The 288358-nt window shown below is 42.0% G+C and overlaps 2 protein-coding genes and 1 long non-coding RNA gene across 3 annotated transcripts; 2 read left to right on the forward strand and 1 right to left on the reverse strand.

The window, feature by feature from the left end:
* Positions 1 to 2147: 2147 nt before the first annotated feature.
* LOC143694523 (uncharacterized) lies at positions 2148 to 144574 on the reverse strand. Its single transcript, XR_013183080.1, has 9 exons — positions 144080 to 144574; positions 70294 to 70412; positions 38818 to 38899; positions 23239 to 23335; positions 21189 to 21344; positions 20471 to 20665; positions 14870 to 14952; positions 10924 to 11065; positions 2148 to 3814 (listed from the first exon to the last, which is right to left on the reverse strand). It is a non-coding gene; the product is annotated as an uncharacterized LOC143694523 (long non-coding RNA).
* Positions 144575 to 183999: 39425 nt separating this feature from the next.
* Positions 184000 to 186176, forward strand: FOXQ1 (forkhead box Q1). Its single transcript, XM_054648872.2, has one exon. It carries the CDS (start codon positions 184747 to 184749, stop codon positions 185974 to 185976), a length of 1230 nt encoding a protein of 409 aa, XP_054504847.2. The 5' UTR covers positions 184000 to 184746; the 3' UTR covers positions 185977 to 186176.
* Positions 186177 to 220472: 34296 nt separating this feature from the next.
* On the forward strand, positions 220473 to 226563 carry FOXF2 (forkhead box F2). The gene is given in 3 exon segments (XM_054644308.2): positions 220473 to 220496; positions 220498 to 221677; positions 225609 to 226563. Coding segments are annotated over 3 exon segments (1371 nt in total). The 3' UTR covers positions 225776 to 226563.
* The last annotated feature ends 61795 nt before the right edge of the window (positions 226564 to 288358 follow it).

Consider the following 288358-nt stretch of genomic DNA (forward strand, 5'->3'; position numbering starts at 1 on the left):
TCTGTTGGCTTAACAACCAAAAGTTAGTCAGAAGAGTAGGAGGAAATTTATAGGATATACATGAAAAATGAATATAGAACATCTGCTAAGAGAGGGATATATAGGGGGGCAGGGCCAAAAAACATTACTCAACACAAGGAAAATTCATGGGGCTTCATAACAAAAAGGACAGAGAGCAGCCAGAAACAGACTGGACTGGCAGGGGCATGCTCATGCCTGTAGCACATCTAAAAAGAAAGGTTCTCCTGTGATGTAGGCTTAGATGAACTATGACTGGACTCTAGTAATTCAAAAATGCTTGCTGGTACATTTGTTTCTAAATGAGAGGAAGAGTAAAAGGGCTTTGATAGGGAAGTGGCTGTAATTGTGGTTCTTATGACATTACTGACCACTGCTGTGAACTCCTTCCTCTATGTTAATTCATAGCCAGGAGTAACTGCAGGTACCAACACCTCAAGTCACTAAGAACTGCAGCTCTTTTCTTTGTCCAGCCCTTAATATGTAGCTCTTGCCTGTGCTATTCCCATCTGGACTATCATACGCAGGAGCAGGTGTGAAAAAGCCCATCTTTGCTCCCTTCCTCAGAAGAAATGGCAAGGCCTATGAGTGAGTAAACCAAACAACTATATCACTCATGAGCCACACTGCTGGACAGCCATAGCCCCTCCCAGTGCACCAGCTAACTTGCATAGAAATTGTCACTGGTTAATTTTCCAATGAGGAATTTTCCAAGCAAAAATGCAATCTGAGCATCCTTGAAGCATCCTTCTTGTATAACTTGTATTATGCAGTATAGGAAGAATGAGGATATTCATTTAAAGTCCCTTTGGAAAAGCAGCTTCAGTTCTTCTGAAGGTAATGGAAGGGACAAACTCTCACTGCCTCATGGAAAAAGTTCCCAGGCTGTGCTTCTTTATGAACTGGGCACTGCTGCCCAGGGGTGTCCTAAGTTTGTGAATTTTACCTCAGCATCTTTCTAACTTCACCATAGTATGGCAGTATGATTACATAAAACATCCTGGAGTTCCCCAAGGCAACACAAATGACAAATTTATTCTAGTCTTCCCATTTGGAAGAGTGTGATTGCATCAGATGAAGCAATTTGATATTCTAACTAATTTCTAAAATTATGCCTAGAGACTGGATTTTTGTGACTACTCCCTCATTTACATGAAAATTCAGGATAACCAAAAGAAAATGAGGTTGTAATACATGTTAACAGTTTAGTTCATCCCTAAGAGAGAAACTTGTCAGTATGATTAACCTGCAAAAGAATAACCTGCTGTAATTTGTCTTTCAAGGATCTACACCCTTGTAATGGTCTGAAAACTAAGGCAACCAAGACAATACTAAGGCACTTGTTAGTTTGAAAGGGTCCCCCCTCAATACAATCAAGAAAAAGCCTCTCTCTGATGGTACTTTTCAGATTCCTGCCCATGTTTTTCACATGCTAACCTGGGATGATTGCTTGTACACTTATATATTGAGGGACCAAGTAAATGCATCTACTATCTTATTTTTACTGGGACTGACCTCCAAACAGAACAGGAAATCTCTTTGTAAGCAAATTCCCATAACCAGTCCCCTTGCTGTTTAGTCTGCATTGGATTAAGCAGTGACTTGCTTGCCTCTTTGATTGGCAACTATAGTACTATAAAAACAAATGTACAGAGCAAATCTCACCAGAAAAGCCTCCCAATCTGCAGACTCTTTCAGCTTTATTTGGACTGAAACTTGATGATAGCTCCACTAGACAGGAAACACTCACCCCTCCTTTCTAATATGGCACTACCAGGAGGACACAGTTTCTCACAGACCGAGTAGCAAAGTTGAGAGCAGGAGAGAGAGCAGGAAGACCAAACACCTCCTATAATACATGTCTCAAATTCAAACTGTTTTAAGACAGCAGAAGCTGACAACACTATTTATTTAACCTGCATTTAATTCTTTAATTGAGAAAAAACATGGTTTACACCATGCTTGAAACTGGGTGAGATATGGAGAAAGCAGAGCAAAAGCATCCCAGGCATTTTAAGCCCACCACAAGGTAGAAGCTGGAAGGAGCAGACACTTGAACAGCAAACCTTTTTTGGTTGTTGTTGTTTTTTTTTGTTTGGTTTGGTTTTTTTTTGGGGGGGGTGGGTTTGGTTTTTTTTTGATTTCTTACTGGATATAACACACTGCTAGTTAATAATGCTCTGCAATTCTATATCACCAGGAAGCTCCTGGTGATATACAACCAGGTGGTTGGGACTCTGCCTTTGGTGCTGTAAGAATTCACAGATATGCAGAAGGGCTCAATATGTACAGCTCAGTATGTACAGTACTCAACATTGACAGAAAAGATAAACATACACGTGACAGAAAAGGAGTTGGGAGCATTATCCTGCTGTTCTCTAGTGTATCTACCAAGTCATCATATTTATATGAAGTGACCACATATTGAAAAGCCAAAGAAATAAAATATTTATTTTTGAGACCAAATAAGAGATGCCACATAGTTGAACTAGCACTAAACAAAGGAGCCACCAGCAGATGTGAAGTGCAAGTCTTCTCCTTCTCAAACTTGCATCATGTGCATTTAACACTGCTCTCAAAGTCAAACCTCACCAGCCATCCCAGCCAACTGCCCCAGTTCCTTAGAATCCTACAATAACCTGAGTTGGATCATGATCCTGAGTTGGATCATCATTGATCCTCACTTCCGTGAGGATCATGGAAGTCCAGCTCCTGACCCTGCACAGGACACCACAAGAGTCACACTGTGTGCCTGACAGCATTGTCCAAATGGACTCTCTCAGGCTGGTGCTGTGACCACTGCCCTGGGAAGCCTGTTCCAGTGCTCACCCACCCTCTGGTCCAAACATAACCTCTGCTATGTATTGGGCTGTCTGTTGGAAAGTTGTGGATTCACCTCCTACTGCTACCAGTACAACCATGGTCAAAGAACACATCCAAGAACTGGAAACTGTACAAGCAAGTATGTATGTGTGTGTGTGTGTGTGTGTGTGTGTGTGTGTGTATGTGTGCACACACACAATTCATCCAAGTCTGGATGGACACAGAAAAATTTCTTCTGCTGCTTCTTCACCAAAATAAAAGATGGATCAGTGACATAATTGAAATTATGTAGCCACCTACCTGTGCACAAGAACTTGAATCCAAAAGAGTCCTAGCACGTTGAGAAAGGCAAATCACAGCTCCATACCTGAGTCATTTGCACTCCATCTGGGCCTGTTAAATGCTGGTGCCCAGCTACACCCAGGCTGAGGTCTCCTTCCTAAAAGCCCAAGAGGAAGGACATAAATAAAATTTCTTTGAGATTCTCTAGCTTTTTTTAACTGAGGAAGTGGAGGTGGCCACTTACTATGAAGCAGTGAGATGCTAAATCCAGCAAACACCAGGAAAGCCATGAGCTCGTCCTTCTCCCTCCTAACCCCAGCTATATTCTGACTTTTTATCTCACCTTCCTTCTGCTGACTCTCCTACCTGCTCCATGGGGCATTTGCTTTATTGCTGAACTCCAAGGTCTCATTTGATAGGGTGAGAAGCATAAGGGGTAAACGCCTCCATCCCATTCACCTGACTCATATTACTCTGGAGCACATTTCCACACCTGCTTTCATATGATTTATCTGAAAACAGTTAAAAAGACACTAGAAGAAGTATCTTGCTGGCAAAAAAGTAGCTGTCTGACGTTGGTTTCCACCTTCTTTTGGTGTAGGGTACCCACGTTAGCCACTTTTTGAGAACATGAGCTCCTGTGCAAGATGGTCACAGGCTGATTTTGCAGTTCAGACAATGAACTTCTTCTCTGAAAAAGAAAGAAAAAAGGTTAGGCTTCTTAGTTTTCTGGAATGCCTGAAGAAAGCCTTTCCTGGAACTGGCACCAGCTCATCCTCGCCAGCAGGGCTGCTCACAAGGCTTTCTCCCAGCCAGCTCTGGGGGTGGCTGGATCCCTTCACGGGATGACATAACTCACTAAACCTGCAGAAGGATACACCTGCCAAGGGTGTTGGGGGGAACCTTTTGGGCATTTTAGGAAGTTGGATTGCCTCAGCAGAGGCCAGTGATGCCAGAACTGCCACAAGAGAGGGCAGGGCTCGTGACCGTGGGGTGAGGGAGTAGGGCCCCCCCTTCTTGGCTGGTTTGGCCATCGGAAGCACAGCCTGAGATTCCTGCCAAATTCCTGGATCACCAGGCTAGAGGCAGAAAGCTGCAGGGCTCCCAGGCCCTCCCTGCTGAAGCTGGCACTGTGCCTGGCACCCCAGGGTGTTAACTGGGACAGGGAAACAGAACTGCTGGCTGGACAGCAGGGCACAGGGACACTTGCCAGCTGGGGCAGAGCTCCAGGGACATCCCTTGCACAGCCAAGAGAGGCAGGTCTGCACCCTGCAAAAGAGCATCAGCCTCATCTGGGAAAACCCTCATGATGCCCTAGAGAGATAAAAATCCTTGCCTTTAGCTTGGAGCACAGCAGTAAGGGGAATTGTCCCCTCTCTGTCAGAGAAAGGACCTGATGTCAGGTGTCCTGTCACTGTGGAGAGCTTAGACTGAGGTTGAACTTCTATTTCCAGCAGCTCTACTACTTTTGGGGTTGTGGTTTTTTTTTTGTAGGGGGCTTTTTTGTGGCCAAGGGACTACTGGGGCTTCTCAAAGGATAGTTGTCAGAACTCCCATTGGTGGATGTCATCAGGGGTTAAACAAGCTGAGTATCTACTTACTGAGCTCAGGAAGGGAAGAGAAGAAAAAAAAAGAAAAAAAGAAGAAAGAAAAACCAGAGGCAGTCCCAGGCATGCCCAGGAGCAGACCTTTGGGCACCTCGGGAATTTTACTGGCAGGAGCATAGGCACTTGCAGACTTCAGACGCCTCTAGGGTTAGGCAGTAGCTGAACAAGGGTTTTGAGGATCTAAATATTGGCCACAAATGCCTATGAGGCAGTTAGGCAGAGCTTACATGCCTAAACCTTTTTTGTGGCTCTAGCCCTAAACTAATATTATGGAAAATACCAGCAATTATTAGGGACTTCTTATCAGATTGGATACATATTTCCTTTGCATAACTTTACCATGGCCTCATTTATGTGGTGCTTGGAGAGGATGAATACCTGTTCTGCATGAGTAATTATGCCAAAGGCTCGTGTGAGGGAGGTAGTTTGTGACTGCTGAGCAAGGCCAGCTACATTTACCCACACAGCTCCAGCACTCACAATTGGTCTTACCACTAAATCCCCCTTGTTGCTTCGTTTGCCTGATTGCAAACAGATCCCAGAATTTGCAGTTGCCCTGAGATGATTGATGCCAAGATGCTGCAGTGAAAAGGAAGTATTCTTTCAAGTGTTATCACATCCAAGAACATAAGCAAAGCCACGTCACGTGACAAAATGTAAACAGAGCATTTCTTAGAAAAGCCATTTATTTGCCTCCATGATTTATTATTCAATGACATGTAGGCTATTTTTTCTTTGTTACTGGCACTCATGTTCATAATAACAAGGTACTTGACTTGAAGGTATTTGGCCAACCTTTCCAAAGTGCTATGTAAGCAGTAATCAGAGAGAGCTAGGTTCATGAGTCAACAAATTGCTCTCCCATGCTGATCAAACAGTCTTGGCATCTCTATAAAAAAATACAAAAGCAGATTTTGGGCTGGCTTACCCGGTTTTCTCTCTAAAATTATTTATTGTATTTGCATTTGGCAGAGTTCAGGCTTAAAATAACCAAAAGTGACAGTTGTTTTATTAATAAAATTTTACATGTGATTTTCATTTACGTTTAGAAGGATAAATGAGACAGCAAGTTAGCCTCCAAAGTTTTTGTTGCCATAAATTGGGTTTCATTTGCTCAACCTAAAGGCAAATGATTCTCTCATTTTGCACCATATCCCCACAGCCTGCAGGAGAAAGCAGTCTAATACTTGGGTCAAAGCTAGCCAGATTAGTAGAGCTGAGGTTTATTGTGAAAAGCTTATATTCCAGCCTGCACCAGGTTATTACTACTAAAGCAAGTAACAATCAGATAGACTGCACAAGCTGCAGGCTTTACCAGGAAGAGGAACTCAAATCTAAGCAGGATTTTGACTCGATTTCCATCATATATGCTCACAAACCCAGGTCTTGAATCCAAAACACATATTCCCATGCTCAATATTGCTACTTCACTGTGTAAATGAATGTTAAAAAAAAAAAAATCTTTAGTTGTGAATCATCTCACTGCTTCTGTATGCAAAGTGAGTAGAGCTGTGTGAATAATTGCATTTATTTTCACTGTGACTGCTGAATTCAAAATATTTTGGAAGCTTGCATTAAACAGATGCAACTTCCCTTTCTCCCCCTGCTCTTAATTTTTTCCATGAAATGAAAAGAGGAGAGCCTCATGTGCACTGAAAAACTCCTTCTGACCCCCAAAATGAAACACTTCGTTTTTTGGACACACATAGTAAAAGCAAAGGAAATTAAAAGGCTAAATTTCATAAAGGAAGAAACAGTGTTCTCCCCATTCCGATTCAGTAACCAGTATGCAAGAGACAAATTCTTTGGTTTCCAAGGTCTTTGAAGCTGCCATGTCCATTCCCTGGAGATGCCGCTTATCATTCCTCAGCTTAAGGGGGACCACCAGGCTGTGGCTTTCCCTGCAGCCAGTCTGCTGTGCACCTTTTCTCTGTGCTGCCTGTTTTGTGGTGCCCCAGACATGGAAGCAGCTCCCAGGGAAATGAGGTGAGGTGTCACTGCCTGAACTAGCTGCCTCAAAAGCAGCAGGTTGTCCTGCTGCAGACAAGATGCTCCCCCAAGGTACAGCTCTGCAGGTGGAAGCTCTTCCAAGCACCCTCCTTTTGGCTCTGTTTTGGTCTGTCTGTGTAGTAAGCTGTTCCCCAAACCCAGAGGCTTCCTTATTCTCAGTGAAGGAGCCTTTCCTGCCAGGCTACACAGTTATGCTGCTTTTTAACCAAAGGGTTACTTCAGCATTTGGTTTCTACCAAAGGGCTGTTAAAATATTTTCACTTATTGCAGGACCACAAACATCTGTTAATTATGGGTTCGGGGTTTATTTATTTATTTATTTTAATAGCTAGGTCTTATTGACCTTCACTTAAGCACTTTTGAATATTTTACTCCATATAAAGACTGCTGTGTTGAAAAGTGCTAACAATTACCATCATGGGAGTCTTGGATTCAAAGACACTTTGCAGACCTCATTAAGCCAAGGAACTTGCCAAGTCCAGTCTTTTCAGCTCAGTGGAAGCAACACTTAAGTCCCTTCATGTAGCAAAGCAGCTGCTAGCAATGGAGCCTGCCTGGCATGGGCAGAGAGAGCTAAGCTCACCCAGGGAGACTCATCAGTCCTGGTGCCAGAAGACAGGGAGTCACACTGGAAGCAAAGGGAGCTGTGAGGAGAACCTTAAAAAGCAGCAGGATGGCTTTTTTGACATAGAGCTGATCAGTGAAGCAGAGTCAAGATCTCTGGGCTAGACAAAAGCCTCCTGGTTGTTTCATGTCACAGGAAACATGACTTCTGTCTAGTCTCTGTGTAGCTACAGTGATAAATCTTGACCAGTGCAGAACAAGACTGGCAAGGTTTTCCAAGCCCAGCTAGTGATGGGCTAGCACACTAGGAGGTCTGCATCATGCCCTTGAGAATTCTTGTCTCATATGCTGGAGAAAAGCAGATATTTGAGAAGTTTCAAAAAAGTAAGATAAGCCAAATCCACTCTTCAAAGAGAGGTAAGATGCTTTAGGCACTCAACAGATCGAAAAGCCAGACTCCATATTTGCATACTAAACATGGAGGTAGGAGAATGCCTCAGGTTAGGCAACAGTGTTTCTGTGCTTTTCAGCTCTGTGAAGGATTGACTCCAGGCACTCAACTGCATCAGTCTGAGTAAGGCAGATCAATCTTACACTCTCACAGGAATATGCACAGGACAAGAGCAGTTTAGAAGCCTTCAGTCTAAAGGAAGTGAGAAGCTTATTGGCATTGGTATTCTATCAGGGAACTCAAAAACAAGAAGGAAATTAACAGACCCACAAAAGAACTGAGGCTTCTGAATCCAGCACTATTTAGGCACTTTCCATCTGTGAGGGAAAGAAGAAGATGTGCAAACACATGACAGGTATCCTGATTCCCAGGCCAGTGCTGTCCACAAAGTCCATCCTTCATTCTTTGTGTCCTTCTCAGCTCAGAATGTTTTCAAATAAGTATTTTCCATGGACAAATCCTCTTTCCTCTCTACTTCCAGTGAAGTTACAGAGATGAACCCTCATATTTGCTCAGCACAGCCCCTCAAAATTTGTTTGGCCCAAGCAACTTTAATATAAAGACTAACTCTTATATTAAGGATTCTCCCTATATTTGTATTCAACCATATACCTTGCAAGTACTCATCCAGTATAACACCCAGAAGCTGCCCAAACACAATTCCCGAGTGTGATGTAAGTGAATACCTCTCTGTGGCATGGCTGTTAACAAGTTTTATAGAAATAAGAAAATAATACAAGATTTGCCCTGGAACAAACCTGAATGATAAAGTCCCTTGTGAACATTTTTGAGACATTGTTTTTGCATTTAATTTACAGCTTCCTAGTGTTTATCTCTTCAGGTGGGATTTTACAAATTAACCATGGGTAAGACACACCCCACTTCATAATTCCCTTATCTAACTTAAATAGGAGACAGATAGCAACTTCTATATATGCTCACACCTTGCTAATAGAAAACAGTGATATATTGAAAATTTCCTTATCACCTCCAGTTCCCACACAGGTGTTCTTGGTGATAAACTACTGAATGATATAAACAGTGATTTCAGGTAAAAAGTAACAATTAGTCAAAAGGAAAAGGAAAAGAAAAAGAAAAAACAAACCACAAATTAAACCACCTTTCCTGAGTAGGATTTGGAACTGAAAATACTCAAATACAAGACTATAAGTGTGAATTTTTTCGGTGAGGCACATAATCCCTTGGACTTGCCTTTAGTAATGCTTGCTGTCATCTCTCACAACCCATAGGCAATTTCTCTTTCCTTTTGAGATGATCTTGATGGGCAATTCACAGATATGATAAGGAAATGTATGATATTCCTTTTGGTGTCAGGCAGTGCAGGTTTGTCTCCAGTGGGTGCTATCACTGATAGGGTGTACAGCTATTCCTGAACAACAGTGGTAGGAGAGTTATTCTGGATGAGGAATTACTAAAAACTCCATTTTAGTTCTTCTGGCATTGTTCTTTCAGATGTAATAGAGAGCATTTAAGTGTATTTAAACCAGCTAAACTGTGTTGCTGCAACTGTGCAATGAACATATCAAATACCTCAGGTCCACAGAAAATTGTGGAAATTTGTGTTCTACATTGCCTTTGATTATTTTTTTTTGTATTCCAAAGAAAATCTTTATTTTATAGCCCTTACTAATTCCTTCCAAACAGACCACTAGAAGCCCAAAAATTAAAAGAAAATTCAAACTTGTTTTCGTAGAAGTGCATGGCCAAGCCTTCACTCCTGTCAAGGCCACAGCTTTCTGGACAGTGTCACCAGGGACAAAACTGGAAACTTGAGCATGTGATGATGTTTTCAAAAATCCACCCTCTCACAATTTTCCACCATCTGCATTAATTATCCAATAATGGTATAAACTAAGATTAGTAATTCATAAACCCCTTGATAGATTAAATTTTCCAGAAAATATTCCAAGGTTGTGTCTCAGGCTTTTTCCACAGCAACACTGACTGTGTTCTCTGCCAGGACAGGACTCTGGCTTTGCATTTATTATTCATGTGGTACCCACAGGGTTCACTGGCTGCACTCAGCCAGGCAGACATCACCATGACTTGACAAGAGTACCTCAGCCTAAAGGACAGCACTGCCATTCTCTTATCAATTCTTCTTAAAGTTTCTGCCAACTTATATGGAATAAAAGTACTTTCAAAAAGTGGAACTTTTGTTTTAGGGGAAAAAGTAATGCTTTTTTTCAGTGGCTTTTAGATTAATTCTATAGAACCAACAGAGTCCTGTTGAGTAGGGAAATTCATCTTAGATTTTATATCAGACCTATCAAATTTCGCTGTTATTTCTGCCTCACATGCTTTCTGTAGTGGTTTTATGCCTCAGTTATATTATTCTCCACATGTTGGTGTCTATTGAACTTCTGAAACTTGGAGTTAGATATCTGGTTAATAAGTCTGGGTTGTTTTGGGTTTTGGGTTTTTTGTTTGGTTGTGTTATTTTTTTTGGTTTTTTTTTTTTTGGGGGGGGTTTTTTTTTTCCATTCCCTTTCCCAGAGGCCACCCAACAGTTAAAAAAAAATCTTCAATGTTTTCCATAGGTCAGGTGTTGTCTGAATAGGTTTTTTCTGGCCTCTACAAGAGGTACCAAGTTAATGACAGAGGTTTCTAGGGCCAGAATGCATGAATTACAAATGGAAAGTTCCAGTTTCTCAAGAAGAGATGCAGAGTGACACTACATAGGCACAGCATGCCAGTGCACAGCTGAACAGCATCCTTAGCATATCTACTTAGCAAATATTGCTTTCTTAAACCCTCAAGACAGATGGGAGTAGGAATTTAGACCAAAAGTGCCACTGGCAGAAAATCTATTCCAAGGGCAATTATACACAGTATCAAATATATTTGATTATTCCTGAGCATTCTTGATAAGCATCAGATATGCTTAACACTTCCCAAGAAATCTTTTTGCAGGAACAGGACCCCATAGGTATAATTTACCATGCATTAAGAAAATTGCAATAAATCTCTTGAAGCATCTTTGCATTCTTGAGATCTGTTGCAACGTTTTCATTTGGAGTGGCCACAAGCAATCACATAGGTATTTCTTATTCTTGTTGCAGTTCTTGTAACAGGAGTGTTGGCTGTGGATTATGCCTCACACTCCAGCAGCACCAGTATTGTCTCATGTCACTGACTCTCCCTTACTCTGCTCAGTCAGGGTCCACTTGGATGCCACCATCTGTCAGAGTCCACGAGGAGGCATGGGGTCTGAGAGTGGATTCTCATGAGAAAGACAGCAATGTGAACAGGAAATGTCCCATCAGGAATCCTTTCTTGGGACAGGCTCCTGTGGAAAAGAACAAACCCTTATTGTCACTATTGCAGCTTTAACTTTATATTCTTGTGCTCATCCTTTGATTCATTCTCTCACCCCCCACTCTATTCCCATCCGATGGGTGGGAAACAGGATATTTTGTGAAATTCTTTCCTTCCTGTGTGGGTCTACATGACATCTTTAATTAGCAACTCTCTGCAATGGAAGTGAACAATTAGAAAGCACAACTATCCTGCTGATGAGATCATAATACAGTTGCTTTTTGAACAGGTATTTAAGGCATCACTTTCTGTCATTTACTAAGATCATTGATGTTATTATTTAGAAATATCACACACCAAAAAAAAAGTCTTAAAACACTTCCCTACAGAACTAGTGATCAGGAAGAGCTTTACAAACATTCTCTGTCTTTGTAACCCCTGAAGGTTTTTTTTGGTTTTTTTTTTTTGTTTTTTTTTTTTGTTTTTTTTTTTTTTTTTTTTGTGATGCAAAGAGTGGTGGAAATGAGACTCTGCCTTCTTCCATGGACAGAACTCCAGCCAGCTGGCACCTGCCATTTTACCTGGAATGAATTGGAATACTTGTTTATTTAATAACCTAAATGCAGGAGTTGATCAGGGTGATGTGTCCCTCTACAGAAAACCCCAGTGGCTGAAAAGATTTTTGTCAGGGTGGGATTTGACACTATGGAGGCACAGAGATCAGCAATGCCTTGGAAGAAGACTAAATATAGACAAACCTGGCATGCTCAGAGGACCTGGAACTAATCCTTCCTTGTCTTGTCCTGTAGGCTGGTAGGTGTAAATGCTATTAAGCCTCATCTGGCAGGTCTGCCCTTAAATGCCAGCAGTCCAAGTGATAGCCCTCAACTTCTGGATGTCCCATAGTGTTGGACTATCCCTCTCTTCCAGATCCACCAGGATGAAATTTTCTTTTCCCACTGCTGCTCCAAGGGACATTAAGATGATCCTGCTTTCTGATTTTCCTTCCCATTTTTCCTTTGCTTCTTTTTATTAGTTTGAACCTCTGCTGTTCTACCTGGCACCTGGGAGAACTCATGTACACCACTACAGAGCAGCATACACTCATTTTGTGAAAACAAACAGTAACAACACAAAAAGCTAGATCAGAGAAAACCAGGATCTCTGAGCCAGCATGACATTCCAAAATTTGGGGCTGTGAACTAAGAAAACTGCAGAACAAAGTACAGGGTTGTGCTTTTGCTAAAGTATCTGTCATTTCCCAAAGGTGTTGGAAGGTTGGTGTGAAAATCCGTGTGGGATCTCACCCGGCTGCACGTCACATCTGAGAAGACACAGACAGGAATGAGAAGATTTTCAGGCTGAGCTTACGTGCCAAATCTCCCAACTGCTATCTCACATTGTCACAGCAACAGGTTTGTCTACAGCTGCTTCACAGCACAAAGCAACTGCAGGCAGTGCCTCCTCATTTTCATACAGATCTAATCATGAAACAAGAATGTGCTTGGTCATATTTGTGCTGGGACTGCATGTCCTCAGCAAAGTTTGCACACCCCGATAAATTGGCTTGCAGTTGAAAATAGAAACTACTACTGTAATAACAGAACATTAATGCACATTTCTCTGAGCAAAGATTGCCAGGGTGTGAATATTGCTAATGGTATTTAGGGTCTTTATCTCATCTTGTAAAGTGTTATCAATCAAACTACAGGTGTTAAGCAGGTAAAAGCTGTAGTTTGAGGCGATAGATAAGAACTTTTACCTTGGATCTTAAGCATTGTTTCCTACTAGACCTTTCCTGAGAGAAAGTGTCAGGATATCAAAGGGGAAAAGAAATACATATTTTTAGGCCTTGGGGCATGAGAGGGAGGGGATTTTGTAGATAGTTTCAGGAGAAGAATTATCAACCTCTCAGAATGACTTCAAATAACAATCTCTTCCCCAATCACAACCAGATGTTTATTAAATTTACCAAAGAATTTGCCTTTTTTTTTTCTTAAATAACAATATGCTAATAATATTAAAGCTATGTCTTGTGAACTTGTGAAGTATATGTGGAAAGAGAGGCAAGCATATTTGAACTGCATAGCTTACCATATACCATAGGCAGCCAAAATAAATGGGTGGCTACATTACTCTGGGGCTTGTTTGATGTACTGGGATCTAATGCACATCACTTGGTTTGCTCCCAGCAAGTGTTATGCATAGTTAATACACAGAAGGTAAAGAAATCAATTTCAAGGCTATAACTGAAAGCCACTATAAAATTCCACTATTACTGCCATGCTGTAAAGTACATATGTTATTGATTCCTCTGGCCTCCTTTACATGGGAGGTGACTTGGTGGCTCGGGGCCTCAGCCTTTCATCTGAATTCAGACCCTGCCCAAGGAATCTGCTGGCCTTACTTTGAGTCTCACTTTGGGTACAGAAATAGCTGCATTTATAGCAAGGAAAGGAAGATACCTATGCCTGGTCCTAGTTTGAATCACAAGTTTATAGTTTTGGGAGCTAAAAATCTGTAATTCAGAGCAACAGGTCTTTTTATGAAACAAACAAATATTTTTAACAACTTTATGCTTTCTTCCTACTCCAAAAAAGAAAGGGAATGACCAAAATGAAAGATATAACTAAGAGTTACAAGTCCTAAACAGCTTAAAACCAGGGAGACAAGTAAAAGCCCTTTCGCCCTTTTCCCTGTGCAGTTGATCAGAGGCTTCAACTCATTTTTGAGGCAGGCAAACCCTTTTACAGTCATTTTACAGTCTGGGAAGAGAGGCTGGGATGTACCCAGGGACCTTACTTGGGGCAGGCACTGGAAAGCAGAAGCCAGAAACTTGGCCCCACATTTCCAGTTTTGAGTTCCAGCTGCCCAACCTGAACTCTAAACCATGGGAACTGCAAGCCAAAACCAATCATGAAAGGAGAAAAAAAAAAAAAAAAAAGCCCTGCTAGGAAAAAGATCTGCAAAATTCTGTGCATATAAGCTGAGATCTGATATCTGAGCTATCTACCTTCTAACATAAACCACTGCAGGTGAAACAGCCAATCTCCTCACACACAGGTACATTTAAAATGAGCAGATTTTGTCTGGATTTCAGCCAGAACTTCAGTGTACTATAGGTTCAGTTAAAACATTTTAAATAATTATCTCATATTGCAGTGATCATCTCCTATGGCCAGTCCATTTTCACAGAGTGATACAGTATTGCTTTTTCTAATGGTCTAAGTGTACTAAGAAAGGCAGTGCCCCTGCAAAGGTGAGAAATTTTTTGTGCCTAAACTGACAGTAGGTCAAAACCCAAACTCTGACTCTGAGCCCTTTGTATGCTGGAGACAATAGTCCCAGACTTGTGAACCCAAGCTGTGCCTGTGCCATGGTGTGGTCCAAATGTGGAGGAGCTCTTTCCAGAAGCCCCACTACAGCACCAAGGGATACATGCCAGTTAATTTACCCCATTTATTACCTGAATCTAACAGTAGTTGATCAGCCTCTGAACTGAAGAACTCAATCTCAGTTACCAAGATTGACTGATTGGAGTAACTGAAGCAATCTTATTTAATGTTTGCCTTAAATGATCTGGCAATCTGATTCAGATAAGATTTCAAACAGTCTCTGTGCTTTTGATCTCAAATTAGCTTCAGGATTAACTCAAGCTTGGTTCAGACACAGTAAAAAATTCTTTTAATTGTATCTTACACCACAGCCATGCTCAAGCCCTCTTCCTGATTCCACCAGATTAATTAAAATCTCACCTCAACCTGATTGTGATAGTGACAATCTGAACTGTAGGACAGTGCTGGGAAGCTGAGGGGAGAAGTGAAACAGAACTTACAGAAACTCCTTTGGCTGAAGAATTGTTGCAAGAGGAAGAATCCTTGCTGCCTCTTTCTTTTAATGGTGTGATTTCTTGTCTCTCTGGTACACAAAGAAAAGTGTCTGTGAGCAATAATATCAAGAGACAACATGTCCTTCCAAAACAAATGACATTAAATTAGTTTATACAAGACAGCAGTGAAACCCCAATTCTACCAGTGAAAGCTCAAAGAGGGCCTGAGCCTTTAAGGAGCTCTCCTTCTACCTTCTGTTCACTTCACAGGATGCTTCAGACAGAAACGCTTCTAACATTTTGAAGGCGTACTACACAAGGGGTATGATTTCTTTCAGCATAAAAAGACCTATTTTGTTGTAAGAATTTGCTTTTAACAGCTCTGTTCCTTTGTGCATTCCTTTCCCAGGTACAGTACAGGTGCTTCAGGGCAACTCTAAAGACAATTTTCAACAGTGGCTTGGGAGCCTAACTATGGGTTTGCTAAACAACAGAGCTAAGCAGACAGAGAGATACCTGTTAGAGTCCAGTTAATGCTGTAACTAACCTCATATAATAAACTCTCCTAGGCAGCCTATTTACAATTTGAGGGGAAAATATACCTTTGAAAATTGTTTTCTAAAGGTATTCTGGCTCACATTTCTCTGTTCATGGTTAGACTTTGTGGTATTAATTCCCTTTTTTTTTTTTTTAAGTTAGGGAGGTATCCAGGCTCGGGTTTCTAGAAGTACATAGGTGTGAATAGCTGCAGACGTGTGCACTGGTACCTCAGGCTTGCTGAAATCCCTACCCATGACTTGCAGCTCTCTATTTATCATTTACCCTTTGCTACTGTTGAAAGGGACAATAAACACTTTGAAAAAGCTGCTCCTAAGTAGCAAGATTACTTCAGAAGGTGAGTTTGAGGTTTTTAATTCCCTTAGAAATGCTCCAAATTTTTTACCTCAGGTCTACAGAAGTGTTTGTGTATCACCTAAAACCACAAAGCCTGATTTTGATTAGGCTGTGGGTACCACTGCTAGGTTATTGTTTTAAGATAGCATCATGGAAAAACTTCAGTTATAACTTAATTAATTCAAACACTATCGTTACTTTTGAATGGAAGCATTTTATCCAAGCAAAGGATCACCCCTGAATGACTGTATTTGTACTGCAGAACCACCAGGGCTCTAGGGTTCAGCTAAGGTCTGCATTCAAAGTTATTGCATTAACACTTATGTTATACTGCTGCCTACAGGTCCATATTTAAAATTAGCGTGTTATGCTAACTTATGTTTAAACAAGGCTCCTGTTCCAAAGCTTAGGAAACAAGCAAGATAAGAAAGGTATGGGAGAAGCTGAGCCCATTTTACTTTCCATGGTTATGATTGTGTATGTAATTGAGTGCATTTCTTCCACTGCCCTGAAGCCACCACAGAGGGGCTAGTTTTGTAGAGAGCTACATTTGGGAATGCAGTTCAAGAGGAAGACAGGGATTATGGTAGTGCCTATATTAGAGGTGCTGTGGAGGAAAGCACAGGGATACCTGGAATGGCAGCCCTCCACATGACAGACAGGTAGGTATCTGATGATCTCTCCTGTGGTGTTTGTTGCAATCTGTGATTTCCCCTTGTGGAAACTGCACATTTTTTAAAGCAAATGTATATGTATTTTGAGGTTGGACACAGAATATAAGGACTGTCTTTTCCTAATTTGTGGTTTAAAGATCCCTTACAAGTAGCCTATAAATCTCAAGAACTTGTCATATTGCATCTCACTAATATACTGAAAAAAGGAATGACATATGCCACAGGTTTCACCAGAAGAGAAACATCATCCTTGCAGAGGCTGGAGTGGGGAAGGGTGGTCTTCCTTTCCAGTTCATGTGCATAGTTCTTCTTTGGGTAACCAATTTAAATTGCTACACACATATTTTGAATTTAAAAATATTTTCTGAATACAGGAAGAAGAAATTTCAACTTAGTGCCTGTAGGAGAGCCAGACACTTCTGCAAGCACTTCCTCTCCTCCCTACAGAACTGATTGATCTTGGCAACTCAGGATGCTGGTGGTTTCAGCTACAGCTAATAGCCACTGAAATTATTTTCCTCCATGTTCTGTAAACTACACCATTTCTGCAAAAGAGACTCCTTTATTTGACCAATTAGCAAACTGACATTTCCTAAGATCATATAAATTAATAGAAATGTTAGCATTTAGCACTCAAAATCCGCTGCACTCTGGAGGCAGGATAAGGTATAAGTCAGCTCTAATTAAAGTTATTTCATGCCAGGCAGTCCCTGCTGACTGCCACAATACTGTTTTCTATGTAATTGTTGGTCAATTTGTTGCAATATATCATCAAGATTACTGAATTATTAGCTATAATTACAACTTCAGAGTCAATAGCAGTGTCACAGCAAGGGTAAGTAAACACTAGAAAATGATGAGAGATGGAAATACCTTTCTAACAGCTACATCATATTAGTAGTACAGAGACCACCCACTGTAACAGCTAGGCACAATGATAAATTCCTACTTGGAGAAAGTGGACTTGGATGTTTTTGTCTTAATGTTCTGCATTCATCTCAGTGACATCCCCCATAAGCTCCTCTTTGATTCCTGCCCACCAGCTGTGGAGCACGCATGTGAGGTAGTTTAAACTTGCTAAAACCCATACAATCTGCCAGACTAAATTTTACAGCTACCAGTGTCAAACCATCTGCACAGACCATCCCCAAGGATGCCTCTCCCAAAGGTCTGCAGGTCATTCTTCTATGGCTCTTTGGTCACCCCAAGTCCCATTTTCACACATGGCCTGGAGGATCAGGAGCCCACAGTCTGTTAGACAGGTACCAGTTCTCCATTCTCCAAAGGCCACCTCTCCTAGCACTATTTACTTTTGATTCCTGATATGGTTGGCTGGTTATGACCTCCTGGAAAATTTGCCCCTTGTGTATTTCTGAGAATGGCAACACAATGTCCTCTATGGAAGAAGTGTGATAGAAGTTTCTACTCTTTTCACAGAAGAACATAGTATTTGCTGTTACTACTTCGACTCACATGAGAGATACTTTTCAAAACTATTCACCATTTCAAAGGATGCATTAATTTTGGGAAAAGAAAAGGAAAAAAGAAAAAAAGTATTTTTCTGCAAGTCAAGTCCAGAACTTCCAGGAAATCCAAAGAAAAAATACTTCTGATAAGAAATTTCAAGTTTTACTCTAAGTTCAAGGTGTGTTGGGAAATGGACTGAGAGTTCAGTGTGTGGAAACATGACCTGTAAAGTTCAGCATATACTGCAAGAACCAAAACCTAATTAGGGGAGTTGGTCAGGCTTTTAACTTATCTACCTAATCTCCAACCACAGCCTCAAAGGTTGAAAATGCGACTCCATCTTCTAAACCAAGAAACAAGTCATTAAAAATTCAGGCTGTACAACTAACATTGCACTCATTTAACAAAACAAGAGTTCAAAACATAAGAAGTTTAACTCCACATCAGAGACATTTCTGGAAACCGCAGACTTAACGAACTATCTTCCCCTCCATTGGTTTCAAATGAAACAAGCACAGAGGCTTTCTTTGGCACAGCCTAACCCTGTTCAACCAGGTGTGGGTTTCAAATAAGTTGCCCTTGTGCAGGAATTTGAAGACAAACATTTGTAAACTTTTTTTTTGTTTGTTTGTGTTTTAAAAATGTACCCACAGTGGTGGCCCTGCTGAAAGCAGCCCGGACAGCTGGAACAGCAACGCGGAGCCAACCAGCCAAGTCACAGCCCTGGCTGCAAGTGAGCTTGTGCTCTGCTCTCACGGCCTGACTCAGTGGAAAAAAAGAAGTCTGTGGAAACTCAAGCTACAGTGAGATGACAGGTGACTTCTGGGAAAAAAAAAACGTATAGCTGTAGCCCCACATCCATTTCTGGAAACCTGGCACAAGTAATTTGTGGGAGAGAAGGTATCGAGCAGAGCTGGCTGGGTGATAGTGGAATAAGTCCATTCCAAAACTGAGCAGGTTTTCCAATTTTTTTGTATGGTCTTGAAATGAAAACAAGAAATTTTAAAATGGAAGGGTGTGGAATTTTGTTGAAACATCTATTTCTGAGTTAGAGAGATTGAATTTTCAGATCAGACATAACCAGAGACCTCAGCCTGGGATACATAAAACTCCCCATTCATCAACACCAGCACCTCTGCAAAATCTTTTGGCATCCAAGAAGCAGCATATTTTACTTAAATATATTTCATCAAATGTGTTCTGACGAATTCCAATCTTGAAATGTCATTGTGTCACCAGTTTGTGGAAAGATCAGTGTTTTAAAAAACTCATAAAAATAAAGGACTGGAGAAGAAGCTGAGGAACAGTCAGTCACTCAAAAGACATTTGTCAGCAAAATTAAATATAAGTTCAGGCATATTCTGTTTCATCACATACTGTTCCTTTTAGGGGTGAGGCACTTAAGTAATTTCTCTATTTTGGAATGAGACTGCAAGACAAACAGTTTATCTTCAGTTTGGCAAAAGAAAGTTTCATTAACGTCTATCAAGATGAAAGTGGCGCAAACCAGAATATTTTACAGCTTAAATAGTGACTCTGTTCTTCAGCTATGTGTAAACTATTCATCTCACAGGATGCAATCAAATGTCACTGTCTCAATATGAGTTCCCGGTAACGTGGAAAACACAAATCCCTGTAATTTATATACACGCGTGTACACACACACACACACACACACACACACACACATATAGTACCTATATACACATACACACACATATAAATATAGTATTTTCATGTATACACATGGATGCAAACCACATCTGGACTACCATTAAAATATTTCTCCTACCTCCTCAATAACCACAGTTACAGTAATACAGTAATCCCTAGAAGGAACAGAGTAGGGCTAAGGTCAGCTGTCTCTGATCACCAGTGTTTGTACAAAGTGATTTTATGTTTCATTTGCACTAGAGATTGATATCAAGTTATAATTCTGGCTCAAAAGAATTTTTATGGAAGAAAAAAATGTTTGGAAGGTTGAAAGATTTTCCCAAAGGAAGGTTCAGGGAATAAATGAGAGCTTATTTATATTTTTCAACACTTTTTCAAACTGGAAAACAGGGAGAAAATTCCGAATCTTGCTCCTCAAAACACTGCATTATCACAAGAGAGTCTGTATTGTATTTTTTCTGCTGAAATTAAAATATTTTTTAAAAAAAAGAGGGAAAACATAATGTGTAAAATTCAGTCTACTCTTCAGTGAAAATATTACAGTTTTTCCATTTTAAGACTGTTACCATCTTTTCACCAAGATGATTCCAAACATGATGTACATTTTCCATCAAGTTTGAAAGAGTATTTAAGAAACTCTTCATTTCCATAAAAGTTCAGAGTTTGGGTTTTTATTTATTTTTTTCCCCAAATGTTTTTATTGAAACAAATTTCAGCCTATTGTAGCTTGCATTTTGGACTCTCTCAAAATTCAAATTCAAAACTTCAAAGCAAGCCATCTCCACAACTATTACTTTTGTAGGATTTTGATCAAAGCCATGGAAATTCCTGGTTCCACCCTGCAATAATGAACGGGCCCAGATTTCATTTGAAATCCAGCTCTGAGGAGCTGACTTACCCATCTGGTTTGCAAGAATCCTGCTGTCTTCACCTGACCCAAGAGCATCTCCGCAGAGCAAATCTCTCCTCCAACTGGAACGCATCCATGCAACACAGTCCCCATTCCCTCGATGTGGGGGGGCACCAACATTTGGCTGTCAACCTCCTGTTTACCAACCTTCTCCAAGTTCAGAAAGCTCCTTCTTTCTGCACCCTGAAGATCAAGGGTTTTTTGTTGGGTTTTTTTTTTAGCAATTCACTAGATAGCTGTTTGCCTAAAGAGACCCTCCCACTGCTCTTTTATCCTCTGAAGGCAGGCCAATTTTCAACTCCAGCCTGGTGGTTGCCTTGGTTAACCTCTGCCTTGTTTCATGAGGCTTAGAAACCCCAATACACCTTTCAAATGGCGCGTCTGATCACACTGCTCTGGCAGATAAGCAGAAAATTAGAATGAGCTTCTCCAGGTAAGCGCCAGCATGAAGGTACCGTCATCTTCCGGGGGGAATGCCTGGCAGGCAGGCATGCAGGCAGGCAAGCAGGTTTGGAGATCAATTATGATGGGGACACAGAAAAGGCAGCTGTGTAACAGCACAGCAACAACACTCTTTTCAGTGCTTCTGCCAGGCAAGGCTGTGGTGCTTTCTTCTATGGGGAATTTGGGACGAATATCTTGAGAGCACTTTTAAATATTGTACATAAGAAATTTAGGTGGCTGTTGAAGATGAAATTGTCCCTACCTTGCTCTATACAGCTTATATTCAAGTATTTTAGATTTGAAACTTCATGTTTCAATTCAAGGCCTTTATTCTGTAAGTTTTCCTACTGTTTGTAGGATTTTTCCATCATGCTGGTAGCCTCTTCCTCCTCTCTCACCGAGACCGCGTGCCACAGTCCTGTGCAATAACACAGGCAAAAAACATGGGTTACTACAACTTGGTTTCTAGTTTCCATTCTTTATGTTTCTTCAGGTTCAAATGCAAACTCCACAGCACAGAAAAATTTAGGTCTTGCAGTTGGTTCAGACTGTTTTCAGGAACTAAATTGTCCTTTGAGGGGTGACATCCAGAGGAGCCTCTGAATTTTCCAAACTGACTCTGGGGATCTAACTACTCCTCTGGATACCTGGCTTTCCTGAAGCAAAAGCTCTCTTTTCCAAATCAGGACGTGTTCAAAATAAGTACAATTGAAAGAAAAAACAAAAAACCCAAACCCAAAAAATACAAAACAAAACAAAAAATCCCCCAACAACTTTCACCTTGGCATTTCAAGTGATTTTTTTCAAATTCAAAAACACAGGAGTTCAGAATTCTCCACCAAATCCCCACTATTTAGGTCTCTATTCTCTTGTGTGCCTTTCACAACTTTCCCCAAAACCCTAACCAGACATGTAACCATCTCCTGCCAAGGCCAGTGGGATTTAGGCAGATTCATGCCCCTGCAGCATGCAGCAACTCAGCTGCTCAGATTCCTTCCACAGCGTGGCCTGTAAAAGAAATTGTTTCAAGGTGTACAAAGCATTTGCTGCCTGCTGCTGTTGGCGGGGGAAAACTGCCATGGAGCTGTTGCCAGGGGAAGGAAGAAATAAAATCCCCTCAGGAAAGAAAAGAACACACAGGTAGAGAAGGGGGAGTGGGGTGGGAGGCGTGGGGTACTCCGTGGGACCCAGCCCTCACTTGGAAATAAGATGAGCTTGCTGTTGCAAGTACAGGGTTTGGCCAAGATCCCCCTGTGTGCACCTGAGCATCCCTGTATGTGGATGTCTGCCACACAATGAGGGTTCTTCCTTGCCCCTCTGAGCCTTGGGTGTGAGGCCTCCTTGTGAAAGTCTTTCAAAAGCAGTGACTCTTTCCCTGCTTCCTGGCTAATTGTTGCCTAATGGCACATCAAGGTGGGCACCCACAACGCTTCACTGTCTGGAAACACAAGTGGCTGCATAGGAGCACAGCCCTTCTGCAAACACTTGGGTGGCTTGAGAAGCCTTGCCTGGGTCTGCCCCTTGTTCCCAACCCAGAACATGCTGAAGTGCTTTCTCACCCACACTGATTTGCTGATACCCATTTATGGGTACAAGAAACTGGACTACAGACCATGAGGCAACAATTTAAAAATCTTTAAACACCCTTCCTATCCCCATGCAGCCAAATCTGCTTGGAGTATGATGAAACAACTTTGAAAGGGAAGGAAGCCACACAGGGGCAGTGAGCCGAGAGATGGAGAGCAAAAGCCATGGGAAAGGTCTGGGGCCTGATAGTCCTTCCCTTGATCTCAAGTCTTAAATTTTCTGTTGTATCTATGGTTTCCCCAGAATGTTTTTCTCCAGCTAATGCAGCAGGTTCATTACCCATGCTCATATTATAGTAGCAGGAATCATATGAGAATCCCTATTTCAGAGCTTTAAATGTTAATGCAAAAAAAAAAAAAAAGGCTCAAAAAAAAAAAAAGAGATACACAATCTTATTTATCTTCATTCATTTTGGGGTCATGCATATATGAAACTTCCTCTTCTGTAACTTCTTTCACAGTCTCCCACAGAGCCCTCCTGCAGATAATCCCAGCAGTAACAAAACAATGCTGTCCTTGCTGAATGACAGCACCATTCTTGTCACTCTGCTGAGTGGGTGCCTAAAACAGGCACTTTGCCTCTCAATTCATTATTTTCTCATCACTCTCTGAAAACATTGCACCTTCCAAAGAATGAGACCGAGTATCAAAAAGGGATATTCCCGAGTAGAAGATTTTACAGTTCACTTCAGTGTACCATAAATTAAAAAATATAGTTTTTCTTACCTATCTTATTGAATGGAGTTTTTCAAACTCTTTCAATGGATTCTTTGCCCCAGAGTAAGTGTCAGTTCCAAACCACATTTTTATGCAACAAAGCTCACTAAAAGACAGAAAAAATTACATTAATTTTATAGCTGGTTTACACACTAGGCACATTTTCCAACTAAATTCTCTTTGATCTGATAATGCAATGCTTCATTTTGAAGCAAATTCTACTACTACTACTACTACTCAAAAATTGTTGCCGAATGTCATACAGAGACTGTATTTTTCAAATATTAATTCACAGCTTTCATTTTAAGGACATGTTTATAGAGGTTGAAAGGAAGTTCAGATAAAGTTGTTGCATTGTGGCAATATATGAAATGAATTGTTTTAATAGGAAAGAAGTTTAAGATAATCTCTCGGCCTTATTTCCTTTACTGGTTAAACCCCTTTGGTCACGTCTGTGAGAGCAATGCTGGCCACTTTTGTTTATTTTTCTTTAACTGAAAATTTTTAACCCTATAAGTAAAGTTAAGGAGAAAAAATTTGTCCAAGGGGATTCATGCTATGCCAGCATGAGTCCTTTTCCAGTTGCAGATGCCTCACTAAGCCAGTGAAGTGATGATTTTTGCCTTTCTCCCTGAATTTCTGTGTTCCATTTGTTGTACCCACCATCTGCAAAGGGAAGATTTGCATTGCCATGTGCCAACTCCAGAGATACATAAAAGGAGGATCTAACTGTAGCCAACCAGAAAAATTGTAAAGCTGATGGAAACAGGACAGGCCTGACAAGAAGAGAGGAACTCTTCAGAGGAGCTGTCAGGCAGAAAACTAGAAGTGAGGAGATTGTACAGCACCAGCAAAAGTATAACACTACTTTCTTAAACCATAAGATAAAGTTAGGATTTTGGTGGTGAAGTCAGAGCAGAGGTCTGAAATCCAGAGGCTGCTGTCAACCAAGATTTCTGTGGTCTATGTCTTATGCAGATAAGAAGAGAGCTCCCATTCCTGGATGACTGCCAAGGTTGTCCTTCTGCATTGGTTTCTTTTTTTCCCAGCAGAGAGGGCTAGACAGTTAGATACATAGCTACTTATGATTTTTTTTTTTCAAATACCAGAATGTTAAAAATGTGAGGCAGACTAGCCAGACAATAAGTTTCTACTGATCTGTTACCTAACAGACCAGAAACCAGGGACTGTTTCCAGTAATATCATCTATGTTTTCTGGATTTTACCTTTCTCAGGTCCAGAACAGAGGCCTGGACCAAAACTCCCTGTTTCCCACACAAGTGCTCCTCATGGCTGAGGAGTCTGAGAGTGCAGTGCTGCATCTGAGGTCTGAGGTTGCTAAATCAGCAGTCTTGGAGCTTACCCAGGTGCCTGTATTGTGCAGACATGTCACCAACATGCCCTACATCCACCTCTACAGAAAGGCTCTGGCAATGTGCACATCTGTCCTCCTGCTTGTCAGGCACAATGGGTCACCTTCAGGTTTGGGAGAGATCCCTGCAGAGACTAAGGACTTTCACGAGGCACTTGGACCATGTAGGGACAAAACATTTCCTCAGAAACTGTTCCTTATCTCAGACACAGCAAAACATTATTAGCTCAGCTACAGGTAGCCAAACCTGACTGGAAGGCTTTCTGCCAGTTTGCTTGTGGCTGGCAGCCTCTGCCAGACCACTCACAATGACACCGTTCAACCACAAAATGTACAAGTCATAATGCACAGCACACTTTAACAGAGGTGTTACAACATGGATTTACTTGTGCCCATCACACTCTCAAGGAACCCTTGCAGACATCACTGGGCTCTGAAAGATTTCCAGTAACACCAAGGAACAAACAAAAAAACCCACAGCTTCATTTCCCAATATCAAAGGGAGAATTTGCCAATAGCACAGCAGCAAGCCATGCTGACTGTGAGCAAACAAGCTCAGTTCTGCATTGCCTACGTCTGACTTTTGTTGAGGTACCTAACTTTGACCTTTGATAAGTGAAAATGTTGGCAGGTAGCTTCTTTTTATGCTGTTTCTGGAAATTCTGCACATTTGAAGGTTTGGTGAGCTGGCCTGACTAACACGTTCATGAATGCTGACATTTAGTTCACAGTTACCACTGAGGTATGACCTGAATTATTTTTCTCAAGACCACAATCACACCCAGTTCTGCAACTGAATTGATTTTAACATAAGTGAAAATATTTTTGTGTTTAGATATGACAGAGAATAGTATGCATACCTTTGTCCAACAAAAGGACAGTTTATGTATCCAAAGCTGAGAGCGAATACTCTGTGGTGTCTGTCTTCAAAGCACCTGAGTGTGAAAGCAGACACTTCAGTTGCTTTAGCCTACACCAAAAGGCAGCTGCCAGGGATGTACAGTGTCACTGCTGCACTGGTTCATTCATTACAACCTTTTCAGCTCACTTTCTGTAGAAACAAAGAGAAGTAGACGTGCCAGGGGACACTTTTGCAATGATACAACTTATACAACAACTTCCTCGTTTTAATTATCTAAGTGGTAAGTGGGTGGAGCACCTTCATAATTTGCTTTTCTCTTTTATTACTGAAATAAAATATCTGAAATATCTAAGGGTGCTGGGAGAGAGGTCACTCTTATTACATTCCTTTGCAGGCAGCATGGTTTTTCAGGGACACCTGTCCACAGGAAACTCCGTAAACGCTTTCTAACAGGTCCCCAGGTAGTGGAGAGAGCACAGCTGCTAGAGAGTGTTAATGGCAGGACAGCTGCTTGGCTGACAGGATTGGAACCAGCTCGGTGCATGTGCTGGGACTGTAAACAGGAATGAATTTTCCTAAAAGCTTTATAAGTAAAAATGTTTATTTTTGGAATATTAGCAAAATAAAAGGAGTTACGATGTTCCTTTAATTTTAAGTCAAAACATAATGACATGCAGCTTTTAAGGAGGTTTATTTTATAGCAAAATCTCAAATTGAAACAAGGTGGCTTTGAAACAACTTCAGAAATACCATAGATTTCTTCCTAGATGTATATATAAAACATGCTTGGGCATTAATTTTTTGTCCTTAATGTGTAGTGAAATTGGTCATGAAATTCTGCTTTCCACAAACCATACCTGAGGTATTGGGGAACACCCTTCTGTCTCCCAGGCCTGCCACTGATAGCAAAAGCTCGGTGTGTGGTGTGAGAGGTACAACAAGGTATCTGGAACAGGTTATTCCCATGCTAAAAACATGAAATAGAGGTCTTGTTTCAAGGACTGGCACCAAGAGGAAGACTCCTGACTCCCAGACTTCCCCCAGCCATAGCCTTCCTCTCTGAGCCAGAGCCATCCAGTGCCAAGAAAGTGCCCTCTTGTGACAACCCCAGCACAGGCTCAGAGATGGGATTTTGAACCCAGACAAACACCAGCTTCAATCTAGTTGCAAACAACTTAAATTCTTTTTGGAGCGTTAGTAAACAACACATTCTCTTTGGGAAGTTCACCTGAGGACAGCAGAACACAAACTGCTTGCTACTCACCCCACAGCACTTGCAGTGCAGCACTCCAGCCTGGATGATGAACAGTACTTGTCTAATCATCTTGAAATGCCATCCCTATCTTTTTAGGAACGACAGAGACATTCTAAAATCCATCTAGACTTTACCATGTTTCTCAAAGTCTCTCAAAGGCATTTTCTGCTGTAAATGCTTCACCAGCATCTCATCAAGGGATGAAAACAGTGGCTCTACCACTTGTACATAGCTCTTCACAGTTTCTCCTCTTGAGTTTGAAGCTATGCTTGGTTTAAAGTTATTAATTGCCTTTTTCACAGCTGGCACCAGCAGCCTTGCATGTTGACTCAAAGTGTGATGTGATAATTAGGCAGGGTGAGGAATCTTTGTTAAATTTCATTCTTTGGCGCTATTTTGCCTTTGATCTCACTGCTCTCCTTTCCAGAAGCGTTACAGCATTCCAGCAGAAGCCAAGGGTGGGCCTTTCATCAACCTGGGGGAAAAGCTTTGTCCTGTGCCCCACAGCACTCTGCTCTCAGTCTCAAACACCCCATTTGGATGACAGCTATGTGCTTGCTGGAGCGCCTGTGAGGTGCCTACAGCCAGAAAAGCACGTACGGTGCGCCCTCCACCAAAACACAGATCACATCAACATATCAAAAGAGAAGTAGTAACAAAGTTCAGTATTGAAATAAACAAGTAAGCAGGCTTTTAACAATGCTGGTTCTCCAGTAACTTGATCAAAACTTTGTATTTTACTCTGCAAGTTAGAATGGCCCATGGCATTTTAAAGAATTTAAATTTTAATTTAAAATTAAACTTTAAATTTTAAAGAATTTAAAATCCTTTAAAACCAATGCCTACTCCTCTCTTGGACTTCAAAGCTGTCCATATTCCAGAGCCTTGCAGGCAGTTAACTTCAGCATTCTCTTGATTTTAACTGACCAATTACAAACCATTTAAGAGATGGTGTAAAAATAGTTATATAAACTCAGGAATAAGTCCTAGAGCTTTTCTATAGTTATGAGTGAATCACTTTCCCAAATGTTCATTCTTGGGCTTTTGTCACTTTTCATTTCTTTGAGATCTGGCCTTTCTACTTGTTCTAGCCTATTTCTCTCCAGACCTGGATGGCAAGAAATGCAGGGAGACAGCGGGCCCACCTGAATCTCATGAATCCTGTCCCTGCCATATTGTTAACAACACTGGGCTTTTAGCAACATATCAATGCAAGCCAAAGAAAAGCATCTGCCCCAGGAGACATAACTGGTAGGATTTTTGCAATATGCATAGAGCAAATAAATGAGAGAATTCATTTTTTCCACCCCAGGAAGGATATGATTGCCTGTTACGCTGTGATGTGTGTTGAACTATGTCCCAGAGATGTTTTGGTAGTAGAAAATAGGCAGGGGTAGGACACCTGCAAGACAGGTACGTAACTATGCACTTGACAATGAAGGTAATGTCAAAGTGAATGTATGTGAAGAAATGAGCTGCGTGGTGTGTCATGCATAATGAGTTACTCTTGGAAGATGCTTTCCCCAGGCTGCTATCCTCATAGTCCCTTGGTCTCCCAAACCGGGGAGACTGAGTATGAACTGCCTGTTAGCAGGTTTTGCTGCCACAGCTCTTTTAGTGGTGACAATCAACAGAGCTTGTGCTCATCATCTTCAGTTTCTTCTGGGCAAATGTGTGAAAATTCCAGTAGGAGATTTCACATGACTGCTGGGAGACTGATGCTGGTGCAGGAGCAGATATCTGCCTGCTCCATCTTTTATCTGATGGCTAGCATGTTGCTGCTCTTACCCCAGAGAGAGTTCAAAAGAGTAATTCCCTTTAGGGGTACGAGACCTCCCTTTCACACACAATGTGCTAAGCCACAGAGCTTTTTTGCCCTCTTATGCCAGTCTGCCTTCCCTCTCTTCCACATTGCAGTCCTGGCTGCAGCTGCCCCTATCCGAAATTCAGGAGGTGGGATGCAAAGCTGCAACTCACAGGTTATTGTTAAACAGCCATGGCAACAGAAGTACAGAGGTGGAAAGAGGCAAAGAAAGCCCCTTTCTTCTCCTCAGAGCCTAAGGATTATGCAGGGCAGGTCTTTTTGTGGATTGGGTCAAAGGTGTAACCTGATTCCAAGATGCAGCAAAGAGAACCCAGTGCTGGGTCACATTGACACTGGGCTGTCCATGGGCTGTAACGAGTCAGTCCTGTCTGTTCTTCTGTGGCTTAAGCTTTTGCAGTAAATTTTAAAGATTCTTCTTACAGAACATCTCTGTGGGAGTGAGACAGGCAATGCACTGGACTAGGTAAGACCCAGCAGCACTCTAGGATGATCACTCTTTCCCAATGAAGTTAATTTAAATACATTTCCCTGAAGTGTGGCTCCATTTTAACTGAGACACCATACACTCCAGCTAACTGCACATGTTCCTGGCTCACCACTGCAGAGGTTTTTATGACATCTCCAAACTACTTCTTCTCCACAGGTGCCACCAATGGTTGGACTGATTTTCATGCCTTTAATGAATGGCACTTAAACCATTCCTTTTCCTACTGGGGCTTTTATCTTTGTGCTTTTAGTTTTCCAGGAGGGTCTCTTCAAGCTTCTGTCAAACTCCTGTTACAGCCTGCAGATAGAAGCAGACATAGAATAAAGGACTCATATGTTCCATGTTCTAATTTAAGCACCTAAAGTTCACTGGACTTTGAGTCCTATCCACAGGAAAGAGAGAAGACCATTTGCTGGTAGGAAAATGACCACCAGAGGCTCCACTGGGGCTGAGCCTCTCTGAGATTTTTCTGAACTGGAAAAGGTACAAAAATGTATTTGAATCTGAGAGGAAAATGAAGTAATCAGAATATCTTCTTAATTCTGACAACAGTAGATTCTGAAGCAGCTGGTAGATTTTTAGATTTCAATTAATCCAGGCAGCAAGAAGTGAGATCACATGGCAAAAATATGAAGCTGGCTCTCCTCCAGCAGAAAAATTAGATTTAAGAGATGGCAATTCTTGAACAGAGAATACAAATAGAAGCAGAAAAAAACCCCCCTGTCTGCAACTGAACGAAGTTTGTGGGCATCCTGTGACAGAACACTAGAGGACACATAAACAAACCTTGAAAACTTGCTCAGATTTACCCAAATATGAGAATGCAGTGGGCCTATCTGAGAAAACTGAGAGATGACAAAAGAGTGGGAGCAAAAGGCAGCAAGGCCGTTTAAGTTGGAATCCAACAAGAGATGGTCCCTGTAATGTGAAACACTTTGCCAGCCAGTGCTTACCATGACCCTGCCCAACAACTCGAGGCATATGCAGCACTTCCTATGACAGGATTTCCTCAAGCTGCACTTGGGTTAATTTCAGGACACAAGAATTATATCTGAGCATGCAAGGACTTAGATTGCCTGGATCTACAGCAGGCACCAAGTTCAACATAAACAGCATTTTCTGACTATTGGAAAACCAGTGGAAGATCATGATTTGAAAAGAAAAGGTGTGCTAGATTGACAATAACAAGAGAGAGTCTGTGTAAGGATAGGGAGGATACTTCCATTGAGTTCTACCTCTCACAGACAAAGAAGACATAAAAATATTGCTCAGAATAATGAAATATGTATTGGGAAGCTTATTGCTCATTGGTTGCTCATTTGTTGCTCATGGCCTGATGGAACAGTGAGAGTGTAAAAAGTTGAAGCACTGGAAGAATGAAAGAATTCCCAGAACTGCTTATATATCAGAAAGTATAACATTTAAATTGTTTGAGGAAGTTTTTAGTTCAAGTTCTGGCAGCAAAATACAGTCACAACTGACAACTGATGGCTTGAGACATCAGGAGCTCTAGGATGGAAAGAAGGCTGCTGCAATTTTAAGACACAAATTGAAAATATTTAATATTTTTACTGATAGGAGCCTTATGAACTTCAAATTGACTGTAAGCTCTTTACTATCTTTGCCAGACACACATTTTGAAAAAAGCACAACTATATTTACTTTTTCCCAGCTACCAAACATATGATCTGCAAGGCAAATTCAAGTGAGGCCGATAGTGCAGGCATATGAATTTCAGCCTTCAAGGAAAGTCTGGGGTAACAAACTAAATTTGGTGGGAGCCAATCTAAGTTTAAAGCCTTGTCTAGATGAAATACGGACCATGAAATGTGTTCTTGCTTGAACAACTGCTCAGGATGTGACCCCACGGAGAGAGTGTAACAGCCTGTGGGTTGTGTTACAGCTATAGGGTTGCTGAGGTTTTAAGTGCTATTACTCCATTGAAAAGAAATCATGGGACTGAGAACTGTGTTTTAAAGGCTTAAGCTACTCAGTCAAAGACTCCAGGTCTGGGTTGGGACTCTGAGACTGTTGTCAACATTAGGCAGAGCAAGTTGAAAATGCATATGGGAGAAAGTTCTTTTATATTTGCCTTCAGAGCCTACAGCCTGAAAGCCAAAGTCTAGTGTAGAGATGCTGCTGCTGTTCAGGATCTCACCACTGACATGCAGCATGTCCTTGGGCAAGTGCCCCGGCCTTCAGCAGGCTTCATGTTCAACAGCTGGAAAACAGAAAATTCTTTGAGTTCCACAGAGATGCCACATGAAGCTACTGATAGCTGCCAATGGTTCTGAGTTTTCTGAGTGTGAAGTCCACTTAATGCAGAGAATGGCTGACTACAATAAGTTTTGGATCATGCTTTAAATAAAACCTGTATTACTTCTGACTGAGTAGTAAATTAAATTTCGTTAAGCAGCTAATGTGTCTGTATTCTAAACTGATAAACTTGTAAAGAAGCCACATGAGAATTTCTTCACACAACTTCTCCGGTCAGAAAACACCAATTCAAAAAAAAAACAAAAACCGGTTATTGATTTGGTTTTTTGCTGGTGTTTTTTTATTTTTTTCAGGAAACAGTCACTTTGGATAAATTTCACAATGTAGAGAATATTAACAAAAATGCTTCCAGAGCAACAAAATATTTTGTTTAAAAAAAAAAGCTCATATGGTAATTTCAGTTTAAACTTATTATTGTTTGAAAAATCTTCATATCTACCTGGTAGTTATAGTAGCAAAGTAAGTCCACAGCCCAAGGGGCAAATTTTGAACTGATTACAATTGGGATGAAAGCCATGGTTACAAAACCAATTTGGGGGACAGGAAAGCAGTTCCCGGTCCAGTACTAGCCATAGTAACATCAAGAAAGCTGCTGCACAAGCACAGAACCACTCCTTTTAAACACTTAATGTGCTGTGGTCAGAAAGAGCAGGAGTATTCATGCTGGGAAAATGAAGATGTTGAATATCTATGGCATGGCACAGATAAGTAATTGCTTATTCTCATAAAGTGAAAGAATCTACTAGTGAGGTAAGGAAAAAGGAGGAAAAGAGAAAATTTAGAAAATGTGAACCCATAACTGCTTTCTGAAATTATTCCTTTTTTTTAGGCGTTTGAATGGGACAAAGGAAGGAAAGTTACATACTGCTGTGGGTAACAAAGCCAGCAGGAAATATGGTTAGCCGTCAAAGGAACGTACACGATAACACCCAAGTTCACACGCAAGAACAAAATTTATCTCCTCTTCCCACCACTGTCAAAAACATATAGGGTCCAATAAAGAGTGTCTGCACTACCAAACTGCTCATATAGGAAGGGTTTAGGAAAAGTATCAAGCACATCAAAATCTGAAGGAGCAGAGGCAGACATGTACCATGATTCAAGAGAAGAAAGTTAACTGGAGATGAAAAAGAGAGATGTCAGTCAAACACAGAGGGGTACAAGCCTCAGCATTCAAATCCATGTTTCAGACACCTACATTGATCTACAGACTCCACTCAGCAGTTATAAAGGCAGGGGCTGAGCTGATGCATGGTGTCTGAGGGCAGCACATCTGTATCTAAGGCCAGGCAGGCCCAAGACCTGGTTTCACCAGGAGTATGGTCTCCAGAGTTGCCTTTCTCAGGTACTTCTGTGCTTCAAAATTGTGGTGTGCATTTAGCGAGTATTGACTTTAGATGAGCTGCAAACTCTCAATATATGGAAAATACAGTGTAGATGCAGATTCCAAAGAGCCTTAAAGTTTAAAAATACTTAGGGGCAGGAATTTGTTTTGGAGCCATGTATATTAAATTGAGATGAACCATAGCTTGCAAATGAGTGGCCTGCTTGAGTCTTCATTCAGGTCATAGATTTTATGAAAATCCCATTACTCTTAAAAAAAAAATAAATCTAATCATATTTCTATTGTGTCAGTTACTGTAGTTTTGGAATTAGGCTTCAGTCCCTTTCTCTTTTAAAATTATCTCTGCACTCCCTGGCTTTAACTGGATGAAGAAATGCTGGAATAGAATGAAAAATTACTTCTTTTGAAATGTTTCCAACCCAGCTAAAAGCTGTCTGTATGAGAAATCTTTCAAGAAAATCTGTCCTCATCTTATTTCCAGCTGGGTTGCATCCAGTTCCAAAAGTACTGCTGATGGTGGGAGAAAAGTATCTAGATACGGACAGTTATGTTATTTGAGACTCTGAATTTTGGATCGTGAATACAAACAACTCTAGAAATACCAGAGAGATGTGTTAAGGACACTAACAGAAGGGAGAGGTGAATTGAGTCAGCTTCCTCTCCTGAGGAAAGGCCACCCAGCCTCTCTAGTCCTGCTGTTACTGCCCTTACCACATCACAGATGCTTTTCCTTCACTTCCCAGCCTTTTTTTTTCCCTCACTTCTGTTCTTAAAGGCAGCAGCTCATAATCTCCTACCAGCATTTCTTCACATTTCATACACCTTTCTCTTTTCTTCATGTTTTGAAAGTGAAATCTGTAATTCTCAGCACAGAGCTACTCTATGTCCTTCAAAACACCTCCTAAAGCTCTCCTCTGCCATCGCACAGAGAAAAACCTGTGAAGAGGCTCCCAGGGCGCTGCTCCACAGCCCAACATACAACAACCATCAGTGTAGATGTACTTTTTCCCCATGTTCCCTCACCTCTTGGTAAGCACTTATTTGGCAAGCCTGAAGGAGGCTCTGTTTTCTTTCTCTGTTTATACAACACTGAGGTTCTTATCTGTGGCTAAGTCTCCTTGATCCTATCAACACACAAATAACAACAGGGAATGGTTTAAAACAAAAAAGCCAAGCAAAAATATAAAGCTTAGTTGTTTTAATTGCTTTCGCACACAGTGCTGAAAAGTCATTATTTGATACTACCAGAAGTGGCACAATCTTGTTATTATTATTTTTTTACATTGCTGTGTTGTTCCAGGGTTTTTTTCAGCAATCACTGTCAGTTCTAATTCTCCAAACAGGCAAAAATTTGGGTGGAAATCCTGTCTCCACTGAAGTCAAGTGACGGATTTCCATTGGCCTCAATGGGCCTGGAATTCACCCGGTCACAACCTAGAGAAAGAATATTTGTAGTAGCAAACCAAATAAATATATCCGTGTTTTTCTGTGAAAAATCAATTTGAGACCCCTTTTTCCTGGCAAGAGTTATGCATAGCGATATAATATGAGATACAGCAGTACTTGGAACAGGAAATGACTGTGGACACATTGTCAGGGCAGTGCTGTGCTATGCCAATGGCTGAAGCAGAGAAAACTCCTAAGAATTTGTTAAAATACTCCAGGAAATAAAATAAAACAAAATAAAAAACAAACCCAGAAATAAAATAGAGTGCACAATGAAAATACCCGAGTTGAAATTTCTGTGAGTTTGAGAGGAAACAAAGAGATGGGAAACTATATTGCAAGAAAAATAGCACTGCATGGGGGTTGTCAATGAGGTGCCAGGTGTTGCCCTTGCAAGGGAAGGAAAGCATCTCGACAAAGGTTGTCAAGGACTAAGAGTAGCAACACCACAGAGTACCTGAGGGAACAACAACCCCACAAAACATCTTAATAAAGAAATTGGGTTCAGGATGTAACAGCTTTAATAGACATCCAAAGAGTGATTTTCCTATTCTACAGAATTAATAACAACTGAAGCATATGTGTGTGTACTCAACAGATCACATGAAACAGAAAAGGAATCTTTCATGGATTATTAATTACGTGTTTGTTGTCTAAACATGAGAAACTAACCCTTAAAGGTAGGAGGCCTATGCCAGAAGCATGAAAAGCAGAACATCACTGTGAATCAAAGGACATAAAATATGCTCTCTACATCAGATATCAATGACATTTTCAGGTATTTAAAAACCTTGCTTGAAGAAACAACTATTCATTACTTTAAGTCAGACCATTATACAGCAGTGGGTAGTTAGTCAGTGAAGTGAGGAATGGCCCAGAAACATGAAATGTCTGTGTACAAAACCAGTGATTTTGTGCGTGCATGTGACTAGAGGCACTCTGCTTGTATGCATGTGACAGACACATCAGTTCAGGATTTTGGGGGAAGGTACCGACCACTTCCTTTCCCACTCACTTGTAATTAAATCAAAACATTTCTCTCACTCTTTTCCTCTTTGTTTATTTGCTTGCTGTTCTTAATCAGAAGATTAATATACTTTTCCCACTGAAAATGATTACTTTTTGCAGTAGTTCTAACACTACACAGACAAAAATATTTCAGGTGAAAAATTTTATAATTGCATGTGAGAGAATAGCTACTGTAACACCAGCTTCCAATGGAAATGTTGAATTCCTATGACAATTTAAAGTAATTATTGGAGCATGAGACACATTCTTGTAACATGAGCTATACCAATGCATAGTTTATATCATATAATAGGGTATATATTTGTACAGCATAAGCACATCATCAGAATCAAGTGTTTAATCAAAAGTGTAACTGGCAAGGTTCCAAATTGCATTCAAACTGATGATAATTTGTGTCATATCAGTCACATTCAGTTTGTAATATTCTCATTCACTGAAGTGCATGTTGCACAATTCTAAATGTTCCTCATTCCAATGTATTGTATAACGAGTTTTCATTTTTTAATACTTCCTAACTTCTTCCAGATGAGGCACTACTAAATAGTTTCTGCATATATGCTTCTAACTTTGAAGGCAATTTTCTGTGCATTTGAGGTGTATTTTATATGAACACCCTAGAAGAGGGATTTTGCTGGCAAAAATTCAATTTCTGTGGACAGAGTCTGTGGACAGATGTGTGTTATCAGCGCATATAGACTAGGTCTGTTGGGGAAGCAAGGAGTACTTATGTGCACTCCACTCTTACACAACAGCCCACATCATCAGCCCAAAATGGACATGAAGGGCAAATGGATATGCCACATTTAAGGGCCAGAGGAATGTATCTTTTAGCCCAACTGCAATCTTTTTACCAAAGTCATGCTGCCTTTTCTAAGCTGCGGCTCATATATCTGGGTCTTTGCAGTTGTTCAAACTCCAGAAGATTCAAACTTCCTTGCTATCCAAAGAGTGACTTCTATTTTTTTTTTTAGCTTTTAAAATATTTTTTTACATAAGAATATTTTTCTTCAAAATATTACATAACATTTCATAAAAATACAGAATTGTTCATGAAAGTGAGTGACTTCTGACTCCCAGATCCAGGACAGCAGCTGGAATGCATATCATGGCATGAGACCTTAGCTTTGTTTCCTTTCTTATGTGAACTCTCCCCTGCAGCTCTCTCTCAGAGTGCCTAGTTCTACGAATTGTACAACATGGCTAGCCCCTCTAACATTCAACATATGTAACTTCCACCCAACAGATGAATGTGCATTGACTGCTGTATCCCAATTCTTTATATTTTAAATACTTCTAATGTTATTTTTGCAACTATTTTCTTATTTTTTCTCTCCTTAACCAGACCAAATGGAGGAAAAAACCCAATGTTGAATTTTTCTTAATCTTAGGAAAAATTATTTTAAAATTAAATAGAGGAATTGAATAAGAGCCTGTCCTTTTCCTTCTTCCTTTCAGTCCTTTTAATCATCACATTGCAATTTTCCTTGATTTAGACTGTTGTATCACAAGCTTAGCTGATGTCCTGGTAGCAGCAAGGGTTGTGAAGAGGTACAACCATTGGCAAAGAGAACTGTGCTATCGTGTTTGTGACACAGAGGCAGCTTTATTTGCAAATTGGAAGAGTTGCTTTCTTTTAATTTATGAAAGGAAGCAGGAGAAAGAATAAGTGATACAAATAAAAATGCTCTGTTGCTACTATGTATGTAGTCATATCATAAGGAAAAGCTCCTCTAGCAATGAACTTCCCAGGGTTACTTCACACCAGTAAAAGCAGGAAGATAACCTCAGACATCAAATTACTTTATTTTTATTAAATGTAGCCATTCCTCATTTCCTATGTAAAAAAATTAAAGGTAAATATTAGCTGTAGTGCTTCCAGTAGGACTGCTCCCAGTAAGAATTAGTACCAGAAATTTTCTAAGCACATGCTCCCATCTTCTAGGTTTTTATACCTCAGCACATGGGACAGGTGGTTGCTTTATTTGGTGAAGAGCAAAACCAAGCTCTCGCAGCAATGACCTGGGTGATACCCACCAAACAGGCAGCACCAGCACAGCACTTGTTAAAATGAGCGCAGACAGAAAACACCCATGAGGTGCAAGACCAAAGCAATACAAGCAGAAGTGAGCTTAATTCCACAACAATAAACCTCAGGATGTTGATACACTCCAGGACTTTCTACACTTGGTGTAAAGCTGGCAGAGGGCATGAGGAAGCTGTTTGAGGAATAATGACAGATCTGTGCTAGTAACAGGACATATGAGAAAGTAGCTTTGTGGGAGCAAACAATGCACATTGTGCAAGCATGTAAAGGCAGATGAGACTTTGCAGGTCTATAAAACACAACAAAGGAGTCCACACTAGTGGGTACAGAGATTATAACTTCGATGTCTCACTGATGAGAGCCTTTGTTTCGATTGAAAGAAAGAGAAGTATGAAAATATTTTCTTTTTGAAGGACCTGAGTACACAATATCATAGATACTCAGATACCAAAGTTATTTATTTCAGTGAGCAGAACAGATGAGGGAAACATAAAAGAAATGTGAGCTAATGGGGAATAGCTGAATTAAAGAAACTCACAATCTAAAAAACTTTGTAATAGCCTAATGTAAGAAGAGACACTGTTCAAATCTGGTTCTATGTCTTATTCACTTAGATATTTTACACTTAGTTCAGTTATTTTATTTTCTTTCATTATTCCTTGGAGAGCAATAAAAGCATATTCCTGGCAATTGAGTTTTTTTTGCAGGATAAACAGACAAGCAAAGCCATTTCCTAACCACCCTTTGTTTGGTCTTTTTCAGACACTGTTCAAGAGAAACTGTATTTACAACAGAGAAAAAGTCTCAACTGATGAGCAAATAAAGACACTCTTAGTGTCACCAGTCCTTAAATTGGGATTTCTCAGCCCTGCACCACCAAAGCTTCTATAATCATTACACTATTTTAATTAACATACTGGCAATTTAAATTAACATATCAGTGAAAGAGAAGAGAGTTGTGATATACAACAAAGTAGAACTCCTTCCACATGGCATCAGAGTAGGTCTAGCAAAATCAGACCATTTATGAAATCTTCGTAACAAATGTAAAAGAAGTCATCCTAAACTGAGACATCGTTCTTGAACTTAGCTCAAGGTGTGTGTTAAGAACATACCAAACAGTTTTCACTGAGCCTTTGCAAACTCAAAAATGGTGAGTCATTTTCAACAGTGACCATGCTCTGATTGTGTACAAAGAACACAATGACATAATAGATGACTACATTGATCTGTAACATAGAAGACAATGGGGAAAAAACAGAGGACTGCTGACTAAACAGTGTTTTGAGAACATTTTTTGATATCAGACACAATAATGATAGGCAGATTAACAACATATGACGAAAAGATAGCTAATGTCCTAGAAGCACCAATATTTTATTACGCTATAGATTAGATAACAACTGGTTTGTTTGTCCCAGTATCACCACCTACAAGCCATGGCAGAGGGAGCATGAGGACCTTGTGAAGACCTTGGTTACCCAAAGATTTTACTGCTCCCCTCCAAGCAGTAGTTGCCTGGGTTGTCTTTTTTTTTTTTTTTAATGATTACCACACAGCAACATGGCTATGAGAGTGCTTAGTGCTTTTGAAGGAAATTGAAGTTCTTTGCAAGCTTTTATTTTTTTTTTTTTCAGAATACCTACCTTTGAGTCCAGCAGAGAGGATTACTTGGCAACACATTCCAATTTCTATTCAGACTCAGGGCAATTTCTTACCTGTAGAATGCTGAGAAGATAGAGAAGATAAACAAGAGTAAAAGTGGAAGGAGAAACAAAATAAGATCTCTTATTGAATATGTTGAATGGGAACCCCCTAGCTAGCACAAATCACTGCCTAAGACATAACTCCAGCTGTTATTATCTTTCATAGGCACAAATAGCTATTGCTTCACAATAGCACACCTCATCCACAGATATTAAGACAGAACAAATTCTCATTTTCTAAATGAGAGGGTGGGAAAGCAGCCCAAACCCCTCATTTTCCTCCTCATCTTACAGACTACAAAGCTACAAACGTCCTTGTGTCATCCTGTCAGTACTGATGTCAGTGTGTACATAAACACATCTGTCTATTTATTCAGTCATCAAAATTCCAAGTCTGCAAGCTAGTCATAATTATGCCTTCCAAAGAGGCAGGCACCTGCCATTTACTCTACCTTTTTCAATTACATCTAATTGAAGACTTGAGCTCAAATAGAGGAAGGGAGACAAGAGTTCTTCAAACTGTCTAAACACTCTCTGTTGAATAGAAAAAGAGAGGTTTCCTACCATAGCTCAAAAGAAGTCCTCCAACATGACTGGCATAATAAAGAACTGGAATATGAGATGCATTTCTTTCCTGTAAACACCATGAGGATGTTTTTTACACAGGTGGTGGCTCACAGCCAGAAGAAAAGCCCCTTCACCCCTATTCTCCTCCCCCATCCCTCATTACTGCCAAAGTTAAGCCATTAGGGAATTTTTTTGAGTATAAGAACTTGGCAAGTTTGAGTAAGTTTCTCCTTTCAAGAGCACCCAGATGATGGAGAACAGCACATTAGAAATGAAAAAAAAAATTAAAAAAAGAAACCAAGTTTGTATGAGGTGATACAGATGAGATGACTGATAGTACATTATCCTCTCTGAGTACAGCTGTAAACTCCTTGGCAACAGTAACCTGAGAGTCCCTGTGCTAGAGTAACCTTCTAGGAATTGAAGAAGCTGGGGGGAAAAAAAACCCAGCTGGCTCCACTTATATAAGGGATGTAATTAAGCCTAAAAGAGAGGATGATTTCAGTCTGTGTGCTCTGCATTAAGAATAGGTGCCTGAGAGCATTGTTGAGAAGGCACTTCTGGTACTTGTGTGTGTGTGCACATCTTGGGATTTTCCTTTTACTCAGATAGTGATGCAGAACTTTCCATCAAGAGCAAGTAGGAGGGTATCATTTGGAGAGAAGATGGAAAGAGTCAAAGAAAGAAATCCTTCTATCGTGTGATGAAAAAGGTTGACCACATTGGTTTGTCCCTCAAATTCATAGACAAGAAACCACAGCTAACATACTATTAGTAAATGAGATTGCTCATGCTAGGACCAAAATGGCCAAGTGGAAAATGTCTCACATTTGTTAAGAAGCCACTGGCAAGTTGTGTAACAGGAGAAGCAGAGTAGTTAAAAATATAACAACCCCTCATCAAATTAGTGATGCATCCACAAAGATGCCCCAGTATAATCCTTTACTTCATTTATAAGCAAAGGTAAAATACTATTTGTAATCTGAACAGAGGCTATTACTCCATCAGAACTTCCAAGCCCCATTACTACCTTCCTAAGTGCAGAGTGAACCTGTAGTGATCATACATTTAACTTTAAGAAAATGGATGCTGAGACATTTAAAGAGACATTTAAACATTGAGGGCTCTGTACATAAAAATCTATGCTAGATAAATGAAATATAAACTTTATAATGGAGTTAGCTGTTAGAAAGTAGTCAATGGTATTGAGTAACAGCAAGGAAGAATTCAGCTATTTTTCATTATTTGTATCATCTGCTGGAATGTCAAGGGAAGAAGAATGGAAGATTCCCTTTTTCTGTCTTTCCACCCATTTTTTTGCTTTCTACAGAGAAATGTAGGCTGATGTAGTCATCATTAAACAGTCTCACAAAGTCAAGGTGATTCTTTCAGACTTTTCTGGACATTCCAGAATACCATTAATTGAAGGGTGGAGAGTGCAATATGACAGGCAGGAATCTCAGGGACAAACACACTGCACTAACACCTCCAGCAGCTAGCTAAGCTGTGTGCATCTGCTCCTTTTATCTCCTGCTTTGAGGGGCAAGAAACAGAAAAGAACAGTTAATTTGCTTTCCTAGCTAGATGCTTCAGTAGAAAAGATATCTGCCAGGCCACAAAAGCACAATAAGAAAAGAAGACATGCTCTGAGGCTTCTAAGTGTATACTTTGAATTTTACTGTATAGCCTCCTTTTGTAATATATAAAGAGGATGACAAGAACTGATGATTTGTCAGTATCACTTGAATATCTCTCCTTAAGTTCATCTCTAGTATTTCTTTTTGTAGCACTGCATATTTCTTCATGTTCTTTATTTCTCCTAATATCACCATCTTTCAATAGTATTTCCAACCAGTTCCTGAGCAGATGACACTGCCTCTCAGACAAAGGGATGGATATTCAATGAATTATTTTCATATGTAGATACATATTGGCAGCAATGGGGGTTGCCAGAATTGCTGGTACAAAATATGCAAAGAATCATGCTCAATTCTTTAGGATTACTTAAATGTTCTAAAGCAGGTGAAAGACCTGGTCTTTGTTTTTATAAATAAAATAGAAGCACCAATTCATTTGAGAGATCACTCTACTGGCCAAAAACTGGTGACCTTAATGGAGTGACTTGAAAGATTCACTTGGCTTATTGGCTTTCCTGCCTATTCATTCATTCATGCCCCTGGGAAACAGAAGCATGATTTCACTAAATACATATAATGGTTTTTGTGCAGGTGTAAGGGGATATATGCATGCAGAAAGCCTGCACTCTTTCCTTCACCTTGGCAGCATCACTCTCCCTTTCTGTTACATTTTATCAGCCTGCCATGAAGAATAAAGGCACTTACTTCACTCTTCTTCCCCGACATGAGCAAAAAGCCTTGTTTTTTGACAGCACAGGTTAACGATGTCCACAATGATGACAAAATCCAGGGAAAAACTGAGAAACTATACTCAAGTCTTTCTCTCTCCGCCAAAGGTCTGAGCACAAATACAGTTTAGGATGATGGGGGCAGGGGCACAGGGAAGCAAAACCAAACCATGCCAAAGTGTGCTTAAGGAGATAGCAAGTGATGCAGATGAGTAAACCAAGATGACCTGGCACATCACTGCTGCACTGACTGAGAATATCAGATTGTTCTGACAGGCTCAGGACTCTGCAGGTGTATTTCTCTCACAACACTGCAAACAGATTTCAGACCTGTTATGCACAAATGTTCAGAGCTAATTCCTACCTTTGCAATGGAAATGCTGCAAGTAAATTATCTATTATGTTCATGTCCATTATTAGACTCTCTTTCATCCATGCACCACAATTGTAGTGCCCAACAACACACTGAACAATAAGGAAAGCCAGGACTCTTTATAGCTCTTGTATTAATACATTTAACACATGGCTATTTACTGCACCTTACTGTAAACTGGCATTCACGGCTTCACTATTCCTTTTATTTCATAGTCACTGCTACTTGTTCAATGTTAAAGCAGTTTCTTGTTCACATGCTTCAAATAATCAGGATAATCAACAACATTTGTGGTTTGCCTCCTATATGACTTGGCTTTTTCATTGCTTACATGAAAGAGGGGAGCACTGTTCATTCTTTTTATGCATATATGATCTATAGATCACTTTTTTTTATTCAACATAGCACAATTAACAGAGCTTTTGCAGAAGCCTCAACAGCCTCACAGACCCACATTCTGTGGGTGAGGCTGCATTTAATAAAGAGCAAACAGAATAAATAAAAGGGTAAAAAAAGGTAGGCAGGGTAAACTGAACTTTAGCCTCCAAAGCATGTTTTTACTCCTAGAACGGGACAATCCCCATTCGTGCATGTGAAAGGGAGAAAGGAAAGCATGGAATGTTCCTTGGTGCAGAATGAGGTCAGAGTGCTCCAGAGCTCAGTGGGGACTTCTGCTGAGGGCTGCCCTCAGAGGAAGCCAGGAGCCAGGAGCACTTGCATCTCCTGGACAAGAGAGCCTGGCTTCACAGGCAGCCTGAAGATGTTACTTCCCATCAAAAACAACTCCGAGCTATTGAAACATCTGAAAGAAAGATGTGGCAGGACAAACACAGTGCAAGCTACACGTAAGGCAAAGAACTGCTGTGATGATGCCAAGCTGCATTGCCACCAGGCTCTGACAAGAAAACACCTGTCATATGGAGGTAGTTTAAGAAGTTACCTCATGTTGTTACATCCAAATGTACAGTACTTCTTAGGAATACTAATGTCTTGGCTCTGTGCAGCACTGTACTGTGTTGACATGACCTTAATTTTTCCTTAGCTAGATGTGCTCTATCTTCCCTCTTTATCCTGTTTCATGTTGCTTCAGATTTAATTTGTTTCTCCAACATTTGTTTAAGGAGCTGAATGAAATGGGGTGGCACACGCTTTCCCAAGGGAGTATTGACGTTCCAGTGTGGTGAAATGGTGTAATATGCAAGAGAACACACTGCAGATATTCAATACAGCAAAAGGCAGGTTTATTTTTTCTAGAAATGTTTCATTTGTTCTAGCAGGTGTGTCTAATACCTTTTGCATAATGATAAACCCACACACATTCTTCATGCAAATAGTGACCCAAGAGCTGCTCTGAGTTGCTTCAAGTAGTAAGTGCATGTAACAACCTGCACTTACATACACACTGTATGTTTACAGAGCGTTCATACAGTGCAAGGTACACAGAGCCCACTGTGCCAGGGCAGGGACACATAGGGCTGCTGGAACAGAGGTGCCACACCAACACAGTCAGAATCTGCCAAAATTGTCAGAAAATCAGAAAATCTCTTCAGAGCTATTAGGACAGCCATACATCTTATATTTCTTCTCCTTTCTGCAGCCAGAAAATATTTTTCTCTCATGTGTGTTATTTGAAATGCCTCCTATATCAACTGTTCCTGTTCCACAAGGGTTTGGGGAGGAAGGTATGGGAGCAAACGTGGAGGCTCACCAATCTGGACTTTACATGATGTGACCACTGCACACTTGGGTACCTCCACATGCTCCATTGACCTGCCGTGGAAACAGCCTTGGTCAGTAGAGAGTTTCTTTCACCCTATCTCACATCTGCTAGCTTCATCTTTCCTTAAATATCCCATGTGCTGTGCCTCAAAGGTCAGCAGAGCACTTCCTATACCAGCTCTCACCACTACTTTGGTCAGATTATTATTAAGATCTTTATCTTTTCTTATTAGTGATTTCACTTTGCAACTGAACTCAGTCCTGATAGCTTGATGGACATTTTCTTAATAGGAAAAATAAATAATAATGTTTGTCCAAATGGTTATTCTGGCAAATACGTCTGTGAGCTAGCTGGCTGACAATTCTTTAATCCACTGTATTTGAAGGAAAGTGAAAGGAAAGAAATAAAAAAGAGGCAATTCTGTTTGTGGCAATGCCCTAATGCATGTAAGTCTGCTTTTTCAACACAGAATTACCACTCTAGATCTAACTCTGGAACACTGAAGTATTAAAGTATATGAACTTTCTACCTCAAGCCAGGGGGTCAAATCAGCACCCATATTTGATGCAGAACTTTCACAACATCATGGCATCTGTCTGAGCTTAGAGATTGTGAATTACAACAGATGAGAGGCAGACATTTGCTTGCATCTCTGTTTTGCCTGCTCTTTGGTGTCTACAAATTCTGTTTGACAGTAAATAGTTTAGCTTCACCCATTTGATCTTGCACTGAAATGAGCTGAAGTGCTGATCTCACTCACCTCTGAATGTTAACGGGAGCTGTAACCACACAAGGACCAAGATCCTGATATGCTTTCTTGGCCCACCTCAGTGTTTTTTATGCTTTCAGGACAGTCAAACATGCAGCTTTAAACAAGGTAAGTCACCCACAGTGCAGTTCAAGTTTCCAGGTTTGACTTTGCACGGGGACACGCAGGGAGTGCCTGGTCAGCAGAAATGTGTTTGCAGAGGCTGGCAGCCCTGCACGGAGACACGGTGTCTGCGGGAGCACCCAGCCTGGCAGCAACAGCCCCAGCCCTCTCTGCTCTGCTCCTGGGCTGCCAGGAGCCAGGGAGGGTATGGGAAATGGGCTGCAACTGCAAGACTTTAGGAGGCTGTAAATGGAAGGCTCTCCACCAGGTCCGAGGTATGGTCCCTTTGTTTTCAACTGGGTCAGGATTTTATCTGATAATGTACTTACCGCTCTAAAACCTGCTAAATTGCACAGACATTTGATAACTAGATAATTGATGGTGTTTCATGCAGAGAGTTCCTGTGAAACACTGGAGACTCCTACTACAAGTCAGTAAATATTTTATGCCCATTTGGGTACAGTTACAACATGCCACAGTAAGTAGGATGAGTAAAACAAGAAAATTCACATGGGATGCCCGGGACAGATTCTGACCTCTGCATCTTCTAATCCCTCAAATGTGTGATGAGTTTTATCTTTCCCTGGGAGCAGTTTCATTCATTTCATAGTGTTTAGTTTTAGTAAAAGCACTAGAATTTGTCTCAGTGTGACTAAGAAAAGTAGCTAATAATTGTCATCATGCTTATCTCTTTGGCATTTTAGCTTGAGTTCCTACTAATAAAGAACTATTTGAGATTTTAACAGAAATGTAAATGTTGAAGTTTCACAGGTCATTGAGTTTTATAATATTGAGTCATTGGGCTATTATACATTGATCGAGCAAATAGCAAATGGTGTGACTTGCCAAAGAGCATTACTCAAATATTGACCAGGAATTGATGACAGTGGGCTACTCTCCAAGGACTACAAAAGTTAACAGGAAATTTCTACCTGAAGCAACTGCAAGCTTCTGCCTTAAGACAGACAGGTTTTTTTGGTTCCTTTTTGTTACCATCTTTTATAGTTTCTGCTATATCCAAAGACTCTTATCATAAACAGAAATGTGCTTGGAGTAAATGCCTTCATTTATGCAATTTTTTTTAGTTTATCTCTCAGTTCTCTCTTATTTCCAACAGTCTATTGATTTCTTTAATTAATCATACCTATTATTCTTCTTATATTTCAATATAATTTTATTATGACAATATAATTTTTTATTTAATTATATAAATATATGCTTCCACCTATAAAGGGTGGATGCAAGGACGGGTAGCCTGGGAGCAATACAGAGATATTGTACAGGATCATGTAAGGAAAGTTAAAGCTCTGATAAAATTAAATTCAGCCAGGGACATTAAGGTCAACAAGAAAAGCTTCTATAGGTACATAAAAGGAAGATTTGGGAAAATGTAGTCCCTTTCCAGAAGGAAACAGAAGACCTGGCTACCCAGGATACAGAGATAACCTCAGTCTTGACAAGCAAGTGATTTGGGCCACGCTGCCCAAACTGTAGAACCCAAAGGCAGGGATTAGGAGAGGGAAAAACTGTCCACCTTGGAAAATCAAATTGGAGGGCATCTAATAAACCTTAAGGTGCACAAGTCCATGGGACTTGTGACGAGATACATCTGCAGTTCTTGAAGGAACTGGCCAAGGAAGTGGGTAAGCCACTACTCATCATATTTGAGATGTCATGGCAATCCAGTGAAGTTCCCACTGACAGGAAAAGAGGAAACATTGTCATTATTTTTCAAAAGAGAAAAATGAAAGAACCAGGGAACCACAGGCTGGTCAGTCTCACCTCTGGACCTGGCAAGATTATGGAGCAGATCTGCCTGGAATCCATGCTGAGGCAGAAGGAAAATAAGAAGATGGTTGGTGACAGCCAGCTTTGCTAAGAGCAGATCAAGCCTGACAAACTTGGTGGCCTTCTAAGATGGGTTTACAGTGTTGGTGGATAAGGGAAGTGGATAAGTGACAGACATCATCTACCTGGACTTGAACAAAACATTTGACACTGTGCCACCTGATAGCCTTGGAGAGACACGGATTTGTGAGGTGGACCACTCAGGGGATAAGGAACTGGCTCAAGGAGTTGTTTTCAAGGGCTCCCTGGTCCAAGCAGAGACCTGTGACAACTGGAGTTCCTTGGGGTTGGTCCAGGCACTGGTACTGTTCAACGCCTTTGTCAGTGACACGGACAGTGAGATCAAACTCACCCTCAGTGAGTTTGCCAATCATGCCAAGCTGTGTGGTGCAGTACCTAAAGAAGACCTACAGCAGAGATGGGAGTTTTTTCAAGAGCTTGTGATGATGGGACAAGAGGCAGTGGGGTTGAACAGGAAGAGGGTGAGTTTAGATTAGATAATAGGGTGGTGAGACACCGGAACAGGTTGCCCACAGAAACTGTGAATGCCCTTCCCTGGAAGTGTTCAAGGTCAGGCTGGATGGGACTTTGAGAGGCCTGTTCTAGTGGAAGGTGCTCCTGTATGTTGCAGGGAGGTTGAAACTAGGCAATTTTTAATGTCCCTCCCAACCCAACCCATTCTATTATATTAAAAAAACAGGAATGCCAATATATGCAGTACACTGCTCCACTGTAAAGTGTGATTTGCATACAGTACAATGCATCTTATCTTGACCAAAGAACACTAAAGTACAAGTTTCTAGTATGATCTTATTTGATTTTACTTCTCCAGAGTCATAAACCTGATCCCAAAAACAACACTTCAGCTCAGATAGGAGAAACTGCTATGAGAAGACCTTGTCTTAAACCCTACTTTTTTCCTAGGACACAGGACACCCTGCAGGAATTTCAAAACCTGGTTGTAAAGTAGGACCCTGATGCAGTTTGGGGTAGGAGCACAGTCTGTTTTTCAAAATATACAGCCAGAGGCTCAGAACCAGTGATCTCATCCATATCCACAGAAGAATGGGCTTCATTGGCTTCATTCTCCTTCTCACCATAAAAGAATTTGAATTAATTCCCCGAAGAGCCCATAAGGCAGTTTGGGAACAATGTTCTTTCCTATGAAAGCTATTCCACACTACTTGGAACAACCAGATATTATCTTGGCCAGAGAAAGTGCTCTTGGACATTCAGCTGGATCGAGGAAATCAGCGTGTCAGTCCCTGTTCTACTGCCTATTTCACACTTTTGTGCTGTGTGTTTAATAAAACAGGAACTGACATCAAAGTATCTTCTCTCCCATGTGTGCTGTTAACATGAGATCATAGAATCACATTCAATCTCCTTCTTTATTTTAATTTCCTTCATTTTTAATCTAATGGATTTTGAACAAGTCCATAAAATTCAGCCCAATTTCAGCAGAGCAGCTGTGAGGATGAGGAGGCACACTGCAAGAGGTCACCCAGAGAAGAGCTGTGGATGCCCCATCCCTGGAAGTGTTCCAGAGTGGGTCAGATGGGGAGCAACCATCCAGTATCACATATATTGAGATATTGCTTTGAGCAACCTCCAATATCACATATAACGAGACACAGCCTTGAAGTTCCGCATGGCAGAGGAGGACCATGGGTCCCTGCACTGAACACAAACCTGCTAAGCAACCTTTCCACACAGACTTGGATAGCAAGCCACTGGATCAGGCCCTGCCCACCATGAGCTGAAGAGAGCAGCTCTCATTCATGAGCACACAAGTGGCTTAAGCACAAGCCAAGAACCAATTTGCTGGTTAGTCTGACTGTGCTGGAGGCCCTTGGCCAAAGCCAGGTCTTCAGCAGGGACCAGCAATCAAAGTAAGCCTCTGGATTTCTCACCACACTAAAAGAGGGAGTCTGCCCTGCTGTTCTTCCCAGCTGCTGCCACACAATCAGAAAAACAAAAGGAGCACCTCCAGAGCCACCTACACCAACATACCTTGAGAAGCGTTCATTCACCACCAAGTACAGAGAGTCACAGAACAAGTGCAAATAAATACCTGTCAACACCTGAGCTGTGAATATGGCACTGCTTTGTGTAAAATGCCAGAGGCTTTTGTTTGTATTTTTAGAGATTTGCACTCACATAATTCTTTTCCAGCCTTCCTTAGAGTTCTAAGCCACTGTCTAAAGGGGTTGTATCTGCTCCTGATTTGGGAGTAGAAATGTCTCTGGAATAGCTTTGGTATTTTTCTGCCAGCAGAGGATACCCAGGACCAAAGCTTCCCAGAGTTTTGAATGTAGATCCTGCTTTGAGGCTCCACATATTCACTTCTGCTGCCTTTGAACAAAGAGCACACAAGATCTGATGCCTCACTTCATTCATCTCCATAATTTGGGGAAAATACACAAAGCTACTTTTGAAACCGTACCATTTTCATTTAGGCTTGCAATGTTTTCCAGCAGCAAGAATTTTGCACTGCCAGTCCTTGAGGTTTTAAGAACTACTGCACCTTGCCAAGAACATTTCTCATGACACAGGCTCATGATGGATAGATCAATAGATTCTTGAATCCTCATATCCTTTTCAAATTACTACCCGAGATATCTACCTGAGAAGGCCATCTTATCTGATAACTTAAACAAGCAACCTGTCTACACTTTAATTGTTATTGAGGATTAATGTTGTTTATAAAATGAAATCAATACAATCTCTATTGCTTATTAACTGAAACATTCTAGGCTCTGCTTTGTTTGCTTTGCTTTTCAATTAGTTTCTATTATTTTCCCTATTGGCTTTTAACAAATAGCTGTAGAAATAAACTTAATGGTTGTGAAACTGTTATCAGAGTCAACAAAGTCCCTTAATGGAAAGTCTTGTATATTTAAATGTAAAAAAGAATCCACTGTTTAATCATTTGACATTATGAGATAAGTTTATTACTATACATCTGTTCTGTGCTGGGCCTTGGCTTGTTTTTAAGCTAAGCAATTAAGAGTTCTTAAGGGTTCTCTAAAGTTCAGATGTCAGAACAGTTAAGTTGGTCTCTACATTTAAGATGAAAAAACTCCACATTCTAATAACATTTGTTGAAAAATTGCAAAACTGAGAATGGGCCAAAACTCATGGGATTCCTAGGAACATGACAAATACCATTCGTTTACACTGCAAAAGCGTTCTCAACACTGTGCAACAATTAAGTATGTGAAACATCTTACTGACTCTGTGATCCCAACATGCAAATGGACTGCTGCAGTTGCCAGGTTTGTTCCTCCCCCTCAGAATGGAAGAAGAGCAAGAAGGGCTGAAGGATGGTTTCTCAACTCTAGATGTACTCCTGAGTCTGAGTAGGATCCAGACGATAAGCAGGTGAATGTGAAGGAGGGATGGACAGGTAAAGTAGTTTTGAGGGTCCTGAAGGGCAATGATGTAGAAGACAAGTCCCAATATATAATGTGACAGTAGCATATCCCATTCCAGCTAGCATCAAGATGGAAAAAAATCTGTTTTTTCAGTCATCACTTTTTGGTCTTTGAATGAAGAAAACTTTTCTTCCACATTACTCACCATGTAGGTGACAGAAGTGTGTTTGCTGATGGGCTTCACAAGCAGAAACTCTCAGTCTGTGGGAATAGAATTCCACCACACTTGCTGAGTTGTACCTTTATGGATCTTCCCAGCACTGCAGTTTTACACATCACTACTCATGGCCAGAGACACCTGCAACCCACATGCTTTTGGCACACAGTTTGTGGGCTCTCAGCAGTTTAGCTGGACGTGGTCACAACAAGCAAAGTTACAGGAGAGTGTTACATAACAAAGTGACGAGTTCACACAGGCCAGCAGCTTTGCCTGCTGCTGCTGCTCAAACCACAGGCACCAAAAACAAGTGGCACCATTCCTGCACTCTTCTCTACCAAACTATTTGGATTTGACAGCATCACTTCTACTTTGTGTTCAGTGACATGAGCGGAGAGCTGGCAAAAATACAAGACAGGGTTGAACCAAGCTCAGGAAACACAGAAACTTTAGGATGCAAGTGTATAATCCCCAGCACAGACTACCATTTTGTCCCTGGGAGCACACTCAGACCTACACACAAGGAAAGAGTTCTAAAATCCACTACAAGCAGTGTGTAAACTATCCAGTGCAACCTATCTCAGGAAATGTTCTGTGCTCCCCTGGCTTCTAATAATTGTGCTTGCAATCACAAGAACTGTTTCTAGCCTTCACACAGCACAGATGCATTCCAAGGGAGGGTGAGGCGAATGGTTATGAAGCTTACTCAGGTGTCATTTATTTCATGAAAGTTTTCTGGTTATTATCATCAAATGTCAATTGTCTGTAATTGTGGCATGCAATGGAAAATCCCTGCTTAGGACATGTTCTGCCACTTGCTGGTGAAGTACACTAACCCTCAATAATGAAGCAACACTGAAAAAAATGGTTTTGACATGTAAGCAGGTCTAGGAGTATAATTAGCGCTTTTTTTTATAATTTTTTTGTATGGTTTTGCTGTAAGGAAACTACCCTGTATTTGAAAAGATAGGTTCCATGCAGAATTAAATAATTCTTCTTACTCAGTTCATTTACTAATCTAATTACTAATTAATAAAACTTTCTGCTTTAATAGCCTCTGTTTTGACTTATCTTCATGAACACAGATGAATCTTGCAGTGATCTTGCAAGACACAAATGTGACTTATAAGTAAGGATCAGAGCACAGAGCACAACTTGACCACACCCCAGATGCTGTTACAAGACATTCTCTGAGCTTGCATTCAGAGCTTCAAAATAAAGCAATAACTACTTTTAAGGGTATGCTACTTGAGAAGAGAGGAGTAAAATTTGAGGTCAGAACTGTACATGGCTGCATGGGACAGGGCAGATGACCCAGTATTTTAATTCTTTTTTTCCTTCCTTTTAAATGAAGCAAACTAATGGATTTACACATATTTACTAGCCATATTATTCTGATGAGTTACAAAAGTGTGGAAACATCTTGACATTGCTAAAATTGATAAAGCAATCTCTTAAAGAAAACTTTAAAAAATTTCCACTAGCAAACATTTTTTTAACATTAAAGACTGTAGAAAATAAAAGCACAATGGTAGTTTGCATTTTGAAACTGAGAATGAAGAAATTAATATCAGAATCTAAATTCTGGGTCAGCTTGAATGTAGGTGCAGTAGACTTGCCATCACTTGCAGATTAAAGTTGAGGCTGATTTACTTTCTGAAAAGATGGTACAGTTCAAACAGTCATGCTGGGCTTGATGCAGAAATCATATCACATGGTTTTATGGTTTGTTCTATACATATAGAAAAATATTATCTTTATCTACCCTTAATATCTTGGAATCTTGTGGAAAGAAAAGAAATTAATAGTATCTCAGCAGTCAAGTAATCAGGGTAGATTATGAGAAGATGCACTTGAAAAATTAAGAGGGGAGAGGAAAGGGAGGAATTTCCGCAAGAATTACATTAGCATGCCAAATTGGTCTAATATTCCTCATTAGTGTTTGTATTCTCTGTGCACTGTATTTTTTTAACAGCTGGCCTACTGTAGATGAAAATACACACAAAGAAAATGTGCAAAACTTCCTTGGGCTTGTGCCTGAAGAATTCTTATGATTCCAAAATTATCTGTACTGATTTTAACTGTCACACATAGGAAAAATACCCAGACTTTATTCATGTTTCTTAGAAAAGATGAATTAGGCTGCTTTGTAGCAGTCATTCCAGTGATCACATCAGCACTTTTAAACACATTCACTGTCACTTCCTGTAATGAGAAGTGACATGAATATAAGACCGCGTGGGATTTCTAATTTTTTTCCAACCACTGATTGTATACATCACACATATATACAAAGAAGAACAGAAATTATGGAACAAACCTAATTAAAGATTTACTGGGAAAAAAGGTCCATAATTCTTAAAGAAAGTATATATGTGTATGCACCTCTATAAAAATATAATTATACATGCTGGTCATTTTGTGAAACCACTTAATTTGCAAAATTATTTAATTCTGGGTATTCAGGTCATTAGCAAAAGAAGAATTATTATTGTGTTTATTGGCATAATAATACATAATAATTTCTTATACTTGCTTGTAGAACTGTACAACAATAGCACAAACGTTATTCCAGGGATTAATTATTCTCAGGATTAATGTTTTCACAGCTTGAACTAACATGATTTTAGCTATTGTATTACAGCTCTCCTCTTTACCCTCTGCATCTATTCACTTCTTTGGACTCCTGTGACTACATTTTAAGCAACCCTGACCTTTGTTAAATTACTTGGTTAAGGCTGATTTAGGGGCACAACTTTATTAATATGCACGCCTGCAGGAAAATTGGAGAAATGCTCTTCAAAACCAGCATTTTATTTAGTAGACAGAAGAACAAAGTATTATGGTTTTGGCACAAATATGCAACTCTTCACGCATAGGTTGGAGAATAATTGGTTAGCAGCTCTTCAAAAAAAGGATTGCAGAGTTATAAACTGCAAGCTGAACTTGAAATTACAGTGCTGGATGTGTGAGCAAGATTAAACATGGTCTGAAATTTCAGAGAAGACATTTTAAGAAAGCCTCTTATAATGATATACTTCATACATAGAGCACAAAAGTGGTTGAAGTTCAGCACCTAACTGGCAAACCTGCAAATTATTTTCAGAAAGTGTTAGTGGTTAAGAGTTGCTGCAAATATATAGGAATAAAATAACATGAGAACTCAACAGAATGTACCCCAAAGTAAAGTGAGAGACACTAAGTGACCATAAATGCAAAGTATACTACCAAACTTACAGGCAAAATATAATTTGCTAGAAAATGGCCAGAGTTACATATTGGCTTGCACAGAACTGTCAGGATCAGATCCCTGCTGGTGTCCTGGCAGGGCAGACCCCTCCCTCTCTAATCAGCTTTTTCAGTCTTGGCAAACAAAAAGAGCTCACTAAAATCACACAGCCTGCACAGGAGAGGCATGGAGCACAGCAGCTTGAGAGATTACACAGAGCAGAAAGTATCATTCAGACATCTAGAGCAGATGCAAATATGAATTTTATGGGCTTATTCTCTTGAATGGTATGTGTCTCTATGCTTAAAATAAGTAATGTGTTCCAATTATTTTTTTATATTACATGAAAAGTTATATTTGATGTGTTTTTTATGTAAAAAGAACTCAACAAAACTTAGAAAAAGATCAGTTTGCCCACATTTAGAATGACAACCCAAGCACCACATTCTCTCTCTGGATCCAAGCTTGCTCAAAATGTTCTCAGTATTCTTTTATTTGGTTTGATTTCTGTGCCACTCTCCTAAAGAAAAGCAAGTAAAGTGGGATGTCATAATACACACTCACAGACACCAAGGCAAGTTGCAGTAAGTCAGCACCCACCCCTCTAAAAAGATCAGAAATTACTGGTAATAATTAACCAAAAAGTTACATAAAATGCTAGTATGCACAAATAAAAACTCTACTGAATGCTTGGCAATACAGTGGCCATTTATCATAAAAAGCTATAAATAGACGGGATATTGAAGGAAAAAAAAACTAAACCTACTGAGAGGGTCTCTTTAAATGCCTAGTTTTCATCTGAAGTTTTATTTATTGGAAACAGTAGGATACAGAAGCTACCTTACAAAGCTGATTAAGCTTCATTATGGGTCACACACCCAGATGAAAAGAGTATTTTTTTTTTTTTACCTCCCAGATCAGTTCTCGTGAATATTAGTTTGCAATAACAACTCTGGAAATGACCTAGGAGCCAAAGAACCCTGCAGCAAGAAAGGGTAATATCCTCTCCAAGCAGACCCAAGGATCCTTTGGTGAGATGCCAGTTCTCAGGTGGAAAGTACCCACATTTTTCTGGATTAGCCTGCATCTCCAACCCCTTCTCTCTTCCTACCCTCTGGCTCAGCAAACCACTTTCTCCCCAGTGCTCCCTCCACAACACTGCCTGTGCCAACACAACTTCAGAGCCTCCTGGGGCAGCGTTTTGGCCCTCCTCTCAAAGGCTCAGTGCTGAGCCATGGAGAAAGCAGCTCAGGAGTGACTTTTTGGGGAGTGACTGCATTACAATGCCATGCTCAGCACTACCAGGGCTCCTTGAGTTCTGCACTGAAGGGGAAAATTGTTTTCTGGCTGGGAACAGTGAGGAGCTGGTACCTTGCTCCCATCCCTCAAGCTCTGTGATGGCCGACCATTCAAGGCCATTCCTGATGGACCAGATGGCAAGGGACCCATGCAGGTGTTTGGTTTCACCATTTAAAAAAGCCCTGTACAAACCAATGTGACTTTTTCCTCACAGCATGCTCTTGCATGCCTGAACACTGTTGAGGACACTGCAGGACTGGATCCTAAGACAGAGAATGCAATTTATGACCTAGCAGAGGAAATAATCAGTGTATTACATGTATTGTTGGCACTAGCCTGGAAAGAGCATGAAATAGAGGAGACTTGGTGAACAGGACAGTGAGAGCACTGGAAGCACAAAAGTCAAAAGAAAAATGGCAAGCACCAGCAGTAGTAGCAAGCTTGAAGTGAGAGAAAACAACAAACTACATGTGCATTTTTGATGTGCTGTGGCTCAGAGCAAATAATCCAGAACAGTTTTATGGTGTGCATACTAAAATACTACTGCTCAGAATGGACACAAAATAGTTTGGGCAAAAGGAACTTGATTATAGCATTTATCTGGGAATTGCTACCTTGTGGGCAAACAGGGAGAAGTTAAAAGAAGACAAACTTTTATGGGTTTGCACAATTTAAATACACAATTTAAAATGACTGAATGAAAAGTTTAACACTTGGATCTGCCTGGCTCCAAATACAATCAAAACTGATGTGATGTATGCATGCTCCTCTGATCTCACTAAGATGTACCATATCCTTGGGGTCAAATGCACCTTGCTGTGCTGTACTAGAACAGGGCCCAAGACACCAAAAAAGACATGGAAGTTTCCTGAAGAATACATATGAATCCTTTACTGTGACTTAAGAAATTTTTTCCACCATCTGGATTTCTTTTCCAATGCCTCCAGCTAAATTAAAAGCAGAAAGGAGACAATTTTTCAGGAGCTCTTTCAGCACATTATAATTAGAGATCATTTCATCATCTTAAACATCATTCAGTCAAATAAATGCTGATTTGAGCTGCAGCATCAACAACTGCAATGAACTGAAGTTATACAGAAATAGTCATGCACTTTGCTTCAAGACAAAGTTGTGTGTATTCCCATGACCAGAGCCAGGACTGTGACCACAGGGTCCAGACTGTCACCTCAGCTCTTGCCATGTCTGCTGGCTGGGGCACCACAGTGCCCACAAATTTTTGTTATTAGCATTCTCACACACGCTTCTGTTGTGAATAAGTCCCATATAAGTCTCTTGAGTGATGATAATTTATTATGGTAACTCCTGCTTAACATTTTTTTAACTTTTTTTTGATACTCTCTAATAAAGTTGGCAGAGTAAGCTGTTAAAGGTATGTTATTTCCAATTTGTTGATACAGAATGCAACCTAGAGATACCAAGATCAGAACTAAAAACACTCCCCAACTTTTAAGTCCCTCCACATTGTATGCTTTTGGAATAAACTTGGACAGACAAACTCTTGTTGCCATTGCATAGTGAATTATTATTGCACTGAGGAACACATTGGTGCAATTGCTAGTTTGGCAGACTTGATGTCAAACTTGATAAATCTCATAAAGGATTTCTATAACAAACTCCTCCTGAATAGTTTGGAAATTCACATAAAGAACTCCTGCAGGATTTGAGCTCTTACTGATTTTCCCTATTTTAAATACGTCTACCATACTCTGGGTCTATGTTGGAAACAAAACAAAACCATATGAGAAGAGAACAGCAAGAAAAAAAGTGAAAGGTGGAATATGATGGTCTCTACAGACCTGTAAGCCTGACTGCTGTTGTATGCAAAGCAGATAGAGAATAGCATAAAATACAGCTTGGGTTGGTTAAAATGGGGACATGACTTTTAATCTTTCTCTCTGATTTTCTTGTAAATGTGGTAGATTTATGTCAAGTCCTGTAAGACATCTGATGTAGTGGCATAGAGGAACTTGTTGTTTTAAACTAGAGAAGATGTGGATTAGCAGAATTATAATGCAGATAAGGTGATATAGGGGATATGGGAGTATCCAGTGCTGAAAGGGAATATTGAGAGAAATCAATAACCTAAAGGAAATTGGAGAGAGCCTTGATAACTGGAATAAAATTAGTGAGAATAATATTTAGTGATTCAAAACAGAAGAATCTCTACTTGGCAGGTGACAAGCATTTCTGCTGTAAGGAGATTTAGTTGGGTCTGCACCTACACTGGGATGCAGGGGATTTTTCTTGGAGCATCCCATCATCTGCTACTTCTTCTGGCCTATGCACCGAGATTTTTCCAAGGAGTAATGTCTATAAACTGGAAGAGGGTAGGAAGATTTTAGGTAGATTTTAGGAAGAAATGATTTACAGTGAGGGTGCTGAGGCACCGGACAAGTTGCCCAGAGGAGCTGTGGATGCCCCATCCCTGGCAATGCTGGAGGCCAGGTTAGATGGGGACTTTAGCAACCTGGTCCAGTGAAAAGTGTCCCTGCTCATGGTAGGGAGGTTGGAACTAGATGATTTTTAAGGTCCTTTCCAAACCTAACCATTCTATGGCTCTATGATTTCCACCCCAAAGAAACAAGTTGAAGGCACTGGAAATGTGAAAGGATGGCTATAAAGGAGAAACATGAACTGAAATTTTATATATATATATAAATATATATATATACCATATATATAAAACCATTCATTGCCTTCACAGTAATTTGGATCTGCAAGTCCAGCTTGAAATAACATATGTGAAAGTGTACTGTTCCAGACATCAAAGTTAATGCCTCCTGGATTTTCATCTGTATGGTGTAAGGTTAGTATAGGTTCCAAAGAGCTGCTCCAGCAATCCAACAGGGCACCACACCCCAGGGAGACTCTGCAGGGTTTCAGTCTGGCTCTCTGCCAGCTGCTTTTTGGGGTTCACATGCATTTCTATGGACTTTCATGGACCAGCTCTGACACTGAACTTCAATGCTCAGGGTTCTCTATGTGAGTAAGTGGCTGTGGCACGAGCAGATCACTAGAGCTGCCAGGCAGGTCACCTGTGCATACAGCTGGGAGGTGTTGGGCAAGTACCACTGGCATGGGCATTTGCCTATGCAAATGTAGACACTCTATGGGCTTCATCTAAACACAGTCAGCTCTAACAGTCTGTCAAGCCCTAGAAAAGCTGTACAGGTGCCTGGAACAGGGCTATTCCTTTCCAACCACTGACGGAGCACCTATATTCTTCTTCACTCAATATAACTAAATGCAACAAGAAAAAAAGCCCATATAAACTAATAAAAAATGTGAGTCTGCATAAAATTTCCTAATCTGTTTCTTCCCAAGCTCATCTCTGATAGGTATCTACACATCAACCACAAGCCAGAATGGGCTACATTGTGAAAGACATGCATGCTTTACATACATTGCATTGCTACATACAGAAAACAAGTTTTGTGCTCTGACTGCTAGAGTCCAGAAAGCAACATTTTCTTTTTCCTAAAAGATCATAAAACTCTATGAAAGGTATCCTCTTTCATAATGTGGGGAACAAAACACCTCAGCAAGTTTCTGAATTAGGAAGCCAAAGGGAAGATGGGGAAAAAAGTGCATGATCATTGCCCCAAGTTCAAAATATTTATATTTCCTCAGTCAGTTTCATTTTTTTTGTTTTGTTTTTGGTTTAGGTAGAAGGGGAAATCAATTTAAATTCACAATTATATTTTTTCCTGAAAATATTCTAATGAGTCATTTTAACCAGATGAAATTTCCCAAAACATTATTTGAGTAAGAAGTGTTACAGTTAATTTAGGCAAACAAGAGCTGGTCTGTCCCCCAGAGAAGAGGCTGTCCCAGTTTGTAATCCCAAGGAAAACACAGTTTCTTGAAGAAATTCCAGTCCAAATTACAAATTATGCAAGTCCTGTGTTTTTGCAATGTCCATCTCAGTAGACTGCATCTAGGTGGAGCTTAACTACTGACCTAAAGAGCTTGTCTATATAGGAAACTATACCTAAAACTACACATGTAAACATCACTTTAGCCTATTAATACAATCTGAGATATTTCATTGGATAAATTGAATAAATTGCTGTCATTATCATTTTGCCTGAAACCTTCTTCTAAAAACAAAATGAAATTACAGAATAAAACACATCCAATTACATTTTTTTTCACTCCTAATCTGTCTCTCCATGACTAAGCTAACACATGCCTACAAAGGTTAGCCTTAGGCTCTGTTGTACAGTCACCTCTTCTGTGTTTCAACTTGCTGAGAACTTTTTTTAACTGGAAAAAAATATTGAGCTAGAAGAAGTAGTTACTAGGGTTACTGTTTCTTGACTACTGTTGATATGAAAAGAAGATTTAGATATTTGTTAGGGTAAAACTATTCAGAGAAACAGACAGAAGAAGCTGTGGATCTATCTAATCTAATCCTTTGGCTATATAAGAGCATGTTAGACTTTATTACTGATGTACTGAAGTTACTCTCAGTGGCACAAGGGTAGCAGCAAATAATTCCAACCAAAGTGCAAAGGAAAGTTGAGCCAGGCATGTCAGAAACAATTGCTAGTAGGACTGCAATTAGAATAAAACACTTCCCTCAGAAAATAGATGTGTCAAAAAATCTAACTGATGGTCAGCACCTGAAATGATTTTTCAAAAGTCAGAACTACAAAAGTACTTCTGGGTATCCGTGGCTTTCTCATTATTTTTCCATTTCAGCCTTTTTTTTCTGCACTCCTTTCTCTTATATCCTTTAATTCCTTTCAGTTTTCTGCTCCTTCCTTGACTTTGGCCTAATATATACTGTTCCCTGACCTGAATTCCTAGATAGACCTTATCTTTTTATTTGCTCTTTCCTTTCCATGCTCTTTACCATTATTTTTTTTCTTTAAGAAAATTAACAATTCTGGTCATTTACGAACCCTAGAGAATAAAATTATGTTGAAATTGTGGTTGGGCAGTACCTGAAGCTTCATTAGCAGGATACTGCTCTGAAGACCAAGAACTCTATATCCTTCTCATATTAATTAATTATATTTTTGTGGCTATTTAGCATCATTTTCTGATAAAAAGCAGAAAGGGCTAGATTGCATGGTCAAAATTATTAAATTACATGAACCAGGTGCTTCACCTCATGACAGGTGGCTATAAAGTGATGTCCTCAGCAAAAATTCCAGGTCAAGGGTTCACTAAAATTATACACTGACCATTGCTTTTGAATGCTTTCCAATTATCTGTGATAGGCTGGGGCTGCCTCTCCTCATAAATTTACTGGCCTAGAGGACTGAAGTTAGAAATGCAAATGCTTTCCCGTAGAGACACCAAGTCAGCCTTCAGCATCACTGAGTACAACAAAACAGCAGCTTGCCAAAGTGTCTTTAGGTTAAACTTTAGTGGAGGGATTTATATCATGTTAAGGAACACACAGCAGAAGAAGACCAAAGCCAGTCTGGATTGGAATATTTTATCTTTACCAGAATCAAGTGACGGAATTTTAATCCTCTTCAGGAGCCAAAAACACAGCCCTGAACAACTTCTGCCACTCATAGTTGGCAACTTTAATATGTTTTTATCTTCAGTTCCTAGAGAGCAGCATCTCACATCCATTCCCATCAATACATACACTGAAACTTTTGAATTATGGGTCCTTAAATAAAAAGTGAACCCTTAAAAATTGTGAGCCAGACTGATACACTTGATTGAATCAGGAGTTATTAATCTGCAATTCTTGAGACTTTTATTTCTTCCTACTAACTATTTGCAGCCTTTTCTGACCAATGCTGGGTATTTTTTTATCCATTTGAAGAAGCTCCTTTAGCAATGCTACCACAAGCTTCTCCCAGTTTTCACATCTTCCTGAATTTCTAGCTAATCCTGTGCTGGCTGCAGCTTCTTGTGCTGTTTTACTAGACCCAAATATTTGGAGTTTTGGGCATCATGCTTATGGTGCCTTTTGTTAGTACAGAACAGAGAATCACACAGCAATGGAAATCAGACAAAAGCAAAGGTGCTTTTCTAGAGTGCTTCATGCTGACTTTACCATAGATGCTGATACCCATGAGCTTTCATCCCTTTAACAGCAGGAGTAGGAAACCACTCTGCACCTGTATTTTGTACAAACTATTGCAAATATCACACTGTAGAAAAGACTATAAATAGCCTGAGCCAATGCTGGTTTTGTAGTCACCTTGTGCATGCCATATCCACTGTGGGTGTGATGTGTGGTTGGTTAACTCTACTGTGCCCTGCAAAAGCTGAGAGTTAAGAAACCCTGCCCTTGAGAACAGGTTTTAAGCTAAAAGGACAGCATAAATGTACAAGCCAGATCTGTTAGAAAGAAAAAATTGTTACAGCTTGCTCTTTAGCAGCCCAGAAGAACACAAATGTTCCAAAGGACACGATGCAAGTCCAGCTCACAGTTGTGCATCCCTCCCCCCTGCAGCACGGATGCTGGCTGCTGTGGGCAAGCAAGGGGGCCTCTGCTACTCATGGAAGCTGTTGCATTTTGACAGTAGGACACAACCTGTTTACGTATATCCTGCAGGAAAAGAAGGGTTTGCAGGCCAGAGAAACCACCAAACAACTAACAACATGCAACATGCAACAACTAACAGCTGATCAACAAGAAACAACTAACCATGCTTTGCCTGGAAGAATACCCATCTCCAGTCCATGCATCCATGTGTAGAAAGCCAACAATTGCCAACACATCAAGAAAAGAGTGAAGTGGTGTTTTTACAGAGGATTAGGAATGATGACCAAGCAGTCCATAGGACTTCCTTTGGAAATATTTGCACATGCTCAGAACCACTCCACAGAGGAAATCACATATTCATCTTTTATCGTGCACGGCTTCAGTGTAAATTCTCCTGGTTTTGTCAATCACAGCTCCATAATGAATAAGGGAGAGGATGGATGTGCCAAATATTCTGGCCACATTCATAGCTGCCTTGGTAGCTCTGGCCAGTACAGAATGACATTAAGATGTCCTGTATTTAAGTATATATGGACTGAACAAGCATGCAATGTGGTGGTAACAAGGGCTGACAAAATATCTTTACTCCAATCTATCAGCCCTCCCTCTGTATCTGGCTCTCTGTGTGGCTACTTCTTAGTAAAACTGTTTCAGAGAGCAAGATCTTCCTTTATTTTTGGAAAATAGTTTTACAATAATATTTCAGTAATTAAGGACAGCATTCAGTTAATAACTGGAGAAGGCATTTTAATTTATTCAATCTTTTTCAATGAATAGATGTCTTTCAGATGAAAAGATGGCTTTTAAAAGTCACTGCACATTGAAGTGACTGCACATTTGAAGTTCTGCTGGGCAACTGATTCCATAACCCTCAGTCATAATTACCCTGCAATCAGGGTAAGACAATTCAACTAACCTACCAAGGTGGATCTTAGAAATGATCAGAAACATAGAGCAAAAAAATAACGGTGGCTAGTAATGGCCAATTAGCACTAAAAAATTAAAAAAAAAAATTAATAGGAAACAACTACAGCTTTGTTCTTTGACATTTAGCTATTTAGTTTTTACTAAGCAGAGTATATTGGAAAGGACACTTGGGCTCACCATGAGCTTAGAAGTAGGAGTCAGACCTCGGAATTTTGCCAGTGGGATTCAAAAACCAAAAGCAGCAACAGACAGAAACCAAGAATTTCAACTCCTTTGCCCTCAATGTTCCTTCCTTGTTTAATTTTTCTATCCAGAAAAGCAAATAAACAAATAATAATTTAAAAGCCCAAACAAACAAACAAACCCAAACCCAGCCACAATGTTCTGCAGGTGACCTTTGTGTGCTATTTGCAATGTAGGAGGAGGCTGGAGGGAGGGGGAAGAGAAGCAGTAACTTTCATGTGCCTTTTTGTGGTAATCATCTATGTTAACCCCACTGTTAGTGCTGCAATGCCTATTTCTCCTTCACACCGTGCAAGATGTCTGGAGTCCTTTGAAACAGAGATTAGTCACTTTCACCTCAAGGGCACTATGATGTTAATTGTATCTAGCTGCATTTAAACATCGAAACTTCTTTTTCATCCAAAGGACGAACAACAAAATGACTTTTTGCATCCTGACTCACAAGGGAGAGCCACTTTCTGAATCAGTACTACCACCTTTGGGCAATACCTGACTCTTCTTGGCAAGTGCTGCTTCTCTATAATTAATTGAGTGCCCCAACACCAAACGTTACTGAGAAGGGAGGATCAGATCACTGAGGAACAATGAATTTAAAAAAGCAAGAAAGAGCAAAAATAAAAATTAAAAAATCATAGTTTATAATAAACACACATTAAAATAACTTTTCTGTTCACATGAGAATAGAGGCTCTGAACAATTTCAAATTCTGAAAGCAGAGAATGGGAACAAGAAATGTTCCAAGATTACATAAGAATCTGGCCAGTTTACCTGTGCTCTGCTTCTTCTAGAGATGAACACGTGGAAATTTCCATCAAAGAGGGGGCAGAAATTTCCTTTATTGTTTCTCTTTTGGTTGTCTCCCTTATATCCTGATGTTTTAAGAAAACATCACCCTTTCAAGTTTTATGAAATACCTGGTATTATTCCTCCAGTTGGGAATGGATAGGATTTTCATAGAATTTCAGCTGTCAAAATACTTGATTACTACAACACATAACTGTTGAAAGAAGCCAGATGGAAAGTGTAGAAGTTTCCAGCTTAAATACTGAGCAAATAAACTTCACCAAAACTGGCTCAAATTGATTTCCATTTTTGTTATAACAACCCATGTTTCTTCCATTTTACATATCAATTTCAACTTCCCAATTGGAAAACTTCAAAAGAAAAAATATTTTATGGAAATATTTATTTATCAGTAATTCCCAATTTCACTTATAAAATAAGGGATAAAAACTTAGCATATGATTACAACATTAATAGCCACAAAGTGATGAACCTTGTGATAAAGGTAAATAGAATCCTAAATTCTGTTTACACACCATACTACCAATGAAATCTACAGGTATGAAGCCCTTTCTTGGCCAAATAGTGTAGGGCAGTGATTTTTAATTTAAAACTAGATTTTAATTTTTTTTTTTAAGTTGGAATAATTACCTGTCTTGCAAGGTTCTAGTTTTGATAATTGGCTTGTGATCATCACTGGCACAAGTTTCTCAGGGGATTGAAATTTCAGCAGTATTGCACTTAGAATTTATACAAATATTTGATAGGCTAGCAAGACATGGTGAGAAGAAGCCAAATGATGCAAGACAGCCTAGAAAGGCAACATGATTTGTAAATGGAGGAGCAGCAAGAAAGAGAATGAAAAACTCCCTTTAACTAATGAGAGGCAGCACTACACCCACTAATTTTCGCCCTTCTTTCTTCCAGCCTTTCACTCTGCTCCTATAAAAAAGCAAACACCACCCCATCATCTTCTGTTACAGACTTTGTCATAGTCCTAAATATTTTAATAAATATAAATATAAATATAAATATAAATATAAATATAAATATAAATATAAATATAAATATATATATATATATATTTGGTTTTCCATTTTGCTAGCAGAACCCATATGCTCCGTTTCCATATCTGTTTCTTTGCACCTTTTTCTGTGTGATCTACTTTTCTCCAATATGCAGGTTTCTTGCACAAGCATGTATTCCTTCCTTTAGAAGTTCTCCTATTTGCAGACACACTTTTTCATCCTTTTTCTGCAACTATCCCTCATAGTCAAGTTCTGGAATGTTTCTTTCCCTCTGGGCTTGGTATTCATCTATCTCTTCTCAGAGGCAGAAAATACTTCATCGTCCCCAAATGCAGGACACTAGGCACACATAGATATGAGAACTATGCTGTTTCTTACAGGAAAGTATTCCCAGGCTGCTAACTAAGCCTCATGGTTCTCTGGAACAGAGACTAATGTAGCCAATATACTAAAATCATAGTGATTCTCCAGTAGTTCCCCTCTGATTGGAATGATCCTGAAAGACACACTCCCCAAGCCTAAGCAACAGAAGATGATCCCAAAGATGAGAGACAGGGGAATTTCCATCATTCTGAAGGAACCTTCTTGATACTGCAAATGTTTCATGCTTTAATATAACACTTTTTTAAATAAAGAACCTTCTCTTCAAACTTTATCTTCCATGAACCCTGAGCAAGAAATATTTTATAAGAATCAGCTAAGCTTTGCAAGTCCCACTGTAAGAAAAGCACTGCAAGTTCACTCAGATTTGCAGGGCCAGCCAGCTCATGGCCCACAAGCAAAACCAACCTTTGCTTTTCCCTGTCTGTCAATTTCCCAAGCTCATTCATCAAGGTTGTTTTCATTTTCTTAACAAGACAGAACTGTTAGAGCAGTGAAAAAGATGTATATATGTATTTTACTTTATTTTAATAACAAACCAAGAAAGAAAGGGAATGAGAAAATGAGAAATCCTTTTTACAAAGGATTTCTGAAGACACCTGAATGTGAAACCAAAAAATTCTGTAGAAACCAGCCATCTCTATTTTAAGGTGATAAAATATTCAGAACTGCAGATTATATGCTTCTCATTTCCCTGTGGCTGTTCTTAAACTCTGAAACAAGATTAGATAACATTTCTTTAAAAAAAAAGAAAAAACAAAAAAAAAAAGCAAAACCAAACCACCCCACTTCATATTCACAGTTTAATCACACATCAACATTAAAACACTCATGCATTCTAGCCTTTACCTATCACATAGGTTAATAACTAATCTCCAGAGGATTGGAAAAATGGCTCCTTTTATTTTTAACATGTTTTAGTACCAGTTTAATCTGGGGAGGAATTGTGGGGGAATTAATTTTTCAAAGACTCATCCAGAGCAGGGCAGGGGCGGGGAAGGAATGCAGGCTGAAGAAGAAGCTGATTTTGCTTCACTGTCTAGTTCATGGCTTCCACACACTGCTGGAGGATTATGTGAGTATGGAGGATAAACCACACTCTCCTAGAGTTAAATTCACTGCTAGAATGCTAGAAATCTCAGCCATAAGTTCTATGTAAAAAGTAATGCTAAACACAACTGGGCTGCAATATGCCTGTCTACTCAATCACAGCAAAAATCAGAGGACACTCCACCCACATGTTGCAGGAGATATTAACTCTATATAACATGCTGAACTGCAAGTTTAAATGCAGATATCTGGGGAGAAGTCTGGACAGCTCTTCCAAATTGGCTAACTAGTTTGTTTCAAGAGCAGAGAGTTAGGTTGGTTTTCCCCTGGGAAAAAATGTTTTGTGACCCTCCTACACAGAAGCTCTGTGGTAGCCTGACCCACTGCTGGTGACAGAAACTCAGCCCCTATGGAGCAGAATTTCAGGAGAGCTCACCAGATGCTTCTGGCAACTATCTGCCAACTGTGCTGCATATGGACAACCTCATTAAATTCAATTAAGTAACCTTGCAGTTGCAGCAGGGCAGACACCCAGGCTGGGATTTGAACAATTGGGATTTGTTCTGCATCTACCTCCAGTCAAGGCCAGGATTTGGAGTCAGTCATAAGCATCATATGCACACACCACAGGATGCAAGAGTCCAAGTTATAAGTTGTATTCCTTTTTTTAAATTCATCTCATGGCTGATGGGTGCTAGTTTTCCCAATGAAGTTACACCTTGCAGGTGTCCTGACTTTGGTGGAAAGCAAAATTGGATGGAAAACCAAATGTAGCAACAAACCATGGGACCGTTATTCACTGTCTGATGGCAAGGAATAGGCATAGCTGCCTTGGAAAGTGCACACCTAGCCACATAATCATTCCACAATTGCTTCTTAATGTAAAGGATAAAGCCTTTCACCTCCTTTCAGCCTTTTCCCATGGCCAACACTACTGCTCCATAATAACCCATCTCTGAGTAACAAAGTAAACAGCATTACAAAATAATTTCTGAAGCCAAATATCTGATAAAGATGATTAATGCCTCACGAAATGCCCAAGTCATATTTGCAATTATTGCAATATTTGAGATGGATAAGAAGAGAGAATTATAGGATTTGCTGTAAGGCTGAATTATCTACAGGAAGTTCATGTGAAAGTCACGCTACCATCTAACTCACTGGTACCTGCCAGGCACACTCCTTAAGAGCTGGCTTATTTGCTTTCTGGATTTTAGAACTAGAACAGTTAGAGTTTTGAGATAGACTTTTTTTTTAAAGCTACCTTCATAAATACCCTCATTCTTGAGAGAGACTGCATTGATCTAGAAACTGCTGCACGAACACAGGAATCTTTCCCAGTGAACAGATTTTGGGGTATTCTTGAATGGCTGCCCAAACCAAAGTTTCACAATGTTTGTTCAAGACAAAGTTTGCCAGCAAATACAAATGTTCTTTCAAAGAAAAGTGATGTACTTCTTCTTCTGAGCGACTCACATGGGTATGTTCTGTAGTTTCCCAGCACGACAAAAATCTAAATGTTTGGCACATGCTTTTGGGGGAAAGAAGACTGAAAGGTGCTATCTTAGAGGGCTTCAACCACATCACATTATATAGTCCATAAATTGTGAAGACAATTATGAATAACTTCCTTTTTTTCCTATGATGGGATCAAGAAACTCTTCTGTTTATAATCATAGATTACCTTGGTAACCAGCTAATACACAATATGATAACATTTGATGAAAGAACAATAGGAAAGAGACTATATTACTGTTGGCAGCCACCTACTCCAGAGTTCTCATATTTATTCAAGCAAAATTATTATTATTATTATTACATCATTTTGTTAATAATGACTGAACACTTTGTAAGGATTGTTAAAATCTAAATTCACAACTGGAGTTGTTCTGACTGGACATAACTGTTTTGTTTTTGCTTTCATGATGCCTTAAGGTTCTCTCTTATAGTCAGTCACTTCTCTGGTGCTAATGAAAAGCCTTGCTGCAAATACTCAAATTTAATTATTATTCTATGACCACTCCTATACCCCCCAGTCCCAAATTGCACCAACATGAACACCAGTGGCAAACAAGCACAAACAGGGCATTAAAAAGGTCAAAGAAAATTTGTTTTCAACTTTAAAAAGGTATTTCTGTAAAACTCTTCTCAGCACCTGCTGAGTCCTTATAGCCCATATAATTTTCTGTACTCCTGCAAACTGCTCATTTCACATGTAGAGGCAAGGAGGAAATATCTGGAAGAGGAAAGCTGGCAATGAGGAGGATCCTTCTCCAGCCATTTGTGTCTATCATGTGAAACTCCAGGCTGCCTTGAATAGTCAAAGTGTATGGGAGAAGGAATGTGGACAGACTTTCCCCCCCATTTCCAGAGCAAACAAGTAGAAACAGGGAAATGCCTTGCAGGCCCAGCCAAGCACAAATGGGTGCACAGGGGATAGGGCTGAGCCACCACACTCTGTTTTGCACATTCAGTTTTTATGGCAAGCCACACAGTCATCTTTTTCTTAAGGTGTGCTGCAATATCCAGTCACTTGCAGCTACCACCAAAGAGCTGGGTAGTTCAGCACATTCAGACTTACATACAGACTTTTTTGCCCATCAGAAGACTCTATGATTAACAGAAACACCATTACTTGAGCCCTTCCTGTGACTGCAAAATCCTGGTGCAGGAGATGGAGCACACATTGCTCCATAGGCTAAACACTGAGGGCAAAGCACAGTTGCCTGTGCTTCTGTGCCCAGTCACCACAAGGGCTGTGGCAGGAGACGCTGATAGAATTGGCATGGCCTTCTTCTGCTCCTCTGGTGTTCCTCCCCTTGATTCTCCTTGAATAAATCCCGCTTCCTCCTTTGTTAGGAAAGAGGGAAGCTGGTCTGAAATCAGCTTAGTCACCATCACTGATGCAGTTGCACAGCACTAGCTGAAACAAAGAAACCTTTTCTACCCACACCCAATCTGATATTGCGCTACCGTGGCCTATAACAATACATTTTTGGAAATACTTGTCAAGAGTGACGATTTTGCTAACAAACACTATGACAGAGGAACATTAGAAAACAAGCAAGCACAAAAACCTGCAGTAAATGAGACTTTGGAAACTACACTATTTCTTTTATTTACAAGGAACAAAGAACCTCATGTGTGTCAGGAATAAATGGAAATCGGCCTCCAGCTTTCACAAATGAATAATCGTGTGTAGAAAACGTAACATTTTTGTTAAAATAAAGATGTAATTTGCGATTAACTAAGGAACAAGAACTAGTTCTTCTAGAGCCAATCTAGTGAGGTTTTTAAAACTGGCATATTCTGATCTCATCTGTTTCCCTATGGGCAAAGAAGCCGATCTTGAGCTTTCCTGCTGCAGATCAAAGTGATGGCTACAAATATTACTAAAACAAAGTCTCCCCTACTGTCAGGCAAAACATGACAAAAAGAAAACAAGAAAAAAACTTCTGCACAAGGATATAAGACAAAATGGGAGAGTACTTCTGCCATGCTAAGAAAGCTGAACATCTAGTAAATCTTGGATTTCAACAAATACAACATTATTATGATAGGAGACCGGTTACCATATATGCGTCAACTCTCTGGGGAATCTGATTTTTATTTTCCTTCCTGTTCAAGGGACAGTTGTTCATATATTTATTTGCATTGCCAAAACGTGGAGATGCAGGCTGTGATCAGAGGTCCATTGTGTAAGGTGCTGTACACACAGTTTAGCAAAACAGCCTCCGCTTCAGAGACCCTCCAGTCTAAACAGGGAAATTCTAGAAGTCCCGAGGGGAAACAAAAGCTTGTAAGGTTTCCAAGAGAGAACCAGAAAGTCTTTGGAAAAGCATCTTTGGGTGGCATTTTAGACTAAACGGAAATTTTGGTGTTCTCATTTCAGTGATATATTTCCTTGGGTTTGTGTCATTAGAAATCTTACCTGTATTTTCTCAGCAATTTGATCAAAACTGTTGCAGATAATAAAACTGAGGCTTGAAGTTTGTGCCCATTGCAAAACCTAACTAGAGTACCTTTCTATCAGAGAATTCATTGCTTTATGAATTCTCACAATTCCTTCTCAAACATCAGGTACCAGAAATTCCTCATTTACTCCTGATCTGCAAATATCACAAACTAACTCCTTGTTACTCCACTACTTGTTCCATCTTTCTTGAAGATCAAGGGAACTTGGAAAAATACAGAAAGCTTGTCTGCATGAGTGACTGTCACATGAGGGAGAGAGCAATAAAAATTCTGAAGGCAAGTCCACCAGGGCATTTTCAAAATTACGGCCTGAAATATCTTGAGAAGGACACTTTGAAAATAATCTTTTCAAAGAAAATGATTCCCAGATTTTTTTATGTACAAGAAAAATATGCAAACCAACAGAAACAGGTGTGTTCCTCTACAAATTATCTTGCATCCATTTAGAGACAAAATTATTAAACATAAGACACAATGAAATGTCACCCTCTAAACATAAATGCACTAGGAAGAGAAGTGTGGGCATTTTAAGCAGGAAAGAAATAAATGGTGGGAGGAGACAAGGAGTTTAGGAATATATGCTTTACACTGTTTGAGGGCATATTCCTCCTTCTCTGTTCTAGAAAACAAACAGATGAAGCAGGGAACACAAAAAACTCACGGGTAGTGCCAAGATGCTTACCTTTGTGTTCATACAGAATCACAGCAACATGAAGCCCCTTGTCTTTGAATCTCCTCTCTTTTTCCAGCAACAGCACACTCCCTTTGGTCTCTGAATGGACTTCAGGATTCTCTACAAGTCTGCAAAGAAAGAGATGGATAGACTGGAGAGATCCTTGCTCCTTGGCTGTGTGGTTGGTAGAGCTTTATAACTTAAAATTTATTTGTCCTAAAGGGACTCTAGATATGCATTAGACTTCTGTCCTACATCTTGCCAAGAAGTGGAGAACTTAAAAGGAGTGCTACTTCTGCTGGGATGGGCTGGAGGACAAGGTGAGAGAGAGGAGAGAATGAAAAAGCAGCACATTTCTCACTGGTTATTCAGACCAAGCTGCACTCTCTTAGCCTTCCTTTGTGAACATCAGTAAAACAGATTTATATTCCTATAGAAATACTGCTGCTAGATCAGTGGACAAACCTCTGACACAGAAATGCACTGAATTATTGGAATTTAAGGGAGAAAAAATTGTTACAAAATTCACAAGCAGTAATTAACTGGTAGAAGATATAAATGCTATCCATTTTACCACTTATATAGCTGTGTTCTGATCTTATGTTTCAACAGTTGAACACAGTACAAATACTTCACTAAGGTCAGATTTCAAGTGTTGTTTTTCTTTTAAGCAAATAATGGCATAATCTACTTTGGCACTGCTAGCTGTTAACAGCACCATAAAAAAAATTCTTTTTTTGTACACCATCTTCTGAGTTACAAAAATGTTAATCCCTGATAGAACTGGAGGACCTAATTTTGTTAAAAGCAGAACATGCCTGATTTAGTAAAGGGATTTCTGTTCTGAAGCTTTCAAATCTGTTGCTCACCTTCCTGTCAATCACTGAAGTGAATCAACCTTTTTAGTGGAAGCAACATCATCTAATCTGGAGAGAGAAAAAAGGGTATCAAAAAAGCTAGTTCAGCAGTATGGCAGCCCCTTGTGCTGAGTTCCAGACATGAGATTCTGAATTCTTCAGTTTACAAATGACCTTAAAAAGTACATAGATGTGAAGAGCAAAGGGAGATGACGGCCCAAAGTATTTGAAAGATGCTTCAAGTCAGGGACTCTGTAGTAGGCATGCTGACCTGGCCAACTTCACCACTGAGTGCCTCTGGTAGCCTTCCATATCAAAGTCAGGAGGAGACTGCAGAGTTGCTGGACAAAATCTGCTAAAGCATTGTCATGAGGGTGTTTTTATAAATTTTGCTGATAATGAATTCTGCTGTCTCGGTCCTTCTGCGAGCCTCTCAGGAGCCCTGGGCCAGTCCCGAGTCGGCAGACACCGGGGGGCAGCCCCGACATGGCCGACAGCGGGGAGACACTGTCTGTGTGTGCCCCGAGGGTGCTGAGGGCACCTGGGCTGGCAGGGAGACACTGTCTGTGTGTGCCCCGAGGGTACTGAGGGATCCTGGGCTGGCAGGGAGACACTCTCTGTGTGTGCCCCGAGGGTACTGAGGGCACCTGGGCTGGCAGGGAGACACTGTCTGTGTGTGCCCCGAGGGTACTGAGGGCACCTGGGCTGGCAGGGAGACACTGTCTGTGTGTGCCCCGAGGGTGCTGAGGGCACCTGGGCTGGCAGGGAGACACTCTCTGTGCCCCGAGGGTGCTGAGGGCACCTGGGCTGGCAGGGAGACACTGTCTGTGTGCGCCCTGAGGGTGCTGAGGGCACCTGGGCTGACAGCAGGGAGACACTGTCTGTGTGCGTCCCGAGGGTGCTGAGGGCACCTGGGCTGACAGCAGGGAGACACTGTCTGTGTGTGCCCCGAGGGTACTGAGGGCACCTGGGCTGACGGGGAGACACTCTCTGTGCCCCGAGGGTACTGAGGGCACCTGGGCTGGCAGCAGGGAGACACTGTCTGTGTGTGCCCCGAGGGTGCTGAGGGCACCTGGGCTGGCAGGGAGACACCCTCTGTGTGTGCCCCGAGGGTACTGAGGGCACCTGGGCTGGCAGGGAGACACTGTCTGTGTGTGCCCCGAGGGTACTGAGGGCACCTGGGCTGGCAGGGAGACACTCTCTGTGTGTGCCCCGAGGGTGCTGAGGGCACCTGGGCTGGCAGGGAGACACTGTCTGTGTGTGCCCCGAGGGTGCTGAGGGCACCTGGGCTGGCAGGGAGACACTCTCTGTGTGTGCCCTGAGGGTGCTGAGGGCACCTGGGCTGACAGCAGGGAGACACTGTCTGTGTGTGCCCCGAGGGTACTGAGGGCACCTGGGCTGGCAGGGAGACACTCTCTGTGTGTGCCCCGAGGGTGCTGAGGGCACCTGGGCTGGTGCCTTTGCAGCACAAGAGACAGCAGAGACATCGGTAGAAGAGAAAGGGCCGACTCTCAGCAGGGGTTAATCCAAGGTTTTATTAGGAGTCCCAAAGGAGCTCCTGCACCTCAGGGGCCTCCTGCTGAGAGCCCCGGGAGATGTGCCAAGGTTACATTTAAAGGGAGGTGGAAACCAAAAGTGGATAACATTTCACCAACCAATGAGTGACCCTAAGGGATGGATGCTGGGGGATAGACATGTAGGACAGCGTATGGGGCAAGGCTTGGGGGGCTGACCCCTGGCCTCTGGCTGATCACTCGATGACCTGGACTGAAACTTCTGGATGATGGGGATGGAATGCTGAGTGATTGACAGAGAGCCAGGGTGGGGTTTGGAGATGATCTCATCCCGTGAGAGGGATAACACAGGTAAAGGGAGGGGGGTACAGTCTGGGATAAACTATTTGGGAAAAATATGGGGATACAAAACAAAACTACTTCAAAGTATTACAAAATATAAAAACACACTACAACAGTAGACAGCAAGTGTTTTACCAAACATGGATGACTCCTTCAAAACTGCAGCTGCGCCCTTGTGTGATTTAAGTCATTCTTAAGATAAAGGCTTCTACAAGTGTTTTTTATTTTGGGGTTTTGGGTTTGTTTTTTTTTTTCTTGTTTTTGGTTTTATTTTTTTTTTCTTTTTTTTTTGGGTGTTTTTTTTTTTAGTTTTTCTTTTGGTGGGTTGGTTTGGGGTTTTTTTTACTTATACTCTGGTTAGCAGAGAAGTCTAAAATATGATGAATTCTTAAGCCACTGCCATTCAAGTGGAGCTAGAGATTTGATATGGAGCAATAAATTACTGAAATTTTAAAAATCACTGGAAAAACCACTGACACTTTAACCAATCATTGAAGAAATGAAAACCTGGAATGTCATCATTTTAGTCTTTATTACTTCATCACTCTTCATCTGACTACGTTATCTGACCCTGGAGCATTAACTGGATCTACTATAAAATCTATACAATAGACAAAAAGGTTCCTATGCTTTGGATCAGCTATTCTAATCTAGGAAATTCTTTTTTTTGTAGTGAAGTTTTAAGCTTTGAGAAACATGCAGCCTTTGTTCTAACTTATACAGAAATAAACTTAAACTCTAAATTAACTAAATTAAACCTGTTATTTCCAAGGACCACAATGAAGAGAGATATTTATTCAACGTGCTTTCCAGTGTCAAGGACTAAGGTCATGGTTTATGGTTGTTTCTTATGTAATGAACATGAAAGATGCAAAGGATTCCACTTTAGGACGGAATTAAAATGAGCTATTTAATATACTAAAAGCTAGTGCATACTGTGTTGCAAGTCCACAGTGTCCTGCAGTGTCAATTTCTGCCTAAGCCATTAAAGATATTAAATGGATTAAGTTTCAAAAATAACCTGTGAGCTACTGAGAAACAATTTCTGCTGCCCCTCAAGACAACCTGTGTATTACCAAGTACCTGAAGATCAGGGTAGCTTGAAACCCTCCCTTGGTTGCACACTGAGTGGGAACATGCACCTCAAGCCTTCCAGCCTAAATATGAGGTTCTTATGCACTTAAACCACCAAGTGAAGTTCTTCACTTTCCTCAGCTTCACACAAGGACCACATAAAGCCACAATTTTACATTCTCTGAGTACCCACAAATCAGGCTGACTGTAAAACTGGCCTAAGCTTATGCAAAAGATGCAAGATACTACTGCTCAAAACTTGTAATCTGCATGGAAATAAATTATCTACCCTGCTACAGACAGTGGCAAAAATCTCCCACCTGCACATTTCCTGCATGTTTTTTTTTTCCTTGTTCTCATATGTCTTAGCCTATTATGTGGTAATTGATTACCACCACCAGGGAGATAAAACAGCTCTTCCCTGGCAAGTACAGGAGAATTGCAGTGATAATTAATTAATGTTTTATTATGCTAATAGATACTCCTTTACAACTGGAATTTTTCATATCATTGTATAATTGTACAAAGACTTAATCTCTGGTTCAGAAATCTCACAACCACAAATCACAGGAAGCTGGAAGCCTATCACTGCTTGCCCTCTCCATACACTATTTCCTTGGACATCCACATTTAAAACCTTTGGAGACAGGGTTCAGGGATAGAAGAAAACTTAGTCTGGCATGGCACAGCCATTTCTTTGTGTAAGAGAGCACAATTTCAGGAGGACATTTTTACACTATTTACTTTCTTTTCTTCAAAGGTCAGTCCTGTTATGTTGCTCTTCCACGAGGTGTGAAAGATGCAAGTGGATTCAGGGCTAGAGGAAAGGTTGATCCCACCAGATCACCAGCCAAATTCTTGATATCAGTAATGGGTTGAATTCAGCTCCAGAAAAAATGGCAGCATAGATATTATGATAAAAAGCAGCCCTAGGATCCCACTATGAGGTAAAAAATGAAGGAACCTGAAATAGCGTATGTGGAAAGGAGAACTGGGCACTGTTCTAATCTTGAGATTTTTTTTTTTTTTTAATATTTAATTATTCATGCCACATAAAATTTGCATGCATTTTATAATAACAATCCACCAAGAAATAAGAATTCTTTTTTATTCAGTATTTCCACTTTCTGGGAAAACCATAGTCTGGAGTTTAAAGACATTTTAAATTCCTCCAGTGGGTCATCTTTTCTTCTCTATCAGCTGCCACAGTCACTTCACCTACTGGCTTTGATTCTGCATGTTTCTGCAAGCACCAGTCCCTGCAATCTCTAACACTTCACATTGGTAAGTGTTTGCCTAAAACCTAGTCTGAACAAGAAAAGTTGGAGGACTAGGAAAATAGTCCTCCAATTAAAAAAAAAAAATGTTTCTTAGCTTTGATAAAAAATTGCCATCCCATTTCTATTAAATAAAAAAAGGAAAAAAAAGCCTGCAAAACAAAACTAACAAAACTAAGGCTTGTGTGTCTCAAGCAATTACCACTGGTGTTTATCCAGGCTTTGAAGGATGGTTTTTCCATGTCTCAGAAAGTCTTTCTTGCATGCTCATTACAGATACCTAATAAAAAAAGAGTTTGCGATGGTACTTTTCCCTGTGACTAATTTACTTTTTCCTCTGCACATTTATTTTAGAAAAGCCATAGGAAATTTGAAAATTCTATTGCTCCATCAAATTTAGCTAAATCAATGAGTTCAACAATTTCCAGGAGGGCTGTTCAAATGGGTACAGCACATATAAGTCTACGGGCCCACAGGCAGTAGTTTTGGGTCAGTTCTCTAAGAAATACAGAAAGAGAAGAAATCCGTGCTCAAAGGTAGGCTGAGTGTCCCCTGATAAACTGGGCTGAGAGCATTAAATGGTCAGGCCAGCAGAGAAGAGGTGACACAGGGTTTAAGTAATCCAGCTCTACTGCCAGCAGGAGCAACAACCAGGAAACAAGAAGGTGGGAGGAGACGAGGAACAAAAGGAAAGAAAAGGTAAAAAAAAGCTTTGCTAGCTGATCTGGTTGATTGATGTGATTAATTGCCACCTACACAGGTAGGTGTTGCTATTGTGTATTTAGCATTCTGCCAGCAACAAATGTTTGGGACTCCTGGTTGCTTCATGGACTTTGTCTGCCTGGAAGTCAAAACCATTTGTATCTTACGCATCATCACTGACTAAACAAAACACCAGGAGCACAAGATAAACAATCCTAAACAGCTGGATGCAGGGACAGTGCATGCTCTCCCCCCCTGCCAGGGAGCCAGCAGCAATGGGATCCATCCAGCTCCTTACACAGCTCCTTCTCATCTATGCTATGCCTCCTTCCTCAGAAAGATGCTGGTATACCACCAAGAGACTCATGGCTATGAATACTCCTACAACCTTGTGACTTTGAAGATTTTAAGTATCTGCCTTGTGTGCTGTTACCACTGGGGAAGACCAAGCAAAAGGAAAGGCAAAGGGGAAAAAAATGACCTATCAGGACTGTTGTACTGAGAAAGAAACTGAACTCCAAGAACATACAGGTATTGCAAAAGATGCTTTGAACCAGGAACCACTTTGATTTTGTTTTTTGTTTCTGTACTTAAACATCCTGCCTCGACTGAGTTTAATAGAAATTGCCACATTTACAAAGAATAGGTAAAATGGAAGACTGTATTCTACCTTAGAAAAAACATACACATTTTTATTCCACAAATAGAGATTTTGAAAAGTCTTTTCCAACTTTAGTCATGTCTGAGAAGTATATTTTGGAAACATCTCTGCAAATGTTCAAAGGCTGAGTGACTGTTCTCTTATAGCCACGGGCATATGTAAAGATATGTTACCATTCCTCTGTCAGTTAGACCAGCTAACATTTCAAGTATCAGTAATCTGTCTAGCAATCTGATTTATTCTCACCAGTTTCCACATATTAAACACAGCAATAGTATGCACCAAGGAAACAATAACTAGAGCCATGTCAAACATTTTCTAAGGTTTCATTTTCAGTCTAGCTAACATATTTTCATCATTCCAGGACTCTCCAACCTCTCACCAAGTCTGTGAGCACACCTCCTTTAGTAACACACACAGCTACAAGAAGCAACATGCACTTAGATACTTGTTCTTGTGCAAAAGAAAAACCTAACTGTAGGAAAACATACTTTCAATCAATAGTCAATGCCCTAGAACAGCAGAGACCTGGGAGAAAAAAAGGCAAATTAATCAGCAGATCTGTTAAAAAAAGAAAAGCCTTGGAGGGAGCTTGGAGCACTTTGTGTCACGCTGCTTCAGTGCTTTATCTTGGCCAGGGAACATACTGAGTGTGGCTTTCCCAGCTGAAAATAGGTGTCTATTGTTTTCACTTTTGGTAAGAAGCCAATTAGTTGTCAAACATAGTCATCACAAAATTGTTGGTGTGCATGGCAAAGCAAAAAATACTTTTGTTACATGTTCACTTTGTCAGAAACAAGTTATAATGCAAGAATTTCCATCAAGGATGGGGCGAGGGTTATATCCTTGTTCACAGGGTAATCAACATGCAAACCTTCCTGTTCAGCTAGGCTTGAGCTGATGAGGAAAATGGGTGAGGATTTATAGAAGACTTGTGTGTAACACCCGGAATAGGCGTTACACAGAATGTTTTAAATACAACAGGACAACACCTCTTACATAATTACACCACCTCCTGATATGGATTCCAATATATACAGTCAGATGCTGAGATTTTTTTTTTTGTTGTCAGTGACATTTGCAGAGGACATGAAGAGAGCTGCATTGTCACAGGTGAGTGAAGCCAAAGCTGCACAGTACCAGAAGGATCAATCTGCACTAGCACTGTGCAGCAACAACAGATTTGAGATATAACACATGCCTGCTTCCGCCTATTAGGATTGCAGCATTCTTTCACCATGTAATTAGCACTGCTCACCTGTCTTAGCCAATATTCCTCTGCCTAATATGTGGCATTAAAACTAATCACCCAAGTATTGCAAATGCCACATTTCCAGTTCAGGGATATGCAGTGCCTAACCACCCAGCCCTTCATACCAGCCAACACGACTGTCAGCAGAACAGCTTTCAGTCAGAACACCCAGCACCTCCAAGCCTAATGAGCAGCTGTTTGGGCAGGGGTTTCAAGGCTGCCCTTGAAGCCCAGCTGAGCAAGCTCAGGTGTGGCTATGTCCAGCCTGCCAAGACCTATCATGCCTGGGGCTTCTGAGACTGGTCATTGCATGTGTACAGTACAGCGAAGGATGACGAACAGCTGATGCATGGCTGACCTCTCTTATTGCTTAAATCCTTAATCACTTGCTTTGCCTGCCCACAGCAAAGCTAACCATTAGCACCAGAGACAATGGCTACTGAAGGCACAAGAGCTCTGGGCTACCTGTGTAAATAGATCTCCAGAAGGTTAGCAAAGGCCAGTGACCATTGTGGTCTACCAGCTCCTTGTGGTTTAAACCCAGCTCAGCCCCACACAGCCACTGTGGAATGGGGAAGTGTACTGGAAGAGTAAAAGGGCAAAACCTCATGGGTTGAGATAAAAACAGTTTACTAGGGAAAGCAAAAGCTGCGTCCACAAGCAAAGCAAAATATGAAATTAATTCACTACTTCCCATCAACCATCTCCAGAAGAGCAGGGCTCTGCCACATATAACAACTGCACGGGAAAGCAAATGACCTAGCTCAAAATGTTCCCCCCACCTTCTTCCTTTCTTGCAAGACCTTCTTGTTGGGCATGGTGCTGTGTGGTACTGGGATCTCCCTTTGGGCAGGTGGGGTCAGCAGTCCTGGCTGTGTCTTCCCAGCTTCCTCATTGTTGGGGCAGATGGCAGGGCAGAAAAAGCCCTGATGCTGGGCAAGCATGGTTCAGCAATAACTAAAACATTCCTCTGTTTTCAACCCCTTTCACCTCAAATCCAAAACAGAACACTGCACAAGCTACTATGAACAAAATGAACTCTTTGCCAGACAAAACTAGTAAATAGCTGAAGAAGAGTGTAAAGGAAGACCATATATTTTGCCCACCATAAAGAGATAAACCCATGCCTACATCAAACCTAGATGTGACTCTTCCATACTGGTGTTGTTTATATCCCCCCAAGGATAAAGATCTTGTACATCTACAGCATCAACATTTATTCCCAGGCAGTCCTTCATTTCCTCAGAACACTGAGTCTGCACAAGGCTGCATTTGAGCAGCTACCAAGAGGCAGTAGGGCAAGGGCACAAATTCTTCCCTGTTCACTGAGCTGGTATGCCTGCTGAGCAGGCAGTGTGTCCTGGGTGAGACAAATCTGCTTTGGAATTTGTATTTAGCCATAACCCCTTAGCCCTGGTGAACCCAGACTTTCCACCAAGGGAACATCAAATTCCTGTGAATGCTGTTAGGAGGAAGAATTAGCACAGTAAGCACTTGTTTTTACTTCATGTACTGTACATAAAATTAAAATTATGGATACTTGGCCTCTTGGGCAGGTTTAGCTGGAGATACACAAACCAAATGCCCTTTTCCTCTTACATCTCTTTTATGCTTACCACAAGCATATGTTACACATACTTTTGTGTTCTTTTTACAGTGGCAGGTACCATGTCTAATGCTCTGTTCCCACAATGTGCACAGCTGAATTTGTACATTACACAAAGCATGCCATCCAAGTTTATTTTCAGTTACTTAAGAGGATGTTTCTCCCTGAGGCATAGTTTCTGTTTAGCTTGTTTAGATGCCACAAATCCAAACCATTGGAAAGAAAAAACTATACATATAGTTGAAGAACATAAAACCAGCACTGTGAAAGAGTGCCCCTGGGAGGGAGCAGATGCAACGCAATTTTGAAAATTAAAACTCCTGCAAACAGTTTGCCAGTGCCTTTGATGATGAAAGCAAATTTCATTAAAGTGACAGCAGTTGATTTCCTGCAACTGCACCAATGTCATCCTGCAAAACAAGACCAATAAATAAGTATATATTTTAAGGCAAACAGAATTGACACATTGATACAACATTAAGAAAGGCATTAGGATCTTTTCCCTCCCCTTCCACAAACATTCTTGTGTCAAGGCTTCCTTCCTGCAGCAGGCTCACCTTCACTAATATCCTCTTGCCTTTGCTTTTCTCCCAACAGCAGGCCAGAGGAAGGGACAGTCTCCTCTAGTGCAGTAGGTTAGTTGCTCTCATGTCCCAAAATAGCAAGTTGTTCAACTGACACAAAGGAAAGAAAACATCCTTGCATCCTGTCTTGCTGCCAGCTTTCAAAAGGTAATTAAACATCCCCCTCTTTCAAAGAGCAGAGCTCTCCAGAATCACAGCGTTTGAGCTCTGATGTTGTCAAACAACAGGGGGTTGCTTAAGCTTTGACTGACCTTTTCAAAGACCTACAAGCAGTTTAATGGGAGCTCTCCTTAGTGGTGACAGAAATGTTCCATTATCTGCTTCCTACTTTCTAGATTGCTTGGGTTAACGGGGAACTTGAACTCTCGTGGTCATGAGAGCAAAACCAAGCTGCTTCAGGCAGACTCACATTCATCTGTATTTTCAGTGCAAAGAAGAGCTTTTCTGTGCAAAACTTAGTGTTAGCTTGATCATGCAAATTTTGTTTTCCCCAGTTCTGTTCTATTCACCTGCCATTTCTTTATTATCCTCAACAAATTCACACACCTAAGTGCTATAAAGATCTAATCTCACTTCCAAACTGTGAAATTATGATCTCCATATGTCCCAAGATCATCTGTCCATCTCAGAGCTGATGATGGTGGAATTGCCTCTGAAAGACCTGCCTGGCAGTCAAGCTCTGTTGGTATCCAGCACACCATGTATCAGTTCCACTTCTTCTTTCCTATCCTACACAAGAGATGCTGCAGAGACATAAGAAGAGAGGAGCTGGGTAGGCAGATGCTATGCTGGGTGAGAACTTCTTGCATGAGGAAAATTTCCTTGTTTGTTTGCAATCCACTTGAAACAAAAAAACACTAGGGAGCAGAATTCAGCTCAAAATTGATTCTACAATTCATGTTTGTTTTCCTTCGCTTTCTGTTTTTTCTTCAAACTGAGTCCAAATGCTGGATCAAATTCTGCAGGCTGCAAAGCAGTAAACAACCCACTCATTCCAGGGGAGATCTGCTCCATTTAGAACCAATAAGTTCAGCTCTGCTTCATAATTTTATTTTCTGCTGGAAAGTCCCTGGAAGACAGGCCCCTAGAGAATCAAACCTTCACAGCCAAACCTTCACATGAGATGAAGAAATTATGCTTTTTCTGTTCTTGGACACACTCTTTAATCTCTAAAATGGAAATGAGTCCCCTGCCATGCCATCCAACATTCAGCCACTTGCTTTTTCTCAAATAAAATGGGAGAAAAGTAACAGATTGCTTTTCATCTGGAGACACCCTTACATCAGGCCAACTAAGGGGCCAGCTGGCTCCAAGCAAACCTCTAGCTTCTGCATTTTGTTTTTGCCTCAGTGAGATCATTCTCTGTACTGGCTTCCCCTCCTTCCAGTTTTCCTCTGCTTAGACTGTGCAAAATAATTACTGGCAGGAAACTTGTGTCTCAGTTTTCTTCCCCTTTTCCCCAGACATCCAAGGTGTGATGATGTTTTGGGCCAACTCAGGAGTTGGAAAATAGAATAAAAATCCCTGTTTTATCTCCTTCCACAGCGTAGTCACTGCACAATTGTCCTCTTTGCTCCCCTTGCAAGGTGAGAGAGAAGACATGGGGATACCAAAGCTTCTGGGGCAGGATACAATCACACTAAGCAAAACAACCTGTCTAAATAATTTCAAGACATCTGTGGTGTGGTGAGGATTAGTGAGCATTTTGTCTCAGCCCAGGTAATAAAGGAAGATGCTTAAGGCAGCTCCTGCCTATGCTGCAGTCTGGGAAAGCCAAGGCTGCTGCTGTGGGCAGGAAGTGGGGGTGCAGAATTACCACCATGAAGGGGTGATGGAGGAAAGAGCAGCCTCCCAGAAACCGTTGTTACTTTCCCCAGATTCTCATCATACAAAAGAAGGAGCGCAGCCAGCCTGGATTTTCTTCAGGGCACTTCCCCAGCTTGGTGGCAGGAGCAGACAGGCATTAGCTCTTTTACCTTGGGCCAGAAAGTTTAATTCTGCCAGACCTACCAAAAAGATGCCTGAACTGGCCATGCTCAAACAGAGGTCAGGGTCATCCCTTGGGAGCTTCAAGAAAATCACAGCAACCATAATGGCCACAACAAATTAAAGCAATGCGTCAAACAGCTGCCGACATTTCTGGAAAGTACCTTTGGATTATGCTTCTAGCAAAACACATCCTTACCAAAACCACACAAGTTCTGTAGTTGTACAGGGAGAAAGGGTGTTTGGACTAGCTTTTCATTTGTTTGTTTGGTTTTTTACACTAACTGCTGTAAATTTAGAAAGGAAAATAGTGTGATAAACTAGAAATTATTAAATATGTATTTTTATTACTAGTTCAAAGCACATGGTCAAGAAGAGGGCTGCTTTGTAAGTTACCTGAATGCATCCAAATGTTTGAAAGTGATTCATGAAAGCACCAATGATATATTAACACGGCCCCAAACTGGGCTTCCCTCCTCGCTTCCTTCACTCTGAGACAAACCCACCAAGCATGACAGAGTAACTTTGTATCAGCACCAGGATAATCAAAGAGCCAATCCCATTCCCTGAAAACCTGTATTTACTGTTTATGAACACTGCAGAGGTTTTATTTTCTATTCCTCTGGAAAACAGAAGGGTCACCCAGCTTTTCATCAGGGCCTAAACTCCTCCTTTTCATCCATGATTGTGGGAAGTGCTACCCCAGCTGCCACAAAATAACACAGCTAAAGCCATCCAAAAGTACATGACCTCCTTCTTCCCTCTGTGTCTGTGTCATAGATCCCATAGCAGGAAAAGCACACACAAGGCCACAAGGGAGAGTTTTTGAATGCAATTAAGATGACAGAAATTTTGTTGGTTTTTTTTTTCCCACTCTAACTAGCTTGGGTAAACAACAAGATGGAAGCCAACAGGAATCTCTTCTACCACCCTGAAGCATCTTCCTCAAAAATGGGAACTCATGTTTTTTACAAGTCTCATAACAAAAGTCTCTAGATCCCATTTCTTAGATGTTTTTCCAAAAAATTGGGCTTTTGGATTGTGACACTGTAAAACATACAGAAACAGTAAGATACTTCTTCCACAAACACATATGAAATAAATTAAGTAGGATTCATTTATTTAACACTGATCTGGCACAGGGAAAAAGTACAGCCCAACATAAAAAACTCAATTCTTCTTGTGTGAAAATCTCACAGAAGTTATCCTAACATTACTTTGGCTAATTAATATCCTTAATATCATTCAGACAGTAGCTCCAGACAGTTGATTTCTCTGCCATTCAGTTTTACCATTTTCATGCATTGGTTTAGCTTATGATAATTCTCCTTTATAGCTCTGAAATCTCCTCTTACCTGCTCATCTTGATTGGGTATTGAGTGATTTCTTTTTTAATTTATCATTGAACAAAGTAATTCATTAAAGAAAGGTAGAAGTTGGCAATCAGGCCATTCGGGTTTTGAGTTTTGTGCACTTTCTGGGTTTGTTTTCTTTTTTGGGGGGTTGACAAGGTGAAACATAAAAAAAGGAAATAGCTATATTAAACATCAGACTCTTTACCCTTCCCACTGACTGTATGAAAGAGTATTTTGCACATCCAACTGGTTTTGAGTAAGATTGTTACTGTTTGTGAGGCTGGCTCTGAAGCTCCTGCCTTGAACATGTATCAGTCTAAAATGTGAGATAAATTAGCTTAATATATTTTTGAAAGCTAGACCTACTTTTTCTCTACCCTGACCTATTTTTAATAGCTGTAGCAGGAGGGAGTTCAAAGAAAAAGTTGCTCTGCCTGGAGCTGCACCTTCCCAAGATGATTGCATCACCAGCAGCCACAAGAACTCAAGAGTCAAAGCAGCAAACTCTTGTATGAGCTGTGAAATACATTCTCACACTCGAGTTCATAAGCAACAACATTAGCGGGCCAGACTTTGTAGATGGGGTGAAGTGATAAGCAAACCCCTCCTTTTCCTACTGAGAGCAGGGGAGTCAGATTCTCCACCCACCACTAGTGAAGGCAAAAACTCTCCTGCTTACAGGTGTGAGAGGGGTAGGACAAGAGGCAGGCAGGAAAAGCTTCCACTTAAATGAATTTCAACTCTAAGCTGAGTTGTTAATTCAAACACATCTCACTTTTACAGCTGAAATCTCTCTGCAGTAATGGGCGTCCTACTGTTGGAAATCAAACTCTGGAGCTGGTAAAGTACACAAACATTATCCTACAACGAGAATACTCTGTCTTGTTCAGATATGGGGAAGGCAAGACTGTGGCAAGAACATGAGAGGAAAAGGCACAAACAACCAGCACAGCTGAGCAAATGTATAGCTGAGGTTTCAAAGAAGAAACCATAGGAGATACCAAATTTTCAGTTCCATGCTAGTTAGCCAAGCTAAAGAAAAATCTGTTGAGCCTCTGCATCAGAATGCAGATGAAGTATGCACTTGGCAAAGAACGGCTGCACAATCTGACACGCACACTACACCCCAGATTTGACTCTAAAATGACTAGTTATTATTATTATTGAAATTAATTGCTCCTGAGTTACCACATCTTGTGTATTTTAATTTAAGCAGGTGGAGGATGCCTTCACCTTTAAAACCTGGAGTTCTTCACCCTCCAGTAAATCCACTCAAAGCACAGCAATTAAAACTCCAAGCTCCCAAAAGCAGATTCAAAGAATCTTTCAAGTGTCCTGAGTGAAAGCCACAGGCGAAATTCTCTACAGGGACAAACAGGTGAGATCCCATTAAAGTCCTCACCACAAGTAATTAAAGCAGAACTATGGTGATGAGCATACAGACAGCAACTGGGACACCTCTAAATGTAAAAGTATGCTGCAAATACTGTTGGTTATGAAAATCATGCTGCTGTAACATGATTTGAGATAGTGATATCCTGTTTGGGTCAAGTGGGAGAGTCAACTTTGTCAAGTGAGCTCCATTTGTAAAACTTCTCCTGAGGCGCTTGCTTCCTTCCAAAGGCTCAGCAATTTTTAATTTATTCTCTTCCTTGAAGATGTGTTTTTTTGTGAAAGTGATGAGAGTGTACAGCACCACTCCCACCTTTTCCAAGATTGCTTTTGGTGTTATTTTGATGCCTCGGGAGTCTCGTTTCAGCCTTATAATAACCCACTTACATATGAACAACTCGTAGTTGTCACTGAGGGATGTTTCATATCTCCAGGCTTCCCATACCAAAAAACCTTGAAGCTTATTCTCTGTTTACATTTCTCTGATGTGGAGCAGTGGTGCTTTCCTGTACACTGCTTAAAATTTTCCTTCCTAATAAACTGAATTTGGCAGGTCCTTGCAGTTGTCTGCACATTGTATCACAGGAAAGGTAAAGGCTTTTAGGTGAGTGACTCAGTGATTAGAGAGGGGTGCTGGCTGCATCAAGCCTTCTGTACACACAAGTCCTGCCACTCCAGGAGCCCCCTATGTGCAACAAACACTATCAAGAGGGACTGCTTGCAACCACATGCATGTCCTCAGCTGTCCTCAGCACCAGCAGGAGCAAGGAGCCCTTAGCAGCAATGCAGAGTCTCCAGGGCCTCTCACATGGTCTCCCATCCATGTCCTTTTCTGAATAACCAGGATCAGCTTAAAATCACTGGGTGAAGGTCTGTTATCAACCCTGGTTTTTGTGAGGAGCTGGGAGAGCTGATCTTGCCAACAACCATTATTTGGTCAGATATTAAACTAGAATCTATCTGCCATTGCAAAGAATTTTCCCTGCTCTTTGATATGTGTTGCTTACCCAATGTTACACCTCTGGTTTCAAATTGCCTGTATAAGAACTGGGAATTTACTGGATGGTACAAGACACTACAATGAGCAAGTTTTATTCACCATAGCCTTGGATCCAGACAAGCAACAGAAACTGCACAGATTTTAAGTGGGAATGTGGATAACACAATTCAGTTTTTTGCTTCTCAAGCTGAATATGATTTTCCTCTTATTTTGTTTAACTTTGGCCTGCCTCAGACTTGAGATTTCATTCACAGATGCATAGCCCTTATGTCTAAAAAACCTTCCAGATTACTACTTTCAATCTCCAGTATCTCACAAATCATTATATTTCTACTATTATTAAAAGTTTACTTTTAACTAACTCATGTTTTCTAGAAGGTATTCTGATCTGGATTTGAAGGAATCAAGAGGTGATCAGTGTATCCTCATGTTGTTCTGAGGTTCAGTCCACCAATTCAAACTGAAATGTTGTCCTGTTTGTATCTTAAAAGTACCTGGATAAAACTTTCAGACACTGGCAGCTGCTAGGCTTTTGATTCTTCCAGACCAATGGGCAATCCAATAAGCAATTTCTTATTCTTTTGAAGGCATTTATCCACAATATTTTATTACCTTCTACTCACTTAGTAAAATATTATTGGAAGTTCTTCTGATTCCTCTCTCATTTACACAGAAAATGAAGAATAACTCAAAATCAATGTCATTAAATTTGTCATGAAAGCAAGGTTTTTGACTGGTAAAAGTTTAGAAGGGATCCTGTGTGCTACTCAGAGTGATTTATTCAGGGTAATCTTCCTCTTCACCACCACAGATGTTATGTTGAAAGAAAAACATTTGTGTTTTGGAGTAAACTGCTATGGAGAAGTCTCACATACTTTGTCATACTTAACTCTCTCATATTACTCAACAAGTGCCAGCCTTGCCAACACTCCCAAATAACCTGACAAATCGGAGAGGTTTTGCCCTATTTTTACCCCAAAAGAGATGCTCTCTGACCTGTTCACTCAAGGGATATCACTGGAAGTATTCTGCAGTGAAAATAGGCAGAGGGAAGACAACTTTTCTGGCCTTTAGCAGCATCCACCCCAGTAAGGATATCAGATCAAACTGGAGGAGTGAGAAACACCAACAGAGTTCAAAGGTGATGGGGTGCTTTTCCCTCATCATCTTGTGGCTACAGGCGATGTCCTGAGCCCAAATGCTGAGAAGCTGTTTGGTTTGCAGGTGCTCTGTGCACAGTGCATGTTGCCCTTTGGAGAGGCAATAGGGGGTGTCCCAGCTTCCCCCAATAACAAATGAAGTTCAGGGGGGTGGCAGGAAAGAGGGGAATAAAACACCTTTGCAATTTGGATTTTCTGTTGGATTTTTACTTCCTACAGGGGTTAAACTGCCATGAAAAATCTCCTACCTTCAGCAATTACCTCTGGCAATTAAAAAAAAAAAAAAAAAAAGGACTACCTACCTACTCCATCCTAAAAGGAAAGGCTTTGCATGTGCCACCACAGGAATGAAAATCTCTTGTCTCTTCTATCCTGAGCTGTTGAATTGGAAAATATGATTACTGCAAGTCCCTGTACAAAGCACAACTTCTAGCACTGCTTCCCTGCCTCATTCCCATCTTGTTTTGAACTTGCAAGAATTACATAAAACATATTTGCAAAAGAGTCCTGTGCTGATGGGAAGGGGTGCACATAGCTGCTCACCTGATTACCTCTCTGACAACTCCTAGTCAGCTGATATACCTCAGCAAGTGAGCTAAACTCTGATCTCAGCCAGAGCAGCCCAGCTTTACTGGGTTTGATTAAATTCTTCAGATATAACTGCTCATTTATATTAAGGAAAATGTCTACACAGATGTTTACAAGCTCATTTCATGTAATTTACCACTCTTGCTTTCCTGTCTTTCTAGCTGACTCTGCTGTCCAAGTAGCTGTTACACAGATTTAGGCAACTCTCCTTCCCCTCCTTCAGGATTTCTAAACAACCTTCTGATGCATTGAGTGGAGGGCGCATACCAGAGTGGGGTTTCTTCACATACCCAGTTCCCCCAGCAAAATCCTTTGGCTCTCTCAAGCAGCTAGTCTGGCGTTAAACACACCCTTATGTTTGCAAGGAAAGGTATGTTCCAGAAGCTTACATCCCTTTGCTAAAAAAACAAACCAAAAACCAATTCCCTTGCTCACAGACCTATCCCAAGGTGCTCACCCCTAACTCATGTTCTACCAGGGACCTTTTCTACCAGTTACTTCACCTTCAATTTTGCCCCACTGCTCTCCTCCACCCTGGCAAAACTGAGCAAACAACCCAAGAGCAAACAATAAACTGTGACCTCTTCCACTCCATCCACTTAATACATAACAGACTTTGTATTCCTGTAAGGCTGTCTGGGAAGTTGTTTGATTTGGTTTGCATCTACCAGGGGTTGTCTATAGTTTAGCTCAAAAAGCCATATATATGCATATATATATAAGCAAACAAATACATATGTACATATACAAGTATGCACATATTTTTACCTCGCACTATATATAAAAAATAAGCTACACTATATATATATATATATATGCATGTATATGTAGGCAAATCTCACACAGGAAATTTCCAGTCTGGGTAGGATGGGGGAAGTCTAACAAAGAAATGACCCTTTTGCCCTCTGGCATACCTGCCTTTTGTAGCAGGGGGCTGTTTAGTTAAGGAACTATTTTACACTCAATTGTGTCTTTGGGAGACACAACTACATATACACACACACAGAGACTGCTGGCTTTGAGCAGGCTAAACTGCAGAGGAGAAGAAGGAAATCTGTTCTAACAGAAAGCCATCATTACCAGCTTCAAAGGTACACTTTGAAAGATTTCCAAAGGAGCTGACGGGGGAAAAGAAAAAATAAAACCATCTGTGTATGCAACTTCTGTGTAAACTACCTTTGAGAGGCCTGGAGTTTAAAGATGTTGCAGGACACAGGAAAACACCTGCCCACCAGCACTCTCTCCCCTGATGAGAGCCCCTGTTACCCTTTGGTCACCACAGAGCAGATACATCTTCACTGCTAGAGATCAGATACATCCATTTGACCCAAGCATCTGAATGTTAACAAAAGCAGACTTCATTACTCTAAGGCAAGCTGCTATGTGACTTCAGATTCCTATCTGAATTGTCCCTCAGTAGAACATCCATCACCTTTCAAAGAACCATTTGTAAGAGAAAGATCACCATCATTCCTACCTGCCCGAGTTAGACAAACATATTGGAAATCTTTTCATTGAAGAGCAGCAATTAGGGAAAAGATTTCCCAGGCAATCTCTCACAGAGTAGAAACAAACCTTTCACTGGCTTGTTTTCTTTTTATTTCACCACCTCTTTATATACAGTCTTAAAAATCTTATTGAGTGATTTTAGTAGATTTTAGAGTTTGGATTTTTAGCTGGATCAGTGCTCGTGGTGTATTTAGTGTGCTCACAGCAACCTCAAATCACTTTGTAGAAGCTAACAAATAACATTAGCCCCTTCAGCAGACAAGAAAACTGGGGTACAGAAAACTTAGAGGTGCAACTGAGAATGCAGGAGAGTTCAACACCTCTAGTGTGAATCTTTAATATATTCAATATATTTTAAAGTATTTCAATTTTTTTGAATGATAAATACCACTAAGAACCTTTGCATAAATAACTGCAAAGCCATTGCTACTCTTTTGAAGACATGTCCTTTGAATAATGCTTCTTTTTTCAGTAGCTTCATTCAGAGATCAGGAATTTTTTCATAATGGGACATTCAACATGCTAAAAAAACCTGCTGCAACAGTTTATGGAAAACGTAAAAAAGAAAAAGGAAGTAAAGAACACAAGCACTCTTGTCTTGCCTTAGGGCTCTTTGTTTATCCAACCTGAATTTAACCATCCCATGGAACAATCAGCCCAGCCTATCTCTCTAAAGACAATACTTCAGCACTAATGCCAGCCAACCTGATTGCAATCACCAACCTGGATTCAGCCCCAGTTTATGGAAATGGCAAACTAAATTTTACCAGCAGCAGAATGAGCTAACACAAACATTGTCATGAAGCCCTGCCCTTTGTCAACACTTCATTCCTGTCTCCAGTCCTGTGTAATGGATTTGTTATACGTGTTTCCACATACCTTCTAACTGTGCTAGAGAAATTATCACTTCATTGCATCATACCAGCACTAAAAAGGCAGAAAGAAAAAAAGAACTGCAGCTTGATTGTGAGAATGGCAAAAGGAAGCATTAGACTCCAGGTATTATAGAGAATTTATACTGGAATCAAGACTGGAAGATGTTGGATGGGGTGCAAGTTATGGATTATTATGTCCAACTAAGAGAAGGGGCTTGAATTAAAACATCCAGGCAACTTGGGGGGGAGTTTGTGCAGTGCATAATAAAGGATGGACTCTGTGTGCAGTTAACATTATAGCCTTTATAATTATTGATTAAGTTGTTCACTTGAAACATTTTTCTATTTGCTTTCTCTCCATACTTGTACTAGCCTATTATCCCAGGAAAATCAGATTAAGAGAGCAGCTCTACCATGAACACGAAAAAGCTGGCAACATCTGTTAATGCAATGTTGCTGAAAGAATAGCTGACTCACAGATAGAATTACAGGGGATAAAGAAAAAAAGAAACATTGGCTATATGATGATATTTGTCATTCCAGCCAAAGATTGCTAAAGGCTTTCTGTCAAACCCTACCAGAAAGAGAATGTTTTTCCCTTTAAAAGATTTTCCATATTTAAAAAGCTAAAGGTAAAAGAAGAGACTTGAAGGAGAGGAATTATTGCAGAAAAAAATTTCCTCTTCTTTTCACCTTCCCCTGCTGAAAAATGGTGTTGGAAAGACATAGATAGATGTAACAAAAGTGGAAACTTGTATTTTCATCTCCTTAAATTCTTTTACCACAGTTATTAAAAAAAACCCAACAAAAGGCAAAAGGACAAATCCTGAGAAACATGTCTTAGAAAGGAAGAAAAAGTAATAAATTTCCAAATCATTCCTTCAACAGAATGAAAGAGCCTTTCTTCATATATATTTTTCCCATCAGAAATAAAATTTGACACTGTCACTTTGCCTTTTTTTTAATGAAAAAATGTTCCCTCATGCCTAAGCACGCTTCTAACAATTTGCTTCGGTGCCTCAGTTTGCACACATTCCCTCCTCCTCACTCCTGGGAGAGCAGAGAGATCACTGCATCCTTGGTGATGCTTATGAGGAGGAGGAGAGAAGATAAGGCCATTCACAGTATCAGCTTGGAAATCCTGCTTAAACCTCTCTTCCCATCAACTCCTGCTTGTTGAGCCCCAGACTGCATAACTAATGCCCCTGCCTCTCAGACAGGGCAAACAGCAGCATGATTCTACAACTGAGTCTCAATTCCAACTGACTGCAAACTCACCCACGAAGATGATGTGTGTTAGAGGATTTAGGGCCACTGGTGCTGCTTTTCCTGGCTTTTGCTGGATATGTCAGTCCATTTTTTCCATAAAACCAGGAATAATCAATAAGGACTGTGGTGTTGCTCTCTTCAGGAGGAAGAGAGCTGGAAACCAGGCTGGAGTTATTTGGCAATTGGTGCCTCTGTGGAGAGCAGAGCTTCCAGGTGACGTGCAGAGCAGTGCTACAGACTTTCCACTTCCTTTTATTTCCTCTGATTTGACTAGAGCCCTGGCTCAAAGGCATAGAAACATGACCTAATTTTGCCCACATCGACCCTCACAGTAACACCTGTTTCTCACTTTTGATAAGCTCAGAGCAACCAGCTACAAAGAGAAGAAAAAAGTGTCTCTGCAACAGCTATGAACTGCCCTAAGATTTCACAAAAAATTCAGCCTGAATCATGCTGGAGAACTGCAAGGAAATAAATGGTGCCTTTTAAAGTGGCATGCCTCCAAAGGGCAATAACTGAGCTTTACTCTTTCAGTTATTCCCATTAAAAAGAAAAAAATTATCAGAAATGTTTATTCAACAGTGAATAAAATGCTCAAATCAGATAGGCTTTATCTGATAGTAAGGTAATGACTGACTACCAAATCACATGGCAGCAAAACATTTCTCATGGATATGGTAACGTGCCCTCACCTGAAAACCTCCGATTAAACAACAGTGGGGTGGGGGGACCACAGATAAGAACAGCAAAGTCACGTAACACAGAGCAAGCCTCTTTGGGGAAAAAGAAACCCCAGCTTTTGGGCAACCACCTGCGAACAGAGCTGTGCTTCAGCTGTGCCAAGGGGTCCTACAGCCTTTCAATGAATTGTCCCCCAACTGCATTAACCTCGACAGCTGAGTATGAGCAGCATTTCTGTATTTTATTTCTTTGACTCTTATGGCAGGCAATGTTCTGCAACACTTCTACTATTTACATAAAATTAATTTTAAAAAGGGGATTTTGTTGCCTTATGTAACTAGTATTGTGCAATTTATCAAGAAGTTTTAGTTTAGCTTACTGAAAAAGGAAAAACCCAACTCTACATTCTCAGGAGACATTCTTTAAAAGTTGTTAGACAATTACACAGCAGTAAAGTTTACAAGAAGCAATTTACTTTCTCTAAATTCAATATACAATAAGTTGCTGGCAATTTTCAATCCTATTGTATCACAGCTGCTTGAATGCTCTATGGAAGTAGCAATTTCATTGCTAACCATTAATCTTCAAACTCTTTTAGAAGCTCATAAGACTAAGCCTGGAAAGTCACAGTATCAGAGAGCACAGGGATGAAATAGCCCTGCGAGAAACCCCCAGGATGAAATGAAAGTTCATCTAAGCAGTATCAGCAGTGCCCAAACCACATTTGGCAGATGTGTATTTAACCTCTTCATTGGAAACTGAGGTGGTGAAGGGACAAACACATGGCAAATCACTAACAGAGACCAAAAACTTCAAACTGGGAAATATTCCAAAACATAGGTCCTCACATGGGTGAACTTCCCTGTAAATCTCACTAAAAAGCTTATCAAGCACTGGAGCAGGCTGCCCAGGTTAGTGGTGCAATCACAGTCTGTGAAGGCCTTTAAAAGATGTGAGTTTGTGGAACTTAGAGACAGGCTTTAGTGTTGGACTGGGCAGTGCTGGGACTCAATGATCTTAAAGGTATTTTCCAACCTAAATGATCCTATGATGAAGTTAATCCCTGATATTTTTTTTGAAGATAAACCAAATGTATCCACAGCTGTCACTTGCCTAAAGCAATAGTCTCTTGAGATAAAACATCTGTATTCAGCACCATGAGCTGGCAACAGCTTGGTCACACAGGATCCACATGGAGGAAGGAGGCTGCTCCTTAAAAATGGTTTCAAGGGAGATATTTTATTACTGGGTGAACAAATGCCAACTCAACAGCTAGATACAGCATTTAAACTGCTGCTTTAGCCCCATCATACCTGTGCTGGGCTGTCTGCACACCCTTGGAAGTTATGAAGGGGCTCTTTAGGAAGCCCACTCTGCCCTGACTGCTGGGCACTTTGCATGGTCCCTGAGGAAGGGCAGGGAAGGACTGGAAATGTATCTGGGACACAGAGACAGCTACAGCCCTACAGCCTGCAAGGTAGGTCCCCAAAATGACCTTCTGCTTCAGGACACCTCTTGAGAAGGCCATCACAACAACCCAGAGTCCGGTCACGTGGATCCAATTTTCCAGTTGTCAGATTTTTCCCACCCAATTAATAATAAGCCTCAATGTTATTGCCATCATCTTCACCATCAGCCTTGTAATTCAGCTCAGGTTCACCAAGGTGAGGCCAATGAAGAGGGATTCTATTTTACTGTTCAAATAACCAATCGAAAGAGAAGTTGGATATCATTACACATTTGTGCAGTTACAAATTGCACAAATATCTGTTCCACTGCAAAATGCAATTCATATTACATAAATGCATTAGCAGTATTGCATTTATATAACAGCAAAGAAAATTAAGACTGACCTTAGCAAAGAAAATATTAATCAGCTTGCTCTACCAAGCAACTTTAAAACAAATTGTAGCAGCCTACAGAGGCCTTTTAGTCAACCAAGAATTGCTCATCCAAGCACAAATAACTGACATTTGAGTCAGAAATTTCACTGATATGAACATTTTAATACTAAGATTTAAAGAGACTGTAATTTTAATAAGAAAGAAAGAAAAAAAAAAAAAAAAAGAACACTTGGGATTTGGTAAAGAAATTCCCAGTAATTAACTTCTCCTTTGCTTAAGAAAAAGATTTCTTTTTGCAAGTACATTGTGTTCTCATCCCCAACTGGCTCCACACACTGCTCCAAATGCTAAGTATCTATAGAACAGCTCCAGCTTCAAACTATGCTAATGACCAGACATCAAGAATTTTTTCTGGGCATGAAAACAATTTCACTCTTGGACTGAGTTATCTGAAGGAGACATTGGTGTGTTTGCTATCTGGAACAGTTCAATGCAGAAGCAGAGGACTTAAAATAATTTTGGCAAAACCTGCATGGCTTTTGGAGGGCTTCACTTCAAGCACACTTTCATGTTCAAGCTGGACTTAGATCCCAAACATTTGCAGCAGACTGAAGAAGGCCTGTTCTCTGATGTAGTGAGGATTAACCTGCTACTTTGTATGCTCATCTGATGAAGTATACAACAAAAAGAAAACACTTACAAAGTGACTCAAAAAAATCTGAGTACCATTTTATTTCAGTCAAGGATTACAGTACACAAAGCTCGCTAGCCTGTCACATATAGTAGAAGTAACACAGACAGCATGATGTTTGTTAAAGATATGATATATGTATTCTCACCAGCACAGAGAAAATGCAATGTCCTTAATGGTTAAAATTCTAATTATTCTAATTCTAATTAGTGGATGCCACATGTTGAAAGAAGTGTTACTTTCTGGATTCTCCATGCTAACACCATCAAGTTTACATACCTCAAAGATTTTATTTCATGGGTAGTTTCTCATGCAATAATGTTTCCTTATTGCATGTGGATTATTGTAACACTTCTAGCATAAACTCAGAGGGGAGAAAAATGCTTTCCACAAGGCTTGGTTCTATTCCAAAGCAGAGAGAAAGAAAAACACGCACTGGCCTACTTGAATATTGAAATAGGTCCTTAGCAACTGGAGCTGATGTGACCTGGACTTTGTCAGTGCTGAACACAGGCACGCAAGTTCTAGTGGGCTTACTGTTCCTCTTGCACCTAGGGGAAGATTTTGGCCTGCCCACTTAAACCCTCACCACATAGCTTGGCAATGGATTCCAGGCACTGAAACTCCAATGGCATTTTAGACACGGGGGTTTAATTTCATTTGGCTTGGTCTGAGTTTTAGACACTTGGGTGCCATGAGGTTTGACAACAGGCCCCTGCTCAGCACTGAGCTGTACCTCCTAGCCCCTATCACTCCTGGTACTGAGAACACAGCTGAGAATCAAGACTGATTATTACTCCCTGGTAGAAAAGTTTTTTTCAATAAAGCAGGTAAGCAGAATATTCACATGTCTGATCAGCAAGGAAACGAGACAAAATTTCTCCCAATCAAGCTCCGGCACAAACTGCTTACCCACAACATTAAACATGCTGACAAGGTATGGGCTGAAATTAACACTATTTTTTTTTTTTCACAGCCAGAATATAGGAGTGACATGCCAAACGAGAGGATGGAATTAGCAATTAGTGTCACTTGGCTTGACTGTTCAATATGCATGCATGAAGAGGCATGACAGCAGATCCAGACGGATAACACGAGGAAACAGTCGGTACATGGTGGGATCAGTATGTTGTGCAATTTAAACAAACAGTGTCTAATATCAAGCAGGATGAGTCACGAGCATACAGATGATCCCCAAGGTTTTTCAGTGAGAAGAGTCAGATCTCTGTGCTTCTTTCTTGCATGTGCAAAAATTATCTTTAAATGCTTAACTCCTCCATTTTTTCTGTCATGTTGAATAAGTCAAATAGTGGTATATTCCTTCTTGGACATGGTATTAGGCAGCCTATTGTAACATTTGACTTGACACAGGGTTGTCAGAAACAGAGCAGATCTTGCATTGTGGCATTGTGCCAGAAAGTACAACCACTTAGTGTTGCAGGGCAGCAGGACTTCCACTGCTAATTGAATGTGTGAAATTACTATATAGGCAGAAACACAGGCTAGATAGAAAACTAACTCAAATGACAACTAATAACTGGTCCTTCTTACTGATTTAATCCCTACAAAGTAAAGTTCTTTGGATGTTAATACAGCATTCTCATTAACTCAAACCAGAGGGAAAACTGTAAACACATATAGCAAGGCAGAATGAGGGTCTAAATTCCCAGATTTCAAACTCTTGAACAAACAATTTAAACTGAGTTGCTCACTTAAAAAAAAAAAAAAAAGACAGCAATACCTCCAATTTCAAAGTCTAATTAGAGATTTCTCTAATGTATCCAATCCTTATTTCAAGGTATACATTTCTGAAAGCTTTTAGAGAAACTGGCCCATCTTTACTTGAATAAGCTTGTGCTCTAGTTTGGCTTTCTGTAAAAGAGAAAAGCTAAATCACACATGTGTGAGTTTGTACATGGATTTACTCTTCATGTACAAAGGTCCTGTTTTGTATCTGAGTACCATGCAAGAGATCAAAAAGAGAAAATCACATAAGTGATGAGGAATAGACATTTAAATACCCAAATTCACTGCCTTGCTTAACCATCTATGATGTGCTCCAGAGGCACCTTGCCTCAGTGTTTCACAGCACGCATTCCAAGACCACGTGGAGGAACTACTTCTTTTCAGCTGAACTGTTTACATGTGCAATATTTCACCATCCACAGAAAGACAAATATTAACATTGGCTGCTCTAGTAGAAAACCCATCTTCTGATTTTCAGCAGCAGAGATTTTAAACATTTTGTAAAAACCTAAAATCTTTATGCAAACTGATAGATTATGCCTAGATTCATCTGGGACTGAAGTGTTCGTAACTGCTTGAAATAGCTAGAGAAATACTCGAGGTTTCTTCAAGGCATGAACTCTTCTACATGTTCCACAGCTTTCCAAGCTCTACAGCACAATCTCCTGGACTTACACAGACTGACACCATTACATTTGGTCAGCTATGATACACACAGAAGAATTAACTTCAATCTGTGGTAAATTAGTATTAATCATCCTTGGACTACTCCACAGATGTACTCTCCACCAAAAACAGCTCATACAATCATGGAATGATTCTATCCTCCTTGGACTGCTTCAGAGACGCATTCCACTAAACACAGCTCATACAAATGTCTGTTCTACCTCTCCAGGACTCTTTCTGACTCTACAAAAAGACTGGTGGAAAACTGGGGTAATGGCATTAGGCTACAAGTTCAAAACCGTAAAGTCTGATCAAGACTCAATCCAAAGATTTGACCTGCAATCTAGACACCATAGAAAAGGTATAGTGAGATTGAGAGGGGGAGAGGAAATAGCATATATGCATAAATTAAACAGGCATAAATTATATATATAAATGCATCTAATCTCTACTAACTGCCTGAAAGTCCCTACTCTCCTGGAACCTACATATGATGCTGCAATTCTATCTAAGAACATGAAATCCCAAGTGGTTGGAAGCTCAGGGACCAGCTCTGCAGAGCAGTATCTACCTCTGTCACTGCTCCTACTCCCCTAGACAGCAGATCAAACATAGCACGTTCTGCAACCCCAAAACTTCACCATAACTTTAACCTTCCTAACTCTGGAGTTCAGAAAACTCAAGGGTTTTCTCAAGGGTTGCTCTGTCACAATTAACAGAGTCCTTGGGTTATGTTCTGTCTGATGCACAAAAAGTTTCACTATCTTCCCTGGACAGGGCAACAGAAAGCAAGTTGTGGTCTTATGGCTTTTGTAACTTATTGCCCAGTTTCTTTGTGTCTTTTAATACTAAAAAGCCAGTAAAAAAAGTGTCCAAGGACACTGAAACCATACCATTCTCTCTTTTGGATCTAGGATGAATGAATAATCAAGTGATAAAATAGGGAAAATTTAGATTAGGTTTTACCTCTTACCCTGGTCTGCCCACAAACAGGCTGTGGTTTATACATGGGTATTCCCTGCCCTGTTCAGACAGAGCAATGTGAACAATTTGCTCTAACTAGCTGGTATTTGTAATTCAAGCTGTATATACAGGTCATCTGCAATGTTATGCTTCTCTTCCCTGATGAATTAAATCCTAGAGGTTGGCTGCTAGTGGGAATACTCATGGTTCTGCATTCGTCATCTGTGCTAAACACTCACAGCTTTCCTAAACATTCCTGCCAGTAAACACTCACTGGAGAGCTGGAACACAAAGAAAGAATTTGTTGAAAATTTCTAATGAGACTTTGAACCAAGGAAAGTCATTTGCTCTATGTTTATGATTAGCACACTGAGTTCCTGACCTGGTCAGACCTTAAGGTGGTACCACAGAGTAGATGTTAATTTGCAACAAATAATAAATCAAACTGGTCTAGTTTGACTCACCCAAACACCATTTAAAAAGGGCTGGTACTGAGGCTCTTCCCTGGGCAGTAAGCCAAGAAATCCAGTGCTGTGTCACTTTTATCCACATTCCCCTCTGCATCATCAGTCTGCTACAACCAGCTACAATTTGAGTGAACGCTCTTCCCAAGAAACCCACAGGAAATATCAGTACAGAAACATTAGTTAATCAGACCCTGTCCCCTCACACAAGCCACCGCATTCCCTACTTCATAGCAGTCTGCTTTTCAACTAAATGGATTCCCTCTGGCATACAGGGAGAGATACAGGTGAGGTTAATAGTGGGACTCAACTCATCTCACCTGGCTTTAGCCATTTAAAGATACCTGGGTTAAACCAGCTGCCCGGGCTCCCTCTCTAGTCAGTGCAAAGAGCTACTTTTAGGAGCAGATTTGATCCTTGTATTTTAGAAAGCCAGTAGACTGCTCCCATCTCTTTTCTGTAGCCCTGATCAAGCTTCCCAATAAGACTAGGTCTTGGATGTGGAGATAGCACTCTGTGCAATGACAAAAGTGCTTGATCCGTCCAAGAACACAAGGTTATGAATCTCACAAGCTACAAATTCCCAAAGAAAAATCAAGTCCTCAATGAGTACAACAGTTCAAAACAAAAAAATTAAATACAGAACATCTTTCATGGAGGATTAAAAAATAAGAAAAAAGACCCCATACCCAAACCAAAATCCAGGACTGGAGGAATGGGGCAGCAATTAGCAACAATTTTCTATAAGACAACACTTCCAAAAGAAAAATCATTCATCGTATTATTGCAAGCATAAGCGTGCCTTTTATCCATCATTGTGTAGAGTGATAACACTTTCAGGCTGCTTCCTCTTAAAGTCCCAAGAGGAAAACAGAGATTTTTGCCAAGTCGCCTGTTGCTACTTTTTATCCTGAGTGTTGCCTTTCATCATTACAGAATGGGAATTCTGCCACTGATTTCAAAGACTCTCATGATCATAATTGTAACTTCAGCTTTATATTAATGTACATGTGTTTAATTTAATTGCTTTGTTTAAAGATAAAAGAAAAAATGGATTTCAAATCTCTCAACTGATTTCACTGCACATGTTCATAGTTCTGTAGTTAAAAAACTTATGCAGCTTTTTCCTCTCCCCACGGGGAAACAGCAATATAAGAACCACACCTATCTGTGTAATGAAAATAGCTATAAAATGTTTACATTTTCTCCATTGTAATGGAAATTTCACACTGTTCTACTGTTAAACTGATTTCTCAAGTCCTTATAATCTAATGTTTTGAAGGTAATTTCAGGCAAATCTGTCTGGAGAGGAGGCAAGAAGCTTAAGCATCTTTAAAAAACAAGGGAAAAATGCTTTAAGGCCATAGCATTGTAGGTATAAATCAGCACAGTTTTGTTAGTGGAGTTACATTAATTTACATTTGCTTAATTTGTTTCAGAGGCTGAGTCATTCTGAGGCAACGTGTGACAATCCAAAATCAATTTTATAGAATAAGATAACACATCCAACTTCACATTTACATAGATTTAAAGTAGGTCAGCTGACCATGCCTATGCGTGCAAAGGAGCATTCAGCTCACGTAGGGATTTCTCTCAGCAGCAATCTTCTCCAGACTGGGAGAGGCTACACTCAAACATTTATTTTACCTTCTTAACACAACTCTAAACTTGGGGTGCTGTGCAGGAGTAAGTATGCTCCCCACCCTGGCTGGTAGCCAAGGGAGCAAGGATCAATCTGGAAAAATCCACACCCAGCTTGCCTAAGAGAAAAAAAACGTGATTTTATTTCCTGTAAGTAGCAGATATTTGAAATACAGACAGAGGAAAGGAAAGGTTGTCTCTTTGTCTTTTTGCTTGGATTTTTTTTTCAATCCTAATTCAGTATTAAGGATTTGAGAACTTTATCTAAAAAAAAATCTGTGATGACCTCAGTGAGTTTACATAGTCAAACAACTTTTTCTAACCCCCAAGACTAAGACCTAAAGGATGGGTGACAAATGTTCTTCTTTTAGTCACAACACATCTATGAGGTGGTTTTTTGTTAGGGTTTGAAGGGGTTGGTGTTTGATTTTAATGTGAATAGCTTTTGCTTTACTCCATTTTTAAACCAGGCCTTCATTTTTGTGTTCTGTTCAAGTCAGAAATAAATTCATGGTGTTTCCATTACTATTATCTTGACATATTCTCTTTAATTCATATTTAATGGATTGATCTAGTGGACAGCAAAGAACTGCTTTGTACGTTAATGGTAGCAGCCATGAACACTAACCTGAGCCCAGGCAGAACACACAAAAGAAGCTTGACAAAGTTCACAACATCTGCCCAACTGTAAAGGGGATTCTGCACACCTGCTCCTGCTTCTGAAAACACCAGGTAGATCTTGTGTGTTTCTTGCTTCTTTCCACTCATGTAGGCTATGACACAATAGAACACATTATTTGCTGTACACTAAAATATGCTGCTAATAGTACAAGTCAGGCTGAAGGAACTGAATAATTTAATGATTCTAGTCACACTACTACTACCTGTGCATTTAAAAAATTGCTACTTTTATTTTATTATGTATTTATTATTTTTAAAAGGTTTGCTATTGCCAGGATGAGCTGGAGTACAAATAGGATGAAAACAGCACAAAATATAATTACACCAGAAAAAGATGAAGTAATTTCAAGAGAAAAGTTGCACATTTTCCATATACTCTGTTTTCAATAGTTCAAGGGTTATTGCAAATCATCTTAATGACCACCAAACCTGTATTTTCACATTACTTTATGCACATATCAAGGTGAAGTGGGTTTAAGCAGCTGGAAGTCAGTGTATTATAAGCTCACATCAAAACTACTTTAAATCAATGCTCCTGTAAATGGTTACTTTTATATTCAAGAATCAAATGTAGCCTAAGCTTTTTCTGGCCATACCACTTCATATGGCTCCTTTGGTTACTGAAAATCATACATTTTATCTACCAGTGGACTCCTTAGACTCAGGTGAACCTGTTTATCTTTTCTCTCAGACTGTGCTGACCTTCTAAGAAAATTTTACCATCTACAAATAAGGGAAATAAGATTCTAATGTCTGAACCAGCAACTATCAATTGTTCTAAGAGTTAAGCTTCAAAATATTACCAGAAAACAACTGTTCTTCTGTAAGTACAAGACACAGGTGGCCAGCATATTACTTGGTGCAACACAAGACCTTATTTGTATGGCTGCAAAGCACTTCAAAGTGACAGAAGTACCCCCACTGGCACTTACCTATCTGTAATGACCACAAACTGGCAACTGAAACTATTTTTGAAATATGTTATCTTTTGCCTCCTCTTTGAACTGAGCTCTATTTATCTGTTCTTCTGTATTTAAAGAAGACTTACAGCCAAGAACTTCCTTTCTCTTTTCTCTTTAGTTCGGAGGAAATTTTGGAGCAAATCACTATTCTGTTGGACAGGCACTTTCTTTGAAAAGGGGGGAGATCACCATAATTTCTTGGCCACTCTACTGCCCTATTTACAGCCTGCCTTTCAAAGTCACAAAGCCAGAAGTAACACCAATGGTCTCCAAGTTTCCACAGCTAACTTTACCCAGATCTTGCACCTTTTCTGGATGCCACTGACTTCAGGTCAGCTGAGGGGAGTCCTGCTCTGAGAGTCTCATGCAGGACTCTCTCCTGGGCAGCAGAGCATTCAGTGCTGTGCTGTTGTCTGGGCAGAGGACCCTTCCCAAGGATCATCCTTGCTGTGTTCTGACCAGGCAAAATCTAAAGACAAAGAAAACACAGAACACTGGGCTGTTCCTGCATGCTGTGTGGGTGCTCTGGTGGGGCTGAAGGAGGTGCAGACAAACCAGCTACATCTCATGATTAAGGGTGAATTGGCATCTCTCTTTACCAGGAGAATGATGGAAGAAAGTTCAACATACTCTGAAGCCATTATAACCTTCTGCACTGGAGAATCTTTTACTGTAAAATGGAAAAGGACTTTAAGTCTGCTGTAATCAGAATCAACAAGAACAGAAAACACTGGGAGTCTATTTTCATTTCATAGCAGATGCAGGAGTGCTTTTATGTTGTGGTGACTCTAAGTGATATCTCCTGTATTGACGACAGGCCTCCACTCCTAATAAAGTCACAGTACTTTCCCCTAAACCTACTTGGTCTCAAAGCAAAAAGGGCATTAGCACAGTATGACTGAAAAGCAGAGAAGTCAGAAGTCACTAATCTAAGTGTTTGTACCTAAATCTTTGTTTATAGATTCTCTTCCTGATCCTTCAGGAAGAGAGTTTTGTTGGGAGAGTTAGTTCCTGTATTCCAATTTGTAATATCTGCTTATGTATAAAGAGATCTTGATGTACTTACAGATCCTGACTCACATCTCTCAACACAAGTAAAAATTTTTCTTTATGTTTCCAGAGGGCCACAAACCTCATTGCCCAAGTAGCCATCATCATTTTGGTAATTGCTACAAGAGTTAAAACTATCAGTATGAGGAAGACTCTAAAAATTATAGACCTGGATAGATAGGATAATTCTTTGAGCCAGGCCTGCTACCAGACTTTATTTAATAATTTCATGGTGATCTCTTTCAATGCAGTCATACAACAAGTGACACCTACAGATGCAAGGTCAGACACCACTCAATGTTTGAATTCTTTTTGCTCATCAGGCCATGGGTAAGGTTCAAGCCCAGTGATGCAGTTCACTTTTCAGTACCTCTCAGGTAGCTGAGCATGCTATAAGACAACCCCCACTTCCTGCTAAACACCAGCACATTCTTAGACAATTCGTCATCCTGTAATGCAGCTGAAACAAATAAACAGTCTGACTGAGAAGCAGAAAATAGTAAACTGATTATGGGTCAAATAGCAATAGGTGTTTCTGGCTCTCTGCATACTGAAAGTTCTCTACTTGCTTGGGGTTTTCCAGGTGCTTTAGAGGAGAAGCTGAGCTCCATGATTTATATGTTCTGTGCTCTCATGTTACCCATTTCAGTTCCATGTGCCTGTGTTTCCACACCTGTAGGATGTGATGCCAAGTCCTCACCATTTTTCCTTGTGAATTATTTATGTCTGTAACCTATTGTAGCAACTTGTTACTAATAGCTGACCAGCCTCCATTTATATGTCCCAGGGAGGGCTTTAGCCCTAACAGGTTTCTCCATGAAAATCTAGAAAGGGCCCTTTCCCCTTCTTCATGGTGGTACTTCCAAGCTGCAGGACCAGCCTGCTGCATTAGGTATGCCCTTCCTCACGTGGATCACCACTCCAAGGAACACTGGCTTCTTTCCCTCCTCTGCGTGGGCAGCTAAATGGCACCTGACAGCCTTGCTGAATGATCTTGCCTTAGAGAGAAGCATTTTGCTGCTTGGGAGGAGAAGGGGGCTAACTGCTAAGACCAAAATTACCCACATCTGCTACTGCTCTAATCTTTTTCTGCATGATACACAGGAGTCGGGAAGAATTTGAGGATTTCCTCAGTGCACTGTTCTGAAAAAATACATGTTATCTTACTTAACGTGCTTCTGTGGTCAGGTGTGTTTGGACTAGTTGTGAATAGATGGAAAAAAAAAGCTGTACGACATTCAGCTGCTATCTTCTATCTGATAGCACAGGATATCAGAGCACTGCATCTCATAGCCAGTGGCAGTTATTTGTGAAAGAATGTAAGAACAAGGCAAACATACAACAACATACACTCTACTTGTTATCCTTCTGGATTTTGGAAATCTGCAGTTTAGAGACTTTGCAAACCCAGCGGCTGCATGTAGACTTTTGGGTTAAGTAACTCCTCATGATCTGAGATAGTCCAGCCTTTTTTAAGTGAATGGCAGAAATACATAAGCACAAAAATGTTGCTAAAACAAATATACCCTCTTCACTCTAGCATGGCTTTGGTATAATGGCTGTTTGCTGTGGAAGATAGTGTGAAATAATGCCTATCTACTGTGTCTTAATTAAGATGAAAGCAGGAGGGCATGAAGAAGAGGAAGGGATGAGTGATGTCTCTGTTTTCAGATGAGTTGATCTAATACGAGCCAAGTATCTTCAGAATGGTAAAGAAATAGAATACAGGTAAACAAAATATTTTTTTCAAATTGCACTGATGTTCATAAGTGAATTAAATATCAGACTTAATTCAGCATTTCAGAAAAGTGGTTCATTGTACATTGTCTCTGGTTTAGGTTTTCTAAGTTTTCTCAGAAATCATAATTTCTGAGCTCTTGCAAAAAGCAAACCAGTGCCAGCACTGCTCCATGTGTCCAATATAACTTTCTGATGGCATTATTCCTTTTATTCAGATTCCCCTGCTGGAAGTTTTGTGCTTCACAGTCCAATCACATCATGGCCACAGGATGCTTCATCCTTTTTTAGTCTGTAGCCCTGCAGCCCCCCAAGCCTAACCTTCATAATTCTATGTTTTTGTTAGTACTCCATCTTCTGCATGACCCAGCCTAGCTTTGCTCCTATCTCAGTCTGCACTCCACATCTGTCAGAACAATTGCTTCAGTCACTTTCTCAGCCTTACCCATGCCATGCTTCCCTAACACTCCTCATCTGGCATACACAACCTGCTTGCCTTTACCATTAACTTAGAATGTCTGTGCCAAATTAAATTTATGCCATCTATTCCACAAAAACCTTTTTGTACACTTCCGCTGCCCCCCCCTTGTCACTTTCCTCTTAGCACTGATATGCACAATGCCTCTGTGCAGCTCATTCTAGAAAATCCATAAATCTACCACCTCCTCTTCCTTCAGAGCTTACTTCACAGAGAATGGGAAGGGCAGATGCTAAGATAGGATCTCAGTTAATAATCTGCTGTCATTTTTGTAAGTGTCTGCACGTACGTGATGTTCACATCACAAGCTCAGGAGAATATATTCTCATGCCATTGAGATGGATTAATGGCATTAAACATTGATGGATTAATTCCAAACACATCAAAGACCTTCTGTATCAGAACAACAACAACTGAGCTGCTCTGGGACAACCAGGAATGAAAAGCCAAGTGTAAAATATTCAAGAACTGTACACAAATTCTCTTGAGAGGAGCATGAGCAACAGGGACAGTCTTCTAGAGATGATTAGACAGTTTCTTAGGGTTGATTATTTTTAGGTATGCCCATAAAGCCATTGCCACAGCCAGTGGCAGTGTTCCCTGGCACAGTTCCCTTTTTGGTCAGAACAGCTAACAGAAATGCTTAAATTACCTGAAATTGAGCTCAGTATAGGCTACGACACCAGCATCAGTTTTGTCATAGGTGACATACAGTCTCCATGACCAGCAGAATAAAAAAAAGAGAAGAAAATCTTAATAATGAAAGGGCATGAACTTAACATTACAAAATTTTACTTTTACTGTCTCTTTAAACGGCTCAAAAAGAAGAAATTTCACACAGTCCTGTAGGATTAGAGCAGTAGGCCATAAACAATGCAGAAAACATCTTCAAGATTTTTCCTATGGAAATTTTGAGCTAGGGTAGCTCTGATACAAGAACTGCACCTATAAGTACATAGATAGCAAGGACAATAATTTACACAATTTAAAAAAAAAACCAAAAACCTAAACAACACCACCATCACCACCAAAATTATGCCTGTTAATTGCAGATAAATCCATGCAAGTTTTCCCTAAATTCTAGGTAATGAAGCAAATCCACATATCTAGAAATAAATGAGATCACTGGTTTCAAACCTCTAAAGTGGCTTGAAAAGAACAAATTTTATGTGATAGCTAAATGTGGTAATAAGTTAGCATAGGAGAAGAAATGTAATTCTGCCCTAAAAGAGGGGACAGATTTTGCATTGAAATTACCTTCCAATCATGCTTCTTGTCCTGCATACAATAAAACTGAGGCAGGGAGGCAGACATAGATAAACAGGAGCTAGACACAAAGATCTAAGAGTAGCTGAAAGTGGAAATAATTCTTGATGTAGGGTTTGGTATTCTTAATTTTGTCAACAAAATCCTGCCTCGGGAATCAGGCAAGTTTGATCATGTTGGGTGTATGGGCAACATCTCATCCCTGTGTCCATAAAGAAGGTCACCTGCACACAGCTGAGATGGACTTGTTTCTCAAGCAGAGAAACTGCCCACATCTTGCCAGGTAATTTCACATGGGGTAGTTTAGCAGCAAAGGAGCTGACTTTGGTTTTTCCCCTTTTTCACACACTGTAAATGCCTGATTCCTGCTTTTGGACAGGATGAAATGCAAAGTTGCTAAAATAAAAAAATAAACAAATAAATAAACTAAATAAAGGTGTCCCCATCTCCCACCACCCACCCATTCCTGAGGGATGACTGGCTGTTTCATAATCAGGAAATGTGTGAACACTTGGGGGGTGGGGAGAAAACAACATCTCATGAGGTTGCAAGCCTTTTCCAAAGACTTAAATACACTTCAGATAAGAATCTAAAGAGACAGGAGAGTTCCAGACATCTTGAGCTTTACCCTTCACTAGTTTCTGACTCAACTGATTTAGGTGCTCTCTTCAGAAAGAGGAAGAGAATGCACCCATGTGGACAACTCTGTTCCATTATGTGCCATGTTTCAGCTTGAAAACGATTTATTTTTTGCTGCAGAACATCTCAGTTGGCATTTCCCCGCTTCACAAATCTAATTAAAACAACCCTATAGCAAACTACGTTTAAGCCAACCCAGCTATGTGGGTTTAGGGTTCTGTTAGTATTATTATTTTTCCTCTGAACAGGCATTTATTTCTTTCATTATTCTGTGCTCTTATTATCATCTTCTACCTCTTTTTACTGAGTCAGACCCTTCTGCCCTTACTCCAGCAAAACTTTCCTCCATTCCACAGAGAAGAACACTGTTAGAAACTTCTTTCAGAGGTCATTCATTTATATCTCTTCTTGAACAAGCTTGCATTATACTTTTTTTGCTCACACCCCTTGAGTGTTTAGGTACTGAACAGTTATTAGCACAATCCCCACACCAAAGGTACTAACGTGTATGGACGCTCAATTCTCCCATTTGTCTCCCAACTTGAGGCCCAGGTAACTCAAAAATTAGCATTCTGCTTGCATCATCAAGGAGCAGGAATTCTAAGGGGCTATAGCAGCCAAAAAAACCTGAACAAATGCAAGATCACAGAGCAAGAGATTTTCCGCAAAAGAACTTGCCCAGTAACAAATAGCTGGAAAGGGAGCAAACCAATTGGGGGCCACATGAGATGCATTACCCACCCTTTCTGCCTGACATTTCATGCTCCTAGTGTCAGAGTAAGATGCTCATTAATCCCCAGGGTCTCAAGTCTGACAATTTTAGCTGATGGGTGAATTGTCGTGAAGTTTCCGTCAGCTGCTGTTTGCAGTGATTGCGCTACGAGCTTGACATGCGTTGCATTGTTCAGGCTGGTTTTGTTCTTTTATTTTCCTTGGGCTGGCTGCCTCCTGGAACCTCCACTCTGCCTACTTCCTGAGGATTAAAGCATGTCTTCTGGGCAAGGAGACGCAGGGACCACCTGCAGATTCTGTTTATATATCCAGCCTTGTAGTCTGATTGATCTCACAATAGGACTGCATAATGTAAACACTTCATTATTCCACCAAAGGATATGTGCTCTACCACCTATGGTCCCTCCAACCAAGAGTCAGTTTTAGATGGTTAAAATTTGTTAAGCCACACCAAAAGAAGCTAAACAAAGGAAAATCCATCCTAGCAACATATTTAAGTTTTTAAGTTAGACTAATTAAATGCAATTAAGTTGGAAGCTTTAGCCTACCGCTTTACTCCAGGATTTTGCTACCAAGCCCCAGCAGTGCTCAGGTCTGAGGCACTATTTCAGCATGTCTAAAAACAACCAAAACTCAGGTTATCAACAGGATTTATTCCCACTCTCGGCTTAAGACACCACAAGTTCAGCCTAGGGAACTTCTTTCTTTGCTTGGGGGACTGGTGGGAGGCACAGATCCACCTATAGAGAAATGGGAGCCTGAGGAGTCACCTCTCCTTGGCTGTTTTCACCATGGCACCTACTCACTGTGCTGCCTCCTAACCTGGCACTGCAGAGGGGCAAGGGGGGAAGGTGGGGAGGATGATTTTCTGTTCATCCCAAAACACAGAAATAAAAAGCTTCTGAGTATTTCCCACAGGAATTTTGTACCGGTATTTCCTTTTGCCAGGTGAGAAACTGAGAAAAAGAGGCCAATGCCCACTTGCAGATTTTGGGAGGGCAGTCATGATCTGTACCTGAACCAGCATTGAGCAGGCCTTACTGCTTCCTGCACTGAAACTCAGATGAATTTTCCCTCTTTGCTCAGGAACAAACACCTCCTCTTAGAGCCAAAGGACAAGTCAAGGGCAGAGCCGTGGCCATAACATTGCAGCTCCTGAGCTCGGGGTTCAGCTCTTATGAGCATTTCAACATCGTTCTTGTGGTTTACTTCCCTTTGGGAATTGTTTGTTGGTTGTTTTGTTTATTTAACAGCCTTAATTAAAAACTGAAGGCACACCCAGCTAAAGCAAGGAGCAGTAATCTGAGGAACTGCCCAAGTTCCTCAAAAGGGAGGAGAAGTTTACCCTGAATTTATCTAGGTAGATAGAAATAATATAAGAAAAGAGAAATACTGAGTACGTCAGTGTCTCATACATATCTCAGACTGCTCCTGAAAGCATAAACCAAACTGATACCATTTAATTCAGCTTTAAATAAAACATTTTGATTAATAAGCAAGGCACGAACACACAGAGATTGTCAGGCTGTCTGCTGAACGGGGCATTCACAGCTTCAGCACACAAAACAACCAGAAGGTCTTGACTGAATATCAGACACAAGGAAGGCATATAAGCACTTACTAAGGTCATCTAAAACACATCCACACTTACTGGCTTTACAGAACTACAGCTTAATTGTTTAGCAAATTACAATAGTTTGGTGTTTACACCAAGTACTTTATCAACTGAAATACTTTTTTTTATTATTACTTTTCTGTTTTGGATTACATTGTAGACCTTCAACAAGGCCCTCTGTGGAACTTCAGAGAGCTTGAGTCTGGCTGGAAAATTGGTGTCATTACCTTGTTGGCTAGTGCTGAGCCCCATATTTTATGATGGGCTCCGAAACTCACATAGAGATTAGTAAGTAGGAACGGTTTGGACTCTGACAGGTCTCTGGATCCCTGAAATAATCCTAAAAGTATTCCAGTCCTAAAAGTAGGTTCTGATCATTCTAATCTAGATTCCTAAGAAGAAAAATAAAAAGAAACTTAAGAATTGCAGTGGAGACAAGCACAGAGCCTTTATAAAAGAATCTATATATAAGAAGAAAAAAATTATTTACATTTGACAGGGAACAGATAAAGCCAAGACTTTAAAACTAGCATTGGTCCAGGAAGGATTACTGCTTACAGGCTTTGATAGATAAAGCAGATTTAAAAAATACTCTGGGCTAGATTTTTCTCTGAATTTCTCTTAGTAGATTTCATCCTTGGAGGTTTCTTTTTCTATTCAAAACTATACAGTTTATCTCATCTTTACCAGCAACTTACTAGAGGAACAGCTTCTTACTGTGCAAATTGTTGCATTTCATTTGAGAAAGTCCTTATACAATGAAAAAGAAAGGAAATTGGAGCTGACTCTAAATCCTTCCATACATTGTGCTGCCTTTCCAGCCTTTAAATCAATGGAAGATAAAAACTATGTGAACCAAGAATAGGATCAATCCCCTATTTTTTAAAAACTCGCCAAAAGGGAAAGCCCAACTTCTTCCCAGCTGACAAACCTTCACACCTGGCCAGGCCAGCTCCTGCCACTGCATGCAACTACTCATGCACCCAGTTTTTACTCACCTCTCTTGCTGCAGGAGCAAGCCATTTTCCCCTGAACCTGCCAACAGTGTTCCACCCCAGAGCCAAGAGAGCAGCTCTCCTTGAAAACTTTGCTATCACCATCCTCACACAACACAACAGAACACACCTGACATTTGAAAAGGTGTCCATGCTGACCCCAAGCAGAAGAGCTGCCGTATAGGGGCCTCAGAGCATTCTGCAGGAGAAGCAGGCTCTCCCCTCCTACCCCACCCCAGGAGGGCTCAGCAAATGAACATCATCAAGTTGTTTGAGCTCCCCAGGCCTTGAGCTCCTCATCTGCCAGCAGATGGTTAAAGGCCTCAGCACCTGAGAGGAATCTGACAAGACTATGCTTTACAGTCTTCCTAACACAACCCAAAATCTCCTGCAAAACAGAAATTCCTCTTAGGGAATAGGTCTGTAGAGCTTAATGTTTATTTTTTTAAGAGTGGCATAGCTATAATTCAATTCATTCTGATGAATGTGTCCAGACTTGTTCCTCGTGGCCTTTTCTTATGCCCAATAGATTTTCTTTTAAGCCTGCTTTCCCTTTAAAAACTTTCCCACCATTTTAGGTCCTGTCTTGTGCTCCCTGAGTAGATAAGTCTTGATTTATATTCTCTCCTAAGTTTGCAGCAGCCGAGAGTAAAATGACGTTTTTTCTCTATCAGCCAAGGAAATCCTTGCTTATCTCTTTCCCCCCATTTTCCCCAGCAGGGAGTGCTGGCAGAGCTGGTCAGCAGAGCTGCTGTTCTCAGCCCACGTGCAGCACACAGCAGAAAGAGCAGAGCTGCCAGGTTGGCAGCCTCTGCTGGAACAGCATCTGTCTTATTCCAGGCATCTGGAGAAATGGCTGGAAACCCAAATCTGTGGAACATCAGCTTTATTAGAGATGAAGCTAAGCTACAGGTTTGGAATCCCAATCTAAATTTGTTTGCAAATTGAAGAACCGGGGACTTGCTTCAGTGCTTTATAGAAACAAAGAGCCATGAGGTTTTGATCTGAACCAGAAAAGTCAGGTCTGTTCAGAGCCTGGCTTTTTATTTGGGACCTGTGCCTAATCACAGCTGAGTGATTACTCAGCACTGCTTGTCCAGTTCGTTCACATCTGTGCTGTTATGTACACTTGGCATTCTTTAACAGTTATGTCTGTGATCAGGTAAATCAAAATGGTTTTTTGCTTTTGCAGAAAGGAAAAATAATGTTGGATGGGGAGTTTAGGGGACCACCTGAAACATTTCAGTTTCTGATTTCTGACCTCTACAAAGAGCCACAAGATGTAGGTGTTTTGTGCAAAAGCAGAGGTCTTAAATTACTTGAAGTGAGCTGCTACTGGTATGTACTATGCAGTTTTCCTTTGTTGGTGCTACTGCTTTATAGTGTTCAAAAATAACCCAAACAGGTTAGGTAGTAACCAAGATATTATCTGAGTAAATTTTACCTCAGGGGATTCATTCAGAGTCAAAAATGTTTTAGTCTGTCTGCACGAATGTGGCTCCAAGGAAGATTTTACAAGCAAACAAGTTGAACGGCACAAAAATGCAGGCAAATGTAGAAAGGGGGGAAATGAACAGAAAGAATTGAAACACATTTTTAGTACCTCTGTTTCTTAATACCTCAGCACTGATATTTGTCTGTCTTTGCAAAAAAGTAAAAGTACATCTGGGCTTTTGTAAAAATGACAGCTTGCTTGTTTTGGTTTTGTAAGAGGTGCAGGCAGGTCCAAACAAAAATCCCAGAACCAAACACCACTTGTGGTAGGAAGAATCAAACTCCCAGAATATAAGCACTCCTTTAATTTGAGTACTTTACAATCCAAATCCTCTTGTGTCTCGGGATTACACTGCTGGGCATTGTCTGACCAAAAGCCAATTTAATTTTCTAGGGCACGGATGATATTTCGGTGCTTTTGAGTCAATCTAGAGAATTTTACATCACTTACTTCTTCCACTGCCAGTTTAATAAGGAAAATAACTTAGGCCAGAGGTGTCTATGTCCCTTGGTAACCTTGATCTGCATATACAGCCTCTTGTGCTCACAGCAGTCTGGCTTAAGTTAGAATAGAGACAGGTAGCTCACTTTCTCCCTGCATTCTGACCCACTCCCTTTCCATATCTGCAGATTCCACCTTCTTCCCATGCCATATGCAAGACCAAAACCTCAGGACACATACATGCACACATTATGTCAGTACTTATGTACTTTAGTGTTTGAAATCCAAAGCTGCATTATGAAGAATTTCCCAGACATGTCTCTTTAAAGTAGCAGAACTGAGCAAGAAATCCACCTATGAACCCAGATCCAGTGTCACACCAGCAGACTGGGATTATATAGAGGCTATCTAATATGCACGTTGTAGCTACTATTTTACAAATAGAACAAAATAAAAATTAATAAATATGAAACACATTTTGGCATAACACCCCTCATATCTTCTTTTCACATGCATGCTGATATTAATATTATTTTCTCGACCTGTAAATTTGCACAGGTGAAGAAAAGCATACAGGAAGAAGAAGAAGAAAATACAAGAAAAATATACAGGTGAAATTTGCATCTGTATATTTGCTCATATACAGGCAGGCAAATAAGCAAGTATGTGTGTATGTCTTTGGTTATAATTACTATCTTGGATTGCATATATATTTTAAATGCCTTCAACATACATGTAGCATATTTTTATGTATTTTTCCACAAAAACATGTTTTACTATGTTTAGGCACATCTATGTTGTGCTACATCTATATATGTCAGGCTAAAAATATTTTACCTACTATCTCTTGTACGTTACAGAATGTATCAAATCAAAGGGGGAAAATGACAGAAAAAGAGTTTTAGCATAAATCCTCCAAAAGTTTTCTAGCCAACGAGGTCAGATGAACAAAGCCATGGGATTTAAATTACCAGCTATACAGCTCTGGCTGCATTGTTTTCACTGTAAGCTGATTTTAGGCCAAAAAACGTGCAGTCTCTCCACTAAGTTTAGTACAGTGCATAGGTACACTGTCTTTTACAAGAAACTTCTGAACTGAATATGCCACCAACACTAGAGAGACAGAAAAAAAAAAATCCAGAATATGGTACTATTGGAACTATTTGTGGTTAGGCATTTGCAGATAAAATCAAAAAAGTCAAGGCTGTAGTCAGGGACTAGTCCCAGAGGGTCCTAGATGGGTGGTGTGAGCCCAAATGAAGCCCAGGAGCAGGTGAAGAGGGGAGCAGCCCAGAGCTCCCTCCCTGACCCTGCTTTGGTCAGCAGCAGTCCCAGCCTGTGAGCAGGACCCCAATCCCTGCACAGGTGGGACATTGGCACCCTTCTAGGACACCAGTCCAGGCTGCTTGGGGAAGTGCTGTAAATATCCCCATTGTATAGATGAGGAAATAAAGTCTGCAAGAACAAAATGCTTTACCATGAGGACAGGAGATGTAAAGATTAAAAGAAAAAGGCCCTTTGTTACCTTAGGTCAAGATTTTCAGGTACTGAGACGATCACTGGGTGACTCTGCTATTAGCAGGAAAGGAATAGACCTTTAGAAGTCCACTAGAAATCATACATACCAGTTAAGTACTCCATGGTGAGGTGAATTACTGGGCCTATTTCTCTGTACCTGTTCCTAAAGGCCTAGAATATCTCCCACAGCCAAACCTGTTCCAGGGCATCAGTTCAGTTTGTTCTTTTTGGTAGGTTCATTTGCAAATTCTGCATTTACTTCAATTCCTAGCTTTCTTTCAAATGGGGTATCTCCCCCCAAGGGTTGGTTTTTCAGAACATGAAAAATTATGAACTTCAGAGCAGAGGTAAGGGGGACAAAAAAGAAGAAAACAACTCAGCTCTCTTGAACTACACAAATGAATTTCTTGCCAAAAATGTGCTTGCCCTCTTGATCTTAACTTTCACCCATCAGTCATTCCTGTCCCTGAGGAATAATTAGGCTGGGAATTTCTGTATATCAAGGAGACCAAGCTTTTGTTGTTTTTCATGATACCTAAAAGGATGGTGAATTTGTGGTTGTTTCTCTGAACAGAAATAGAATAGCAAGATCAGAGCAATGAGTGCAGAAAGCAATGTGCATGGACCTCTGTCTATGTATTCATTATCCTGCCCTTCTTCAGAAGCAAGCAGCCTGAGACAAAGCCATTTACCTGAATATGAGTTGTAGACTCATTCCCCAGCAGAAGTGAAGCTACTCTAGATCTTCACCCAGGGAAACAACATACACTTACAGAAAACAGGGCTCTAATTTCTACCCCTCTCCATCATGCTACCTGCAAGAGAAACAATGCTAAAATAGAACCATGGTTCCCAGTGTAGGGAATTCCTTGGTGTGAACTGGAGCTCTGCACTTCCAAGGGAAGCAGCCTCACTTGAAGATTAGATCCAGGGCATTGAAATCTGCTGCAAATCAAAATACTATTACTCCATCAGGGTGTGAAACTCCAGTGGCGGCTCCACCTTGTTAACAGAGAAAACATACAGACATTGTCACCGTCCTGGGCCTGCTCCTTAAAACTGAAGGACCCAGAAAGGATATCTGCATTCCTACTTTGTTCTCAATATTTCTGTAACAAAAAAACAGTACCTAAAAGTGATTCTAAACCTGGAAAGGCTTCATGTCCCCTAAGCAGCCCTTAGGAGACGCTCAAATAGAGTTACAACAAAGTTGGTTGCTTTCTTCTCACAAAGACTATCTGTCTGTCAAAAACCTCTTTCTGCCTCTCAATCCAAACAAAGCTTTCAGGGACACTGATAGAGGAGCTCAAGTGGCACAGATCCTTCCAGCACCTGCACTGGCCCCCAGACAACAGTGTGCAGAGTCAGCACTGCTCTAAAATTCTCCCTCCCAGCTGAGGTTCAACAACAACTTTCACAGAGGCAGAACTTTCTCACCTGATTTGAAAAAACATAGGTTTGTTGTCAAGGAAAGCTGTCAGGCAGGAGAATCTGTAGGTGACTATTTTCTATATTTACAAAGCCTCCTGTGTGAACAGCTTCAATCTCCTGGGATAAAGTTAAACAGATGCTGGCTCTGTTTGTGAATATGTCCAAGGTGGTTTACCTGAACAGTATTCATGTCAACAGAGTTTTATCCCCTTTAAATTGGTTTTGGTTTCATTTGTCTGCTCATGAGCCATTCCAGGAAATATTTATGGTTACTTAAAGCCCAGTAGTCGTGGGACAAGTGGTATAGCGTTGCTCTTTAACATTTCCTTGATCACCTTTATCTATGGCACAGACCCAGGCAGGTCTGCCTAGCTTTGAGCAATAGTAACAGAAAACTCTTTCTCCAGTGTCTGACTGAGACAGCTACAAGGCCAGTAAACACCTTATTATGCAGTTATTTGAAAATACTTCCAGGTTACTTTTGCAAAAGATGCATCCTGAAAATGTTAGCCTAAGTAAATTTACTAGCTCCATCTACAGAGCTGATATATTTTTGAGCCAAAAATATTTTTTGCAAATGGCATTTTGTAGAAAAGATTGAGGAGTTTTTCTTGGTTGTTACTGGACTAAGCTTAAAGGTTGTGTTCAACTACAAAATATCTCTGGGAAAGAGCTGATCTCCTGGTCTTCATTTGGCCATCTCTGGAGATGAAGAGTTCAGCAATGTTCTGAAAATTTTTGAGTACCAGATGCCCTCAACTACAGAGAAATATGAAAAAAATCTTTCCCAAGTATTTTCCATTTCCCCATCCCAACAGGTCTTTTCTTAGTCTTCTCTGCACCATCTTGTTTTTCAACTCTGGATGTGAGCTACAGCAGAAGACATCCCATTCCATGTGGTCTGCACCAGTAAAGACTCTTCACCTAGCTAAAAACAAGACTTGGGCCTCTGTTTACTCCTACTTGTTTTTTATATTCAAAGGCCACCTTAATCCTTTTGGCCATGACACCAGCCTAGGAAGGCCTCTGAAGTCAGCTACCTGCTGATCTGAAATCCTTGTACTCCAGACTCCTTCTTCCATCCCAAGCCCCCCTTTTATAGTCCTGGCACAGCACTTCTCTTTCCCAAGTGCATCCATTTCCACTTGCTTGTACTCAAGTGCAAGGCTGTTTCACAAGGGGTCTTGGTGACTCGACACACCTTGTCCTCCTCAAAATAAAGCCACAGTTTCCTGTGTTGCTCTATACACTTGCAAACCACACAACAGCTGTCTCATCTTTTTGGAAACGATTCGTTTATTTTGAATTTAGACAAAGTATCTAAGCCAGAATAGGTCACTGGAGCAACAGCTATGATGTCCCAAAGAAATCAAGCTGTAGCCTACAATTGTTCTGACTCAGTGAGCAGTAAACACTGGAGCTAATGTTTGTGTGCAGGGAAATGTGTTTGCTACAAATGCAGCCTCTTTTGTACGTCAGGCATGTTTTACTAACACATCACTGTGGAACTTGATAGTCTCACACAGTCATGCCCAGTAAACACTGCTCTTTGCTCACTGGCTTATCTGCACAATCATCTATTTTTGTTTCAAAGTTTCATTAATAATGGAGAAGGAAGTTTTGGAACACTTCATGTCACAGTGAAAATAAAATTACCTGTTCCTGAACCAAAATTCTGAAATTTTCCAGAATAGTTTAAATAAACACCTTTCCATTTTGGGTAATTTTTCCCCTCTCTTGGAAAATTCCTTGCAAGTTATACCAATTTGGAGGTTACCAGAAGGAAAAAATTGCAGTGAGCTTTCTAGTATCCTCTCACTGAAGTATAGGCCAGGCACACTCCAGTTACGGTTAGTGCTTCTCTGTGACAATTGCTCCACACAACTGATCTTAGACAATCTCTTCTTTCTTTACAGAGCATCTACTTACATCCTTAGGCAGAAAAAAAAACAGATTAAAAGGGATTAGAAAAAGGTTACATGAAGACAACTTTTAAGGATCTCACAAGATTTTTTTTCATAATAGTCTAACTCCATTAAGAAAAAAAAATACATTTGTAAGTGGTTTTGTCAATGGTGGGAGTTGGCAAGGAAGACAAGGAGCTCAGCTTTAGCCAGGTTACACAATAACTTGCTACTATTTGTGGCTGTCTCCCAAAGGGCCAAAGAAATTAACTCGTGGTTAGTTAAATAATAGTTTTATTAAAACAATGATCAGATCAAATAACTGGCATGTATGTGCAGGAAGTCTTTCAAAATACTCAAGTCCTGCAAAAGAGTCAGATCAAGAAAATATCTTTTAAATATCTGATCCCTGAAGTAACTGAGACCTGTAAAAACTGGATGCCTTAAGAAGAAAAAGGTTTTTTTAAACCTTAATCCCAACATTCTCTCCAAAGAATAACACAGTTCTCTACTTTCAGTGTTTTCTCTTCATGCAGATGTTTTCATTCCCTTGTTACAGGAGAGATTTTTTTTTTCCTGTGACCACAGCTCTCTGTTAACATTTTATTTTTAAAAGAGAAATAAATGAAAGAGATCTAAAGCTGTGTTGTTTCACATCTCCCAGCTGATTTTCCCACTGAAAGGAGCAAGTAACTGGAAAAGAGGCATGCTGACTGAAGAACAAGCCCTCCAGATACCCCACAAGTTGCAGAGTGCTGAGTTGATGAGCACCACAGCTCCTGAGGGTACTCAGTCCCATTTTTGTGGGAGTTCAGGAGCCACCTTTGCACATTCCCATCTTCTCAGGCAAGAAGAGCAAGTTCAGTTCCAAGATACTGTGCTGCATCTGGATGATGGGACAGGACAGAGAGCACCGTGGCTCCCTCATCCCACGCCTGCTGCAAGAAGCACTGCCCTGGGCTCAGTGGCTGCAGAGTCAAGTCCAGGGTGAAATTGCTCTGAGCAAAGTTACCAGCTCTGGTATGAGAGGATCGCGGCACATGGAGCAGACTGCTCCTGAAAATGGCCAAATTACCTCACAGGGTTCAAATGGAGTGTGCAAAGGCAGGGTGCCTGTAGGCAGTTTTTGCCCTATTCTCTATGCTTCTGATCCATGAGATTACTTGCCCAGGGGAGGCTTTGTGAATTTCAGAGTTTAAGAGAGCAGCTTGAGGTACTGAGAGAGGTTTATACGATGCACAACACAAATATATTCTATCAGCAACATAACGTGTGTTCAAAGAGAACAGCAATGGGAAAAGATTGTCTGACTTCTGAGCTCTCTTAAGTGTAAACAATGCACACTCCTGTGGCAGATATCCATCTGAAGATGAATTGCTGCCCCTAATCTGTGCTTGCATCTATCAGTTTGCATTATATTCAGGTAGTGGTGAGCATTGCCTTTTGGGTGGGTGTAGAGTACTTGGTGAGCTTTTTGGATGAAGGGCAGGTAAAAACTTGCTACGTCTTGTATCCAAGATTCGAGTATTTACCTGTTGGAGCCCTGCATATTAAGGCCCACGCGTTTACATTGCAACTCAACGTGGAATTTTAATGAATTCACGGACTCTGAAGGCCCCCACCCACCTCTTCTCAAACAACTGAAATCCTCTGCATTCCTCTTAGCTGTACCTGCTCAGCATGCAGCGGCAGCCGATCAGACTGGGAGCAAACAGGCCTGCTACTGAACACCAAGGAGTGACAGACATTTTCAGGTGCCAGCTCAGCCATCTCTCAAAGCACAAAATGTCTCTCCTCTCCCAAAGCACAAGATCAGAAACTAACTCAGAATTCTCCCCCTTTCCATCATAGAACTTTTTTGGCATTAAGTTATACAGCACCACAAGCCAGGCTTGATCCCTTTCATCTTCCTGTTGAAGAAACCACTCTTGCTCAAACACAGTGTTTGTGGTGAACCTAATCAATCACTCACCTAAATGAGAACCAGCAGTGGAGCAGATCTTTGCAGAACCTTGACCAGATTTACCATGCTGCACATCATCCACATCCAAGAGAAGAGGGGTGCAAATAGAAGCTAATTCCCAACATGTGGCACAATCTGATTTTGCAACTCATCTTGTAAATCTTCAAGTATAAAGCACTGTTTTAGCCCATGGAAAGGGGCTATGCTGCCAGCAGTTAGAGAGATAGAGGTAGAAAGAGTTTCTGTTCCAGTATCTCAAAATGTGATGAAACACTGAAAAGATAAACTCTAGATATTATCAGTCTCTCGCTTATCTTGATAGCCATTACTGGAAAGGAAAAAAATTATGTCCTATGAATGAGAGAGGATATCAGAGAGGATAAATGGCCATAGTACTAGAGCTGACTTAACTTTATCTACCTCTAGCTGGAGCCCAAGGAACTCCTCTCCATTGTCAACAATGGTACATCCATCTTCTCATGCAAAGACATCCTGAATAAATTGGTCTCACAAATACCATAACAGGTAAGAGGATTTCAATTAGGATAAGATCTGACATTTCAAAGCAGGCTTCTTAAAAATACAACCTGCCAATGACAGTCTACACCAAATTTTGGATTAAGAAACATTGGACAGGTCTGTGCTCTTCTAAATCCCAGGATCAGCTACAAAGGAGAAGGAAGGGGGTGAGTAATGTATGCAAATGACTGCATTCATATTTGAACACAAATCAGAAATGCCTGTCATTAAAGAAATCCCTCGGCTTGTACCCACCTTAGGATTCAGACTGAATAACACAGTATAACATAGCATAGCAACATTTATACCTGTCAAAACTGAAAATAACCTGCTTGCCATGCTCCAGGACCTGGATAGCTGTCTCACTAACACAGAGCACTGGAGACATTCAGTTGTAGTAGCATTTTCTTCCTCTTCAGCTACTCCAGACTCGTGAACCCCACAGTTACAGACAAAATTCTTTTAGCAAGGGCCTTGCATTTACTTTTACTTATTATAACTAATCTCAAACCTATTTCTCTCTGTGTCTTTCATTTTATGCCTTTTGTTCTCCAGTTATTTAGTCCTTCTACCATTACCTCCCAACTCTGTTGCAACTAGTTTCACTAGCACACTTCCATTTTCTAGGCAGCAGTCTCCAGTACAATTAGCACAGAAGACTGGTCCCAAAATCAATCATTAGGAAGAGCTTTCAATAACAACTTCCCTCCAGTCAGAAAGGTCTCTTTTCACTGAAATCTGCCCTTTAGCTTACCTATTAGTCACAATTTTACTGGCATTACTCAGCATGTCTCAGTTTCACATACCACACCACTCCACAAGCTAAGCAAGGAAGACTGCATTTCCATGACTAGAAACACCAGTGCATTTATCAGTGACTGGGTTTACCTAGATCATATTTGATCAGGCCTCCTGCATTTTCTTTCCTTTTTCTGCTACCTTATGTCCTATTCTTACTTTTAAAAGAATAGAACAGTTGCTATGAATAGCCTGCTCTCCAACAGGGCTGTCCTTGCCTGTTTGTCAAAGACAGACTCACATTCTGCAGCTGAACAGGGTCTTCTTTCCTCTGTTAAGTCCTATTGAAAATAAGTGTTCTTGAGCCTGCAATTATATGGGTCAGTTCCTTCCAGATACCAAGGTGACAATGATCCAGCCATTCTCCAATATTTGACTCAAGCTGTTTCTCCCAGTTTGGCAGAAGCCATTTCAATTTCCAGGTTTTCATAGCCACTAAAAACCTGCAATGCCTGACTATTCAGAAACAGCATCCTGACTGACACAAAGTATCAGATAAATTGTTGGGCCATGACAAACTAATTTATTTCTTTCTTTTATTAATGTGGCTTAAGGACCTTCTGCTATTTGTTTTAATTTCCTTTGCAGAGTCAAACTCAGCTTGTCTTATGCCAATCCTCATTGTACCCATATATTTCCTGACCTCTTACATGTGGCTTCCTTTGCTGACCTGTTCTTTTTTCTACTTCTTATTCAGTCATATCGGATAACTTGTCTTCCATGTTTTTCACTTCACAAGATAGGCCATCTATCTGGAGCAGAGAAGTTGAACTATAGATCTGTACTTGCCTACCCTTCATTTTAATTGAAATGGAAATCCCTCAAAGCAAGATTATTTTCTACTTCATTCTACAACTTAGTGTCAGATCTAAAAAAGTATTGCTTCTTGCTATTTCAGAGACTGGTAAGAAACTCTGCTGGTTACTGCATTCAGAAATGTCTGAATTTAGCTATTTGTTCCCCTCTACAATCCAGGAAGTCAAAGCCTCCCATAATGACAGACCTCTAACAAGCAAGATCACTATCTACCAAATCCAGTTCTTGAGGTCATTGGCAGATGTACCACACTTGCTCAGCAATCAGACTTCCCTAGAATATCTCTGGCTCTATTAGGTTGGTTATTTAACTCATTATCTCTCCTTATTTACCTCATTAAAGGCTTACAGTAACATCAGACTGTTTACCTCTGTCTTTCACAAATCAGGTATGCTCCAGTAGCTGCATGCCAGCTATTCCTCCCCTTCTCCTTCAGTAACCATCTCCAGATATACAAACACTCACATAGCCCCCTACCCAACCTCCTTTGTCATGTTCTTAAATATTCACTTGAACTCCTTCCACCATTTCCAGGTGAAACTGCAGTCCAGCGATTTAGTCTTAAGGCACATACTCTCTGCATCATACCCAAAAATTTATGTGAAACACCTCCTCAACCAGCAACCATCTTAACTATCTCCACAATTGTTTTGCCATCTCTGTTGCACCTCAATAGTTATCCTCATCTATTGTTCCTTGACAGAGTTTTTACTAAAAATAATTTTTAAAAAGGAACCCTATGACCACCCTGCCCCTTCCAAACTTTTATTTTGGACCCATAGAATCTCTTTCTACCCTTGGCTCTTGGCTATTCAAGCTCATTTCTTACCCAGTAAATCCTTAGCACTCATTTAAGTGTGATGTTGTCCACAGATTTATTCTGCCACAGCAAACTGCAATGAATTTTGGTCAGATTTTATTTCTATTCAATCTACCTATTTTTCACAAAAATATAGGGTACTAGCTATTCATATTTTGTTTGATCTCTGCCTTGGTGCTTTATTGTCTTCCTCTGTATTCCCAGGTATTAACAAAATGAAAAACAAACTGCCCAGAAAAAGAACTCGTGTTATGACCCAATAGATACAGTCCAAGTTGATTGGGATAGCTTCCCGGAGGGATAATATTTTTTACATAATATCCTTAAGATACAATCTTCCTTATCCCTACTTTAAATCAAATATAAAAGTACTCAAGTTTCTTCCTTTAACACAAATAAAATAACTGTGTTTGGCAAACAGGTTGTCTACTCTCATTCTCTCTGCTGGAATTTCACCTTGCAGGAGCTCATGCAAGCCGTTTTTTATTTGCTTTGGTTAATGTAAGTTCAAATAAACTCAACACTCAAAGCCAGACTTTCAAAAGGTGTCATATATTTTGTCTGCTTTGAACTCAAGGATTTTGCAGGCTTTCCCTGTAGATCTGCCAAGGTTAGCAGAGTTCAGAGAACCTAGCCCAAATTGCAAGGCTGCAGTAAAAGCTGACATGGAGATTCATCTAGTTTGAATGTTTATGACAATTGCTTTATACAATTACCTCCTTGGTCCTTCTGACACCCTGAAGAAAAGCAACAGAAATGGATTCTCCAATAATGTCATCTGCAGAAAACTGTGTTGGGACTTTTAAAGAGCTGCATATTACAAGCCTCTTGCTGCTGTAGCCATCTGTATTTCTTTTTTACAAGGAACTGCTGCTGTTCGAAATGAGCCACAAGTCAGATTCTGAATTTCAGCTCTTTGAATTCCCCCTGTGAGTCAGTTTCGTACCTGCTCTAACAACATTGTTTCCAACACAGGTCTGACCACTCCCTCTGCTTCCAAAGCCATATTGGAACATGGGATCTTGCTCATGTGGCTGGCCTCATGGCATACTGACATCATCCAGCAGATCAGTCACCTCATAAAGTCAAATGATGATCAAATTTTTTCCCAAACAAGTCTAAATTATTTACACTATTCCTGGACTGCCTGCAGGTTGGAGGTCAAGAAGTGACACATGCTATACGCATACACACAAAGAAGAGATTCCCTCAAAGCTCTACACTGACAAGAGAGTGAAAGATGGAGTTCTTTTATAGGTTACATTCCACATCTGACTTAAAGAGGAATACAAACCATAACCAAAGGGGTTACTAAGGATGCATGCACACATACAATTGGAATTTCTTCCTAATCCTCACCTTCCTGTGTTCTGTACTGGCCATCTTCACCTACATATTCCCCTGGCCTACATCTACACTGGCCATATTATGTATTTTCATAAATAACAAATTATTAGAGAATGAAGAATGAAATTATTTTATCACTTACTACGAAAGTATTACTCCTGGAAATATTAAAAAAAAAATGGAAGCTGAAAGGGTTGCAATGTGTTACTGCCTAGATGATTCTGCAATATACATGTAGGCATTTCAGATGTGGTCTGTTTCAGGCATTTAGTCAGAATCATAGAGATTACCTCTTTACCTTGTGTCTGTTTCTACAAAGCACAGACAGTACAGGTTGACTCTATAAAGTAACATCCTAGCCCCTCAGTCTGCTCATGGTATCTTCAGTAAAACTGAGGCTAGAGAGCCTTAAAAATCCCTATGCTACTGCTGAGATCTCTGTTTCCAGGTGGCATCCCTGCCACACAGCAGGTTTACTTTGCCCTCTGCACCATTTAACAAGAACAAAGCAATGTAAAGAGGACAGGAAACCACCAAGATACTTGGTTGATCAAATGACATGTCACTGCCAAAAATACATTTACTGATCTCTTTAAAACTGAGGTGGGTGAGCAGCAAAAGAAAACAAGGAATAAAGTTTTAGCTTGTTAGCTGCTGTGTGTTGAGAGGAGTTGAGACGCTTAGCTAGGTTCTTAGGTATGGACATACGTGAATTGAGAAAGTATGTAGAAATCCTCTGTTAAGGGTGCACTGACTCTGCCAACGCGCTGCCCTTCCGAGCCTTTCCGTAGGACATACTTGCTCACTCTCGCTTCTCCTCGCAGATTAGCTCTGTCTGCTCCCAGGCGCCTACTCTCTCTTGCTCTAATGTGATTAAATAAGCTCCCTGTCTCTCCAGGCTTGTGCAACCGCCTCTCGCTTAGTCACCTAAGCACTCCACAACACCCCAAAGGAGTGGAGTCAGCTGAAACAGGAGCGTTCCCAGCTCTGACATGTAAAGTACTTGCACTCAGTGCTAAATAAACTTGGAAAAATGTTCACAATGCAGCTGTGTGCACAAGATGCTGCAACCTCAGGGCAAGAATAATTATACACAAACAAGATACTTAGGATTTATGTTCCCCTCAAATAAAAATGTGTGCTGCTCATGCCAATCTCAGTGCTTCATGGTATGCCTGCAATCTGAGGCAGAGGAACAGATTCTCTGTTAGGGTTAAGAGATTAGATACCACCGTTGCTTTATTTTCCAATAAACTTTAGAGGCATTCTAAGCATTGTGGGTAGACATTGATATGCTTCTCACCATACAAGGATGAGGATTCATGGGAGGTCTTTTGAATGCCCTGTTGTGCTAATGGTATTTTCTATTGGCATATGTTGATGATTCCTTTTCAGAAGTTACACGGTCAAAGCTGAAGCCCACAGGAATACCAGACAAAAACAAAACTGAGGAAGTTTCAGAAAAAGAAACAAGTACTCCTAGACCATTCCAAGCAAAGGTTTATCTAACTTGCTCCTTAAATTCTCTCACGAGGGAGAGCGCCAACTGCTTGTGCAAGTAGCCTGTTGCAATGCTTATGCATCTCTCAGTAGATGACTACTTCTCCTAACAGCCAATATCAATTAAATCTGTTGCTAATGAAGTCAATCTCTCCTCTTCTCAGTGAACACAGCAAAAGATTGATCACAGTCTTCTTCATAATGAATTTTTAATCATGGTCATATTTATCTTCTCTTCCTGAGGGAATAAAACCCTAAAGCCAATTCTCTGATCTTTTTTTTTTTAAACCTCTCAACACACTCCTTGTCTTTGGATCTGTAACTGTTTGAATGTGCTGCATCCATGGGCAATGCCAAAAATAAAATCAAAGAAACCTGTGCTAAGAAGTCTTGTCTGCAATGGGCCTGAGATCTCTCAGGACTCATTCTCTTGAGCCAGACTCAGTAGTGAATACATGCAGTGATATTTCATTATACTCCCATGCTCTAACAAGCCCCACTCTAAAAATCAAGGGAGACTCCCTTGAAGTTGCTTTCATACCTGCTCTGTTCTGCAGTGGAACCTGAAATGGTATGACTTACAGAGTTGAAAGGAGACTTTGAAAGCTTTGTTAAAGTTGCTGCAGACAAGGAAAACTCAACAAACAACTTCAGGAGTACTTTAGCTTGCTCGCTGGTTGGAATGCAAGTTACACCACGTTAGACCCACTTCATATTTTGCCCCAAGGAACCAGCAAGCTGGGTGGGAGACCAATGGGCATTCCCACCAGCCTGTCAGGCTGGACAAGCTGCAAGAACAAGCAGCCAGTCTGATATTTTTGCTTGCCCTTTCTTGACCTCAACTATAGAGAAGAAAAAGTTAATGCAGGCTTCAACCTTTGTATTTAGGTCAAGTTCTGTTAAAATTGCAAGGGAAAAAGTTTCAGGAGTTCACAATTTTCTTAGCCAAATGAGTACAGAATTTACATTTCTCTGCTTAGAAGACTTACACAATGCTATGGAAGCGATATGTGAGCAGTAACTAGTTCTTTGCAGGAGTCCTCGGGAATCAAAGGAGAGAAGCATATCACTAACAACTCTATCTCATTTTTAATATTCTGTCTGCAGGTGGCCACTACTTCCATGATCCAGTCCTGTTCCTTGTCATACTCTGCTACATGAAAAAAAAAAGGATATTAAGAAAAAATAAGTAAGAAGAATAAGTAAGAAGAAAGAAAAAAATAAGTATATTAAAGTGTATTAACCAGGCATAGAAAAAAGATGGTAGCCTCAAAATCCATGGCATGGAGGAAAATGTTATTTTTTGCTGCTGGCAATTTTCTTTGGGTTGGCAGAATGAGTCATTTTGACTGTGAAAAGGAGCACATATACTGAGCTCTGTGAGCTCATCATGGTATCCTTGCTGGTGCCAACTAGTAGCAATTCAGAGCTCAACTAGTCATTGAAAATGAATCCATTACAATCTACAGGTACCAGTCAATTTAAACCCTCATGAAAACTAGGTTTGCTCTGTTTCAGACATTTAGTCAGAATCACAGAGATTACCTCTTTACCTTGTGTCTGTTCCTACAGAAACTGAGTGACTTTAGACACTGAACATTTTTGCATGTTTCAGAAGCTCAAATGGGCACATGGAAAAGATACTGTCTTCCAGTACCCCGTTTTGCAATTGATTAGAAATTAAATCCTTTGTGCTTGAATCAGGGTGGGGAAAATATTTTGAGACTGTAGTTTGATCTGAGTGTTGCTTTTACTTGTGGTTTGGCAAAAGACTCTGAAATGCTGTTAAATCAAAAAGGCAAAGAAAACCTGCAATTGCCGTGTCTCTGCTTATAAAAAAACATTTTAAATTAACCACATGCATCATTCACTACACAGATGCCACATTCTTCCCTACCCTTATTTAATAGCTAGCTGTCAATCTATGTTGAAAAGCAGTTACCTGACATTTCCATAATAATGCTTCAAAGCTTCATATTAAAGATGGGTATCTTCCTAGGCAAGCCCATAGGGGTAAAGGAAAAAAAAAGGCCTTTTCTCTCTGGAGTTACAAAAATGTTGTCCTCTAAGAGATGATAGAGTGCAACCAGGCAGGAATGACAATCACAGACACTCCTGACTTCTCTTTACTGTAATTAAGCTGGGTGAGATCAACAAATTTGTATCTGCATAAGACGGGTTTCTCATCTCTATTTCTATTAACTGTGGTAGAGAGGAAACTAAATGTGAACTGAGACCTCTGGCCATTAGCATAACATAAACACTTCTTCCATCTTCCAGGATAAGCATTACACTTCTCAGGACAGCTCACGTGCAACCACTTTGATGTTTAGTCATTCTCAAAACGCGCTCCTTTCACATGCTCCTGCTGTGAGCAAACACTGCAATGAAAACTTGCCTGTGTCACAGGTTTGGGAGATGGTGCCACATGTACGAGCCAAAAAACCTCAAAATCTTTTAAGCTGAGTTAATTTGATATTGAGTCGGGGGAACTGGGGCTGACATTTAAATTCACTGTTTTCTGAGCAGGATTAGAAGGAGGTGGCAGGAGCCAAAGACTGGCTGAACATCTGAGACACACAGCTGACTCCTTTAAGTGTGAGGAATAGTGAGAAATCAAAGCATGGAAATCCTGTGAAAAAGGGCCCAGATGCTTAGGTGAAAGAAAAGTACAATCAAGCAAGGGCTTACCCACATATATAGAACCTTTCATTCCCTCTGCAACAGAGTAGGGAAGCTCAGGACCTGTCAGCAGTTAGAAAGCAGAAGGCAACAGCTGCTTCACAGGAGAATTTCCAACACCAAATATACAGCAAGCACTGGGCATATCCTCTCTTCTTCCAGCATGTATTGAGACTCCAGTGGACCAGTTCCAGAGCACAGACTTTCCTTAGAAGCTGCTGTCAAGAAATCCATTGACACAAACATCCATGCTCTGCAGATCCCTTATGCAGCCTCCTGTTGACTAGGCCTTCACTACTCAGCTTTCCACTCACCAGAAGCTAAATGTTGCAGGAATGTAGCTGTGCCAGTCTTCCATGTTGTGAGAGAAGGCCGCACAGACCTCTGACACATGAGATTACACAAAGGGAAGCCATTGGGAAATGGTACAAAACCCCAAGTACCCATAAGAGAAAAAGGAAGGGTAAAGTGTAAATTTCTTAAACTCCCTCCGCTTGAGAGAGAGAGAAACTCTACCACTTGAACTGTTCATCATGAGACAAATATGCTCCTGTGAACCATTGTCCAGCAGCTCTCCATGCTAGGAATTTTCATCCTAGTGAATATCCTTCAACTTTTCATTCTCTGAACACAGATATAATATCACCCAAGGATGGACAGAAGGGATATTTCTCAGCACCTTCCCCCTGTAGCTTACACAGCTACCTACATGAGAGCAATGGCACCTACTCAGTACTCTGAGACACAGCATCCGTTTAAGGCAGGGAAGCTCCTTATTCAAGCACAGCACTGTTGTGGGCAAGGCAGAGTATTTATAAATTTGTATGCAACAATGTTTACTCTGATACGATTGGATTGCTTCATACCAACGTTTTGACTGAAACAAGATGAGATAATGGGAACCCTGACTGTTGGAAGCCAGCTTGGTTTCAATTTAAATGCATGTATTTATTTAAGTTTTCACAGGGTTTCCTATTGACTCTGCACATAAAAGAAGGTAAGTCAATGAAGAAAGAGAGCCTCAAGAGCTCAGAATGGTATTTGTGAGCTCATGCCATGTCAGGAGAAAAAACAAACACCGCAACAGTTTTGGATACCATGGGCTTCTTTCACAGCAGTTCACTCTAAATCCCTGTTTCCCTCTTACTCTGAAAGAGGGTTTCCCTGAAGTAGAAGAATGGGGAGGAGAGGGCAAAACAGTTTAATAATGCAAAGAAATTGTTTTTCAATTCTTCACACTGAGTTTTCAGTTAGCATACAGAAAAGCTTCTACATTTGGAAAACCTAAAAGTACACAGCTTTTGCTGTGAACCAACACAAGAGCCATCACACACAAAAGCAATGTGTGTTCACATGCATGCATGAACACGTACACAAACACACATACTTGTTCATGTATGCACACGCCCAGAGGCAGTGACTACCACTCTTTCTAGGGGAGTTCCATCTGTGCTTTTGAGAACACCACTTTTCAGTAAGAACATCCACTTCTCAATCAGTTTTCAAGTACTGGATCTGAAATACTAACAGGCCTCAGCAGCAAATCTGAACTCTGGTTCAGTCCTCTCCTTGGCCTGATCACAAAAGGTATTGTCTCTGAGCTTTTCTTGGACCTGTCATAGATCAAATTGTGTCAACATTAACTCATGAAGCTTGTGGACCAAAACAGTAACACAGCTATGAAGAACTAAGCTCTTCAGTCACAAAAAACATAAGTGAGTATTTGATGTATTGCAAAAGTGCTTTTCATTAAATGCTTGCACGAAGTATAGCAGCCCTGACAAAGTAATTTGTGGTTTATGCAGGTATATAGCTACATTAGACCACACAGGCCATTTAAATAGTGCATTATGCTGGCAATCATTGCTACTAACCCTATGCTAAGAACTGTGGGCAGACACTTCATTAATGCACACACAGATGGCCAGGATATTGTGCTGCATCCATGCTGCGAAAGTGTAGAATATAGAAGCAAGATTGAGTGGGATGATGAAGTCATCTGGCAAATCTCCACAGGTTGATGCACCTAGGAGCAAATGACATAGCATCTTCACACCACCCACTGGATACACCACTGGACTGGAATTCAGGTGCAGACAGACATTTCAATGATTGCCCAAGCATGGACGAGCCACCAATTAAACCTAACGTGCTGGATCTGTGGAGGAGAAAACGCTATTGCTAGCTTTCTTAACTTAAATCCTAGCAGAAAAAAAGTACTGGTAAACCTTCTGAAAGATAGGGTTACCCAACATTTCCTATTCTAAGTACTTCCTTTTTGGTTGACTTTATATTGGCTAAACCTAAGCTGTCAGGTGTGACATTTCCATGGCAGGATCTTCTTCCAACATTCTTTCTTCTTTTGAAATTAAGATGGCAAAACCAAATAATTTCCTAAACTTGGGATATGGAGATATCCACTTTATGAAAAAAATCTGTGTAAGCTAATGAAACATTAGCTGCCTTGGCTCTTATCTCCCAATCAACTGATACAAAAATGATAAATTCACTAATAATTGAAGAACTCACATTATACCAAGAGAACATGAAGGCAGATACAAGAACTCTTGCTTTTAAGGGTCATGCAATCTAAACATTGTTCAACAGCTATTACTAGTAAAAGCTAACAACAAAACGTGTCACAGAAATAATCCTAAAAGTTATTAAAGAACACTGAGCTGGGGACTTTAGCTTTAACAAAAAAAGAACCAGTTTCAAGCAGGAAGAAAGAAAAGGTTAATAACACAGTAACCTGCAATGCCTGCTCAGAAAGCGCTTTTGTTAAGAGGCAAGTATCAACAGAAGCGAGCAGGAGTTTCTCAGAAAGAGATGTTTCCTGTCTCCTTTCTAATGCATTTATCAGATTGTGGAGGACAAAACTCCTCACTTTTTAACCAGAAGGTTAATTCGTATAGCTATATTCTGTGGACAAAAATAAAGCCTTATAATGCATTGAGGACAAAAGAAGATATTCAATAACAAGCTAGAACAGAAAAGCAACAAGAAAACGATGTATTTATTTTACCAGCTACTTTTTTTCCAAATACTTTTTTTTTTCCTAAGAGAACACTGGTTTCATGCTTTTTCCAGAATTATTTCTAAGATCAATTCTTTCCTGGCTGTTTTCCCTCTGTCTCCTTCCCCAGATCTATCCCCCCTGCCACAACGAGAGGCAAAGTCCTGCCACATTTGAGTAGAATGTTGACGCCCACGTGGGTGGGTGCAGAATTAGCCAAAACAAGTCCCTGCATTCCTGTGGATGTCAGCACCTTCTGCTGGCTCTTTCCTAATATCTTATTAATAGGTAAAATCTCTTTTCCAAATCAACCTTCCCCCATTATTCTATGGTATAAAAAAACAGAAATAAAAAACTTCCTTAAAAACAGAAACAGAAAACCTTCTTTAAGCAGGTGTCCAGGCTTATTTATAGCAAAGAATTATGCTAGTTAGACAATTAAAGTTTTTCAGTTGCCCAATTTAAATTCCTATAGGTACCTAATAAACCATCAAATGAAGAAGAATTACCAGTAAATAGCAATTACCTTGAAAGAACAGTACTTTAAATATTAAAGTGACACTTCATTAGTTATGCTGGCAAACAGGTCAGTTTGAATCAAATGGCTATTTTAAATTAGTGGTCCTATTGCAGACATGGGGTGTAATTTTTATTACCAAATACCCAGCCAAGCTAGTGACCTTAAAAACATTACTCAAGAAATGGTTGAGAGTTAATTAGAATACCGTGCCAGGGAAAAAAAAAAGAATAGGCTTGAACATCTCTGAATTCTTTCCAGGAAGGTGTTTTTAATAATGGCAGTAGTTTACTCCATTTAGAGGTCCATATCCTCAAGTCAAAATGTAGGCTCTTATGAAAGCAACAAAATATAAGACTAGAAAAATATTTCCATCCCTTTTTTTCCAACAGCAGCAATTTTTTTCTCAAGAAACAACATGAAGAGCCTTCAAAGCATTAATGACTGTAGAACTGTTTCCCTACCACAACAGTGACTAAGTTTCTGCTGATATTACCTTTTGCTTCGCATGCTGAAATGAAAATACTGAGAAAACCAAAAAATAAATTTCTTTTGACAGTGTTTTTTTTTTATTTTTAGCAGTCTGTGGTGTTAGAACTCATAACAAAATCACATGGCTGGTTTACATTTTCTTTGTTGCCATCTCTGTTTTCTATAATGTACACCAGAGTGCTAACTCAAAGAACTGCTATCTATAATACCACTGCAAAGAGTCTCATCACACAGAGAAATTCCTGTATTCTCATTGTTCCTGAAAATGGTGTCACTAAACTTTCCCAGCAGACCTAAAAAATAAGCTGTCACAATGCAAAAGGAATAGAACTCCCAGCATGGCTTGTTACTTTAGGTTCCCATATATTCATTCACATTCATCTTTTCATCCTTTCTCTTCATTTACTTTCATCCCAGTTTGTATCCAAGACTGCCATCAGGCCCTTTACACAGTCCTATCCAGTGCATTCTGTGATGGCAGCGACTTAAGTAACAAGCTGCTGTGGGTCCAAAATTCTGCCCAGCTTAGGTAGAGCATTTAAGGTTTTTAATGTCATAACTGGGCAGAAGTTGCCAACTGCTTTCCAGACACAAAAGAAAGAACATGACACTATGAGTCATGATGGAGGATCCATGAGAACTGCCATAACTACACTAAAAGTTCAACATAGTAAGTAATGCTCACTGAGGTGAATGACTTCACAAAGAACTCAAAGGAAGATTCACAATTAAGTTCAAGTTTGGTAGAAAAATATAGGTAGTCTTTCTGTCCAAAAATAGAATCCATTCATTTCCAGGATATACACCTGCCAGAGGTACAGGGAAGATCCAGAGCCTTGTGAGAAATCTTTGAACTCCAAAACTGTTAGAGCTCTGATAATGTATTTGGATATCAAAGGTGGGACTTGGAATGAATTTACCTTCCTGAGAAGGTGAACCCTGAGATGTGGCCTTTGCACCTGAGCTTTACATTAAACAATAAAGTACATAGTTCTAGAAACAGGGATCAAAATTCTATATTTCATCTTGATTGAATTCCTTAAGCAGGAGGCTACACAAACTTCACCACATACCCTCAATGACTCCCTTGAATTATTGCCTAACTAGTGGAATAGTTTTTGCAGGAGCAGTGAAGAATGTTCCCACACTTCCCTTGAAGATGGGAGACAAAAGTAAGAATACCTCAAGCAAAGCAGGAAATTTGACTTGAATCTGACAGATCCTGGATGATGTCTAGCCACTAAGGTGTTATATAAAATATGAGAAAAATTTGACAAAAAGAGAAAGCAATGAGTCTTGTTCAGAAATTTCAGACCAAAGCTGTGAATACCCATCAGCAGGAGAGACTTCAGGCCTCCAGACCTGTTTATTTAGGATATCAGGTGTGTGAATGGAGGTATGTTTGATCAGAGCATGGTGTCTCATGCTCTAGTGCAAGAGGATGGTAACATTTTGAGACATCTTGTTCTCAGTATTTCTTTTAGCTGGTGCCTGGCACATCCAGAGCACACTTGGTGTCTGTTTTGGAGCTCATTCTGAAGAGTGTAATGGTCCTTACTTACTATACCAGGCTCTGAAGCACCATAAACCAAAGGTCTGGATTGCACCCAAGGTGATTCTGAGCCTGATCCTGCACTCCACTGAGAGCTTTGCCACAGGTTTGAATGGGCCTGGAACCAAACTCACTCCAGCCTTAATGAAGCTCTTAGCATGCTCCACAGAGGTCAACACATAATCAAGTGAGCATCCTCCACTGTGTATGACTATTTTTCCTTGTATTCATGCCCACTGAAAGCTGTCCAGTAGTAGCTGAGATGGGTGAAAAGATACACCACAGACAAAGCAGCAAATCCTGGAATGCTTTTGAGCATTCAAGTCTCAGCCTTATCCTAGCCCCATCTAGGAACTACAGGAACACCTAACAGCATCATGATTGCTTCAAAGAAGAAAAAATTTATTTCACAAGCTGGACAGTCAGAAGGACAGAGTAACAGAGCATGGCATGCTGTGCACCCAGCTTCATCTTTTCCAGAAAGAGTAATAGGATATCAGGCAACACCCCATTCCAAGAGGCTCTCACCATACCCTGCACAGACCCAGTGACACAGACCCATTGGCAAGGTCCTCAGGAAAACCAGGCAGCAGAGTCAACAAGCAATACTGCTCAGTTCTCCCACTGCACAGATCACTTGGGGAAAAAATGAAAAGCCAATTATTTCAGATTAACTGTGGACTTAACAGCCTAATTTAAGCATTCACGCTGGAAAATGAACTACAAAGTACACCTGTAGGAAACAAAGCCTTATAATCAAAGAAATTAATTTGTTCATTTCAGCTGCATATTCATTGAAATGCCTATCTCGTACAAATATTTGTCTGATATATTGATATACAAATATAATTTCAGTATACTAGCTGAAACTCTAATTAGAGTAATAGCTGTATTTGCTTTGTAAAGGTCTTCCTTGCTGAAATCAATTAAGAGTGCACAATGAAATTTCATTAAGCTCTACAATATGTTTTTCTACCAAGTGCCAAATTACTATCTTCCCGCTATCTTATTACAACCATGCATGATAGGACTCCTAAATAGATACAGAAATCATTGTGCCAACAACATCCTGTGCTTCTTTATCAGTAAGCATGGATTTTTTTCTCCCCACCTCCTGAAGGAACATATTTGCCATGCACATAAATGGCACTGAACTGATGAATACAGAATTAAATTTACTGAGGGATACACCTGCAGGCACATCAGCCTCCTGCTGCCCAGGAGGGTTCCCTCATACAAGGAGGCACAACTTCCATTCTGTGTGGACTGGGTCACAGGCCCTACTTCCAGCAAGCTCACCACGATGGGTGATAACTACCATCCCCTTTACATCCCCTTTTACCCTCATTTTACACAATAAACTGTGAGGGAGGGAAACAGGACCTTTACAAATGTATAGGTATTTACATGTTGCTCAGGAAGTGCTACAACAAGGCAAAGGAGCACCAGAAGTGATGGACAGAGAGAGGCCTGATCTAACCTGAGAGGCTCAGAAGACAAAGAATATGAATATCTCTCCTTCCCCAGAACAATCACTAAATTTATGCCTGGCTAGAAGAAAATTGTGAAAGAAGGCAAACAGGTACATGAAAAGCAAAGAAATCGAAAAGTCACACTTAGAGTCAAAGATGGTGCCAACAACAGCACCCAGACAGACAATGATCTTTGTCTATTCTTCCCAGCACCCTCTCAAGTTCTCACTTCTGCCAGCCTCAGTCTAAACAACCCAACAGATTTGTCACAACCACATGATTTGGGAAACTACGTCAGTTCTTTGCTCCTGAGCTTCCTCCGTGTCTCATCTCTCTCTTTATCCAGATTGCTAACACATGCATATTGAAGTGGTGAGTACAGAAGAAATACCTCTCATAGGCTAGACCAGCCCTTCTGAACAGTAACAGGTTTTTTATTCTAGGCTTGTACACCTGGGGGAATGAGGTCTGAATCCCACTTCCCTAATAATTTTTCCTGGTATTACATTGGCTGTCTTCAATGCCTGAGACCTAGAAGGATAACAACTGGATAGGGAAAGAAGACACTAAAGGAGTGCCAGAAGACATGTGGCCCAGACATATGGAAAGAAGGTAGACCTATGCTACAGATGTATGCTGCTCCTGGGAAGAGGGACCTGGAAAGCACCTGGTAAAAGTAGGATCCTCACAAACATAAAGGGGCCAAAGTGAGGTAACACAGCTGAATAGTTCTGGAGTCAAGAATGATCTCACAACACTGAAATCTCAGAAGCCTCTCTGCATGACAAAAATTAAACAGGTGCCTCCATACTTACTCTGGAGAATTGACTAGTTTTAAGTTTGCAGTTCTTAGCTCATTAGTGGAACAGAAACACTTTCTTCACTGAGAGACCCCAGAAAGGAGCAAAGAATTGTGTATTTTGCTGAGGGCATAAAAATATATTTAACATGACCCTGAGATTAGATCTGTTGGTTGGAGCATAATGCTAATGATGCCAAGGATATGGGTTCAATCCCTGTATGGGCCATTCACTTAAGAGTTGGACTCAATCATCCTTCTGGGTCCTTTCAACTCAGAATATTCTGTGATTCTATTTTCTAATATAAATAAGGACTGGCACTTTTATAAAGCCAGACAAATATAAGTTGGGTTTCTCAGATATTGTATTTAGGACCAGTGAGAAAAACTTCACCATTTGGGAGGAGTTTTATTCCACCAGCAGCACTACCACCCACCTAAGTCTGTCCATGTGTTTGCGTGGAAGAGTGTCGTGTCTTCCTGCAGCACTCATGTCAGAATTAAAATGCCTTGCATTGTAGACGCATTAGGAGTGCTTTATCATGCTCTACTCTTACCCACAGTGGCTCATTATGATTGGGTAACTCAGCCATTAAGCTCCACAATAAGCCCACGCTGAATCCTAAAAAGGGAGCCATATATAGGCTATGGAGGTGTTGAGTAAGAGAAGATTTACTGTGCTCTACATAATTAATTTTGCCTTCTATCTTTCCTGTATTTTAAGCAAGCTGCTAGCCGAACACACTGAATAATATTATTAGTCAGGTACAGTTTCATCAAGCATCTTCCAACCTAATGGAGTCCTATTGCGTCCAGACTGTTCATGATCCCATCACAAAGAACAACTGAAAATCTTTCTTTGGAAAATACAGATGATTTTTTTTTCTTTTTCCTTTTTCTTTTCAGCTGAAAGTCCTGGTCACTTTGGAACATGGATAGGCATTGCTTCAGACCCAGCATCCTCCATTATCCACGTTAGCAGCTCCTCATTGCCAGGCAGCTTTTGGAAGAAGCATCTTTTGGACAAGAACAAGGAGAGGGCAGGAAGCACCCAAATAAAACAAACTATAGGGGAGGAAAACAAACAAGAGAAACGCAAGAGAAAGGGAAATTGAGAGCATTTTGGCAAAGAGACTGGAGTTGAAATGTAGTAAAGTAAAAGGTCTGACCAGAATCAGGTAAGCTGGTAGAAGGAATATGCTACACCAAACACGTGGGAAGAAGAAAGATCAGAGCCAGCTGATTAGAGCCCAGGATGGGGAGCCAGGCAGTGGTGGACAAAAGGTGGAAGTGGAGAACACTACTCTAGTACTACCAGGAGATGAGATGCATGTGATGGCAAAGGCCAGGATATGGAGACACCCATGATAAGCTGCATGGGAGTATCATTCTAATGTCATATTTTAACATTTTTTGTACCTTTTCTACCTTCAAATACAAGCCAAATTGTTACTGTATGTTAACTGTTACTGTCTTGATGTTAAAAACAAGTATTTTCAGCCGGTAAAGCCAAGACTCAGGGTCTTAAAAAAAACAGCTGTGCAATGTTAATATGTAGCTCTTGTACACCAACATGTTAAGCAGCCTATATTAAGACCTCTTGCTGCTCTTTCCCTCTACTTATTTCTCTTGTGCGTTTTCTTTCATAAGTGAGGTATGAATCGTCCCAGCACGTGCCTTTAATTCATAATATTAGGTAGGCTGTTTCTTCCCCCAGTGAGTATGACTGCAATTAAATATATTTTTTTTTCAAATGAAGCTGTTAATATTCATTAACAATGTCTTTCAGAGCTCTAGACTGCAGCTGAGACTCATATGTACACCTGCTAACTACAGTTTAGTTGAGAAACTTTTTAAATTGAATTCTCCCTTCTTAAATATCACAAGAAGCAAATCCATTTAAACCTCATCATATTGAATGATACATTTAATGATCCAGCTGGACACTGGAACATTAAATGTCAAAATGCTTCAAGAAAGAGTTTGTCCTCTTTCCAGGATAGCAGAGCTATTCCTATGCTTTTTGCAGTTTGCAATGGGTGCTCACAGCTCTTTTGTTTCTTAAAACTAAAAGCAAAACCAAAGATAGGCCTGTATGAACAGAGAATTGTATGAGTTTCATAGTTTTAAGCCTAACTAACCAAAAAGCAAACAAATTCATAGCTTCACTGGGAAGATAGAGATGACAACCCTAGGAAGTGAAGCATGAAGCCTGTGTGACTGCATGCATTTTATAAGCAGAAATAATACTCTACTAGAGAGAAAGTATAGTTTATATAAAGGACAGGGATTCTGTCTGACCAAACCAGATACACACATTATCAAGAGGGCTATGCAGAAAAGTAGGATTCATGGACCTGATCAAATAAAACACTGAGATGTAATAATCTATACTATTTTCATTGCCAAAATGTAGCAGAGAAAAAACCAAACCCAAACAAAGAAATAAAAAATGCCAAACAAAATAGTCCCTTGGGGCCTGTGATGTTACACTGATTTTAACAAGGGGTAAAAAATAATGGAGACCACCAGAAACCCAATGGATACTGACCAAGTTACCTGGGCAGGGAGTTACCTGGGCAGGCTTAAGCTGAATTTATCACCAAAATATATCTTCTACAGGGATTAAGCAAGTAAATAAATAAATCAGGTCTTGGATAAATAAACAACTCATCATTTATCATCTCTATTTGTCAGCAGATTATCTTGTGATTGTCTCACATGCTTTCACATAACTCAGGTAACCAAAACAGGAGGGTTGAATGTGCTTTAGACCTATGACCCATTTATTTCTTTTCTAGGCACTAATTTCCCTCAAGTACACCTCAAGTGGAACAGCTCCCTGGCAGCCACTGAATAGATTTTGTTTCAGCATCTGACTACAAAAGGGCAAAGCTGGAACTTGATTTCAGGAGGAACCAGGAAGATGAAATGCCCTTTACTAGATTATTTGGAATGGAGACATGTGTTTAAAAACTAAGGGAGAGAACACAGTGGAAAATAAATCCCCCAGAGCATGGTTTCCCAGAGCTCAGAATAGGTGCAATGAAAAAAAAAAAGTGATAAATCAGTGACAGCTTTCAAACTATGGATGGAGTCTATTAAAAAAAAAACCAAAAAAACTGTAGTGTTCCACTTCTTGGAAAGATGAAGAGCCTTCATCCTTATTTATGTTGCAGATCAATCCTGATTTAGACAGCTGATAACTAGCAACTGTTTTGTTCCTCTGTGGCCTCAACAACAAAGAGGCAAAACCTCTGGGGAGCTCCCAAGAAGAGTTCCACACGAAGGAGAGAAGGGGATGGTTCTCCCTCCGCACACACTTCTATTCAAACAGCTCTGGCATTGCATGCATTAAGGACAAAACCAAAGGGAAACAGCAGTCCTTCAGCAACCTGGTCAATCCAGGGAAATAAGGACCAGTAAAAGGAGACCTGGGAGACATACCTAGGGGAAAAACTGATTAGATCCATTCAGCCTAATGGACTGTGTAAAAATTGATCACAGCAACAACACTCAGACAGTGATAATTGTCATCACAAGTTATCAGCAGCCATTGCATTTCAGGAATTTTCTCCACAATCCTTTTCAGACACCCTCAAAATTGATTTTTCCTGGCACATCCTCAAATGTTCTATTTAAAAGCACACCGGCTATTCAAAAAAATATACAAGTATTTTATCTGAGCCAAGCAAAAGTACACTCATACCAATAACTTGTCTGGGATGATGGTCTGCAGGTATAAGATGAAGAAAAAGCCCCAGCAATACAACTGAAGAGCTGTCACTGCTGATCTAATCCAACTAATGTGATAGAGCATGCAGGGCTCTGTCTCATTGGGTGAAATGCCTGAAGCACAACAGGCAAGATGTGTTTCATCCTCAAATTCCAGGAAAGCATTGTGCAAATGCTCTGCGTGGGAAGGCTGTCTTTGCATGGCTCATGTGACTGAGTACAGTTAAAATGTCCCAAATCTCTTCCTGGTGTAACTGCATCGTTACACCAGAGGCAATCTGCCTCACAAACCTAACAATCTCTCATGAGGGAATGCTCTACAGGGCAGCAGCAAGAGATTGGGAGAGAAGGGCTTGCTCCTGAAAATCAAGTGATGCTTTCTGTGACCAAACCTTTGCAAATTTAAAGCAACATTAAGGAGCCAAATAGCATAAAGGGCATAACTGCCAGTGGCAAGGTCCATTGGCAAGATGGCATTTCAAAGTAGCAGAGAGTTTTTACACCCTCAAGCTTTTCATTAACCTGAAGGATTATCTATCTTTGATGATGTTCCAAAATGCTGCTTCTAATACCTGTGAGGAACCATTTCACTGATGAAAAAGCACCTTTTTGGGGATTAAAAAAAAAACCCAAACATTTAACACCTCTGTGTTTCATATAATATCCCCCATGGCAAATATTCAGAGATGGACAGTTAAGTCAGGTGTCCTGCCTTTTCCTCCTCAAAAAAGTATATAGTCAGTTGCAAACTACTAATATCATAATTTCTCACAAGCCGTCATATAACTCTTCTCAGTCAATTTTCTTAATTGAAAAAGGAGTTGAAAGCACAGTTAAACACTGCTAATAGCTTCAAGACTTCCTTGGCTTTTGCTCATCTTTTAGCTTCTGCTACAGAATAGTCAGGATTTGTTTATTAGCCTCTTAGATCCGGATGAGATGATGGGACTCAACAAACAAAATGAGAATGACACAAACAATTAAACAAAATAGAAGTATCTCTTCAAAAAAAGCTTTTCAAATATAATCCACCGAAAAAAAGCTGGGTGAGAAGTCAACAATGTAGTTCATTTGTATACTCCTCCAAAGAAACATGGTGAACAGAACTGAGGGGGTTTGGGGGAGTTTGTTTTGGCTGTTGTGTTTTTTCCAATTTGGCTCTTGACTCTGTATTCCTTCTCTGGCAGCTGGATGTGGGAATAACAATGACAAATGAAGAAAACAAGCAGTTCTCTTACTTCTGCAAGTCCTGCTGCAGAAAGAGACAAAAATGATGCTCCAGTGAACTTCAGGCTCTAAGGTTCTTACGGCTGTTAGGTAACAACAAAAAAATCAAAGGAATCCAAGTTTACCCAGTTCTTCAACTGTGACAGCTGTCTGGCAATGCTGTATCACCTGACACAGGATTTTGTCCCAGATATATCAGTGAAAGGTGAAACTTCTTGGTACCCCAGAGAGCAGTTGCACCTAAAGGGCACATAAAAGCTACAAGTTCGTAAGTAAACCAAAGCACAAACTATGCTTCTCTCTCTCTGGCATGTTATCTCAAACACACACAGTAAACAAACACCAGCACATCTTGAAATCTCTAACCCCGTGCCAAATGCAGTCACAAAGACATGTAAGACATGAATTAATGAACCGGCCAGTTGGAAGTGGAAGACGAAGTCTAAATTTCACATCAGGCTAACATCTGCACATCTACTGGGCATGTTGATGGTAAACACAAGCTTCTTAGCATAGATACTGATGATATCCCTTATTTCCACTAAATTAACAAAGATCCCTGACATGGTTGAATAGTAGACTCACCAGACAAGTATAATAGATATGCTGCAGGGGTAAGATGAAGGACTAATTATCCTAATTTGGTCAAGTTCATTTGAATATCTTGCCTTTGGAGAATAAAGAAGCCTAAGGAAGTATGGTCCCAAATCCCACATCCAAATTCTTTAGACTTATTTAAAAATCTAGTTCATGAACCTTGGAGTAATTCTCCCGAATGTCTTTTGAGGCACCTGTCTGAGTGTCTGAGGGCTTAGTACCTGGCCACTTGGTGGATGTTCAGCATACCTGAGAAAAATGGCTGCCCAAATAAGGGAAATGTGGAGGACACAGTCAACAGTGATTCACTAGGTTGATATTCTCCCTATTGTTCCCTGAGCCCTCACAGAAGCGGGTGGAGAATTAGGGAACTAGTAGGCATAAGGTCGATGAGCTGTTCTGTGAGCAACACAACTGATGCAGCTGAGTCTCCTGCAGATGTATGCCCCACATCCCCCACTTAAAACAGTGTTGGCAATCCTAGAACCCCTCTGGTTCCCCTCCCAGTGCTCATCTGTCAGCCTGCACAAGCAGCAGCACGTGTTCCATCCCATTTGGAGCTGCACAAGCTGGCTGGTCAGTGAGCTGTGGTCTCAGGCTGGGTAAGAGATTGATCATTAATGCCAGTCCTTCACTTCTATGGGAGGAAATAGAGCATTCTAGTAGAAATAGGGCATTAATAGGAGTCCCTCTTTTCCAACTATCTATTGGAATTGATTAAAACTATACACACCTACAATCTCTTTGCCCATTGCCCCAAGACTTTATCCCCTATCTAATTCAACCAAGGAATTAGAAAAATTGTATAGAAGGAATAGAGATACGCCTTTTGTCATAAAGTCTGGACTCCTAGGAACCAGGCATTATGTATGCTGAAGAAGAATTACTGTGGAACGAACAAATTAATCTCTTCATAAAACCAAGTCCAAGGGCCATTCAGAGAAGCCTATTTTCCTGTTCTTAGAACTAATTTGTTTAGTTGTCCTAGAGGTAGGGTTAGTTATTTGCCATCAATAAAAATTATCATAAATACTCTTCATTTTCAAGTCTCTGAGTTAATTCAGTGCCATCTGAGCCACCCCCACAGAGAACACAGATTCTGGCAACAAAAGTTTCTTGTTGCCAGCTCCCTGCCAAGTGTTAGAGAAAAAAGTGCTTTTTCTTCTGACTGAGCATCATCATGCACAGCACTTTCCAGATGGCAAGGGAAAAAATGGAGAAGACCTAGTCAGCAAGGATTTAACTGAGGAAGGTGTTTTGCACCCACAAATTTGACAGGATCCAACAGGAACAGCACCACCCATCAGAAACTCCACAGATCAAGTTTCTTTAAAAGAAAACTGTGAATTTCTTGTTCGAACATCTCCTATAGAAAGTATAAAAATGGAAGGTGACAAACCAGAATTCTAGCAGTCTATCAATCAGCAGCTGAAAGACACTTTAAAGTTTCAATTTATTACCTTCTGGTGTTGGGTTTGGTTTTTTTTTTTTTTGCTTTCTATACAGTATCTAGCACAATGAGATCTGGAAGACTATTCAGTGTTTTTAGGTACTACTGTATTACATACACCATATGCATCATCAGAAAAAGGCAGAATGGCTGCAAGCTAAGGTCATCAAAGTTTACAGCCGTCTCCATCAGAATAAGAGGTTCTTCAGCTTGTCAAATGAAGGACATTTGTGTTACACTCTATATTCTTTGTGGCAATAAATTTTTCCTGGCAATGCTGTTAAAATGGCAAGTCTTGACTCAATCCTCTCCTTAGTGCCCATAAACTAAGGTAGAATCTCTCAAGGCTGAAATATGCCTAGCCTGTTTTCAAGCACCTATTACACCAGTTTGGATGCTTTATCTATGTTACCTGCTGCTTGTCCTAATAAGCAGTAATGCAGTGTTGACTAGATGATTTCCACAAATCCAAAGAGGTTTCATTAAATGTCAGCAATGAAATGCAGACACAACCTTAAGAAATGTCAACACAAGGGTAGTTTTGATTCTTAGATGTAGAATATAGGTAAGAGGATAGAAAGGCCTTTATATTTTCATTTTAGTTATTGAATTTTGTGGCTTGAGTCACAATGCAGGATTAAGTAACTTAAACATCTGATAAAGTTACTGCTACTCCAGCATCTGAGCAGCACGGGGAAGTAAGGCTGTAACTATCTTCTCTGTGTCTCCTGAAATGCTCCAGAGAAGTGGAATATACAGCTACATCCATCTATGCAGGAATAACTTTTCATTAATTAATATTATATTGTCTTTCACAGTGTCACAAGGTGACAAAATTGGAAGAGAGAGCAGTGCCTAGTACTGTTAATAGTAAAAGCATCAAGATGCAAAACTCTGATCAGCCCATTATACTACACAGCTTAATGATAAGATTAATTCAGTGACAGGGTTGGGAAATACAAAACAGTAAAATGCAATAGATTATTTATTCCAGAGTTGGTCAGAGTGCTCACTAAAATCATGTAGATGAAGATAAATGCTATGGATGGATTTGAGAAAGGAAGGAATCATTCTGTGCATGGGATCTGCAGGGAGAATTCAGGCTTCTTATTCAAGGGTATAAAGCAATCCACCCCCAAAAAGCTTGGAAAGGGCTGTTCCTCCCGTCCATGGTCATTAACAATTAAGTTGCACATCCTTCCCCTTACACCCAGCAACCCTTGAGTGAGCATCCCCTGCACGTTCAGTGATCAGGGAGGAGCAGAGAACATAGGTCACAGCATGGGTAAAGTTAACTACAGCAGAGGTCGAGGTGTGGAATATAGAACCAGTGGGACTTCAGCTGTCTCTGAAGTGCAGCACCTTACATTTATCTATGGGCTGGATACCAGGAGTGAAATCTTAATGATTTGCACTGACGTGGCAGATTTCACATTTCTAGGGAAAACAAACAGTAGGGCAGGGACCCTTGAGGCAATAATGGGAATTCTCAAGAACAGCAAAACCACTTTCATCCAAAGGAATATTTCTGTGTTATATGGAGCTCTCACCTTCCCAGCAGCAGCTGGTCATTTCAGCTGGGGACCTCAGGAGACAAGAACATTGCACATTGTGTAACTGTTGAAATTTCATTATACCATTAGAGCTGATGACAGGATTCAATATTTATTATAGGGCTAGGACACCAATGCAAACTTTCTGTTATGAGCAAAGCTAAAATCAGACTGGAACTTTTCCCAGAGTATGGGATGAACAAGAGGAGCCTGAAGCTGAGTTGTCACCACCTTCAAATACAGATGACTTAATTAAAACAAAAAAACGTATCTGATTTGACTTTTTTCCCCCCTTACCTCAAAGTCAGCACATTGGAAAGTGAACATAATTTATCTTACTGAAGAAGCACATGTCCAGGTGAATCCAAGGGAGGGGCTGGAGAGATTTGGCAATGAGCTGGAGAGGCTTGGTAATGAACACTTCTTTGCACAACTTGGGAGCCTTGTTCCTCCTTCCACTCTGACTGCTCTCTGCTGTGTTAGGATTAAAGAGAAGCCTTCAGTGGGGTATAAACAGCATTTATTCCCTCACTGTGGTTCTTCTATGCTGCCACAGCAGTGCGAGTCTCTTTACTGTTGGTCAGTACCAGAAAACCAGCAGCAAAGCACACCAATCCCAGCAAGGGTACAGCTACACCAGTATCAGGGCATCTCACACATGTAGAACTTAATTCCACTCCCTCAAACAGAATAAGATACCCCTGGAGAAGCACTTTCATCTCTGGACAGATCTGTCCACCATGTGTATACAATCCACACCACAGAGGGTGACCTCAAAGCCCTCTTCCAAACCAGCTTCATGACCATACAGGCAGCAAAGCAGCACCCAGAGGTGCTGACACAGCTGAAGCACGCAGACCTGAGCGTGCCTGGACACATGGAGCAGGCTAGCGGACTGCCAAACATGTCTGACAGGCTGTCCACAAAGCACTCCTGTGGACACAGGATGAGCAGGAGACACGTGCTGCTACGGTTAAGGTGGTGTGCAGGCCAACAGAGACAAAACTGCAAAAATCAATTGGGATTAGGCAACACATACATCATGGATCCAACCCAATATATTTTAAGTGATTTACAAACAACTTTGAATAACAGCTCCTCATGAGAACCAATTTATTTAGAGTACCTGAAATCACCAAAGTCCCTCTTTGAGCCATCAGTCATGCCTAAGAGATTCCCACTGGCCCCAAGCACAGCAAAAGAGTCATACTCCATTACGAAAGATCCTTTTAATTTTCTCCTTAACATTCTACACCTGGATCTAGCACAAGCCAGTTTTGTAATAAACAAGCTAATGTGCCTGTGCAAAGTACACAGACTTAAAAAAAAGAGTCCAACCAAACATACTTCTATTTATACAGTATAGAGTTGCCATATGAACTGACAGTTGAGACAAAACCACTGAGCAAGTTAATGATTTTTTTATCCCTTCTGTGAAGCATCTACAAGATGAAATCCCATCTGAATCTTGGTTTTGCAGCCTTGCCTTATTTAAACAATCCATCTCCTTTTGTCTCTCATTTGTACCGCACTTTGTGCGTCATTCTGGGTTGTTTCCCTGCACATTGCACAATTACAAGTACTCAAGCATACAGGAGGCAAGAATAGCTTAGCTTGTTTCGGTTGCTTTACAATCAATACCTTTGCCTCAGGCACCAAAGAACGTATGAGAAAATGAGTTTTCTGTTTTTATAAACTTTGTCTATCTTCAAGCACACTTTGATCCATTCTTCTAGAGAAATGAATAGGGTGGGGCCATTACAGAACAAGTAGAGGCAACAACCTTCTCTTAGACTGAATCTTAACAGAGGTGACCACACCAAAGGCCACCCTTCTTAATGATTGTGCTTTTATTCTCCAATTCATTTGGAATCTTTATTCTCCCTTCCTGAATTGAACAAATGCAAGCTTTGTGATATCTGTTCCTTTTTATTTCATGGCATCAATGGGTTTTTTTAGCTTTGATCTGATATAGTATGCAATGTTGTGAAGGTACTGTCTGCCAAAATAGGAAAAACTATGCAGTTTATGATTGCTGGAAGTGAAAGTTATTTGTGGGGGTGTTTTTGATAACATGGTAATTCAGACCATATCCTTACCCAAAACAACTGAGAGAGAAACAGCATATTACAAAGCTGAAAAACTCTGTTAGAGAACAGTTTCACCACAAAAGACTGTGGTTTACATAAATGAGGATTTACAAGCCTGAGGAAGAATTGCAGATATTTTAAAAGTAGCACAACATTTTTTGAGCAGTTTAGCTCCCTTTCAATCCACCCCAAAAGGCAGTTACATCTTCACCATGCCAACTCTTTTGAAAAACCTGCATTTTTATCAACTCTCCAGATTTTAAAAGAACTCCCTTAAAAAAAAAAAATCAAAGCTTATTTTGATCACCTTTTGGCTGAGATAAGAGGAGTTTGCCAGAATATGTACAAAGAGGAGAACATCAAGGAAAACCATAAAGAAATGGTACAGAATTCTTTTACACCACAAGATATTTCAAATACAGATCTCAGTATTCAGCCAAGGTCTAAACATCAACACAGAGGGCTCCCATCTTGTCATCCTTCTCCAGCAAAAGGAAGTTTAAATTCTAAAAGATGGCAATATCATTATTCCAGTTACTGTTGGCTCAGAGAAAGGCATCCTTTAGTTCAATCTGTGCAAGCACAGCTGAGAGCACTGCTGCCCTTATTCTCTCACTGAGACCTTTCCTACAGTTCATTTTGAGCTTGATCTTTGTCCCACTGATGTTGTGAAATCTCACTCTGATATCAGGAGGGAATGGCATGTAGAGAAATATAATGAATTGTGGGTGATAGCTCTATCTTTTGTGCTTTGCTAGCTGTTTAGTAGGCACTTTTTGCTCTCTTGCCAGTTTCCAATTTCAGTAAGGTATTCTGCCGTTTTTAATGGAAAACAAAATTCTTGGTTTTGGTTGTATTTTTTGAAATGCCCAAAGGCACTCCCACACAAGAATCCTATAAAAATGCATTTGTGTTTTATTATTTTTAATAATGATGTACTTGATTAAGAGTAGTCTACATATGTCCCTGGCTAACTTGAACTACCCAATTTGGATGGTTTTTGCCTCTTTGTTTACAATGTCAGGAGGTGGTAGTCTCTCCACTGCTAAATTTGTACCTGAATATTCCTGACTATGTAGTCCAGACAAGAAGCATCATGTATATTATCAGTGTGGAGATCATTATAATACTTAATTCTATTCCAATGTCTCAATTCAAGTGAACATAAAGCTTCCATTCCAAGGTTGTAAGGCATAATCATAAACTTGTTACTGCCCAACATGCATTCACACTTACCTATAAGCTCACAAACAAAATTATATTAACAAAGACCCAACCATCAAAAGCAATTCTTGAGTTAAAAGGAGATAACAGTTATTATAACAGTTTGTTGATGAAGTTGTCCTATATTTCAAATATATTTGTTAACTGTAGTTATCAAAGACTCATGCAAACACAAGCATGTGCCTGAAAGCTGTTCACTAACTCAGAAGTATAACATTCACTAGAAAGAGGTGAGTTTGAGCCTTTACCACAAGAGGAAGGAAGGTAGTGTATGTCTGATAATTTTGGTGAAAAACAAAAAATTTCAAATCAAGTCCAGAATGCTGGCTTCAGCTGAACAATGATTTGTGAGATTACATTACCCCTTTTTTTCTTCTCTTCCTAAGAATACGTGGACAACTGCTAAGTATTTTTTAAAAGGTTTCATGAACTTTAGCATGAATGACAGTTTCTCAGAAAATTTCCATCAGAACAGCCTCATTTGCTATTTGCTGTTATTCTTTAAAAAGAAAGGGGGGGGGGGGGGGGGGGGAATGGTGTGACCCAGCAGGGAATGCAAAGACAACTATTTGAACAGAATCTTCATTAGTGGCCTGAAGTCTGATAATTGGTACGGTAAGTTGAGGAGGTGGGCAGGATCGTGGTGGTTTTAGGAGTGTTTTGTAACTACAAAGTCATCTTCTCTTGGCAATCTCATCTGTAACTGCAGTTATCTGCAATTTTGGTCAGTGAACACTTCCAGCTAGCAAACACAGTCCCTCCCTCTGACTGGGCTATTGAAGCCATAACAGCACCTACACCACAGGACAGGTACTTCTCCTTGGCTATGGGATAACAGGGAATATGTATGGGGTAGGATCCATCTCAGATCACTTTGGACAGCTACACTTCCAGAGTGTGACCTATTTAAAAGCTTGCTTAACATGCAATGAATGTCATTGTAAAAATGAGTTTTTCTGTACAGTGAGTAAAAGGAATCCTGGAGTGACATACTGTCATGGTTTAGGAATGATACTCCCCAATTTAGTGCTCCCACTGAGACTCTCCAAACCAAGCGTCTCCATACTCACACGCTTCCCCCTCTCCCTCTGCATGCTGCTAGGGTGGGATGGAGAGGAGAACTGGAGGCACAAAAGGTAAAGATCGTGGGTTAAGATAAGAACAATTCACTGGAGACAGCAATGACAGGAAAATGAACAGCAACAGCAACTATATCAATGACAGAGGGTACAAGAAATGAACAATTCACACAGAAACTCCTCAAAAATTAGTCAATACCCAACTGCTCCCTCCACCATGCTATGCCAATTGGAAAAGATGCCTTCCCTTATCCCTGGAAAATGCTGTGAGGTGGTACAAGACAGCCTCTGGGACCTACACATGCACCTCCTGGCTACAGCAAAAATTAACCCTGTCCTGGCCAGAACCAGAACACATACTCAGGTGAAGTTTTCAGAAGACCAGAAATTAAGTCAGTTGAATTCCACACAGATTAATGTGCTACAACTTCCTTGTGTCATTTCAGAACCTGAAAATTTCTAATTTCTTTACCAGCAACATAACATTTTGAACTGTCATTTCCTGGATCTTTTTGTTCCTTGAGAATGAAATACTTTTTTTGCCCCAACTCTGACTAAATGCAAATTTTCACAAGGAGAAACCATTCTTATTTCTGCTTAGCCCTACTTGTAAAGGATTGTTCATCAGCTATGCTTTAAAGGCTGTTTAAAGACTTCATCTTATCAAATCAGTACAAATTGCTGCAAATGAAGAAATATTTCTTCCAGGCAGCACTGATATTTGGAACGTGATCTAAATTTCTCCACTTCCCAAAATCCCACTGCATTAGGAAGTAAAATGCCTGATGACAGGTTATCACATAATGACAAACAGGAAAGGTGTGGATTTAACTATTTGGTTCTATGTATAACACTATTCAATATTAAATTGAGTAACCAGCCCTTTCTCTTTGGAGATGTCATTGCCTTCACTTGGGTTGCATTTAGACACTGGATTGAAAGAAGTGGCAATGCCCTAACACAGCCAGGTGATGAGGACAGAATGCTAAATTCATAGCATCAGCTCGATACAACTCTCAGTGGACTTTGAGCTGAAAGTTTCTGAACCGACTGAATTACAGACAAACAATCATCCTGCTAAGACTGCCCAAGACATGTCCATCCAGTAACCCTTGTGTTCATATTTAACACTGTCAACACTGGCTGCTCTGAGTGTGTGTAGAAATGCATCATGAGCAAATTTTAGCTTACACTGCTTTATGTGCCCCAAATTACAAAATTCACAAATTACATAATGTACAAATTCAAGTACAAATTCACTCATGACATAACAGTTTTGTTTACACAGTAGTAAAGGTAACTAAAATGACCAGATGCAGGGCAAGAATATAGATCCAAAAAGGACCAAAATGCCCAAGTTCCACCCACATTCACAAGGATCCATAACCTCCAATTCAGCTGCTACCTTTAGCTCTGCTTTTCCATGTGCCACAAAGAGCACTCCAGCCTCAAAAGCACTGAGCATCTCCCATCTACCCAAACAAAATCCAAGAATTGGTCATTCTTCTGGTTCCTCTTTCCTCACTGCTTTGGATCCATCAAGAGTCTGCAGGGGATCCCTACACACCAGGCACCACATAACACACAGCAGAAGCTACTGTTTTCTTTCTAGATACAGCCACCATAGCAATTTTAGTTCCATTGTCAGATCACCCTGCTAGCATGCAAGAAACTTGCCAGCCACCACCATGCCCTAGAGCTCAAATGCACATTAAGCATCTGCTTTAAAAGCCCCCCAGCCTTTGAAGTGTATGCTACTCTCCTTCATTTCTCACTGGAGTTGTTTCACTTGGACGGGAAAGTCCTTGCTTTTCGCTTAACAGGGAGAAGAAAATTTTGAACTCGACTTCCTACTTTCTGCACAGCAAAGGCGTTTTGATTGAAATGGCCCTTGGAGAGAGAAGTCACTGTGCTCCTTGGAAGCACTGTCTTATTTTTGGTTTCTAGCCTAGTTCACTTTCAGTTCTCTTTCATCCTACAGCAGGGTCAGTATCTGCACTGCAGAGAGCAGATAGACACACTATTTAGGAAACTCTCTGGGAGGTGAGTTTGAGTTCCCTCAGGCAAAAGCAATAACTGAGAGATTTCCCACAACCTGGGGGAGTGCTTTAATCACTAGGCTCCTTTTCAAAAGGCCACCCCCACCTACTCTTCTGCCATGTTTTAGAAGAAGAGAGAGACAAGCTCTGTTTTTGGAATAAAGAGTGTAACAGGTAGCTACGTGCTGGTGAAGATCCCACAGTATCCTCAGCATTTCCTAATAGAAAGCTGAGCACTTGATCCTGATGCACCTCGCTCTTCCCACATACCTGTATGGGGCCAAGGCACTTAAGAGAGGTGTCTGCTTACCTTGGGCCAGCCACATAAAAGCTCAGCAATATAACACTCAGTGTTGCAGCATCAAAGTCCCACTTTGGATAGAGCCTGAGGCTGCTACCAGAGGTAATTTATAATGTCAGGATTTAAAACCGTATGTGATGCTCATTACTGTAACTACTGACTCTAGCCTAACAAAAGCAGCAATGCCACAATAGTTATTGTTAAGCAATTTAATTGATCCAGACATTTATGCAGAGCCATTTACCTGTTGGGGCTCTAGGCAGAGGCTAGGCTACCCTTCTTTTCATTCCCACATTAGATGACTTATAATTTCTTAACTCAACCTGAAGGGGTGTCCTCAGGTTTCAGGGCCTTCAGCAACTGTTCTGGTTGCTCACCTCCAAAACTGACTCTGCATGTATATTGGTATATTGTGCTAGTCACCACAGATGACACCTTTTATTTTTGGCTGCAGACACTTTACCTTAATTGTGTATGCAAGTCATTGGTCTGTGAGGTTCACCTTACTTCACCTCCAAAGACTTAGTGAGGTAATACTGCACAGTGCACTGCAAAGATTTTTTTAAGGCACAGAGAAATAGTACAGTCTCCTGCCTTCTTGCTTTTTGTTGATCCCAAAGATCTATGAGCAAAATCAGTGAATTCACAAGACAAATAGGGACCACTAACAACAATCACTGCTGAAGTTGTTTAACTTGCATTTTCTTCAGGGAAATAGATAACAAACAGTAGACTGGTTTACGGGCCAGGCAGGAAAACCTCTTGACCTTCTCAAATAAACCCAAATAAAATCTAGTTTTTACAAAACTATTCAAATCCCTAAATTTGCTTCCTAATATAGTTCCCCAGACTAACTGCCTGTAACCTCCATTAGAGCCAATATGGAGAGCAGGTACTCAGCACCAAGAAAGGCTGCTGCATTTCCAGGCAGAAATCTGGCTGAGATAAGAGGTTTTAGCCTGCCTAACACTGATTTTGCAAACACTCATCCCTGCTGTACATAAAGGAGAGTAGCCACTGAATGCATTACTCCTGTGAGATCACTAGGTGAATCAATGAATTTTCAAAATGTAGGTACAAATTATAAGCTAGTGACTTCAGAGGAAACTCAAGGGGTGTTAGAAAAGTCTCGATTGCTTGACCTATGCACTGAGCAAGTGCTAGCAGAGCTGACTGCCAAGGAAGAAATGGGCATCACTGCACATCCCAACAGTTCATAGAGATCACACTCATTTGATTCCACTTATTTTCCCCTTCTGGGCAGCATGGGATTCTACACAAGTACTTTACTTGTACATGGAAATAATAAAAAGAGAATATCTAATGTGGTAATATTAATCAAATAATCTCTATCATGTTCTAACATCAGTTGAAGTTTCTGTTGTACCTACAACCTTACTAGGCATAAATAAATGTCTTTAGACCCATTCTTCATGTATGGACTATTAATGTCTCATGAAGCAAGTTGCACTTCTTTTATTTCCTTCTAAAATGAAATAGGACTTCTAGGTAGTTTTGTGGCTAAGGCAAAACTCATCTGATGACCTAGTTAAATTGTATTAATATCTTGCTACATTTCTATGTTCTTTCCTGCTTTTAATAGCTGCTTACACAGGCATACTAATCAAAAATACATATAGCTGAAAATCTGAAGTCATTTCCTCCCCTTGTCTGTTGATGTAGTGGCAGAAGAACAGATGGTTGAAATTAAAGAGCTGCTTCGAGATGTAGCAGAGCACATTAGAGAAGGAAAGCAGACAGCTCTTCTTTTTGAAAAAAACTTTCCTCTGAGCAAACCAATGAACAAACCTAGGTTACCAAGGAATTTCTTCCTCTAAGAAATTAAATCCAAGTTAGTACCCACTAAAACCAAACCAGGCATTTGACTTATGTGGGTAGAGAATCGTGCTTTCCCTCCCCCTGTCAGGATCAGGTCATCGCATTTTTTAGAAAAATAAGTCTAAAATAAACAAATAATTTCCTTCCAGTAGCTATACTGAAACAAGAACACCCATGCTGTAAATCACTTAATGCCAACCAGATTTATAGCTGGGGTGAATCGGATCCAGAATGTTTCATTCCCCATGTTCCAACAAAATAAGCCATATGCAAAGATGCGTTGGTGTAAAGCATGGTGAGCAAAATAACCCCTTCCAACCCTGCTGACTGGTACCACATTCATCCTATTGCTAGCAATGACGTATTTGAAGATAAAAACAAAGACACATTACGTGTATTATTAGGGAAAGCATGAAATCATGTGGTGGATGGAAAAATTCATAACTCCCCTTTCTCTTCTCTCTCGCATCTTCATATGAGGTGCCTCCTTCCATCCTTCTATTTAGCTCTATTCCCAGCTCTTTAACTTTCTTCTAAACTATGACTACTCCAGTTGATCCTAATTCAAGATAATATCCTGGTCATACCTGCCATGGAAATGTGACAAATTTATCCAATTTGATACATTTTTTTAAACTGATACTAAAGACTGTACATATAGCATTCCATGCATCAATTTAAAAGCACAAGAAGTTCAACAAAGAAATTATGCTTTCTCACTTCCCATTCTCTGACATTACAATTAATTAAATTACATTTTAAAATTTTATAAAAATCGGGCCTAATTTTGATTAAATGTCCTTCCCTCCTTTACCCTTTTCTGTTTCAGCCTCAAACAGGAGCACAAACCTATTTGCTTCAGCTCTTCTCTTACAGCCACTTTAACAGGTAATTTCTGCAGTGCTCCAGAAATTAGGGTGTATGCCAAGTTCATGAAAGAACGTGCTAAAGGAACAAAGGAATACTTGTACAACAAAACCCAGGTCAGTGATAGAAAGCACTGAGGAAGGAGGAAGGGAAGTCTGGACATCTTCTACATAAAAACTTTGAGACTGCTTATGAAACAATTAATCCATGTGCTCAGTTTCACTCTTTGAGCCCCCAAGCCCGCACACATTGGATTGAGTGATGACTTTTGGCAGCTCTGGTCATTCTGATAACTCCACAGGCACATGGGTGGTACAAGACACTTGCAGCAGCTCTAATGTTTTCTTTGCTCAAGACAGTGTATGGGACACAGAAGTAAATATAACACAAACTTTTCCATAGGAGCACCTCAGGGTGTGGAAGTCATGAGATTGGCCACTGAAGTCTGCAGAACAGAAGCTGGGCCAACTTAATTTATTACATTTACAAATACCTGCCAGTTCCAGGTGCAGAGGAAGAGGATGATCTGAGAATTATATAGGAAACTAAATCACCTTGACTTTGGTAAGTGCTGAGTGCCCAATACCTGACACGGGCCTGATTCACTCACGCAATTCAAAACAGGAACAATAAAGGAAGAGCTGGGGCAACAGAAAAAGGCCTGAGACCCCAAACAAACCACATGGCTCAGGGCCAACTGCTAAAGCTCATTGAAATGATTTAGAATACTTACAACTATTTCAGAGGAGACAGAACAGGTGAATAGTCAAAAAAATAAATTCATCATCTCTTGAGACAATGACCAAAGAGCTTTTCTCTCTGAAGGATAATCACATTAAAACCATGCAGAGGAGTTGAAACTGTACTCAGAAGGCAAAAGAGATACTGCAAAGGTATTCACTTAGAACATATGAATCTCTCACAGTTCCAGGTTTTGCAAGCTTCTGAGTAATGTCTGTGTCTGCAAAACTTGTTTGACTACAATACACCTTATTTTTGTAACTTAATCCTGTATTTTTTGCAAAGGTGGTTCAATTAAAAGGGGAAGAATCAACTCTTTTCTACATGACTGAAAGACATCAAAGTAAATAAAATGAAATGTTCTACCTCTGTTACCTCCAGAAGCTAATCTTCCACAAAACATGGTACTCTTTGAAGATCTGACATACTCCTTTTTCTCATAGCACCTTCCCCATTATCTATGTTTGTTCCTTTCTCATATATTTTCTTTTTTTATTTCCTGCTTGCCACCTTTTTGCAAACAATTCTTCATTCCTCTTGGAACACAAAACAGTGGTGCACTGCCTCAAAACCAATAGTGTTCAATGTCTGTCATATCCCTGCTCCTGAAAAAGAGTGCCACTATTTTATACCAGCAGAAGGATTTCTCCCGCTGCAGCAAGATCAAATAATTCAAAATTGAAATTGAAAAGAAGCTATTTCTCTCAGAGACATAAGCTATTTCATGGCACTATTTCACAGTCTTTGAGTAGACTGTGAAATCTTCACTAGAGATTTCTCATCACCCTCATGCAGAAGGACTCTCCCTGCCATTAACCCAGGAGGCCAGACTCCATCATTGTACTCAGTAAGTTTTCAAACCAGTAATTTAGGGCTTTCTCACACTGCTGCATTTTTCTAGGAGGATCCCTTATGTTCAAAATTGCTGCCTCATTGTCCTTCTCCACAGCTGTCCTCTGCTCTTCACTTGCTGATCTGTCTCCACCTGTTGTCTTTTGTTTCTATTGTAATATCTTTGAGAGAAGAAATGACTTGCACTCTTTTTCTACTGTGCATAGCACAAGCCATCTGAGCAAGCCGCAGTAATAAAGGCAAGGAGTAAAGAGACACTCTGTGGGTGGCTTTCCTAAGCTTTCTGTGAGGCTTTTTGCTGACCTCACACACATGGATGGGAATCCACCAGTGGGTGCATTACAACCAAACAGGCACCTAACACGTGCCACAATGTAACACAAAACCACTGCATTAAACAGGTGGGATCAGTAGAGGCACTCCAAAAGTCCACTCCCTACCTCCCCATCACATGCAAATGAAACTGAAGTTTAGCCAGAGCTGGATCCCTTGCAGGCTGAAAAGCCACACTTGAGGCTATACTAATAATATTCTATTAATTCTAGCCATGAAGAGAACTCCTTGAGTTTTATTCAATTGTACAGCATCATGTTGAAAACTTCTCATAACCTCTTTACCATGAACAATAAAATTCATTAAAGAACAGATGAAGGTGCAAAAGGATTGAGAACATCAGACAATGATTCCTTGTGCAAAATCATGTCATCCTTCCTTGCACGTCTGCATTCTGCAGTGACATGATAGCTGAATTTCCCAAGGACCTCTGCCTTATTCAGCACTCAGAATTGCCAGCACAACCTCTTAGAACAACACTAAACCAGCATTCATGAATGGATTCACAGGATTTTTTATCATACTTGTCATTAGAGCATCTAAGAGGAAAAAATAAAAAAAGGAGCTACCTAACGTTAATGGATTTATAATCACAAAGCATGTTTCCTTTGAGAAAGGAAGAGTTGTCCTATATCCATCATATAGATCAGAGCTGAAATACTGGTGCATTTGAAAATTACCCTCTAATGTTGCATTCTCTGCTCAAAAACACTTTTTTCCATGTTTTTGCAAGGTTTCCTATGTTTAAAGCTTAACTGCTACCAATTTATGGACTACTCCAGGGCAGCATTCAATTCCATGGACCTCTACACACCTTGTCTCATGTGATAGACACTCACTAGAAGAGAACAGCACATAGACACGTGATTAGAAATGACTTCAGAACACACAAATGTCACAGTTCTGCTGTAGGACTGCACTGATAACCCTTACTCAAACATGCCCTAATGCCTCAACTCTTAACTTTGCAACCCTCAAGCCTTTCAAAGCAACTTTCATTTTTTTGGTACATTCCTCTCTTTGTACAGGCTGTGCTTCTGGAGACATAATATGAACATCAACACTTTTATCCCACAGATCTGTCCTCTTTCTACAGCCTGCAGCTCCAACCTTTACAATTTTAGCAGGGAATTATGGATAACTGGTAGCTGTCTTTGGTACGAGCTGACCAAGGCATCTCTCACCAGGCATATCGTACAGCTGCTGAAGGATAACAGAGCACTGTGACAAGTTTGGCTCTGTCAAATTTTTAAAAACTTTTTCTTCAGGCTATCTTACCTTCATGTCCATGCCTATTCTCTCTGGTCTTTTTACAAGGTCAATTAAATGCATATGTCTCAGACAGCATTCCATTTCCAAGTTAAGATTCAAGTCTTTGCCCAAAAGCAGTGAATTTTCCTCCTTACTCCATTCTCAGAAATTGTTGAATCATTTTTTTACTAAATGTTACAAAAATCTATCTTAGCCAAAGAGCTGGCACAGAAAATTTGAGTCCCAGTGGTTTAAACTTTGGCAATCTTATCAGCAATTGCAACAAAAATCATATAATGAATAAAGTTAGTCAGTCTTAATTATCTGTGTCATTACCAGGTCTGCCTGTAATAACATGGTAGCTCAGTCTCCTGGTCTCTTCCAGATGACACTTGACATACAATTCTGTGGGAATTTTTAATGTGTTACTATATGTTTATGTCCATCTGTCATCATTTCATTATGAGATTAAAATTATATCCCCATTCATCAGAAATAATGGCCCTTGAATACCCATTGTTGTTGCTGCAAATTGTAAATCATGCAACGAAAAAAAAGAAACAGAACAATTATCAACCTGAAGTTGCTCTAAAAGAAGGATCCCATTTGCTCACATAGGTGAATACAATCTTCAAATATTTCCACTGTTTACGTATCTATGTGCAATGCAGCAGTTTCAGGGGGACAAGTGAGATTTGCTAGTCATCACCCCATGAAACACTCAGGTAATGATGAATGTGAGAAAACAAAGCTCTTATCCCACCTACAGATTGAGCATGGAGGCATAGGAAAATTGAATTCCTGACAAAGCTCACAGGCAAAGCCTGTGGCAGAGCAGAGACTCTGAAGTTCTGCATTAGCTCGTTAAGTATCCACCAGCATTTTTCCCCCCCCTCTATGTCTAAGTCTCAGATTTTATTTAAATATTTCTTATTTTATAATTGGTTTTCAAAAAGTCTAGACAAAAGCTAAAATATATGCTTTACCTTCACAGAAGAGTTAGGGGGAAAATGATAGAAAAACACATTTGAAATGCTCTGATGTTTTGCCAAAACCTGTCTTTTGGGGGAAAATGGCTATTTCTGCTGATTTATGGCAAAATATGATAAATTGGTTCATCTCAGCCCCACAGTGAAGTTGTTTTAGAGAGGCTAAAACAGTAACAAAACAGTAAATCCTTACATTTAGCACCATAACCACTTAATTATAGAGGATAGCATTATGACATTGGTGGTGTTTAATGCTGAGTTCAACTCCATTCTGCTACAGGAGTGGAAACATACACACATCACCTTTCCTGGAATGCTTTTGCTTCCCTTTGGATAATTGTATTTCATCATGTTCAGAGCTAAAGAAATTTGAAAAGCTAGCAGTGTTACTACAGAAATTGAGGTTAAAACTAAGCTCCCTTCTTTTGCACACAGAGAATTGCAAGACAAAGTGTTCCATTATTAAAAAGAAACCAAATCTCCTAATTTTAAAAAGTTATTCTAATCTCCAAAGAAACCAAGAGTGTTTCAATATCTGGCATTTCCCAACTGTTTATTTAAAGGACAAGTTCTGCAGCAAGTTTTCTTTTGTCTCTGTAATTTCATCATATCTGGAACTTCCTGAAAATGCATTTTGTATATACAACTCTTAGTGAATAGATCTTTAGCACACATTCAAGGCCTCTCCACCCATACCTCATTAAAAAAAAAAAAAAAACCAACAAAAAAACAAAAGAAAGAAAAGAAAAAAACTAAAAGGTGTAAGTATGATACCAAACAACTGAAACATTGAGGCAAACACTCCAAGGACCAGTATTGCTCTTAGGATCCGTTCTGGTTCTGGCTGGGAGGGAGTTAACTTCCTTCACAGCTACTCCTGTGGTGTCCTGCTCTGGCACCTGCACCAGTGTGTCAGCTGTGCTTACAGCATCAAAGCTTTCTCTCCTCCCCACAAGGCAAGTGGGCTGTGAGTGGGAAGGAGGTTGGGAGGGGATGTAGACAGGACACCAAATGAACAAAGGGATACTCCCTACATCTAACACCATGGTCAGCCTGTAAAAGTTCAGGGAAAAAGGGGGAGGAAGGGGGTCTTTGGCTATCACAGCATTTACCTTCTCAAGCAACTGTTACTTGTGCTGAGACCCTGCTTCCCAGGAAGAAAGTGGATGGGAAGTAATGAATTAATTCCTCTGTCTTTGATTGCACATCCAGCTTTCACTTTCTGTGTTAATCTATCATTATCTCAATCTACAAAGCTTTTCACCTTCTTTCTTTTCCTATTATACAGAAGAGAGGAGTGAACAAGAGGCAGGGTGAGTGTTGTGCTGCTGGCCAGGGTTAGCCCTCCACAGGTTCCCATGGATGGGTGTGACCCATCTGGCACTTTCTGTCAGGCCAGGCAAATGCACCTCTTCAGCACCACAAAGCAGAGGCCTAAAGGTGATATATAGTTATTTCCACTCTCAGTAGTGTATAATATAGAATGTTTTAGAAATTTGAAAAGATTAACAGCTCATTCTCACCCCTGTATGTTTTTCAGGATAAACAGAACAGCTGACAATTGCTGTGCAGCACTGTGCCCATTTTACTGTCTCCCAAAGAAAAACAACTGGTCAGACATGCAGGAGAAGCCTTTTGCCCTACAAATCAGCCATATCATCTTGACTTTTTCTTATCCATTAGAGCTGGCCAGAGAATTGTTTTCCTTACAGGAAATAATATCTTTCAAAAACTTCCAATTTATGTCTGAACACTAAAAATTTTAACTTCTTGACTTAGAGTTCAATGGTTATACTTCCTGGTACGTGCATGCACTCTCCTTTATCAATGAGACTGGCTGGCCAGGCTCCCTCTCTGGTAACACCTGATGGTCTCACTTTCTGCTGGCACATAGTTGTTCATCATAGGACAGAAACATTTGTCCAAAAACTTGAACTCCAGTGTATAATAGAGCACACTGGAGTACCTACCCCTGCAGTTCCTGAGGACTATGACATAACATTTTCCATTTCAGCTGATTTGCTGTTATCTGAAAATGAAAACTCTAATAGATTTCTATTAAACTTTTTTACAGGAAATTTTAAATTCTTCCTGTTTTAATCAAAACCTGACTTTTATCACATTTTTCTTCCTCTCCTTAGCCCTAATATTGCAATAAAAAAGAAGTGAAGGTAAGTTTCTAAGGCTGTTTAGTTTCAGGTTCTGTGTTTCCTTTATTTGCTGACACTAAGCATTAATTTGATGGTTCTATGCATTTCACACAAGTTCCTAGTAGCACTTGCAAGTAGCATTTCATGCACAACATATGGCCAGTATCTAGTCAATCTCTTCTCCACCAGTTTCAATAAAATCCTTATCTATTTTCTTACAAGGAAAAAGAAAATCCCTTAAATTATACCACATGAAGAAGATCTAGACAAAACTGGCTGAGCTACAACAAACTGAGACTAACCCAAACCACATCTTGTGTGCTGTGCCAGGCACCACCCTGTGATACTCCTCCTTCACCGGCCCCTACAGACTGCTGGGTGTATCAGAGAGAGAGGTCTCTGTGGATTGCCATCCTGTAATATGATGAAGAAGCTGTCTGTAAACATGGCACTCTGTTAGAAATTAATCTTAAAATTTGCACAAATCATCATAACCCTTTAGCCTTGTTACCATCACTGTTGTTTCGCTTTCCCATAAAATAATAGCAAAAACAGCACTAAAACTAACCTAATAAACTTCATTTTGGTGCTCCAAGGCAAAAGCATCTGCTCTTATATCCTTCTTCAGAGATATTTATCCACCTTTTCTAAACTATTTCTTTCCACTTACAGAAACTCTGCTACTACTCCAGGCAATCACTATTCTTATTGCTATTAAGTATTCCTAAATATCTACTCTACCATTTAACAAAATGCAATTAGAGCCTGATATGAACAATAACAGCATAGAATCCTATGATTTTGTACTAGATATAATTATATTCCAATTAGTCCCCACTTTCCCAGAGTTTTTCATATATTTGAGGATCCTTATTAAACTCTCTCTCCCTTTGAGATCCTCCATTCTTTGGGCAGAAATCCCCAATTCATTCAATCTCTTCTTACCATTAGGTTTTGCAGATTTTTGATAATCTCCTTGTTCACTTTGGGTTCTCTCCAATTAGCTCACATCCTATTAGGAAGGCACAGCCCAAAATCAGTTCCAGTGCTCCAGTTGATGCCTTATCAGCATTGAGTGAAGCAGGATTACTTCATTTGTCTTGTCAGCTGTACTCCTGTTTGTATGTCCCAGGCTGGCAATTATTTTTATTTTTCCTTTTTAAACAGCATTCCCAACTCATGTTCACACATGTGATCCAATACAAGCTACAAGATTTTATTATTATGAAGAAGTATTTCCCAGACACTTACTTACATCAGCTGATGACTTGGTGGTGTTCTTCACTAATAAACAGCGCTAAAGCAACACAACTAAAGAGCAAACTACCCCTCATCAAAACCTTGATGCACAGAATCTAACATGTTACTTCTGTGTGTCCTGGGAGGTTTCTTTGTTTGCTTTTGTTATTTTGCTTTGTTTTAGTTTTATCGGGGTCTTTTTGTTCATTTTGAACAAAGCTGTTGGGCAGGATAAGATACATACAGAAGAAGGATCATGCCATCAGTGAGTGCTCTTTCTGACTACAACATACCTGTATAGCTGTTATGTGCTTAGTCACAAACTCTTTCACAAGGCCATGGGGACTCTTCTGTCCCTCAGCTCATCTTTAGTCACTTTTTGCTGACCATTTGCATACAAATTACTCCTCCTTTGTACAATCGGTGTACTCACACTGGGCATCAATGTATGACCCAACAGAATAATCACACGTGATTTTAAAGTGATAGTCCTGTGGTGACCAGCTTCCTTGACCTGAAGAGAATGTCCTTATTTTCCTAGACTGACCAACATGATCTTAGGTGATAGCCCTCTTCATTTATACCAACTGACCAACGTAGCTACTGTATATTTGTACTAACAGGCTCATTGTTTAAGAATTTCATGGGTAGACAATCCAGATATTTGAGATAAAATTTGTGTTCCACGAACATTCCTAAATTTCAATGCACAGGGTCACTGAACAGGAGAGACAGAAGCTTAAGGAGAGAGGCCTTATGCTTGCAAGGAGAAAAAAAAATATTCTACAAACCCAATTGTCACTTATAATCAAAGCCACTGGACTGACTGAAGTTAACACCTGGGTCTTAGGTAGAGTCTTCACACCATTTTTCAGTTAGAGAAGTTTAAGGTCTTTAGGACTTATGAGGCTGGTATTTGCATGGTGGGTACCTTTGGATATTATTGAAGAGGCTTGAAAGACAACAAATGGCTTCAAGAAATTTTCAGTGGCCCTGCTCTGTAGTAGAGTTACAGAAGATGAAACTATGGTTCATAACCATGAAGATGAGGGGGATAAAAAGAACCTTTCTCATAACAGGAAAATCTTCTCAGTCTTAGGTGGCCTTCCTGTGTCAGAATGAATACCAAGTTTTCTCCTTTTAAGAGAACTGTGCCATGAAACCAAAAGAATCCTCCCTGTTTATCAGGCAGCAAAAAAATAACCAATGACTTCAAATATGTCTTTAATCTCTACCATCCCTACAGAAGACTTTTCTTTTTACACATTTCAGCTGGTTTATTGCATAAATATTATGTTAGCAGTCATTCTTCAGTGTGTAGGTGGGATTGCCAGTAGGCAGAGACAGTGATAAATGAGTCTCCAGGTGTTGCTGCTCTTTTTAGAAAATCCTTTAACAAGCATTTGTGAAGATTGAGGTCATTTTGTAAACTTGTAAGAGTTACAGTAAGTTGTTTCACAGTTACTTCTTTTTTTAAAAAGTGCTGTCAGAGTTGGTGAACCCAAAGTGGGTTGTATCTTTCTACTTAGCTCTGTTTACAAAACCCAGGTGATTATTTATATGCATTTAGTTTTGAGGATGCATTAAAGAGGTCAGGGATGGGGATTATTAGAGTGATGTTTTCATTAATTTCTTTCCTGGCTGCAAGAAAGCAAATCTTGCAGTCCTGAACTCTCAAACAAATATTTTGTGCACTTGATAACAGCACAGAGATGATGGTCTATGTCATTAAGGTAATTATTGTAAACACCAAGAGGCCAGGAGAGAAGCTGCACAGCTCAAAAGATGAGAGTCTATAGCCTTCCACCTTCAGACTGCAGATCCCACCAACAACCAGGCTGAACAGGTTCATTCAAGTATCAAACCTACACTGAAGTGTCCTCCCACCCTCAGCACTCATCAAACCAAGTAGCAACTCACTGGCTCACTGACTGACAGAAGAAGGGAAGGACCACACAGGGCAGAACACTGGGATACATCGATCCCAACGCAGGCACTGTGCTGGGCTGAAACTCTTCTTGCTGCAATGGCTCTTCAGACAAGATTGCTGGCAGCCTTCCTGAGGAGCAAATGGATGCAAACTATTCTCTGGAGCACACCAAAGGAAGATGAAGAAAAACAACAATTTCAAAGCAGCATGACACCGTCCTTATCAACACCATCCTCTGGCATGGGGAAAGGCATTCAGAGTGGGCAATTCCAGGCAAACATCACCCAAAACACCACTCTGAATGCCCCTGGTGCCAGCACTTGATATCAGGTAGCAAAGAGAAGTGTTTTGCAGTGAGGATTAGGACTGAAGGCCTCAGCTCTAAGGATGCAATAAACACCACATGGAGGGAACACAGCCGTGGAAAACCGTTTGGCATTTCATAATCAAGTCCCCCACCTTCACGCTTAAGTAATATTTTATCGTCTAGCATCGTGCCTTGGCACAGAATTCCACAGGCTGAGACTCTTTTGTAATTCTGTGTTCTACAATGTTGTTCCCCCCCTCCACAAAGAGACCTCTGTCCAAAGGTGGAACACAAACAAGCTCCATTCTGAGTCATAAAAACATAACACATGCGTAAGTGCATGCAATAATCTTTTTATAATTTGCCCCTTAGTCATTGTCTAGTCCTATTATGTAAATCTGAAGCATGCATTTTTGAAAATAAAGGGTTTCAGTAAAATAATTACTGTTGTAATCCTGGAACCACACCCAATAAACAGTTTAGCAATCAACTGGCTCCATATATTTGAAAGCTATAAACAGATTAGTATGAAATTAAACCAGTAAGGGCCAAAATCTCAGCTGCTGGTATAAATTAGTACTGTTTGACTAAATCAAATTAGCAGTTTGATTGACTTCAATTAAGCTACACTAATTTACAGAAAGCCATCATCTCTCCTTTCTTTATGCATATTCATCTCAGAGTATGTGTATGTGTGTAAGATATCTTTGTGTTCTTTGGAGACTGTGATCTTTAGCACAATAATCTCATTTCTCTCTCTGCATATGTAGATTCATGAAACTTAAGTATGGCTTCAGGCACAATGGGGAGAGGAATTGAAGGACTACCAGAAAAGACCTGGTGACTCCAATCTAATAATTCAATAAACTCCTATTCATTTTCTTAATAAGAAATTTGCTTGACTATAGAAGACAGCCTGAGACTGCCCTTAGCAAGTTTCATTCCAAAGAACTCTAGAAAGGATCCATTAACAATTTTTCCACAATTTGGAATAATCGCCAATTTTTTCAAAAACCAATATTGTTAACTTCACAGTATTCCAGGGCAAGAACTGCACCTGACTTTTCATGCCTTTCCCTACCATTCATGATGTGACTTTGATCTCATCGTAAAAATAAACCTAATTTCAATGGTCTTTAATGTCACAAAATTGGCCACAGTAGGATCTAAAATTGGCCATAGAAGGATCAGATGGTTGGGACCTCCTTCTCATATGGAAAGGGAGCCATTTATATTGCACTTTCATTCTAAGCCTTGTGAAATATGTGAGTCCTTACCACTATGCTCAGGCTGCATGTTGGAAAAGTGAGGCACAGAGTCAAGCTATGTGCTCAGCTCACAGGGTGGGAGAAACAAGAAGTCAAGTTTAAGAAACAGATTCTTGTGCCTCAGCCATGTTCCAAAGCCACACTTTTTCCTTAGATCATCCGTACACCATTACACTGCCAAACTAAAAATTGTCTCACCACTACAATTCTGGTGCTCTGCCCAAACAAACCTTTTTATCACAGGGGCAGGAACACAAGGGGAGAGGAGAACTGTGGAAAAAAGTTCTGGTGTCTGAAACACACATTGTATCTGGGTGAAGGAGTGAGCTTGTCCTCCTAAATACCCTTTAAGCAATGCTAACAGAGAAAACACATGGGGAAAAGGAACAAATCCCACACAGCTCAAAAAAGGCAGAATGGAGGACTGAGGAAATGAACCCTTGATTTAATTTATTCCCAAGCCAATCAGACAAAAAGGCTTAAACAGATATAAACTACAAGGAAAGAATATAAAGGTACCTGGAGAAATTTGGGAATCAAGGATTCCCCAAGAATTCCCCAAGGATTAAGGGGCATCTCCTCTCCAGGGCTGAGAACAAGGATAGAAATGTCAATACAGCCAATAAAACTGTCAGCATAGTGACAGACCACGGCTGCCACTTTTGTATCAGGCACAAAGTAAAACATCTTCCATCTTGAATTTCCACTTAATTGTCTCTTCTGGAACATCAACCAAGAAAGATGAACATTGTAGCCAGAAGTAAAAGGAAACAGGGAAAGCAGCTGCTCTGGAGAGCAAGCAGACATCCTGGTGAGGAGATACAGGTCCTCCTCTGCATCCATGCTGGAAGCTGCTGCCAGTGGACATACAGATCCTGGGTCTAATTCAGATTTCTTTTTTGGTACATATAGCTAACCAGAATCCATCTCCACATTGGAGAGAGATGGATTCAACAGGTGGACTGTTAGGTGGATAAGCAACTGGTTGCCAAGTTCCATCCAGAGGGTTGTTGTAAATGGCCCAGAGCCCCAAAGGACATCAGTGACAAGTGGTGTCCCTTAGGGGTCCATATTGGGACCACTACTGTTTAATATATTCACTAATGACATCGTCAGTGGGATCAAGTGCACCCTCAGCAAGCTTACAGACGACACCAAGCTTGGTGGTGCAACTGAAGGATGGCATGCCAACCCACAGGGACTTGGACTCAAGAAGCGAGCCCATGGGAACCTCATGGTTTAACAAGACCAGGTGCAATGTGCTCCACCTGGGTCAGGGCAACCCTAGTAGTGACACAGGCTGGGAGAGGAACTGATTGAGAGCAACCCTGACGAGAGGGACTTGAGGGTGCTGGGGGATGAGGGGCTGGACATGACCCAGCCATGGGCACTCACAGCCCAGAAAGCCAAACGTGTCCTGGGCTGCATCCAAAGCAGCGTGGGCAGCAGGGCCAGGGAGGGGATTCTGTCCCTCTGCTCTGGTGAGACCCCACCTGGAACCCTGCATCCAGCTCTGAGGTCCCAGCACAGGAAGGACATGGACCTGCTGGAGTGAGTCCAAAGGAGAGCCACAAAGACGACATCAGGGATGGAGCTATGAGTAAAGCCTAAGAGAATTGGGATTTTTCAGCCTAGAGTTAGGGTGACCTGATCGCAGCCTCCGGTACCTGAAGAGAGCTACAAGACAGGGACTTTTCACAAGAGCAACAGGACAAGGGGGAATGGCTTCAAACTGAAAAGGATTAGATTAGAGGGGAAGGATTAGATACTAGGGGAAAACTCTTTACTGAGAGGGTAGCAAAGCAGTGCAACAGATTGTCCAGAGAAGTTGTGGATGCCTCATCCCTTGAGGTGTTCAAGGCCAGGCTGGATGGAACTTTGAGCTACCTGGTTTAGTGGAAGGTGTCCCTGCCCATGACAGCAGGGTTGAAACTAGATGATCTTGAAGGTCCCTTCCAACAAAAGCCATTCTATGATTCTATTATATCCTATTCTAAGATTCACAAGGACAGAAAGAAACAACCCCACACATGATGGGTTACCTGAAAGCAGATGCTGAGCACAACAGCTGCCATGTTATGTTGTCATCTTATTGCAAAGCTCTCATACCTTCTGGTGATTTCTCATGGGCATCTCCTCGCAGCACTGACTCATTCTTCTTCACAGCACAGCCAACAACCTCCAACACTCTTTTGTAGCACTCGTCTTCTTATTGGACACAACTGTGGCCTATTAAGGGCAGGCCTGTTCCTAATCTTTGGTGATTTGTACAGCTGCAACTCCTCAGGTGTGAGACTACCATCTGCACTATTCTCTTACATTCTATCCCTCCACAATGTTGCTGCATAAGTATTGATCCCACACTGCTGAGTGTAACGCGTGCAGCCAACGTGCCAGCAGCAGGTGGGGGGTTGGTTCAGCAGCCTTCATCTCTGGCTCATTTCACCCCTTTGATCTGCTGCAAACACACCAGTTTGACTGCAGTGCCCCAATAATATCTGGCACCTTGAGGCACGTGGGGGAACACGACTCTTTCTCATCATTTTTTCTTTACAGAAATAAGCCTAAGGAGGGGTCTCCCTTACAGCATCTGTCATTTCACAATTGCTGCTGAGTAGCAAGTTAACAAACATGAAAATCTTTGTTTGGGAGCCCAGCATAGGGCTTGTATCCAGAGAGAGGGTTGTTCTGTATGTTCTTGTTACTGTGATGTTATTTATATATAATATATATATATATTTATATAAATACACTGACATGTTCTGGGCTGGGAAGGCAGGGAAAAGAAGCATTTATTTAGCAGCATGTGGCAGGACAGTGAAGAAAATGCTGTGTGTGCTGCTTTCCCACTTTAAGCTCATCTTTCAAAGCTTGGGCTATACTATACTATTGACAACTAGGATCAAGTAAATGTTAACATCAAAAGGAATTCAAAAATATATTTTGTAAAAGCATTTTTTACTCATTTTATGCTGTCACAAATCCTAATAAATTTAAGGGCAGGAACATTTGCAGAAACAAATAATTATTGTGTAAAGCATTGTAAATGCTCAAGGAATGAGAACTTTGAATTAATACACATGACAATATGATCCTGAAATTTTGAAGGGTTATTTCCATCTTTCAAGGAACACAACTGAACCATAAGACTGCCCATAACTGGTCAAACTTGGACTAGGCATGTCACATTTAGGTGACATTACAGAGCTGCTGGCCACATCACTAAGGATTTCTATGATCTTTCAGCTTTACACTCAAGGTTAAGATTTTTTTTCCTTTCCTTTTTACTTCTTCACAGAACTTCAGGTTTTGAGAAGCAATATAAAAAAAACATTGCTGAGTTTTAGAGTTTTCAGGAAAAGGTCAACAGACATTTCTATCTAAGTTTAAACTCCCACATAGCACTGAAGTGTAGAGATATATTTTTTAAGTCATCTGGATGTCTGAATAGACTGAGAAATACATATTGAGACTGTCAAAATACCTGGCTACTTCTTCCAAAAATTAACAGGTGATGTTTGCTTAGGAACACATGAAAAATCTCATCATCTTATAATCAATATTTTCAAGCTCTTAGATTATTTTCCTAGAAAACAGCTTACATGGAGTCTCACCTCGAGGACTTGCTCACTGGGTGCTGAGCAAACCTCATCACTTTTGGTGCTTGTTTGTCCCCTATGACCACAGTAAGGGTTCTGACAGCCAGAGCAGATGTGCTTTTCATCACAACCCATCTCAAAGTGTACCATACTAGCTGGGTAATATTTGGAAGCTGGCTTCTGCAGGGTAATCCAATTAGGCAGCAAGGCAACACTTTGAAGCTGATAGAACGATTTCCATTGGCACCAGTGGACATCAAATCAGGTCTAACAAGTGGATAGACTTGAAATGATATGTGCCTTTGAAATACCTATATATAAATACACACAGGGACATAACCAGACCATCTGTGTCTGAATTTCCTCATCTCAGAAATATGGGTAACAACAGCTATTTACTCATTGTTATAGAAGGCTGATAGTATTTAAAGCAATTGGTGTGATGACTAATTAGCTAATATTTGAAATTTTAAAGCACTACATAGCTGCTAAGTACTACTACTAAATTAAGCTAACTCTCAGTAAAGGCAGACAGCCTGATCTTCACTGCTTGTTGACACAAGACCAATTATAAATAACAAGTTCCATAAAGTCTAAAATACGTCATACATGGAAAAATTAATGAAAATTCAGATTAATAAGATGGTACATAATCATCATTCAATATTAAAATTTATTTGATTTCAGACTTTTAATCAGCAATGTCTACAGTAATTTCCCATTCTATATGCACTATACAGGTAATAAAGCACAGATGCCTTTTTGAGTGAAAAATAAGGCCTGTGTTAGCCTTGTGCCATCATGCTAATGTTGATATTGCTAACTTCTGAATCAAGAGACCTGTTCATCAGCTCATGGAGGTCCAGCTAGGTTTGCTGTTCTTCCTACTCCAGCTGTAAGATTGTAACAGAATCTCATTTTTAGTCACCTCCTAACTGCAAACCTAATCCATTAATGACCACTCTCTTTCCATTTGGCTCTTCCCAGATTGCACCAGAAGCTCAGTTATCCTGTAGTCAATTAGCATATGCAAATCTTTCTCTGCCACTTTCTTTCCCATCTTGTGCTGCATTTTTTCCTAGGGAACAGCCATTTCCACTAAAGGCAGAAACCTTCAGCCATTAAAAATTTAGTCTGTTTTTATTATTCCTGCCCTCACACTCCCTGTATGGGAAGAATTGGACATTATCTCTACCTTGACAATGCCTCCTTGTTTCGTGCCAGCAGAGAATTTCATAAGTCAGCTCCAACCTTCTACACCCAAGGCATTAAGGAAAATGTTAAGAAAGATCAGTCCCAAGCTGGTCTGTTAGGATTTCCACCAAGCTTCCACCAAACTGGCAGAACCTGTGCCATCTCCCTGGTCCCTGCCTACCTTCCTACCAGCTTCCTCAGCTTAAGAAAGAAGGTGCAGTCTAGCTCACCCTTTCTATACGTCTAAAAAGAAAGAAGAGAAAGGAACATGAACTGAAGAAGTCTCACTCTTGACTCCTATAGTAGTCTATCGTTGCTATCCTAGCATTTCACTCCTGCTAGAGCAGTTTAGCAAATGAAATCTGAACATTTAAAGTTAGTCTACTTTATGCAGACATTCCTTGTCATGATCAGGGATATAGTCCAGTTTTTCTAATTCCAGAATCATATAAAACAAGAACAGTTACTCTATGCCCAGCTTCAGGAATGCAGAGGTAAGTATAGGTTCTTCATAAAGTTTCAACCAAAACATTACCTACTGTGTTTCAAAAAACATGGGGAATTATTCCTTTTCAACTGACTAAACAATTACTGGTATTTATTGTCTCTATTTTGACAGAACTGGTTTAACACATTCTTAAAAAAATACACAACTTATTCTTTTTGATCATCACAAGTGTCATCAGCCTACCACAAATATTGTTTTAAATAACTCTGCACCACAAAGAAACATGATCCCCTAAACGTTGAATCAATGTATTTGCTAAGGAGGTGTGTATCAAGTCAAGCCATCTCAACGTACAACTGATCCCCCAGTGGGAAGCAAACAAACAAACAAGAAAACAGAATATCTCACCTTTGAAATGCCAGTTCATACAGCTCCACAAGCCCAGTTCTTCTCTAGCAGTTACCCCTGAGAGGCAGCTGCTGCAGGCACAGAACTGCTCTTGCAAATGGCCTTGTCTACAGCTCTAAGCAAGGGTGTTTGCTGCTCACACAGTCACCAGGGACCCCACAACGCTCCCCACCAAGACAGGAACAACCAGGCACTTCCTCCTCTCCTTTTCCTTCTTGTTTTTAAAGCCACACACAACCCCTTTCTCTTCCTCTCCCTCTGGGAAGCTGGATTATTTTATGATGGCAAGTGGTCATTCTTTCCCTGATCCTCCCTGACATCAACACAACTGTTGTGTTTCAGAAGAATGTGGGTAAAACTGCTCTGTAGGGGCAAATTCTGTCCCTTGTAAGAAAAATCCCCTCCCTTAAGACAAATAATTTTTATTGAAAAATCACATTTTGCCTGAAGGCATCCTGGTTTTTTAAGTCTTATTCTTTCCTTCCCAGAAAAACATTGAATCAGCCAAATGGCTCTTGCTGCCCCTCCACTGGAAGGAAGGAAAGTAACACCCAGAGGATAAAATACAGAAGGAAAAGCATGACTGGTGAAAAAGAAGTGGTAGCACTGACCTCTTGACTCAAGGGCAGTGTAGGGAGGAAGGCAGCTCAGAGTGGGAGGGAAGTGGCAGAGGGAGAATAGTTTGCATATGTGTGGACACACTTGCAGATACTGATTTACCAAAGCCTAGTGAGGAGGCGTCAGCCTCCCTGTTGGCACCAGTTTGTGCAGCCTGCCTTCCTGCATCTTGTGGAACAGCCACACAGCAGCATGGCTCAGCAGCCTCCCACCAGTCTGGGAAAGGGCATTGCCTGTCCTCAAGAAATGCATCAGCATCTACATCTTCACATGGGAAGGGGCCAGTACAATTGGAGAACACTGCACTGCATGTGCTATTTGCAGTGAATGTGCAACACTGCTTATAAGCTTACATAAGGAACAGGATCTGATCCTGCATTTGTTCCATGTCTGTAGCTCCTGGAGACTTGTATGCAGACTGACTCTAAAGCTACAAGCTTGTTTTCTCTGCAAAAGGGAAAAACAATTAGAAAACCTTTGTATTCTTTGCACTTAAAAGGGCAGGTCCCCTTACACCAGATACTGCTCTTTCAGCAGATCTTTGTGGGTGGAGATTTCATATCAGCATGTCTGCCAATTCCTGCCAGAGTTTCATCCAAGCCACAATATATAGAGTCAACATTAATTAGCATTAATTATTATTTATAAGAAGCAATATTATCTGCATTGCTATCATTCACACTTATTTTTATGCCTTACATAGGGTACATATACATGGTATCTCATTGTTCAAATAGAACAAGGTCCCATGGAATCTGCAGACTAAAGCACACCATTACCATCCTTAAACCATTTTGAAGATGTAATTGTAAAAGCCAGGAGATCCCCTTTTCTGTGCTCCCATCAATTTGCCTTCTACTTTCCGTTCATAGCAAGGTCAAGATTTTTCTTCTCTTTTTTCCCCCTCACAAACAGGAAAGTATAATAAAAAAACCCAAACAAACAATTGCCTAGAGATCATAAAACCATTTTCTTTCTAACCAGAAAAACAGAAAAGAACCAACACAAGAAGAGCATTCCCCCACACCATTTGGAACCATCTAAACACAGTGTTTACAGTTCAAAACTTTCAAGCGAGCCTTCTGCACTTCACCAGAATGAACTGGTTTTATACTACAGAGAAAACATGCTCAATGAATTTATGTAAAATTTATTCCTCTATTTATTTTGTTGGCACAAGCAGGAACTTTCTTAAGCACCACTTAATTCTGCTTCAAATCTTGTCTCCAAAACCAGAATTGTCCTGTATGAAGTGGAGTTGTGTTAAGCAATGGGGGTGATTTTATTTAGCTCCCATAAAAGTGAGAAAAATTGCAAATATTACAAAATTCAATTTAAAACAGTTAATTAGCCCAGATAGCTATTATTAGTACCATAGAAGTTATTAGTATTGTTGATAATAACTGCTCATAAATAATGATTAGCATACATTAAATTTAGTTAGAAGAACTTATGAGCATTAGCAAATCCTATAATGAGCATGGTCCATATTCTCCTTCTAATGAAATCTGCTTTGCTTCCAGTTTAAATAATATTTTTTACCACTTTGTTTCTTGCTTATTTTGTTGCTGGATGCAATACACAATAGCAAAGGCACCAAGATTAGTTCAGTAAATTCAATTTAGAAAGCCACTTTTACATAGGCCAAATTTAATGAAAATACTCTTCAGTATGTTAAAGTGAATCCCCTTAGCCAATCCAGGCTGGTTGGAGAAACTACTAATAATCAGCTGGAACGGCTGAGTCAAAATTATGAATGAGATGGAAACACTGAACACATTATATGTGCTCCCATTGCTTATACTCTATTTGAGATTGTTGCAATCACAAATTATGCACTGCTCTGAAACACTGCATACTTTGACCAATATGAATTGCAACATTTTGCTGAGGAGTCACAACATGTTGTGTCACACTGCATACACCTTTCAGCCAGAAGTATGAACTGAAAAGAGCAGGAAAACCTTGCATTGCCATTTGCTGTTGAAAGCCAACCTCCATCTGAAAACATTTGTGAGTAGTTTGATTTCTATTGAAATGTACATTTTATTTGCTTTACTAAGAAATCAGACTAGGCTTATTTAAATTTCCAGATACATAAGAAAAACAACTTTAAAACCAGATATTGTTGGCAATAGATTATTTTCTAATTTTCCCCATTGTTCACACATGCATTGAATTAATTTGGTCCACAAGTTATCTAATCAGAGGAAAGAAACCACACCATTTTGCTTATACAAACAGCAAGTATGCACATTATAGACATTATAAAAGGGTTCTTTGGTTGTTGTTGATTTTTAGTTAAAATAATTCATGAATAATTTGTATTGAAAGGCACCTGGGAATACTGTTTACAGCACATGGGCAATTAATACACAGAAAAATATTTGCAGAAATTAATCATTATGATTGTCTTGTTTCAATCAGTTTTCTAACTCTGAAATGTTGTACTCTTGGTCATTTATACGAAAAGACAGGAAGAATGCTTCCAGGATTATACAAACATTCTGGATGGGGGAAAAAAAAGTTTGATCTTCCTTGTATCTATAACCAGTAATTATCATGCCATTATATTTATACCAACAGTCAAGCACTTTGCTGGCATAAACAGACACACCTCTTTCAGCAGCAGGGTTGCAATCACACATGCTGGTAGCTATCTTCATCCAAAGTGCACTGACAGTTAAATGCGAAGAATGTATAAATTATTGTCCAGATCTTTAGCTGGTTCATCACACAACACTTCGCTGAAGTTAATAATGCTGTACCATCTGATAAAACATGCCATTATTCACAGCTTAATTAAATTGCGCATGGAAAGTTAACAGAAGGAGGTAATCAACCAATGCAACACAAACAACACAAAACTCAATGCGGCAAGCTTAAGCTGGCTCTGTTAAGCAACACATCAGTAATGGTGGAAAGAACACTTTTGGAAAGCACTCAGTGTCAATAAAGACATCCCTTTTAGTATTGATGAAGCAAGGCAGCTATCAGGACACATAAAAACACATCTTAACTCACCTTTTCCTGGAGCAAGCACTAATGTTCAAGCACTTCGCAGAAAGATGTTACAAAATAGCCTGATGGGAAACATTCTTCCGCACAAGTCATAGCAGAAAGGACTATAAGCTAGTGTCAGCCAGGTAAAGGAAGAAAATATCTGCAATGCTTGAGGTGGAACACAGTGTTCAGCTTTTAAGCAGCAAATAAAATTTGAGGGGCAATCCCTCTCACCTTACACAATGTTTTGTCTAGCTCAGCATGCTAAATCCTATATTAATGTCAGGATGAAGTTTGATTTAATGATGAAAGTAACTTTTCTTTTCACAATCAATTGCCTTACATAAATAATCTCTTCATAAATAATCTTAATAAATGAGCAGAGTATCTTAAGCATTAAAAACCAAGGAACCTCCATTTTAGGTACTTCATAGGAGAAGACAGACCAACTGAAATTGACCTTAAGTGCTTTTCACAGCTCTGTAATACATCCCAGGTGGTCACCTGGGAAGACTTAGACTTCCTTTCAGCTGACAGAAATAAGTACTACAGGGTGAAAATCACTTCATCAACTACAGTCACCTGTTTTGGGATGAGGTTATAACAATTCCCTGGTGTGACAACCTGTGCAGGCATTTAAAATATCAGGCAGCAGCACTAAGAACCCACTATCTGCAAAGCAGAATCTACATACTTAGAAATCTTTAAAGGTACAAATTTTCAGTCCAAACTGACTATTATATATTTGGTTCTTTGGCTTTATTTTCTCATTGCCTGTGAAATTATCAGTGTTCTCCACTGTTTAAAATAAAATCACTCTTTCTAGTGCTATAACTTTTGAACACTTTAATAACTTAGCCAATAGTTTACTTGTAACAAACTGAAATGATGTTTATAAAAAAAAAATTAGGCTGCATCAAATCTTACCTCTGAAAAGGAAGACTCAAAATATGCAGAAAAAGACTGTTTTCCTGCAATTTTCTTGAGCAAAACTCTTCAGCTTCACTGGGACAGAAACCCAGCCAATACACCCTCAAAAATACACTGCTGAAGGGAACAACAGTGCTGCTCTTTCCTGTCAAGAGCAGATGGGAGCAATAATACTTTATCAAAGCTTCAAGGTATCAAATGAACACAAATATTCATTTAAGTTACATTTTGCACTTGCAAATTAAAAAGAGCCAGGACATGCCCTCAAGAAGCTGGCATGGGATTGTCCGCACTATTTAACTAGTAATAAGCCTCCTGACAAGGGCTGTCCCTCTAACCCAGCACTTTCTCATGCCACACAGAAGCCTTTGGTCAGGAGATAACACAGATGAAGAACAGTTCCCTCTAGACAGCACAGATGAGGCCACTTCTTTTTAAGGAAGAGAATTTAGCCATGCTGAAGCCTTCAGGGGAAGGACTGGGTGCTGGCCTGTTTTTATTCGAGCTAAGGTAGCCCTAAAGACCAATGGGACATTGTGGGCACCTTTGAGTGCAAGATCAAGATTGTATCTGGAAGACTCACCATACCGTGGTGTTTCAAATACTAATGAATACATTCATGCACAAGAGCAATTTTCCCAAATTAATTAGGATTACTCCTATGTATAAAAGTATGCCAGCGTAGGTGTGTGCAGAAGAGGTCCTGGAATGTCAGTCATCATATACCCATCAGTTAAAGCACACTCATAAATATTTTTGTTTGAAAGATTGTACTAACCTTAATATAAAATACATGTTTTCTGGGTCTGATGACTCAAGAAGAACTTGCAAGTCTATACTTTAACTTACTCATCTTATATAAATAAACTTTCCCCTTGTGGGAGTCCTATGACATTAATAAATAGGGATCTTTCTCAACCAGACTCAGATTCTGTAAGAATCACTTAGGAACATTTAGACTAATTATTTGTTGCGAATTTTTCACTTGACTCTGTCTCTTCAATCAAGAAGCACGGCACTATTTCTTTCAGCAGCACAAGCCAGTATAATAGAATACTCTCATATCCAACACCATTTAATTAAAGTCTCAACTGGGAATAGTCATGGGTCTTGACAAAGTCTTGAAGGTTTGAATGCAGGCCCACTGGAGTGAAAGCCCCACCTATTCAGTTTGCCTCTGCACCTCACTGGAGCTATTTTCCTCATGTGGCCAAACTTTAATGATAGTACATTTAAAGGCCAAACTAGGGGTAAGAGGGTACTGGGTGTTACACCCTGCCTTCAAAATAAACTCTATCCAAGTCACCAAGATTTACTCACAGAGATGACTGTTTTTTAAAGTAGCACTGGAGTAGGCCGTTTTCCCCACACCACTTAGATAACTCTTAAAAAAAATCTTTAATTTGTGTTGGGCCATGTTGAGTTTCTTGGCACTGACCGTGTGTCAGATGGAAAAGGTAAAAATGGACTGTCTTCCAAACCCTTATGGCATAAATAAATCAAGCTATGAATAAGAACTCTCATAAGTGATGAGTAAATATCTCCATTGCCTGATCCATCAATGTCAGGTGCCAGAGCTCATAAATGAATACTGAAGTCTGCAGATCTTTGAATCCCTTTGTGTATGTCATGCTCTGTTTCTCGTTCACAATCTCCTGTTCTTAACAGTTGCTAGAGATTTTCACTGGGGAAAAAAAAATAAAAGGAGAAAATATTTTGTACAGAAATTACAAGGAGAAAGAACTTTCAAACTGATGCACCCCAACCCCTTTAGGAATTACATACTGACGTTCAACCTTCACTTTTGCTTTATTTTTTTTTTTTTTTGTAATTTTTATTCCATGTAAAACAAAACAAAACCAAAATCAACCACAAAAAAAAAACCTCCACTCCTCAACCACCCCTAGCCATGAAAGACTGGAAAAGTATACTCCAAGAGACAAAATGTAGATGAAAGACAATCGCATCCAAAAGCACCATGGGAAACAAAAAGCCAGAGAACTCCCTAGCCTGAGGAAAGCTGTAGAGGTAAGCAGTCCAAAAAATTACACCAGCAGAAACAGTCAAATTGGAGATTGTTGGGCATCCTGAAAATTTTCTGCAGTCTAAATGGAACTGCTCTGCAATGTGTTTTCAGTTGGAGCTCTCTACTCCGACTTTCTCCTCATCTTCACCTCTTCATCTCAGCTTTGCTCCCTTTTCTTTTTCCTATGCTACATTTAACCTGCCTGATTCCCTCCCCCATATATTTCCAATGATTTATTTTTTACAGTAAAAATAAAAAGGTTCTGAAATGTCATTTCCATCATGAAAAAAATGTCAAAACCTCCCAATATTTTAAAAGGGAAAATGAACCATGTAAAAAGAAACCCTAAGCAGCATCTGGTGCCACAGTAGAAATTACGATCCTGGAAAAGTTAGGATCCTGTTTGTGCTAGACTCCCTCTGTGCACACATACTCACCCACTCCCTCCTCACAGTCCTGACTGACTTAGAGGGAAGGAGCCATTGCATTAAAGCAGATTTGGAGATGTTTAGTAAGACCTGGTCATAAGCAAACAAATCAGGACTGCTGACAGGTTTACAGGGCAGAAGATACTGGGTGTGACACACCAGAAAGTCACTTGCAGACATTAAACTGGCACAAATCTGTGGACTATGTTTTACTTACCAGTCTTGGGCTAACACCCAAGACTTTTCTCTCCTTGCAAAGGTATGACGTCAGGCACATGGCAGTTCTTGAGATTCTGTATAAGCCAGCATTGCCAGAGGCTCTGTGCAGGTGTGGTTAACAGTTATTTAATGATTCTTCACAATTGCATGTATCTGTCTGAACATAAATACAGTCTGATCATAATCTTTCTTTTCACACCATGAATTTGCCCTGGTGTTTCCACCCTTGCAGGTTCCCAAATGCCCAATGTCTGTTATTACAGACCTGAGATTCACTTCATCATTTTGAACCATTCACGAGCACTTTGCTGTCCTGTTGGCTCAGTAAGGTGAAGAGAATGAAGGCAGTGTATTTAGTACAAATGCTCCAGTTCTTCACTTAAATTCTGGATGTTTGGCTCCTTGATGACTCACGGGACTCTCCTCCCTTCTCCTTGTTTACGCAGTGATGACAAGTATTGTTAACTTTCTAAAAGCAAAATTATCAAAAAGTCCCCAGAACACTAGCAATTCCTGGGAGAAGCTCTCTGTCTTTCCTCTTTCTCAGCAGTTGCAGGAGCCTGAGCAGTTGCACAGTTCAATTAGTTAAAATAATTTTGAGTGATAGTTCAACTGTTTCTTTTCCAAAAGGTAATAGTTTTCCTAATTAGTCACTTGCTTTGATAAGGCACTGACTTTTACTCTAATCTAAATTAACAAGACTTTATCTACCTGCATCATTTAAACACACCCTACTTGCAAATCTGGTATGACTAAAAACCATGACAAGTGTTCGGTTTCATTTTACATTTGCTTCAAAGTGCCCCACTTGGAGGTTAATTATTAATCTACTAAAGTATATGTAAAGGTTCAGGGAAACAACAGGGTTAGTAGGTAGAGAAGTAGTGGAGGAATTAGGAAACCCATGTTCCATTCCCATCTTAGATCGTGTAAGTTTGGCCGAGACATTCAAACCCTGTGAACCTTTACTTAGAGAACCAAAATAGCAACACTCTGCACAGAGCACTCTGACATCCGTAGGGAAGAAATTTCATGGGTGTGAGGCAACAGGATGTTTATTCACACCTTAAAGAGACTGAAACTCAGCTAATCCCTTAAGAACTCACCTAGGAACTGGAAATCAAATACACAGTGCATGCAACTTAACAATTAATGATTTTATTACAGCTGCAGCAACAGAAGGACCAGCTCTCCAAGTATTTGCTACGTTTCTCTCAAAGGTGGTGAAAACATGCTCGATTTTTAGAACCAGTTTGCAGGACATGAATCCCCATCCCTCACCCCCCAAGGAGTGGATGTACCCTCGGTATAACTCTGCTCTCTGTTCCAGGAGTAAGACAGCAGCAGCATGGACCAGATTTTCAAAGATACCAATGGTTCTGGAGCTGTCCAGGGGGGCTGCAGAGAACGAAAACAAAACACAGCAAATGGAGGACAGAAAATGCACCAGAGAGGTACAATTTAGGGGTAATACTGCCAAATCCTGCCTACCACAGCAAAGTCTGACTGTCAACAGCCTGCTCCCAAATAGCTCCATTATAATGCACTTCACTTGGTCTTGGAAAAACATAAAAATCAGGAAGGTTTTCACACCATTATTTATTCATAGATTTGGCTAATGCCTATATAAATCACGGGATTCCACCCAAAAATAGCTTTTTGAAAACAAAGAAACAACTAAAGAAATCCAACCCAGAAGTAAGAATGTTAAATACTTATTGCTGTTCAACTGGAATTTATTGGCAAGGTGATTAATTTGTTGATCCACAGTGCTATAAATAGTACTCGAACTTTGTTGAATTGAAACATATTCTTCATATCTCAAGTCACTGTTTACTCATGTAAAATATATGTGGGTTTGAGTTGGCTTAGGTGTACTTCAGCAAGGGCTAGCAAAGTTCAGTGAGTCTCCATCACATATTCAAAGTCCTTCATCCCTCAGTTAATTTTGCTGTAATTCTCTTCTTACAAGGTTGTTCACTTTCCTCCATCAATGCATGGACTTGAAGGCAGTGAGAGGCTATTGTAACAGCTCAGCTGGTGTTTCCTCATATCACGGGCCAGTGATAGCAAGCCTCTGGCATCAATACCAAGTTTGATGCCAACAGATATTTGGTCCGGCACCAGCAAAAACAAGCTATGATGGTTTCTTTTTAAGTTTGTTTGGCACCAGTAGCAAAAACCATTCACTATGCTTGGCAGAGAGCCACAGAATTTCACCAAATGGCTTCTGCATCATAACTTCATAACAAGCATAACACAGCGTAACTTCTAATTGCGGTGGAGCCTGCCCCTTAGCAAGCAATTCTCTCCTGGCAATTATGTATCCAGGATTATCAATACATGTGCTGCTTTCCAATACCAGTTTCTTCCTTACTGTAAGAAAAATTTCCTTGAAGAGATCCACAAGTCCCTAAGTCCATCACCATGTGGATTTTGTCTCTCGTGGTGCAGTTACATGAAACCCTGTAATCAGCCATGAGAAAAGCCTTTGGGGACAGTTACTGAATTAAGTCATCACAAAATATGTTGTAAATACTGTGTTGATTTAACCTCACCCTGCACTCTTTTATGTCACGTATTTCTCAGACTGCAAACCTGCAATATATTCCAGAGAGGTTCATCTTATGCCAGTGTGGAACCTCATTCAAGCCCTGGAGGCTTAACACAGCACTAGTAAAAAGCGAGAATTAGCTATAAATTATCTGAGTCTCGAGACAGAGCAATCTCCATTTTGACAGCTCCTTGCTAAATAGTACAGCACTTTCCAGTGAGGCCTTGTGGTGGATACCTCAGTGGACACAGCCCAGGACAAGGGCTCCAGAGAGCTCAGTTCTACAGACAGGGCTGCAACTGACTTACCAAATTATTTTCAGCAGGACTCGCCATCATTCCTTGTTGCCTGTAAAATGGGAGAGCTCTGAGATTTGTCGGTGAAAAGGATGGTGTAAGAATCTGGATTTTTTTCTCCAGTACTAAGCATTAATAACAAGAACAATAATGTCACTTCCTTCACAGGAGAAAATCTGTGCCTGCCCATTCTGTCACAATCCATGGCTCTGAAAAAAAAAAAATTTGCTTAGATGCAGACATTTTTTATGGAACATGAAGTGGGCATAGGGAGGAAGTGATACCAAGCTCTCAGCATGGGAAAATTTCATTCTGAGTAATGTCTCCCAAGAAAATAAAGACTGCATGAAACAAAGTTGAAATGGAACTCCCCATTGTAAATTCAGCTCTTAGTACCTGCCAAAGACACGAGAAAATCTCTACCCACAGGGAATGGATGTTCTTCTGAAAAAGTGCCAGTCTTTCCCAATGAGGGAATTCACGCAGACATGCATTCTGCTTCAATGATCAAACTCTTCCTCTCAAGGTCTAAAGGAATTTCCACTAACCTCCTTTCCTACGGCTTGGTCTCTAGCTGGATTTCCTTCAACTACAAAAATATACATAGTGCAATTAGCCAGCCCTCACAGACTGTAGCTCATTTATGCATGCTAGGCACATCTCCTGCTGCGAGCAGCCCATCCAGAGCGAGCTCTTTGAACTGCTCCATTGTTTCTCACGTCGTTGTGTATTGCATTGTCCAGGCTGATCGCTCCTGGCAAGGCAGTGCACTCCTGCAGCTTGCCACAGGAGGAGAAGGGATGATGGAGCACTTTGTCCAGCTGCTGTGCTGCACATCTCAGGTGCACAAATAAGCTTGCCTGCCCCTAACTATAGGACTTTCCAGACACCACAGAGACTTTTACTGACCAGTTGTTCTTATATGACCTTACTTGGAAACCCCCCTCTCTATTCTATAGTTAGTGGTCTGGAGAGACAGAAGGCAGAAAAGAGAAGTAACAAAGAACTGAGTGAAAAAAAGAAAAAAACTAGAAGAAATAATTTTTAAAAAGAATTTGAACCAAGAACATATCGTGACACAGCTTTGAATGATGTTTGCTGAACTAAAAAACACATATCTCCATGGTTTAAAATACCATGGAGACAACATGGATCAACCAAAAATACACTCACAACCACCAGACAGCAAAGCATTTTTCTACATTTAGTAAGGAATATTTTTGTAATTGGTAGCTTGAGCAAATTGCAAAGGACTGTACAACCTCATTTCCAAGTACCCATTGGCAGACTATTTCTGAATTAAATGAGTGAAATACTACAAAAAATGGGAAGCAAAGCTGATCGCGTGATTTTCAAGTGACCATTCACGTTTCGCCGTTTGTCTTTGACTGGATACTGTTTTGGGTAGGAAAAGAGGGGATTGTACATCAAAAAAAGTCCTGCTCTGCTGATCTAAAGAGGAAGAGACATTTCATTTTAGAACAAAGAATTAGATTTTTTTTACCTTGCTTCACTGGAGGTTTTTGGAGGTTTTTCTTGGGGTGATGGGGGTGGGGTGTTTGGCTTTGCTATAATACAGCACATCAAAGTGCTTTTGATGTGAAGTTTACTTAACAGAATCAGTTTTTCCGATGATTGTGTTAATCTTTATAAACCTGAAGGCGATACTGTGCCTTTTTAAAAACTATAGCAGGAAAAGACTTGAGGTTACATATACTCTCAGTGGTGAGAGATGGGAGTAGTTGGATTATTTCACCACTTCTTACAACTTTGCTTGTGTTTCATTAGCAGCACTAGCAATGGGCTTGATATTGCTCTCACTCAGGCCAGGAAGGCTCTGTTTAAACCCAGCACAGACCTTTCATAAGCACCTTTCATATATTTTCTCAGGTCAGAGCCACCAGAGATTTCAAGGTAGAGTTTACAACAGGCACTGGCTCAGAGATAGCAAAGGGGCCTTGAGCCACAACAAGAATCAGTGCTGATCTCAGAAAGGTTCCCTGCTCCCACCCATTAATAGCTATCTTTGTATTATTTTGAGTACAAGCTTCTGTCCCCTCTTGAATCTTGTAAAACCAGCTTTGCCATCCACTCCTAGTTTTGAAGTATGGCTGTGAAAAAGCTTCTGTTATGTCTGACGTGTTTACCTACAGCATTTGAATGACTTTTTAAGTTCTTTGAATAAAGATAAGAGACAATGTGTACATTTTCCACACAAATAGTGGAACGGTAATAAAATAAACATCAAAGGCAAGCTAGCAAATCATCGCTACTTCACTGCTATTTACAACAAAAGCAGGAAGAGGAACAAACCTACCCTTGCCATTGGCATCATCATAGAAAATATGAGTTTTGGAAGGAATTATACCTTTTTCCCATACCCTTAAACACAAACATTGGCACCTACAGCTAAGACAACACTTTACTGAAGGATTTCAGTTTACATCACATGGAGACAACAACAACAATGAACCAAGAGAGGTCTCCCTCCTCTTATTTTTGTCTTTCTGAATTGCCTGTTTTCTCAAGTGGTACAGCTTTTGTGAGAACAGCAAGACATCCAGTGTATTATTATTTCTATTAAAGTTTTCAAGAGGGGGACATAAGAACCTCTCACTCTTCAGTATTTACCATGTAAACTCATGCAGACTGAAGAAATGGCAAAGCTTTGAAACAAAATACAGGTGTGGGGGGGGGAACATATATTCTGTTCAAGAGAGATCAAGATAGAAAGTAGGGCTGTTTGTTTCTCCTCTTAGTCTTTTAAACCTGCATTTTTTTCATCTTCCTCTCCAATACTTCTTGAGAGCCAGACCACAGTGGAATAGTTCTAACCAGAGTGACTCTGCATTATGTATTTATTCTAAACTAAGGTCTGATTTAGAAAGACTGCTTTTGGAAAATATGGAGCAATCCAACTCTTACTCCAGGACACAAAATTCAAAGCATACATATGAGAAATAAAACATAAGCACCACACTGGATTTCTGCTGACGTTACTGTTATTGTTTTGCAGACACCAGCGCTACTGCCATATGAAGTGAAATGGAATTTTGCAATGGACTCTGAACAGTGAGCAGAACAGGGAGTTTTCAGAGAAGCTGCTGCCAGCTAGCTCTCGTCATTGAGTTCTTCTACCTAGCATAATGTTGAAGGAGGAAAAAAAAAAAACCTCTGAAGGAGGGCAAGACCCTGACAACTTAAACCTAAAAAGAAACCCAAAAAGGATGACTAATTTTTTTAAAGAAGAAGAATGTCTAGGTAAAATTGCAGAATACATAGTCCTAAGTTTTATGAGAAATTTACAGACTCGCAGTGATTTTAAAAATGTTAAAGTTACCATTAAAAACACCCGAACCCAAAACCTACACAATAAAAGATTTTACTAGAGAGTGGCAGTTGTAAGAGAGAGGTTACAAACACACCACCCAGAAGAGCTTAAGCAATGCTACTACAGAAACAGTAGCACACGTAAAACTGAGGTTAAGGCTTTGACTAACTCTCTCATAGCAAAACTCCAAAGCATTGCCTACCTGTTCCCATTCTACCTCTGCACCAGGTGTGCTTATGACAGAAGGAAAGAGAAGACCAGGACTGAAACAGTTTTGTCAGGCTACATAAATCATTAAGAATTCACAACTGCAAAGCCATGTATTATTTTCCAACAGGTTGTTGAGCTGTCATATTACAACTTGTTGCTTTGTACGGCGCTATTAAAATAAATCACTGCACGTAACAGGTTCAGCTCTGCCACCTATAAGTCATTCTGGATTTTACACCTGGGAGGCGGGCCGGCTCTGCTTAGTCGCGCCGAACTGCGGCTTCGTTCGAAATACCCGGGGAAGGGGAGGGACCTGGCAGGAGAAAATACAAACAAGTTTCGTAAAATAACTTTCCAACAAGACCTCGCTGTCATCTTGGCTAATTATGGCTCTGATACGGCTTATTAGGGCATACCCACCTTTGCTACCTTGCTTCTCCACCCACCACCCTTTCAGATCTTTGTCCTGGCTCCGCCTCTCGCCGGCGTTATAATGGGCTGGTCTGAAAGTGGTGGAGAGACACACAACCACAGGGGAAGGGAGAGATAATGACAATAACACTAATAACCCTAATAACCCGTCTACTGCCCGCCACGCAGCGAGGAGCCAGCCCGGCGTCCCGGCACTGACAGGGCTCGAAGCCGGAGAGAGCGGAGTATCCCCGACGGCCCTCGAGAGCTTCTCCCCGCGCCCGGGGAGCGCCGAACGGCAGCAGCGGCAGCGCCCCCGAGGAGCACCGAGCCCGGGCGGACGCGGAGAAGTGCCGGCTCCGGCAGCCGCCCGCCCGCCCTCTACTCGCACCGGCTCCACGGGGACCTCCTCGCCCCTCTCCTTCGGCCCCATGGAGCAGCGAGAGTAAAGAGCGAGAAGGACAAAAAGGGGGCGATAGGAGAGCGAGCACCCCAGTGGGGAAGAAGGAGGTGGAAGCCCGGAGGAATCGCCCGGTCCCGAAGGCGGCAGGGCACCGCAGTCCGTCCTCGGCGCCCACCGGCCGCGAAGGGGCCGGCCCGTGCTAGCGACTCGGGTACCGAGCGGGGCTGAGGCGGGCGCCTGCCGCCGCGGAGCTGTCCAAGCCGGCGAGGGGACAGAAAGCCGCTGGGTCGCCTGGCTGCCTCCCGCCTCCCTTGAGGCCGCGCCGAGGGGCGGGGGTCGCGCCCGCCCAGCGGAGCCGCGGGGTGCGGGGGGGCCGGCGGCGCCGCCATGAAGCTGGAAGTGTTCTCGCAGCACTATGAGGACAAGCTGAGCACCGGCAGCGACCAGGAAGGCAGCGGCTCGCTCTCCCCCGCTCCGGCGGAGAGCGAGCTGGGCTCGGACGGTGACTGCGCGGCCAACAGCCCGGGCGGCGGGGCCGGGCGGCCGGGGCATCCCCCGCCGCCGCCCCCCACGCCGCAGCCTCCGCCGCCGCCGCCTGCCGAGAGCGCCAAGGGGAAACCCTACACGCGGCGCCCGAAACCGCCCTACTCCTACATCGCGCTCATCGCCATGGCCATCCGCGACTCGGCCGGCGGCCGCCTGACCCTGGCCGAGATCAATGACTACCTGATGAGCCGCTTCCCCTTCTTCCGCGGCGCCTACACCGGCTGGCGCAACTCGGTGCGCCACAACCTCTCCCTCAACGACTGCTTCGTCAAGGTGCTGCGCGACCCGGCGCGGCCCTGGGGCAAGGACAACTACTGGATGCTGAACCCCAGCAGCGAGTACACCTTCGCCGACGGCGTCTTCCGCCGCCGCCGCAAGCGCCTCAGCCGCGCCGCCCCGCCGCCGCAGCCCGCCCGCCCCGCCGCCGGCGTCCCGCCGCAAGTGCCGCAGGAGGCGGCCGGAGCGGGCGCCGCGTCCCCCGGCGCTTCCCCGCGGTGCTGCTGCGCCTCCTCGCCCTGTCACTGCGCGCCGGGAGCCAAGGAGGCAGCGGCGGGGGGCGGCGGGGCGAGGCCGGCGGGCGGCGGCGCTGCCAAGTTCTCCAGCTCCTTCGCCATCGAGAGCCTCCTGCAGCGGCCGGCAGGACCCCGCGCCGCCCCGCAGCCGCCGCCGACCCCGCACGGCCGCCTCCTGTGGCCGGCACCGCCCGCGGCCCCGCACCTGCTGCCCGGGCCGTACCCGCTGCTGCCCTACCCACCTGCCGCGCAGCCCCCGCCCGCCGCCGCCCTCTACGGCGGGGGCCTCCTGCAGCTCTGCGCCTACGGGCTGGGAGAGCCCTCGCCGCCGCCGCTGCTGCTGGGGGGCGGGCGGCCCGCGCTGGCCCCGGGGGAGGCGGTGTCGCTGGCGGAGCGGCCGCGGGCGCCGCTGTTCCACGGCGGAATCCCCAAGGGCGGGCGGGGGCCGCCGCCCGGCTCCCCGCTGTACGCGCCCCTCCGGCTGGCCGGGCCGCTGCCGCCGGCGGCGGGGGGCTCGGCCCCGTTCCAGCCGTACGCCGTGGAGACCCCGCTGGCTTAATGGAGCCCCCCTCCTCCCCTGCAAGGGACCTGCCCGGGGAGGCGTGGAGGGGGAAAGGAGGAGGCTCTGGATCCCGCACTTTAAACTTCAGAGGCGACCACAGCCTCCAAGCAAAAGCCTCGGTGACTGTGCCTTAGTGAAATGACAGTGAGTTTAACTTAAGCCAAAAAAAAAAAAAAAAAAAAAAAAAGGAAAAAATAGGAAAAAATCAAACTGTCGGTTTGGACATAGCCATGAGCCTCAAGTGCTTCTTACTGTTCGTTGAGACTACTTGACTTAAGCCAGTCCCTCGCCATATCTCCTTTCTATGCCCCTCTCTTGTCCCCACATCTCCTGCTACCGAAGCCTGGGGCAGCAGGGCGGGGGTGCCCCGCGGAGGGGCGCGGTGGCGGCCGCTGGGGGATGCGCTGTGCGCTTGGGAGGGCGGGGAGGAGGGAGGGGGCCGGGAACAGCAGCGAGAGAGTAGGGGAGGGGGCCAGGGTCTGCTGAGGAGCCGTAGGTCTGTACTGCAAAGCAATGCATCACTGTGCCAAAAGAAACCTTTTCTCCTGTCCGGCAACTGGCATTTCCTGGGAAGGGAGGATATTAAATTATTTATAAAAGTAGTGTTTTTAACACAAAGAGAGTGCAGCTTTTTAAATTAATTATTGGAGGGGGCGGGAGAGGGGAAAGGGCTCAAGGAAATGTCAGGCGTTATCTCCTGTACTGGCTGGCGTTCTACGTTTATGGCCAAGACCATTGCTACTGGAAAGAGAAGAGTAAATGTTTTCGTATTTTATTTTTGTGTTTGTATGTAATATATGTGCGTGTGCATTTTATTGACGCTCGGCCACCATGTTTTCCTTTCTCCTTTCCCCCGAATAAAAGCTGCCCCCTAAATAAAGGCGGTAATAAGGAGAAGAGCGTGGTGTCTGTGCTGGCGTGAGGGTGGGAAGCCTGTCGTGGGATAGCCTGGGCCGAGAAGCTTGGCAAGGGCCGCGGGAGCAGCAGGGCTGCCCATCCTTTCATCCCCATCCCTGCCGGCGGGTGGAGGTGCCACCTATGGACCCGCCTTATTTTGGTCTCGGGAGATGAGAGGTTCTCCTCTTGGGCTGCCTCCAGGAATGAAAGTCCTCTGTAATTCCTCGAGTCAAATCAGAATTTCTCGCCGGGGCTCAGCCCTGCAGAAATGCTGGCGATTTGCAGGCGGAGAGATTTGCAGGCAAACCGCCTGACGTAGGGGCAGCCTGTGAAAATCCTGTACATCTGCCTGCTGCCTGCCTTTTTTTATTTTCTTCCCCTCGTTTTTTTTTGGTTCGGTTTGGTTTGGGGTTTTTTGTTTGGTTGGTTGGTTTTGGGGGCTTTTTTTGTTATTTTTTCCACGAAGGACAGCAGGCGACATGTAATCCTGTTGTCATCTCTCGGTCCAAGGAAAACTCGCTTCAGGAAGGTCACTGGCACTACCGGGCCCCGGTTACTTCTGGTGGAGACATCCCCGGTGGCACTTCCAGCGGGCAAATCCTCAGCGGGTTGAAAGCTGGGGAGATTCTGTTGGTAATAAAAACTTCGCACGCGTTGCCTTCTCCCGACGGGCGTTGTGTTAAGGCTGATTTGTGTCGTCAGAAGTGATCAGCAAAGCCTCAGAAAGGCTAAGTCGGGAAAAAGGAAAGGTTATGGGGCTAACTGCCTGTCCTGCTGAATTCAAATCAATGTCATCCCCGAACTCGAAGAGTTATACAAATGCTGAAATGATCATTCGGGGTTCGTTTGTTCGGTTGCTTGTTTTAATTAATACTTTTAAAAGTATGCAAATCGGCGGGTTTTTTCCCCTTCAAGTCCTCTGTAAGCACAGGTTACCTACAAAAAAAAGATGTCAAGGAGAATTTTTAATTACATCTATTTCGGACCTCGGAGTTTCTCTCCCACCTTTTTTCCCTCAGCGCCGAGATTCAGAGGCTATCTTCTGCCCTGCTCGCAAAAATTATTCCGAATAGCAAAGGTGTGTTGTGAAAGGAAAGCTTTAAACAGAACAATCTGCGGCCGAAAACACCGACTTGTTTCAATACAGCTCAAACAGATTTCACGGTGCGTTAAGCTCAGACCATAACATCCATCAGAACATTGCGAGAGATTAGTGACTAATGTATGAAGTAATCCAGCCCTTGAAGGAATTGGTTTTTATGTACACACGCGCACGCACACATACACACACACTATTTCGACATCATTCTGCCTTCAAGGCTCTGTGCAAATATTAATCTACCCTTCCATAGTCTGCTCTTTCCTCTGGCTTGTATTTTACCATCTCTTTTTTATAGGAGTCCGTATGACCTGTTAGCATGCAACTCCTAATATCTTTTGCTTTTGTCCATCTGTAAAGGTCATATTTCAGAGTATGTTAGAAGTATATTGATGGAAAGCAGAATTTGTTGTTATAGCCAAAAGTGTGTATTTTAATCAGATGTTTTTAAGTGTGAATAGGGATGAATTGTGTGTAAATGTATGCTTAACAGGATGACATTGAGCTTTTTACTTACAAAAAAAAAGAAAAAAGAAGAAAAAAAAAAAAGTCTGCAGAGTTCGATATATCCCTTGTTTACAAGTATTCTATTCTGTATTTATCTTCTGTGAAACTCCATTTTTTGATACGTCGAGAAACGTATGTCTACAGCACAGTAACAGGGATATCTGTGTCCTCGCGATGCTTTCTTAGCCCTTGTTTGGACAGGGCTAAGACAATCTCAGACAATCTTTATCACCATCATCATCAGAGATGAGAGTTTAAAGTGATGCGGGGCGATAGGAGCAGGGGGCGGGTATCGCCTGCTGTCCGGAGCCCGCTCGGCGGCGGGGCTGTGCGGCTTTCGGCAGGGATGGTCTTCTCCGCCTCCTCCTGCTTGAGCATCATCCTCCTAAAAGGAGGCAAGAGACGAATTTCCCCCTGTTGACCTTTGGGTGGGAATTGTCCCATTCGCGCTACTTCTCAGAGCACGCCGGCTGGTTTCTTCCGGGCGAATGAACGCATGGGCAGGGAGAAGCCGCTGTGCCGGTGCTGTGGCCCCGCACGCACGGCGGAGGCACCGCAGCAGCCCCGCCGGGCGGGCGGAGCGGCCGCAGGGACCGGCCGGCCCCGGTGCGCAGCCATAAATCCGAGCTGTCAGCCCTGACAGACGGCTGGTGAAACACAGCACCTGTCCAAACACTTTCCAGCAGCAGGTAATCAGAGAACCGACACTTTACATTTTTGTGCGGAACAAGCGCATTAACCATTTCACAGACCTTCCCAAAACAGCGATGTTTGCGTGTCTGGGTACTTTGTCTTTTTTAACGTCTAATAAATCAGGGTGACAGAAGAGAGACAAAGCCTTTTGCCTTGTGATATTTGACACATCAGCAGCGAGCCAACACTTTGGCGCCATGGGCTTTTAGTCCTACCAGTGTCTGCATCACCCACAGCATTGTTGGGTGATGCAGCACAGTTCGTTGGGTGGGTGCCGTTTGTGATGATACTTGAGGGATTTTTACACCCTGCACAGACAAAAATCAGGTCAATAGCAAAGAAAGCCTGACAGGAACAGGGAGCAAAACAAGTCTGTCACCGTATGAGAGGACCTGAAAACATCCCATGCTGGCTGCTCCAACTCCACTGCAGTTTCTTCAATGGAAACACCAGCCCGAGCAGAAGTGAGTGTGAATTCAGATTCAGACCAGGCTCTGGTTTTAAGCACTTTTTTGAGGAAAGATTTAGCTTTCCAAATAAATATATTTTGTTCCTGAGACTTTTCCCCCCTATAACTGATTCATTTCTTTCAGGCTTGAATGTTTAAACGTGCTTTAAAGCAGGGGAAAAAAAAATATCTGACAATCAAAATATTTTCATCAAATATTTTGGGCAGCTTCTCCATATCCTGCTCCAACTATGGCAGATAGTGATTAAAATAGTTACCTGAATAATGTTAGTCCTAGCCACTTTCCTACATCTCTTCAGATTTTAAACTGGTGAGCAGCAGAACTGCATAAATTTCTCCTGAATGGAATAAGACCAAATTAATGCAAAGGAGATGTTTAAGCAGAATTTTGTGTACTTGAGGAATTAATGGCTGCCAAACAGGAAGTCCTAGAAGAAATAAGCTTGCAAAAATGATCTGTAGATAACAGTTTGCATATATTAGATAGAGTCCACGCAGCAGGATAATACAGTAATACTGTGCCTATTCTCCTCTGCAGTGGAGGCAAAGTGTTTAACTCTTGTATCCCAGTGGAGGCATGCCAGCAGGACAGCCTTTTGATTGTTATTTTCCTGTCAGATTAATTAACCCAAATTTTCACTATCCCAATTTGATGAAGCCTGAAATTTGCTTTCAGTTTACCTTCCAAATCACCCATAAGATGGCATGAGTATCCTGTCAGTATCCATAATGCTACTCAGGTAGGAATCCACTGAAATCAATTTTATTCAACAGCTAGCTCAGCACAGCAGTGCTAGCTACAAAACTCAGTTTAACACAGATCTTTAAAGAAGGCTTCTGAGGAAAAAAGTGCTGCCCTTCCTATCATACTAGATGCTGAAAAGACCAAAAAAAGTTGGGTAGAATTTTGTCTTGGGAATTTGCAGGTTTTTCTTCCCCAAACCATTTTTCAAAATGGTGATTCTTAAGGGCTGGATGTTTCAGGAACAGAAGACCCTTAGAAAAAGAAATTCTGCCCCAGAAAAGGCACATACAAAGGACTCAGATTCACAGGGCCTTCATTTTTCACACCATGCCTTAAAAAGCCCAAGGTGAAACTTCCTACACAAGAGCAAGGAGAACAACCACAGCCCTGCAAAGAAGGGTAGTGCTTCTAACAAAAGCCCATATTTTGCACAACTCTTCACTGGGCTGGGGGAGGTGTTTCATTTAATAACAGGTAAGAGAGTCAGTCCTTTTGTTGTGCCAGGTTTTTGCCTTTTAAGTCTGAAGTAGACAAAAACAAAGTTGAAATCCACCTCCAGCCAAATTCGAGACACTAAGTTGTGATTTAGGCAAGAGTGCTTGTTGCAATTTTGCTGAGCACTACAGTAGCTCTTTAATGATGGGGTGAATACAGTTCCATCTTTCGTTTACAACCTGAAGAGGAAACATTTTCCTCTTGACTAAATTGTCTTCATTGACTCTCAGAAGTCTCAAAACCAGCTTGAGAAGACATCTATGGAGTGCAAACACCCTATCATAAAATCAGACAAATGGCTACAGAACACATAGTCCCTTCTAAACATGCAAAGATATTCATGATCATTTTTCAGATTATCTATTCTGAAGTTTTCTGGCAGCTTCAGAAAGCTACTAATTCAAATAGTCTCCAGCCCTGCTGGAGGTGAACATTGCTGTTGCCTTCAGGAAGTTATACCTCCACACATCTGGATGGACTAGGACTTTGTCCTCTATTCCAGGGCCAGAGGGGGAGAGTATGAAGAGGGATTGAGAGAACACAGTCATTACACATTTGTGCTCTTGCACCATGCTATTGTTTTCTTTCTTATGACCTGTTTCAAAATGTCAGAGCTCTTTCAAGCAGCATGGTACACTAATAGCCTCCTCTGCTATGGGGAAAAGCAATGTTTTTGTGGGTTCTTTCCCCTCCTTAATTGCAGAGAATATTCAAGATGTAGCAATACAACTCTAGTCCTCTGTACAAAGTCTTGAGCAGAGAATGTGGGACCCAGGACCACAAGGTAGAAAAAACATGTTAGGGGGAAAAAACAAGAAAAATAGCCTGACACCCAGTTCTCTGAATTCTGCTGCAGTTGCTTCCTGATTGTAACTATTCACAGAACACATGTTTATATGCAGTATGTGTTCATAAATGTTTTAATAAGTATAATTTAGCTGGTTTAGGGTCCAATGGGTTTATTTTAGCTGTGTTTGAATTGCTGTTGTTATTTTAAGTCATAATTTGGTACTGGAGTATAATTCCAATAACATTTGACAATCAGCTAGTAACCCTTCACGTAAATAGTACCCTTCTTGTTTATCCTTAATATTGCTAAAGTATTTTTAGTGCACTGTAGAGAAATAGTGTTAATAAATAACATACCTGAGCCAAAATGGTCTTAACTACAGACACTCTGTGGGTCCATGAGGTATCCCAGGGTACTTTACTGGGACACTCTTCAACAAGACTGCTTCTGTGAAATTCATTTTTTATTTGGTAGATCTTTAACTTACCTATCTTAAAGATCCAATCTTTCAGCAGAAACCTGGGACTCCATTTTCCTGGCCTATTACTTTATCCAGTAGCTGTTACAAACAGGCAGATGAACTTCAACATTCCAAGTAGAAGCTGCCAATCTTGAATTTTTGAAAAGAAATTTTCTGTAAAACCTCAGAGATTACCTATGGTCTTTCAAACCAGACATATCACACCAAACTGTCAATTTCAGTTCCTTCCACAGCATTTACTGTTTAAAATCACAGGATCTTACTACAGAAATAGCTTCACTAGATTTCCAACAAGAACGTATAAAAAATATGGACATGAACATCTTCTGGAATCACCCAGTTACTTTCCCTCCAGTTCAGTTTCTTTCAGTTTATTTTTAATAACTTCTGAAGCAAGGCATTATTTAGTAGCTATGTGTAAAGCATCCTAAGCAATGAAGAAGAAACCCTACAAAGATATTATTTTCTTTGCGAGACTAGTTAAGTTGCATAACCAGGTGACAGCAGATTTTTAGTATTATTCCTAAAACAAGAGTATAATGCAATTCTCTTTCAGCATCAAGCAACTTCTGTTACTCTGGGTACTTCACAGAGCCATCTTCAATACAGTGGTAAGTGCTCAGCACTCATCCTCATACAACACCAGAGTAATTCCCCTTACTTCGGCTTACACAAGCTTCAATTAGTTGTATGTTATCATCACATTCCCCATTAATCATTTAGCAGAACTCTACAGACGTACAGCAGCAACTTTCCCAATTCTTTCCTCGTAAGTCAGTCCAGGAAGCCCCCAAGTCATTTCTGTGTTTCTCTGAACTTCTCTGGATCATCTCTTTCTGACTAATTGTAAGAACATGGCAAAGGCATAGCTTTCTGTGTCACAATACTTGGAGTCATATCAGGCTCTTCCCATGCCCCCCAGCTCCAGAAGAAGCAGGTTAAAAAAGGACAAAGAAGTTATAAATTATATTCAAACCAGCCAGGCTCACATGACAACAGAGTACAGACTGCAGTTACTCAACCTTCTCAGCAATAATCATCAAAAAAACCCACTTCAGTGTAACATTTCAACAACCTTGTTCAGTCAGAGAAACAGCCTTCCCCTTTCATTTCCCTCTGCTCCCTTTTCTTGCTTGCTCTTATCCAAAGCTAACCTTAAGGAAACATAAACAATTTTGCCCTCAAATGTAGTCTACAAAACACTGGACACAAAATGACATAACTTGCCATAGAATTTTCTCATACCTTAGCATCCTCTGCTAAGAGGACTTTGCCCCAAGTCTCTAACAGACAGCATCTGTCCTTCCAGATCCTAAATTTGGAAGATAAAGCATATAAACTGTATTTTGTCAGGTCAGAGCTCCTAAACCAAAGCCCACTCATCCTGTAGCAATGTCACTACTGAGACCTTGGCAAAAGCAAAACCACAGTATAGCACTGCTCGTGCCAATTTCCCAAGGATATTGGGAAATCCTTGGGTCTTCCCCAGCTAACAAGATAAAATGCACATCACAGCTCCCAAGGAGAATTCAGGTTAGAATTTTCCTGTTCCACAGGAACTAGGTACTGCTCCCCGTTTCTTTATTCCATACAAAGAAGATTGATTTTATTCTTTGCTAGGATCCCCCATCCCATACTGTTACCAGTGGATGCAAGGGAGAATATCCTCTTCGCATTATTATTTCTAGCACCACAGATGAGAAGTTCAAATTGAGCAGGTGACTTCACACAATTAACTATCATCTCATTGTTATAACATCTTCCTCTCCACTACAGAGCAACGACTGTAAGATTACCCAAACTTTAATTAATGTTAGCATCAAGAAAATTTATGTTAGACCTTTTTGTTCCTTGCCCAACTGAAACCTCAAGACCAAGAAATCATCTGTGCAAAAATAAGTGAAAGGTATAAATTTTCATAGCTTGATTTAAATGTTGGGGAATTGTGCTGGGGTTTCCTACAGGGTGGAGATGACTCAAACTAGGAAACAGCTGAAGCAGCTAGAAGTCAGGTCACCCACAGGTTTGTGAACACTGCAGTGCTGCCAAAGGCCTGTTGGAAGAGTAAATCTGTATAACAGAGAAGAGCATGGGATATAGTTCTAGGGCTAGTACTTGTGCTAATTAGCCAAAGCTGTAGTTTACTCCCTTTTTAGTCAGGTCACAGTGTGGTATCAGGAATTAGTAATTATTTTCACATTTATATGTATTACATTAAAAAAAGCATCTACAATAAAACATCTCAAAGCAAATACATTTTAAAAATGGTCCAGTGTACACCATTATTTTAGCACCTTTTAATTCAGTGTACATATCACTGTAGTGAACTATTTAAATTAAAGGACCACACTTCTCTTCCTCTAGGATTGCCGCACCATCCAATATAACTAGTTGTTGTGGAAAGGAAACTATCTTGTGGAGCTGAAAGCAAAATTATTTTCAGGGCCCTGACTCAGTGGAAGTCAGGAGGTTTACTCCAAGTGAGAATAAAAACCTCTGAAAAAGAATGAATGTTTTAAATATTTAAGTCATAGTATTATAGATGTACATGTACATAGAAGAACTAAAGTCTTTAATTTCTTTTCAGCCAGCTCGGTGTCAGGATATATAGAAACCTGTTGTAAACGAAGACTTTTTTTTATTTGGAGTACTTCTGGTAGTTGGCTTTATCACGAACACAGACAGTTGTGTTACTTTACCAGAATCCATTCTAATACAAGGGATGCTGCTGTGGAAAAGCAGGGCTCTTATGGACTTGCACACTCTGTCATAGTATCCTTAAGAAATGAGGTTTTGCAATTTCTGAGGAGTCACAGGCACCCAGACTTGAATCTAACTCAGATAATAATCTAAGCCGTGGGACCCTTCCCTTTGGCACAGTTCTGCTCTTCCTTACCAGCACAAGAAGTCTGGCTTAGCAGGCTGGTGCCTACAGGTCTCCAAGATGTGATGAGGGCTGACAAAGCCATATCATCATATTCATTCTTATTTAATTGCTTGCAAAACAGGATTGAACACTGCTCGAGTTCAATTTATTTTGGTTGGCTGCTTTTGTAAGCAACATCCATCCATATCCCCTGACACAGGGCCAGCAAGTAACATCCTATGATCAGGGATTGTGCCAGTAGCCTGGATCTATCAGCCACCACTACACAAAGTGCAGCACAGGACTATCACAGGATCTCCATCACAGAAAGAACTTTGGTGTCATGCACTTATTACTGGAGTGTGTTCCTCTGAGTGGCACATGCAGCCCCCAGACCATGACTACACAATTTCTGCTCATATCAGTCACATCCTAGCCACAAGAGCTTGCAGGCAGTAAAGAAAACCTCACCAATCACTCAATTTCATCACTTCATAACAACTGTAAAATGTTTCAGTTGTATGGATATTTCCCCTCAAAAGGGCTGGGTTAGGATTGGATGCACATAGTGAAGTTACTTCTAGATATTTGATAAATTTCCCATTCAATGACATAAATAGATTGAGAAAAAGAGAAAACATTTCCATAGATTGACTCAGAAGTATGTTCCATTTGACTTCAGTCTCAAAATACATTTCACAATGGTGAAAAAAGTAAAAAAGGTCCATTTGTTTTCAAGATAGGCACATATCTACCTACATGACAGATGACTCCAGCTGATTTCAGCAGGAGTTCTCATGGACATTAAATATCCCAGTCACTCAGCTCTTGTTGGGAGTGGCTCAAAACCCAGCTGAGCCAGGAACTAAATGTGAGCAGCTATACATTAATCTTAATTGCTATTCTATAAATAGCCTGGGAAAGAAGGAAATGGGAAACCCCAGTCAAATTGAGCAACCAGAGGCATGAAGGGGTATTTTTGTATCCCCTGCCTTATTAAAAGGCCAAATAGGTTTTCAAATTAGAAGGCTCAAACACTGACATTGAACTCTGTTTTGAGCAAGAGACTTGTTTTGGCATGAAGCCAAGAAACCCTAAAAGTAAATTTTACCTGATCATTTATTACATATTTTCATATTTCTCTGTTGCACTTCTTTAAACTTGCCTTATAACAGCCAAATTTGAGATCCCAAGATGCTGGACAGAATGATCACTTGCATAGTAACTGTTTTCCTGGATCTTCAACTTATTTCAAAGAGCCTTATGGCCACAACCTTATGGCAGTGAGCTGGGAGGAACCAGAGGGATTTCAGGGTGCTGAGCTTACCATGGGCCAGGCTGCATCCTGTTCTTCTGAGGTTCTCAGCATGGAACAGAGAATTCCACCTCATACAATGCCACCCAGAAGTACATTCAGTGCCATCCTTACCACAGATAGAAGAATTTTTACTCCAGTGGGAGGTGAAATCAATGAGCAACACCTGGAATGTCTGACAGACCGAAGCCTTGCAAGGGCACATCCCCTTAATGGGAAGAACAAAACTGCTTAAGCCTTCAAAATACACACTAATTCTTCAGGGAGAGTCATGATAGGCAGGAGTTAGTCAGACACTCATGGACAAAGACACATCATTCTTTAACAAAGAAGGGGAAAATCTATGAGAACTAGGACCTTAGACAATCCTGAGGTCCAGAGGGTCACGGATTCCTGTTCCAACTGAAACCACCCTGCAGGATATCTGCAGAGACAGAAGCTTTGTCCAAGCCCTGCCAACCCCTGCTGCCTCTCAGGACAACCAACTGCCAAACACAGCAGCTACTGGAAAGAGCCTGGGAAAGGAGGAGGAAACAACTCAGTCTCCTGAAGGCCTTGCTGCAGCTCTGCCTGACACCGTATCAGTCACAAGTCTAGAGGATTATAAGCTTCCAACCTAAACACTCTTATCACCATGTGTGGCTCTGAGCCCTGGGGGTTCCCTCCTGCCCATCAATGCATAGATATGTTATCATTTTCTATCATGTAAACTCAACTACTGTTCGAGTTGCACTGATGCATGATAACCATACAGTGTTGATCACCCATATCAGGCTGAAAATATACCTGAACTCTGAGGTGTTTATATGTACAGACTGGTAGAGAAGCTTGACTGATGGCCCTGCTTGCATAAGGTTTCTTCTTGCTCTGTTAGTTCTACAGACTGAACATACAGGAAAAACTAAATATTTAACTAGAATTCTTTCTTTTCCATTAAAATAAAGTTATAGTGAGAATAAAGCCAGAATCTGATTTTCAGTCAGGAAGGGGAAGAAATATCCTATTTTAAATTATTCACATTTCAACTTTGGTTTCTTTTTCAGAGACCTGATCAACATTGTCAAAACTACTTTTCATTTGCTTGATTTACTCCAGTACCTACTTTACTTAGTAACTCCACACAAAATAAGGAGAAAAAAAACCCTATTTTTTTTTAAATATCATCCAATAAAAGTAATAGCAAAAGGCCCATCAATACACAACCTGAATAATACATCAAAATATTATATACAAGTAAAATTGTCAATTATTTGGCAAATCACCTTTTACACTTATATGAAAAAGAAAGCATAACATTTTTAAGGCTGCAGAGATAAATATATATTGGCACTCACTGAAATAAGTTTGTGTTGGTGAACAGCTGTGCAATACGACAAAGTTGAAATATGGATTAAATGTGGCCATATTTGCACTATGAACACAGAGCTAAACACTAGGAAAAAATACAGGTCTTAAATCTCCAAGTTTCACTGATGTAAACGGGAACATGAAAAAATAAAGGTTTTGTATGAAGAAAGACCTGCAGAGCCAGTTTCTTATTCTGCAATCAGAGTGAGACCCACATGCTACAGAGAAGAAGGAATCCATCCTTTTGATGTGGGCAAGCAAGGAATGTGTCCTTCTGGACAGTAGCAGGCAGCTGCACCCAAGTGGCACAGGTAACTATGCTGTTCATCCCCCAGGGGCCCGCATGCTCCACTTGAACCTGTGAGTTCTGGAACATCTCCCAGCCTGTTCCTGCATGGATGCTGAAAGACCCAAGCAGGGTGGACAGGCTTGCTGGACTACCACCAGCATGGCCTGCCAGGTGAATTAGCTTTTCCCTGGCTGCTCTGTCCAGGAGAACTCATGCACATTCCATGCAGCTGAAATATGTTTTACTAAAAGTTCAAATTTACAACAAACAGGTATAGAACTTTCTATAACTGACCTGTAATTGGTGCAAAAATATCATGAGGGACACCAAGCTCGATTGTGACAATTGTTATGCATCTTTTCATAGGAAGGTGTGTAATTCCAAAATCCCTTCAGATATGTCCAAAACTCTGCCAGTCCTATATCAAAGAAGAACTTTGGTTAGCCCAAGGTCCTGTCTCCAGTACACCTATCCTCTATGGCTTAGGGAATGGTCAACAGCAGGTAAACATACTTCCACATTTTTCTTTATTCTACATGAAGATTAGGGTACTCCTAAATCAAAACAGGATTTTTGTACTTCATAGCCCTGAAAGTCTTTTCTTTAGCAAACCTGTCCTATCACTTCTTGAGCCCATTCCAATTTTTTCAGTTCAATTTCACAGTCAGTTTTGTGTCACGTAAAGAAGGACCTCTTGCTATTTTGTTACAAAAGTGCCTCCTGATAACAGGCCACAGGATCAACTGTAGCTGCCATCGGCGAGAAATTTGCAACCATTGCAAATGGTTGAAGCTCTTCACTCACAACTTCAGACTTGCATTTAATCCCCTTACAAGGAATCTCTTGAAGAGTTTTGATAAATTCATCCCTCATCCTGATCATACCTTATTCTACCTTTACTATACCTTGCTTTGAGAAGTAGAGGTGGTTGGCAAAGGTTCAGGGCTGGGATGCCTCCAACCACAGACAGGATTTGAGAGCTGAGTATACCAAGGACTCATATTATGCAAACACAAGTGAACTGGTAATCATGAACAAAATACCTTTACTGGTTGCTACTGTTTTTGCCAATTGCAGCTCAATCTGAACTTTCATTTTTCATTAGGAAAATCAAAGCAGCACTCCTGTGTGGTAAGTGTTGTTTCAGAGCCTATCTGAAGCTCTTTTTTTTCACCATTAAAATTGCTCTCTTTCAAAAAGCCAGATGTACTTCAGCTTTGGTAGGGAGGATTGGACCTGTCTATGCCATCAGTATAGATGGCGTATATACAGGTCCAGTCCTATGACAGGCTGTGCAGGTCTGTCCCTTTGTCTTTGATCAAGCAGCATGCCGACCATGCAGCACATGCTGTCCTCAGGTCCTTGTGAAGACCACAAAAGCTGGTGGGGGAGGGTGAGGCTAACAATAAGTCACATTTGAAATCCCTCCAGACGATCCCCCACCATTCTATCCATACCAGGATCTTTCATCCTTGTGCACTCCATTCTTGAAGCCTCATCTACCACATGTAAAAGCAGAAGCTCTGTCCTGCCAAAAACCAACTCCAATTCTCCACAAAAGTTTTCTGGTTTTGATCTGTTCTTCTGACCCTGAAGACAGACCACAGATGTCTTGAATAAGTAACTAGAAAGTTCTTGGGTTTTGACTAGAGCTGTCAAAGAAAGAGCTCATGGTTAAGCTGGATGGGGCAAAGTCATCAGGGACAAGAGCGATCTTGTCAACTTTTCACAGCAAAGGTTGACCAAATTCTCTCCGTCCTTTCTGTGAGTCTGGATACTTTCTGCAGTGAGAAGACCTCCTCTGTTTTAAAATTCTTTGTCTAGAGCTTTAGTCTTTAAGAGTGATCTGTATTTTATACCAAAGTATTCTTTATATCAAAACTCAGTCCTCACCACTGCCCAATCTGCTGAGAAGTACAGTGCTGTGTGTTCCTGATTAGCTAGAGAAGCACACAAGGAAGGTTTTGGAAAAGCTTTCTAGTTCATATTTGTATCTGTGAATGAGCCAAAAAGTATTAAAACAAGGAAAAGGATTTTCAGAAGAACAAATCATCCATCACAGCTTTCCCCCTTTCCTCCAACAACTACTTTTGCTTAATGCTAGCTTCAGTAACAACAACAACAACAAAAAAAACTCATTACAAATTACCCAAGCTACAAGATAGCTTAAATATTAACAAGCATGTAAAGCCACTGGGGGTAAGAGCCTGAAGCTGTATAATAATAAAGCAAGACTCAGCGAGATTCCATAATTATTTGTTACACAACCCAAGAAACTAGCTAGAGCATTTCTAAGATTACACACCTTGCTTATGATGCCTAACCATGCCAGAAATTACATAAGGCTTTTTATAACATAATCATTTATCATTAAAAAGGCAAAACAAAGGGTCATTATGACCAGAGGTGACAATCCAAGAATTAGTTTACTTAGGACCTGATCCAAAGCCCATGATAGTGATTTGCATACATTTCAACATGCTTTGGATCTGACATTGAGTATTTTCCATGTTGTTCCCTTTTTTGCTTCTGTGGAACTAAAGGACTTGAACTTGAAATTAAAGTGGACATATATTCCTGTCAGAGCTGAGAAATCAGAGTTGGCACTGATTTTGGTGGTGGTAGTATCTGTTTGCATCCTTCCAGGGGAGGGAAAAAAAAAAAGAAAAAAAAGCAGGCCATCAATTCATATTCCTAAGTATAGGTTTGAATACTTTCTAGGTATTTCACTTCAGGAAATGTTCTGACCTGTGCAGACAATCCTAGCAAGATTTGCAGGAAGCATCTGAAGCTGTTGAGATACAAGTGGATATATCTATTCCTAGGAAGTTTTATGTCAAGAAAAGTGCAAAACACATGACCAGCTCTACTGTTATAACAGGAAAATTACATGTGCAGCATGGAAACAGTCCTCAGCTGTAAGTCTAGCTCTATCCATCAGGAAGTCCTTTTGGATAAGAGTGGACACTCTAGTGAGACAATTTATCTGTAAAGCTGCAGGTGAGGACTCTACTTGTTCCATTCCTCCAGACTTGTTAAGGGCTGTGCGGAGTACACAACTCTGGGGAAATACTATGAGAAAAAAAAAAAGAGGAAAAACATTCTCTCACATACAGTCATATATATTGACCTAGAAAACCTAAGATTTCTGCATAAAATCAAAGCAAAGACTTTGAACTTACTTGATGGGTAACAATCTGCAGGATCAGGCTCAAAAATACCTTGCTGTGGAAGTACTGCTCTGTAGCAGTTAAACATAATTAACTCAGAGTCAACAAGTGAGTGGGGGAACAGAAATCTACAAGTCTTGAATACTGGGGTGAATGTAGACAAGGCCCAGTTTTGTTAATTGCTAAATTTTCCTAAAAACTTAACTGCCATTAAATGAGGCTTGCAGGATCTAGATGCCTTTTTTGTTATAGAAAAAAAGAAAAAGTTTAATAACTCCCAGAGAAGTCTCCTTGCAACTGAGCAGGACAGTCCACATGGGCAGACTAACCTGGGACTTTACTTGGTTTCTGTGCCTCTAACTCATTTAGGCAACATTCACATCTCCAGATCACCATCTGACAGTGACACTACTCAGGACCAACAGAGCACCCTTGGTCTCTCCAGATTCATAACTTCTCCTTTAGCCCACAGCTCTCTCAGTGTAGTTTGCAAGCCTAAGCTTGGCATCAACCAGGAGCTGCACAGTGCTCCAACATACATTCTTCCTTTTCACGGACACAGTCTGGTAATTTAATCAGGTCAACACAACAGTGGGTACCTCTCAGTGGGGCACAATTTCCTGTTGTTAACTGCTTTCTAGATAGAAGGATTCACGGTGCTGACCCTTGCAGCCAAGGATCCCACCAAATCATCCAAATTCCATTTCTAAATCCTTTTGATTCTCACTCAGCAGAGCAGAGACCTGTAGCACAAGGAGGTGCTGGTCTGCATGTCTTGACCTATGTCTGCAGAGGGACTGAATCTAGCAAGGACTTGCCCAGGAGCTCACCTGTATAGAGGCACTGGAGATGCCCCATTTTCTGTTTCTGTGATGTCTACATCTGATCCAGCAAGTGCGATACCTGTGCCGTGCACTAGGTGAAGTCACTTTGCAGTCAAGGTTCAGAACAAAAAACTTCACACCTACACAACTCCCAGTGAAGAGGAGATTCCTCTCTTCCCACTATCCGAATGATAATTGGGTCAATTTGCCTTTCCCAAGGTATTCAGTCTTCCATGTTCTTCAGCAACAAGTCCTGGACATACTAACCCTTTTCTACACAGGCTGAAAAATCTCAGATTCAAAACTTTCCCTTTTCTGTCATCCACCCTTACAAAAGGAGGAACTATTCCTACAGAGCATATTTGGGCCTCACTCTATTCTTGAGACACATGCTTTCCAAAGAAAAAAGATAAGACAGGATTTGATATTACTTCTTGGACACAAAGCGAAACATCCCTCAACATGAGGGAATTTGTAGGTACTTGTAGGAAAAGGCACTTTCTAAGCCAAGATGGGTTTAGCTTTCAGCAGGAACATCAGCAACCCTTACAAACCTTTTGTCTCTTAGATCTGCTTGGTAGGAATAGACACATTACTATTAGAACTAATGAAACACCCACATTATTCTTTCTCCCCAATTAGCCTGAGCAACACCATTTAAAACGTCTAACTAGCATTGTCTTAGTTTGGAGCCACTTTGCTGGCTTTCTCTTGACTCCAGTTTCTACAGCTGGTGATTAGTACACCATTAAGAATAAAAACAAAGCAGAGCCTCCGTGGAGGTGTGCAGATAATCAAGGCAACACTGCAGCCTGCAGGTGTGTTTTAAGATAACACCAGGACACACCTGGATACTCCCCGGTTCTCCACTTCCTGAGGACAGCACACTGGCAGTGACAGACTAGAGGATCTTCTGAAGTCACTTCAACGGGCTATGTAGTGGACCAAAATAAATTATTCAGGCTGTGTTCATAACTAGAAGGAAATAATGATTTACCTTTTCTTCTCTCTGCCCCCCCAACCCCCACCCTTCTCAATAATTGAAGGACTTGGTGAAGGTTATTTGTAGAATTCTGTATTTATCCATGGGTTTATGTGCATGGGAAACTCTAAAAACCTCAAGATGATGAACAATAAATATAATTTTACACAGAACTGGGAGAATAAGAGAGAAATAGAGACTTGGGACTGAGAAGGAACACACAATTGGGGACCAAATCAGCTAACACTCATTACCTTCTTTGATTTAGCAGCCAGATACCTTGTTAAAGTCCCAGTAGGCAGTCTGGTGAGGGCAGCTTTTTTAAAGTCTATTGTCCCCTTCCATTGCTTTAACATATTTCTCTCCTTGGAGCTCAGGTGCTTTACCACCATCATTTTCAAGCTATTTCAGATGATCCTCTTCACTTAAATTACCTCAGAACTTCAGATCCTCTGTCAGCTTCTTAAATAAGAGCCAGAAATAACATCTTTTACTGCTTTCTCCACATTCCTACAGTTAAATGTTCTCAGCATACTCCAAAATTTTGATTAGCTTTATCCCACTACGTTTTTTATTAAAACTCCTCCATGACCTGCCTTTTAAATCCTTCTAATTATTACTCAAACCAGATTCTGCTCTAATGCCTCCATTCAGTTTTGTGACCTCAAAAGGCTTATGGATCTTTACTTCTATTTCCCAGAGGCATCCAGTAAACTAGGTATCATCTCTTCTTCTCTGGAGAAAGTCTAAAATTCTTGGCATGTACTACAATCTCTCTCCTTCATTCCCCTGTCTCCTTCCACGGCAATTTATTCTGATGTAGCAGTCATAGAATCCATCTCCCAAGTTTCTACAATAACTGTTATGACTTATCTTTGGCTGTAATCTAATGTTTTGGACATTTTTTTTTTAATTGCCATACCATTAGCATTAGTATAGAGAGATCCCAAGTGCTCAGTTCACTGCCCTATTATTCTCAGTTCTGTTTCTGGGATGGCTTTTATAAGGCTCCTCATTCCACCCCCAACAGGTGTTAAGATACTAATTTAGCTGTGGACTCTTGCCAAAAGTCTTTTCAAACCTAGTTCTGTCAAGAAATGCTTTCTCCCTGCTTAACTAACTGGACTTCACTTCTTCATGCTTCACTTCTTTCTCAGAGCACACAAAGTTCATGATCAGCAGACACAGACACTCTACCTGTTCCCTTTGCTCAGCCACACACTCCCCTCTGGCACTTACCTGTTCCTGCCTGACTCTCTACTTACAAGGACAGGAGCTGTGACTCTCCCAAGTCCCAGAATTGTTTCCCCTTTGGGTAGGGTCACACCTGGCTGTGGCTTCTCTGCACTGACATAACAAAAAGCAGTCAGAGAAATGTAAGACACTTTAGTGCAATGCAACAGAGAAACACTACCACAAGTCATCTTCTCATCATGTCTCCAACTTAAGTACTTCCTACTGCACAAAACAACAGGGGAAGCAGTCTGAAGACCATTTCTGCACCCTTCTGAAGCCTGCCACTGACCATCAACAACCTCTCTGACCACCAATGATCTCTCATCTCTCAATTTTATTTATTTAGCATCTATTTTAGACACTGCATTTGTGGCACCTTCTGCCTTTTCATCTAGATAAAGTCTTGCACAGACTCACATACAAAATTACAACTTGTCTTATCCACACCCTCTGCCTCAATGACTTCTAATTAACAGCATATCAATAAAAAAAGCACACAACTTTAACTTCAAAGATACCAAGAACAAGCCCATGTGTTACAAAAGGCGAACAAGCATACATTGGATCACTTTCTGCTAAAGATGACAACTCCTTTTCTCCTATCTCTCCCGGGTTACCCAAAGGGGATTGCAATAACTCACACTGCAGCTACTCATCAGATTTTGGTTGGTCTAAAAAAACACATAGCACACTGCACTACAGCAACTTCCCTGTTTGCAAACCACAGACAATACACACTTGTGACCACCAACCCAGCCTGTGGGCCACCCTTACTTTTATGGTTGCCTTAATCAGCAGTATATTGAAAAGAACTGTGCTGCTCAGGCTCAGAGCATTTGTATGCACTCAGCCTGGCCCTACATTCCCTCAAAACAGCAGGAGGTGATGGTCATCACCCTTCAAGTGGTCTCTCATGTCTGTTCATGAGTGGATTTGGGGTGGATGTTAGGTCCTTTGTCCCCAGTGCAGCTCCTAGTGCCATGGTATCTCTCCTGCAGCTGTCTGACACAGGCACAACTCAAAGTGATGTGGTGGGCATTAAGTATTGGAATGGCCTCATTTTGGCTACTTTTTCTGTGTGTAGATGGATCCCTCACACTACTTGATGCTCACCCCAGTGGTGGTTTCCAGGATGGGGGCCAGGCACGCACAGAAGGAAGGAGACAATATGAAGCCATGACAAAAAGACAGAATGATGCAAACTTCATAAGTTCAGTTTATTATATACATTTTAATATTCCAGTAAAAGCTCCTTAACTTTCTGTACCATTAAGGTATACCTAGATGTTTTCAAAATCTGTGTGATTGTTCAACCTCTCCAAAACTGTCTTCTTCTGGCCCAAAATTTTACTATGCACCTAAGGCCTTTTCAGCAGTAATGTTTGAGTGTCAATCTGTAAGCAATGTGTGATTTCTAACATTATCCACATGACACAAATGGGCAAGAAATTGTAGCAGGAGTACTAAGTGTTCGTACTATGCTGTATTTTCAGTGAACAGCAGCCAAAGTTAAGATTGAGTTTGAATATTGTGTTTAGGAAAAGCAAAAAGCCATAGAAATGTCACTCATTTCAACCAGAACCAGGACTTTTTTATGATTACCACTACTTTAGAAGTAAAAAAATTATTGTTGGAGGTTCTTCCTTGTTTCTCATACTCAATCCAAAGCTGTTTACATTAGTGGAAAGTTTCCAGTTTAGAATATTAACTGGGTTGCTCTTTTACAGGTATATTTTTATTGAGAAAAATCAGAAGGTAAAATACCTGTGAAGACAGTGAAATTATCTCAGTGTAAGTACATTGGGGTAAATAGTAATAATGTAGTTCTTAATGAAGCCCCAAAAGGGCCCTCAATAATTCAAGTGAGTTCTTACAAAGGGGCTTTTTTACTGGTCTAGGAAGAAGAGCAGAATGTAACACTCACTCCTGCACTTTATAATAAAACCCTCTTGAACCACAAAATAGCAGAAGAGAACAGAGATATTGTCTGTCTTTTGACAGTGTAATGCTGGCATCTTAAACAGCCACATGGATACTGTTAGCTTGCTAGAAACAGGTTCTGTGCTGATGGACTCACAGTCCAAATAGGTAAGATAAAATGCAATAAAATAAAAGCAATCTTCTTATCCCTGTTTTATGGGTGGGAAACAGAGCTCTGAAGAAATTAAGTGCCTTGCTGCTCAAAGCCATACAGGAAATCAGTGTCAGAGGAAACAAATTCAAACCTTAGTGTCATGGTAGTTCCTTCCTCTTGATACCACTTTGACCATCAGGGCTGCTTTCAATTAAGCCTTTTATTGAGGACATCTCTTTCCAGCTATGCAATTTTTTTTATTGCATATCCCACATGGTGGACCTGTAGAATTACAAGTGTCTCCAGCCAGGTCCTTTACTGTGTTTTATGAACCTTAATGAGCCCCCTCATGGAAAGCTGAAATACCTGCAGGGAGGGGGCAGGGAAGCAGGAATAGGGAAGCAGGAATAGCAGCATTGTATGCGGCTTTTGGTGTGCGGTCCTGGCTCACCCAGTGGTGGGTAAACAATCCCATTTGCCACGTTTAAGGACAGGCACAATTTTAGGAAATCCAAACACCCTGTTAGCCTACTGACCTCCAGATAACCTGCTTCAGCAACAATGAAACTTACAGTGTGCCGGGGAGGCGGAGGGGCAGCGCTGGGAAGATGCTTTGCTGCCATAGGAAATGGGCCAAGGAAAACTCTGTCATCATTTTGATGTTCGTCTGATGAGTCTGTAAAAGGAGAAGAGTATCAGCTTTCTAAAAAAACTATTTCCTGACAGAGATTTGAAGTGAATTTTTCTGCCCTAGCAGCACCAGCTAAGTGGTGCTGCCTCCACTTGCCTTGATCCTCTTACCTGACAATTCTGCTTTTCCACAGACCAAGGCAAAATGGAATCCAAAGAAAAAGTAGCTCCACACTGTACACAGCTTTTCAACCTGAAGACACAGAGGGAGTGGGCAAATCAAGCTCTTCTGCCTTAGATATATAGTCTCAGTGTGGATTTTGGTCATTCATACCAGAGGATACCAGAAATGCAAGTGCAGATACAGAATTGAAAGTGAAGGGGAAACTAGGGTCAAAAGCAGGAATGGGGGTTGTTTGCATGGCCATTTGACAGCAGCACACATTCAGCAAGCAGCTGATTGTATAAATACCTTCAGTTCACCTTGCCTAGGTTTCTTTTTCCTGTGCATAGTCAGGTGTTGGTCACACTGTCATGAAATCCTTTCTGTACAGGAAGGGCTGGGAAGGGACATTACACAGTGAGGATGCACTACCATTTGCATTTTTCACCTAGGAATGATGCCTGCTTGCATCTTTTGAAGTGCTTTCTTGGCTAATTCAACTGTCCCCACTCTTTAGCTAGTCTACTGCTCAGAAATGTACATGGAAGTGGCTTGCCCAGTGACTGCAGAGGACAGAAGGGATGTTTCTTTATTTTCTCTAACCAGGGTCACTTTTAGCTGCTGGGAATGGCTCTAGTGATTAAAAGGAGATTGCATGTATCAGTTTAATATCTAGTTTATATATCTAGTTTAATTTGTTTGTGTTTCTAAAGCTTGGACTTACTGTGGGAAAACTGAGGAGAAAGACCTTTACAGCTTCATCAGCTTTGCAGTGGAATATGAAGGAACCTAGAGCAGCACTGTTAGGTGGGCTCACCACAGCACTGGGTGAAGAGAAACACAGGCTACACAGAATAGTTTCATTGCAAGCCTGTCTCTATTCAATCTTTTGAAAAAATCATTTGACTCTTTCTCCTCCCAGTCCTTGCTTGTGACATACTGGAGTTTTGTTACACCCAGCACTTGGATAAATAAAATCACCGCATGTGGTTCATGTAGGAATAGCAACAGCCTTGAGTACAGTACTGTAAGAGCAAGAGATTTTGTTCTTTATCACCTTGTTACATTGGTCCTGCAAGCCTAGCCATAAAAAACACCTTGTAACCATACCTAATATCCAATATGTCTGCAGCAAAACACATTTTTCGTGTATCGAATCCGGGCACGGCACAGAAAGAATGACTTGGAACGGGAAGAAAGACGGAACATTGAGCTCTAGGAAAACTCAAAGGAACATTTTATTGTAACATTTATAATAGAAGTTGGGGGGTTTAGTTTTGCCTCAAGGTGTAACTTGCTCATAAAAGTTCTGGAAAACCTGCTGTGTATAAGAACCCTGGCCTATGATGTCAGAATTCATTATGCACACAGGGGCTATTTACAGCCTTGTAAAGTTGTAGACAAGGAAATTGTTGCTGAAATATTGTTTCAAAAGTTTAAAGGTAATCATTCTACTGATGTATACACCTCAGCTATTGAACAGATCTTTTAAACTGGTCTTGTAAACTGAAAAAATCATATGGCTTGAGTTGTAAACATCCACTCATGTTTCTTCATATGTGCCACGTATAGAATTATATATATGCACAGGGGTAATTTTGAGATATTTATTTTTATGCAAAAGTTATCTGCTGAATTATAAGTTAAGCAAATGCATCGGGTGGTCAGAAATAAGACAAACTGAAAGCAATTTTCAATGCCCTCTTTCCACTCCTCATTCAGACTCTTAAAAAGAAAAAGAGGAAGAAAATCAAGAAAAGAGGGACAGCAAAGAATTAAACCCAGAAAGGAACAAAAACATTTTCAGCTTTCTAAATCTAAAGATATTTTATCAAATAGTCTGAAGCATTAATTGAAATATGCATTTATTTACAGAACAACTGTGGATGCATGAAACCCCATCTAGGATCAAGCAGAATTTGATGCAAAAGCCATGGTTAGTTTAATGTGTCAGGAGAGTCTGCAGGAACCACTTGAGAAAGCAGTGAAACTGTGAAACAGTGAAACTGTGCTTGTTACAACCAGGACTGGCACTGCTGTGCTAAAAACTGAGGGAGAAAAACTGTTGACTGTAAAGTATGCTCTGTTTCATTTGATTGCTGCATGCTGTTTTATTCTTTGGCTCTAAGCGTTTTAATTGCTGCTGTAGTGATTTTTCCATCACCCTGAACAGGCTTTGTGACCAGATGTTATTTGTCAATTGTCCCACAGTAGCTGGCAATAATATAATTGCAGAAATATAGAAAAATATGCTTAGCACTGGGGATTAATAGCCAATCCAAGCATTTTCCTACTGAATAATCTTTTTTCAAATATTCCTTCTCACAGCAGTCCAAATTATTTTCTAGCTCTGGATGAGGTAACTTCCCAAGCATTCCAGTTATATTTATTTTTTCTAATGCACTTGTCAGCTACTTCAAACTCCACCCCACCTCCTGACAGCAAGGCCAATTGAACACCCTCTCATGGTGGTTGCATGGAGGACCAGCTCACAGCCTCAGAAATGGACTGCACCCAATGGCAGGAGCCCAAAAATAACCCCACCACTTCCACTTTTTTTCAATGTGCCTGCATTGTTCCAGTTGCACTGAGATATTACTGCTGATTAATTCTGCTGTACAAAAACATGCAAAATGGAGGAAAGCTGTAAGCTTGTTTTTTTTCCCCCTGCTTTTACTCATGTTCACAGTAAAATTTCCATTGGCTTCAATAAGCTCTGTATTCCAGACTAGCACTAACACAGTTTCATTAACTTATCTGAATTACTCCTTGTTTATTGCAGCGGAAGTGAGTGGAAAATCAAGACCAATGGGATAAGAAGCAATCCTATTATCCTGTCCATCAAGATTGCTCTGGTTTTGGAAGCAAGGTTTAGTTTTATCATTGGCTTTTTTGGTCACATAAGCTTTTACACCTTTCCTTGCTTTCCACAGACATTTTGGTAAGTTCACTCTTGTGTCAGTCTCTCAATTCTCCTCCCTCCTTCTGCTGCTGGGCTTCCTTCTTTGCCAGATCTATCCAGGGGCACCAGACAATTTGTAAGCAGTTCAAGGTACTTATTGATCCACTCAGATGGCAACAGAAAATGAGTGTCTAGTTAACAATAGTCCTCCAGGTCTGAGAATTTCTCTGTGCCATCAAAACATGCCAGTCCCAAAAGGCAACAGTGTGCATGGAGAAGGGATCAAGGCAAAAAAAACAGGCAAATTTCTATCACACCCCTCCAATCCTGTAAACCAAAGGCATCACCAAGTAACTTACATGAAGAATACTGCCACATCTTATTCACCTGCATCAGAGATCACCAATACATCCAGACAAGTGCAGTGATATCAGATTTACCTCATGCATAAATACCATTTGCAAAATGGGATGGCTAAGATTTCACCTCTGTGTTGGCCACCCTGACATAACTCAGTAGTTCTGTTGGAAACTGATTGAGCCACAGCTGAGAGAAATATCATGGAAAGAAAGATAATTGTATATGGATACATGAATTGTACATGGATAATTGTTTCTTTAACACACAGCCTGTCTGCACTGCAGTTACTGGTGAGTTTATGCAAATGCTTTAGGTACGTGCTGTATGTATGCCTATATAAAGATACAAAGGTAAAAGTTGTGTGTGTGTGCAAACGTGTGTTTATACCAATATATAAAAAATCTTTTATGGTTTTCCATTTAGGAGCTAAGCAATTGATGACAATCCTGTTGCTCCTAACTCTCAGCTGGGAATGTGCCACTTTGCAGGGCTAGGTCCAGTCTCTGGGAAGAAATAACTTTAAAATAAAATTATTGATAGTTTGAAAAGATAGACAAACATTAAGACACAATCTGGATGTGAACAAATATAACTGCTAGTTATTTCTACATCCAGACATCCTGGTGAGATGAATGTGCCAGAGTGCTAAAAGTGCTCAAATTTTTAAAGAAAATTACATATCTTAGCCTCAGCACTAGATTCATTTTTCTGTGTGAAGCTCAGAGACTTGAACCTGCTACCTTCTGTGAGGCAATTTCCCCTTGGATCCACACTGCAGATTTCAAGAGTTGGAATAAGTTATGCTTTGGAGAATAAATTAGTTACTGGCAGGACAACTTTGGCAACAGATTAATCTCCCAATCAGTTGCTCTGCTAGCATTCTTCTAGCTGGGAAAAAAAGGCCATGTCCTCTTCCTCTTGGGTCTGGTGTTTCTTGGAATGAGTTGGTAATAAGATTCAATTTGGAGAGTGAAAGATGTCATGTTTTCTGTTAAACAGATATGCTCCTGCTCTATTAAGGCACATGGGATTTTTTTTTCCTTTTCTTTCTGTCTCTTTTATGAGAACAAAAAGAGTAGAAGGGTTAGTAGTAGAAGAGGGGGGAAAAAAGCCTAATTAAAATTAAGCAGGATTTGAATAGCTGAATTTGAGTGAATACAGGACTTTCTATCCTCAGTACCATGAGAAGCAGCAGAGCTGCCTTCCCTGGGGGGAATCTCTACCTCTCATCCTCTTCACGGCTGTTGTTCCACTTATTTCTTGGCTCTGTCTTAGATGTCTTCAGAGCCTCCAAGCCAGTATGTCTGATCTGTTGAAACAATCAGATGCATGGTGAGCCATAAGACACTTAGGCTAATGTCTTCTCAGAATGCAGGAAATTAAGCCTCTATCCCATGAAGATGCACGCTGTTGTTCCAGTGCGGAGCCTCTGGAAAAGGGGGGACAAGACATATTTCTATATTTCTGTTTTCATTGCAGCCTGAATCAGGCACTCCACACAATTTCCCTAACTGTGCATTTGTTGTGCTGCAAAAGCATTTGTCAACTCCCACTGCACATTGTGGCTGCATTGCCCTGGGGCTGGACATACAACAAGGAGAGGACTCCTGAACACAGTGAGTATGGAACCTATTTCCTTGGACATGGCATGGATCTCTGTGATGAGATCCAGAAATCTGTAAGCTCCCAGAGCATTAATTTGCTCTCCTCACATCTATAATGCACGACACTGTATTTCTGGGGTGACAGCTGGAGATGGAGCCAGATTCTAACCACCCTCCCTCCATCCTGAGGTCTGCTGGCCAGACCTCCTTCCCACACCTCTGACCACTTCCTTGTGTCACTCAGCCTGACATATTCCCTCAGTCAGCATGCTTGTGGGTGCCCACCTTGCTGCCCTTGTCTGACTCCACAGCAGCTCCCTTCTGATGCAGACCCTGCTTTGCTTCTGGGGAGGTCTGACTTCCTCATCTGCAGGGTCCCTCATCAGCAGCCCTCAAACAGGGTGGGAAGATGAAAGTATTTTCTTTTCTTTCTTTTCACTTTTCTTTTCATGAAGAAGAATGAGGACAAGGGAAAGGAAATAAAGAAAGGCTAAAGAAAAATTGTCCCTCAAATCCATTTTATCCTATTTTTATTTGCCTTTTTGTTTTTCTGAAGACTGAAGACAAGGAAGAGAAGGGAATTTAACTATATCTAGTGCTGGAAGAGATCCATTGCTTTGCATGTCACATGCAGCTTTAAAGGCTGTCTGGGTTTGCAGAAGAAGAATAGTAAAATGCCTTCATGACTGCATCAACTTGGACATTTTTCTGCTTCTTCTCTGGTGCCATTCAAATGGTTTTTCACACCCAAGCAGCCACAAGTGTTTCTTCCTTCCAGCCAGAGTCAGTGCCAAGCTGCCCTTGAGAGACCTCCGGGAAGAAGCAGCCTGTGCCCATGCACTGCCTGGGGTGCCTGGCATCCAGGTTCCCCCTTTGGCCATGGCAGAGGGAGCCCCGGGCTCCCTGCTCACCACCCACACCCAGAGCAAGAGGTTCATTTAGGTCCACATAACCAGCACCATCCCTCCCAACAAATCTCACCCTTCCTCTCCCTTCGGTCCAAACTATAAAAACTTCTCTCGAAGTTTTAATAAAGAAGAGCATATAATGTATGTGTGATGTCAGCCTCGTGTTTAAAAGGCATAGCAGGTCTTTATAAGCAGAGGATATTGCTCTGCCCTGGGACAAATCCGAGGCGAGAGCTTTCGCTTCTGGAGTGATGAGGGATGTTTAAACGCAGCCTGGCTGCGAGGAGGAGCGAGACCCGCGTGGGGGCCGCCCCTCTCCGCCTGTCAGCTTGGGAATTTATTTTCGTGGCAAGAAGCAGGCATGGCTGGTGTTATCGGTAGGGATGACATGAGAGCCAAACAAGGGGCCCTTTGAAATCGGAGGGGTCCCCCCTCTTTCTCTCCACGCAGTGGCATAATTCATCTGAGTAGGGGGAGAAAAATATCGATATAGACATATCTGTAAAACTGGGCGGCTCGGGAGCTGTTGTGGGAAGGCGCCCAGCGGGGGCGAGGCTGGCAGCCTTGGGCTGGGAGCGGCGGGGTCCCCGGGCTCCTGTCCCGGCAGGTGAGGGATGCCCGAGCCCCCATTCCCAGGATCCCAGCGCCACCCAGCGGAGCGGCCCGGCAGCCGCCGCGGAGCCGGGGGTCCCCTCCCGGGGCAGATCGGGCATCCCGGTGGTCCCCCGGTCCCTCCCTCCTCTCCCGAATACACCGCGGGGAGAAGATGGACAGCTTGCGAGGACATGGTTTTAAAACCTCACGTTGTATTTTCGTATTTTTGCTCCTCTGTTGCGGTGGAGGAGATGGATCTGCCAAGCTACAAAGCCTTAATGAATTTGGGAAAGCAAGCAATAATGGTGTAAATGGTGTGGCAGTGAAAGTTAAAAAAAAAAAAATTAAAAGAAAAAAAGGAAAAATAAATCATGAGGAGGGTTTTTTGGCCGGGACTCCATGATTCCGAAAGGTCAGTGGTATCATTTTGACGTTGATTATGTAGCTGTTCTGGTCTCAAGTCTGCTCCCTTCCCCTCCCAGCGTGGTGTGCGAGGATTGTATTTGAAAGGGAGGAAGCAGATACCGAAAGTGATGGCTGATGAATTGTCTAAACCCTTCAGGGACATTTCGTGCGGGGGCTCGAAGGCAGCTCATCAATAAAAGCCTCCCGGATGGAGGAGGCAAAGCGAGAAAGGGTGATGGGAGTGGGGGCGACATGGACCCCAGAGGCACAATTGCCCCCCCTTTCCCTTTGATCTGGTGGACGATCGTAACAGACATAGGGCTTTGGAGGTATCGGTGTAAAAAGGTGTGTATGGAGGGAGAGAGGCAGGGAGATGCAGCCGGAAAACCCACAGCCCCCCGAAAAAGAAAAAAAAAAAAAAAAGGCAACAACAACAAAATAACAAAAAATTTTAAATCGGTTTTACGGCTTCCTGCTCCCGCACCTTGAACCGGCCCTACTGAGGGTCACCGAGGCGGGAGGTAGCGGGACCGCGGCCACAGCAGCCGTGCCCGGCCCTGGCAGGCTCGCTGCTGAGGTGCGATCTTGGATTATTACTTTTTTCCAAACTATGTTCGTAAATCATGTAATAATCCGGCACTCAGTAACTCTGCCCTACCTTTGAGTGGGTCGTTATGTTTTATGGGCTTTACTTAAAAATTAATGCAAACCTCTCACGAAAGGAGAGGGGGGCACGGAGGGGGAGGCGGCGAGGAGGGAAGGAGAGAGCGGGGAAAGCTGCTCCTGATTAGTGCCTTCCCCAGCTCGGGGCCGGGGCTGCGGGCACCGCCGCGACGCGGGTGAGGGGCGCACAGGGTCGCGGGGCGGTGGCTGCGCGCATCCCTCCGAGCCCTTCTTCCTCCCAAATTAAAACACCCTCACACACCCTGCGATGCTACCGACACGCCAGCCGGCCCCTGAGGGCTCCCCCCTCGCTGCCCACCCGACCAGCCCCGCTGCCTGGCGCCGGGGGCGTCCCGCGGAGCTTTACACGCGGGTTTCTGCGGGAAGAGGATGCTGTCCCGCCGGGGGCGGCGGCGGCCGGAGGGCTCGGGGTGAGGGGGGAGTTCCTGGGGCGGGAGAAAAGCGCAGCCCTCCGCCAGGGCCGGGGGCACCGCTGGCTCTCTCTCACCCCACTGAAACTATTTGTCTGCTGCAAATGGTATGGAAAGTAATTAAGGTCGGCGCATGTATGAAAATTATTGACAATGTGTAAAGTTAGAAATCTCATTTGATCGGAATGCAAACTTGGGCGGGGGAGAAGCCAGTCAAAAAGGTGCCGTGTGTTCAGATCTCGGGCCAAAGCATGTTTGCCCTTATTCGCGGCTGTCAACGGGGTATGCAGAGCAGGATCGGGAGACGGGGGGGCTCTTCCTACAGCCTTGCAGAGACACGATGAATCTCTACAAGGGCTGCCGCTAACATTTTCTGCGCTGGCGCTGCTGGCACTTGCGCGACCTTTACCACCGAGAAGCCTTTAGGATGTGAACGGGTGGAGGGCATCGGATCCCACCCGCGGGTCTTTTGCAGCCTTCCCTCGGAGGTCTGCCCGAGCCCTCATCCTGACTCCTTCCCGGGAGCGCGGTAGAGCCTCCACCTGCCCGGAGCCGCCTGCTCTGCTGCCGCCGCCCGGCTGCCCGCACAGCGCCGGCACCTCGCCTCTCCTGTGATCTCGAAACATCCCGCTTCTTATTTTACCCCGCGCCTGTCACGTTTTATTTACACCGACAGAGGATGCTCGGAGACAAAAGAGTATTTTTTTTTTCTACGTCAAAGATGTTTTATATTTTTGGAAGGGTTGTGTTTCCTTTTAGAGAGGTGACCTATATCCTGACCGCTGTAGGGGGCTTATTTTGATGCTCCGGGAAGTTCAGTTGGAGCTGTGCAGAGATGGGAGGGGATAAAATCTTTAACATTGTCATCTGGTGTAGGAAACTCAAAGTCTACGCACAAAAACACCCGGTTGGAAGTACTCGGGGGCTGACACAAAACCAGCGCTGTTACTACACGAGGAGCGTGTCTCTGGGCAGGTTTATCGGCTGCGATGTCCGCGCAGCTCCGGCCGGTGGTTGAAACACCCGCGTTATTTGCAGGGCAGCCAGGTCCCCTCCATCTGTCTGAGCCCCTGCTCTACCCCGCATGTGGGGACCCCCCTTTCTCGCGTGTCCCACCATCCCGGCACCGCGGGGAGAGCACAGAAGGGCGTGCGGGACAGAGTGCCCGTGGGGCCCGGCACTCCACCAGCGGGTCCTCTGGCACAGCCCCGCAGCTTGGTGGGATTCGGAGTGGCCGAACTTGGGTTTCGGGAGCTCTGACGGAGCGCGGACACCTCAGGCTTGCAGGGTGTCTGTGTGCCACGGCTCCCGGGCAGTGAGGAGGCTGGGGCGGGATGCAGGGGATGCGGGCAATCTTGGAGGGGGAGAGCTGGGGGGTTAACAATGCGACAAAATCTTAGGCATAAGTGTCTCCCGGAAAGTCTAAACGGTGAGAAACTCTTTTTCAGCCCGCTGAAGAGACCAAATGCCTGTGAAAGCAGGACCTGTCCGGAGGCGGAGGATGGGACGGGCGGCGGGGGGCGGATATTTCTCGCCCCTGGTGTTCAATGCTCGCACTTCCCCTCCGCGGGGTCCTCCGGCCCTTGAGGCCCGCGGAGCCCCGGCTCCCAGCGGGATGGCCCCAGGAGCCGGGTCCTGCGGGTCCAGCGTGGGAGAGTTGAGTAGAGACTCTTCTCCCACCTGCTGAGGCCGATTTTCCCCTGGAACACACTTCCCTAAAGGCAACTAGATTCTGCCCTTCGGCTGGCTTCTCGCCCAAACTTTGTTTCCCGCCTGGTCTTTCTCTCCGTCCTCTGAGGACTGGGAGGCTGAACAAGGCTGCCCCGGCCCTGAGAGCTGTGTAGCAGGGAGGAAAGGGAAAGGTGCGGCCCTACGATTTTACGATCACCACATTCGTAAAGGTGTCCTGTGCCAGGCTTAGCTTTCTGCCACAGTCAGACACTGATAAAAAAATTCTTAAGGTGTCTTCACGGAAAGCCAGCCAAACCCACGTGGCGATTCCCCAGGTGGATCCCCTGTAAAATGCTACTAGAGGTGCCCGCTCTCTGCAAGGAGAGTGTCTGGTGATGCTTTTGGAGTCAGGCTGGTTTTTTGGGGTTTTTCCCCAATACGGGAAAATGCAATGCATTTGCGCTGAATGTCCTTGTCTGCCCTTGAGATGCGAGACGTCTCAACCCCTCGGATTGCCGTGATCATCTCCCCTTTTCCTCTGCTTCGGGAAAGGAGGGAGAGACCGACTCTTCAACAGGAGCTGGGAAGAAAGGTCCTGATGGCAGCCTTCAGGGAGACTTCTATAAAAAGAGTCACGCCTGCTGCCCATTGCGTATGCAAAGAAGAAAAAAAAGGAAGGGGGGGGCGTTAAAAAAAAAGCGGAAAAACCTCTCTAAACAAACATCGGGATCGCACGGCTACTGCCAGAGGTCCCGAGAAGTCAAGAGGTCCCGGGAGCAGCACAAAGGACGGGACAAGACCGCTGGGAGTCCCTTCCCATCCTGGCCTTTTTGCTCCCTCCGCCGCGGTGGGATTGCCCCCCTCCACACCCTCCAGGTGGTCGCCCCGGGCCGCCGGGGCCGGGAATTGGGCGCTCCGCTGCGGCAGCAAGGCTCCTTCCAGCTCGTTAAAATGCCCGCATGCCCCTCATGCGGAAAGGGATCTCTGTCAGTCACTGTAGATCGAGATCTAAATCCAGGCACCCTGAAACTGACAGTTGGAGGAAAATCCTCCAGGGCTTAAGGAAACGCACTTTTACAATACTGGAGGGATTTGTTTAAGTTTCAGTCTCGGCTTTAATTGAAAAAACGCTTCTCATCTGCAGAACCTCAGAGGAGAGGAAAGAGCCTGAAGCACACAGTTAAAAAAGGGAGGAAAAGAACAGAAAAAGAACAAAAAGAGGCGGGGGGGGGGAAAGAACTCCAACATAACCGTAAACATTTATCTTTCATATTTGTCTTCCATTTTCTTAACTGGTTTAGTCTAACTTATTTCATTTAACTCACGAAGCAGAAGGGACTGTGTTATGAACGTGAAACTGAAACCGCAATAATGAAGAGATTTCCTAGAATAAAAACTATGATTATACAACAACATCTGAGTAACCAAATCTGCCAAAAAGTTTAATTTCCGTATACTTTGGTAAAACAAACCAGTTGTGCTCCGAAACTAGGATCAGCTCAGAAATGGATACACCAACCAAAATAAACATCTCCACAAAACAGCAAAAGCACTTCTGTTTAATCATAGGCAATTTAAATCATCTTTTAAAGTATCGGGATCATGTCTTGGAGACTTTTTAATGCTGTGTTTCAAACAAGTATCTGCTGCGAAGAAGAGGACGTTGCTGACAGGTAGAAGATTGAATGTGTTAGCCCCGATTCCCGTGTCAGAGCTGTGTCAAGTCAGGACTGAAGCAGCATTCGGCTGTGCCACCGAGCTGCCTCTCCCGGCTTTGCTCCACTGCCTGTCCTGTCTCGCACCGCCGAGACACCAGTGACACCCCGGTACATCGTGACACCTTCTGTTGGGAATAAAAGATTTTTCTCGCTCGACTAAAAGTAATGATCCAAACGAACAGACTGAATCGGGGGCAGGTTAGAGTGATTTACAGCAATGATCCTCCCCCTTGCCTTTAATTCCCTTGGTCTCCTGAAGGTTGCAGAGATTACTTCAACGCGTCATCCGAAGATGACATTTAGACAGATATCCCGCCGAGGAAGGTGAAAAAGCACCCTCGCTCGCCGATCTAGAGCAAGGAAAGATTTTTTTTATATAAAACCACGGATATTAATAAAATAAGGGGAAAAAAAGGCAAAATAGGTCGTTACAACGAGATCAGGAATCTCCCTGGCCTCCCTGCCTTTTCAGGGAACAACAGAAAAAAAAAAAAAAGATAAGAAGACAGATGGGTTAATAGAATTTTTCTTTTTTTGTAATTATGGGAACAATTTAAATCGATGCCTTAGGAAAGGTAAACATGGGTCTATGGACCGACCTATTATTTTTTCTATTAAAATGTGTCATAAACATAGCAGGGCTTGGTAGTGTTTTTCTTAGCTTATCCTCAGATACAATCAAGCCATTTTCGGACACATTCCCATGTATGTAGCAGTGGTGATCTGGAGGAAGCTGTCGACGCCTGTTCAGTTAATTTAGGTTTTCTTTGTCTAATTACTGTGGAGCTTAGGGAAAAGGAGCTGGGCTCAGGGCAGTAAACTGACACTTGGGCTCTGTGTGTGGTATCCAGGCAGAGTTTGATGGAAAAAGCCTGCTTCCACTCAACTGCAGGTCACTGTCTGGGACCAGCCCCACCCCCTCCCTGCCCGTACCCACCAGCGAGCTCTCGGCACGGAGCTGCACTGGAGACAGACGGACACACAGACACACACTGAGAACTGCAGGCACGCCGCTGACACGGCGTCCCGCTCTGCCCGCGTCCTTCCCACCCCCGTTCCTTCGCTCCAGCATCACTGTCTGCTCTGCCTCTCGCCCTGCCGCCGTCCTCCTTGCGTCTCCAGTTTGATTCTGGAGCCTCCTCCATCATTCGTGAGCAGGCCTGTGCCTCCGCCGGCCCCTCTCCTCCCTGCCCCCTCCGGCGCCCCGTTTCCTTCTGCAAACGGCGCTCACCAGCACGTGTGACCCCCCCCTTTGCACGGGTGGAACATCCCCGGGGCGTGCAGGGAGGGCGCATCCCTGGTCCCCGGACTCTGCCCCTGCTGCTCTAGAAAATGAATGACATTTTAGAGGGCCATGGGAGGTGGCAAGGGGTAGCGAAAAGTCTTAAAAAGCAAATGTCTTGCAGGCTTGAGGAGCGGTAAACACTGCTGCTTCGGGCTCCGCAGGGTGGGCCATCCCCTCACACGCGTGTCCCGCACCAGCGCCCCTGTGTCACGGGGCGCACCCACGGAATTCAGGGTGCTCGCCTCGCCCCGGGGCCGTGTCGGGAGCAGAGGGCAAAGCGGTGCCTGCGGGGCCCCTGAGGGAGCCCCGGGAAGGCGGAAAGCGGGACCGGGGCTAGTCCGGTAGCGGGAGCGAGCCGGGGATGGTGCCGCAGCAGCAGCGGCAGCCGCAGAAGCAGCAGCGCCTCTTGCCTAGATGACGGGTGGACAGAGGCCAGCTGGAAAAGGGGTGGTCTCTTTCTTCCCCCTCTCGCTCCCCCTCTCCCTCTATCTCTGCTGATTTCTCGGCCGGATTTAGGGGGGTCTGCGGGGAAAGGGAAAAAAAAATAATAGCGAGATTGAAGGAACTGATAGGCGATCGCGCTGTGCCTTTGACGAAAAAAAAAGTATATATGAAAGAGTAACAGTGCGGAAGAGATTGCGGGGCGGGGGGCAGGCTTTTGCGCTTCCTCTCCTTGCCGGATCAGGCAGCGGGATGGTCCCCAGGTGGGGGGCAGAGGAGGAAGCGGAGCGGCGCTGAGCGGAGCCTCCGCGGGCTGCGCGGCGCAGGGAGGGAGGGGGCCGGACCAGGGCCGGGGCCGGGGCTGGGCCGGTCCATCCCGCCTAGTGCCTGGCTCCGGCGGAAAGCAGAGGAGCCATTGCGCAAGGGACCGCGGGGAGGGATGCGCAGGGTGCTGCCGCCGCCCCACCGCCGCCCGCCGCGCTGAGGAGGTGCCCGGAGGACAGCGGCTCCCACCGCCCCCCCCGCTCTCCCCCTTCAGGGCACCCCCCGCCCCGGTACCCACCCCGCCCGGCTCCCCCCCTTCCCTCCCAGCCTCACCCCACCCTGCCCCATTCCCCTCCCTCCGCCAGATGACCACCGAGAGCGGGCAGCAGCGGCTGGAGCCCCCCGTCCCTCTCCGCTCCTGCAGCCCGGCTCCCGGAGCTCTCCAGATGAGCCGGCCGCCCTCCTCCGCCCTGGAGACCTCCACCTCCTCTTCCTCCACCTCCACCTCCTCCTCCTCCTCCTCCTCGGCGGCGGCGGCGTCCTCCAAGAGCAAGAAGGCCAGCTCGGGGCTGCGGCGGCCCGAGAAGCCCCCCTACTCCTACATCGCCCTCATCGTCATGGCCATCCAGAGCTCGCCCTCCAAGCGCCTAACCCTCAGCGAGATCTACCAGTTCCTGCAGGCCCGCTTCCCCTTCTTTCGCGGCTCCTACCAGGGCTGGAAGAACTCCGTGCGCCACAACCTCTCTCTCAACGAGTGCTTCATCAAGCTGCCCAAGGGCCTGGGCCGCCCGGGCAAGGGCCACTACTGGACCATCGACCCGGCCAGCGAGTTCATGTTCGAGGAGGGCTCCTTCCGACGGCGGCCCCGCGGCTTCAGGAGGAAATGCCAGGCGCTGAAGCCCATGTACCGCATGATGAACGGGCTGGGCTTCGGCGCCTCCATCCTCCCGCAGGGCTTCGACTTCCAGGCGCCCCCCGCCTCCCTCGCCTGCCACTCCAACGGCTACAACCTGGACATGATGCCCAACGCCATGGCCAGCGGCTACGAGGGACTCAGCGGCGGCCACCACGTCCCGCACATGTCTCCCAACCCCGGCTCGACCTACATGGCCAGCTGCCCGGTGACTGCCAACGGGGACTACGGCCCCGACAGCAGCAGCAGCCCCGTGCCTTCCTCGCCGGCCATGGCGAGCGCCATCGAGTGCCACTCGCCTTACACGAGCCCTTCGGCTCACTGGACAGCCTCGGGGGCCTCGCCCTACATAAAGCAGCAGGGCCTCCCCGCCGCCAACGCCGCCTCCTCCGGCATCCACTCCAGCGTGCCCTCCTACTCCCTGGAGCAGGGATACCTGCACCAGAGCCCCCGCGACGACCTCTCAGGTAGGGGCGCGGAGGGGCGGCGGGGGCGGCGGGGAGCGCGGCGCCGGAGGGGCTTCTCGCCCGCGACAAAGGTTTCTCGCGGGGGAACCCCGGACCGCCACGGTGTCGGAAAAAAGAGGCGCATTGTCTGCGAGAGGGAAAAAAATACGCGTGGGTTGGAGCTGTTCTGTTTCGGGACAGGGGGGCTGTTTGAGGGGGGCGGCCGTGGGCACGGCGGCGAGCATCCCTCCCGCTTGCCCGGTGCCGAGAAGGAGCGCTCCGAGGAAAGTCTGGCTTTGTCCCGGTTCCGTCCCGGGTGTCACGACCCCCTCCCGGTGCCGGCGAGGTGGCAGCGGGGCTGGTCCCTCCGCGCCGTGCTGCGGCTTCACTTGGCGGGGAGCGCCGCCGGGCATCGCCGCCGCCTCGGTAAACCGCGCTCCGCGGAGACGCGCCGCGGGAGTAATCAAATAAAGGCGTCAAATATTATCCTCTAAACCCTACCGGGGGAAAAAAAAAAAAAAAAAAAGAGAGAGAAAGAATTAAAAAGAAAATAAAAAACCCTCTAACCCCTAACACCAAACCACCCGCTTATCTTTGCTAGAAAGATTAAAGCGGATCGAGTATAATTCTGCAACCGGAGGGAAAGAGTTTTCTGGTCGCTGTCTCCCACCCCCTCACCCCCTCCTCGGCCGGTGATTACAGACAATGTCTGCTCAGAAAAATCCGAGCACAAAAATGGGTAAAAGATGTTGGGCTCTTACGGGGAATTTTTCCAAATAGCCCTTTTAAACGTGGGTCCCAGAGGTTAAGCAAACAAAGACAGTCTGGGCTGGACCACACCGAAGAGGATTTTAGCCTGACTTAACCCCTATGAGAGCGGGGTCTTGTTCAATTTTATGGGAATTTCAACAAGTAACAAATACAGGCGACCCTCAGCTCTGGGTCCCCTCCCGCCCCCTCCCTGGGCGCCTGTCAATCATTCTCCTGTCCTCCTGCGAGCGCCGCAGCCTGCCCTGGCCTCCCCACAGCCCGCTGTCGCCGCGGGGAGGGCAGCGCCATGCGAGTCCCCTCGCCGTCACCGCAGAAGGGACGTGGGCTGTCAGGGGACAGATAACAAGAGGTTGCAAACTTTCCTCCCTTAAAAACAAAAGAGGCGAACCCCTATAGAGCCCTGATGTGCCTGCTGGGGAGAGGCGGCTGCGGAGCGGGTCGCCGTCTCACCGGCTTTTCCGCGCAGGGGAGAGAGCGGACGGGATGCGTCCCCAGCTGGGCTCCTCTGTGCCCACAGGGCTCTTCTGCTGAGGTTTAAACCAACTTTTCGGAGCTATAGGGAATCCTTCCACGTGCTTTTTGAAGCCGGGGCGAGAGGCCGGCGGGTTCACAAGGGCATCCCCCGCCGAACTACGTACCTTCTCCGTTAGGAATTTCTGCCTTGGTTTGTTGTTTTTGCTTGGATTTTTGTTTTCTTTTCTTTTTCTTTCTTTGGATCTTTTCCCCCTCCGTTTGTTTTACTATTTGCGGCCGCACAGTTCCCCACGCAGGGCCCATGGGGCCACGCGTGGTGCAGGAGTGGGACTGGCCCGGGAAGCGGGGCTGGGAGGCAGCTGCCCCCTCCTCCTGCCAGACACCTGAGGTAAGAAAGCTGATTCCTGGAACAGAGATTTTCGTCCAGAAACAGCCCAAGAATACCTCTACAAAACAAAAAGCAGAGGGAGAGGGAGCAAGGGTTCTGGTCCTCCCGGAGTTCCACTGCGGTTTCCGAGGCCGAGCGGTTTGAATCCGAATTGTTTCTGTTCAAGGACGGATACAGACTCATACGAACTGCTGGACGCTGTCTTAATGTCGACCACCAGTGTCCGTTTCCAGCAGCTCAGATTTAATGCCATCACTTTGCAAAACGGTGTTTCTCTGCCTATTTTCTACAGCTTCAGTATCTGGGCCCCAGGCTTTAGTGCAAATCATACGCAGTCCTTGATTAGCTGAACAAAAAAATCAAACCAAATTCTCTATTTTATTTTTTAATTTTTTTAGTAGATTCAGTCCTTATTTATACATGATAAGTAAAATCTCTGTGGCACAAATATTTCAGAAGAGTGAAAGGAGACGGGGAAAAAGGATCCGAGTTCTTTTATTTGTACTTAAAATCAGCAATAATCTTTCTCCTGCTGTCCCCGCGAAAGCAGTAGCAAGTGAAATTTGCCTTTCCCTTTCTCTTAGTGAAATGCAAAGCAAATTCGGTGGCTAATCGCTGTTGGTCGGTCAATAATTCTCTACCCATGACAGCGTCAGGGAGGACTTAAAACCGTGAATTTATATCAGACTCAAGAATAAGAGAGGTAAAAATTGGAAACAGGAGGCTTGGTTCTGCTAAAAGGATTTTGAATCTGGGGGGCGGGGGGAGCCGGATTTTTTTCGCAGACTATTAAATCCTGCTAAATGATTGAATCAGGATTGTAATAAAGTGCCCCAGTTTATGGTGAGCATACCAGCAGGGTTATTAGAAAGCCGAGGAAATCCAGCGAAATAATCACTTTTATAAAGTGAGCTCTGCGGGGTGAAGGAGGGGACAGCGCCGGAGGAGAACGGGCTGTGCGCGCCGCCGGCCAACGCTGCCAAAGGGTTCGGCTCCGCCATCCTGAGGAAAACCGGGAACCTTTCCCTCCTGTTTCTTTTTCTTTCCTTTTTTCCCCCTACACACTCACTCTTCTGCTCTTTCTTTTGCTGTTTTTTTTTTTCTCCTCGCCTTTTTTTTTCTTTTTTTTTTTTTTCCCTTGACCCTCGGTCATATTTGACAGGATCCCGCTAGTCGAGTTTGACATCCACACGCCAAACCAAAGCCCTCTCTGGCTCTGCCCTGCGGGCCTTGCTCGGGCAGTGCTCCCCTCCCCGCCGGATCCAGTAGGAACCCTGCCAGAGCGAGGATCCCAGCACCGTCCTACGGCTCGGTGTTGGGGGTGGGGTGTCGTCTCCCATGCGGCCCCCGAAAGGCTGCCTTGGGCTGTGGGAAATTACAATGGGAATTTGCGAGGTCATTTGCATGTCGGTGCCACGGATGTACTTGGCTTGTTGTTGTTGATGAACCGTAGGGTGTATCTTGTGTTTATGAAAGCGCACACGCGAAAAGGCGTGAACGCTCTTACACACACATACACATAAATAAATACATACTGTATCAACACACAAACGGATCCTGACTGGAATTCAACCTGCAGCCGCTCAAGTCAGAAGCAAAATCCTCCCAGGAACGGGGTAGGGAGCGGGAAGAGCGAGGAAAGATGGGAATCGGGTTCAAATGGCTGTGGTGCACACAGAAAAACACGCAAGTGGCATCGCCTCCTCTTTCCCTCTCACGCACACGCACAAAACACCCACTCCCTGATGTACCCCACGCGGAGGCTGCTCTACCCCTCCAGGCTGATAAGTACCGAGGCAGAGGGCAGACAGACAGCTGTCCGTGTGTGTCCCCGCAGGAGGGATGCCCAGAGATGCCCGCCAGGCCGGGATGCGGCCGGGCACGTGTCCGTGGGCATCCCCCTCCGCTTGCCTTCCCCCCCTCAGCCTGCGTGCCGCACGGCTGTGTGGTCTGAAACCTCCCCACAGAGCGGGCTCGGGGCTCCTACGGGCACGGCTGCAGCTCCGACCTGCAGGCGATGGGGGGCTCCGGGTAATCCCCTTCCCCTCCTCGCTCGGGGCAATGGAACCCCCGGGCCCTCTGCCCTGCAGCGGGTCAGGCGCTGCCCCTGGGGGAGCGTCCGAGTCCTCTGCCAGGAAAGCCAAAGATGAGTTACCAAACCTTGGTAACTCCTGGGGGAGCCGAGGCCGGGGGTGAGGGAGCAGTGTGCCAGCTCTGTGCAGGCAGCCTCTCCTCCCTGGGGTGAGGGAGGAAGGACTGCCCCACCCGGGCAAAGCTCTCCGACTTCTGAGCAGCTCTTGTTATTTGCTTCTCTTGCAGTGGGACTGCCTCGCTACCAGCATCATCCCTCCCCGGTGTGTGACAGGAAAGATTTCGTCCTCAATTTTAATGGCATTTCTTCGTTTCACCCGTCTGCTAGTGGATCTTACTACCACCATCACCACCACCAAAGCGTCTGTCAAGATATCAAGCCCTGCGTGATGTGAAGGCCGCGCCCCAACAGAGACAATCAGGTGTCACCAAACAGAGCCGAGGTGTAGACGGACCCACGCAGATTAAATATAATGTGCACTCTGATAGCATTGATAGTACACGAGTCACTTAGCAAATGTGCCTAAGGAAGCAGTGTTTTTGGTCCCACTCCACCCCACGAAGGACACGTACAGCCGGTATAGTGCTCCAAAGGTCTTACTAAAAGAAAAATGCCTTGCGTGATGTTTTGGCTTAGGGGGGACCTAAGTGTCCTTATGCCAAGTCTGACCACCTTAATCACAAATCGCCTTTCTGCCATCTCCCAAAGAACCGAGCTTTGGGAAAGGGAAAAAATCGACATATTTTTATACGAGAAAGTGTCTTTGCATAAGAAAAGTAAATGTCTCCGCACCTGCGAGGACTCCCCCTTCTGTTACTGCGTTAGCGGGAAATGTGCTTTTTTATTGTGTTCTCTCCCCGAGCCCCACCAAGGACACTTTGTATGGACTTTAGCACCGACCAATTGATATTATTAAAACAGTATTGTTTAGCCCTTTCGTGTATAGACTGTAAGAAAAGTTCAATTTTTTCCAGTATTGCAGCAATACAACGTTGTTTTTTTTTTTATTTTTACAAAAGTTGTTTTCTACCACAATATTTTTTAAAGAATTATTTTAAATAAATCTCGTGTATACTCACACACTATTGCTTTAAAAGGAGAATATATTTGCACTTATGTATACTTTTTACAGTTTGCCAAAATATTTTGATGTAAAAATTTTTTTTCCAATAAAATGTATATAACGACTATCACTAGACAGGCGTTTCTTTTCCCTTGGTTCCTTCTGAGAAAACTCTTCCACCCCGGCATCCGAGCGAGTTGAGGATGCAACCCCAAATCCTCCAGTCACTGCAGGAGGAGGAGGGGAGCAAGAGGTTGACCTGAGCGGACCAGTGCCATGCTCTCTGGGCTGCACCTCCCGCCGTCACCCACTTCCCATCCTGCTTTCCACCGCTGCTGGATAGACTTTGGAATAACCGAGGCAGAGGACATAAAAGCAGGCGGGTCAGGACTGCATGATCCTCTTTTGGAGGGCGCCTCCAGGTCTGAAACGTGCTCCCCGCTCTTTGGGGATGCATCTGAGTGTCCCCGTGTCCCCTTTCTCCATAGCGCCCTCGAAATCCCTTTGTGTCCGAGGGGACTTTGCCAGGCATGGGGGCAGGAGCCCCTGTGCGATGCGGGCTTGGACCCGAGAGGGCAGGTCACGGGGCGGCGATAAAACCGTGGCTGGATAAGGTCTGGGGCAAGCACCGACCAAGGTCAGGGCAGAGAACCGGGCCGGAGGGGAGAAAAATAGAATAAAAAAAGTACAAAAGAAAACAAAAAGGGGCCCCTGAAGCACCCCAAGCGAGGCTATCCCTGTCCCCACGGTGCCCCGCGGGTGGCGAGCGGCCAAGAGTCGGAGCCGGGCGCCAGGAGCTGCTCGTCTGGGCATCCTGCAGAGCCCGGGGCCGCGCCAGCCCCACGGCCGGGGGATGCGCTCCGAACCCACCCCGGGCCTACCGCAGGGACCGGTCCGGGGGCAGCTCGGCACGGCCACCACCCCCCGTCGGACGGGGACCCAGAATGGTCCCCGTACCGCAACGCGCACCGACGCCCGACTCTGCCCAGCCCCGCGCCCGAGCGCTGAAAAAGGGGAGAGAGTTTCAGCAAAATGCTCTGTGCATGTGTGCACACATATAAGTGTAGATATATATATTTACACACACACACACATATATATGTATGCACGCACACCCCCCCCAGCCATATATATATATATATATATATATATATATATATGTATGTATATAAAAATTATATCTATGTAATTATACATAGACATAAAACTCTTCATCTTTAAAATACATATTTATGCTCAGACATGCCCTTTTCTTTCCTGAGCTTCTCAGGGCCTGTGATAAATTATAAAGTCAGTTTCAGCGTTTGCTCCGACCACAGTGCTGTGTTTACATTCTTTCCGAGGCAAGCCTGCATGGTCGTAATTTATATCCTAAACACTTGAACGTAACTTGTTTACACAGGAATGACAGGACCTCAAAGAGAAAAAAACTGCCTTTCCCTGCCGGCGGCCGGGCGCGGGGCGCCAGTGCCCTCCAGCGGCCCCGGCCCGCACCGCGCCGGGCTCCGGCAGCCCCGCAGCTCCGCAGCTTCGCACAATGCTGCCACAGCCAATGTTTTTTTAATTATTATTATTTTTTCCCCCACCTTCTGAGTGCTTTTATATAGCAGTAGATGTGAGTAACGCTCCCAGCTGCTGGTCTCCTAAGAGAGGGGAAGGATTTACTAGGGCATCTTTTGGTTTTGGACTTCTGTGTTCTCCCTTGGTAGTTTAAAACTATTAAGGCTCCCTTTTCCCCGTTCAAGCCTCTCAAACAAAGGACGTTTCAGAAGCTGTACTCTTCAGACATCAGTTTCTGGGTGCTGCCAGTAAAACGAGCTCAAACTCCTTCTGAATTTAAGGGTGACTTAAATGACAGGGAGGAAAAAAATGGACAGATTTTTGAGTTAATTTGGTCTGATTTTGTTTTGATGTTTGATTTTATTGCAGTACCTTCTACCCTAGGAATTCAAGCCTTGTTTAGTCTAAAGAACTCCAGTGGCTGCAAAGCCAGTGAGAGTCATGACCAAGAGCTATGCCCCTGTGAGGACAAGGTACTTACAGTTTAGCCATACAGTTAAAAATTCCCTGCATCTTTTAACATTTGTTAACAGCCATTGAACATACCCAAATACTTCACATTTCAGAAAGAGAAATTCTCTGTTAGATATCCAGCACACTGAGACTTTTAATCACAGCAGCAGTAACGCAGTACTCATCTCCGAGACTTGTGGGGACTTAATGGTGTCAGAGAAAGTGCCAGAGAAAGCTGAAATTTCTAGCATTAGAAAAACCCCCGAAATCTAGATGTATACATTTTGTCTCAGCATTGTGAAAGAGTGCAGGAAGGCTGACCCAAAACTCAGCATGCATTTGCTGGTCTGTAGGGAGACCTGTGGCTGCTATGCTAAAGTGAGCACCAGTGGGTATAAAACATGGGACGGTCTGTGTCTCTGCAGCTCTCCCTTACTGCTCTTTTCTTTGACAATAGTCTATTCTCTTCCTCTTATTCTCTTGATTCCTTGACTGCTAACATGTCCCTGACTGCTTTGTTTCCTATGTTTTGATTGTAAGGAGTTACAAGATACTTTTTCCCCCTTTAGCAGTGTTATAACCCAAATAGTACCCAACAACAGTCTCACACCTCTGCTGTGTCTGGAAAAAAAGTCACTGCCTGTTTTCAGCCTAGGACTGCAGCTCTCACAGTGACTTTGTCCTTTCAGGTAGGCTCAAAAGAGGATTTGAGCAGAGAATTTCTAGGTACACTTCTGGTCTATCCTAGTGAACAGCTTGTGCATCCAGAAAGCTGCAAGAGCTTTTCCAACCAGATCAGTCAGTCTAATGCGCTAGTAATGCAAACTGTGCCTCCCTAATGACCCCGGACCGCCACAGCTACAAGAAAGCTACAACTAAATTACAAATACTTAGTCATGTAGACTGATGGCATAGCTCACATTTGGTGAGGTGCTGAGGTAAATGGATTGAACACAGACTAATCCAAACATTTCCATTATTAGAACACGCTAGGCAGAGTCTCCGTGGGATGGGAATGAAATCACGCTGGAGTGCCTCAAACAGTTTGCGTGTGATCCGCTATAATCTTACATATATATTTTCTCCATTCTCTGGTTTCATCACAGTCTTACTGCCTCAGTGGAGGGATTTTGCTTGTGAGGGTGTTTATATTACACAGAAAAAAACCCCACTCAACCACTTGAAAGCTGGGATCATTTGAGTAATCATTTTAACTTTGGCAAAATTAGCCAAATGTTGAGATATCTTATGTAGGATGTTGAATTTCTAGCTGGTAGTGGACCAAAGCATTCTGTAAAACAATGAGTTTATCAATCCCATTAAATCTCCTTGCCCATTATTCTATTAAGACCAACAGCAGATTAACATCTTGCTGTGTTTTGGCTCAGCTGGCGAAATACCTTTAGCCAACACAATATTTTCAGTTTAGTGTGAGAGTTTTAGCCTCCTTTGGAGGCAAAGGAAAGTAAAGATTCTTTTTAACTCAATAACAATAAGCCTGATTTTATTGAACTAGAAAGATTTGCTCATAACATATACATGAGGTAATATTTAAATAAGACTGTTCAATAAAATGCTAGGTATGTCACTTAGAGAAAGCAAGGTGCTGTTTTCAATTATAATTTTAATATACCTGAGCACGTGAGTACTCCCATTAAAGTCAATGGGATTATGCAGACGCTTAGAGTTAAAAGTGCTTTGCTGAAGAAGGATGATGGGACTAGAATTAAACACTACAGGTTCCTCCTATGTGCTGCAGCTGAGGTCTGTATAAGAAAAGGAGTAGAATATACCTGATTCATATACAGGATGAAAATTAATTCAAAACATACTCCAGCTTTGAATAGAGATGTATTCTACAAAACCTGCTGGCATTAATCTGCATGAAATACTGCCTTAGCTAATAAGAACACCCGGGCTTTATTTATATATTGAGCCATTTGATAGATATAAATGAAGAAAGAGGTAAATAGAAGCCAACATATTTTTGAATAAAAGCCCAGAGGTTCTTTCAGAGTTCAATGATCTTTGTGTCTAGATTATAAAGAATTCAGAGCAGCTTCATGTGACTTGCCAACTACTGAATAGAGCTCCAAAACATCTGTAATATTAAACAACTTCAAGCCTCCTTTTTATGCTTGTTTTCATCCAGCAGTGATTTATAGAAATCTATTGGCTTCTCCACTGGTCTTTTCTAAAAAGAAATATGCAGGGAGGAGGAGGAGGTTTTAAAATATATTGGGACACTGCTACCAAACTGCAGCTGGAAATTAGAGATATTTTAACAGTGGATTTAGATTTATTTAGGAGATTATGGAGAAATGCTAACTGCATTACATCAATTATTTTAAGCATTGCAAATGAATTTGTGGTGGTGTGCAAAGTCCAACTGAGTTCACAGGTAATTTGATGTTTTTAGGGTGATTCAAAGAGACTGTGCTGCTTTTGAGGAACAGGATTTCTTGGACTGGATCCCCACTGGTAACATTTTCCTTGCAGTAGAGTTGCAGCCCATTAATTCTTACTGTCCAAATATAGGTAGCATTAGTTTAAATTAGGAGTTTTATAACTGATTTAGTTGAGCTACTGAAATCCCTTATGTACACAATCTTATCTCATTTTCAGAGATCCTCTTTGGATTGGTTTATACCTGTCCCGATTAACGTATACCAAACACATTTTACTTGATGAAAAATCTCTCTAACTAGTCTAAAATTATTCTTTGAGATGGTGTCTCACGCACCACAATTTTCTGATGTGATGAAAAGTGTGATTTAGTTCAAACTGCATAACTGGTGTTTATGGACACTCCATTACTGTAATCCCTCTTTTAGACATGTATAGCTGCAAGCTGCACCAATACGACCAACTTTAAAGTGGTATCAGCTGCCCAAAGATGATTGAAACTAAACAAGGCAGTGTCTGTGACTAGGTGTTCTTGTGTTAAAGGGCTGCAGCTTTTCCCTTTGAAATAGCTGAATGTTAGAAACTGGATCTAAAGCATGATCAATACTATAACTTTCTGGACAATCTTACTTATGGAATCAAGACCTTAAAATCAGACCTTGGGCCTTCTTGAATTCATGTTTTTTTTGGTTGTTTTGTTTGGGTTTTTTTCTGGGGGGGTGTTATTTTTTTAATCTGGATGTTTCCTTGACAGAGATTTGTTGACCATTGGTGGCTTGCAGAGCATTTTCTGGTGGCTTAGAGAAAGCTATTTGGCTACAGGATGGTGCTTCTCATCCTTTGTGCTGGAGACAATATGAACAATTGGGAGGGGGAAGATGCAGTGAAGATTAGAGTCAGCTACAGGATTCACTCTTCTTTAAAAAAGGAATAAAGAGCCTTCAATAGGCTCAAATTAAATATAAATTAAAATTGCAGAACACAGAAATATTTCCGTGTTCTTCCACTTGTCTTTCAACACATGGTGTCTTAATGTCAGATGGTCTCTTGGCCATTAATGAAGGGAAAGCAGAGCTGTTCATCACAGAGGAAAAAGGGGCATCAAAAAAGCACTGAAGGAGTGTACTTTGATTCCAGGTGACTTAACAGGCAGGGCCATAATAGAGAGGGTGAAGATTCCAGGGAGCGATGTGAATGTTATCAAGTTGGGGAAATCATCGATAAAAAAGCTTCAAGAATAGGAGTAACATCTGCAGCCAGGATAGGAAAATCCACTATGTCATAATGAAAGCCAGAATTATTAAGTCCCTTAAAAACAGATATCAAGTTCTACTCCTCATATCAAGTGCTAAATCCTGCTTTGATTGCAATGTACCCCCTTTTCCTTTCTGAAGCAGAAACAAAGCTGCCCTGGGAAGCGGTAACACTCCACACATCAGTGTATTGGTTTTGCTTAGTGTGAGGCAGCAAGGATGAGTGGACAGGAAAAAAGCAATAACTCAAGATAAGTGACCTCCAGTAAACAAACATAAGCTTGTTCCAGGGCAGCAGAGGAGCAGGGGGTAGGAGAATTCTGGCTTGACTACTCATTGAAGGTGTCCAGTGTAGTCTGAACAAGCACAACCAGAATGCAGGACTCAGCCAAGTTGCTCAGCAGGCTCAGAGGCTCTGTCAATAAAGCAGTAGAAACTGTTTGGTGAAGCCTATCTTAGACACAGGCACATGTAAAGCAATCCAGCCTTGCTCAAGCTTCCAGCAGTAGGCAGTATGGAGAGACATGCAGAGATGGTAGCTCTTCAAATTCCTTTTTTAAAAGCATTATTTCTTCTGTGGGAATCAACTTACAGTCTGAATTTCAGAAGACTACTTTATCCCTGGATATGTGCCATTTCAGGCTTTCTCAAAGATGGCAAATGCTCAGCCCTGCCAACATCCTGGGAAGTTCAACTGGCACATTGCAGCCCACTGCAGCCTCCAGACAGTGAAGCCTGATCTAGCCCCCAAGAGAGGAAAGAACCACAGCTCTGTCCTTGCCTTCAGCAAGGCCATAATGAGGACAAGGATGGAGCCCTTTATGCCTGATGTCAGTGTGTTTATGGTGGTAACAGCGGTGAATATTCAGGAAGGTGGCGACAGCAGCAAGAGTCTAATCTTTTGCTGTCCCCTTTCACCTTTCCATGCCTTTTGATTACCCAGAAGATTTCTATGTCAGCCAAATTGAGCTTTATTTCAATCCTGGGACACAAACCTTGCTCCCATACTACTTCAGACAATGTCCTTTGTTGCCAAAACTATGGGGGCAAGGAATGACTGTGAGTGATTCATACACTACTGTTTCTGTTCTAATATTATATCAGCAGATATGCAGACCTCTGAAAGCCCTTGACATTTCCTCTGCTTTTTCCACTGATTTCCTCCTTATTGTTACTGATTAGTTGCTTGCACTGCAGTCCTACAACAGGATCAGGGTTTAATGATACCCCTTGGAAAAAGAAAAGACATCCACAGGTACTTGTTTCCCACACCTGAAGGAAGAACCAGGATTCCCAAAATTATTATTATTTTTTTTACTGTAGTCTGCTGATTCTGAATTCTGAGTCTCTAAGTTCCCACCTGTGGAAGGAAATTTCCTCTAACTCAGTTTCTGAAGGAAGGGGTCAAGAGAGAAAATGGCCAGAACAAATGCGGGCAGACTCAAGGCAATTCAGCATATCAGACTCACAGGAGATGTAGGGAGGGGCAAGAGAGGACAAACATTGGATTTAGCCCAGCAGAAGTGGGCTAGGTCTTCCACCAGCCATTACTGTATTTGGTTAGATCCTTCTTGGCCCCATCCTTCAAACTTCAAGGGAATTGTGATCAAAATTCCACGTTCTTATTGAGTAGAGGAGCATCTACTGTAAGCAGCTGACATTTGTCTGTTCCAGGAGATCTCCGTCCTCCTTTTTAACCACCACTGGTTGGGTTGGCTGCCTCCTCAGGGATGTGTCTAAGAGAAGTACAGAAATACAGACATCTGAGTCGTTTCCACCTGCCACAGTTGTTTCTGGCTTTAAGCACCCCCAGGGTCCCCAGGCAGGAGCCACACTCCAGGGGTGAGGAACAGAAAACAGATGGTCATATGAAACAGACCATCCCATCTAGGGGCATTTCAGGACATATTAATTACTCAGGAGCATGAACCACAACAAAACATGGAGCTCCTTCTATATGGAAAAGCCTTTGATGGTTGGCTAGTAATGGCTAAGAATGAGACAAGCCCATAGTGCAGATAGGCTTTGAGTATGCCAAAAACACCCTTGTGCTGGCAAACATGCTATTCAGCTTGTTCATTTCCTGTATGCTGTTTGAAGCAGCCAGAGCCCTTTCTCACTATTTAGTCCTTTGAATACAGAGTAAAATAAAAACAGAAGAAGAAACATGCAGCTAGCAAAAGTTCCAAGCTCAGCACTTTAGGAGGCACTTGAGCACAGGGAGAGCAGACAGAGGACCCCCCAGGGCTGGGAAAGCCCCCACTTATAGCATATGTTCTGCATAGTCTGCTCTGTGGACATGTTAATAAATTTGTCTCTTGCCCACACAGCTGTCATTCACGAGGTCACTTTTTTCCACCAGAAAGAGGACTTGACAACTCTCTCATGTCCTTACAGACACAGGCAGTAGGCAGAAGCCTATAAAAATCCATCTGTCCATGGAGTGCACGCGCTTTCATGTTCTTTCAGGTGGACTCATGTCATTAAGAAAATGTAGCAAGTTCCTCATCAGTCCAGTCTCAAAGCCCATGTACTCTAGGAACTTGTATTTGAAAGGGGAACAGAGAATTGGTGGACTTTAAAAAGACCATTAACAGTCTAACATCCCCTGCTCCTCGTGAAGTGTCTCTGGAGGGTGTGACCTACATCCTGAATGTCCTTCCTTGTTTTAAAAAGATAGTCATCTTTCATAATTTTGCCAGGGCATTCAGTTCCCAAGATATCCACTTGGCAGTCTAAGAACTTCCGATTGAACTCAGAATTGGTTTATTTTCCAAGCCCATAGGTGAATTATGCACATACAGATATTAAGAATACATAAGATATTCTTTCATCCTGCTCAGCCTATTCCACCCTAGGTGCTTTAGGATATGCAAGAAATTTTGCAGCAGGCAAGTCTGTATCCACACCAAACCCTCTTAGAGTGAGATTTGCACTCATATTTGAAGTCAGCTCTTGGCCTCTCTAGCATCCTGTGCTGGGGGATTCCAGAGGCAGCTAGTCAGTATTTTAAAGACACATTTCTTTCTGTGCATTTTGGCTGTGTTTATTTTGTCTTAGATGCCAAGACAGAAGCTCTTGATTCATGTTAATTATGTTTTTATTATTTTTAACTGATTTTACCACATCTGCCCTTGTCCCCTTCCTGAGGCGGCTCAGCACCATCTTCAGATATCCTGGCCTCTGGCTTCTTACTGAGATACCTTTAATTCTCACATCACAGAAAATTAAAACTGCCTGGGCATTTTTCTATAGCATACATATTAATACTAGTTGACAAAACTCCTTTTACAGAAAAAGTCAAAATAGGCATCTGAGGAAGAGTAATGGGATCTCTTGGAAGTGTCTTTTTTGGAAGAACATGACTCAACCTCTTCATGCACACTTCTCTCCATTGGCTGTAAAAGAGCTCAGAAGATAAGCTCAGGTGAAGATATCTGCCCTGTGGTTAAGGCAGATGAATCCTGGCCAAGATGCCAAATCCTGAGCAACAAGTAATAGACAAAATTGCATTGCTGGCTTCTAGCGTGACGCTGTGTAGTCCCCACCACTCTCCACAGGAAGCAGAAGTTTCTAACAAGCTGCCTTCAGAAAGATCCAAGTCTTTTTTCAGAGCTCTTATCAAGTGCTCCTCGACACATGAATATTTTGTCTTCCCCTCTACTGTATCTTTTTTTGCATTTGCCCCCACTTACCTCTATGTGCCATTGTAAAGGGCCTTTGCCTGCTTTGCTGAAGTGGCACTGACATGCTGCCCCCAGTGAAGCACTGAGCTTTGACTAAAAGAAATAACTCCTTACTCCCATTCCCCTCTCCAGACTGCCAATATATTTGTTAAACAGTACTAGACCTTGGCACTTCTGTGCCATTTTTTCAGAGACAAAAATTTGCTATTTTTACGTCTATTGCCTCCAATTTCTTAGATGTCTTTCAGTTCATGGTTTCTCATCATATGACAGGCTTAATTTCTTAAGTAAACACTTAACAAATATCAAACCTCTTTAATAGAAGGATGTAGGATGCTGGAATTTTGTTTGGTGTTTTTTATTTGTTTGGTTGGGAATTTTTTTGTTTTTTCTTGCAACAATCAGGCTGGAAACATATAGATGCAATGGAAAGATCAATGCCCAGAGTGTATACATTTCTTTTCAGGCCTGTGGATAAACTTCTCATCTTAGTTACACCAGTGCAAACTAAGAAAGCAAGCAAAAACTTTGTTAGTTTGGGCTGATTACTTATCTTAACTGAAAGAAAAATACTTATCTTAACTGAAAGAAAAACCTGCTAAAAATAATTTGGAATTTTACAGTCTGATCAGATATTGTGTTATAAATATAATAAGCTAGTATTTTCAATAACAATGTAATTTGTAAAATCACCTTGTCCAATGCACTGGAAACACTAAATACTTGCAGACACTAGTGTTTTGTTATTGAATGCATGTGCTAATGCAGTAACAGCAATCTGGAGAACCCAGGAAGAAGAGATGAGAATGAGAAAGAAAACCAGCAAAAATGAAGAACCCATAGAAAAATTAAAAATGAAAATTTTTATGAGATATGCCACCTTGTCTTCCCTTGGTGTTATTTCCCATACAGTGAAAAACAAAGGAAGTGGGTAGGAGGAAGTGCAGAGGAAATGAAATAAAGGAGGTTCTAAGGTTCCCCCAGAAAGGGTGAGCAGTGCCCAGGGCATCAGGAGGCAGCTGATGATCCGAGCACCGGCCTGTTTGGCCCATGAGCTGGAATGCCACCAGCCCCATCCAGACCCAGCACTGACAGACATTCCAGTCCAACACCATTTCCGACAGAAAGATGGAGAGCTGTGTCCTCCCAGCCCAAGAGCAGAGGTGCCAAGATGCCATGGAACTTGCCCAAAATTTGGGAGGGAAGAATGAAGCTTAAGTCACATTCACGCGTGCAGGCCTTCTTTTGTTATTTTAACCCAGTTACCGAAGCAATGTGTTCCTGTTGATTTTTTAAACCCTATTTTGTATAGAAAAGGCCAAACTGCGTCACTGGATGGAGGTATTGTCTGGTTACAGAGCTCCCAGGAGTGGAGAACTTCCAGGCAGCTTCCAAACCAGCTCAGCAAATGAGGAGACAAGGGGATTTGAAACCAGAGATCTAGTCTGAAAGGGATGGTCCCCATCTGAAATGAGGGAGAGCACAGGGAAGGGGTGCCCAAGAAGAGCAAGGGTGAGCAGCAGGTACGCTCACCATGGAGGGATTATGTTGATATTGGCAGATGGATAATGGCTCTCATCATAATTTGGGGCTGTGGCATGCTGATGTGAACAAGCGTTTCACAGCTGTCAGGGTTTTTCCCTCTTTCATTTGTGATTCTATATTTTGCAGACCCAAAATTGCCTGGGAAATAGGTCTGGGGAAAGCATGACATCCCCTTGGTCCTAAGAGGTGCCACCAATGGGATGTATCACCAATAATGTGTCTGGAAAACAGGAAAACCCAGAGGAATGACTGTAGGAGGAGGATGGCTTTACAAAAAGCTAGCCTACAAAGAAAGACTTCTGATCTATGGATGGGGAAACACATATGGGATTAGATCTGGAAAACATGTACGAATAAAGAAAAAGACAAAAGAGAAGTGGTCAGAGTCATTCTGATAGAGAAAGAGAATAGGAAACCCAAAGAAAAGAAAGCATTGTGCAACAGGCAGGGTAGGACAGAAGGCAGCTGGGGAGGCTGGAAGGACTGAATAAAATTATGATGCTGGGAAGGCCTTTCCAAATGAAAGAGGGAAGTTAAGATGACTAACCTGCAGGAGGGGAAGTCCTTCCTGTTTGGTGCACTGCAGGAGGGGAACAGCTGCCGAAACAGAAATGCATGCAATGAAAATATATGAGGTCATGGGGAAAAGACAAATCTGCATGGAGGTGAAAATGATCTTTCATTAATCCTGGGTAGGCCATTTTCTGCTCATTCCTTTAGAGGTTTTATTTTCCTCTTTCCAAGACATATCTAGGCGACTAAAGGCATATCAGATCCTTACTGAAGTGCATGTGGTTTTTGTGCTCAGAGGGACATGGAGATCTCAATAATGGTATCTCCTATTAAAAATGGTTTTTGCTGCCACATAAAAATGCATTTAGCTTGCATATAGATAACATTTGTGGATTCCTTCAAAGATGAGCTTTAGCTGTCATAACTGTCTCAGTATTCCTGTTTCCCTTATACCTGTAGTCTGTCTGCAGAGATAAAGTCACTGAGAAAGAATATAGATTTTCTTCTTCAGAAAAGTCTTATTTTTGTCTTATCAGTGAAATAAGTACATCCTGTGCACAGAGACTAAAAAAAAAATAAAGAATCCAAGTTGCTTGAGACCTCACCATTAGCTTACACTGCCAGATTATTATAAAATGGCTTAAGTAAATAAATAACATTGCATTGTCCAAAAACTCCTTTCTTGGAAAGCTTTATATCCAAGCTCTTTATGCAGTGAAGGTAACATTAACATCTTCCTGGTCCTTTAAAAAGTAGTCTGTTACATTGCCATAAAAAATGTGGAGAAAAGATATTCCAAGATTATTCCAAATAAGGAAAATCTGAACCATAATTTATTACAGCCATAAATTCTCATGTAAATGTCAGCAACCAGTAGGTCCTGGATTTCAGTGATGGCAGCTCTCCTAGTAGGAAAGATACAGTGTTTAGTTTGAGGCTGTAAAAATGCTCATCTGTAGCCTTTGGACAGCCAGTATTCAGAAACTGTCTCCTAGCAAAGGAAAGAGACTCAAGTGTGACAGATTCCCATTAGGATTGTGTCATGGCAACAAGAGCATTGGCAAAGCAGGGTGTTTGGTGTGGGACACTGTGTGTCATCTCCCAGGACCAACCTCAGCTTTCGTCTGGGGAACCCAGGATGCTTTTACTAGACGAGGCATGTGCCACTTCAGAAGACAAGAAGCCTGTTGCCTAAAATTGGATGCTGTTTGTCACTCATCACTCCCAGGGCTTTTGGGATCCGCAATATCTTGAGGGCCCCAGTCTGGAGAAGATTTGAATTCAACTTGACTGCTGGTAGTGGAGGCCCGGGAGTAACATCAGGGTTTTGAAGCAAGAAGCCAGTTTCTGCCCCTGAACTAACTTCTTGTGTGCTTTTTATTTGATTAGGCCAACATATTTCATCCATGCTTTCTTCAGCCCAGGGGAGCAGAGTGCTCATGGCCACTTGCATGTCCTTCTCCTTAGCTCTGTCTCTGCCCTTACCTCAGCCTGCTTCCTGGTATGCCTGAAACAGCCTTCGCCTTTTGCAGCAGGGTAATTCAGATGCAAGGCAGGAGGTTATTCACAACAAAAAGCAGCATCAAGGTTGGTCCAGCTTCCACCGCACCCAGTTGTAACACAAGCTGCCAAGGTAGAGATGCTTTTTACATTCAGAAATAAAAATAATTTATTTACAGGTTGACATTCTCAAGGTGAAGAAACATCATGTATTCAATGGGAGGAGTGCCTCTGGAACAAGGAACAAGGATGCTCTTCTTTTCCTCATTTTCTCACTTCTCATCTCCTTTGCTTCAGGCTTATTCTCTTTCTATCTCTACCTCACTCATAGCAAATTTGAAACCCTTCCTTTATTTCTGTCCCCTGTTCCCTTTCTCTGCAAGACCTGTACCCAGTCCCAAAATTACAGTTTCCCAGCAGTGGTGGGAAGGAACAATGGGGCTGGCTCACACACTCAGCCCTCAGCCCTTTCCCAGGCTGACTCTGGTGGTGGCTCTGTGACTGCAGCTGGCCCAGCTCACAGGTTGTGGCTAACCTGCTTTATAGGTGAGACATCTTTGGAGCAAACATTCTGGAGATGCTTACCAGACACTTTGCAGCAGCAAGGCTCAGTCCCTCTCTTCAGGGCTGCTCAGCTGGCTTTGGAGAATGCAGCCTGACCACGCAGTATCATGCCGTTGACTTTGGAGCCAAATTCCTCACTGATTACTCTTTTTTTCCTCAAAGCTGAATGTTTACAGGCAGTAAGTATGAGGTGCTCAAACACTCTTGCAGTTCCTTCCCCACACCTTAAAAATGATTGGGAATTTTTCAGTGAACACCCTTTCACATTAGTAGGTACACAAGACCATCAGAGAGAATGGAGAAAGCTGTATTTTTATTTGGTGCAAAGATGTCCAAAACTAAAGCAAAAATCCAGGGAGTATTAGGTACAGGAAGTGACACTGTGAAGGTAGGTGATGTGGCGAGCACCCTTTAGAAGGTCCTCTTCAGGCTTGGATGGGGCTTTGATGACATTTGGCACTCACTGAAAAAGGTCCTGTCTGCATCAGCCTATTGCTCATGTCAGCAGCTTGCTCATCACAGTCAGCCTCAGGCTCTGCTGGGGCCCCAGGGTCACACAGGGAGAAGAGTTGCTGCCTCAGATCTTCCTATGGGAAAGCAAATGCAAAGGTGCAGCTTTAGGGAAGAATTAGCCCCTAAACTCTAGAGGAATGAACTTACAAAGAGGTCATCACTGTTTTGCAAGATCAGTCTTCCTATACATTTTAAATCTATACACTTAGAGGTGATGCCTTAGAAAAGAAAGATGCCTTTTAAAATTGTTATTTTAATTTCCAACCATCATAATTAAAAGCTGGTGTCCTCAGAAAGTGAGGGCTGCTTGAGTGAAGGTCTCAAACTTTTTCTCGTTCCACTTCCCCTTTCTGCTCCTGTCAAGGGTGGCTCTGATTGCTTCAGCCTTTCTTTTGAATTTAAAAACACAGATGTAAGCAGATAATGAGGCCACAGGAGGAGAATCCTTCAGGATGTCTTGTTTGGTTTGGAAATATTTAAATGTCTGCTGCATTTCCTTTGAGCACAAGGCAGGAGTCTGTGAAAGGGCACTGCTCCTTCTGCTGCCCGCAGTACTGCTCGGGGTGGGAGAGTGTGCGTGCATGCAGGCACATGTGTGCATGTGTGCACGAGATGGCTCCTAATCTTTTCAGCATGGCCCTTTTGCCTGGGATAATGCAGAACATTTCTGTGGGTTACATTTCCCAGGAGGAAAAGATTTTAACTCTAGTAATTCAGGTGAAGGTTGTTCTATCAAAATAGTCTGCCAGTTTTGCATTATTACACCGAATTTACTTTCTAAATCACAGTGAAGAATTATTCTTTTTGTGGTTTGGATAGGTTTAAGTGCTTGTGGCCATTATGAATGATAGTTGGTTGGTTTAGATTAAGGTATCATAATCAAAGGGAAAATTTTATTATTGTGTCATATATAAAACAGTGAATGGTGGCTGGATGAATTATGTGATGAGTCTTAGAATGAGAGTCAATCACCTTTACAGTGTGGGTGGTACAATGCAGTTGTCCAAGAAATGTTAACACAGAAAGAGAAACCTTCCTCATTTTTCTCCATAAAGTTAAAACTGTGTTGGAGGCTGGTCTTGATTTCCTACTGACAAACACCTTGTGGTCTGATGACCACAGATGGGCCCTGGGCAGAAGTGGAATTATAATGCTAAATAAAAGGCAAGGACACTTCATGGCAGACAAATGTGTACAGAAGATCAATGGGTTATACCACAGATGAATGAAAAAATTTAATATCCATGGACTTTTTGTAAGATTTGAAAAGTCAGTCACATGCAAGCCATGGCTTCATCCAAAGACAGCTGAGATCTATAGAAAGTATTAATAATAAGATGCTATATACAGAAATATTCAAAAGAATTGGCAGTATTCATGCCAGAAAGAGTTATGCCACTGCCAAACATGAAAGATCACTTGTTGGCTTCACTGTCTTGTTTAGGCCCTGCAGTTCAAATTTAGAATATAGCTATCAATATAAAGAGCAATTGAATAAATTTGCAATACATAAATAAGACAAAATTACAATCTGATCCAAGAAATCTGATGAATTTGAGAATGCCCTGACCATGACAAATGTTTGTGACATTTTGAAGTGATTTGTTTGGGCTTTCAGAAACAAGATTGTTTCAAAGAAGTGTAAGTTACAAATACCATTGCACACTGGATGTGTCCTCATACACTATCCCAGCATGTGCTTTTAAGCCTCATCTTAATTATGATTTTTTCATGTATGCTTGAAAGTAACTGTTTTTTATTGCCTATGTCTCTGTATGTAATTTTAATCCTTGCACACTGACATATCAATGCTTTTTTACCCATCTTAAAAATATTCTCAGCTTCCTTTTTTAGGTCACGTATTTTTGAAAACAAATTACTGGAAGGATGAAAACCTTCAAATATTTTATTTCAATTTCTAAGAGGACAATAACTGTGAGGAAATGTTTTTAATGTAACTTATTGTATCAGTGGAGACTGATTGTAAAGAGCATTTTTTTCTACTTCAGTTCATTGTGCCAACAGCTGAGTGATGCAGCTACTCTGCTGTTAAAAAGCGTAGTAATATTGCAAGTTTAAAGAAGGATACCACAAAATGCACTCTACAACCACAAATGCATTCCAAAATGTTGTTGCTGGTAAATATATGTCCTGGGCTTGTCTTGTGGGCAAGTCAGGGAGTGGGATAAATCCATCTTCTGAGGATGGACACCGGATATGAGCTCAGTGAATATACATAGGCATGCAAGCCTGTGCGCACACACACACACACACACATGCACTAACACACATGTAAAAGTAAATATTTATTAAATGGATATCTCAGTGTCAGCTCTGCTCTGTATGTTGACACGATCCAAGTCTAGAAGCCACAGCTCAAAACAAAACAACCTGTGAATACTTGACCTGGAACCAGCGAGAAATTCTTCTGCAATTCACTGATCTGCTAATGTTTAACCCTTACCAGTTCCACTTTTGGCATCTGCATGAATGTTTGAGACAGAGCTTGAGTGACAGAAAGTGAGATATGATATAATTATGTATCTCTAATAGATTAACTGCCTTAAGAAAGAAGGGCAGATGAAATAGGATGTGTTCTGAACAAGTGGAGAAAAAACACACAGTACATGCTGCTCCCAGAAGGGTAAAAGAGAAAGAAAACCTTTGAAACAGCAAAGATGGTTACATTCAAATTACTCCTTTCCAAGTCTGTAATTTTTCAGCTAGGTCAAAACAGAAAATGAGTGATTACTGTTACAACTGGCATACACTCTGCACTTTGGCTGCATTTAAGATACACAACATTTTCCAGAGAATCATGTTGGATAATTTGTCTTGTGTATTTTAAGCCTTTTTCACATGTCCTGAAAGACATAAGCAATAAAATACCTTAAGGAGTGCAGTGGCTGCAGAGGGGGGGAGGCTTGGGCCCAGTGTCAGGGCACCTGGGTGCTTTCCTGACTGTGTTCCCATCTATCATACAGCTCCAGATGGATTGCTGACACCAGTACTCCCCAGCTTCGCTGCCCAAAGCTCAAACTCTCTTTGGCAAGAGTAATTTCCATTGTCAATAGTACTGTTTATCTTCACACAGAAGAAAAAGTAACTGCACCTAGACACCCAAGTCCAGATTGACAGGCAGAAATAAGCACTGTGGTTTGCAGAGCTAAGCTCCCACGGGGTCAGTGTGTCGTGCTGTACCTGTTTGCATATCTGTGCTGCCTAACTGGCATGGTAAGGAGAGAGGGTCCTCAAAGGAATTTTATAGCAGGAAATGCACTTTGGTTCTAGGGAGACCCCACATTTGCAGTGCCCTTGTCATCCAGGTTGCTCATCTGCTGTAATGAGGTTCTCGTTTCTCCTTGCCTGGGCTACTTTCTTATGGAAAACAGATGAGGAGAAGGAAGCATTGAGGATTAGAGGGGCTCTCACCTTGTGTTCAATATGAGTGACCACACACATATGCAGGAAACCAAATGGCACTACTGAGTTGCCCAGACCAGAACCAAATATGGCTTCTCCCAAGGGGGATCCTGTCTCTCCCCACTGTCTCCATACATGGGCTGGGGACACTGGGCTTCCACCTTTGGCAACTACCCAGTATTTTCCTTAGCCCAAATTATGTGGTACATTCTATAAATTTCTTTGAGCAATGTTTCCCCTGACTTCTCCTATTATATTAAAATCCCCCAAACTAATTTAGATAACTCCTAGTTTAACACTAAAGAAGCAATCATGTATAAATATTACAACATTCAGCCTTCTTATAAGGGCATCTTTATACAGTTGTCAAACTTGAAATATATGCTCTGGCCATATTAAGTTCAACACCTGTCCACTTTCTCATAAATAAATTATTTTTCTCAAGAGAATTTCTCTTTGAATTCTTGGTCACAGGTGTATTCCTTGGCTCAAATTTAGTTACTGCTATGAACTTGGAAATGGACAGAAATTTTTGACAGAATTCTTGAAGTGTAGTTCTAGCCAGGAGAATCAATGTAAAAGTAGAATTCTAGACAGTAGAATTCACTGTCTTTGTTCTCCCCATGAATTCTGATTAGCTTAGAGGTAGACATCTTTTTACCTATGGCTAATATGGAGAATTGAGACAAGCGCTGAGAATCAGTTTCCCTGTTCAGGGAGTCATGAATCTATAAGGTCAGAAAGGACTGCCTGACACAGGTGACTGAGGGACTAATGAGGAAAGGTGTTCTCTTGGACCTGTTAGTTACAAATGAGGAAGAATAGGTCATGGCTGTGAAAATCTGGAGCAATAAAAATTTACCGTCTCTGGAGGAGCACCTAGTTAGATAATATTTAAGCAGATTGAATCCACACAAATCTATGGACTGTGATGGGCTGCAGCCATGAGTGCTGAGGCATCACTGAGTGTTCATGAATGCTGAGTACATATCATTGTGAGGCCATTCTTGATAGTATTTGGAAGATCGTGGAACTGGATAAAACAGGACTGGATAAAAGTGTCACTGCTAGCTTCCAGAGGGGCAATAAGGATGACCTGGAGAACCACAGTCTCACCTTGATCCCTGCAAACATGATGAAGCAAAATATCCTGGAAATCATTTCCAAACACACAAAAAACAAGATTTAGGGTATTCACTGTAGATTTATGCAGGCAAAATTATGCTTGACTGACCCAATGGCCTTCTAAAATGAAGTGACTCAGTTGATGTACAAAGTGATGGCTGACACACCAGGTGGGTGTGGTGCCTTTCAGAGGAATCTCAACAGGCTGCATAAATTGGCCAACCTGAGCCTCGTGATGTTCAGCAAAGGGAATTGCAAAGTGCTGCATATGAGCAGAATAACCCCATGTACCAGTAGAGGCTGGAGCCTGGCCAGCTGGATATCAGCTTTGCAGGAAAGGATCCAGGGGATCCTGGTGGTCATCCAGCTGCCCATGAACCAGCAATGAACCTAAGAAGGTCAACAGCATCCTGGGTTGCTCTGGGGAAAGCATTACTGGCAGGTCAAGGGGTATGATCCTTCTCCTCTATTCAGCACTGGTGAGACCCATATGCAGTGCTGGGTCTGGATCTGGGCTCCCCAGGACCAGAGATACATGAACATTCCAGAACATGTTTCTCAGGGAGCCGCAAATATGGTGAGGGACTGGAGCATTTCTCATGTGAGGAGAAGATGGGAGAGCTGTGATTGTACATTCTAGAGTAAAGAAGGCTCAGAGGAATCTCATCAATCTGGAAAAATACCTGAAAGGAGGGAAGATGGAACCAGATCCTTCTCAGTGGCACCAAGGGATGGGACAAGAGAAAATGGGCACAAACTGAAATACAGGAAATTCCATTTAAATACAAGAAAAAAAAAATCACTGTGAGGGTGGTCAGATACTGTCACAGGCTGTCCAGAGACATAGCAGAGTGTCCATCCTTGGAGATACACAAAAACAGACATAGTCCTGAGAAATTTGCTGTAGCTAAAACTGCTTTGAACTAGATGGTCTCCAGATCTGCCTTCCCACTTTAGCTTTTCTGTGATCCTGTGACCCCTGCAATCCTTTTGTCTAATCTCATGCTGTACACAGCCCACAGTTTTCATTCATGGCTTCCTCATACACACGAATCAGACCTGCTAAATGAACAAAATGTCACTTTTGGAGAGGTGACTGCACGTGGCTGTAAGATTTCAACTGATGGAAAACTCACTATGCCCTTGATGGAGTTATACCTTCAGTAATTCCCTTTGCCATCAAGGAAACACCCTTCACCTTACCTAATCATTATCTTCCTCCATTAATATTTAACAGCTAATAATTTAAAAATTTAAATCAACTACATTAAGCCCTCATTTCTGCTTGTGCAAAATTACTGCATGCACTGAGCCAAAACCCAGTACAGCTGACTTAAACTTTCCAGATGTTTCTGAGGGTGACACATGACCAAGAACTGGGGCCAACTATCTCCTTCAGACTGAGACAAGTAAAGGAGGGGACAATGGACTGCCAGTCTAGAGAGAGAAGTGGATTGGCTGAGCAAGAACTTTGAAAAGCATCTTAATATTTTTAAGATGCTTTTCAAAGTAAAATTATCCCCTCACTAATAAAATTACCACCCAGATGCTGGCAAAGGTTTCCTGTTTGATATGTACTAAAGGAGCTGATGAGTGCACCTGTCTCTCTCAGTTTCCCCTGAATGCTCTTTCTCTCTCTCCTTAATGCCACCAAAAATTTCCTCTGCTCAGTTATTGCAGACTCAGAGCCTCTTGCAGAGAGTGAAATACAAGCTAGACCCGGTGCTGTTATGATGTCCTTGAAGATTAGAAAATAACTGTATAGATTGTGTAACCCACAAGCCATTTAACCTGCCTTGAGAACACATATAGCTACCCACTTATCAAAAAGGAGGGCATCTGTTAATTGAGAGCCTGACATTTCAACCTATTTTTGTAAAACAAAGGCACACACAATCCACTACTGAAATTATTGCAATAGCAAGCTCACATTTTCACTTCTAATAGTTCACTTTGCAAGCAAGAATTTGTATTCCTAGTACTCTGCCATCCTGGTTTGGCTGGTATCTAATCCCTACCACAATACTTATTTTAGCTAATCACCGTCGTTTTTCCTTAAATAAACCCACACTAACCGAAGTGGTGAGGGAATTAAGAACATTATTTCTTTTGTAGCCCAATATCTCCATCTTATGGTCATAGCATGTATAAGGACTGAACTCAGTATTCATTTTACCATGAATTGTAGTGGAGACTGTATAGCAGTTAAAACGCAGTTTAGTATTTTATTTGAAATAGGTGAGATCTTTGTGTGTTTTTTCAGCTTTTTAGGATTTTTAAACTGAATGCTACTACTGAATTTTTTTCTTAGGGAAGGGCTAGTAGAAATTACTAGTGATTAATACATTTTTCTACATATACATCTATAGGTATTGTCCAGCAAACCATGAATTGTCACCACTGTGCTTTTCTTCCACAGAATTCCAAAGGGAGAATCAAGTCATGTTTGCAGTATAGTTTCATGAATGTTTGGAATCAAGGCCATAAGGGACCAGGCAAAATGAGGAACCGATACATTGCTAAAGTTTGTTTAGTGAATGGCTTAGTGCTGTCCTAAGTTTGCTGTTCATGACCTGCACAGCCTAGAAAGACCCAACTGGGCAGAGAGCAGAGGAGACCAGGAGGAAATGAGCTTGGCAGGAAACAGCTGCTGGTAGAGAGATGTGATAGACAACAGCACTGATTGCTCTCTCAGAAATGATCTCCACCATGTATTTCCATGGTGATATGGCACACTGTGGCTCACTGAGTGCAATTTTGTTTGTATGGGACTAGAATATAAGCTCCTTTCTCCACCAGAAAGAAGGATATAAATATGCTGAGGCCTCAAGATCACATGGGAATCCTGAAATCAGACTAGCATACCAGCCAGGCTAGGGAATGTGCACTACACATCAATCATACCTCCATTAATGATGCAATTGATAACGCACCTCGTCTGTCACACGGTGCTCCTGTTCTGTCCCTGAATGGCAGCAAAATTTGTTTTTCTGGAGAGAAGGAAAAAACCCCAGTGAAACTGGGCCTAGCTAGCCTCAAAACATCAGCTGCTTTATTTACCCATCTATGTCAGTCTCAGGACAGAGCAGGTCAGAGAATGTGCAAACAAATTATCCTTTCAGGAATGTCAAATAAAACCTATTTCTGCCTCAAAAGTTTACTCTAATCAGAGAACGAGGCAAGAAGCAAACACTGTTTTGCTTACCTTGTCCAGTTTGGACTGCTGCCTCTTCACATAACTCTGAACAGCAGAACCTGCTAACCACACATTAAACCAAATGTTTCTTCTCACACTGAGAAATTAAGTCAAAAGTTTATATTTATCAATACCACCTGGCAAAACCTGCAACAACAGCATATTTTTATGTGGGAAAACTAATAATTTTGACATATGGGTTAAGCACTTTCTGTCAGTCTTAATGCAGTTTAATGAAAATGGCAAACAGAAGACCATCCAGCTTGTCTACCCACCACAGCTCTTCTGTTTGGTCAAGTGAAAGTCTGTCACCAAATATGTTGCTAGGACTGCTTCTAATAACTTAGAATGTATGTGATGTTCCCATACTACTCAGCAATTTTGTTTTGAAATAAGATCTAAATTCTTTCCAAGGTTAATTTTAATCCGAGCACCATTGCAAAGGAGCACTGAGGGAAATTGCATCATAAGGAAACACACAGATTCCTGCTGTCATACAGTGCCTGTGTGGGCCCAGGAATAGGAAAGGCTCTGTAAGTGGGATGTAATACAGGTGCTTGTTTATTTAAAATATCACCCGACTACTGAAAATCTGCACAGCATGAATTACATTGAATTAAAGCATTCCCAATCCCATGTAAGGAGGAGAGGCTCCAGAATGGCTGGGTTCCATGATGTGTACCATGGGGTATGCATGAGGGCCCACTTCAAAAGATGCAAGCAGCATATACCTGTTTTCAGCAATGCAGGCTTTTCCTTAAAATGAAACCTCTCTACCTGGGCTTTGTAAAGAGAATGATGGCAAAATGAAGGAATGGGAAGCCATTACTTCATACTTTTATTTGTCATGTATTTTTCAAGCAAAATTGAATCCCAGAAGTCATAATTTAGTCCAATATTTACAACAAAACCTGTTTTGGATTTGTTGGTTAAAGTCATGGCAGGTGCCAGAATTCACAGATTTCCCAGCTTTCTGCAGAGCAACTTGGGTTCCCACTGCTTTGAATGCCAGTGCAGGACCATGTAGGCAGTCCTGCACAACAGCCCAGATAGGACTTTCTCACTCAAGTCTCTATTCTTCATGTATCTATGGATGACAAACAATTTAAATGAGATCTGTGAGTTATTTCTGTAGGTTTTGGGGCCTAGAGTGACTCACACTGTCTAAATTTGCACTTGACAACAGGCAGGAATAAAGCTGAACCATTGCAAGGCTCATTCTTGAATGAAAACGAAACAAGAGACTCAAATAACATCAAGAGTAATAGCAAGAAAGAAAGAAAGGTGGATCTGAAAGAAGTATGAGGGAAGGAAAGATGCCATTACAGGTGTTCCTTAATTGAAATGCTGGTAAGTTATAACATGGTACTAAGTTCCAAAATCACTCACCTCCTTGTGTAATTCACTTATATACATCACAGAATAGCTGCTGCACCTACCAAAAAAATTAAGCCTTTTTTCCCTAGTATATCAGTTACTAAAAGTAGTCAGTGGCCATTTACCACTGCCAGAAAAGCTGAAACATTAACTCTCTTTTGTTTAAGCTACAATGCTTTGAACCAAGATGCCAACCAGCTTTCTTCGATTGCATCAGTAAAAACAGACAGCGGATCTTCCTAAAAGATGGTGAGGATCATCATCCCTTTCCCAATTTAAATCTGATTTTCTCAGTTTGCTATAGAGAAGTCTCATATGGGAGAGATCCCATAGCACAGAGTCTGGCATTCTCCCTGCAAGGTCAGGAAAGGCTTGCAAAGGGTGGATAATACAGGCACACTTCTCTGTGGGACAAACCCCAGGGGAGTGAGTCTTAGGCCTGCAGTAGGATAATGCCTGCCTTGAATACTGAACTTTTCCTTCAGAAACAAGAAAAGCTGCTCACAGAGTTTCTGATCTGAAGGGCCCTTAAATAAAGGTATCTTCTGGCTTCCTGCAGTTTATTATTCTTGGCCTGAATATTGCATTTTCACAAAAATGCTCACGAGTGCCACCTTCACAGCTTAAAGGAGATTAAGAACATTGTTTCCCAGAAACAGTAGACTATAAAATATCACCATGGAGAAAACAGAACTATGTAAATGCTGTATCTACTAGTACTTGCAGTCTCCTATTTAAGTCCTTTTCTGGCTCATCAATAGATAAAGCTTCAGCCTGTGAGTCCATATTACACTTACCATTATCTGTTTATACTGCCAGAACAGTACTGTCATGGCAGACATATCCTCCACAGTAAAACTGTGTGTCAGACCAGCTATTTATCCATAGGATTTTGCAGTGAAGCTCAGGAACAAAAAGGAAAAAAAAGAGAAGATATGTATTTTCATACAGAATAAACATCCCTGCACCTGCTCCAGTGTCAGTGGCTGCAGCATTCTGGCAGGTGCTGCTTTGCTCAGAAGAGTCAAAAGGTTTTTGAGTGCTGTTTGTGATTTCAGACTTTTTACCTGACACAACTCTGAACTTCCTGGGCATTTCTTTGGTGATATTCACCTTTGTCTTGCAATGCTAAAAAAAAGGTAAATAAATAATATAGAAAAATCTGGTTTAAAGTAAGTGTGTAACAAAATTTCAAACTCTCACAAACTCTTGGTGTTGTAGAGAGTACAATTTCTCTTCTACTGTATAAATAGTATACAGTAGAAGAGAAATTTAGGATCTAGGGAAAGTGCAATAGATTTATTGAGATGGCTTTCTTTGAAGAGGTAAGGAGTAAAACATATTAATGGAATGACATAAAAACTGCACCTTCAACTCACAGTACATTTTAGAGAACACTATGTGTGCATCATACTTAAAGCTTGTGAAGGATATAAGCCAAAAGTAAATCTAAGGATTGTGTGCATGGAGCAAAGCACACCAGAGCCTGAGTGAGAGAAAGCAGTGCTTTGACAACTGGTGAAGCAGCATTTACATAAAAGCCTTTTCCCAAGGAAATGCAGCAGCATAAAATAGCTGAAGGGCGGGGGCCAAGGCCACCCACTGGATCCCCACAGGTGTGCAGCTCAGAGTTTACAGGTTTCTCATCCACCCTCACTTACAATGAGGGCCAAGGGGGGCTTCCAAAGGCAGGTTTTGCTGAGCACTGTGGTATGTCTGGAGTGAATCTGCTCAGCTTTTCACAGGACAACTGCTTTTGAAATCTCAGCATTGCACTGGTTCCAGGGCAGAGAGGACCTGTGGTGGCTCCAAGCATTACTGGGGCTGTCTCCCAGCACAACTGGGCTGCCTGAGCAGTCACAGTGCTCACACATCCACAGGGTACTGGGTCCAGGGAGGAGCTGCCTGTCTGAAGGGGCCCTGGGAGCAGCAGGGACTGAAGAACTGGTTCCATAAGTCCTTGCCTTGCCTTCGCCCTCGGCAGGTAAATGGGCCTCTCTGCCCTGCCACATGAGCAGATCACCTTGCATTCCCCTGGCTAACTCAGCTGGAAGTGAGCTGTTGGCAGGGCACAGCCTCTTCTTTTACTCCTGCTGTCTCCATCCCCAGGTCAGCATTCCCAAGTGTGACTGACTCCTGGCTGTAGAGTGGGCAAAAAGGCAGAATCCTTGACACTGGGAGACTTACAGCAAGCAAGCAGTAAAGAAACACAAATAGCTCAGGAGGTATACAAAGGATTTTCCAGGAATGTCATTAAATGTGGATTTTGAGGTTCTTTAATAGGACCTAAAGCAACCAGTATTCCATTTCCACGCACCTCATGAGTGTTTTGCGCTAAGCATTAATCACGACCATTGAATGTTTAAGCACAAAGAATTCATGTGTTTTCTGACACACGTGTTGATGTTGGATGTATGGTTAAGATATTCTAAAGATTAAGTGCTCCTGTTAGTGTTAGCAATTTAGAAGGCACACAGCTATTTCCTCTTGTCTAAATATGTGATGATGCAACAGCCAAAATAAATACCCCCAAACACAGTCAGGTTGAAGTGCCCATAATATCAACAAGACACAGTTCTTATATTAGTAAAATACTGCTTATAAGGGTTTGGCTGGATTAGAGAGAAGAAAAAAATGCCAGAGTAGATCCAATATACACTCATAAACCATTGCATAGGAAAAGGGATAATTGCAATTTATTTTGAAGAATTTTGAAAAGAAATGTCTTTAAATTAGAATTATTAAATACAAGCAATGTATTTACACTCATATAAATAAATTCGTTCAAAAAACCATTATTATAATTGACTTATTAGAGCTAGTTATATTTATAAAGCTCTGAAACTCTGTCTGCTGCCTTTAGAGATACACAATACTAAGCAAAAATCTAAAGTGATGCCTTGGCCCAAAGACACATTCCCTAGCTTGGGCCATATGGGGCTTCCTTCATGTGAGGGAAATGCTAGCTTGGCACAGGGCATCTGTGGTGGGAAGAATTCACACCCTTTAAATTTTTCTGCTATGGAGCACGACTGGCATGTTTGGGAGAGAAGTAGGGAGCATGGGAAGAAATCATGGCATCTGGAGTGGTGGCCTATGTGGTAGAAAACCTCAGCAAACCAGTTGCATGCACCTTTCCCCATGCAAGACCAGGAAATTAGGGAAGCACAGAAGCCATCAAGCCATTTTTCCTCCCTTAGTTCTCAATGTTTGAAGCGATGTCTATGCACAGGTGAAAATCAGCACCACAGAGCTTGGTGGTGCAAAGCAAGAAGGGTGACAGTGGTTACATCAAGTGTGAAAGCAATTTTCTATTGGCTTCATCTTTTCAAATAAGGTGGAACTGCTCCTTGCCAGCCCCAGTGAGCACCTTTCAAATAGTTGCATTTTATAAAATAGGAGGGCTTTCAAGAAGTGATTTGAAGAAGGAAATGGAGGGCACTGACACACATTAATCAGGAGGCAGCATGGAAAGAGGCCCTGAGGCAGGACTGGGAAAGGAGAACAAAAGGAACAGTCATGGCAGATCACCAAGGGCAGGAAAGAACACAGCAGAAATAAAAGCACTATTTTCAGTAAGGTAAGAAATGCAAAGGGCTTAAGGAGTTCAACCACCTCTGGAGGGGAAAGAAGACATCAAGACAGCATAGAGATGAAGAGCCCAGGAGACAGGGAATGAATGGTATGAGGTGGTGAGCTTGCTGGAGGGATTTGGAGCAGGCCAAGGGACCGTGAGCAAAATGGGTTCAGCCCAGAGACTTGGATGTGATAACTGGAGGCAGAAATTACCAGAGAAATCCTTCAAGTGTTGGCAGAGGGAACAGTGGGAGACTATTCCTGTTGGAGCACTCAGGAAAGAAAGCAAACACCATTTAAAGCAGTCCAGGATGAAGTGAAAAGAGAAAACTCCTCTTGAATGATGTCACTTAACCTTTAAATAGAGGGAAAAAAGAAAAGAGGAATGTCAGGGTAAGAACAGCTTAAATAAAGTATAGAAAGGGGCTAAGGGTAAAAAAGACACACATATACATGGAAAAAGTCTTAGAAAAGAGAAAGGCCTTTTGAATGTCAGGAACAGAGCTACTAGAAAAGCCTTATGGGGCCTGTGAGATTCCTGCCTCCCCTCTGCCACACAGAAGTAGCCCATGCTCTTAGTTGCATCGCCATGGGGCCATTGGGTGGCTGCACACACACAAGCATTCCTTCCCACCCACCCTCTGTAAGGGCCGTCTGCATCCCACATCCCTGGGGACTGGGGAGCTGTGGCAGGGGCTCTGCATCCTAAATGCCCACCAAGGTTACCCAAGAAAGCTGCCAACCACTGGGAAAACAAAATGCAGCAAAACAAAATGCAACAAAAAATTCCTGCACAGCCCCTCAGTTTGCTGGTAACTCTAGGCCAGGTCTTCAGCTCATATAAGCTGGCATTGCTCCACAGACACCACTGGAAATGCTTTGACTTTCAGCAGTGCTGAGTAGCTGACCCTGTGTTCCCATCATTTGCAGGGAAGAGTGTGTGCATCTCTTTTCTGTGAGCAGAGTCTGAACTCAGACCCTTCACTTAGAAGCAAACTGAGCACTCTGTTAACAAAAGTAACCACCCACCAGTAATTTAGCAATGTGAAATTCCTAATATTTTCTTTTAAAATATTTAAAATAACTACTGGATACAAGACTCTTCAAAACCTGCTTTATCTCCCTCCATTCATGCTTTGCACTTCTTCTCCCAGCCAGTGATGAGGTCCCAACAGTAACAGTGCTTCATTTTTCATTTTCTTTTTTTCTCATTTCAAGACTTACTACTTATTTTACAAGTAACCTTTTTTGGCATCCTCCTATAGTCAGGTCATTAAACCTGTTTACACTTTCATTTAAAACAATACCCTATCTTAAATGAGCAAGATAAATAGCTCTGTTGTACAATTTCTTCATTTTACAGTGGTTTTGTGTCACTTTATATCAGTGGAAACACAGATATGCTCTTTCTTTAGGAGTTTGAAAACTAAATAGCTGGTGCACATCTGTTTAAATTTAATTTGAACCTATAAGCTTCAAACAGAAAGTAAAATGGGGATGGAGGGGCGATTTGCTGTTTTTAAAAGTAGACCAGCAAAGTTCTCTTTTATTTCTTATTCTCCTATGTAATTATTAATTCCCCCAGACTTTCAAGAAAGTCTTTCTGGAATCTGTTACTTTCATTCCACTCTTTCAATTTCTTTTATCTTCTTCTCTACAGCTCCTTAGAGCTCTGTTACACCGTATATTCTTTTCCCACTGTGTATTACATTAATCCCCCCATCCAATGAACACCTGTAAAATGTAATTACCCCTTTCTAAAAAAATAGTGTTGAATTTTAAAAGTCAAAATCCTGTCTAGTTAACAACAAAGCTTGTTTTCTAAATGATGACTTAGAAGAAGCCCAATAACTTACAGTCAGTTCCTGCAGATCCAGCAGTGAACTGGGAACTCTGCAGGGCTTGGGAGCAATTGGAAGACAAGAAGGTGGCTCAAATCCTTGTAAAACCCATCTACAGGATCAGAAGGAGCACAACTGCGGACACAGGCTCTGGGAGAAAGTGTGAAAAAGAGGTGCATAGGGGAAGCCTGAATCCCCACCCCTCACCAGGTCTGCTGTGAAGAGACCAGGCATGCAGCAAGGCCTTTTCTTGGAACAGCAGCAGGTCAAAATCCCAGCTGCTGTGCCGGCAACAGATATTTCTCCCTACTCCTTCTCCCTCACTGAGGATAAATGAGCAACCTGAAATGTGATTAGAGACTTATCAGCAACCAAAAGTACCCCTTGAAAACCGTGAGCTGAAACAACCCCAGGCCTTTTCTAGCATGGGATGTTCCAGCTGGATTCTCAAGTTCGGGCAGTCCAGCTTTGTGTGAGTAAGAACAACCAGGTCTCAGACAGCCTAAATATCTTCCTATAGAAATGAACACCCTACTGCCCTGTGGGGAGAGGCTGAACAAAGCGTTCATGATCCTTTTTAACAAAACCAGCCTCTGACTCAGGTTTTGGCAGACGAGGGAGAAAGGAGGGATCCTTCTCAGTGGGAGGGCTCTGTCGGGGGAACATCAGAAGGACCCACCAGATGGACTCTTGGACTACATCTAAAGCTTTCTCACATTTCTTTTCCTTCCTCCCCGCCCTCCTTCCCCTCACACACACACACACTCTCAGTTTACCTCTTCCCTACTCATCTACAAAGTGGCTGTTCAAAGCCAGGGATGGTTACGGATGCCCACACGTACACGCGGGCTGACACTCCGCACGTGCCGGCTGCTGCAGGAAAGGTCCTTGGAGACCGGCAGTGCAGCAGGCACCAGACACATCCTCCTCCTCCAGCCCCGACCCACAATGCCCATTAATCCCTTTGGACCAGGCTGGCCTGGGTGCTCTACAGCCTAATATCCTCCAAAGCCTCTTCAGGCACAGCCTGGCTGGAATGGGACCTTGCACAAATGTGCTCCTTCCAATAGGCAAGATATCACACGGGCAAGGCACAGAGCAGGCTGTTCCTACAGACCCTCCAATGCCACCATTTTAATGCAGTGAAAATGGCAGAGGGGAAGGAGAAAGGAGGAGTGGAAGACCAGCTCTGAGCTGATTGCACTGGGATTTGGAGCTAATTTAATGAGCAAAATTACTCCCGGATCCTAAATTGCTATGGTTTCCTCTTTGATTTACTGTCGGTATTCCTTTAAGTTTTTAAAGGAACAAATATGATTACAAAATGCATTTGACAAGTGAGTATTTCTGGTTATTTTCCATGTAATTTACCTTGTTAATCTTTATTCTCTCTCAAAACAAACAATGGTTTGACTCTTCCTCATATTGAGGGCATTAGCCTGCATCAGTTCACCATTTTGAGCAGATCTATTTTCTTCAAGTTCTTGGCAAGAGAAACCCCTTTGCTTTAGAAGACAGTAAAGTGCCCTGTCTTGTCTTGTTATTCCACTGGGAACAAATCATTCTTTTATGTATGCTTTGATGTTGAAATAAAAGGGGTTTTAAATACCATTTCACTGGACTGGTTATAAAAATGCTGTAATTTCCTTGTTATTTGTCTTATTGGAAGTAAGTCAGCAACAAAAGCACAAATACCATATACACAGAAACTTCCTAAAGAGTCCTTTTATCCACAGTGCTGTGTTTTATTGAAAGGCTCCAAATCTATTGTCTGTGAATGAAACTCCATTGTTATTGTCTACATGTTGTTATTCTCACTCCAAGCCCGAGTACGGACATACACATTAACCTGGTCATTCTACAATAAATCACACCCTCACTCAGGAACAAATTTAACAGGAGAGGTTGAATGTGGTGTGGATTGTATGTTTCCAGTCATGTTTTGCACTAGGGGCTGTACAAAGCTCCTGTATTTGGCCTTGCCAACACTAATAGTCCTAGAAAGCACCTTGGTTCACAGATACTAAGGTCCTGTTTGCGACTCCAGTGGCACTTGCACAGCAGAGGTCAGTGGACACATGTGTGAACATTTACAAGTCATGCATAAAATCCCACTTGGATGAAACTGCCACACAGCATAAATTCAGCCCACCACAGATGTCTTGAGTCATGAGCACAGTTCATGCCAAGAAAACTGAAGGCTATTAAAAACACCTTTTATGCAGAATTCAAAACACTGAATCTTACAACTCGCTTGCACTTGTACAACTGCATTGACTCCTACAAGGCTTCTTCCCACTTGGTCCAGCAGAAGCAAGAGAAGTGTCAGGCCTTTATATTTACCTTCATTTCAGAGTTGTGCAGAGATGTGTACAGACCTGTGTTCAGAGCCAGTGCAACAGAAAGCACATTGTTCTGTTACCTCTGTGACACTACTCTCAGAATGTGTTAGCACTTCCACTGCCAAAGCCAGCATGACTCCCCACTGAGACATAAAGTGCATGACATTATGCAAAGGAAGGTAATCAGACTGCTAATTCTTAAATAGATCTTAATGAAAGGCAACAAAAAATCAGTGTCAGGAAGAACAATAGCCACAAAAGGAAGAGGAAGATACAACTTTTATTAACTTTTGCTCACAACCACAAAGAGTTCCTCTTCTATAATCTGCTACTATTCATAGCAAGTAGGGTAACTCCTCAAACATTCATAAAACACCACAATATAATTGTACTGTTGACAGTACAAGTCAGTAAATCTTGGACAAGATTCGTGGTGAAATGTCAAATAAATTGTGGTTAAGGATGTGTATTGGTCATGGACTTAAAACAGTCATAGAGAAACAATGACTACCTTAAAACACAGAAACAGGCCTGCACATGCTGCTGCAAGACTAAACTGTGAGAAATTCAAACAATTCTTTTGCTTTGTTTTGCAGCAAAGCTTGTGTCATAATCACCATGGAATTAACAGAAATAATCAATTTCACATTCAGCTCCATAGAGAGGACAGGAAGGTATGCTGTGAGAAGCTAAAGAGGAGGAGTGGAGAAGGGAGTGTGACAGATTAAAAATATCTCAGAATGTTTTGTTTTACCTTTGGAAACCACATGCTGAAAAGAAAACTTATAGGCAATTATGCAGTCCGGGCTATAGGGGGCTGTCAAGAAACATACAGAATCAGCCAGGGTGGACAGTTTTAATCAAATCTGCATTTGTGATCAGCAGACACAAGATCAGTGAATCAAGGCAGAAAGACATTTTATTTTTGGATTTTCAAATACTTCTTGATGAAAGATAAAATGGTAAAAGCTTAGCTATATAACAAGTAACTCTGTATTTTACAGATCTTTAAAAAATGCTTCATAATTTTTAACTAGTAACATAAGCCTGGTTTGGGTATTAAGACTACAACAATTGCCAATTTTAAACCCAAGAACCTGAAATACAAAAGAGGTCCAACAAATTTTAAATCGGGAACAATGTTTCATTGTCAGGGACCATGCTTAATAGGTGTCCTTGGTATTTAGTATCCCATTATCTGCACACCCCTTGGCTTCTCTGAGAGGCTGAGCCGCATCTGAGGCATGTAGAGACTTCCAAGCTTGTGGTAGAGCAGAAAATTCTAGATTTCCAGGTGCTTTAGCTCACTGAACAATACTGTCTCTTCTATCTCATACAGGTCTTCGTTCCTTTTGGAGGCATCTTCTAATCTGAGTGTAGAAACAGTTTGCCTGGATAGAGACCAGGCAAATTGTTTCTACACTCAGATTAGAAGATGCCTTGCCCTCTGCTTTCTTCATTTCCTACCTGCAAAAGGGAGCACCAGACTCTTAGAGGCAGCTACCATCACACCACTCAAAAGGTGTAAATTTGAAATTGGTAACATGTTAGTGCCTGCTAAGTTGCAATAGGGGATGGAGCTAGGGCAGCTTGTCTCCAGTATGGTCCTTTCTCTTCTGCTGATATTTATCTCAGTTGGCTGACTCATGGCAGCCCACAAGAGAGCCAGAAGGGGACTTTCTACAAAAGCGTGTAGTGGCATGACAAGGGGAAATTGCTCTAAACTGACAGAGGATGGGTTTAGAATAGATAATGATAAAAAATTCTTTTCCGTGGGGGTGGTGAAACACAGGAACAGGCTGCCCAGAAAAATCTGTAGATGCCCCCGTCTGTGGAAATGTTCAAAGCCTCTTTGGAGGTGGCTCTGAGCAATCTGGTTTAGTGGAAGGTGTCTCTGCACATGGCAGAGGGGTTGGAATAGGATGATCTTTAAGGTCCCTTCCAACACAAACTATTCAGTGATCCTTTATATATCCCCAGTGCCTTATCCTATACATAGCATTAATACATATATTAATGTTCATTTGGAGTGCTTGAGGTATCTTCTGATACCTCTGCAGGCACTGCTAACTTCTTCCAGAACTTCTAAGGGCTTCCAGGTTGAGAAAAGCAGGACAAGATCTGCAGGGAACATGGACCGATGTAGTTTCCAGTAAAGAGAGGATCAGGCCCAGAAACACAGTGCATTTCCTCTGGAAAGGAAAGCCCCCCACCTCTCTCACTATAAATACACCAGACTTGTGAGCTTTGTTTTGAGCCCAGTTTCCTAAGGAAACCAGGTCTATGCAGTCCTGCTGTGTCTGTCTGTTTCTGTTCCCCACTCCTAACTCTCATTAGTTGTCTTGACCAGATTTGACACTGGGGGCCAGAGTCTCCAGTACTTCAAGGTTCTTTGTACCTCGGTGACCAAGGGGAGAAAGGTGTTTGTTGTCCTTTATGTCTCCCCTAAGGGAAAAACATTATCATATGCTTTTTCTGAGACAGAATCCAGAGGGGAAGAGACCTTGTGAGACAGGTTAGCAGGAAACCAGGTTGTGTTAGTTCCTCTGCTCCAGGAACTACTTGTTTAATTTACAATCTCCACAGGAAGTATCCAGCATGACAGATACCATGCAGACAGTGCCCCAAGATACCTTTTTGAAGCTGTACATTTCAGTTTTCAAAAGTTACAGATCTCTTTAGAGATCTGAGAGGGTACTCTGTTAGCCTTTGAAGTCTGATCATCTGATGTTTCTCTGTCAATCACCTCTCCATCTTTGTGGTGTCATTATCTTCTCAGGGCAAGAAGATGTTGGGGTGCACTGGAGGACCTCCCTTGCCCAGGTCCCCCCTGCCTGCACAAATCAGGCCTTGCAGATCATGCAGACATTTGCCTCTCTGCAGATTCAGTGGATGGCAGGGATCCCCAGTCATGGTAGCAATTTGTATTCACCTGCTCATGTGCATTCAGCACAAATTAGAGGAAAATGAAACCTTAAGGATCCAATAAGAGACCATTTTATAGCCAGCCTGTATAGAGTGAAAAATGCACACAGAAAAATGCAGGAAGTCTACTCTCAAGAGAGCCTTATTTGTTTTACAGCCCTCTGTTAATCACGGCAGAGTACTGTCCTGTGATGTATATGCATAAAATCATCACTCTTTTTTTGTAGTGTTATGATGCTGCTTTATCTACTGCCTCTGCAGCTACATACAACAAGTACAAAATCCCTGCTTAAAGAACGAAACACTTATTAACAAGAAAAAAAAACAACAACCCATAATTCAGAATTGCATTACAGATTCCATACAGGATCATATCTCATCTAGTTTGCTTAACAAACATATCACGTAGACGTATCTATCTTAAGACAGACACGACTATTCATTGCAAAAATGACAGCTATTTTTTTGCAAACCAGAAACTAATGAAGTAAGAAAATGTATTGAGAGATTTTTGGCTACGAATTTTTGGATTGTGAGCATGGTGTTTACATGGCAGCTGCTTTGCTGGATACTGCCTCACTGATGGCTTGTGGCATTGATTTATTGACATTCCTGAACTAGAAATTAAGGTAGCCTCAGGGGAGGATATCAACTGACCTGTGAATTGGAACATGTGTTTTGGGTTCTTTTGTTGTGCCTTTTTTTTTAAACAGGACTTCTACCACTGACTTCAACTTTTTCCATATAGCACAAAAAAATTCTTCCACATCCCAGATGTATTCAGACCATGACAATAAATTAGGACAATGGGCTCATGCTGACTTCTGTCAGCAGAAGATCTAGCTCCTGTGGTTGAATTTTTTTTCCCTATACAGTATTAGAAAGAAGAACTACCTTTTATTTTTCAACAACTTTTTCCAAAGTCAAGATTAATCTCAAGTAACGAAATGTGAGGTCAGTGAATACTGAATTCTAGCCAGGTTATTAGCAAGTTGGTGAAAGAGCATTCTCACAGAGCTGTCTGCCACATCTGCTGATGTTCCACAACAGAAGAGACTCCCCAAAGTCCCTGTCTTGAATTATCCCTACACCAGGTTTCTACCAGTCTGTCAAATTTTATCTGAGTCATTTACCCACCCACTCTGACAGGAGCGTGGGAGCAGTGAACAAAGGGCAGGCATCCACTGGGAACACAGCCAGAGTGAAGACTGACAGGCCATGCTGGGCCCAGATGATTTGATACTGTGTTTTCACAACCAAATTGTGAGGCAAGGATGCTGCCTGTCTTTACACTGGCAGAAGTCATCCCATGATGGGGCCTGATACTGCAGGGAGAGAAAATTATGATGATAATTCTGTCATCTGGGCTACTTCTGAGGCATCTGCTAGGCATTTTTGAGGCAGAAATGGTATTTCTGGAGCAGCAGAAACCTAAAGCCAGGAGAAAGCTCGAGGGAACAATTCACAACATCCCAACAGTTCCAGGGGATTTCAGTGCCTGGACACTAAAATCTGGCCACACTTCAGCCACCAGCCATGGCAGATAACACAGGCACTTCATGGTGTGACCAACCCTGATCCCAGCATGGTTTGGCAGGTCCCCTGTGAATCCCTCCCAGGCTCCACACCTCCTCCTGCATGGTCAGATACCAGTGCTGCTGACTGGCAGTGCCCTTGCAGCATCATACTTGTGCCTGCACCGCAGCTTTTGGCTTGTGTGTGGTGCTGGCAGCTCATCAACAACATAGTGCCTGGGACATAGCTGAGAAGGACATGTGTCCAGTGGCAAAACACAGTGTCACAGCAGCCATTATCCCAGAGAAGGGCTTCACAGTACCTTCGCTCCAGTTTTTATCCTTGCCTCTGGCCTCATCATCAGGGTCGCTTCCTGTGCGCTCATACCAACAGGACAACATAGAGAAAACCACCTTTCAGTTTCCTTTTTCCTTTCTAATGAAAAGGTAAAACAAATTCTAACCACTGTATTTTCCTTACAATTTTTGCAATAAACCATTTGCACATATTACAATGCTGCCTGACTACTCTCAATCATCCTAATCTGATTTTCCATCTCTGTCATGCATGGCTGCATTAGCAAGCATTGCTTTACAGAAAGACCAAGTTTCAGTGTTGGTTTACCATTTTTGGGCTGGTGGATGTTCTACTTGTTCCTCATCCCTCTCCAGTTCAACGAGATTTGAAACAAAGTGTTTTCCCCTCTGAGTGCAGCACAGGGGGAACATGAATTGCTCCAAGCAGCTGCTTGACATGTTGCAGAGTCCTTATGGTAAATATCTCCCTCCCCTTGAGTTTCTCTTCCCATTGTAGATTTACTGTGACTCTGTAACAAGGAAATTGCAATAGCTTTAATGTGCAAAACCATATTCAGTCAATTAAAGAGTTTCTTCTTTTCCTTTGGTTTTACAGATGTCTACAGCTGTACCCATACCAGATATTTTTTGCTTCCACTGGTGTGGATTGTTCTGAAAAGCATCTGTTTGAACAAACACTGGAAACTAAAGTTTTTGTTTACTCAGTAAACTCTGAATGCATTTGCACTGAAACTAGAGCAAAAGGAAAATAGTAGCCTTGATCTCTTCCTCACCACCAAGACCAGAAGGTGAAGGAAATCCACAGCCTGTCTCTAGATCTCCACCTCCAACATCAGACAGAAGAAAACAATTGCCTTCCTTGGACACCTCATGAAGAATAAAGCTGTTACTAAACAGACTTCTCAGTCCAGCAATTTGGGGAATTACTCTGTTGTTATTGTTACAGCAAAATCTTCATTGATGCTGAAGGAATTTCATGTGAATGGAAAAGACTCTGAAAAAGAAGCTGAGATAACAGCAGGACACAATTCCTAGGTTGCTTCCACTGCTGCATCTCCAGAGCCTGCTGGTTCAACCAATGCCTTCTCCAGCCTGATGACACCAGCCAGCCTTTCCTTACCATTTTTTCTTGGTTTTCTTAAGTGACTATGGCTGAGAGCATCCAAAGCTGGGCATGAGAGAGTGCTCATTACTTGAGTTATGGATATCAGGGTAGGAAGAAAGGTTCATTATAAGAATCACATGTCAGCATTTATTCAGTCATTATACATCACTAAACAGCAAAGAGAAAGTGAATTTCATAAATATTCAGATCTTAACATTTTAATAGCAGCAACTTTTTTACTCAAATAATGGTTGTGCTCAGAGAGAAGGCATAGGTCTAAATTTGGCCTCCAAATGCAGAACTTCTAAATATCTGGAATAAGCCTAGCTGTCTATGCTTTCCAGTTCTCAAAACCAGTCATCAGGGCCCCTTGCAAAGGCCTGCACCTTCTCCAGCTCTTCTTCAAGCCATCCAGGTTTTGCCAATTCCAGCCCATGGTGCCCTGAGTTTGCATGGATACTGCCTACCTCCTCTAAATGGTGTGTGAACAGATCCAGAGTGCTTCACAGGAAGAGCAGGAGGGAAGCAGTTGTGACTTTCTCCTTGCAAAAAAGAAACTGCAGAGATTTATTACAAGCTGATGTATGTGGAAGTACTGGCATCACGGTGATGGGCTTGCTGCTGAGCTGGAAGGCAAAATACTGTGAAGGGACGTGATGGGGAATGCCCTAATTAAAGTACTTATAATTTGTAGGGCTAGAATAAAGTGTTTTATTTGTTTAGAGCATCAGCAGGAGTCAAGAGACTGAAGCTCTACTCATGATTTGCTATGCAACTTACAAACATTTACCTTCTCCAACACTCAGTTTCTATACCCAGAAAAGAAAGAATTAAGAGCGGTAGGAGACACAATACATTAATGCTTGTAAAGTTCCTTCACATATTGGCTCTACAGTAAATTAAAATATAAATTTTAATGATCTCTTACTTATTGTGAGTGAGATAGATGGAAGCAAGGCCTCTGGGTAACCTTAAGGTATTGCTTTCATTTCATACTAACAATTTATTAACGTTCTTCCATTTTCATTTCCCAAATCCATTGTAATTTACTCTGAAACATTTCTGAGTATGCACAGCCTTTAATTCAAAGAAAGGTGTCCTCTTCCCAGAAGGCCCAGAAACGCTGGCCTGTGATTAGAGGAGTAGGCTTTTAACAATTTATAAAACATTTTTCTACAGTTTTAAAGCGATTTCTCAGTCGCCTCTGCTTAGAAATGTATCCCCACTTGAGCAGCAGAAGGTCCCTGGCTGCACCTCCCGGTACAGGCGTGTGTTTATTGCCCAGCCTCCGCCGCCGAGCAGAGGCTGCCAGTTGCACTGAGCTGTACTTCATTAAGCAGCACTTTTACGAGGTGGGCTGCAGCACACGGGGGACAGGCACGAGACCACCAGATTTATGGCATCTCAGCGTCGAGCTGACAGCGTGGCAGTATTCACACAACAAAAACCACATTACACCAGGCGAGAGAGCCCTGCCAAGGAAACACCCAGCAACCCAATGAGGTAGGAAGCTCAGGGTTAGGCATTAAAAATTCAGTACCCAGCATGGCAATGTTCAGATGGCACACCTCCCCCTCTGCCTGTCTCCTGGGGTCTTTAATCCTTGGCTGTGGGTTAAAAAGCCTGGCTTTTAGGGCAGCTTTTAGGTACTGGGCTTCACCATGCACAGAAGGCAGCTACCCATCCCACCAACACCAGCTCCTCACCACCATCTCTGTGCCAGCCCTACTGACTTGGTGCAACAGCCCAAAGAGCCCAATGCTTCATTTAGTGTCCACATGGACATCTATCAAATGGGAAAGGAAAAATGGAATGCCTTCAAACCTGCTTTTAAAAAATGCTTGTTTCTCTTGCCCACATCTCCACCAATGAATGGGTACTTGTTTGTCTCAGTGAGAACTACCATTTCAGAGGTATTTTTCAGAAAAAGCATAGAATTATTAAGAATAGTAGGAATGAAATTACTATAGTTGATACAAACTGATAATGGAGTTTTGTGTAGATTCAAACTTGGAAAGATCTGGATCACAGGAAAACTCAGCCAACACACACACACACACACACAGAACTTTTTAGACCAATTCTGTAATTAGAGTGTTCTCTTTAGCCCAACATGATATTCATCCTGGCAATTACAGGACAGTGGTGTCACATCTATCTATCACTGATTCTTAGTCCCACAGAGGAGAGAAGAGCAGATATCTCAAGGGCATTTCTCTGATGGAACGTTTTCAGGAAGAACTGATCAGGAATCCACTTGGAGAATGAATTACACTAACCAGAATGAGGAACCCTGTCCCAAAATTAAATGTACTCTTAATTCATATTGTACTTTATCCTGACACCTTTAAATTAACCTCTAATGTGGATTAACTCAAAATCCTGATGAACATCAAGGGCTGCAATGCTCAAGTCCAGCCTCTGTGCACCCTCACAGGCCACAGGTATGCACAAATAATCTTTTCCTGCCTGCCAGATACAAAAGAGCCCAGAGAGGGTTTCTTGGGACCACAGGGCACTTGGTCCCTGGCTTTCTGAGGCAACCTTAGCTACAACCCCTTTTCCACAGCAATGTCCACTGCATCATGACAGAAAAGGGAAGCAAGAAACCCCCAAAGCAGGCACTTCTATAGGGCAAAGAGACTTCTTCCTTCTTTGTCTTGGTCTGAATTTGCTCTCTGCTATCAAAGGGGACTGAAACCACCTAAATGGGCCTTAGCTCCACAGTCCCAAATTGCAATAATGCTGTGGCTCAGACAGTGGGTACCTTTGCTTCAGCAGCCTGAGTTTGATTATCTCACCCAAGAACTGCGTAAGGCTACTGTAATTTAACAAGGAAACACTTCACACAGATACTGTGACTTGATCTTGTTTCCTCTAATCAGGCTTAATACTATCCCAGGGCAATCTGGAAAAATTCAGATTTGCACACCAGCACGTGGTTTCAGCAAACCAAACTCGGACAGCAAGTGTTACCATTCTGGCACCTCCTGCTAAATAAAACTAGCCCTGCTGTCAGTCTTGCAAGATACTCTCACCTTTTTTTGTTGTCTGTCTTCTCCTGACCTGGGATCTCTACAAGGCATGTGGAGGAGCTCACACCTGTCAGAGATATCTGCAGCACACCTGCCCCCCTCACAGCCATGCCCAGCATGTCATCCCTGTGAGGTGCCACAAAATGTGCTCACCTGGGGAGCCTCTGGGGGCCAATTAGCCCCTGCAAAGCACGGTGCTAATGGCACTTGCCCTCCTAATTTTGTTTCTTGAAACTCAGTGCACTCAGCTGGTCTAAACCTACTCAAAGCCAGCTCAGGTGCCTATAGCAAGTCACTCCATCCAACAGGCAGCTGTTTCACATTGAGAACATCAGGCTGGAGGTTCTCTGTGTGAGAGAGTGAGTGCCATGACTGTCAGGACAGGCCCATGGTAAGGAGCAGTCCTGGAGCTGCTGCCTGCTCTGCCTGTCTCAAAAAGCAGCACCTGCACCAGGGAGAAGGTCAGGGTGGTGCCAGGAAATACTGTGGAGGAGCAAGGGCTGCTAATACAAGCTGGAGTCACTGTGGGTGATATCCACATACACACCATACACCCCACTGCTCCCACCACTCACTCAGAGTTTCAGCAGAGCTTGAAACTGCACTCCAGCTCATGAAAAGGCTCCAAAACCAGGGCCATCTCGTGAAAGCTCACTATCATAATGATAATAGAGATAAATGTTACAAATAAACAGTTCACTGGCAGAATCTGGCCAGAGCACAACATGGACAACTTACCTACTGTGGAAAAAATGGACAGAAGAGGACTTTTATGAGATTTACAGCTGAAATCTACTGTTTGACCATTCAAAATACTTCTCACCAACTGCCAATAGTGACTTTGATCAAAAAAGTTTTCTTCCTCTAAAAATAGGTCAGTAACTTTGGTTTCCTCCATATCCTTCAGGATAAAGTCTTCTTGTAAGAATTGGAAGACCCATTGGTCTTCCAATGGGCCTTCCCAATGTCCTCCCCTCGGTATGATGTTTTGGGGTACATTTTAGAGCTGACACTCAGTGCAGATCTTGAACCTCTCAGCCTCTGGGCTTTTTATATTTGGAGTGTGAGCCAGTCTCATCCACAGTGAAAGGAAGTCCAGCCATGAAGTTTGATGCAGATATGGAGTGGATCAAGCCAATCCAGCAGTAGGATGAGCTTTTAGAGATAGACTTTAGTTACTTCACATCACAAGACTGAGAATTTTCAGATCAAAGCCCTCCAAAGTATTTTAGGTACCTATCAGTGACAATTTCCATACTACTCTTCAGTGAAAAGGAAAGGTTTAGTGAAGCTCAGCCTTGAGAAAACCAGGCTTAGAGAAAAGCTCATCACTGAATATAAACACCTGATAGTGGGGTACAAAGAGTATTGAGCCAGGCTCTTCTCAGTGCAGTCCAGTGATAGGACCAGGGATATTGGCACAAACTGAAACACTTGAGATTCCCTCTGAACTTTAGGAAACACTTCCTTACTGAGGGGTAGCAGAACATGGGAATGGTGAGTTTGTGGTGTGTCCAGCCTTAGAGGTAGTATTCAAAAGCCATCTGTACATGCTTCTGGACAACTGGCTCCAGGTGGTCCTACATGAGCAGGTGGGTTGGACCAGATGACCCCTAGAGGTACCTTCCAACCTCAGCCTCTGATTCTGTGAAGAGTTATGGCCTGGAAAATAAAATTCACCCGAGGCATGAAAAAGAGCAGGATCAGCTGCTCACACAGTGAAAGTGTTCAGAATAAACCCAGATAAAACAGCTAAGTTGTTGTGTGGACACAGACATGGGAAAAGCACATATCCACTGAGGGAAAAGCAGCAGCGCCATGAATGCAAATGAAAACGGAGGGTTGTTGGCAGGCACCACCACACTCCCCGGTTCTTCTGGCCCAAAGCGTGTGGATACAGCCCAAAAATCAACCATACCCTCCCTGACAGGCAGCTTCAGTGGCTGCAGGCAGAGAGAGCAGCACTAGAGGGCACCAGCAGGATGTGGCCGCTCTCAGCTGCTGGAGTTCACCAACCTGCTTCGCTGAGAATCCAGCCCTTTTATTTTTTTCCCCCTCTTTTATTTAAGAAAAAGTAAAGCTATTTAACCCTTATATAATGCCTTCCAGTTATATGGCTTTAATTAAAGCTATATAACTGGAAGGCATCACACACCTCTCTTCTGCACAGTTGCGAGGAACCTTCTGTTAAGAGAGGGTGCTAAGGCCCTGACAGAGTTTTTGCAAATCCTCACAGCTCTGCAGAGTGGCACAAAATACCCCAGGCACAGACATGAGGGGAACTTCAGACAGTCTGGGCAGCACGGCTTCCTTACAAACAGAAAACTGCTTATGTATCAAAATTTGAAATTTGTTATATTTGGGACTTTATGTAAGGAAATGCAACAGAGGAACATAAAAGATGGAACTCTGTTAGCCAGCTCCCTGTTTCCCCCCTCTGCTCCTGGAGGATTCTTCAGCATCTGCAGCAGGTGCTGCTCTGACACCCTTGGGATCTGGGGCCACCACTCTCTATTAGCACCGGCTGTTCCACCATACCCACAACACAGGCAGCGGGACTGTTCACCCCAGAAAGTCCTGTGCCAGCACTCAGCTTGCCACAGGGACCCCCCAGACTGTCACCTGCCTGAGGCAGCTGCTCACCACTCCAGGTTCATTCCAGGGGGTCACCCCAGCCAGCACAAAGCATCCCTAATTTGTCATTGTCAGCCAACCCACCCTCACCAGGCTGCCTCCACTCGTCTGCAGGCGTCACCTGCTCTGCCAAGTCTCATCTTTTCCTCTCTGCCCATATGCACTCCAGGGGTGTATCAGCACCAGGAACACCATCTCCCCCATCCCCACAGGAAGGCAGGAGAGCTGCACTGGCAGCCAGAGCTGTTCCCCACCTCCCTATCACCTCCAGCCTCCACCTTTGGGGACCAGGAGTGGGTTTATGTGCTTGCTGCTAGGCCTGGGCTGAGCAGAGACTGCCAATTGTACTGCACTGTACTTAATTATGTAGTAGTTTTATGAGGTGGACTGCAGCACACAGGGGACCAACGTGAGACCACCAGATTTATTGCACTTTAACTTTGAGCTGACAGTATAACAGGCTCTAAGAGGTAAGTACTCAGTGCTTTATTCACTGATCTTTTGCCCTCTCCCTACATTTTCGTACAATGTTCTGGAACCTGTCTGGGATGATGGGAAAGATCTGGAATAGTGAATAAAAGAAGAGAAAGATAGGCAAACAGACAGACATAGAGGGCCAAAATGTAGGAGAGGGATGAAAAAGGAGGAGAGGCAACTTTTTGCACAAACCAAGTGCTCCAGGCCCTGAGTTACCACGTTATTTTCTTTGCCATGAAATCACAAACAGGTCTTGTCAGCAAAGGCAATTCCCCTGGAGATGCTGGTGGCTGCAGCCCTGTGGGACTCCTAGCTCAGTACTCATTTCTTAACAGCAACACTTATATTTGAACAAAATAGCAAGAGTAATATCTTTGGGCTTTTCAGTTGGGAACAGGCCGCTGTCACTGCCATTCCAATGAGAAGTGGCTGAAGGAGTTACTTCAACTGGACATTTTCACTGACATCCTTTGACATGGACTGGATTTAGCCACATGTGCTCAGGGTTTGAGGAAAAGAAATACTGCCTAGATTTGGAATGTGGCTGGCTATATGCACCAGGAGAATGGAAAAACCATCACACTTTTTTTTTTTTTTAATCTGCACTTGTTCAATATTTAAAATATTGCTTTGAATCTATACAGATTTTCAGTTATTGGACCACTTGGATTTTTAAACCTCACTGACTCTCAGCCAGACTGCCTCCGTCTGCATTGAAAGGAGCCATTCTTCTTCTTCTTCTCTTTTTTTTTTCTTTCCTTCAGTGAAACTGGAGCCTTTCCCTTCCCGTAACTTTCAGCTGGCTGAGCCATTCCTAGATCTCTGCATTTTTCACTTTCCAGCCTGACCCCCAGGACTTTGGGAGACACGTATGAGAGGTTATGTGACACATTGGCTGCAGTGAAAAGCTGTGCAGCTGAAGGGAAAATGCTACAGATGTCAAAATAAAATAAAACAAAATTTTACATCTACATGGAAAAAGTAGGGTGAAGATGTTCTGTGGGGAATGGTACTAGCTACAAACTAGTGGAAAAGCACAGAAACAGAGCAAAGTTGTACTGTGCAAGAAATAAAGTGCCATTTTTCATTATACTTGCTTTTTCTAGAAGACCACTAGGAACTGTGATTTACCTGTTTCAAATGCAATTATAAAGAAATAATCACATTATAAGAAAATAATCTAATTGGGTTAAAACTGTAATTCTAAACTAGTTCGAATTAACAGATGTAAATTGTAACAGACATTTTATAGGCAACTGCACATTTTGCTTGAAAAAGTAAATATATACCATTATTACAGTGGGGATAAAATTATTAGACTGTTTAGCAGGCTTAAAAACAGTCCCAGAGCATGCTATCAAATATGAGATCACACAAAACATCAAAATTTTCATGAGTCTTAATGTTTGAAAAAGTTTATTAAAATCCCTGGGATGTCTTATGATTTTTAGTACTGATTCATTGCAAAAACATTGTCCAAAAATCAGCTCTTAGTTTATATGTTGCTATGCAGAAGAGATCCACAAAATTAATTTCTCAACCAAACATGGTGAATAAATCGTCTGGAGCCCTACACAGCCCAAATGTGTAAACTCACATTTTTCTCTATCCTTTTCAAAGAGCAAACATTCTTAGATGCTGTTTCATCTAGAATAAAGATAAACCTCTCCATTGTACCAGATTAGTAAAAAGATAGATATAAGTTTCAATGAAAAGAAGCTTTGAAACACTTCTCCAGTAAAACACCAGTACACCATCCTCTAATATTATTTCTGGAATTACCTGGGGATGGACCATTACTTACCTTATCACAAGAGCAAAAGAGGTATTTTGAAGTTACAGAGATCTGTTGATCAACTACTGACAGGATATTTATACTGTAATGTGTTTGGGCCTGGAGCTGCCTCTCACCATGTATTTATATCATTTGTAGCCCAAGAGAACCCTGATTTGTGTGGGGCACCTGGCTGGTATAGGAATATGAATGATGAATACTAAAAAAGCCCTAAATTCCTTGACAGGTGATCCTATGTCACTGTAAAGATTTATGGGAAAGTTTTTAATACTCTGATGCCTCATCTGACATGATTTCCCCCTCACCACCCTAGATCTGCTAATATTGAAATTTAGGAAGGAAAAAGAAGAAAAATAAATTAAATTCTTTACATTAGTAATATAAGAATTTGGTAAAAAAGATAGCCTTCAGTCTTTCCAAGATTCTTATTTTATTCACCTTTGCACAGATCACAGTGACAGATGCAGTTTCAAAGAAAAAAAGTTTAAGACAGAGATGACCGTAAGAATTAAACAGAAAAAAACAGTTTTAACCAAAGTTCGTTAATGAGACCTTACTTAACTTATCAGTATGCAACAGATGAGAAGGAGAATCTTTTAAAGTATGGTGAAAAAAAATCTTAAAAGTTTCCATTTAGCACCCTCACATGTGAAAAAGGTTGCGCTGCCCCTTGCTGCTAGACCCTTCTGTCAGTAACGCGCATTAACACTGCCAGAGCACAGAGGATTCCTGCTGGATCAGCCCTGCATACCAACCCACATACACAGCACTCCATCCCAGCGTGGCTGGAAGGTTTCACCTATCCATCAGTGGCTAGGAAATGTGAGATAAGCGGACCAAGGAAAACGCCAAGGCTCCATTAGGTAATCTCTTTCCTTTATGAAATGGTTTCTCATACTGTGAAGATGAATGGGACTCCAAAAAGCACGTGCCCTCTCCTGTCAGTAGCAAAATATTTTTTTTTTCCAGAAGCAGGCATCCCACAGCTCTCAAATTCCTGGGCACAGAGGATGCGCTTCCCATTGAGAGAATCCCGTTGATAACTATCCCCATCACCCAACAGCTACTTTGTGTCCCTCCTACGCTCGTCTGCTACAGCGACATGTTGTTTCTCATCTTCCACTTGTCCTGTTGCACTCACCGGGGCATTTGTGAACAATTTGGATCTGCATCTCAATGATATCTTTCAGCACCACCTGTAAAAATTAAATGGATGAATCATGCACAGAGGCTGTGTTTAAGGCATGGGTGCCTGTGACTCCCTAGTAATTTTACAACCTGTTTTTCAGTTTCAGCCAAGTTTGACAGAGGGGCAAACACCTCCTGAGACACAAAGTTCCCACAGGTTCTGGAAAACAGACATCCCCATAGAAGAAATTGGCAATGCAACTGCAGGAAAGGCAGCAGGACCAGCTCTGCTCTCACAAGACCAGAGTACACCCTAAAGACACAAGGAAACCTTGTTTCACTGGGTCTGCAGCTCATGGAGATACCTGATTGAATTGGATTGATTGAATGGCAAAATGTGTCTCTGCATGAGTGGTGGGAGGTGTGCCCTGTGCTTTCATTCCTTTGTGTGTGTGTGACCAGCAGGGTCAGGCTCACACTTTCCATTCCCCAGAGGTACCCTGCCCAGTTCAGGGGTGGAAAATTGGTGTGATTGGTGTGATTTAGAGGTGTGATTTACAGGAAGCTCAAGGTGAAACTAGGCATGCATCCCTTCCTCCTCCTACCCCCATGTAACCTGATTTGCGCTGCTGCCCAACTTGGCCCACCAGGACCTCAAATTTAGGTTGTTTCTCCCTAAGTCCCGCATTTGCTGCACCATAACCAGGTCCCAAAGCTTCACCTGAACACAAAGCCACCTTAAATGGGCTAAGAAATGGAAAATACTCCTGTAAATATCAGTTAAACCAGACCCATCCACAGGAATTCAGTAGACATCTCTGGTAGGAAGAAAACAGAGCAGACACCCAACAAAGTTCTCTGAGAGAAGGATACAGAGCTCTGTGCAAGCACCACATGGACCAGAACATCATTGTGCCAGTCTGTCAGTGACATCCTGCAATTCTACATGCACACGGATACACCTGCGAGCATCCCTGGAAAAGAAACACAAATATGTGGATCATCACTCACAAATTCAGCTTTTTAAATGTCAGACTTTTTCTCAGAGGCTCTTTCTCCCTACTTTTCTCAGGAATCACTTAATCACTTAAACACATCACTTAATAGAATTTTGTTTCTTATGTCCATGCTCCTGAGGAGCTCTCTCTTGCTTTTCTGCAGGAGAATTGAGAAATTAAAATCTTTACTGGTGGACAAAACATCCATTAGCAAAACTCCTCTGCACATGGAAACCAACTCATCCCTTTATTTTGGACAGTGGATGTTTTTGGGAAGGAGATGGCTATTATTTCAGCTAGCTCATTTTGTAATGGAGTCTAACTTGTTAGGCTTTTTGTTTTTCTAAAGAGCTGTGGAGAAGTGATCAGGCCTGAGCCAAAGACCACATTGTGTGTTCCCTTTAGAAATACCCAGCTTCACAGCTGTCAGCTAATTGTATGTGCAGAAAAAGTGGATTTTGTATACAGCACTGGTATAGAGAAATAGATAATCTGCACAACTACACTCATTTTCTCCAAAACTGCCCAGAGTTTTTCTACCTCCCTGACAATGACTCTGTGATTGCGCAGAAGGCATGTAACAAAACAAAATTCACATGCTCTGCAAACCTCTGTGACAATGAGTATCACCTCTACCATGCACCTATACTACAAGAAGAACAGATCTCTGGGTATTCACCTTCAAACCCACAAATTTTTCATCCCTTACCTAAAGGGGAATCTCTGCTAGTGGTACCAGTTGTGTAGCTAAGCCAGCGACCAGGGACAGATGTAGATGGAAGCAGGTTCTGACATTTCACCAAGCAGGAGGCAGCAGTGACCTATATACCCTTGTCAATACATTTCACAAGAAACTGCAAGTTGTTTCAGCAAAATATGACCCCTTTGATACTTTTCCTGTTTAATTTAATACATGCTTTTAGTATTCAAAGAACCCCACTGCTTTGAAATGAGGAAACTCGGTCAAAGATTTCGGCAGTCAGCCCACAGCTGGCAAGCACAGTTCATGGGCCTAAAACACAACTGCTCACTAGGTTTGCCCTCCCAGACAATGGAGCTTTTAAAATTAAGGCTTGTATACACAGGCAAATTTATCAGCCTGATTACACTGACATAATTAGGCTGATAAATTTCCCTGTGTAGACAAGTCCTGGGACTCTCAAACTCATAACTAGGCAGGTCTTTCAGAGAGAGAGAGAGGGAGAGAGAGAGAGAGAAAAGAAGGCAAATGAGCAACTCCTGAAATATCTGAGGAATAATTTTTTTTATCGGTCTCTCATTTTTCTTTCTCAAGATTCTTTTTTTCCCTACAGATGAAGGTGTATTTAATTTCTAAATTAAGATTTGAATGAGACATTGGTAGATGCTTTTAGACAAATTAGAAATAATAACAATTATCAACATTCTCTCAAGAGAGAGTGGTCTATATCCAGTGTCAGAAAAACCCATGGGCATTGACAGAGCCCAGTCAGGCAGGCCAGTCTCAGAATTCCAGTTTAGAGCACAGACTGGAGTGGGTTGCTCATTTTTTAGGACCATGCATCTGACATGAGGCTCTCAGACACCCCTGCCCCTCCACAAGCATTGTGAGAAGCCCATGTTGTGGTGAGCAGCAGTCCAGAGACACACCAGGAGCACCTCCGTGGTTAACTTTCTTTCTTTCCATCCCTCCCTCCCTCACCAATCCTTTCACACCAGAGTATCATATAACACCCTTCTGAAACTGCCAACTCCACACAGAAATAGATCAAGCCTGAGCTGGAAACAGCCCAAGACACTTGACCAGGACAAATTCCCTCTGGTGTCTATGTGGATGGGAAGAGTCTCTTATCCCATTCTGGACGTCTTCATTCTGCCTCACTCTCCTGATGCCCTGAAGCACTTTTCTGTAACAATAAGGATCATGTCAGGGGAAAGAGCCATGGCAGGACAACCACACTGAGCCTAGCCTCAGGACCCTTCCTAATGGAGAATGCTGCCTGTGCTCTCCTGGCTTCTCACAGGGTGTGATCCCACCCTTGCACTGCTAATATAAAGTGACAAGGGCTTCATGAGCTATGCCAACACAGCTGTTACCAAGCTTTGTCTACAAGACCTGCATTCAGATTCTCATAATCTCCCTCAAAATAATCCCTCATGGAACTTGGAAGAGTCAGCCTTCAACTTCAGCTACTTCCCCACCCAACCTTTTATCTCCTACCTATCATCAACCTCCATCTTCTCCCACATCCCTCCTTGTCAGAAACACAGGTTTGTGTTGCCTTACCAGAGGCAAAGGCTCTGTTGGTAACCCAGCACTGTTCCCAGTCTCTCCCTCCCCTTTATGCACTGCTATCAACATTATACAGAGCAGCTGGAAGGAGAAGGGGAGCCCCCACCACGCTGGGCGCTGCACATGCACACACTGGAAGAGAGTCTTCTCTTCTTGATCTTGCAACCAAAACAAATAAGGCCAAAAGAAATGTTCTTTCCTTTTTACAGATGGGAAACCAGGACCAGAGATATTAAATGTCTAGCCCTAGGAAGCCTGCAGCCAAGGCAGGAACTGACCCCCTGTTTCCTGAGAGCCAGCATTCGGTGTCTAATCACACATGATCAGTCTTTCCTCTCTACCTCCCTGTAGGCACGAGGAATTTGTGCTCTACATCTCCACATGTTTCTTTTGCTCTGTACTGCACACAGCCATACACACCTAGATGGGACTCCTTAATAAATAATCATATGTGGATTCCTGCACTTCTCTTGTACTTGTCAACCCGTGCCTCCCTCATAGCACAGGAATTAGTCTTTCCTTCCTGTATTCCCAGTGTAATTATCAAACAAACTTTCCTCTGACATAGACTTCCCACACCAAGGACACTTTAAATCTCACACATAAATCTCTTTCAGTTTAGCAGGTCTCTCTCCTGGAGAATGGCATTTAATGGTGATCTTTTTTTAATCAGGTTGAGTCCCCTGTTTCCCACCCCTGTCTGGTGAAAGCGACTTTCCACTTAGAAAGGAAGTCAGTCTTTGATTTCATAAATGATTATAAGAAGATTTAACATCCTCAGGAGCACAACTATTTTGATTAGAATGTATTTGCTCCAATACCTTTTCCAGCTGTCCTGCTTCTTGATACAAACCCCAAAATACACAAATCTTTCTGAATTCACCCACAGACACTCTGGTGTGGAGACAAGCTGCTCACCCTCCCATCATTTGGGCTCTGGTTCCGTGCAATACAGCAGAATAAAGCAGGGAATTGTCAGCACAGCAACTGTGTGCTGGTCTCTGCCTCGAGCCCTGGCAGGCGGTGTGCCGAGCATGGATGTGTGCAGGCTTGTTTGCTTTACCTTGCTGACCTCCCCTTGTTGCTGCAGCCCTGCATCTTGCTGAGACTGCCCCACGAAGAGCAGCTTGTGTGGAAAGGCAGGGGAGCTGCACAGGTGGAGGCTTCAGAGGAGCATGTGTCCACTTGTCACTGTTGCAGGCAAGCTGGTGTGAGTGTAACTTTTACAGGCAAGTGTAATTTTGCAGGCAATGCCCATTTGTGCTCAATCTGCCCCTTTTCACGCTGTGGAAGGCCAGCTGAAGGATAACATCAGATGCTGTTTGCACAGTGCCATAGCAGGTCGGAGTTTTCTGCCTTCAAAGGCAGATTTGAACTGTAAGATAAAATTTTTCTGCAGCTTTGCTTTCAAAGACTTTGTACCATTTTTCCTTTCAAATACTACCCCTCTGAGGCTATGTGTATATGTAAGATGAGATGGTAACCTGAGGGCCACAGTCCCAAGTCACCCTCCAGTTCTCTCAAAGGCTGTCAGAAGCTCAAAGGGTTCTCCTTAGAAAACAGTAAATGAGATTCCGGCTCAGAAAGACAAACTGGGCAGAAATTTCCTGCCTAGGTCTCCTTAGGAGTGTTTCTAACTCTGCTACCAGGTCCAAAGGGGTGGGACCCAAATGTGAAATTGTTTTTTGATCAAAGTCTTCAGCATTCCATCCTGCCTTCCAGCAGCTGCGCAGCTTCATTTCAGCAGCACTAGCTTTGTGAAACAGACCATGAACCGTGCAAAGTCAACTTCATTCCTGAGAGCTTCACTCCTTTTCTTAACAGTCTTCCAGACTAAACCTATGCTCCTAGTACCAAAGACACTCTTTAGAGATCTTTATAACACAGCTCCAGTTTGCAGGTAGCACACTCACCCAGGAATATGTTGATTAAGTGCAGTTTTTCTGTGTTTTAATGCCACATTCAGTACAGCCCCCCTCAGACCTGGTTGGTCTGTTTGGATTTGAGGTGCCTGGAGACTCAAACCCTTGCAAGTCTTTGCTTTCCATAACATCAGCAGCAGCCACGTTAGCAGCTGTGGCAGTTGTTGTTCTAGGATGCAGAAATAAACTTCCCCATCCTACACAAATGCTTGGATGTTGAGGCCAGAGGGACTTACTGAAATCATTTTGTCTGGCATCTAGAGAAACATGGACTATAAGATTATGCTAAGTAATTCTTATTTGAAGTTCCATAGCTGTGGTTGAACAACAACCACAATAAACATGCAATCATGGAAAATCTACCACAATCCCTAGTAAGCTGTTCCAATGGTAAATCACCCTCACTGTTGCAAATGTGGACGTGGTTTTCAGTCTGAAGGTGCTTAGCTTCAACTCCTGGCCAACAGCATACTGTTGTTACAAGTCTACTGAACTGCAGAACCCTTCCTATTGCATTGCTGATCCTACTGAGGTATCTTTAACTTGTGGCAAGGGACTGGTTTGAAAGCTAAATAAGTAGAACTCCCCTCCCATCTTTTGCTGTCGTGAGGGATTTTTTTTGTTTTGTTTCTTTTCAGTCAATTGCTTTTTTAACTTTCCCCTGAACCTTCTCAAAATTTTTAACATCCCCCTTGAAACTAGTTGTGAAGTTTTCTGAAATGTAAGTGGCTCTCTCAACATTCACAGAGCTAAACTACCTTCTTAGGCTTTGTTCCAAAAATTTCCAAATGCATTCATGAAGTCCTTCCAGGCTGTATTTTAACCAGACCTGAAAGCTACAACAGCATTTCCAAATCTCTGAGACCAAAGTCATATTAAGTGACATTAGGATGAAGCAACAAGCCCTTCAGCCCCCACATCAGAAAATTTAGAAAGAAGCAATCTCACAGCAGGAACAGTGAGTGAGCAGAGTGATCTGTCAGCTTCTCCCATTTCTATGTGTGGGCAAGGCCTTTATAGCTACTGTCTGCTCATTCATGCTGATGGCTGCAAGTCCACAGGGGTTTTGCTGTTCTTGTTTCAGACTTTGAGCCCATTTCTTTCTATCTGCCACTTTTAGGGCCTGAGGAGATGCAATATGTTCCAGACCAGTTTTCCTTTTTAATCAAAAAGCAAGCAAGTCTGCATACACATAGGCTGTTCATGCCTAAAACTCTGACCCAGACAAGCCGAGTCAGCAGAAATAGCAGCTCCATTTGCAGCTGCAATACCTTTGGAGTGACACATTAAGGAAAGGGCAGCACTTTTCTAAAACCTTCTAAAACCATGCATCTAAATCCTACGTTTTGCATAGAATGTTCTTGTCATTTCTTGTCATAGGAAACAGATGATCTTGTCTCAGCTTATTTTGTGGCAGAGCCTCGTAGACATACAACTAGCAATATAACCCAACCTTCTGCTTTGAATGTCAGGATTTTGGTCCAGAAATCAAAGAGTTTATCCCCTATTTCCCCCTAAGAAGTATTTCTGTATTGTAGGAGAACTGCCACCTAGAACAGTCAGTCCCTACATGCAACTTCGTAGCCGTCAATGGTGCAACTAAACACCCTGCCATGGCTGCCTCTTAAGCTGAAGATCTGGGCTGGTCTGGCTGCATGGGACATCTTTGCTTAAGGAAGGAAGAAGAGAAGATCCCCCAAACCCACTCTTTCCCCATACACAGTGCCACTGCTCTCTGAGTATTAATAAACCAGGTGTTGAAAGCGAGGCTCAGCCTGAGGCATGCTCAGTGCTACACTTGTTGCTTGACCCACCTCCTCATCCTAGAGATTAATTAGGCCTGGCCCCTCCCTGCTAAATTGCCTCTCAGGCACATTGCTCAGTCTTCCTCCTCTTGCCTCTGGCATATTCACTCACTAACTTTTTATTTCAATGTTCATGTTTTCCAGTGTGTAAGGCCCTCCACTCATTTTCAGTAGGCTGCCCCAAGAACTCTGTTCCAGGAATGGGACGTGGGGGAGGAAAAATGTCTGGAACGAGGGAGGATGAGCACAGCTGGGTTGGGATAGGGAGCTGGAGCTTCCAGTCTCCTTGCTCTTTGCTCTCCAAATCCCCATTATGCTGTCCTGGGTGAAATGCACTAGCTGGGCTGAGAGACAACATCACTTCTCATCTCATGCAGATGCCCTCTCACCCCTTGCATCTCACCCCATGTGAGAGATGCAAGTTCAGAAGTTCTCCAGCAGTGATAGTGCATGCAGCCAGCTGCCCCTTAACCTTGGCTGGAGCTTATATCTAGGGACATGGCTGTGATATTTGGCTGCAGGAAAGGTCTCTAGCCTCTAAATCCTGCCTGGGGAAAGAGGATGACCTGATGAATAAACCTTTCCCACATTTTACCAGCTAGGTGGCATAGTGCTATTGTAACTGCTACCATTCCTTGCCTTAAATGCCTCATTCTTTCTGTGCATCACCTGTGAAGTTCAGACACCTCACCCAGACCTGAGGATCACACTTTAAGCTTGGCACAGCCTTGGCTAAGTTTAGCATTTTGCTCCTGTCTCCATCCCTTTTCATTTATGCCATCTGGAAAGACTGGAAACTCTTTGGGCCAGTGCCTGCCTTTTGCTACATGTGTACTGCAAGAAGCTCAGCTGAACTTTAATTGAGATTTCTGGATGCTGTTGTAATGCAAAAAGTAAATATTAATTAGTAGGATCGGTAGATCCAGTACCAGACATATTGCAAGTCACACCCCCACTATATTTATACATGCTGATAGGTGAATGTGCCTGCAATGGTTAATACCCCCATATATTTGTCTGTACACTGTGTTTTCCAGGTAATACCCATTCCTTTCATAACCATGTGTCACTTAATACCCTAAGACAAACATTCTGTAATACAGTAGCACGTGTTTGGGCAGAATAGTGAAATTATCTTTGAAATGTAGCACAGATGGAAAGATCAGATGACGAGTCTCCTTTCCATTTCTCTAAATTTCTACTGTGGCTACTGTGTTTTAATATTCTAAGCCATCAACAAGTTCATTCTTCATGCCTGTGATGAACTAAGTTATGCTTGCTGCTATCTGATTCTTCTGTGCAAGTTGCACATTCCAAAGAAAATCCATAATGGAAAACATAATTGCAGTAACAAGCACCCTACAGGGACGCAGAATTCCTCCAGAGGATCATCGGGGGTTAATTGGGCTCTTCTTTGCACAGTTCCACAGAGCCATTCCTATTCGTATTGGCTGAGCACTAGAGGGAAAGCAATAAAATTACCAGCTAAAGCCCAGGTTCCTGCCTGTTCAGTATGCCATGCTAACTCGTAAGACAGAGCTCTGATTGTATGGCTGAGCCAAACAGGACGGCTGTTTTTAACACCCTTCTAACTTATGGTAACCATTAACTACAACCTGACTTCCCATTACAACATACCACTGTGAACACCTATTAGTAGCTAATTGAATCATCTAAAAATGGTCATAATTCAAACCTGTGTTTGTGTTTTCATAGTGGTTCTCACAGCTTTTGCTGTAGTACAAGAGAATATGCAAATCAAGGCTCTGTTTTAAAGCTCATGCTAAGATGGAAGTTTAAATGGAAATCTAATGGAGTGACAAAGCAGAATAAAACCATATTGTATTTTTGATGTTACCCATGAGACATGATAGGAGAAACTAATAACAAGGCTCCCTATCTCTAAACATTTTCCAGCTGTGAGCCACTAAAGAGCCAAAAGACTTCTCTGAGTCAACACCAACAAATGCATACACTCACATCGTAATTTTCTGCAATTTCTATTCACAGTTTCGGGCTGTACAGCATTTTTCATTCTCCCTTTTATTTAAAGAAATAGAAGTATTTCCTCTCAGAGGCATCATGTGTTGTTTTCCAACCCACTGTATCCTGAAGCCTTCAATTTTGTTGTAGTTCTTTAAACATGATTATGCTTTTATGGTATTATGAAAGGCAACAAAGTACCTGTTTGCACAGTGCAAACAAGCACAGTGTTATTGACAGGTTTACACATATTTGCTGCCACGGATTTTTAATGTGACTTACAGCCTTATTTTATAAAGAGTTTTCATTAAACCCATGAAGAAGTGGTTAGGTGCTATTTTGTGTAGAAATATGGCTACTTCAGATTAGCATAAATTATCCTAAGCAGGCAAATAACTTTAAAACTTTTATTTAAACTGAAAGCAGAATATCGTTCACCAATTGTAAGAGAACTGTTGAGAGCAGATAAAAAAGACATTACACCTCAGACAGAGGCTACCGAGTCTCCAGGGAAAAGACCTGCTCCCTTTTGCTTAGTTATGGAATCATGGTGCTTTCAGGCCCTTGCAATGCAAAGTAAGGTGCAATCACTTAAAGCTCACTCAAGGTGTCATTGAGGTTTGCATCAGTTAAATAAATCCAAACTCGGTGGGAGGGTGGAGGAGGAGGAGGAAGGGATTTAGGCAAAACTGTGGCAGCTCCCTCCTACAATGAAGCACCCAACCACAAGCAAGTCTGTCTAATGTAGGTATCTATTTGCACAAAGAGTGAATGTCCTCAATATAGTGTGAAACACTAAACCTGTCCCACCACACGCTTTTTACACATTACCCACTGGTCAGCCCAGAAAAGGGCTGCTCAGACCTGCAGGCTTGGCTTCATTGCAGGACACACCTGGCATGAGGTGTGACCCACAATCTGCATTCACACTACTGGCTGACACATCATGTTCTTGCCATGTTTATTAGATGGGTCAGATGCTTGTGTCTTGCATCAGCATCTGATGCACACTGCAGCCTTCTTGGAATAGCCATAATTTTCAACCAAAGAAGTTTTAAATCACCTGCCATTTGTCAGACTGTTTCCCACCACTTAAACCTTCTGATGTATAGGGAATGGTGGATTGTCTCTCCAGTGAATGTACAAGAATTATGTGTTTTACATGGGAGATGGGAATTCTTTCTCTCAGACACACATGTGCAGCCCTGCTGGCTTTCTTGGAAGCTGTATACATACTTCTGAGCAAACAACCACCACATTACTTCTCGCATGCTCAGAGATTGTGCTAGGTTACTCCAGCAAGATTAATAGTGTGCCAAAAATAAGCAAGTGAACCCTCATTTAGGCAATTCAAACAACAGTATTTTGAATGTCCAGTCCCCAGACCTTTGTTTCAATCCTCACTTCAAATATTATAAAACCTGCATTTGTTAAAAACCACCAGAATTTGCTGGAGCAAGTAGCACAGGGAAGGCAGTGGCTGGGACATCTATGGCAATTGCCCTCTGGCTGCCAGATGGGCTCGCAATATGTGTGTGTGTGTGTGTCTCTCCCCAGTTTTGGGAAGCCCCTACTGCCCTTGTTACCACCAGAGCTCTAAGAATTTCTTCCACTAATCAAGCTGTGGGGACTTCATTTGTTTTTAAAGCAGAAGACCTCGTGCAGCTGCCAACAGAGTCAATGACCAAGGCACTAGTGCTGCACAGCGAAGTCTTGACAGAGTTGGCAGCACTGAGCTATGGAGGGGCACAGCTGCAATTTGAGGCTTGTTTCAAGAACCAACCTGTTTGCCATACAGAAAGGCTCCTGCCATTGTGAAAAATATCCTCATCCCATCTCCTAAACTGTAATAAGCTGCCAGGTTTCACATTTTTCATTTGAGCATAGACAGTAAAAACCCCCTCCTGAGAACAGAAGCAGACTGTGTGCCAGCCATTCTTTCATTTAGTCCCCACTCCATGGAAGAAAGGAAATGTTTTTTAAATTTTCAGCTCTGACCTACTAAGCCTTAGGGTCATGACCCCCATTTGGGAAAATCTGCACTTTCTCCTCTTCCTCCTCCCTCTCTCTCTCTGTCTCTCTCTCTCACACACACACACTTGCATGCCGTGAAAACATCATCATAATGTCTGAAAAAACAACGCCTGAAGATATGTGTCAAATGCAAGCATCCAAATAACAGAGCCAACAAAACATTAATTTCAATTTCAAATATAGGTTAATAAAAAAACAACCAAAAAGCTGTACATTTTTACTAGACAGGCAGTGCAGCATTACATAAATTGACTGAAAATTACTGAAAATGAAATAAAATGACAGCACCCAAGAGTAACCATTAATTCAGGTTTTTTTCCTTTCCAAGTCTTCATTCATTTTTCTTCCCCTTGACTAAATACTTGTATTTTTCTTCTCTCTTTTAGATACTATCTTTGGCTATTTCTTTACCTCTCTTTTCCATCTTTGCTTGCCTTTCCTCTCATTTTCTGTGGAGCCTAACTCTGGTTTCCCCACGGAGTTCATTCATAGTTGAATGTTTCTTAGTCAGCAAAACCTTCCACATCATCACGTTTTCAGTGCAGTTTCTCCAGCTTTCATTATACCCTTGGGCTAAGGACCATGTGAGCCCCCAGTCCGGGGAAAGGAAGTTCACTCTTCCTGCCGTCCATGACAGCTGCCTTCAAGCACCCCAGCTGGCTTTCTTGAGCCCAGAATGGGAAAACTCCAGTCTAGGTTCAGTCCATGAGCAAATTTCTTTCTCCTCTCAGATCTGCCATGCTGTTCAAAATTTCTGTCCTGGGTCCACTACTAGGGAGGTCCTGGTTATCATTTGCAGAGAGCTTCTCTTCACTGGGAGACAGCAACAAATAGAGATGTACCCAGCTCAGCCCTAGTACACCCAGATAGACCATAAATCTGATGCAGAGATCCTACTTATGGATGTGTTTCTCCCTCCCCTTTCTGCATCTGTGTGTAGCTGCCCCTCCTACTTTGAAAAGGAGCAAAATGTTAGATAGCATCCCTAAAGAGCAATTCAGATTCCTGAGCTGTACTTGAGGAAAAATGTCCCTGATCATCATGTTACTGAAATCCACTGTCTCCATGCAAATTCTTAATTGACTAATATTGATTCCATAATATTTACTGTTGATCACTTTCAGGTCTTGCTGCTTTCCATCACTACTGATGGTAGAAAAGCAGTATTTTTCTAGCATGTTACTATTAGTCTTCAGTGTGCTGTTCTGTATCTTCTTTTGGAATGCCTTTTTCATATAAAGAAATTCATATTCTTTATCGCCTCCAGAACCCAAGAAACATGGTGTTTGCTAGCCCAGAAAATATCCACTGGCCCTTGAAAAGTCATGGCCATGCAGCATCACACATGCTAGGAATGTATTCATGCCAGTCCCAGCAGGAGCTCGTGTGCAGGTGCAAGTTAAAAGCTCGTTTTGGTCCTTTTCACCATAAAGCATTAAATCTCTGGATCCCTTAATACTCCCACCCAGCCTCACAGCAGGCATGTCTGAGGAGACATTAGTGTAGTGCTTGTAGTGCTGCTGAGGTACTTAGTTAAGCGTTCCCCTTTTGGGCCTCATTTTTGCTACTATGCACAATAACGCTCAAGGCTATGCAGCTGCACTCCAGTTCATGCAGGATCAGGTTCCCCTGCCCTCTTTCTCCTGGCTTAGCAATTCTTTTTTTTTTCTTTTTCCTTTTCTACCCTACACTCATACATGAACATTTCAGAGCGCAGAGCACCACTAAGCTCAAATAGAACACGCACGAGCATTTCATAGCTCTCTGCACAGCCCTTTTGCCAGCCTTTCCTTTCAAAGAGGCTGCTCCGAGAGTTGCCTGGAGCCAGCTAAAGTCTTCCCATTCACCTTGGATCAGGCCCAAAGCTAGGGACACATTTAGATGGGAATGGAGGCACTAACGAAAGGCAGCTTGCCTGCCAGCAGGCAGAATGCAGGGAGACCTACATGGAGGAAGGAATATTTGAGGGTCAGACTTGAGAGACGAGCCATTGTGTGGCGAATGCTCTGCCAAGCAATCCGTGCTCTTCGTGACTTCCATCGGAGCAGCCTGTTGAGGCACTCAGCCCTGGCTTTGAACTGCGAGGTGAAGACAGAGTATGGGCACTGCCTCACTTTTTTTAATCCACCAGATTTATTCGTTTAATATATTTTTGCTGTCTTGTTTATTCTTTTTATAAATCTTACTATGACAAAGCAGGACTTTTAAATGGCAGTGGAAAATATGTCAACTGATGATGTTTGGGAGAGTCAAAAAGAAAGCCAAGTAAAAGCCTGTATTCAAATTTTGTGAATGGGCAAATGGGTATTGTTCTTCTCACTCGCTTTTTTCTTCTGGATGCACCAGTCAGCCCAGGAAGAGATGTCTCTGAGCAATTCTTTCCATCTCTTTACCAACAAACAGGGCAATACAAGAGTCTTCAGAGTCCAGCAGTTCCTACTGCCTGTTACTCAGGACCTTGCAAACACACGCTGTTTTAGCACTGCCCAAGTCAAAACTGAGTCCTCAATCAAAGCAGATTGTACATGGCTCTCCATTTTTCATTATGCTCCTTCTTGAAAATAGCTTAACTGGAATGATTTATCTACCTTGTTTAGATCTCAGTGCTTTCCACTCACATTAACATGCAGCAAATACAAATGAACTATCTCATCCAAAAGAAAATCCAACAGATCCTTTTATCAGAGTTGTAAGATGATGTGTTTGGATTAATTGTCTAGCAGGGTCCTGACAGAGCTCTGGTTTGTTTAACATTTTCAGCTGTTATCTGGAAGCAGAAGTAGAAAAAATCATTAGTTATATTAGCAGTTGACACCCAGACTGGGGGAGACGAAAGAAAACAAGAAATTTATAGGGAAAATGGAAATCAATTGAGAAGGATTTGAGAATTAGATAAGCATTATCCAAATGATACAAATTTATAATTTCATATGTCAACAAGCAGACTGGTTACTTATCAAGTCAGGATAACCTAATGCCACCTTGGAAGATACTCTGCATGGAATAAGAATGGTAATACCTTGTACCCAGAAAATGAGTTGTCTGTTCTTTACACAGTATTTCAAATGCTGTAGAAATTCACAGAGACATGGAGATCACAGCAGGGGAAAAGTACCTACCACTGAAAGGGAAAGAACACAAATGATGGAAAGACTTAAAGTGCTATTACATGTGCATTCTACCCCTCCAGGCTAATGAGAAGAATTGAGCTCAACTACTTAATGACCACAAATCTTCTGCAATGCTCTGTTCTGGTTCATTGTGCACCTAAATTATGGCTTTCTGAATGGTACATAAAGTACAGTTCACTGCAACCCAGATTTATTTACATGTGCAAAAGAAGAGGAAATATCTAGACAAAGGTGGCTGTCATGCGTGAGATGGCTCAGGAGCATCACTGCGTGGTGGAGTCCATGTGTGTTACAGGCTGGGCTGTGTATGTGCTGGAGGCAGAATTGAGCCTCCCTGCTGGAAAGGCTTTCCTTAGACTGTGAGCTCTTGCACTGTGAGCCATTGCAAAGTCCCAGAGACCTGCAGAGACTGGGTAAGAGGCAGTGAGCCTTGTGAGTGCCACTGCCTAGCTGGAGAGAATCTGGCATGTCACAGCCAGTGTGCAAGGGCAAAGGATTCTGTCCCATATCCAGCTTGAAGGCCATCAGACAGACATCAAATGGATATCTGAGCCTTAAATCACCTATGAAACTTCCTTACTCTGCCTGCAGTCTACTATTTGTCCCTGGCTGACCATCACCAGCTCATAGTCCCCTGTCCTCCCTGTCCTCCATTTCCAGTGTCAATGCTGTAGTGGCTCCTGTCCCACACTCACTCCCTTTGCCTTTTCTTTCACCCTCATAGGCTCCCTGCCTCTATCACAATCCCTGGGCATGTCCTGATCTTTCCTCTTCTGCTTTCCAAATCTGCAAGACAAACGTAATTACAAGGTCTCCTTTTTTTCCAAAATATTCCCAGATTCCTGTCCCAGACATTCACTTCACAATCAACCAAACACTCCTGGAAACCATCAAACCTCTGAATACTACAGGGGTTTTTATCTTGCAGCCCTAAAGATATTCTCTACAGTAAATATAGCAATACAAGCCTATGTTAAGATGATGAATGTACAAAAATCATGTCAAAATCTCAGAATGCTGCCATGAGGGTCTAGGCATGATTGGAGTGCCTCAGCACATTTTGGACAGAAGTTTTGAGCTCAAACTCCCTATGTGGATATTCTCCACAAGCTGTCCTGAGCTGCTTAAGCAGAGGTGACACAGTTAAACCTCCAACTTGGTGCCATGAACAGAGTGTTCCATGCCTGTAGAACAGCTGGAATAGGGTGGTACCATGGAAAACTCCCTTGTTTGCAGTTTTCCCTTCTCATCTTTCAGTGAATAATTTAGGATTTGTACTCATTTGCAAGGGTCTTAGGTTGGCAATGGCCAAGTGAACACACTGGGCCTTTGGACACCTCCACCCTTGCCCCATTATTGTGTTCCCAAGATGCAACTCAGCAGGATTTGCCCCCATTGTCTCATTTCTTCCCATTCCAAGGTAAGGAAGCACAAATGTCCAGGAGCTTTACTGAGGTATCTGCACAGGCCATCAAATAGCTAACATGCTGCATGCTGAATTCCAGTATGGCCCCCATGTTGGGTTAGAGTCAGGCTGTGTCCATAACAGTGAATTAGACCATTATGGCATTGGGACCAAACGTCCAGGCCAGTTGGAGGGAGGCCAGAGAACAGTGGGCTAGTGAATGAGCCTCCTAAATAAGGCAGCAGCCAGCAAACCATCCACTGAGTATGGAGCCTGGAACATGCTTATTTCCAGACCAGATCCAAAAATTGTTCAGAGACAGTATCAGTTGCAATGGACCATGCTCATGCTAGAGCATGTGCTAGCAGTGTGCTAGCACAGACTGTCTTCCTCCAGGGCCAAAGAAGGTGGCCAGGCCTTCTTGGATACACTAGCATGGACTGAGTCTCAGAGTCTGACTTTTCTCCCCCTGAATAATGATACAACAGCATCCTAGAATGTGGCAACGACAGAACTAGAAAAGGTTTGGGCTGCATCCTCTCCCTGGAAAGGTGGGAAGG

This window comes from Agelaius phoeniceus, chromosome 1 (genome assembly GCF_051311805.1).
Source record: "Agelaius phoeniceus isolate bAgePho1 chromosome 1, bAgePho1.hap1, whole genome shotgun sequence".
In the NCBI taxonomy this organism is placed as follows: Eukaryota; Metazoa; Chordata; class Aves; order Passeriformes; family Icteridae; genus Agelaius; species Agelaius phoeniceus.

Coding starts and splice junctions, on each gene's coding strand:
- FOXQ1 (XM_054648872.2), top strand. CDS start 184,747: ATGAAGCTGGAAGTGTTCTCGCAGCACTATGAGGACAAGCTGAGCACC.